This window comes from Schistocerca nitens, chromosome 1 (assembly GCF_023898315.1).
Source record: "Schistocerca nitens isolate TAMUIC-IGC-003100 chromosome 1, iqSchNite1.1, whole genome shotgun sequence".
NCBI lineage: Eukaryota > Metazoa > Arthropoda > Insecta > Orthoptera > Acrididae > Schistocerca > Schistocerca nitens.
This window is the reverse complement of record NC_064614.1, coordinates 641,537,649-641,826,006: the sequence shown is the minus strand read 5'-3', so window position 1 is coordinate 641,826,006 and position 288,358 is coordinate 641,537,649. Positions and strand designations below refer to the sequence as shown.

Genomic DNA, 288,358 nt, shown 5'->3' with positions numbered 1-288,358 from the left:
GCACTGCTTTGTGTTGTGCATCTTCTGCAGCCACTGTGATTAAACCCATTAAGAAAATAAAAACTTAATTTTTCCAAATTTGTTTTATACTCTAGCTGACTACTGTATGGATTAACATCACAGAGGTACTGATGTGAAATGACTGCTAGCCTATGAGATGTGATTATTGTAAATCTATTGGTCTGTGCTACTGCAAAGAATATTAAGTTTTCTCTGTTTTGATTGATCCAAGTGGGAACTCCGTGAGTCAAAGGTGTTATGTAAGCAATTAAACAATTGTACTAAAGAAAACTCAAATACCTAGACTCAAGTTTGACAGCATCACATAAAAGATAAAACTGAATCTCAAACTTTTAGAACTGGAGACAGATTACTTTTTAATTTAAACAACAGAAAGGAAAATACACAAACAATAGCATTCTTAATAAGGGGCGATAAGAGAAGATTACATTCTTAGTTTAATCTTTAATTCATGAGTAGAAATGCTCTACTTCTAGAAGTATAAGATTCAGACGTAAAAATGCAAACTGTATAAGTTTTGGGTGGGTACAGACATTTGATCTATATATTTATAGTAGTTGCCACTACAAACATGGAATTAATAACAACACATCTGTACCTTTGTGTTAGCAGTTTGTTTAATAACAATAGATTCTCTAAAGTCCTGCCATAAATAATATGAAATGTTATTTGTAGTTGATGGGCGGATGACTGTAAAGTGTTTGAAACCTTTTTTGCATCAATTGTTGAGTGTGACTGTGCTGTAAACTAATTGTAAGTATGTGGAGTGAAAATGAGTTGTCCAGTTTTATGCATCAGTATATTATGTAAAATCATTCCAGTGTAAAAGCTTTTGTTCATGTTGATTTGTGTGGTCCTCCTCCAGTTTTACTTCTCCTGACCCCATATACCTCCCTTTCCTCCTCTTCTGATTTTCTTTACAAGTGGTGTGAGATATTCTACTGTATGAATTGTTTCTGCGCTGTTAGTGGAGCTCATTCTGCAGATGCTCTGTAATGATTCTCAAAATTTTGATCTCTTGCTGTATGACAATCTCAAATGATAGACTAAATAGTTTAACTGAACTTTGTATAATAACAACACATTGGGTCAGCCTACAATACCTCATCCTCTCAGAGTACCTGAATGAATGTCAGTAACATAAGAGAGGCAATTCTAATACTCTCAATATGATGCAAGTTCCACCTCTAGCTGCCCTAAATTTAACACTTCCCTGAATGCTGATTCTAATGTAGCAATTTTGGTGCAAGTACAATTGGAAATAAAATACTGATTTTTGAAAGAATTAGAAGTAATTTAAGGTGAATATAATGCATCAGTTTTTACTTCTGATATTTCAAGGGTAATATATTGTGCTTATGCCTAACAGAACTACCCACAATGAGCACAGTGGTGGATAACATTTGTTTTGTATGGAAACAAAAGGACTGATGATATCTTGGACATGGACACAAATTAATTGTCTTACCTACAATGGAACACATTTTAATGGAGACAGAACTATACATTATTCTTCGGGTCTGTACATTGTTCCATTTCATCTCCACAGTAGTTCACAGACCAGAGCCAATGTGCAGGATGGCAGATATTATACTGTCTCAGTCAATATGTTAAATATTTTTAGGATTGTGACATACATACTGTACGGAGGGCTTTGACTGAAGATTTGACAAGACCTTATGGAATATTTCTGTTTTAACGGTGACACAATTTACATCAAACAAATGACTCATTACTGGGTTAGTTTTGTTGTATACATGGAGCATTTGATCAAAACTCAATACATCTTAGCAATTAAATAAAAAAATCTGGTACCTCTGCCCTGCTTTGGCCATGCATGCAATGTGGGAAATGAAGTAGCATTATAAATGAGACACCAGATTGTCCATGGGCCATGTCACGTTAAAAATCCTCTCTTTATTGGCAATGAATGACTGAAACCATTCACAGTATGCTACAGATTTTGCCACATCTTTTACATCTACATCTACATCTATACTCTGCGAGCCACCTTACGGTGTGTGGCGGAGGGTACTTATTGTACCACTATCTGATCCCCCCTTCCCTGTTCCATTCACGAATTGTGCGTGGGAAGAACGACTGCTTGTAAGTCTCCGTATTTGCTCTAATTTCTCGGATCTTTTCGTTGTGATCATTACGCGAGATATATGTGGGCGGTAGTAATATGTTGCCCATCTCTTCCCGGAATGTGCTCTCTCGTAATTTCGATAATAAACCTCTCCGTATTGCGTAACGCCTTTCTTGAAGTGTCCGCCACTGGAGCTTGTTCAGCATCTCCGTAACGCTCTCGCGCTGACTAAATGTCCCCATGACGAATCGCGCTGCTTTTCGCTGGATCATGTCTATCTCCTCTATTAATCCAACCTGGTAAGGGTCCCATACTGATGAGCAATACTCAAGAATCGGACGAACAAGCGTTTTGTAAGCTACTTCTTTCGTCAATGAGTCACATTTTCTTAGAATTCTTCCTATGAATCTCAACCTGGCGCCTGCTTTTCCCACTATTTGTTTTATGTGATCATTCCACTTCAGATCGCTCCGGATAGTAACTCCTAAGTATTTTACCTTCAATTATTTTACAGTGATGTGTCAAATTCACACTACTACTCTCTTTTCTTACCTCTAGTATGTGATGCATGATTTTCCTGTCTCCTGGTAAAGGCATTACTCTGTTGTTTGCTGGGTGGCAGTATCAGGTACCTGATGTGGTTACACACTTCAACAATTTCCACTGCTATGGAGGAATCTTTGCCATAATGACACGAGATCAGTATTTTCAGCACCATAATCTGACTGGCGTTTTTTGGAAGGGGACATCAAAAATGTCTTATTCCATCAAATCACACCCTGACATTGTTTTACTGAATGCATATGCCAATAGTTATGCATACTGAGTACAATCTCTAACAGTGTACAGTACTTTACCACTAATTTGCTGTCTTGTTCTTCACAAGTAGTTCAATTTTTGCATACATCATGACACAAAAATGATATAGCAGGACTGTAATTTGGTACAGTGTCACACAACTGGGTGCCACATTGTACCAAAAGTGTGGATGTAGTGGTATGACAGTTTTTGTACATGTTGATGTCCTCATTCCCAAGTGGTACATTCATGTCAGTTAATGGTGTATTCTGGAAGAATTTTATGTTTTCAAATTGTAGTAAGATTACTGAGTAAAATTCTAGAAATATGAAAATTGTTACTGAAATATGGTACATTCAGAAAGTTGGAAATAGTTATAACCCTCTCTTGATAAAAAGACTATTTTTATGCATTTTTGAACTTTAATTCGATTAGTACTGAACCTGGAACAGTGTTATTCATATAATTATGTAGCAATGGCGCAATAGATGTGGGACTTGTAAAAATGATTTTCACATTTTGAGGGATCACATTAGTCGGGCTGTGCATAAGGTACAATTGCAGAAACTTCCTTATTGTTTAATTGTAACATTTTCATTTGCAAATGCTTTAGTTTTATTGTTGAATTAAGTTTGAATAGCAGCAAGTCTATGATTCCGATGAAAATATCCTTCTGTGCTTTCACTTCTAATTGAAACTGAATCCTATGATCTTCACATATAAGAGCTACTGGGTTAACATTAAAATAGATGGCACTTTGTCAGGCTCAGAACAAATTAATGTATGAATTTTTTTAGAGAGTGACCATCAGCTGAACTATCACTAGGCTTGTGCTAGGAAACATAACATTGCCACTGAAAGTGTGAGAAGAAAGCTGTACTAGGTTATAGGATGCATGCATACAAAAAGATTGTAGTTCAGAAAAGAAATGCATGAAAAAAGAGGCTCACTGTATCTTTCTTCTGAAGCAGCAGTTGCAGTGGTCCTTGCATCTGACTAGTACACTGTAGCCAGATTTGTTTCAGTACATGTTGTTGAAGGGACATGGTGAAGAAATTTTTGCAGTCAGTGCCAGATGAAATTGAAAATGATTGGAGGCTTAGCAGAACAGGATGGCAACTACCTCTCATTATTGCTTACTCTTACTAGTGTCTGAAATGTTCCCGAATCACATGATGTGTCTGTGTGTTAACATCAGTTGAGCCCCAAGATTTAATATCATATGACTGTACTTGCTGTTGTTTTCAGAGGGCCACATTAAGAACTAAAATCTATGCACACTACCTTAAAATTTTCAAGGAATATAGAAAATCTGTCCAGAGGTTACTACTGATCCATCCCTATCGATCTACATGCTTTTAATAACTCTTGTGTGGCCTTGAAAAGTGTGTCAAGTCAGTAATGACTGTCATTTTAGAGATGTTATCTTTCAAATTGACTGAAAAATTTTGTTATTTATGTTTTTTTCTATAGGCAAAAGAAATTATTTGTGTTTATCTTGGTTTTGATTTCCCTTCAAAATAAGAGAGACTTATTTCCACCACATCTTATAAATTAATGCCAAACCCTGCACAAAAAGATAAATAACATAATTAAATTCACTGAAAAATAGATCACGAGACATCTGAAGGCTACATAAATGATTAATTGTGTAGTTTGAATTTTTAAGTTAAGAGATTTGTTCTTTTAGATACAGATGAAATTTGGGAGAAATGGAAATAATGCAGGTGGTGTATCTACAAACAAATTGCTGTTGAAAAACACCAGTGTCAATGAAATATTATTCCTCCAAGTTCAACTGAATAGGTTAAATAGCTGTGGTATATTTTATGGTTTTAATATTACAATTGAATTTTCATCTCTGTGTGAGAATACTTTCATTACTTCTGAGATATTGTTTCACAGTATTGTAGGCCTCTGATCAAAGATTTTTCCACAGCCACTTTGAACTCATGTAGTACATGACCAGTATTTTCTCTAAATAATTTTTGTTATCTTTCATAAAGAAATTTCAGTACTTGAAATTTGTAGATACAAAACTATTATTTAAAGTTACATAATGCTATTGTCACTGAATAGCTCTCATTTATGGATTATTTTGAGAAAATAATCATTGGAAAATCCTGTATTCATTACCTTTAATTGAGAATGAATTTTTGCTGAATAATGAACACTGTTTTCTACCACAGAATTGAACAAATATGGTAACTACAGCAGAATGAACAGAAACTGCAATAAAGATGAAGAATTTGTTTTTAATGCTGGAAGTAGAGCTACAACTTACTGTAAGTTAATGCTGGCCTTTTTCTGTGCAGTGATTATCACTACCACTACACAAGGCTTGAAAAAGAGTAGTTAATCTTGAAACTGGGGGCTGATTTGGCATTTTCATGGGAAGAGTTCACATATTTGTTAAGTGCCGTTTGCTGTTCACAGCACTAATACAGGGTTAGACTGGAAGACTTAACTGGAATCAAGTTCACTAAATCAGTGAAAACAACTATGTCTTGCAAGTATTGTAACTGGATTCAAGATGTTTCCAACAGCTTTAGTTCTTCCGAACTGGTACATAACGCTTTAGGTAATGACTGCAAACTAACCAGATCTTTAAAATGTTGTGCAGGTTCAGAAATGTCACCTGTGTTTTAGGCTCTTTGAGAAAAAGGGCTTAGTGAAGATGATATGTAATTATAGTTTGGAATGCAGACAAGAATTTGGACACAGTCTTAACCATTTGACTGCTGCAGACATGCTTGATACTGACGTTGTAGAATGCTGCTTCAACATCAGTTATCTGGCTACCAGGTCAGCCAAGTGCTTGTACTTTGGTTGCTGCCTTGGGCTAAGTTACGTTGTGGTGAGATGTTGAGTCACAGATGGCGCAACAGGCCTTCTTCAGAATTAGACTTACACACACACACACACACACACACACACACACACACACACACACACACACACGCGCGCGCACACACACAACAAAAGTCTCATGCAAATGCAACTTGGACACACATGACCACAGTTTCTGGCTGCCAAGGCCAGACAGCGAGTAGCAGTGCATGATGGGAGAAGGAAACTGGGTGGTTGGGGTAAGGAGGAGGATGGGGAGGGGAGGCATAGTAGGGTAGGTCTGGAGGAAGGTAAGTGCTGCTTGTGGGTGCATATAAGGATGAGTTGGGGAGAGGGTAGGACAGGTAGGCGCAGTCAGGAGATTAGAAGGAGAGGTGGGAGAGGCAGCAGATAAGGACAGAAGTAAAAAAGACTGTGGGTGGGGTGGGCAAATAGAGGGCTGTGTAGTGCTGGAATGGGAACAGGGAAGGGGATAGGTGGGTAAAGGACAATGACTAACAAAGATTAAGGCCAGGAGGGTTACAGGAATGTGGGGTATATCATAGAGAGTGTTACCACCTGTGTAATTCATAAAAGCCATTGTTGGTGGGAAGGATGCAGATGGCACAGGCTGTGAAGCAGTCATAAATGAAAAATGTTGTGTGTGTGTGTGTGTGTGTGTGTGTAGTATATTTCTGATGAAGACCTCTTTGGCTGAAAGCTTTGACAGTCTATTGGTTGTGCCTATCCGTGACTCAGCCTCTCCGCTATACAGTGAGTAACAACTATCCTTTTCTCAATGTTATCATTATTCTACCCTGAATTTTCCAATGTTCAGTAAGTGTGTGAGTTATCCAGACATCTAAAACATTTGTCTTTGAAGCTTTTTAGTGCATGAATTACTGCAGAAACTGACACAGTCATTAAAATTGTTTTGTTGTACAAGAATTACATCTTTGCTGAATGTCAGAGGTGTTGATTCATTGATAGGCACATGCAAAAGAAATACTGTGGGTGGTTGTTTTGGGTGGTTTGGTGGGTGGGTGAGACTGAAGGCAGGAAGAGGGATTAACAATGGGTAGCTGATGGCTTAGAGGGAGGCAGCAGATTTTATGTGTATGAATGTGGGTGAGAGGTAGGGGTGGCAGGCATATGATGTATGGGTACCAGAGCCATTGAGGTGCGGTATACGATGAAGATAATGGGGAAGGGGATGACAGGAGAAAGGGATATTGTTGGGTGAGATTGTGGGGACAGTGCATTAGTAGAGATTGAGGCCAGGAAGGTGGCAGGAGCGAAGGATGTGTTTAAAGAATAACTCCCATCTGCGTGGTTCAGAAAAGCTAGTATGTGAGGGGAGGATCCAGATAGCCCAGGTTGTGAAACAGCCATTGAACTTGAGGATGTTGGGATCGACTGCATGTTGTGCATTGGGTGGTCAACTTTGCTCTTGGCCATAGTTTGGTGGTGGCCATTTTTGTCATACCACGATAAAAAGCTGTGCAGTGATTGCAGCAGAGTTGGTATATGACATGGCTGCTTTCACATGGGACAGGCTAAGCCTGTGATGTGACTGGAATATGATGTAGTGCTTGATGGTTGGGTTGGGTAGATCTTGCACCTGGGGGAAATGAGGGACATCCTGTCCAAGATCCTTTCCTCCTAATGTGGTATTCCATCACCCACCTAACCCATGCAACATCCAGGTCCATCCTTATTTCACTCCCACTCCCAACACCTTGCCATAGGAGTGATATCACTGTGGAAGATCCAGCTGCATGACCTGCCGAATCCACCCACCCAGCATTTCATACTGCTGTCCTGTCATTAGCTTATCATATCCCATTGGAGGTAGGGCCTCTTGTGAAGGCAGCCATGTCATACATCAGCTCCGCTGCAATCCCTGCACAGCCAACCAGCAGTCTGCCAGAATGAATGGCCACCACCAAATGGTGGTCAAGAACAAAATTAACCAACCATTGACACAACATGCAAATAAGCACAAGGTGGTAGAGTTCAATGGCTGCTTCACAACCTGGGCCATCTGGATCCTGCCATCCAGCACCAGCTTTCCTGAGCTATGCAGATGGGTGTCACCTGTGCAACATATCCTTCACTTCCACAACCCTCCTGATATTAATCACAGTTAACCCACCAGTTTTCTGTCCCTCTGTCCTCTCACCCCCTATCAACCTAGACACCATGTCACCTTCATCGTTCACTGCACTTCACCGGCCCCCATGCAAGTGCCATTCTACGGACTGCATTCCTAGCCAGCAAACCTGCTATCTCTCTCTGAGCCATTAGCTAGCCATCCCAAGCTCCTTTTTCTGCTTCCTGCCTCTTTCTCCCTCTATCCACCCCATCAGACAGAAGAAACTCCACCCAGAATTCTGTATGTAGCTATCAAATATACAAATTTAGAGGCACAGGTGTGTGTGTGTGTGTGTGTGTGTGTGTGTGTGTGTGTGTGTGTGTGAAATAGAGAGAGAGAGAGAGAGAGAGAGAGAGAGAGAGAGAGAGAATACTCTGACTTGACAAGGGATTTATTCTGAAAACTACAAGTTACCATGTGATTCTTATAAATAGGCACGCGCAAACGCTATGAACTCAGTCTCCGACTCGCCTTGAAGATGGCTAGGAGGTTTCCAGCCGAAATATCGCAAGAAGAATTGTCGCTGTCCCGAGTGCATGCCCGAAAGATGATGGAATACAAGTTACCATGTTAACAGAACTGTAGAACAAAAGCAAGCTGGTGCCTTTCATTTATTACCAGCAGATTATCTTTCTCTTTTGTGTGACCTGTCAACAGTTTAATGTCTCTTCTATTTAGTCAGTGATCTCCTTTACTCCTAAATTATGTAAATTCTGCCAGAACTTTCTTTACTATAATTAAGTCTTTTCAGTATTTTTCAACATAATTTTATTAGCCTATGATGAAAGTGATGTGTATCTTTAGATTGTTCTGAGAAGTTCAATGTCCCTTCTCAGCTATTTGTCATTAATGCCTGCTCTTTTCCAGTGATTCCTTACTGTGCTGACTCAAGAAACAATGAAATAAGGCACACCTTACTTTAGAGTGTTTTTGTTGGTTAGAATGTTCTGTTAAACCATTCATATGTGAAAGGAATTTTATGCCCACCTGTCATATGACTCCAGTACATCATTTAGTGTAAACTACAGTGAAAACTGTTTGCTCCATATTGATGAATTTCATGATGGCAGTTTGGTAATTTCATATAAGATTTGTTCCTTAGACTATAATAAATGGAATGCTTAGTCACAAGTCTATAATGAGTTTACTGTGTGAGCAGTGTTAATTTCACATTAATTCATGTGAACTGTAAATAGTTGACTGCCTACACTGGAACTTTATTTGATACAAAAATGCTTAATTCTTAGTTATTTGCAAATAACTTACAAAATAAAGATTGTAGGAACTGAAATATCTGCTCATCCTGAAATGTTCCTGTTCATTTGTGCTAGTGTGATAGCTCTTCCACAAGTACTTTCGAGGAAATAAATCTGTGTAGGGAAAATTCTTTGAAAGTTTAACATTATATTTCAAGTCCATAAACTTAAAAAGATGTCCCTAGGCAGCCTTCAGAACAAAATAATCAAGATTTATTAATAGCTTTTGTTGGTGTCAAAATATTAGTTGTACATCGGAAATAGACTGTTGTGGTTTCTCAGTGTACTTTGCTTCACACAAACTGAGTCTCTTTGCATTGATGTGCAGTTCTTTCCATGTGGAAATTGTCTCCAAGTAAATTCTAAAGGAAGAACTAAAATAGCCTATATAACAGCAAATAATTTTTTTAATAAAAGCAAAACAACAAACTTGTTAGAGCAGAAGATAAAGAGGGGAAAATGATGTTTCTGCAGATGGGGTGAAGAGATGGAAAGAATACATTGAGGAATTGTATGACAGAACAGCTGTATTGGAGGATGTAATAGGAAAAGAACATGAAGCAGATGAAGATGACTAATAAGAAAACATTCTGCAAGAAGAATTAGAGAAAGTTCTTAAAGATCTATGAGGGAACAAAGCATCAGGTATCACTGACATTTTTGCAGAACCACTCAAGAATGTTGGTGACAACATGAAAATGATCCTGCTGAAACTGATGACGTTCATTTACTTCACAAGAGAGATACAAAAACTGATTTCCAGAAATGCACCATGTTTCCTATACAGAAGAAAATGGCAGCTACAGCATGAGTACTGAATCTTAAGCATAATATCGCATGCATCAAAAATTCTCACAGAGATAATCCTCAAGAGTATTGTAAAAGAAGGTGGAGGATATGCTGAGTGAGGCTCAATTTGGTTTCAAAAGAAGCAATTGTGGCTCTGAGGCTTCTTATTGAAAAACAAATAAAAAAACAACCTATACAGTCTTTGGAGACCTAGCAAAGGCATTTGAAAATGTTACCTGGCAAGAGATATTCAGATTGCTGAAGTAATCAGGTCTAAAATACAGAGCTACACAAGTGATACAAATTTTGTATAAGAATGAAGTGGCTATGGTTGGTAATTTTCATCAGGAACAAGAATCAATAATCAGTAAAGGTGTGAGACAAGGATGCACTACTGCTATTTCTTCTCTTCCATTCAATGCTTACATCAAGAAAACTATATACCAAGTTCATGAAACTACTGAGGTGGGGATTAAAATGAATGGGCAGAAGATAGACATTCTGTGTTACACAGATGATATTGCTGTTTTCATGGAGACAAAAGAACTAGAAAAGGTCCACAGCACAATGGAAAGGATTTTCTGCAATAAGTTTCGTATGAGAATAAACGAGAAAGACCAAAGTAATGGTATGCAATGCTAAAAGAGAATATTAACCTATCAGAACAAGAACTGGAAGAGAGGAACTAGAGATGATAGAGGAATTTAGCTGCTTAGGAAACAGGACTGCAAGGGATGGCAGAAACTTGAAAGAAATTGTGAGCAGAATACAACAGGCCAAAATTGCATTAAATTTAAGAGAGAACTTACCAGCAAGAAGATCACTCTGGAAATAAGGAAACAGACTGTGAAATAATTTGGAGTATGACCCAATATGGCTGTGAAACTTGGATACTAGGAAAACAAGAGAGGAGACGGCTGGAAGCCCTGGTGATTTGGTGCTACAGAAGGATGGCGATGATCATCTGAATAGACAAAGCTGCCAATGAAGAGGTTCTGAGAAGAGTACAAAAACTAAATCTCTGTGGAGGCACAGGCAAAGAAGAGACAAACTCCTACAGCATTTTTTAACACACAATAACATCATTTGAACAATAGCAGAAGGAGCTATTACCAGAAAGAATTGCCAGGGACAAACAGGGATGTCATATATACAGCAGATTGTGAATGATATCGGATGCACTCACTACATACACAGAAATGAACAAGGAGACAGACAGAAGAGGGAAATGGTGTACTGCTGCACACCAGTCTTCCAGTTGAACAAGAGAGAGAGAGAGAGAGAGAGAGAGAGAGAGAGAGAGAGAGAGAGAGACTTCTGCTGTTGATTTGCCTTCATTTTGGGGTGTAAGGTTTAACAATTTCTCTTACTAGATGCCAAAACTCTGCTGTTGGCATTTTTCACCCTTATCTACTCTGTATAGAACATGAACAGTTAAAACCATTTTAGTCTTCACCTTAATTTGGCCAACCTCTGTAGCATGCCAGTGTGGTCAGCTGCTCTGTACTCTAGTTGTAAACTGCAGCACATTGCAGTCTCTTGATCCTTTCACCAATTTTTCAGTCAGGTTTTCCATTTCAAACATTATAGTGTTTGTTGGCAACAGATCTGTTTTATCAGCCCAATCCATTGCATGCATCATGTCATGGAAACACAAGATGTGATAAAAAACGAATGGGAATTTTTTAACTTTCAATTTTAAAAAAAATCTTGTTAGTACATATGTTGCTGATGTGTATTTACATTTTCAGCTGTTTTGAATATTTAGTTTATTGTTGACAGTCAAAAAGTTTGTGTTTGTTTTCAAGTGATAATCAAATTTTTATTTTCATAAAAGATGGATCAAAGAATTATGATTAAATTTTGCTTTAAACATGGAATACTGCAATCGAAATGTTGACTGTGGCTTTTGGAGGTTCTACTATGAGTAAGACAAAAGTTTACAAGTGGTATAAATGTTTCAAAGAGGGTCAAGAAGATGTTGAAGAGAGCTTGCTGATGATATCAGCATATCCTTTGGCTCATGTCAAGCAATTTTTCAAATGTTTTGAGCATGAAATGTATAGCAGGAAAGCTTGTTCCAAAATTGTGGAATTTTGATCAAAAATGATGTCACATCGGTATCACTCAGGAATTGTTGAGTGAAGTTGACCAATCCAGAACTTCTAAACAGGATTATAACATATGTGAATGCAGGCTTTCCCAGCATATACTGCTGATGAAATCTTCTCGGCCTTCCATCCGGGTAGCTGCATCGATAATATGCGATGTTTCAATGAGTGTCATTCTCTACATTTTCTGGCGAAGATGATGAGAATGACACTCAGTGAAACATCGCGGATTATCGACGCAGATACCCAGATGGAAGCCAGGGAAGATTTCATCAGCAAGATTATAACAGACGACAAAACATGGGTATGCAGATATGATATCAAAACCAAGGCCCAATCGTCTCAATGGAAATTACATGAAGAGAGAGAGAGAGAGAGAGAGAGAGAGAGAGAGAGAGAAAAATCGAAAGTTTGGTTAGATGTGAAGGTTCTTCTCAGTGTTTTATTTGATTACAAGGAGATAGTGCATCATGAATTCCTGCCTTATGGTCAATAAAGAATGCTAGCTGGAAGTTGTGTGTTGTTTATGTGAAGCAATCTGAAGAAAACAATCAGAATTGTGGTAAAACCACTTGTTTAAATTGCATCACAAAAAAATGATGTTTTGGAAAAAAATGAAACAATTATGCTGTCTCAGCACCTGTATTTGCCAGACATGGCACTCTGCAACTCCTTTCTATTCCTGAGGCTGATGAGAACCATGAAATGACATTATTTTCCATCACTGACCAGATAAAAACAGAATCAGTGCAGGAGATGAACACCATAATGAAAAGTGAGTTCCAAAAGTGCTTCCAAGATTGGAAAAAGCACTGGCATGATTTTCTTATATCTCAGGGGGACTACTTTGAAGGAGACAAAGTTGACTTTGATGACCAAATAAAGATTCTTTAAGAAAAATTCCTGTTACTTTTTTGTCACACCTCATAAACTGAATGTTCTCATTTCAGTCTGTCCTGTAGATTTTGTATGTCGAGTATGTTCCTACAAACTATACCACATGTGGTTGTCTGATAGCTGTGAAGCCAGTGTGTGTCCCTGTTGCATATACGAGTTCATGAGTATTTCCAGTATCAGGCATCCAGCATTACACTTTGTGCAGCCTCAGTCCTGGAAAGGTCCTTGAGGGAACACGGTTTGGGAAGGCAATGCAGAACACAAAGTGGCACTCCTCCTGTTAACTGGACTGCGAGAAAACACGTAAACCAGATGCAAGTGTGAAATCCTGCTGTCAGTGCGAAGTCCCGCGAGTTGGAGCAGGAATATATTTGAGCTACATTGCGTTGCGAGACTAGCTGCTGAGACCACCACTTGGAGAAGTTGCCTTGGCAAAGCAGGAGCAGAGACTGGTTGAGTGATGGTTTGGTGTGCATGGTGCCTGTAAAGTATGACAGTCAGCATTCTACCTGTGGTGGAAATGACCAGCAGGGTGTTGGGGAGATGCAGGCCTGGCAGGAACTACACTGATCACTGAGTTTTGGTTATGACAGCATGTTGTTACTGCTACAAGTAGAGATGAACACAGAGTGTTGCCATACAGATCTCCCCTTCCGAGAGGAAACCACTGGTGCCAATCACACAGAGGTGTGTTTGGAGCTGACTGAGGATGCTCGGTGGAGGGCACGGACAGGTCGCAACTGTTGTCTCGTGTGAGTGCTGTAGTTCCTGGTGAGGGGAGCAGCACGGGCAACTCCTGTGTGTGGCATTGGGAGTGTGTGAAATAGCATTGCTGCACCATGGGTATGGGTATTAGTGGCAGTGGTGGCAGCATTGCATCAGGAGTGGTGGGCATCTGTGGAGTCAGGGTGGCGTCCATATCAGCCGGAGGCTGCAAAAAGGGAAGAATGGTGGTGACATCAGGGCTCCAGATACTGGGAGATGTGTCAGTCACATAGTTGGACAGGAGCAGGCTGTGGGCAGTGTCAGGGTGGCATCGGCTGTTAGTGTGTCAGACACCACATCAGGGGCAACATTGCCCGGTGGCATGTCAGTACAGATGTAGTGGCCAGTGATGGTGGTGCCAGTGGTATGTGGGGGCAACTTGTAATCTGCCCCCTCCTTCGTAATTCCAGCTATTTTCCACAATAAGCATAGTCTTTCCTGAACATTTGAGAGGAGTACGATTACAATAAACTTTTTAATTTACTTGGCTTTTCTTGTAGAGTTAGCTCCAGTTCTTCTTATCTAAGGGTCTGATTCTTGAGCTTTAGGTCCTCATGGTGGAACTGACTTAAGTAATTTTGAAGACTGTTGCTGCAGAGTTTTTGTTTCTACATTAGTGTACTTTGTCACATTTTAGTATATCATACAGTCTTTTGAATTTTCATATTAAAAATGCTGAAATTACATTGTTCTCCCAAAATACAACAATATGTCCGATCGCATCAGAAGCATGCCTACTACTCTTCATTCTGCGGTAACAACCATATTCCGAAGGATTTACAATTTTTCTTGACAAATGAATTTCTGTTAATTTCGATTATTATTTCATAAATTATTCCAGAAATAAACTAATAAACAGTGGTAGTGACATCAGGGCTCCAGGCATTGGGAGGTGTGTCAGTCTCATAGTTGGACAGGGGCAGGCTGTAGGTGGCGTCAGGGGTGGCATAGGCTGGTAGTGTGTTGGACACAGCATCAGGGGGGATGTCAACCACTGGCGTGTTGGCAACAGTGTAGTGACCAGTGATGGTGGTGCCAGCAGTAGGTGGTGGCAACTTGTAATCTGCCCCCTACTTCCATGTGTGATTAACAATAGAAATTTTAAGTGTGCCAAATAATTCATAATTTCAAATGTTTCTAAAAAAATAATTTTAACTGTACATTCAGAACTAATACTTATCGATTGTAACATTGAATATTAAGTAATTATTTTTCATAAATTTTAGCTTGAAATATAATGTATTGAGTATAAAATTACATGAAAGTTTTCAGAAAAGCAGCTGAGACAATATCGACCAGTCCAAAATTCTAAAAATAATACTGGTATTGACAACTACTGTTGAGGAAAAGTAATGGTAGAGGAGGATGTCCCATTGCAATATCCCCATCACTTAATATGGAAACAATGTGTTTAAAATATTTTGTGACCTACTATAAGGTTTGCCAAATGGTGTAGAAAATGATGCCGAAAGATAGAATACAGATGTATAGAAGTATATGATAAATAACATATTACAGAAAACGTAAGAAAAATTTCTACTATACAAGTCATAATCTATTCATGTAAGAGAACATGGCATTCAGAGTTTCAGATCTGTGGAACATTCTGTCTCAAGACAAATAATAGAAAGTCAAACAATATTACAACACTAAACTATAGAGATAAGTGCAGAGGCAATGTAAATTACTAAAGTTACAAATTGCAAGTTTACATCTATACAGTAACACCTTCAAAATCGTCAAAAGAGCAGAAAAAAATTAGAGCCCAAGTGTATGACGAGTGAACATTGCTCAAGTTAGAATGAGAGACAATAATGCAGTACTCAGTATAAATACCAGTATTCAGAGTCATAAATAGCTTTGAATGATTACATAATCGAGTAGCTTGAGGACCAGAATCAGTGTGTGAAATCAGAAATGTATACATCTTGTAATACAGTCTATACTCAATTTATGATCACAATTGTAAACGTCTTTCACACTATTTGCTAATTGTTCAGGAGGATGATGGTTCAATCCCACATTCTGCCATCCTGATTTAGGTTTTCTGTGATTTCCCTAAATCGCTCCAGGCAAATGCCAGGATGGTTCCTTTGAAAGGGCACAGCTGACTTACTTCCCCATCCTTCACAAATTTGATGAGACCGATGACCTCGCTGTTTGGTCTCTTCCCCCCAAACAACCCAACCTGCTAATTGTTCATACAAACTAACCTAAATACATAGAAGCCTGGAAGATTCATTTACTATTGATAAAAAAAATACATACTGAGTGTTGGGATAAGAAAGTGCACTGAAATGTATGACTACTAACCTAACAGTGCCTAATTTTACCAGATTCTGATAATTATTTACAATTTGTGTCATAGAGTGTACTCTTGAATTTTTAAGTTTTCACATTTCTGTGTTGAACATAACAAATCATCAGTCATAGAACATCAACCTTCCACATAATTATTTAAAGTTACATATGTATTGGGGAATTTATGCCCCCACTTGAAAAAACATACCTTTATGTGGAATAACACTGCTCATAGCAGTGACTACTTTTCTAAACAAACAGTTCGATGAATATTTCATATAGGATAACTTCTTGGCTAACAATTTACAAATTTCAATCACAAGATCGATGTAGTTGACAGATGCTTGAGCATGTTACCCAGCACCTATGATCTCTTGTAAGTCAACTGCACCAACAAGGGTGCAGCCATACAGAAGTGTGGGAGTGGATCCACCCACATCTTTCAGTTTCCTCCCTAGATTTCTCATCACACGCTCCAGTGGATAGGTAACTTCCTGCCTAGCATTCACATCAAATCCTGAAACATTGTTTTGTGTATTAAGTATTTTGTTCAATACCTCCCTCACATGACACGGCAAATGTTTTTGTCTGTCTATATTGAAAAAGGAAGTACACAGGGTTCACATATATGGTACATTAATAGAGCTAAATGCAATGAAAAAATGAATTAGTAAGGTAATATACACAGGTATGCTAAAGACATCTCAAAGTAACATTTATTTAGTGATTAGCAGATTAGAAGAGATTATGTACACAAGCAAGACAAATTGGACTGCACAGATGGAGCATCTGAAAAATGACTACAAAATGAGGTATGGACTATAATCCATGAAGTACTGATGTAAGAATTCTGTGTTTAACATATATAAACTTTAAGATACTATTCCTAATATTTACAGCACACATGAATAAAACAAATGTTCACCCAATTTATCACAACACCCATGACTTTACCCAAAAGAGTTCACAACAATTAATTTTTTTTTTTTTTTTTGCTGCAGTGTACACAGGAATAATAAGAACATTTAACACTAATAACCTTCTAAAATAAAAAATTTATCACTAGATATTTAATTGCATTGTCCCATTTCAAAATTGTAAAAGAATCTATCCATTTATCAAATTCTAAAGGACAAATCTATTACAAAACAATGATATAGTTGTATGAACCTGCAAATATAGTGTATATTTTCTTCCAGACTAGGGATCACTGAGCATCCATGTTCAAAGATCTTGTCTTCTATATTAAAAGTTAAAAGTACCTGAGACTTTGCCAGTTTGTTTGCTTACCTGTAGCTCCTTTTATCTTTACCTTACAATGGGCATTTCCACATAATTCTTACTACACTTGATCTTGTCCCTAAATTGTTCAGATATACCACAAATTGGGCTACCTTTATCAATCAAACAGTTACCTTTCCATTGATCAATATTACCTTTAATGTAAGAACACCCAAAATCTGAATCATCCTCTCTGTTGTCTGTCAGACATTTCATGCAAAAGATCACTTTCAATTTCATCAAATGCTACATCTACACTGTCTTCAAAAGGTTTTATCAACTTTGCTGGTATCATAACATTACTTTGATTACTCATGTTGTCATGTAAAGACAACACAATGAACACATTCCACGGCACAGCTAACATCACTTGTTACAGGAGGAACACAAAGCACATTGCTGTCAAAATTACGCTTCCTGTTTAGATCCTCTTTCACTTCATTCCACCAATTGGGATACAAATTCTGATGAACCTCAGATAACTTATTCCAGAATGTGCCTTTATCGATGTTATCATCAATCTTGTCCAAAACAAAATTCAACAACTTTTCACCTTTATTCCCCAGGCAGGGGTAAAATATAGGGAAGCAGTGGTTGGGAAGAGAGTGAGACAGGGTTGTAGCCTCTCCCCGATGTTATTCAGTCTGTATATTGACCAAGCAGTAAAGGAAACAAAAGAAAATTTCAGAGTAGGTATTAAAATCCATGGAGAAGAAATAAAAACTTTGAGGTTCGCCGATGGCATTGTAATTCTGTCAGAGACAGCTAAGGACCTGGAAGAGCAGTTGAACGGAATGGACAGTGTCTTGAAAGGAGGATATAAGATGAACATAAACAAAAGCAAAACGAAGATGATGGAATGTAGTCAAATTAAGTCGGGTGATGCTGAGGGAATTAGATTAGGAAATGAGACACTTAAAGTAGTAAAGGAGTTTTGCTATTTGGGGAGCAAAATAACTGACAATGGTCAAAGTAGAGAGGATATAAAATGTAGACTGGCAATGGCAAGAAAAGTGTTTCTGAAGAAGAGAAATTTGTTAACATCGAGTATAGTTTTAAGTGTCAGGAAGTTGTTTCTGAAACTATTCATATGGTATGTACCCATGTATGGAAGTGAAACATGGACGATAAATAGTATGGACAAGAAGAGAATAGAATCTTTGGAAATGTGGTGCTACAGAAGAATGCTGAAGATTAGATGGGTAGATCACATAACTAATGAGGAGGTATTGATGAATAGAATTGGAGAGAAGAGGAGTTTGTGGCACAACTTGACTAGAAGAACAGATCGGTTGGTAGGACATGTTCTGAGGCATCAAGGGATCACCAATTTAGTATTGGAGGGCAGCGTGGAGGGTAAAAACCGTAGAAGAAGACCAAGAGATAAATACACTAAGCAGATTCAGAAGGATGTATGTTGCAATAGGTAGTGGGAGATGAAGAACCTTGCACAGGATAGGGTAGCATGGAGAACTGCATCAAATCAGTCTCAGGACTGAAGCCAACAACAACAACAACTCCAGGCTCACAGATATCTCACCTTTCCTGTTTGGATCTTTACTCTGCATGTCATTAATGAAAAACTGTTTTGACTGGACTGGTATTCCGTGACCCTCACTTACATCATCATATACATCACTTACCTTACCTGTATTGTTGACATCATTTATAAATAACTCGAAACTTCATTATTCTTAAACTCCACAAATACTTGATACTCATCATCATCATATCCAAAATTACCTCATCAACAACATCACTGACAATACAAGTCTCATCTCCATCAAAGTCACTTACCCCACCTACAATCATTCGCAATAAGCCATCAGTCTCAGACTTACCAACCTCAGTTACTTCACAGCCCTCATTCACTTATACATAAAAAATATCACCTTGTTCAGATTCAATGCAGTCATCACCTGATTTACATATGTCAATAACACTATTTTCCACCCAAGAGAAGAAATCATTAGTACATACTTCATCAATATTCTCACTACTCTCATATTCTCATTTGTGGTTAGCCCTTACATCACCATAATTAAACATACACAATGTGATCAAAAGTATATGGACATCCCCGAAAACATACGTTTTTCATATTAGGTGCATTGTGCTGCCACCTACCATCAGGTACTCCATATCAGTGACCTCAGTAGTCATTAGACATCGTGAGAGAGAAGAATGGGATGCTTTGCAGAACTCACAGACTTTGAAAGTGGTCAGGTGATTGGGTTTCACTTGTGTTATATGTCTGTACACAAGATTTCCACACTCCTAAACACCGCAGGTCTGCTGTTTCTGATGTGATAGTGAAGTGGAAAATTTAAGGGACACATACTGCGCAAACGCGTACAGGCCAACCTTGTTTGTTGACTGACAGAGACCACTGACAGTTGAAGATGCTTATAAAGTGTAATAGGCAGACATCTGTCCAGACCACAATGCAGGAATTCCCAACTGCATCAGGATCCACTGGAAGTACTATGAAAGTGAGGCGGGAGGTAAGAAAACTTGAATTTCATGGTCGATAGGCTGCTCATAAGTCACACATCATGTTGTAAATGCCAAATGATGGCTCACTTGGTGTAAGGATCATAAACATTGGATGATTAAACAGTGGAAAAGCATTGTGTGGAGTGACGAATTACGGTACACGATGTGACGATCCCATGGCAGTGTGGGTATGGCGAATGCCCGGTGAACGTCATCTGCCAGGATGTGTAGTGCCAACAGTAAAACTCAGAGGCAGTGGTGTTATGGTGTGGTCATGTTTTCATGGATGGGACTTGCACCCCTTGTTCCTTTGCATGGCACTATAACAGCATAGGGCTACAATGATGTTTCAGCATCTCCTTGCTAGGGATGGTCTATGATCGCGCTCGAGAAATGCGCGACATGAAAGCAATTTCTCGATCATTTCTCGGGTATGCTCGAGAAGTTGACAGTGCTGCGCGCTCTGAGAAATTGCACAAACCTTCAGTACACGAAGCACTGAGCCGCAGCGGTCGTACTCGACGTACATACGTGCTCGGGAAACTTCGAAATTCTATGATTGATATCAACTGTACTACCATTATTAATGTGTACTGAAGTATTATTATATGTCTCATAAGACAAAAGTCATAGAATTGTTGTTTAAAACAAAGCACAGAATTCGCATAAAACAGAAGCTTTATTCTTACAAAATAAATTACCTTGTACATTCTGCATGTATGTATGCATGATTAAACGTAAAAGAGAAGTGCTATAGCCTTTTATATACAGAAGCTGCGTACATGCGTTTACTTACTGAAGAAAGAAAGGAAACAAAAGTTGTTCAGCAGAAGGCATTTTTACAAAAAATGGCTCTGAGCACTATGGGACTCAACTGCTGTGATCATCAGTCCCCTAGAACTTAGAACGACTTAAACCTAACTAACCTAAGGACATCACACACATCCATGCCCGAGGCAGGATTCGAACCTGCGACCGTAACAGTCGCACGGTTCTGGCTGCGCGCCTAGAACCGCGCGAGACCACCGCGGCCGGTGGCATTTTTACATCCCATTGCTATACTGCCGTCGATTCTTGTTTATATGATTCTATTAACCAATTGGCCTTTTAGTCTGCTTCTTTGTTTGTTTATAAGTAGTCCAGTTTGCGAAAATATTCTTTCACTGGGATTAGAAGTTGCAGGTATTGCAAGATATTTTTTGCCACGACAGCTAGACCTGGGTAACTGTTTTCATTTTTTTTTCCCAGTAGTGTAAAGGATTATCCGTGCGTTGTAGGTACGGTTCTTCCAAATATCATTGTACCTCCAGGTCTATGTATCACAACCGCTAGTAGATCGTATGGTCTCTACCACATTTGTGCACCCTTCAATTAGGCTTGAACGGCATGTTTTGAATGAATGGGATTCGCAAATGGCAACTCTTTGAATCTTGGGTCGAGAACTGTGGCAACGGCATGTACTTTGTTTGTTTCTATTAATCCTAGCTGGGCTATTAGTGAGTTGTGCAGATGTTGCTGTAGCTGTAGCCCTTGCGCTGTCATGGTAGCCCACTTCCCATTGCATACGATTTGGATTAGCTGTCTGATTATCGGAATAGCTTTCAAAAGAGAGGTATAGTTTTCAGCTGAGCTTTCACTTGTTACCACTTCAAATGGCTCTAGTACACATAAACATTCGCTCAAAATTCGCCACTCGACAGCTGTGAGGTTCTCTAGACCTGAATACAAAATTGATAAACAGGCTGCAATGCATTCCTTTTGCTCCACCAGACGTTGTAGCATATAAAACGTACTGTTCCATCGGGTTTCGGTTTCCTGAATCAATTTATGAACAGGTTTTTTCATTAGATCCTGGATCTCATGGAGTTTTTCATTAGCATTGCAACTTGTTTTGAAATAGCTAACAATTCTTCTGGCCTTTTCCCGCATTATGCAGAGCTCACTGTTGCTGTTCAAAGAACTTTTCACAACTAAATCGATGTTGTGTGCTAAAAAAGGCACATGTTGCATATCTATGTTGCTACTGTGAATAAGCTGTACGGCTGCCATCATGTTATTGGGGTTGCCAGTTCTGATGCTTACAACTTTGTTTTCAATGTTCCATTTTGAAATCACGTTATCTAACGCCCCACTAATATTTAGCGCTGTATGCTTTTCCGGGAAACGGAATGTCTCGAGAGCTAAAGCTTTCAGGCACCAATTAGAGCTAATGAAATGACCAGTTACAGCAATATATGCCTCATTATTGAGTGAGGTCCTATTGGTCATTAAAGAAACACAAGTAGAGCCTTCCACGGCCAAGTTTACAGCCTCTTTCTGTTTATAGTAATCGTCCTCAATCATGAGGCGCGACGTTTTTCGATTTGGTATGGAGTGTTGTGGGTCCAACAGTGAAACAAAACTTCGAAAACCAGCATCCTCGACGATTGAAAGTGGTTGAAAATCGTCTGTTATCATGGCCACTAGTAGTGCTTCATCTAGCTGTTGTTGCCGTTTACTTCCCTCTATGAGGAGAAACGTAAGATTTAGATCAGTGCTTCTGTGAGGGGATACGTTATGCTCGACAACTAGTCCAATAAAATTACATATCGTATCGTGCAAAAGCTAGGAAAGTATAGGTTCGATTTTGGGGTATGTTGTAGATTATCGGAGTACGATTAAAAAATCCATGTTTTTTAAGCATAGCGGACCGCTTCAGACACTATCCGAACTTTTGCAACGGAATTCACCTTTTGTACCATACGTATCTGGATATTTTGTCTGCCTCGCACTATTGGAAGAATGAGCCTCTGTATCCACGGACGTTGCTGCTTTATTGCTCGATAAATTGTGCAGTTTAAGATGTCTAATCATGCCAGTTGTATTTTTTGATACATTACGGAGATTTTTACGACAAATGTTGCAAGTAACGTTATCTCCATCCTCCGTAAAGTTTTCGAGTGTCCATATTGATTTGAACAACAACTTTACTCTAATGAAACCTGAGACATACTAGTTACGAGCACATCGAGCGTGTTTGTCTAGCGGCGGCATTCAATTCATAAAACAGCGACGCGGCGTGTGTTGTCGCAGCCAACTGGTGCGCAGCGGCACACGCCGCCGATCCGTTTCTCGTGAGCTTCTCGAGAATTGCTTGAGAACTAGAGGCTCGAGGAATTCTCGGTGTGCTCGAGTCGCCGCACCTCGCCATCCCATCACTGCTCCTTGCTTCCCACTGTTGAAGAGCAATTCGGGGATGGCAATAGCATTTTTCAACATGATCGAGCACCTATTCATAATGCATGGCCTGTGACAGAATGGTTACATGACAATAACATTCCTGTAATGGACTGGCCTGCACGGAGTCCTGAGCTGAAACCTATAGAACGCCGACTTCATGCCAGGCCTCACCAACTGACCGACTGACATTGATACCTCTCCTCAGTGCAGCACTCCATGAAGAACAGGCTGTCATTCCCTAAGAAACCTTCCAGCACCTGACTGAAAGTATGCCTGCGAGAGTGGAAGCTGTCATCGAGGGTAAGGGTGGGCCAACACTATACTGAATTCCAGCATTACTGATAGAGGGTGCCACAAACTTGTAAATCATTTAAGTCATTTTCAGTCAGGTGTCCAGATACTTTTGATCACATAGTGTAGTATCCCAAAACTTTTGATAAAAAATCTGATATTCCTTCTGTTCAATTTCAGATACATGTGCCATATCATTAACACTGTTATTATTACCTAATTGCAAGTGCAACTTGGGGGTCCTGTGCTTGTTATGTTTCCTCACCCGAAAACTGTGGACCTTCATTGACGTGAACTGCCATTTCCTGAGTAGTTGTTTCTATGATTGTTTCTTCTATTAAAATGCCCATGGTTTTCCCCATTATTCCTATCTCGGTGATGTTCAGAATATCTCTCTCTCTACTCTTTGAACTGATAGAAGTTACCATTATCTCTATTTCTGTGATTACCCTCATTGTGATTTCTATCATTTCGATTATTATGCTATATACTTCTTTCTACTGCCCTGTCCAACCTGTCAACATATTGAAAAAATAGTTCAAGACAATCATCAGGTCCATGTACTAAATCTGACTGCAATCTTTCTGTAATCTCCTTTTAAGTGCATCAATCAAGGTAATTTTGTCAAAAGATTTGTCAAGATGTGCTAATTTTTTAAGTTGTTTCTTACAAAACTCTTTCAAAGTGCTGTCCCTATTCCTATAATTAGGACCACTCAAAAATTTACTTTTGATTCTCCACGGTTCAGCTTCCGACCCAAATCTATTTGAAAAAGCTTTTCTCAAAAGTCTGTTATGTTTCCCACTGACTTAAATTTAAATTTACCCATGACAGAGCTTTGCCTTCAAGAAATCTTTTAACAAATTTTAATTTTTTTATTGTCATTCATGCCTGACACAAAACTATCTCTGCAATGGTGCAGAAAATCCGTTTGATAAAAATCATCTGATGAAAAACTTTCAATAGGAGTGTTGAACCATGCAATGTCAATGTTTGAACACAGATTTTTGTGAATACAAATTTCCAGAACTGTTGAAATTAGTTTGCATATAGTTTTCTACATTTAAAATTTTTTAGTTTGAACTGGTGATATTTTGTTGAGTTTTTTCCACTACAGCCTTCTAACTCTGATGCAGTCAACATTCTTTAACTCTTACGCTGACTCAACTACAAAGTCATTTTCCAAAACAACAAATTTATTTTCTAAGACATCAACTTTTTCATTCACACTTTTTAACTCCTCTGACAACCCATTTTTTAGCTCTGAAACTTGATTTCTAAGTTGATCTATCTGATCTTGTACTCTGTCAATTTTGCTGTTGTTTTCAGTTCTTATTTCAGTTAGCTGATCATTAACTGCCCTAAATTTGCTATTGTTATCTGTCTTCATTTCCTATAGTTTTGCCAAAATTAACTGCAAAATGTCAGTTTTTATTGTTTCTTTACTGACTATGATTTCACTCGGCTCAAGCATGTCCTCACTGAATCCTGCAGCTTACATCCGTGGATGGATATGTGTGTGTGTGCGAGTGTATACCTGTCCTTTTTTCCCCCTAAGGTAAGTCTTTCCGCTCCCGGGATTGGAATGACTCCTTAGCCTCTCCCTTAAAACCCACATCCTTTCGTCTTTCCCTCTCCTTCCCTCTTTCCTGATGAGGCAACAGTTTGTTGCGAAAGCTTGAATTTTGTGTGTATGTTTGTGTTCGTTTGTGTGTCTGTCGACCTGCCAGCACTTACATTTGGTAAGTCACATCATCTTTGTATATATATATATATATATATATATATATATATATATATATATATATATATATATATATATATATATATATATATATATATATATATATAGACACACACTCCTGGAAATTGAAATAAGAACACCGTGAATTCATTGTCCCAGGAAGGGGAAACTTTATTGACACATTCCTGGGGTCAGATACATCACATGATCACACTGACAGAACCACAGGCACATAGACACAGGCAACAGAGCATGCACAATGTCAGCACTAGTACAGTGTATATCCACCTTTCGCAGCAATGCAGGCTGCTATTCTCCCATGGAGACGATCGTAGAGATGCTGGATGTAGTCCTGTGGAACGGCTTGCCATGCCATTTCCACCTGGCGCCTCAGTTGGACCAGCGTTCGTGCTGGACGTGCAGACCGCGTGAGACAACGCTTCATCCAGTCCCAAACATGCTCAATGGGGGACAGATCCGGAGATCTTGCTGGCCAGGGTAGTTGACTTACACCTTCTAGAGCACGTTGGGTGGTACGGGATACATGCGGACGTGCATTGTCCTGTTGGAACAGCAAGTTCCCTTGCCGGTCTAGGAATGGTAGAACGATGGGTTCGATGATGGTTTGGATGTACCGTGCACTATTCAGTGTCCCCTCTACGATCACCAGTGGTGTACGGCCAGTGTAGGAGATCGTTCCCCACACCATGATGCCGGGTGTTGGCCCTGTGTGCCTCGGTCGTATGCAGTCCTGATTGTGGCGCTCACCTGCACGGCACCAAACACGCATACGACCATCATTGGCACCAAGGCAGAAGCGACTCTCATCACTGAAGACGACACGTCTCCATTCATCCCTCCATTCACGCCTGTCGCGACACCACTGGAGGCGGGCTGCACGATGTTGGGGCGTGAGCGGAAGATGGCCTAACGGTGTGCGGGACCGTAGCCCAGCTTCATGGAGACGGTTGCGAATGGTCCTCGCCGATACCCCAGGAGCAACAGTGTCCCTAATTTGCTGGGAAGTGGCGGTGCGGTCCCCTACGGCACTGCGTAGGATCCTACGGTCTTGGCGTGCATCCGTGCGTCGCTGCGGTCCGGTCCCAGGTCGACGGGCACGTGCACCTTCCACCGACCACTGGCGACAACATCGATGTACTGTGGAGACCTCACGCCCCATGTGTTGAGCAATTCGGCGGTACGTCCACCCGGCCTCCCGCATGCCCACTATACGCCCTCGCTCAAAGTCCGTCAACTGCACATACGATTCAAGTCCACGCTGTCGCGGCATGCTACCAGTGTTAAAGACTGCGATGGAGCTCCGTATGCCATGGCAAACTGGCTGACACTGACGGCGGCGGTGCACAAATGCTGCGCAGCTAGCGCCATTCGACGGCCAACACCGCGGTTCCTGGTGTGTCCGCTGTGCCGTGCGTGTGATCATTGCTTGTACAGCCCTCTCGCAGTGTCCGGAGCAAGTATGGTGGGTCTGACACACCGGTGTCAATGTGTTCTTTTTTCCATTTCCAGGAGTGTATATATATATATATATATAAAGGGAAACATTCCATGTGGGAAAAATATACCTAAAAACAAAGATTGTGTAATTTACCAAACGAAAGTGTTGGTACGTTGATAGAGACAATAACAAGCACAAACACACACACAAATTTCAAGTTTTTGCAACCCACAGTCGCTTCATCAGGAAAGAGGGAAGGAGAGGGAAAGATGAAAGGATGTGGGTTTTAAGGGAGAGGGTAAGGAGTCATTCCAATCCCGGGAGCAGAAAGACTTACCTTAGGGGGAAAAAGTAATCTAGCTATAGTGATGCACATTTGTGGGAAAGAAACAAATATTATATTTGTAGCAAAATCATAAACATCAATTCAGATTACTTCAGTGAAAGTCTTTAATTTTTTGTTGACTAACCAAATTATCCTGAAGAAATGCATTTTATTTGTAAGTTAAATAAATATTTTACTGAATAGTAAATCATTGACTTTTAGATGACTTATATTTGGTTACCTATTTTTTTTGTGTGTGTGTGTGTGTGTGTGTGTGTGTGTGTGTGTGTGTGTGTGAGAATATACAGACTCAAGGCCACTCTGCTTAATGTCATTAAACAGGGTACTAATGTCATATTTTTGTCACCTTAGCAACCTGTCAGTTGATGATGACATAAATTGAAAGATATGTAAATGCTAATACAACTGTTTTAAGTCTGTCAAAATTTTATATTTTTTTGTATGATAAAAGTATTGTAATAAATAACTGATAATTGGTGGGAAAAAAATTAACTGTACATTCAGAGCTAGTACTTATTGATTGTGACATCACAAATAAAGTAATTCCTTTTCATAAATTTTAGCTTGAAATATAACATATTCAGTATAAAATTATATAAAAGTTTTCAGAAAAGCAGCTGAGATAATATCGACCTGTACAAAATTCGAAAAATAATACTGGTATTGACCACTATTGTTAAAGAAAAGTAATGCTAGAGGAGGATGTCCCATTACAAACTCCACCTCAATGGTGCTGAGTTTGTTGACTGCAGGTGGTTCTCGGACATAGACTGATTGGAGTCTGTCTATCGAGATGGTTGTGGCCCTGTTCAGATGAATGGAGAATGTGATGTCCCTGGTTTGCAACACTAAATTTGGGCCTATGTACTGGGGGCAGAGTGGTGGCTGGTATGTGTCCAACTGGGGCATAACATGTGCAAGCTGTGAGGTCACAGTGATGACAGTATGGTGCTTGCCTTGACGTTATGGAGCTGTTGGTTGCAGCTGGACTATGAAGCCTTGGAACTGCTGCACAGAACATGAGGAGATGCTGTCAGGAGGAAGTGAGGTTGCTTCCAGAAAATCTCTGGGAATGGTGAATGGCTGTGCATATACCAGCTTGGTGTCATAAGTTCCCAGGTTGGTTTTGTGTGTGATCCATATGCATAGAAGTTCCAGGGTTAGGGCAGAAGATATTCAGAAGAATAATATGTAAGGATGGCTTTAAGAGTAGATGGAACCACTCCACCATGCCATTACCTGCAGGATGGTAGCTGGTGTTAGATGGAACTTGAGCCACAGGTGGCTGTCAGAGACAGATGTTAACTGGTGCCCATGATCTGTAGTGATGTCTTGGGGGCATCCAAAGTAGGACACCCAGGTCTGAACAAAGGGTGCAGCCACATATTCGACTGAATTTTCAGAAATGGGGTGGCCTCTGACCAGTGCAAAAATTTGTCAATAATTGTCAGCAGATATCGAGAACCATTTGAGTAGGGTAGCGAGCCAGCCATACTGTGGTGTAAGTGCATGAACCAATGTCGAGTGGGGGAAAAAGTGGCAGTGGTGGAGTGAAAATGCATTGGCACAGTATACGGAACTGGGCTTAGTTGCTGCAGTCATGTTGAATGCTCAGCCATACAAAACATTATTTCATAAGTGTGGTAGATGTGCAGATACCTGGGTGTGCAAGGCTGTGGATGCAGTCAAATGCCAGTTTTTTGAAGGTGGGAGGGAGAAAGGGGTCTGACCAATTGCTGCAACCTCCAGGTTGTGAAGGATCCATGAGAATGTCACACCAGATTTTATGATTGGAGCCAGGTATGGATCTTAACTGGAGGTTGAGGCCACAGTCATATGCACTCCAGCAGTGTTGTGCACCAAGAAACCTTGGATGAAAAGAAGGCAAGCAGTTGTCAGACACTGTCCACGCATTGCTGTAGGATAGCCTTTATAGCTGTCTGCCTTGTGTCTGCCACTATTGCAAGGAGCACACTAAGTGGGGGGATGGCCAAAAGGTCTAATTTTGATGAGGTCCCATTTTTTTTTTTTTAAAGCTCTTGATCATGGTCTGTGCCCAAGGGACTAATTTATTGCCTTTGGTTTTATTGCCACAGAGGGTGGCAGTGGCATCTTTAATATGTTGACAGAAAAAGTTGATCTGGCCAATTAAACACCAGAAGCCATTGAAGGTAGTAGAGTGTAGAAAATCTGCTACTGAAATTGTCAGTTGCTTCTCAGTGAAATGTGGCAGAATGGGAGTTGCAGCAGACAAACCTACTGGGGCACTGTTGACTAAACAACACTTCACTATGTTGGCCAGTAGACGGTAATGATCAAGGAAGTTGGTGACTAGAATGGGGTCAGTAACGCCCATGACTGTGAAGATCCACAAGAGTTCATGCTGAAGGCCTAAATCGAGCAAGCAGGTATGCACCCTGCAAGTAGGGATGGCTGAGTTGTCGTTTTTAGTGGTGGCGAGGAGAGGAGGTGAGGTACGGAATTTGGAGTACTTTGTGGGTATATGGTTAAATTGGACCGGGTGTTGATGAGTTAGTGGACAGGGGAACTAGTGTCATTCAAATCCTGTATGTACAGCGGTTGTGCTATGGTGTGGCAACCAGGGGACCAGGAACGTGAGGGTCTGCAGCTGAGCTGGTGGCATTCTTGCCGAACCTCCGGTGGTACCAAGAAGCTGCACATAGTCTGCAGTGGTCATCAGAATGGCAGTTAGAACTGCACTGGAAGGGATGCCTGCTTTTACTTAGGCTGGCATCATGCAGATGGGGGTGGTCAGTGCCTGGTGGCAGTTGCTTGAGGTGTAGACAGGCAATGATGGCAGTAAGTGCTGCAACCTCAGAGCACAGGTGCATCAAAATCTGATAGAGATTGGGTGCCTGTGTGCTGGACAATACGTCATTAGTAGTAGGTGGTGTGAATGATAGCACACACGCACTGGATTGGGGTGGGCCAGGAGGTATGGATGAAAAGCCATCATACTAGTGGCTGCCAGCTAGAGCCACAGGGTGATAGCCTTCATTCTGTGCTGCAGCTGTGACTGTGGAGTAGTTCAGGATTTTGAAATGTTAATTTGCGAAGACCGTTGAATTGCCTAATGATAAACAGATGTGAGAGGCCAGGGCAGCTTGTGTGACGGCAGGACAGGAAAGTGCATGAATGACCAATTTAGGAACAGGCCTTCAGACAGGATATGCAGCGTGGCAATTGCGCAGATGTGATGCAGAAACATGGACAGGTACATGTTGTTGCACTGCTCAGATGATAACAAATCACATGCCCATTGCAGCTCTGAAGGTGCAATCTGGATGTGATGTGCTCTTTTATTTTAATGTAGCGGTTGGACAGGGGGTGGATTTGGGCAGCAGGGGTTGGGATGAGGTGGCTGACAACTGTCCTGAATTTTGTAGCATTGCTTATGATAGAGCACCCTGTGAAAAGTGCCTTGATGGGAACAAATAACAGGTATGGCTCTTGCGGGTTGAAGGGGAGCTAGTGGGCAGACATACAACTGGGGTGATGGTGTGCAGTGCTGTTTTGTCCAGGGAACATTGCCCAGTTGGTCAGCCAAGTCAAGTTGTAGCTGACTGTTGTGTGCGAAGCCCTGAAACTTCTGAAGTGCTCATAGGTGCTGAGGTGGGAGGGGTAATGGGAGGCTGCTGGGGAACAACCTGACCGGTGTGACTGCCGCAGGAGTGGGAATATGTGGCAGCGACATTGTGACTTAACAATGCTAGCAGCATGTTGCTGTATGTGGGATGGTGCTGATAAATAATATTGCAGAGAAGAAGGTAAGCAGGAAAGGCATTGTGTGGGTGAAGCAATACATTTCTGCTGTGTGTTGCTGGAGAAAGGAGGGTTCAATATGCCACGTGGTAAAACTGTGACTTGTCCGAGCTTTTGGCACTGGAGTGTGCGATAGTGCACAGTGCCTACTTGGCAAGCAGTCACGAAAGGCGAAGTGTGGTGCTGTGAGCTGAAGGCAGGGTGTGGGAGGGACGGGGTAGTGTGTGTGTGGAGGGAGGGTATGTGTCAAGGGGTTCAGGAGGGAGTGTTTGTGAGCATGGAGGGTGGTGGGTGTGAGTGGAAAATGGTGTAGGGAAGGCAAGCAGTGAGTGGGGGTGTGAGAGGATGCATCCAGCCATCCTAATGGAAACTGACTTCACAACCAAGTGGGGTGTGCCAATCCGAATAATAAAAAAAAATCAATTTGTTCTGGTAATGAGACTCAGCACTCTGATATAGAGGGGGTCACCAATGAAGGAATGATTGGAAGATTGCTTTCTATGTCCCCAAGGGGAAATTTGTATATATAGGCAAGCAAATTAGTAAGGACAAACAATAAATAACAAGGCATACTGAAATAGACATGTGAGCTTATTTGCAAGATATTTCTTTCTAATTACTACAACAAAATTTAAAGTGTTACAACCTCTTAATTAAGAGGTGGTCCTTGGTTGTGGTGCACCCTTTGAACAGGGTAAACTGTTATGCTGTTTACAGTATTTTTGTCTGATGTCATCTGGTGGTGCAGGAAGATAAGTGCTGAGATTGGGATTTCACTGATACAATGCCCATACATAAGTGTTATGTATCTACGAGTAAAGAGTGGGGAAGTTTGAGATTGAGTTGGACTTGCCTGGTGGTCAAGGGAAGAAACTTGTTTCAGTAGTGCATGTGGTGGTGAAGGGGTGCTGAAACAGCCAAGGATGAATTGTTAATAATCCCACCTGGTACCTTTGGCACTCACTGAAATTCACTGCACTCAAGTAAACTACACCGCTCTCATTAATCCAGGTGCTGATACTAGGCAGATGAACAGGGTATTCTGGCATCAGACTTTGTATAGTCACCATCCAGGGAAGTCCCTCAAGGAAACGCAGCTTGAGAAGGCAATGCAGAAGACACAGTAACAGTCTCTCTTTAACCATACTGCGGGAAAATACGAAAACTGGACACAGATGCAAAATCATGCTGGCAGGTGATGATTGAAGTGATCACTGTGTCAGAAATCTATGGATATCAGTCACATAATGCTGGCCCTTATTTTGACTGGACCAGTGATGGGACTCTTCCTACACATTGGTCAGGGAGCCTGAAGATGGCATAATATATTGCCAAAACTGGTTGCTCAATAAATTAACAATTTGGACATTTAGATGGGTGAAAGGCATTTTGATCTGACACTTTGTACTGAACAGTTGAAGTCTCACAACCATCTGTATAAAGAAGGACTTCCAGACACCCTCATGACCACTGTTGTCCCTGGGTGCTAAGGCCCCTAGTGCCTGGAGATGACAGTGGCTCTGCATGACTGCCTCCTCAGTGGGAAGTTGCGATCAATCCTTTTCATATTGTTGTCATTCAATCCTGGATTTTCCACTGTTCAACTTACCATTGGTGGTGACTTCAAATTTAATTTTAGTAGTATATTCTGTGACTATGCCAAGGCCTTCAGCAGTGTGGACTATAAAATTCTGTTTGTGAAATGAAAATGTTATGGCAGTAATGTGACACCTATTGCATGGAGGGAGCCTTAAATTCATAATAGGAGGCGATCTCATTAATAAACTGCACCATTGGAATAAGTCTAAACTCAGGATGGAGTCCCAAAAGGATTGATACTGAGCTGCCTCCTTTTGCTAATCTACGTAAATAATGTTACAGTGTTTATGAGTGACACAATAATGGTAATAAAATGCCCAAGATCAGCCACACCCCAGGTTTTATCTGAACAGACCTACAACTGCTTCACATTACATAGTTAATTTTAATATTTTTGTGACAAGTTAGAATTATATGCCTGACGAAGACATTAGACCAGAACCCCTACCTTTCTTTGGTAATACACTTCTTATTACACTCTCCACGTACCCAGATCAGCTGCAAGTTTCAGTTTATCACTTATCGCTTGCAAACTGTACAGAACTTGAAAAGTAAGGAGGAAAGCAAACAACAGGCTTGACTTGGCTCCTGAGATTATGCATGGATTCTGTAAATGGACATGTACTACCAGTGCACACTCAAAAACACACAAAAATGTTAACCACACCATATACTTTGCCAAGAGTAAAAAATGATATTTCTATTGTTTTAATCTCACAAAGACTCATGGAACCCAATTTCAAACAAATGAAAATAGCATGCTCTTGTCAAAAGAGACAACTTGAGTTGCACACAATACTTTGAGTAGCACAGATCTATATCAATCAAAGCTCCCCTATTTGGCAGGTAGTGATCTATTCTCATATAAAATGAATCCCATTTTAAGTACATAAACACCCATTTTGCCCCTTTATTTGTTATGGAATGCTTCCATTCACCTCCATGCCTACTTAGTCCTTGATGGTATTGTTTGCTGACAATAAAAGTCAGTTTTCAGTTAAACTGTGATTTACTCAGCCACAATACAAGATGTAACTCCTTGTTCAGGGTTCAAAATTTGGTACTGTATGCTGAGGTGATGGCCTTCAATAGGGTGCTATAAACATAAAGCAACAAACTGAGAATACATATGTAGTAAAATTAAAAATGTAAAGTTTGCCATTCCTACATATTGTCTGTTATTTAATTTCAAGCATCAAAACATACTATTGAGCCTGCTACACAGGTACATAACACACCTGAAGAAAGCGTGCAGGCTGGACCTTAAGGATTTTGTCAGTCACACTGGTGCACCATGTGCCACTGGAAACCCTAAACATTTTCTTCAGTCTGTGAATTATTGTTGTGATAGCGATGACTTCTGAAGCAAATTTTATCATTGTTGGTGCATTATCCATGGTGTATGATAAAGTTTACATGAAAATGTGCAAAAGCAGATGCATGTATGAAGGGGTAAAAATTGTCTAGTATGTACCTACTTTCTGGATTCAAAATTTCTGCCAAAGATTTACAGAATTAATAGAAGATGAATGAAAAAAAAAATTTAATGTGCTATCACTGATCACTCCTATAATTATGGGAAAAAAATACCATTATGCGGGCAGTTATTTCTTTCTGTTAGCTAAGAGCAAAAAGAAAAAACTACAAAAAACAGTCTGATGTACTGAGGCATAAGAGAGGCAATAAAGAGGTTACCTTAATAACTTCAGGTATTACAACTTTGGCTGGTATGCTTTGAGAAACCTAACTTAATTAAGCTCTTGCATTTTTCCTTTGCTTGATAGGCAATTCTGATTTCATCAGTCTTCTTGATTACATTACCTTTTGTGGTACTCAACTCATTTACTCTCACTGTCATCAGAGCTGCACATCTCTCCATTTTTTTACCAGTATTAGCCACTTCTGTCCTATTTTGTATGTGTATAGAGAGAGGTGAAAATGCCTTTCTGTGTGTCTTGGGACTGTCTCAGTCTCTCCTTTACCTTATTATGATGTATGTGATGAATGAAAAGGAATTGTATCTCAGTTTTCCTTGAGTTATCAGCTTTCTGAATTTACTTAGTGGACCAGTGGGGGCTCAGGGGGCAAAGCGGGCAGGGGTTGAAACCTGAGGCCTGGCCACAATGTCCTCCTCACCACAACCACATAGCCACTGGGCATAGGGAAGTGGGAGACACAGGAATCAACAGAAGGGGAAACTGTTGTTGTTGTTTATTTATTTAAGTTTTGTTTTTGTAATATTCACTATTATTATGAAATTAGGTGGAACATACAACAGTGACAGAGGAAAAAAAAAATAAATGCTGGGTAAAGAAAAAGAAAAGAAAAAGGAAAAGGAAAAAGAAATAAAATCCACGCAATCTACGACATGTACTCCCATCCGTGGAGGTCAGAGGTAGAAACTCTGATACTGCCGGAGGGGGGGAGGGGGGGGGGAAGGCAGAGGGGTAGGTGCCCTCTGCTTCAGGCACCTCCAACTTAGTGGAGGTCTAGCAAATAATGTTCAGTAATGTGGTGTGTTTTCGAGAGCTGCATGGGCTGTTTGTATATAGGTCTAGAAGTCGAGGCAGGATTTAGGTCCCACATGAGATAAGCGACGTCCCACCCTTTGACCCACTTAATTGCATGACATTTGGTGGGTGAAAATGTTTGTCCTCTGGGTATAGAAACAGTCGACGTTCGATTGTGTCTGGTGGCACTTGGAGATAACAGGCAATGATTTGCTGCACGAAGCACCAGACATCATGCGAAGAGGCGCATGTCAGATGGTGATCATCAGTCTCCAGTTGCTGGCAAAGGAGACAAAGAGGGGAACCTGACAAGCCAATGTTGTGCAGTCCCTGTTTCATGGCAAATTTCCTGTTGATGATGTGATACCACAGTGCCCGGACGTCTGTAGGGAGGAAGGGCTGGTGGATGATAGTCCACACTATGGGCCACTGGATGGAGGAATGTTTGGTCTCCATTACATTCTGGGGAACATGGCACAATAATAAGCTGCAAAAATTCTTAGTCCTGGGTGGGCGCGTATCTGGGAGACTGGAATGTGTGAAACGGTAGTCAATGAAAAAGGTTGAAATGTGAGACATATGAGGCATGATGTGGCCATTAGACACCAGTGGTGAGGTAGAAGCAGGCAGGAGGACCTCAAGCAAGCTGCATGTTAGAGATGTGCCCCGTCCAGTCCACTGTCTTCTCAAGGTACTCATATACAAGGCCGTATCTTGCATACGGATATTGATGAGCCCGAGGCCACCATCCCATGGGGGCAGGGTAAGTGTCTCATAATGGACTTTGAACATGGAACCCGATGTGAGATAATAGCCAAAGGCCGCCTGAAGGCTGCACCCAATTGCGGTCAGCGGAGGGAAAACTTGCAAGATGTGGACCAATTTTGGTGCCACATAATGATTAAGAAACTCAACGTGTTGAAGTGTGTCCTGGTGGTGCAGGAGGTTCTGGCAGATGTCATTGTGGATGACATGTAACAGGTGGTGGAAATTTGTTGCAGTTGTGTGTGAGACCATGGGGGTAAAGGTAATGCCCAGGTACCGGAAAGTATGTGCAATTGTCAGGGGTGCCACTTCATCTTCCTGGAGGCCTCGTCCAAAGTGCAGTGTGAAAGATTTGGTGACATTCATGGCACTGCCAGTGGCAGCTCCATAATGTGTGATCAATTCAAGGACCACTCAAATCTCAGAGCTGGAGCGAATGAGGAGGATGAGGAGGAGGAGGTGGAGGTCATCATCAGCATATGCCCAACAGCAAAAAATGTGTTGGCTAAGGGTGAGGCCAGAGATCTTGGTTGTCAAGCCCCCAATGAGAGGCTCAAGGGCAATGGAATACAGGAGGGTAGAGATGGGGCACCCTTGCTGTATGGAATGGCAGATGGGTACCGGCCCTGCTAAACGTCTATTGACTTGGACACATAAACTGGAACTGTTGTAAAGACGCCAGAGGACATCAAGGAACAGAGGGGGGATGCCCATATGGGCCGCCACCAAAAGCAGGAAATGAGGGCGCACTTTATTGAAGGTGCTATCGAAGTCTATAGTGATGACGCTGCACAGAGTCTGCAGGCCGCTGTCATCACAATTAAGTCGGGGCATTCCCCTGTGGCAGTCTATATGTTAACCTGTCCCCTAGGTGTCCTTTGCTCTGGGGAGAGTACATGAGGGAGACGCATTGCCCGTAAGCGAGCGAAAATCTTGTAATTGGCACTGAGTAGGGTGACTGATCTGTAACTCATGACCGTCAAACCAGGGGCTGGTTTGTGGACTGGAATGATTATGCCCTCAACAAAGGCAGGTGGGATTGCTAGCTCAAATGTCGTCAGTTTTTGATACATAGTCATCCACCGCAGTGCCATGAGGTCCTTGAAGGCGTGGTAAAACTCAATCAGTAAGCCATCAATGCCGGGTAATCTGTTGACTGCACCCTTGTTGACTGCGATGTCGACTTCTTCTCGCGTGGCCATCACTGTCAAAGCATCCACCTCCATGTAGGGGAGGGTGCACATGATATAATGCAAAATGGAGTCATCTGCTTCAGTATCAACATCTTCTTCACTATAAGTATGACCGTAGTGTTGGACGAATACATGGATGATGCCATTCTGATTGGTCCCCTGCCTGCCATGAGATGTGGTCAGAGTGTTGACGATCTGCCGATGATGTCGTCATCTGTTGGACGCTATATGATGCATGGATGGACTTTTGAAACCCACGTGATCATGTCGCCATGTCCGTATCACCACCCCTTACAATTTCCAGCATGCCAGTGTAAGAATCCTTGCCTTAGTTCTTTGACATTCCAACTGGTTGTCTGGGGATGGCGAGAGTGTCCAGATCTTGGAGAATTGCATAATAGAAGTCAACAGTGTTGTTATGCCAGTCGGCCAAGTCCTTCACGTATCTCATCAGTGTCCCCCGGATCGCTGGTTTGGTACAGTCCATCCACCATGCCAAAGTCAAGCGGTAGTGGGGAAGGCGTCATTTGCAGGCTGTCCACATCTCAGTGACTTGTTGGTGACAAGTCAGGTCATACAGATGAGAAGTATTTACTTTCCATGGTGCACAGCTGCACCATACAGATTGCAGCAGGAGGAGAACCATACAGATGTAAGCGCAATGGTTGGAAAAGGCCGGTGGCCAGCATTCAGCATCCTGTATCACAGATCTAAGAGTTTGTGAGGCTTATATCCTGTCTAGTAGGCTTGTGGAATGACTGGCGAGAAAAGTATGGCCAAAAAGGTTGCCGTGTTGAACTTCCCAGGTATCATGAAGCAGGAGGTCCCACACCACTATATTTAGCTCCTGGCATGTAGTATAGTGTGGAATCTGATCTTTGGGGTGCAGAATGCAGTTAAAATCATCTCCTAGTAGGCAGTGGTCATATCGTCCTGAAAACAGGAGGGCAATTTCCTCTGAATAAAACTGGGCCCATTCATGTCACTGGTCAATGCCTGAAGGAGTGTAGACATTAATGATGCATGTCCCCATAGCAGTGAGTGCCATGCCCCGAGCTGATGGAAGGAAGGCAATGTCAATGACAGAAATCCCGTGGTGGACGTAGATGGCCACTCCATGGCCCCTAGGATCACCTGTGGAGGCGTGGGCTGAACAAATTCTCACAAGTGGTAACTGTCACTAAGATCAGTATCATTATCCATTCAAAGCGTGGGGTACCACACTTCACCCGAGAGTAGAAGCAGCAATGTGCTCCTTGGACGTCTCCGCTACGCGTCACTTCAGAACGCCACTCGTTGCTACCAACGGACATGATGCAGACGACGAAGGGTTGCGTCTCCGGCACGTCACCTCTGTGTGCGTTGTACTGTTTGTGAACCTGGTGGTGGCTCGAGACACTACCTCCACACCACGCCACCTGTTAAGTGTGCAGTGATCCATCACCCTACAGCCACTCATCTTAGGCACCTTCTCGTACACCACATCATCATCAGCAAACAACAGACCTGTGCCCACCGTGTCCGGATCATTTAGGTATACAGAATATAACAGCGGTCCTATTGCATTTCCCAGGGACACTCCGCTGATGAGCACTCGCCGTTGTAGACGACATAAAGGGTTGTATTACTTAAGGATGCATCATTGTTGAGGGACAGTGACAGCCCTCTGCAGTAGTGCTACTACCACCGCTTGATCCTTTTATGTTGCAAAACGTACTGATGCGTTTGGTTGTAGCCACTGAATCTGTTCATCCTCTACCTCAACTGACACATAGGAACTTTTATCAGCTTTTGATAGCATGAGAGCTATAGAGCAATTTGCGATACCAGCCATCGGTGTGTTGTCACTTTTTGCAGAACATTTTGAATTTAATTTTTCTGCAGCGTTGTCCGTTGTTACATTTTCGCTCGTACTATGTATCAAGGTCTCTGTAGAAGTTATTTTTAGGATATCCGGGAGACTGGCCACATGAACTTCCTGTAGAAGGGCGAAACTAATATCAGAAGCACAGAACATCTCCTGCATAAGGTGGATTTTCACCCCGGGACAGATGTTGTTGGTGTTGATGGTTGCTATCCTGTAGGCCTGGTGGCAGACTGCTGGAGAATGGACTACCCTGGCATCAGCACAAGGGTGTGGGCATCACCATGGAATGTTATCCCACTTGACTACTGGGGAGAGTATGATTAGTGGATCGGCTCCGAAGGCGCAGGGTCCTGTAACGGGTCCTGCTCCTCGAACTCCTTCTCATGCCACGCCATGGCGGCAGGCATCGGTGTATCATCCATTATGTCTCAGGAGATTGATTTAATGGTTTGTGGTGTAGTGTTGGCTGTGCTATGTCCATCAAGTATTTCAGAGTCTGCATGGGGTGTTGGGGAGATGGGCACAGGCATACCTGTGGATGTCTCCACGCTCATAATGTCTCTGTCAGCAGTAGCGGATTCAGAGGCATTGTGCTGGTTGATGGTTGCATCATTCTTAACATGCAATGTCTCCTCTTGGCCGGAAATTGTGTGACGCCTTCTCTTGTGACGTTACAGAGAAAGTTGTTCCTTATGTGACATTCCGTGTCCGACGACAGAAGGGAGTCACATCGCTCTGGCAGGAAGGCCGCTGTAGGGATGATGTGTGAGGCAATCTCCATCTTGTTGCCAAGGGAAGGGTCAGTGGTCGGTTGTGTCAGCATCATTGGAGTGGTGTCAATAGCCGGCAGAGACGAAGGGCCGTCCGAGGCACTCTCTGTCGGGGTCTGGTCAGGACCGTTTGTGACATCCGGGCAGCACTGCAAAGCAGTAGGAGAAGCTAGAGCAGCGGCATAGGACACTGGTTGTACTATAGGTTGTGACGTAGGTGGTCCTTTGGCAGCTGGAAGTTGTGTAATATGCCATTGCAGACATTCTGATCTCAGGTGCCCTTCTTTGCCGCACTCAGAAGAGGTCCGAGGCTGGTTGTTGTACATAATTATTGCACAGCATCCACCAGTCTGTAAGTAGGACAGGATGTGGCTTCAGAGATCAATGGTGACCTGTGTGATGCCATTTAAGATGGGATATGTCCGAAACTGTGTCCACTTCTCTGCAGTATGGCCGTGGACTGTGTCATATGGGCGGAGTGCCGCGACGATTTCCTCAGCGGGAAGTTCAAATGGCAATTTGAAAATGCATATCATACGCATACCTAAGCCCACATGGTCAATGGTTACCGCCTCCACATTGCCATCAGCATGACAGAAGCAGAGCCCCTGCTGATCTCACATAGGATGCATTCGCATGCCATGTCGTTATTGATTTTAACATAGACCGTGCTGCTCACGATCAACAAATGTATGCCGATAACATCGGTCATTGGGATCTTCACTTCCTTTTGCAGAAAATGCTCCACCTTGAGTGCTTTGAGTCAGACATAATCATTGCAGAAAGTAAATCGGAGTGTAGATTTACGGTAATGGTTCACCATGTATTGTACACAGTAAGCTGGCACTTAGGCAATGGCCGTCAGAATATAAACAAGGTGAGCTCAGGCTCCACACATGGTAAATATGGATGCGTCTGCTCTGTTGTCCTGCCAAAGGCAGAATGTGTCCTGGCTGTGGCACAAATTTTAATTCAGTTCTTCGGCTTCTATCATTTTTGTAGATCATGTCCATGAGATTAGCAAGGATACAACTGAGAGTTTTATGAGACCTTTAATACAGTAATAGTAATTTCATGGAGATGTGCAGTTCCTGCCTTGTACTATATATCCTCTCTCTCACAAGGCTGCACTTGCCCATCACTTAATACAAACAGTGGCCACAGGGACAATATGATGTTTAAATATACCAAATATAGGAGTAATTTGCTTGTCATGACATCTCTATAAAAAGACCATTGCACACATCAGTCTACATCTCTGATTACATAATTTGTCAAATTCGTGTATGTTGTGGGCCATCTATTTCCCATCAGGGTACCAGCTGTGGCTTTTAGGGTTTTCCTGGCAGATCAGTTGCAAACATACTTCTCAGGTTTGCTGCTGGATAACACTGTGCAAAGCCCACAATATTTCATCAAAACAGGTGTTCAGTGTCTTTAGGTGATGGCTGTTGCTGTGTTCACTTTTTGAAGAGTATGATCAGTAATGTCTTGCAGCAGTGAACATTGCAACAACTACCGCATGAAGATGTTGAACAGTTGTTTTGATTAAATGTTGTGGGCCTTACACAGTGTTATCTGGTAGCAAAACTGAAAAATATACTTGCAACAGATCTGTTGTGAAACTGTGTAAAGTTACCTCTACAAGGAAGAGATGACCATCAACATACATTTGTTTGACAAATTACATAATAATAAAGGTATAATGCTGTGTACAATAGCATTTTTACTGAGGTGCCATAACAAGCAAATACTCCTCTGTCTGCTAGATCTAAACATCATATCAACTCTATGACCTCTGTTAGAATTAAGTGATGGGCAAGTACAGCCCTTATCAGAGAGAATGTATGTTGTACATAGCTGTCCATGAAATTACTATCACTACATCTATATATTTCATTGAACCTCTCAGCTGTATCCTGGTACCAGGTAGACAGTGACATCTGAGCACTAGCTGATGGGACCAAACAAAGAAGAAAATCTTACTGCATCTGCAAAAAATATTACAAAAGGAGTGTCTGAGTGGTTTACTAGAAACAGACTAATAGTTGAAACTTCCTGGCAGATTAAAACTGTGTGCCCGACCGAGATTCGAACTCGGGACCTTTGCCTTTCGCGGGCAAGTGCTCTACCAACTGAGCTACCGAAGCACGACTCACGCCCGGTACTCACAGCTTTACTTCTGCCAGTACCTCGTCTCCTACCTTCCAAACTTTACAGAAGTTCTCCTGCGAACCTTGCAGAACTAGCACTCCTGAAAGAAAGGATATAGCGGAGACATGGCTTAGCCACAGCCTGGGGGATGTTTCCAGAATGAGATTTTCACTCTGCAGCGGAGTGTGCGCTGATATGAAACTTCCTGGCAGATTAAAACTGTGTGCCCGACCGAGATTCGAACTCGGGACCTTTGCCTTTCGCGGGCAAGTGCTCTACCAACTGAGCTACCGAAGCACGACTCACGCCCGGTACTCACAGCTTTACTTCTGCCAGTACCTCGTCTCCTACCTTCCAAACTTTTACAGAAGTTCTCCTGCGAACCTTGCAGAACTAGCACTCCTGAAAGAAAGGATATAGCGGAGACATGGCTTAGCCACAGCCTGGGGGATGTTTCCAGAATGAGATTTTCACTCTGCAGCGGAGTGTGCGCTGATATGAAACTTCCTGGCAGATTAAAACTGTGTGCCCGACCGAGATTCGAACTCGGGACCTTTGCCTTTGGTAGAGCACTTGCCCGCGAAAGGCAAAGGTCCCGAGTTCGAGTCTCGGTCGGGCACACAGTTTTAATCTGCCAGGAAGTTTCATATCAGCGCACACTCCGCTGCAGAGTGAAAATCTCATTCTGGAAACATCCCCCAGGCTGTGGCTAAGCCATGTCTCCGCTATATCCTTTCTTTCAGGAGTGCTAGTTCTGCAAGGTTCGCAGGAGAACTTCTGTAAAGTTTGGAAGGTAGGAGACGAGGTACTGGCAGAAGTAAAGCTGTGAGTACCGGGCGTGAGTCGTGCTTCGGTAGCTCAGTTGGTAGAGCACTTGCCCGCGAAAGGCAAAGGTCCCGAGTTCGAATCTCGGTCGGGCACACAGTTTTAATCTGCCAGGAAGTTTCATATCAGCGCACACTCCGCTGCAGAGTGAAAATCTCATTCTGGAGACTAATAGTTAATCCCCAAAAAAACAGTGCTCATGAATTTCCACACTGATCAAAATAAAATTGCGGCACAACCCCTAATATGTATAGATAACCAAAACATTAGTGCTGTCAATGAAACTAAATTTCTTGGGATTCATATTCAGGAAAATCTTAAATGGAGCACTCATATTACATCCCTGAAATCAAAACTAGCAAAATTGAGCTATGTAGTAAAAATTCTTTGCAATGATACTAGTGTGGAAACAGTTACGGCTGTATACATTGCTTGTGTACATTCAATACTGAAGTACGGTATCATTTTCTGAGCAAATGTACACCAGGCCATAACAGTTTTCAGGAAACAAAAGGCAATTACAAGAACAATGAAACTAGTGAGCAACAGAAAACCATGAAAACTTTTCTTTGCAGATCTAAATATCTTACCCCTTCACTGCATTTGTATACTGGAAGTAGTCACGCATGCCAAAAAAAGTATACTGTGAAAAGAAAATCTTTTTCCTCAAAACAAAAGTGTCCATCATTACAGTACCAGGTCAGACAGTGACATACATGTTAATCACTGTAACACCACATTATGCCAAAATGGTGTATATCATGCAGGAAAACTATACAACAGCCTACCAGACATATAAAATCTCTTCCTGAATTACAGAGCTTTAAAAAGTCTGTGACAGCCTACCTTCTGTAAAACTGCTACTATTCAATCTAAAAAAAAAAATGTAATTTGTCTCTTTGATTGTAAAATAGCTATAAATATACAGTATTTTAAAAAATTGTAATTATTAACTGTATAGATCCAATTTGTTATAAAAATTTAGATAATGCATGTTTGATGTTTGAAAAAATAGATAAAAAGGATTTCTGTCGAATATCCTGTGTACGATAATTGTACTGAAAAGAGATTTATATGGACAAATAATAAATAAATAAACAAACAAACAACAACAAACAAATGTCTATTGAACTATAAAGTGTGCTCAGCTCATAACTCAATTGCAAGAAAATTTACCACAGCACACTGTGTCTAACATTACAGACAAGATTTTAGATGAAACAGTGGGTTTTGGTGCTTGAGAGTGGCCTGAACTTTGTACTACTGCCTGTGGTAGGGGGCAGCTGGAATGGAACAGGCAATCTTGAAACTTCTCAGTGATGTAGCAGAAGAGATTAGGAGGGAAACCTGCCGAATTTTGATGCAAACTCCACCTAAAAAGATGATATTACTTCAGTCAAAAGGAAGGCTCTGCAAAATTTGAGAGCAGGCTTCATTATTTTATCTGCTGACAAGGGGAACACCACAATCCTTCTCTCACAAACTGAGTACAACAGCAAGATAGGTGCATTGCTCAATGACCCTGTCTGTTGAAAGCTAAGAGAGCATATGACTGGCAAGATTAGAGGAAAAATCTAGACCTTCAAGAAGATTTGTTCTGGCTAATAACATAAATGGCTTGTGTCAACAGGTTGTAGCTCCACCAAGACTTTATGGCCTGCCAAAGATTCACAATAATGGTTCCCCTCTTCACCCCATAGTAACCTTCAAGCAGCTGTCTATTTTTTGGCTAAACATGTTACAGTGACAAGATGCTCAAACTACAAACATCAGATCTTTTGATGAGCTTTAATGCTGTATCCTCATTTACAAATGTGCCTCTACAGGACTCATCAGAGCTCATTAGCAACAGATTCAGGAAAGACATTGTTTAAATATGTACTTACCTCAACCTATTTCTTATTTAATAACCAGTATTTTGAACAAATGGATGCTGCTGCTATGGAAGGCCCCTGTACCCATTGTGGTCAACTATTTTATGGATGACTTTGAGGTGAAAGCTCTCTGATTGGCAAGCCATCAGCCGCGCGGGATTAGCCAAGCGGTCTAAGGTGCTGCAGTCATGGACTGTGCAGCTCGTCCCAGTGGAGGTTCGAGTCCTCCCTTGGGCATGGGTGTGTGTGTTTGTCCTTAGGATAATTTAGGTTAAGTAGTATGTAAGTTTAGGGACTGATGACCTTAGCTGTTAAGTCCCATAAGATTTCACACACATTTGAACATTTGCATGTCATCAAACTTCCTGTTTGTGGTGGTAGGTTGACAACACATTTGTTGTCTGTCCTAATAGAATGGAGACACTACCTACATTTCTCCAGCATTTGAACTCCTCTGTTTGAATATTCAGTTCCCTATGGAAGTGGAAGATGGCAGCTTACCACTTCTGGATGTTATGCATAACAGGAAAGCCAACAGAACACTGGGACAAAGTGTCTGTCACAAACTGATCTGTAGGCCAAAAGTTGTCATCATCTTGCACATTGCAGTAGTGTGTTATGCAAACTGGCACATAGAGCACATGTGGTCTCAATTCTCAACAGACTGCCAGATGAGCAGCAGTACCCAAGAATAGTGTTCTAACAGAATGGTTATACTGATAAACAGATCTGTAATACATTCTGATCAATGTGAGCTCAATGTAGGTAAGTAAATGAAGCTATGGTGGCAATGAGTGCAATGACCTTCTTACCATATTTTGGTGGCATGTCTTCAAGAATCAAAAGGATCCTCAGGAAATACAACATTAAGGGTGTTTTTCATCCATTGGTAAAAATGAGGAACCTGTTATGTTCAGTCATTGATGATCTTCGCCTTATAACATGTGGCACATATATTAGGCAGACATGTCACATTGTGTGAGAACATTATGCGGAATACCATTGATTTACACAACTGGGCCAGCCTGCTGAATCAGCTGTTGTGGAGCACTGCCCAAATGTGCTGCTCGGCATCATCATTCTGGAATTGTGTTTTTAAGCTGTATCACTGTAAGGGGGATAGTATTATCAACAGGGCTATGGGATTTCAGCTAAGCATTGCCTGAAATCCAGTACTGGCTGCCATTAAATCGAACCAGGAGATACAAGAACGACCGGACACCGTGCATTGCAGTTAGTTTGCTCAAATCTTAACCATAGCACCATCTGGTAGCACAGTCATTGCCCTCTGTGCATGCATGAAAGGTCCACTTTGGCTCTCAGCAGGAGGTGCTTGAAGCATAGCTCTATTTACCTTTGCAAATTTGCCCTTGGTGGCAGCACCTCTGTTGAATCTGGTTGAAAAGTTGGTGATGGAGCAATATACTAGGAATAATGTGGTCAACACATAATATGGAGCTCAGACACTTTACTTTCAGTTTGATTGCTGAATGAACTACTGTTTATGGCCATGTAAAGTCACATCTATCATAATTCATGTGCATATAAGCAGCTGAAGACTCAGTTGATGTCCTGTAAGATGACTGAGTGCAGTAACATAACACTAAAGTTACATAAATTTATGTGTGCCAGACATTTAATTAACACAGTAATCTGACAATGAAACCAACCCAAAAATGTTGTGCACAGTGAGTATAATTTGGAGATAACACAGTTCAAAGTGCAATACTAATGTCACAGTTTTCAGAATACATGAGTGAACATTAATGTCACAGTTTGCAGAATGAATTATAGAAGATTAATTGCCAGTTCACAGTCAGTCATTGAAAAACAGACACTGTATAAACCCTAAAATATGGAATTTAGATAAAAGGTGTCACCTTTTACAATTTATGATAACTCACCTGCATACACTGTTCAGTAATTTTGGGCACAGATCTTGCTCATATCATAACTTTCTGCAGACTGACTAAAATGGCTTCCAGCAGCCTCTCTTTTATAAGATTACAATAATTAAAACTACATTAATCTATTGTTATTTCATGGAGTTTTACAAGTTACAATTAAAAGTTTACATTCTTGATTAACTGACTAGTGGAAAAAGATTATTCAGAATGTGAACTTTCAAATATAACAATAGTTGCTATTGAATTGTGCTGTCTAGTTTGCCAAAATATGGTGTTCTATCTCAGTAAAAATGTTTTAGTCAAGAATGCTAATTACACTGAAACTAAATGAGTGCAAAAGTTGCTACCATATTTCCAGGATTAACTGTATAGATATTTCACTTGTTGATTCACACTTTTGACATACTTTATCTGAAAGTTAGCAGTTGTGTAAAAGTTTGTATATGAAAAATGATTATGTAATCTACAATTACAGGTGACTATAATTAGCACAGTTTTTAGGTAAACTAATAACACTTATGAACATAGTGGATAGTAAAGTTAAGTTGGCTAAACCCTGAGCTAATATTCAAGATTCTGGGTACTGTCCCCATGTCATAAAGATAACACTATTGAAGATGGGGAAGGGGGGTTGGGAGGTGAACTTAACAGGATAATTGTCACTCGCTATGCATACACTTTCACCCAAATGTGAGTTCTTCTCCATACATCTGTAATTCCTGTTCCTGGCTCTTAAAAATTTCTGTGCTACTGTGCAAGTATCACCAATCTAATCTGGCAGCATTGAACAGAGCAACAAGTACCACCTGCAGATGTCAAACAGATGTTCTGAAGAAATATCATGGGACTTGTACAACATTATCTGTTAGTAAACCTGAGAAGTGTAAATGCAACTTATCCACCAGTAATGCATGAAAAGTCACATTAGATCATTATTGCTTGTTTGAAATTGCATAATATGATAACTTGTGAGACTGACACACTATTAGCTGTCAATCCCTTGCAGGCCTGTTGAGCTATCATCTGAACTGTGTATGACCCCTATGGGTTAGTCTGCACCATTGATCAGTATGCTTGTGCCATCAATAAATTTATTACAGTTTTTGGACTGCCCTTTAAAGTTGATCAGAAATCGGTAGCTAAGGTAGAATATTCAAAATTTCTAGGTGTATGCATTGATGAGGGGTTGAACTGGAAAAAACACACTGAGGATCTGCTGAAACATTTGAGTTCAGCTACTTATGCTATTAGGGTCATTGCAAATTTTGGTGATATGCATCTGAGTAAATTACATTACCATGCCTATTTCCATTCTCTGCTTCCATATGGCATCATATTCTGGGGTAACTCATAATTGAGTAAAAGAGTGTTCATTGCAAAGCATGTAATCAGAATAATTGCTGGAGCTCATCCAAGATCATCCTGCAGACACTTATTTAAAAAGAGCTAGAAATCTTCACTGTAGCCTCACAATATATATATTCACTTATGAAATTTGTTATTAACAATCCGAATGAATTCAAAAGTAATAGCAGGGTACATGGCTACAACACTAGGAGAAAGGATGATCTTCACTACTCGAGGTTAAATCTACCTTTGGCTCAGAAGGGGGTAAATTATGCTGCCACAAAAGTCTTTGGTCACTTACCTAATAGCATCAAAAGTCTGACAGATAGCCATATAGCATTTAAAAGGAAATTAAAAGAATTTCTTAATGGCAACTCCTTCTACTCATTAGATGAATTTTTGGATATAGTAAGACGGTAATTTCCCAACCCCCCCGCCCCACCCAAAAAAAAGATATTGAGTGTCATGTAATACACTCCTGGAAATTGAAATAAGAACACCGTGAATTCATTGTCCCAGGAAGGGGAAACTTTATTGACACATTCCTGGGGTCAGATACATCACATGATCACACTGACAGAACCACAGGCACATAGACACAGGCAACAGAGCATGCACAATGTCGGCACTAGTACAGTGTATATCCACCTTTTGCAGCAATGCAGGCTGCTATTCTCCCATGGATATGATCGTAGAGATGCTGGATGTAGTCCTGTGGAACGGCTTGCCATGCCATTTCCACCTGGCGCCTCAGTTGGACCAGCGTTCGTGCTGGACGTGCAGACCGCGTGAGACGACGCTTCATCCAGTCCCAAACATGCTCAATGGGGGACAGATCCGGAGATCTTGCTGGCCAGGGTAGTTGACTTACACCTTCTAGAGCATGTTGGGTGGCACGGGATGCATGCGGATGTGCATTGTCTTGTTGGAACAGCAAGTTCCCTTGCCGGTCTAGGAATGGTAGAACGATGGGTTCGATGACGGTTTGGATGTACCGTGCACTATTCAGTGTCCCCTCGACGATCACCAGTGGTGTACGGCCAGTGTAGGAGATTGCTCCCCACACCATGATGCCGGGTGTTGGGCCTGTGTGCCTCGTTTGTATGCAGTCCTGATTGTGGCGCTCACCTGCACGGCGCCAAACACGCATACGACCATCATTGGCACCAAGGCAGAAGCGACTCTCATCGCTGAAGACGACACATCTCCATTCATCCCTCCATTCACGCCTGTCGCGACACCACTGGAGGCGGGCTGCACGATGTTGGGGCGTGAGCGGAAGACGGCCTAACGGTGTGCGGGACCGTAGCCCAGCTTCATGGAGACGGTTGCGAATGGTCCTCGCCGATACCCCAGGAGCAACAGTGTCCCTAATTTGTTGGGAAGTGGCGGTGCGGTCCCCTACGGCACTGCGTAGGATCCTACGGTCTTGGCGTGCATCCGTGCGTCGCTGCGGTCCGGTCCCAGGTCGACGGGCATGTGCACCTTCCGCCGACCACTGGCGACAACATCGATGTACTGTGGAGACCTCACGCCCCACGTGTTGAGCAGTTCGGCGGTACGTCCACCCGGCCTCCCGCATGCCCACTATACGCCCTCGCTCAAAGTCCGTCAACTGCACATACGGTTCACGTCCACGCTGTCGCGGCATGCTACCAGTGTTAAAGACTGCGATGGAGCTCCGTATGCCACGGCAAACTGGCTGACACTGACGGCGGCGGTGCACAAATGCTGCGCAGCTAGTGCCATTCGACGGCCAACACCGCGGTTCCTGGTGTGTCCGCTGTGCCGTGCGTGTGATCATTGCTTGTACAGCCCTCTCGCAGTGTCCGGAGCAAGTATGGTGGGTCTGACACACCGGTGTCAATGTGTTCTTTTTTCCATTTCCAGGAGTGTATTTTGTCTAATGTAATATCTTGTATAGACACCTTTTATTAACCTGACATGTTCCACATCATTACAAAGTGTCGTCTTCATGATCTATTGAACAAGTACTAATCTAATCTAATCACTGGAAGATGAATTGTGGAGATAAGACTTCATATATGCAAGAGGAATTCCGTTAATCCCATAACACTTTAGCTAGGCAAGTACAGTTATGTGATCCACACAACCAAAAGCTTTGGCAAGGTCACAAAATAGACCCACAGGATTATTTTTCTTGTTTATCTCTGACAGCACTACATTTGTGAAGTACTATAGGGTCTTCTCAATTAGTCAATTTTTTTCAGAGTTTTAATGTTCAGAATCAACCTAACATTATGGGCATATCTTTTCTCCTTCTCCACTTCAAGGAGTGGGCTTATAGCTTGTTCCTTCTTTACAGAAGTCACTTTTTCTTGTTCTTGCTCTCTTCCCTTTAGGTCTATAGTCTGTTACATATCTGAGTTTTCTTTTTGCCACCATTCTTTCAATATGCTCCTTCTATTCTGTTACCCTGTATTCTAGTCTTTCCCTCATGCAAAATATACAGGGTGATTCTGTAATGGTGTTACAAACTTTCAGGGATGATGGAGAAGTGTAAGTGCATTAATAATAGGTAAGGGACCCTAGCCCAGGAATGACTAAGTCAAAATGTATAAGCAAAAATCAAACATGGAAAATCCAGGATGGAAAGTATTTTTTTTCTTAAAAAAAAAAAAAAAAAAGCTTTTGACCATTGAGGCCTTTGTCAACAACAGACATAGACTCTCTCTCCCTCTCTGCAGCGTGGTTTCAGTGTGAGTTGCATTTGCATGTGTGTGCGAGTGGGGGCGGGTGTGTGTGTGTGTGTGTGTACATATAATGTTGATGAAGGCCTTAATGGCCAAAAGCTTTATTTGTGACAGTCTTTTTGTTGTGCCTATCTGCGACTCAGCGTCTCCACTATATGGCGAGTAGCAATTTTCGTTTTCATAGTATTGTTGTATAAGCAAAAATCTACTCAAGTTTCCGCAGTAGCCTTGTGTGGTGCTCAAAGTCAGGGCCCAAATTTTTGAACTCTTATCATGAGATACATAATTCTCACTAAATACCCTTCAATACTGTCAGATAATTTCCCCTGTTGATGGACTAGTAACAACGCAGGTAAGTTGATGACAGAGAAACTGAAAGTTCTAAGTCTATGATATTCTACACCTACATCTACATCCATACTCCGTAAGCCACCTGACGGTGTGTGGCGGAGGGTACCCTGAGTACCTCTATCAGTTCTCCCTTCTATTCCAGTCTCGTATCGTTCGTGGAAAGAAGGATTGTCGGTATGCTTCTGTGTGGGCTCTAATCTCTCTGATTTTATCCTCATGGTCTCTTCGCGAGATATACGTAGGAGGGAGCAATATACTGCTTGACTCTTCAGTGAAGGTATGTTCTCAAAACTTTAACAAAAGCCTGTACCGAGCTACTGAGCGTCTCTCCCGCAGAGTCTTCCACTGGAGTTTTTCTATCATTTCCGTAACGCTTTCGCAATTACTAAATGATCCTGTAACGAAGCGCGCTGCTCTCCGTTGGATCTTCTCTATCTCTTCTATCAACCCTATCTGGTACGGATCCCACACTGCTGAGCAACATTCAAGCAGTGGGCGAACAAGCGTACTGTAACCTACTTCCTTTGTTTTAGGATTGCATTTCCTTAGGATTCTTCCAATGAATCTCAGTCTGGCATCTGCTTTACCGACGATCAACTTTATATGATCATTCCATTTTAAATCACTCCTAATACGTACTCCCAGATAATTTATGGAATTAACTGCTTCCAGTTGCTGACCTGCTATTTTGTAGCTAAATGATAAGGGATCTATCTTTCTATGTATTCGCAGCACATTACACTTGTCTACATTGAGATTCAATTGCCATTCCCTGCACCATGCGTCAATTCGCTGCAGATCCTCCTGCATTTCAGTACAATTTTCCATTGTTACAACCTCTCGATACACCACAGCATCATCTGCAAAAAGCCTCAGTGAACTTCCGATGTCATCCACAAGGTCATTTATGTATATTGTGAATAGCAATGGTCCTATGACACTACCCTGCAGCACACCTGAAATCACTCTTACTTCGGAAGACTTCTCTCCATTGAGAATGACATGCTGCATTCTGTTATCTAGGAACTCTTCAATCCAATCACACAATTGGTCTGATAGTCCATATGCTCTTACTTTGTTCATTAAACGACTGTGGGGAACTGTATCGAACGCCTTGCGGAAGTCAAGAAACACAGCATCTACCTGTGAACCCGTGTCAATGGCCCTCTGAGTCTCGTGGACGAATAGCGCAAGATGGGTTTTGCACGACTGTCTTTTTTGAAACCCATGCTGATTCCTACAGAGTAGATTTCTAGTCTCCAGAAAAGTCATACTCGAACATAATACGTGTTCCAAAATTCTACAACTGATCGACGTTAGAGATATAGGTCTTTAGTTCTGCACATCTGTTCGACGTCCCTTCTTGAAAACGGGGATGACCTGTGCCCTTTTCCAATCCTTTGGAACGCTACGCTCTTCTAGAGACCTACGGTACACTGCTGCAAGAAGGGGGGCAAGTTCCTTTACGTACTCTGTGTAAAATCGAACTGGTATCCCATCAGGTCCAGCGGCCTTTCCTCTTTTGAGCGATTTTAATTGTTTCTCTATCCCTCTGTTGTCTATTTCGATATCTACCATTTTGTCATCTGTGCGACAATCTAGAGAAGGAACAACAGTGCACTCTTCCTCTGTGAAACAGCTTTGGAAAAAGACATTTAGTATTTCGGCCTTTAGTCTGTCATCCTCTGTTTCAGTACCATTTTCGTCACAGAGTGTCTGGACATTTTGTTTTGATCCATATTGTAATAATGAACTCCATTTCCCTGCACAACTTTCACAAACTGCTACATTTACAACAGTTGTTCAAAATAGTATCACTCAGCATCAGTGCAGACATTTATTCACATAGAGTTCTGTCTTATCTGTTTTAATATTCCTGCTGTCATTTGAACCATGTGGTAGGCAGTGAGAATTCTTGCTAGAAGATACTCTTCAGTCTCAACAGCCATCTCATACAGAAGTCTTTCCACGTGGCCTGACAAGAAGGAATCATCTGGGGTGAGACCTTGTGAACGTGCTGATCATGAAACAGGACCTCCTGTGACTATCTACTTTTCGGGAAATGCCTGATCCAGGTGTTCACAAACCCTTAGCCCAAGTAAGGTGGGCCTTCATCATGTTGGAACACATCTGTTGATGAATAGGAAGTGGGATTTTTTCCAACAGTCTGAGTAGTATGTCTCTCATAAACACTGTGTGCACTATTGCATTTAAGTGAGGAGGAAGGAGAAATGGGCCTAGTACATAATCATTGACTATGCCTGCCCACATATTGACTGATAATCAGTGTTGATGGCTCTTCACAACTGTTGCATGGGGTTCTCATTGGCCCAAACATAACCATTACAACTATTTAGTATTCTGTATCTAGTGAAATACACTTCATCCATGAAAAGTGCATATGCAGAAAAGTGAGGATTGGCTGTAAGGCACTGCAGGAACCATTGGTTGAACATGACAGTTGGTTTGAAATCAGCATGAGTCAAAGCATACACTTTCTGTGGATGGTAGTGGTGTAGCTGTAGGTCCCGTAATACTCACCTCACAGTACTCCTTGAAACATTTATTTCATATGGAGTTGATTGAATGCTGATTGCAGGCACCTCATTCACTCAAGCAAGCCCTGCTTCTCCTATGTTGAGGGTTAATGTAAATTGTTGTCTTCCTCAGTTATTGTACTACGTTATTGCCCTGTTTCATATAAATGTTGGAACAGTCTTGGAAAAATGATGTGAGCCAGGATTCTTCCATGCAGATATTTTGTCCTGTGTAACCTTTCCAGTTCTCTGGTGCTTCCTTTTGCTTGCCCTTACATGAAAATCATGCCTGAATGTTCCGTTACCACGTACAGCTACATGGGGTTCGTACTTCAACTTGTAACCACAGACTGCAGTCTACTACAGTACAGTAATTATGTACTAGGCTTGCTCATATCACTACACAGTACATGTGCATTGGATTAGTTGAATTATCAGAGGGCAACCAGAAAGTAATGTCATTTCTGTGAATGTTGGTATTCATCTGTCATTAATCAGCTTGTTGTGTACTTCAAAGTCATGCCAAAGACATTTTACACTTAGAGTGTCTTGTTTACTTGTAAATAATTAAATATTCAATTCTTTTGCAATTTATGGTCAAATGGCCAGCCAAATACCAGAAGACAAAATCAAACAATGGAAAATCCAGGATGGAATGTAACAACAAAAATTGGCTCCACCTGCCGGAGACTGTGGTCACATGCATGTGAGTTACATTTTTGTGTGTGTGTATGTGCATGCATGTTGTCTATTTTTGACAAAGGCCTTGCTGTCCAAAATCTTTCTGATGGTATTTTTGTTGTGCCATTTTGTGACTCAACATCTCTGCTATGTGGTGAGTAGCAACTATCCTTTTCATTATACTATCAAATCACAGAAGAGGTACATCTCCTGTACTGAATGTCTTTTGAATTTCACAACAGCTACTGTCAGAAACATATGAAACATTTATCCAAGAGTATTAGCCATTAATATATGCCAAAACCATGAACCTTGATTTTTCTGACTCATATAGATCAGGAAGACCAGCAACTTTAGACAATGACATGTTAAGGGTGGAAGTGGAAGCAAATCCATGTCAGACAATTGAGGAAGTGTCAAATATTCTTAACCAAGCTTGGTCAACAATCCAAGAACATTTGCAGCGAATTGGTAAAGCAAGAAGAGCAAGTGTTTTGGTTCCACATAATCTGTCTGAAGAAAACTAAGCTAACCCATCTATCACATGCAACTTATTGCTTAAGAAACACAGTAAAGAAGCATTTTTTGATTGATTAATCTCTGGAAATGAACAATGGGCCATCTATGATAATGCAAAATGTAAAAGGCAGTGCTCTCTCTGGTGTACCCCAAAAAGGTGCTTTTGTGTGTTTGGTGGATTATTTACAGGGTCAGTCATTTTGAAGTGCTGAAACCTGAACAAAATGTGAATGTAGGACTTTAATGTGAACAATTAGATTGAGTAAATTAGTCTATAATTGAAAACTGCCCATTGATTGTCAACAGAAAAGGCATTATTCTGCAACACAATAAGGCAAGACCACACTGCCCAAGAGGAACCCATGGTAGATTTTTAACAGTAGATACTGACAGTTTGCTCCTTTCTGCAGACCAAATGTTCTGTATACTTGAAAAAACACTATTGACTGGAGCAGCTGTAATGGGCAAAGACGTTGCACACCCAACCATTTTAGAAATGTCGCAACATGATATATCATTCTTTTGAAACATCTTTAAAATTGCTTACCACTTCTCCTCAGCAGTATTTGGCACTATTTCAGAACTTGAACCACAACCTGTCCTTTTGTTTTCAATTACGTCATTCAATAATGTTCATGAAATTGGTCATCGGTATTATTTTATGGAATCTTTTATAATTTCATTTACAGCTTGTGCATTTTCTTCTAAATCAGACCAGGCAATTTCAATTTGTAAACTTATCCACTGAAACTTACTAACTTTATTAAAATTATTATTCTCATCTTTGGCTTAAAAAGAATCTCTTATATTTAGTGAAGCAATGGCATTAATAGCCCTCCTATATATAGCTGTTTTCATCTGGTATTTAATATCACCCTTTCCTTTATGTAAACAGAAAATTATCCAGTACACTGTGTGCAATAAACACATGCATTGTTACTGTCATTACAGAATTTTAAAAATTTATGCTTCTATTGAAGACGAATATTAGATATACACTTCTTTGCCCATTCCTAAAAGACAAGATAAAAAACCAAATAGATATAAAATCATCAAAAACATGTAGCTGACTTACTTCACACATAAAAACAACATAAACATATTCCCCCTGTTGTGCTGCAAAATGACTAAGTGAAAAGTTGGGCAAAACTGGTAGTCACACCTCCCAATCAATGTTAGTGCTTGCTCCAGATTTAGCTGAGAGAGGCTCTAGCATAAGAGAATGTTTTAAAACATGGTGTTGAAAATATGTCTAAAGTTAAAAAATCTTCAGGATGATAAAATTATCACACACCCTGGACATTTCTGCAACCCCAGGCACTATTCCCAACAGCACTAAAAAACCAGAACTGTCTGCACTGATCTTACATGTATGGTAAGCTTATGAATTTAATTTATAGCTCGTGTTTGACAGATGTATTTCTCTCTAATTTTCACCACAATTTTAGGTTCCTTTTTATAAAGTGACATTACTTCCACCACTCTCCAAGATCTGGGCATCGCCTTCCATTTCCTACATTCATTTAATAAATGCAGCAGCTTCAGTTCTGAAATTAACGTCTACACTGCATAAGTTGTGCATTAATATTAGTGGGTCCTGCTGCATTCTGTTCTTCATCTGCTTTGATGCTCCCTGTATCTCCTCCAATGTTAAATTGTCACCTTGGCATATTTCATCATCTTGTTGTTTGACCTAGTCTATTTTCATTAACTTGATTTTATCACTGTTTTATACCCATGGGCTTGATACTGTTTTACCAAATTTCTTTTTCTATTACATTAATAGTGCAGAATCTTTCTCCTGTTAGTCAAGTTATTTCAGGAGTTTATAAGCCATGTAGAAAATTTTCAGTGCTTCATGATGTTCTACCCCAGGCTTCTTGATGGGCTGCTCTCATTATTTTCTTAGCACAGATACAATTTTATTTATACTAAACTTTCATTTCTTCTGTATTGTGCTGTGGATTTGTAATGTAAACAATTTGTTTCTCTCTAATTGCATTTGCTAGATCTACATTCATATTATGACACCATTTCTACCCCTAAATTTCATTTTCTTCCTTACTATCTCCATCACCACTTAGATGAGAAATGCTGGATTTATATTATTTTCTGAAAATAACTTCATTATCAAGATTACTCTTCATAGTAGTTGTCTTCCATCTAATAATTAGGTTTACATTGGGAAGCACCAGTAGACTCTATGTCAGTACCTCTATGAACCATTACATCTTATACTGGTTATTAGAGTCAATAATCAGTCTATGGCCCCTTGCACTCCATGTGAATTTGTGAATTCCTTCTTTCTAAACAAATAGTTGGTAATTTTCGCGCTGCAGCAGAGAGTGCGCTGATATGAAACTTCCTGGCAGATTAAAACTGTGTGCCGGACCGAGACTCGAACTCGGGACCTTTGCCTTTCATAGGCAAGTGCTCTAGTTGGTAATTTTATTTCATCACATGTTACAAAGTAATGTAATTTATGTCTGTTGTTATTTATTATCTGTCCTCCAAATATTCCTCCTGTTCTAGATATTGGAAAGTCCCTACATATGCAGCAATGTCTATAGTTGTCAGATAATCTTTCTCATTTTGGTAAACTTGCTTTTGTAGGTCCTCTTAGAACACTTCAGTTTTTTTCTCTCCTTCTTCTTCCACAGCGTATACACCCATTACTGTGAGACAGTTTCTCTCTATTATACACCTATTACTGTGAGACAGCTTCTCTCTATTTGTAGCTTAGCTGATCCTATTTTTTTCATTTATGAAGATATAGTTGTGAATCTTGTTTTTCTTTTTGGATATATGAGTGAAAATGTCTTTAGTGAATACTAGCTGCATTTCCCTAGATACGCTGGATTCAATCATACAAAGACATCATTTTAGTCTGTTAAATTTTGAGTTACTGAACTAAAAAAATGGTTCAAATGGCTCTGAGCATTATGGAACTTAACTGCTGAGGTCATCAGTCCCCTAGAACTTAGATATACTTACACCTAACTAACCTAAGGACATCATACACATCCATGCCCAAGGCAGGATTCGAACCTGCGACTATAGCGGTCGCGCGGTTCCAGACTGTAGCGCCTAGAACCGCTCGGCCACTCCGGCTGGCTACTGAACTAAAGCTTCCATATTTATATTACTAGCATAAAAATATGAAATATACAAGTCTTTCAGCAATAATTTTTCAGAAAACACAGTGAACAGATAGCTATCAATCTTTTGAGATACCTGTGCAATAAAAATTATGTATATCCTGTCAAAATTTATTATTGGGCATTACACATTCTCAAACCCACAGAACGTGTTCTATAAAAAATGACAAATTTAGAATATTGCTCCTTTTCGATAAATTTTGCTTTATCCTTTATGGCAAGTCATGTTTTCAAAAGGGAAATAGTTACATATTAAGATATTAATAAATATTGCTAATACAAGGGCAAGGTGAAAATTTCCTAGCCTGGCACAGAGATGAAATTGATAACAATGGAATTTTGTTTAATGATGTGGTATATGACTCATAGGAACATAAATCAAGTGTCAACTTGGGCTATCCGATAACTTTTTTGTAAGACATTTTAAAGTGCTTTTGTGTGTTTCATTTAAATGTTAAAAGCTTTCTGTAAGCCAATATCACATAAAAATTTCTTTATTTACTAACAACCAAATTCAACAGACTTTGCTGCCATCTTCAGGTCTGTGACAGTGCATCCACACAGAATAAATGACATAATATTTGAGATAGGAGTTTTAAATTGGCATAACGAGAAATCGAAATAGAACAGTACATTTACATAAAAACTAAACTAAACACCACCTGAACAGGCCATGAAGGCTCAATGGTACCGACCAGCCGCTATGTTATCCTCAGCCCACAGGTGTCATTGGATGCGGATATGGAATGGCATGTGATCAGCACATTGCTGTCCTGGCTGTTTTGTCAGTTTACGAGATCAGAGCTGCTACTTCTCAGTCAAGTAGCTCTTCAGTTTGCCTCAAAGGGCTGAGTGCACCTTGTTTGCCAACAGTACTCGGCAGACCGGATGGTCACCCATCCAAGTGCTAGCCCAATCCAACAGTGCTTAAACTCTGAGATGTAATGGGAACTGGTGTTGCCACTGTGGCAAGGCCATTGACAGTACATTCACCTTCAAAAATTTTTGTTATAAAATGTATTCATATTGAGTTGGTCATAACTAAACCTTTTTAAATCAGAAAGCACTTTAATTTTAAATGTTTTATTTATGACAAACCTATATATAATGTACTATGTTTTATCTATTTGACAACTTGGCATGAGGTCCAACTCAAAATGAACACATTTCATAACAAAAATTTTTTGAATGTAAATGTACAGTTTCATTTCTGTTTCTTGTAAAGCCAAACTAAAACTTCTGTCACCAATAACTTATGATATATATTTCATGCACACTGATCAGCCAAAAGATTATGATCACCAACCTACGATATAAACACGTCCAGGCAATAGCAGCATTACCTGGCGAGCAATGACTGTTATTCAGGCACACGCATGGTGCATTTAGTATCGGTGAGAGTGCTGCCCGTGTGTAGAATGGGGGAATCATGCAGTCTGTCTGAGTTTGACCAAGGACAGATTGTGATGGCCTGGAGGCTTGGCAGAAGCATTTTGGAAACTGCATGACTTGTTTGGTGTTCGAGGAGTGCTGTGTGAGTGTCTTCAATCCATGGTGAAACCATGTTCTGATGACAGGGAGTTAGGCAGCCACCCCTCATTACAGATGTCAGATGTCATAGGCTGGGCAGACTGGTAAAAAAGGACAGGCAGCGAACTGTGGCAGAGCTAACATCAGACTATATCTGGTATATATCTCGTGTCATGGTTTAAGATGTAATATTTAAGACAGAAGTTTTATTTTGACATTATAAGAAACAGAAATGATACTGCCAATTTACATACCTTCAAAAAATAGTTGTTATAAAATGAGTGTCTTTGACCTCACGCCAGGTTGTCAAGTAGTTAAAATGCCGCACATTATACAAAGGTTTGTCATAAATAAAACATTTAAAATCAAAATGCTTTTTGATTTAAAAAGTTTTATTTATGACCAACCTTTATGCAATGTGCTACATTTTATCTACATGACAACTTGGTGTGAGGTCTAACTCAAAATGAACACATTTTATAAAACAAATTTTTTGAAGATATGTAAATGCACTGTTCCATTTCTGTTTCTTGTGATGCTATGTTAAAACTTGTCTGAACACACTGTGCACCGAACACTCCTGATTGCCTCTGCAGGCAATGACCCGTTCCTGTGCCAGTGTTAACACCACGATCTTGGCAAGTAGAATGGAAATAGGCAAGTGACCATCAGTACTGGACATTGGTGCAATGGCAGAGTGCTGCATGGTCTGATGAATCCTGATACCTTCTTCATCATGCTGATGGGAGGTCGCAAATCCATTGTCTTCCAGGGGAATAGCTCCTCAACACTTGCACTGCGGGATGGAAACAATGTGGCTGCAGTTCCATTATGCTCTGGGAAACATTCATGTGGGCATCCATGAGTCCAGTGGAGCTTGTGGAAGGCACCATGATAGCCAAGGAGTATAGTACACTGGTTACAGACCTAGTACACCCCTTCGTGATAATCATGTTTCCCAACGTAAGTGGCATTTTTCAACAAGATAATGTGCCGTGTCACAAGGCTATGAGAGTGGTGGAGTGGTTCAAGGAACACAGTGATGAGTTCCAAGTGATGTGCTGGCCCCTCAGCTCACCAGATCTGAACCTGATCAAACACATCTGGGATGTGATCGAACGTAGCATCAGCACTCATTGCCCCTCTCCCCAGAATTTATGGGAATTAGGTGACTTGTGTGTGCAGATGCAGTGCCAACTCTCTCCAGCAACCTACCAAGGCCTCATTGCTTTCATGTCATGATGCATCACCAATGTTATCCATGCCAAAGATGGACATACTGGCTATTAGGTAGGTGGTCACAACATTCTGACAGATATTGTATGTGTACTATGTTACAGACCAAAAGATGACAGCATAGTCTGTTGGAACCAGTTGCTTGTAAATAAAGAAATTTTTATGTGATTTTGCCTTTAGAAAGAGTTTACCAATTAAAACAGATCACTCCTTCTGATTTCTCAACACGAGGAAATTCAGTCGTTTAAATGGGTAAATTGATTCACAACAGGTGAAGGAGTATAAAGGATCTGCTCCTTAATTTTCAACACGTAAGAAATGGCATCTGAAGTCAAATATACTCATACTTCTCTTAAATGTTACCCTGCAAATAAATTTACAAAATCTGTAGCCTTGGGTACAAAACAGTGATAAAGTTTATAATGGACAATTGGTAATTAAATGTATATGAAATGGCTGATATTATAGGCACATCAGAAGAAAATGTATGGTCATTTTACATGAAGAATTAAGTATGATAAAGCTTTGTGAAGGATAGTTTACTAGTTATATATTGACCAGAAGGAAATGAATAACAAATTTCCGAGTGAAGTTTGGACTACTGAGGAGAAAAAAAACTGGTTTTATGCCCAGTTTGTTCTTGTGGAGGAGGCATGAGTCTGTCACTTCATGTCATAACACCACTGAAAGCAATGAGTGGAAACCTGTGGCATATGTTTTCTGGTATACAAAAGAAGCGTTGTTTTTATTGACAGCTTTTCTAAGGTTACAACGGTAGCTGGTAAACAACCATACAAGTTTTCTGAAGCAATTCGCTGGAGTAAATAAATGAGCAGAACCTTTCATTGAGACAATTTACTTATTCCTAAATTTGATTTGGCAGTGAAAAAATTGAGAAATTTGAAGTAGTGAGGATGAGAGTAGAGAAAAATGATGGGGGGCTTCATTTCTGTCCACCGTTGCCTCACTACAGGTGGGTCTCTCGTACTGGGTTCTGACTGATCTGACCTTCCCCAGCCTATCCCTCTCTCTCCTCTGATGAAGGAACTGTTCATTCTTTAAGTTAGGTAGTGTGTCCCTTTCACATTCATTTGTGTCTACTGACAGTACTATATATTTTGACTCCTGAAGGTAAGTACTGACCAATTACTCTGTCTCATTATTTATTAATTTTCTTGAGTGAATTTTTGATGGATATTTTGCATACCTCTCAATATATCACTCCATGACAGAAGAAAGGGAAATAAGTTTAGGATTTAATATTCTGTTAGTGATGAAGTCATTAAAGATCAAACACAGTCAAAGATATTCAAATCATAACAATAATGGGACTTTATGGTTGGAACAATACATAAATTAGTGCAAAGGCAACCTCTTACCTATAGTGCACTGATGTGTGGAGAACAGACACACACAACAGGAAACAGCATTCAGACTAGCTTCTGATCCCTTGCTCTTTTTTCTAGCAATGTGTTGTGGCTGTGGGAATGTGCATTTGAATGTGTGTGTTTGAATGTGTATACTTGTGCTAGAAAAAAGTTCAAGAGCTCAAAAGCTAGTGTAAATGCTGTTTCCTGTTAGGTGTCTCTGGGTTCCGTGCATTGGTCCACTACAGGTAAGTGCTTGCCTTTCTCTTATTTTGAATTAGATTGTCAAAGGATAGGGAAGGAACTCTGCTAAGCCCTTTGAAGGGAACCATCCCTGCAATTGCCTTAAGCAGTGGAAAACAAAGATTACAAGGATATTTTAAGTATTTGCTTTTCCAGTATCATTGAAGATCATCTTTAACACATTCACGATGGCATGTACCACTAGTGGCTCATGCTAGATCCTCCTGCTGGGTGGTGTGTAGCACTGGTGACTTACACTCTCTTTACCCATTTTGGTACCCACAATGAACTACATATAATGTAGTACCTTCCAGCCTGATGCAGCAAACAACTGTGAATACAATTTTGTGTGATCCTTCAATGAGAGAGCTTTCTGAACAAATGAGACATCACATATTTTATGATTAATTTAGTGAAAAATTATTTTGTGTGATATCTCTTTTTTCAAAAGAATGGACTTTTGAAATAAAAGGTCAGTATATTAAATTACAAAAGATCAGTATATAAAATTGGAATATGACAGCTGCTCCATGGTGAGAAATAGGAAAAGCAGCACCACAAGATGCAGGAAAACATGAATACACACATCACCCTACAGAGAGAAACAAAGTTATCAGTGCCAGCATGAACGTGTTAATGTTTCTATAGTATGTGATGTCACTGGTGGAAGGAAACATTATCGATTATGGGACAAGAAGCCAACAAATGGTGATTTAGAATGAATAAAACATATACTTTTTCCTTTTTCTTTTAAATTTTGATCTTGTGTCAATTCATGGCAGTGGCCTCTAGTCCCAGACAATACTTCATGTGTGCAGGATGCAGGAGATCGATTTTTATATTGCATAGTTCATACATGCTGCTAACACATTGTTAACCTTTTTTCTCACATCTCAGCTGAGCTTGAGTTTGTAACAGATCTCAAGAATACACCTTCACTACATTATAGCCAGGCAGACACATACATAACTTAAATATGTAGCAGAGTCTGTGAGTGCATATGTTTAAATCACAAATAATATACAGAAAACATCTTTTATTTAGGCATTACATACACTGTACAAAATCATACACACAAATACATAAAAAAGACGTTAACAAAATCCAGAGTATAAGCGTATTCAGATCACATTAAAGAAACAGTTTCATTCATGAAATTCAAAGCTTGTATCAGAAAACAGGACAATAAGTAAAGACAGTTATCATCATAACATAGTCCTACTGTTCCCTATCATACAAACTGATGTGACTCCATTATTATAGTGCTAAATAATTTCTCAGTCAGCAGAGGATCTAAATTGAGCTGCTTTTTCATGTTGGTAAAAGTATGTGATGTATTATAAAATTTTATTTTAGGAAAGAGGCATCATTACAGGCAGCTCCACAGGGTATACATAACATCAAACAAGGGGTCTGATGGAAAAGTAGCCAATATCACCCACAGATTTACTTTTTTTTATTGAATCCAGTGGCTGTTCCTACCTAAGCATTATTTATTTAACCTGACCAATTTTTTCCATTAACTTACAGCCTCATGAAATGCACCAAATTTTCCTTAGAGGAATGAGAGTAAAATGTAGCAGTAATCAGTCTGAAGGTTGGTTTGAATGACAAAGTTTTCTGTTAGACATGTTCGCATTGCTAACCATGATCGTTATAATACAGTATATAAAATACAGGGAAAGGGTAGCAGAAAAATGGGATAGGGTGAGATCAGAAATTGCTATGTGGACAATGTCTATGTTTTGTAGCCTTTGGTGTCTGTTGTTGTATAAAAAAAATCTTCAAAACTGTTAGACGGTGTCATTCCTCAAATGCCTTTTGCTCCTCATATTAGGATCAATTTTCAGTGAGCCCATCTTGTGTGAGTCAACAGTCTTCAGTTCTTAAGCTCCCGAAAGGGTTTCCAGTGATGAGATTAAACTGTTGACACAAAGAAAATTTGAAGAATGAAAAGGGCTAAGAGAGTAACAGACTGTAGACAATAAACTACATGTCCATTGATCCTAAGGATGCTATACAGTATGAAAATAAAATTAATGAAGAAATAAATTGAAAGAAAAAAAGAGATAGAAACATTTATGAAAGTATTTAAAAAGTCCTTGCAACATCATGATGATGTCTGCACAGAAATTTTGCATGAATACAGGACAATGGATTTCTTTTCCAATAATGAAAAATGGTATTTATAAACTAGGTACATATTACACTGTTAAGTAGAGTTGTTGTTGTCCATGATTTGGTCGATGCCATTATTTAAACAAATGTGTGACTATTGTCCATACAGAAGATTGCTGTGGACCATTCTTCACTTAGTTGAGGAATGAATGCTTGTAATGTGAACAGTACTTCACCACCATACAAATTAATAATTCAACTGAATTGTTAGCAGCGTATGAAAAACTAACTATTCAGTCAAAAAATGTGTTTCCAGTGTTAAAAATAACCTCTCACTTTTCTGTGCATTTATGGGAAAAATGCTTGTTGCATGTTACTTTTAAATTTTTTTTGTAGACATACTGGTACTATTAAATTTGTGTCACCAACATATGAATGTCCTATTTACATGGGTGCAATATAAAAATTATAGATTTCAACTGTATCTTATCGTTATTCTGTGGCATACTTGATTTTCTGATGACACGGGCCACTTTTCAGTGAACTGTCAAATTGTACAAAATCCTACTCTCTGGCCTCTTAATGATCAGTCCCAATGCTCTTGGAATCACAACTTCCAGGTGCAACATACACAACATTGTCTTGAAATAACAAAAGTCACCAGATCAATCATTCTGGAGCTGTAGACAACCAGCTATCCTCTAACTAGCACAGTTTATTACGTATAGAATCAATACTGTTGGTTCTAAGTTCCACACACTATGTTCTTCTGTCAGAATCTTTCAGCAGAATTAGTGTGACTGTAAATGGCCCTGCACAACCAATTCCTTCCTAAAATGTAATGTGTGCCAGAGGTTTGAAGTAAACTATAAATTCCACAGTAACTTAGGTCGTGGAAATGAAGTAAAGATTATATTTAAAATAGATAAAAACCAGGTCATAAAATGGATGAAATAATGTAAAAATAATTTTCTTGGAGTTTCCATGAAAATTACAGCAACAACGGACTTTCTCTTAAAGGTTTGGATAGATTTGCGGTGAAGGAGACTTGTTTGTGACAGGTTCCCTGAGCTGACAAGTGTGAGTATTAACTGAACCATCAGTCGATTAGGTAATGCATATTAAATGCTAACATGGGTTATCTACAGGAGTATGGAAAGATTGGTACAAGCTGACTTAGGGTAAGATCAATTTCAGCTATGGAGAAATGAAGGAACATGTGAGGCAACATTGACCCCATGTCTCATCTTAAAAGCTAATAGAAGACAAACCACCATTATAGCATTTGTAAGTTTAGAAAAAGTTTTTGACAATGCTGAGTAGAATACATTCTTTTTAAAAAAATGTTATCTATAACATATATAGAAATGAGATTGCAGTTATAAGAATCAAAGCACACAGAAAGGAGGCAGCATTTGAGGAGGGTGTCAGACAGGGTTCTATCCCGTCCCCAATGTTATTCAGACTGTACTTTGAGTAAAGGAAATTAAGAAGAATTTGGTCAAGGTATCAAATTTCAGGGAGAAGAAATAACAACTATGAGGTTTGTCTGTGACTTGGTATTTCCATGAAAGGCAGTAAAGAATTTGGAAGAGCATCTTGAAACAAGGTTGTAAGATGGATGTCACCAAAAGTAAGATAAGGATAAGAGAGTGTAGTTGAATCAATGCAGGTGAAGCTGAGCAAATTGAAAAGTGAGAGACTTAAAGTAGCAGATTAATTTTGCTACTTAGGGAAACAAATAACTAGTGATAGCAGAAGTAAAGACAATATCTGAAAAATAACTTAGTGACAAATACACACTGATTACAGAGTTTTATCCTGAAAATACTTATTGGATTGTAGACACAATTCAAGTGAAAAGTGGACAATAAACTGTGTAGACGGGAACAGAAGAGAAACTTGGGGAATGAGGTGATACAGAAGTACGCTAATGAACACATAGTGAATTGAACTGGAGAGCAAAGTACTTTGTGGCACAGATCGACTAATAGGAGGGGCCAATCAGTTCATAGGATGCATCCTGATAATTGGGTGGTGGTAGGGGGAAAAGGGGGAGGGGAGTACAAAAATTGTAGACAGAGAGCAAGGTTGCAATTCAGTAAACAGGTTCAGGTGGACATTGTTTGCAGTTGTTATATTTACACAGGACAGACTGGTAGAGAGAGAAGGAAAGAAGTTTGGGAACCAATGCCATAACCTTTTTTTTTTTTTTTATTTATTTAAATTCATGGTCTCTAGTGACATTGCTGAGTGCAGTATTGTATCATCAAAATTATTTGATTTTGTGCTGTCTACTAAAATGATGTGAATGTTTTGGCAAGTTAAAGTTATGTTCCAGATGTGGGTGAATGTGTACAATGATCTTTCATTTAAGTGATCCACATGCATCTTAAACAGATTGACTTTCCGCTGGTTTCTCTATATTGCAATCACAAGAGAAAATCAATTTCCACTTGCAACTTATCACTAGTAATGGCACACAAAAGAACACAGTCATTGAAAATTGCAAAATGGTTCAGAAATATGAAACACACAAATCACTCAATGGCTCACAATAAGCCTTGTACAACTATACAGAAAACTTATCCAGTTTTTTTTAGAAATGTTGGGAGGTGAGCTAAGCTGCCACACTTTGAACTAGGTACATCAATATCAAATGTGGTTTCAATAAGAATTAGACAGCATTTTTTGTTCTGGTATATGAGGGAACTTTATCTGTATTGACTGCACTGAGATGATTTGAACAGACTTCTGAAATGTAGCAACTGTATTCTCCAGTATAAAAAAGTGTTACATGATATTCTAAGGCGTGTGCAAGTTTTTGTGGTATGTACAGGATTAAGCAAGGAAGTGATATAGAGATATTTACCAGCCTACCCTCCACAGCTCCAGCTTTTGAGCTTGATGTGTGAGTAGAAAACTGGCAGATGTATGGTGCTGCAAAAAAGATGAAAATTGTGCATCTGAATTCCTGCAATTCAAATGTGTGGGTGGTTTGTAACTGAAAGTTTTGGGGATATAGTTGTATTTAAGAACAACCAACATGCTATCTGTCTGGGAAGGTAAATTGTCGGAATATGGGCATCTAAGAGACAAAAATTCTTATGGAACCACACAACATGTGGAAAAGTCACCCAGGATTTATATTTCATGTGTCATTCAAAAAAAGATCTACAGACCATTATTCATTCATATGCCTGTGAGTATATAGTGATTCATTTGGATAAGTTTGGGAACTGACTAATGCCATAGCTGAATGAAGATAGTAATGGCTATATCTTCTAATGTGACAGGTACTGGCTTACTGCAATAGAGGTAGATGGGCACAGTGGACAAACAGTAATGTAGTGGGGCTCCAGTACCATGGCTGAAACCCTTGTGACTTCTTCCTCAGTTGATTCCTGAAGGACACCATATTTCTACTGCCATAGCCCACAAATTTCCATGTTATTTGCAACCTTATCACCACAGCTGATTATCACACTGACATTGCTATAATAGGACATGACTGGAATGAAATAGATTTCCATGCAGATGTCTGCTGCACATTCAAGGATGGATGCACTGAACATGTATAATGTATATTATTTAAAACTTTATGACTTTTTCTGTATTTTGGCAATAGAACTAGGATACATTGTATACTTTCTTTCCTATTAATTGTCTTATGTTTCACAGATATACTAATAACTTCTGCTGACTGCTTCATAATGTCTAGAGTTGCTGTATGGTGTGGGTGTTCAGTGCCAAATTGTGACTAAGTATATGAAAGCTATCAGCCACATTTGTGTTTCTTGATATTTGGGCAATGGTTCTGCCATTAACATTTTGTAGGTGCACTGGAACAGGGTGAGCAGCTCACAGCTTATTGTGACAAGTCTCTGATAAGTTCCACTTGGAGCACCTCTTTAATGTTGCCTGTTGTAAAGAAGTCACTTGGTGTCAGATATCTGCCTAGATAACAACTCTCTGCTTGGGGTCATCATAATGATGATGAAAATTTATCCTCTAGAGAATGAAATTGGGGAGTAGAAACCATGGAGGTTGTGGTACATTCCTGAAAAGTGACTTGTCACCTCAGATTATCAGCAATGATGCTTTTGACCCCAACTTTACACAGAACTTCCCTGAAGGCTATATTGGATTCATAAGAATGGTTCTGTGGATGGCCTTCACTGGTGTCACATTGCACACTGTCATATTAGGGGACTCGGGTCATTTCAGCACCAATTACTGTGCAGTCTGCCAGAGCAGCTCCTGTGGTGTTCACAGTGTTGCACAGGATGTAAGTGCTGTTAGTAGACACTAGCAGCTGAGGTATCTCTCTCGTAGCCACCTCATTGTGGCGGCCTGAGGACAGCAGGAGTGCAGCACCTCGGTTGCGCTCGACGGTGGGTGGCGGACACTGGCCCGTGCAGGAGGCTGCTGAGCTAACACGCCTGCCTTCCACTGCGGCACAGCTCCTGCGGGCTGCCAGTGCAATGCTGCGAGTTGCGGCCATTTGGGGCGGCCACTGCAATCGCTAGGATTTCCCTGGAACGTAAACCACAAATGTGTCATTTTTGAATTGCATTTAGCTTTCGGTCGTGCATCCATTCAGTTAACTTATTAGCTCAATGCACTGTTTGAAGACATCTGTGGTGTGATTTAAAACACAGAAATCTCTCAATTCAAACACAAACTGAAAGCAATATCTGCTTGGCAGCTCCTCGAACTCCATAAAAGAATTTCTACAAACAAAAATGATTATATATAAATGATTATAGTTGCTTTTCTCTTTAAGAGATAGAATGATTGTCAGAGAACATTAGTGTTGTTCATATTTACTGTTGTTACCAGACCTGGTAAGATATATAAAGGGCACAAAGAGTATCAGACATTGAGTGATCACTGTCTAGGACATGGAGATGCTACGTCTGAGACTGTTATCTGCACCTGATGGGGCTTTAAAGGAGCCTCATTGTATTTCTCCATTTGGCCAGCTTACTCCAGAACAGCTACTTTTAAATGTACCGCTCCACAATTGTGCATGTACGCACACACATATCCTTTCACTACAACGAACACTGTTCAATTACTCAATTAGCTTGCTTTGCAGGAAATGAAGATACACATGACCAGTAAATTGACCAAGTATTTAATGCAATCCTATCAAATGAGTACAACACTTGCCCAAACATTAATGGAAAATCTCGGTTGATGTACCATCTCAATAGTGGCATGTAGGATTTAATAAGTCCAAGTTTTATGTGTTATGGATGTCACTAATACTATCTTGTGTGAGGCATGCTTCCTCTATAAATGACATGTACACAACAAGAAACTGTGGATCATTTCCACTCAGTGTAAGGATCAATTGGATGAAGGCAACCTGTGCTGGAAAGTCAAAAGTCAGGTGTGAACAGGCCTTGCACACTTTGTACATAAGGTGAATACAATTGTCTGTCATGTAAATATCAACCACGTGGTGGATGGCAAAATGTGTTCTGCTAAAGCAATACTTCTGGAGCTTGTGCTGGGCACTGTGTCTACGGTTCTTTATCTGCCTGCATGTTGCATGTTCAGTTTATCTGCTGTCTGGCTGTCTCCTCTGAGGATATGCTTCATGACACAATTGTGCTGCCTCCTGTACATTGCCATTAACATGCCCATACATGAAGTGGATGTCAGCCATATCTTCATTTGAAAAAGTGTGTAGAGCCATGGTAACCATTTCAAATGCTACATATGTGCACTGCATTTGTTATTCATTTTGGAAATTGGTCCTTGGTACATAAATATTGTAACAGTGGCACGACTGCACTTGTGCTTATGTCATATCATAAAATCATTGGTTTCTGGCACTATTCTTATTAGGATTATTTACTTGTTTTGTTGTCCTGTGCTCATACCAATTATTTGTACCTATAATAGTCAAGCACTTTATACATGAAAAGAATGATTGTATAGATAATAAATGTAAGAAATGTTACTCTTTCTATGAAGTTAAGAACATAGTTTGTTTAGTTATTTACCACAGAACTACAATGTTTAAAAAGAAAATTATTTTTTCTGCCATGCAGCTGATGCTACCACTTCCCCCAATGATTTTCGAAACTATAATGGAATGTTACCTATATCACGTGCCTTATTTGATTATAAGTCTTCCAAAACTCTTCTAAATTCTAATTCTAATATTGGATTCCCCGTCTCTTCCCTATTGACTCCGGATTCTTCTTCTATCACATCAGATAAGTCCTCATCCTCACAGAGGCCCTCAGTGTACTCTTCCTACTGTAATATCCACGACTATATTTTATTCAGAACAATATTCACGACAGCATTGTGTGTGGAATTTGAGCGAACGTGATATTAATAAAAAAGGACTTCATCGATACTAAAATAATAATAAATAAATATTGTCATTGACATAATTTAATTTTCTGTGAAAATCATATCTCAGACAATACTCATGGAAAAAGATAATGGAAATCTTCATCTTTTGTTATCTGTGATTCTACTAGAATAATCCTTCTTCTTGTTCGAACTGATGTAGTGATCGGACATGTTGATATCTTGTAGCACTGAGGTCTGTATAAAACTATATTATGTTGTCAATTAATATTTGAAAAATAGAGTTTCTGTGTCGTTGAAATGAATTTTCTTTGTTTAAAGTTTTATTTTATTGTAATTCTCGTCCTATATAAATGTTAAGTTTTCTGCTCAGCTACAAGGAAGGGCAGCCATTAGCGCTATTGATCTACAGCGCGGTTTATTGGTAAATGCTGAATAATTAGCGATTAACATTGAGAAATATTTTCAAACGTCAATGCATATAGTGAAGGGACAAAAATTTAATATATATTATTTGTTAGTAGTAAAAGAGGCCCTGAAGCAGCATCGATAAATGATTGTCTTATGTTAGCTGCCTTCTTGGTGAAATACTGCAGCGGCAGTTTTAAATTGATTATCTATACGAACATAAAAGTTGTTGGTCATAATGCGATAATAACTGTCTATTGGTGGCCCAGAACCCACTTTGACGAAGTAAATTCGACTTAGATTGTGAATAATCTTTAAATATAGTGCAAAATGCATCTTACGTGATATAAATTCTTATCTGCTGATGTATGAAGCTTAGTTATTTCGTAATAATTTTTATGAAATATTTTGACAGGAAAAATACATTAGTGTCGTGTGCGTGTAGTATTGCGTGATAAGATTGTTCATTTTGCTTAAAGAAAAGTGCTGCCACTTCGAATAACAGTTGCGTTAAATTCGATAAACGATCTGCAGCTTAGTGCCATTTACACTGCTTGACAGACAATATTGCTATACGTTCCCAATTGGAGATTTCTTTAACAAAATAACGACTATTAGTCGGGAAAAGCAGTGTTCCAATAAAACCTCTGTTACATTGATAATAAGTAACTACACTCCTGGAAATGGAAAAAAGAACACATTGACACCGGTGTGTCAGACCCACCATACTTGCTCCGGACACTGCGAGAGGGCTGTACAAGCAATGATCACACGCACGGCACAGCGGACACACCAGGAACCGCGGTGTTGGCCGTCGAATGGCGCTAGCTGCGCAGCATTTGTGCACCGCCGCCGTCAGTGTCAGCCAGTTTGCCGTGGCATACGGAGCTCCATCGCAGTCTTTAACACTGGTAGCATGCCGCGACAGCGTGGACGTGAACCGTATGTGCAGTTGACGGACTTTGAGCGAGGGCGTATAGTGGGCATGCGGGAGGCCGGGTGGACGTACCGCCGAATTGCTCAACACGTGGGGCGTGAGGTCTCCACAGTACATCGATGTTGTCGCCAGTGGTCGGCGGAAGGTGCACGTGCCCGTCGACCTGGGACCGGACCGCAGCGACGCACGGATGCACGCCAAGACCGTAGGATCCTACGCAGTGCCGTAGGGGACCGCACTGCCACTTCCCAGCAAATTAGGGACACTGTTGCTCCTGGGGTATCGGCGAGGACCATTCGCAACCGTCTCCATGAAGCTGGGCTACGGTCCCGCACACCGTTAGGCCGTCTTCCGCTCACGCCCCAACATCGTGCAGCCCGCCTCCAGTGGTGTCGCGACAGGCGTGAATGGAGGGACGAATGGAGACGTGTCGTCTTCAGCGATGAGAGTCGCTTCTGCCTTGGTGCCAATGATGGTCGTATGCGTGTTTGGCGCCGTGCAGGTGAGCGCCACAATCAGGACTGCATACGACCGAGGCACACAGGGCCAAAACCCGGCATCATGGTGTGGGGAGCGATCTCCTACACTGGCCGTACACCACTGGTGATCGTCGAGGGGACACTGAATAGTGCACGGTACATCCAAACCGTCAGGACAATGCACGTCCGCATGTATCCCGTGCCACCCAACGTGCTCTAGAAGGTGTAAGTCAACTACCCTGGCCAGCAAGATCTCCGGATCTGTCCCCCATTGAGCATGTTTGGGACTGGATGAAGCGTCGTCTCACGCGGTCTGCACGTCCAGCACGAACGCTGGTCCAACTAAGGCGCCAGGTGGAAATGGCATGGCAAGCCGTTCCACAGGACTACATCCAGCATCTCTACGATCATCTCCATGGGAGAATAGCAGCCTGCATTGCTGCGAAAGGTGGATATACACTGTACTTGTGCCGACATTGTGCATGCTCTGTTGCCTGTGTCTATGTGCCTGTGGTTCTGTCAGTGTGATCATGTGATGTATCTGACCCCAGGAATGTGTCAATAAAGTTTCCCCTTCCTGGGACAATGAATTCACGGTGTTCTTATTTCAATTTCCAGGAGTGTAGTTTTATGGTAATCTTGCTGAAATTGTACACAACATGCAATCAAACCACAATAATAGCACGCCACACTACCTATCCGTTTCCACATCTGCTTTTTTTTTTAACAGTGGAATTTCCGTTGCACTCTTGATGTTACGACCCTTGCTTTTAATTTCACCGAAACTTGATTTGAATTTTCTGTATGCTGCATTAGTCCTTCTGAGAATCATTTCTTTTTTGATTTCTTCAGGTTTTTCTTTGAGGTTTTTTTCAGGTTTTTTCTATTTAAGTTGTTCGTAATTTAATTCCTAGGTATTATTTGAAATTACGGCCTTTAGATTTGACTGATTTATGATGAAACCGAAGTTTAACGGACTCCTTTTGGCACTCATGTGGATGCCGCACACTTTTCATTATCTAGGTTCAATTGCCAATTTTGTCACCATACAGATACATTTTCTAAATCGTTTTGCAATTTGTTTGGCCTTCTGATGGCTTTACTAGGCAGTAAACGAGAGCATCATCTGCAAACAACCTAAGACTGCTGCTCAGATTATCTCCTAAATAGTTTATATGGGTAAGGAACAGCAGAGGCCTATAAACTACCTTGAGAAATGCCAGAAATCACTTCCGTTTTACTCGATGACTTTCCGTCAGTTATTACGAAATGTGATCTCCCTGACAGGAAATCACGAATCCAGCCACGCAACAGCGACGAAATTCCACAAGCATGCAATTTGACTATAATCCGCTTGTGAGGTACGGTGTCGATAGCCTTCTGGAAATCTAGAAATATGAAATCAACTTAAAATCCCTTGTCGATAGCATTCGACACTTCGTGTGGGTAAAGAGCATCAGAGACGCAGTTCTGCCGTTGCTGTTGATAATGAAACCAAGATTTAAGACGTTCATAGGACTTGTCAACCTGGAAAAAGCATTCAACAATGTCACATGTTGCAAGATGTTCGACGTTTTCAGAAAAATGGGGCTAAGCTGCGGGGAAAGACGGGTAAGATACAATACTTACAAGAACCAAGAGGGAAGAATACGAGTGAAAGATCAAGAACAAAGTGCAAGAATTAAACAGGGTGTAAGACAGGGATGCAGTCTTTCGCCCCTGCTGTTCAATCTGTACGTCAAAGAAGTAATGACGGAAAAAAAGGAAGATTCAAGAGTGAGATTAAAATTCCAGGTGAAAGGATATCAATATTAAGATTCGCTTTTGACATTGATATCCTCAGTAAAAGTGATGAAGAGTAACAGAATTTGTTGAATGTAATGAACAATCTAATGAGTACAGGATATGAAAAGAGAGTAAATCGACGAAAGACAAACTAATAATGAGTAGCAGAAGTAGATGAAGATACGGAATTTCGCTACCTAGGCAGAAAAATAACCTATGATGGATGGAGCAAGGACGACATAAAAAGCAGACAAGCAGTGGCGAAAAAGGAATTCCTGTTGAAGAGAAGCCCATTAGTTTTAAACATAGGTCTTAGTCTGAGGAAGAAATTTCTGAGAATGACCGTTTGAAACAGCATTGTATGGCAGTGAGAAGTGGACAATGGGAAAATCGGAACAGAAGAAAGTAGAAACATTTGAGATGTGGTGCTACAGAAGAATGTTGAAAATTATGTGGACCGACAAGGTAAGGAATGAAGAGTTTCTTCGCAGAATCGGCGACGGAAGGAATATGTGGAAAAGACTGGGAAGAGGGAAATGGCAGCATCACACCAGTCAGAAGAATGTTGACTCAAAAAAAGTGACAGTCCATCATGGAGATTAGACTACTCTCCTTATTTTCATTCACTGATGACATGAGGCATTAGGGTACAAAAGGGATAACTACCGTATTCCCAATTATGGAAGTTATTTTTGTATCAGAAACGGGCAGTTCAAGCAATTTGTGATGCAATATCGCAAACCTCTTATCGACCCCTATTCAGGTGTCTAGAATACTGACATTGGCCTCTCAATATTTATTTTCCTTTGTTGTTAACAATATGAGCTTATTCCCAAGAATTTGCAGTTTTCACTCAGTTGGTATTAGGGAGAAATCCGTCTGCAATTGGATCGTACCTCCTTGACTCTTGTGCTGTAGTCCGGAGCATCCATTTCCAGTAAGCTGTCACAAGAATTGAAAAATCTTAGCAGTAATCCTCGCACATTCAAGTCTAAACTGAAGAATTTGCTCATGGTCACTCCATCTGTTGTGTCGGATGGTCCTTGCAAATAATTAAGCTAGTTGCTGTGTTACTGTTGGTTATGCTAATATACAGGATGGTTATAATTAAACTTTCACTGTTTGAGAGAGCTCCCATGAATAACGAGTGAACGTAAGACAATTAAACTTTGCGGAAACATTTGTAAGGACATGCAATGGAGAAGTAACGAATAAACAGTTAAATGAAACACATTTTAATTTCCACATGAGAGAGTAACATCTGTTGATTGAGTACGATGTTCACGTTCCAGATTACAAACGTTGCTCAATGTGACGACGACCATAAGCATCCACGACAGCTTGGGACGGCTCTAGAGATTGCAGGACAACTGTTCGCAGCAATGGTGAACCATGGAATGTTCAGCTGTCGTGACACAGATCATGCACTGCTTGAAGATTACATATTGCGTATAGCGTTGTCACCAGTGGCGAAAGTAACTTCTTCAACAGTCTGTAGCGCAATTGGCCGTGGGCCTCTCCCAGGACCAATTCCCAAACCACCAGTTATTTCGAACTTCGGTGCGGAAAGAGTACCTCTCTGTATTCCTTCAATGCGTCGACGTGAAGAGCAGGAGCACTATTGCTGTTGTTTTGATAAAACAGCTTCGCGAGAAAAACTCTGCTCACCTTGTCAGGGACAATGTTGACTGCCTGTAGTTGTAATGGGGACTGATGATTTTTTTTTCAACCCGACGTCGCCGAACCACTGTCGGCGCCTCAGTCTTGTCACTGACACTACTAAGAAAGTAAATCTTGCAGAGCACACTATGAACGCTATTTCTATAAAGTTGGGTAACAATGGGGCAGATAATTTTGCGTCTACACTGGCTCCAATACTGAAAGTTTTATTGTAACCACCCTGTAAACTGGTAGCTTTTCGTGTGAATAGGATTCGTGTACATTTTATTTTATCTATTATTACTTTTCTGGTGTCAATTTCATGTGCTGCCTCGTTCCCTGAACATGAAAATTTGCTCCTCAATTTCATCCTACAGCACTACAAGTGAGAAATAAAAAAATTAAAATAAAAGACTGCTACGGATGCTGAGACATACTCCAAGCCAGCCGACGGTCCCATGTTAGCCAACCAGCTTCGTCTACATCTTGCCATTTCATCTTCTAACTACCGGTCTACGAGGTGCTCCTACACCTGATGATTCTGAGGTTCGGGCTGGAGTCACCGAGAGAAGACCACCTCCTGGGCGGTCTCAACCGGTGTCAGGACGTCTCCAAGGGGCCTGAGGTTAGGAGCCTGTGCGACAGCACGCTACGCACCCCGTCGAGTGGCGGGGCAGCAGGCTCTCTAGCACATACGCGCCTGCTGCCAGTAGAACGGGACCTGTGGCACGCGTCACAGCTTGTGGCACTATACGTCTTCCGAGTTGCAGCGACCGTCTCCGGCGCCGAGCGAGTGACTATTTTGAACCAATTTAATACTTACAAGGGAACCTCCCCATCGTACCCCCCTCAGATTTAGTTATAAGTTGGCACAGTGGATAGGCCTTGAAAAACTGAACACAGATCAATCGAGAAAACAGGAAGAATTTGTGTGGAACTATGAAAAAATAAGCAAAATACACAAACCGAGTAGTCCATGCGCAAGATAGGCAACATCAAGGACAGTGGAAGCTGAGGAGCGCCGTGGTCCCGTGGTTAGTGTGAGCAGCTGCGGAACGAGAGGTCCTTGGTTCAAGTCTTGCCTCGAGTGAAAACTTTACTTTCTTTATTTTTGCAAAGTTATGATGTGTCCGTTCGTTCACTGATGTTTCTGTTCACTGTAATAAGTTTAGTGTATGTGTTTAACAACCGTACAGCAAAACCGTGCGATTAGTAGACGAAAGGACGTGCCTCTCCAATGGGAACCGAAAACATTTGATCGCAAAGTCATAGGTCAACCGATTCCTCCACAGGAAAATATTCATTGACCTTGTTTTTGAAGTCGCGAGCTATATTTGCTGGATTCATATTGCCCACGGAATACATCTCACGTATTTAATGCACTCTCGTCCAAAGTAGCGAACACTCAACTGTCAGCCAGGGAGCCTCGTTAGCAGGAATACTCTCTCTTCCGTGCGCTGTAGTCGACTGACGTCGTGTGGTTCGATGTTTGTTTGGGTTTAGCGTCCCCATACTATGGCGCAGTTACCTCGCATCGGACGGACGGACAATAATTGTCTAAAAATAAAAAATTAAAATTTTCTCTCGAGGGAAGACTTGAACCAAGGACCTCTCGTTCCGCTTCTGCTCAAGCTAACCACGGGACCACGGTGCTCCTCAGCTCAAGCTGTCCTTGATGTTGCCTATCGTGCGCATGGACTAAATGGTTCAAATGGCTCTGAGCACTATGGGCCTCAACTTCTGCGGTCATTAGTCCCCTAGAACTTAGAACTAGTTACACCTAACTAACCTAAGGACATCACACACATCCATGCCCTAGGCAGGATTCGAACCTGCGACCGTAGCGGTCTCGCGGTTCCAGACTGCAGCGCCCAGAACCGCACGGCCACTTCGGCCGGCGCGCATGGATTACTGATTACTCAGTTTGTATATTTTGCTTATTTTTTCATAGTTACACACAACTTCTTCCTGTTTTCTCGATTGATCTGTTTTCAGTTTTTCAAGGCCCATCCACTGTGCCAACTTATAACTAAATCTGAGGGGGGGGGGTGCCATGGGGAGGTTCCCTTGTTAGTAGATGCGCCTTTACGTACTTGCAAGCCCTCGATAACATATGACAACGTTAAGGACTTTATTGGATACCTTTTCATTGACGTACTGCAAAAGAAAAATTTGGAGCAGGAATTAAAATCCGTGGAGAAGGAATAAAATCTTTGAGGTTTGCCGACGACTATGTAATTCTGTCAGAGACAGCAAAGGATCTGGAAGAGTAGTTGAACGGAATGGACAATGTCTTGAAAGGAGAATATAAGATGAACATCAACAAGAGCAAAACGAAATTAACGGAATGCAGTCGAATTAAATCATGTGATGCTGAGGGAATTAGATTAGGAAATGAGACACTTAAAGTAGTAGATGAGTTTTGTTATTTTGGAAGCAAAATAACTGATGATGGTCGAAGTAGAGAGGATATAAAATGTAGACTGGCTATGGCAAGGAAAGCGTTTCTGAAAGTATTTGTATGGAGTGTAGCCATGTGTGGCAGTGAATCATGGACGATAAATAGTTTAGATAAGAAGACAATAGAAGCTTTCGAAATGTGGTGCTGCAGAAGAATGCTGAAGATTAGATGGGTAGATCACGTAACTAATGAGGAAATACTGAACAGAATTGGGATGAACAGGAATTTGTGGCACAAATTGACTAGAAGAAGGGATCGGTTGGTAAGACACTTTCTGAGGCATCAAGGGATCACCAATTTAGTATTGGAGGGGAGCGTGCAGGGTAAAAATCGCAGCGGGAGACCGAGAGATGATTACACTAAGCAGATTAAGATGGATGTAGGTTGCAGTAGGTACTCGGAGATGAAGAGGCTCGCACAGAATAGAGCAGCATTGAGAGCAGCATCAAACCGGCCTCTGGACTGAAGACCACAACAATAACTGGTTTCCCGCCTGGCCCCAGACGTGGCAGAACGTTCGCGATGCCTGTCGGGCAAGGCAGTAAATGTGACGCCACAAGTTCGTAATGGGGGCCCATATTTCCCGTGGGTCCCACAGACGCGAGAGACGTCAGTCTTTCAACAAGCGGCGCCCATGAGAAACATGGGTCCGGAAATAAACGAGGCCCATGGAAAGTAGGGGTCCAGTAACGAACTTGTGACTCTAGTTGCCTTGCCCGACATAAATCACGAACGCTCGGCTACGTCCGGGGCCAGGCTGGAAATCAGTACGTCAGAGAGAATAAAGTCCTTAACGTTGTCAAATGTTATTGGGAGCTTGCATGATTTAAACGCGCTACTAAGAAATGTTAGACTGGTCTAAAATAGTAATTAACTCCGTGCTGTAGATGGTCACAGCAATCTGTAAGACCTGCAGTGTTCAGTAAGATCTGTAGTGAGTGTTACTGAATAAAGAACGTACTGTGATGCACGCCACAGGGCCTGTATAGCACGACGCTGCTACTTTGCTGAGTTGCTCTGTGATGTGTTGAGGTAGTCACCAACAGTTGTACGTGCGTCTTACTGAATAAAGAATGTACACTCTAAGACAAAGAGAAGAAAAAGGAAAAAGAGGCACCACGAAAGAATTATCCGAATGGGACAGAAATCGGTAGATGTGATTTACATGTATAGACAAACAGATAAGCACAGTGTCGTAAAAACTGGATGATTTATTCAAGAGAGTGAGATTCAAAAACTGAGTAAATCAAAGATGCATTGGTCCACCTTTGGCCCTTATAGAAGCAGTTATTCGGCTTTGCATAGATTGAAAGAGTTCTTAGATGTCCTTCGTAGGGATAGCGTGCGAAGTTCTGTCCAACTGGCGCATTAGATCGTCAAAATCCTGACCTGACTGGGGAGAGATCCGGGTACCTTGCTAGTCAAGGTAGGGTTTGGCAAGCACAAAGACAAGCAGTAGAAAATCTCTCCGTATGCTGATGGATTTTATCGTGCTGAAATGTAAACCAAAGATAGCTTGCCCTGAAGGACAACAAAACGGAGCTTAGAATATCGGTGACATACCATTGTGCGGATGACAACCAAAAGGGTGCTGCTATGAAATGAAATTTTACTCCACACCATTATTCGTGGTTGGTGGGTCGTGTGGCGGCAGGCAGTCAGGTTGGTATACCACATCTGTCGGGGGCGTCTGCAGATACGCCTTCACTGGTCATCGGGGCCCAACTAGAAGTGGGACTAATCTCTGAAAGCAGTTCTACTCCAGCCAGTGCTTGTTGGTGTACACAGGTTAATGGTACTCGGCGCAAGGGGCCCCATGAGCTCAGTCCACTTTCTGTTACCGGTTTGTTAATGGTCATTGTGGTCACTGAAGCACCACTTGCACGTCGAATAGTAATGAATCTTGAGCGCTGAGTGTCTCTCCGAAGGTCACTCGATCCTCTCGTACTGTCATTTCTCTAGATCGACCGCTTCCTTCCTGATGCTATGTTCGACTATGGTTCATCCATTCCTGCCATCGTTCCTATTCGAATATGAAACGATTTGCCGATTAATTCGACCAGCACGTCCTCTCTCAAATGCTGACATCTGCATATATTGTTCACGTGCCTGTCTGCGAGGCATAGTTACTGTTCAGCTGAGTACATGGAATGAAAGTCGCTAAGACTTTATGCCCTGACATCGACATGTCCCGTGTTTACTGCTCTTGCCAGCTGCACCGTCAGATTACGCTGCAGCATCACACATTCCTCCATCGGCCACCAAAGCTTACAAATTTGCATTTTCCGCCGAGACCTGTGTGAATGTCAATTCGTGACCAGTTTGCATAGCTCCTTGATGGTGCATTGTTTCTTTTTCTGTGTCCTGGAGTGTATTTTCCAATTGAGCTCTTATGATTCCACGTCTGCCGTGTTGCTGATGTCACGTAACGAATCGTCCTGCACACGTCATTCTGTCTATCCCGGGAATTAGTCGCTGTCCGCACCCCCCTGACAAATTTGCGTACTACAGCTGAGTCGGTGTAAGGCGATCCCTGACAGTTGCAGTGTGCTGGCAGCGGCAGTTCCGCAGGCCTGTGTCAACCAGTAACGTAAGGCGATTCTGTAAACGTCTCTAAGGCAACGCCTCAGTGTTGTCACAGAGCTGTAGACGGTTACTGTTTCGCATGGAGCTGTTAATGTTTCGCTGTTGAAAGCTAGCAACAGCGCTGGGAGCCGGCAGGGATCTTCTATACCATCTCGACTATAGTACTAGTACCAGTAGTACTATAAACAGCAGCAGCAGTAGTAGTATTATGCATCTGTGGATCACTTTTCTAGTATATTGGACATATCATAAAGACAAAAAAACATAGGTGGTATAAACAGTCGTTTACCGGGTACATACTGACAGGACTAGTTCGACGAAGGTGGGGCAGGTAGTTCCATCAGCAACAAACAAAAAGAGTTAGAGGGAGGTTTGAATAGCTGAGGGTTGGCGAGTCTTGTAGAGGCAGTGAGGTGTGCAACTCACGTAGGGCGCCGCGTGGGCTGCAGCTTCTGGGGACTGCAGCGGAGGTGTTGGAGCAGCAGGTGGCTGGCGGCGCCGGGTCCGGGGGCGGCGCAGGCGGTGAAGGCGGCGGAGGCGGCAGCGGCGGCGGTGGCCGCGTGGGGGGCGGCGGCGGCGGCAGAGGCCAGCGTGCGCGCGCGGCGGCACGCCGCCCCCAGGGGGGACAGCCGCGGCACCGCCTGCTGGCAAGCGCCTGCAACAGTTGAACGGAACCACTGCCTGCGGCAATCTGAAAACTGCTCCAAACACGTCCCAGCACTGTTCAGGTGAAACGTAATCTGCGAAAAAGGAGGCCGTTGGAAAAGACCTTTTCCCAGCCTATCGGGAGATAAGATAACATGCGTCTGGAACTTTCAGTTCCGACAGCGGAAAGCATCATGTTTGGAACTACTCGAAGGCAGTCCCTGATCATGTGAGACCTTAACTTTTCCCGGCGAATTGAATGTTCAAACAATTTACGGGTTTGCTGCCAGGTGACGTCGTCGACCATCGGTGATATTTCGGCAGGAGCACACGCTGCCATTCTCAAGGCATGCCTTTCACCCGGCATCAAACCCGTAAATTATTTGAACAAGTCCCTGATTAATTAGGAGACCGAGGAAAATGGATAGAGGGCATAGTTGGAATTAAAAAGAGCAGGTTAAACGTTAACAAAGAGATATCTGTACTATTTAACGGGTAAAACGATCATCCTGTTGCAGTTGCACGTTGCCCATCTAACGGCATCCAGTGGCAACAAATATTTAATTTCAGCATTTCATATAATTACTGACCGAATTTAAAAATTTAAAAAGTCATCATAATCTACTTCTTAAGATGTATACTCTTACGTTAAAGGTTTAATACAATAAGACAAGTAATAAAGCTAGAAATTGTGTATACCTCTTGAGGGAGAGTAACTCACGGTGCGCACGTTACCCAGAGTATATTCATCCAGCCTTTCAGAATGAGAGCACTTAGCGACTATTAACAAATCCATGACTGCCCTCACAACATTTTAAAAAGATAGAAGTGCATCGCTTACTACATTTCAGTGTTCACGCAGTAAAACTTTAGCATCAGGAATGACGTTTGAATTTATTATTTTCTTACTATTACCTTTGTTCACGACATAGTTTGCATACAGTATCCATATATACCACTGAATATACCTGCAAAATTACACCATTTTAGCTCAGTAGATATCACGCCAAAAACAATGAGATGCGTAAAAAACTAACTTTCCTTAAAACGGAGCGCAAATTATCCATGCGATACTAGTTTCCCTAAAAAAATCAAGGATACTGGAGTTACTGGCATTTTACTACTAGCAAGTCACAGAAAAGAGCCGAGACAGCTTTCAAAGCGTTTTAGGCTTACTAAGAGACAATGGGTATATTGATAGAGACGGCAGCCAAAGTTATGGTCTGGGGAATGTCTTCGTGACATACCCTCCTTGATTTCGCGAACAGTTTGCATAGAGCATCCAAATATACCACTGAATATACCTGCATAATCACGCCATTCTGGAAGGCACAACACATCAGCACATGTGTGCATCTATCCTTGGGGACAATGACCACTACTACATGCATTATGTTTCCCCTCACCAGGATGACATCTATGAGCAGGACAATGCACACAGCTCGCAGAGCACGAGCGTGTTTTGAAGAGCACCGGGATGAGTTTATCGTACTCCCCTGGCCATCAAACGACCCCGGATTAAAACCCATTCGAGAATCGCTGGGACCACCTCGATCGAGGTGTCCGCGCCTTGTATCCTCAACCGAGAAACCCAGTGCAGCGGGCCACAGGACTGGAGTCAGCATGGGTGCACATCCCTGTCGGTAACATCCAGAACCTCGCTGACTCTCTTCAAAATGGTTCAAATGGCTCTGAGCACTATGCGACTTAACTTCTGAGGTCATTAGTCGCCTAGAACTTAAACTAATTAAACCTAACTAACCTAAGGACATCACACACATCCATGCCCGAGGCAGGATTCGAACCTGCGACCGTAGCGGTCACGCGGTTCCAGACTGAAGCGCCTTTAACCGCACGGCCACACCGGCCGGCCTGACTCTCTTCCTGCACGATCCACAGCGATGCGGGCAACAAAAAGGTGGATATTCAGGCTTTTCACAGGTTGTTACATTAATGTGGCTGGACAGTGTAGTTATACTATTTTTGAAATTCGAAACGTTGTGAATTGGAATTTGCTACCACTTGTTAATAAAAGTTACAGCACTTATATTTGTTCAATTATAAACTTGCTAAAAGTGACACCAATGTTTAAATGAGCTAGGTAGTGAAAGGGAGCGCTTTCGGACTAGGCTAGCACTTGTAAGGGTGACCATCCGGTCTGCCGAGCGCTGTTGGCCAGCGGGGTGCACTCACCACTTGTGAGGCAAACTGAGGAGCTACTTGATTGAGAAGAAGCGGCTCCGGTCTCGGAAACTGACATACGGCCGGGAGAGCGGTGTGCTGACCACCATATCCGCATCCAGTAACGCCTGTGGGCTGAGGACGACACGCCGGCCAGTCGGTACCTTTGGGCCTTCATGGCCTATGCGGGAGGTGTTTAGTTTAGTTTTTGGGAAAGAGATATAAACGGATTGAGTGCCAAATAGGAGGAACAAAGTTAGAACAGGTGGACGGTTGCAAGTACTTAGGATGCATATTCTCACAGGATGGCAACATAGTGAAAGAACTGGAAGCGAGGTGTAGCACAGCTAATGCAGTGAGCGCTCAGCTACGATCTACTCTCTTCTGCAAGAAGGAAGTCAGTACCAAGACTACGTTACCTGTGCACCGTTCAATATTTCGACCAACTTTGTTGTATGGGAGCGAAAGCTGGGTGGATTCAGGTTACCTTATCAACAAGGTTGAGGTTACGGATATGAAAGTAGCTAGGATGATTGCAGGTACTAGTAGATGGGAACAATGGCAGGAGGGTGTCCACAATGAGGAAATCAAAGAAAAACTGGGAATGAACTCTATAGATCTAGCAGTCAGGGCGAACAGGCTTAGATGCTGGGGTCATGTTACACGCATGGAAGAAGCAAGGTTACCCAAGAGACTCATGGGTTCAGCAGTAGAGGGTAGGAGGAGTCAGGGCAGACCAAGGAGAAGGTACCTGGATTCGGTTAAGAATGATTTTGAAGTAATAGGTTTAACATCAGAAGAGGCACCAATGTTAGCACTGAATAAGGGATCGTGGAGGAATTTTATAAAGGGGCTATGCTCCAGACTGAACGCTGAAAGGCATAATCAGTCTTAAATGATGATGATGATTATGATGATGACATGAACTGGCACAACATATGTTTCAGGCATGGCGAGAACTTCCTCGAGAAAACATCAAAGTTTGGCAGATATCGGAGCGGTTCTTCCATGTCCGTCACAAATGTTTTTTCGTATTTTTTACAAAAACGGAGTCATTTATGGATTCTTCCAGCAGATAACAATTTTATTTCAAATTTGAAACGTATAATAGCTTTTCTTTAACTTAGCGAAATTTCAAAAAATGGCTGTGAGCACTATGAGACTTAACTTATGAGGTCATCAGTCCCTTAGAACTTAGAACTACTTAAACCTAACTAACCTAAGGACAACACACACATCCATGCCCGAGGCAGAATTCGAACCTGTGACCGTAGCGGTCGCGCAATTCCAGACTGTAGCGCCTAGAACCGCTCGTCCACCACGGCCGGCGCGAAATTTCAGTTCTCATGCTTTTAATTTATTATCTATGCCAGTCACAGTTTCAAGATAATGTTAAGGAAGATTACTGACTTCACCCTTTAAGGACCATCTTTACATCACTCTGGGTTGATCACAATATAGCAAGTGACGTAAGATTCTCTGCGGTCAACCATTACAGGTCTAAAAGCAGAAATAGGCAATATTCAACAGAATTATGGTGACACTAAGACCGGAAAAAATAGTAAATTTAAATCAAAATCAGTTTCTGCGTTAGTCTCAGTAACACAAAAATTGTCGCTTTAATTCTTGATACCTTTAATATTTCGAAAATCTATTTTCCCAAATAACTACACGATCGCTACAAAATGTTAGCGAGAAAAGCGATTGCTCTACACTCCATCGCCCTGATGGTTCTCCGACTCGAGGACAGGGAAATCTTAGCCGAGAAATCTGGAACCAAGATACTACCCTTTTTTTACTTCAACATAAATCAGAAATGCCATGTTCAGAGATAATTCGAAACCGACATAACTCTGAGTGTTTGACAGCCACATTCAACGGATGTTGTTTCCCTGTGGTGTGGGCTTGGGCAGGGTGGCCAAAGTCAAAGACCCGTTTCAGTCCCGACAGTGCCGAGAAATGAGCCTGGTTTACCGAGAAATGTGTCAGGTTTCTCTGGAAGAGAGATGCGCTGACCAATCGACTACGGAGACGGACAAACCAACAGAGGTAGGGAGAGAGAGAGAGAGAGAGAGAGAGACTTTATAATGCACAATCAGTATATCTAATTTAAGACTTTTGAAGTTTCCAAACGACCAATCCACAAGTGAATTCACTTTTGAGATTCCAATTTTATTTCGAGCTTAATTAAATTTCAATTTCAATCCAACACTCGGAAAGAATTCTGAGAGGTAGGAGACCATATTCCTCTACATGTACATCTACATTTAAATGGATACTCAGCAAATCACACGTAAGTGCTTGGCCGAAGGTTCATCGAACCACCTTCAGAATAGTTCTCTATTATTCCACTCTTGATCAGCGCGAGGAAAAAACGATCAGATTTATCTTTTCGTGCTAGCTCAGATTTCCCTTATTTTACAACGATGATCGTTTTTCCCTATATAGGTCGGGATCAACAAAATATTTTTGTGATTGGAGGAGAATGTAAGTGATTAAAATTTCATGAAAAGATCTCGCCTTAACGAGAAAGTTCTTTGTTTTAATTATATCCTCCCAAATCCTGTATCATGTCCGTGATACTGGCTCCCCTATAATACAAGACGTGCTGCCCTCCTTTGAACTTTCTCGATGTAGTCTCTTAACCCTGTCTGGTAAGGATATCACACCGCGCGGCAATGTTCCAAAAGAGGACGGACAAGCGTATCATAGGCAGTCTCTTTAAGGGGCTCCGGAAAGGCTCAAAATCACGAAAAGTTCAATTTTTACTTTTTTGCGTTTTCTGAATCTGCAGACTATTACCCTTTAATAGATATATAATTTATTCAATTCCGAAGACTACAACTATTTTTAAATTTTTTTTGAAATGTGTTCTACATGGGCGTGACCCACTGTGGCGCTGTTAAACTGCTGTCAAATGGTGTTATTATTAACGTCCGTGTTCATCAGGTACATTTTAGTGATGTGAGATAAAGTATGTGTTGTGGATAACCTGTGATGGTTCAATATATATCGCTGGTGTGATTGTCGATTGTTTCATGTTTATTTACTCTGTCGTTATCTCGAAAATATTCGTAATTAATTCTGTTTCTTAAGTCTCTGTTTTGTTGAAGTATAATAATGAGTAAAAGTAAAGTTATTAGAAATCCTCTGAAGGCTTTTAAGAAAAGGAGAAATGTTGGAAAGCCAAAGGTATGTGTTATTACTGTAAACAATAAAGACGATAACCAAGTGAGTGAACCTAACCTCTCAAGTACACCTGCCCATAGCAGTCAAAGTGGGAAAGAAAATACTTCACAGAAGAAGCTTGGTTCAATGAGTGAAAACTATGAATGTTTTATGGGCGAATCGGATGTGAATGAAATATTTGATATGTCGGTTCTCAAAGGAATTTTTTCAAACTGTGTAAGATGTATTCTTTGTAGTGAAGTTGGTCTGGAACTCTCCATAATAAAGCATGTAGGACTTGCTAGTGAAATACAACTGAAATGTGATAAGTGTTCATACATGACCACCTTTTGGAACAGTGTTGCAGTAACTGCAACTGAAGAAAATGGTAGCAAAATCTACGAACACAACATTAGATTTGTTTATTCCTTGCGTTCAGTTGGTAAGGGTGCTACTGCAGGTGCAATTTTCTGTGGCATCATGAATCTTCCAAATCCCCCAACCAAGTTTACGACCTATAATAAATTAATAGGGTCTAAAGTAGAAGATGTCTGTATAGAATCTATGAAGAACGCTGTGGAAGAGGCAGTAATGGAAAATAATGGTAACAGAGATTTGACTGCAGTGTTCGATGGTACCTGGCATAAACGGGGACACACATCTCTTCATGGTGTAGTATCTGCCACCAGTATGTATACAGGGAAAGTTTTAGATGTAGCAGTAATATCAAAGTATTGTAGATGTCCACAAAAATATAAAGGTACACATGAAAATAATTGCAAAGCTAACTATAGTGGCAGTAGTGGAGGAATGGAAGTGGCTGGTGTTGCCAGTATATTCCAGCGTTCTGAGGCGTGTGATAAAGTGCGATATGTTAATTACCTTGGTGACGGTGATTCTAAAAGTTTCAAACATGTTCAAGGACTGAAGCCCTATGGTGATGATGTCGTAGTGCAGAAATTTGAGTGTATTGGACACGTACAGAGGCGAATGGGAACAAGACTTCGGCGACTGAAAGCTTCGTACAAAAAACAAAAACTCAGTGATGGTAAAGGGTTGGATGGGAAGGTTAACTGACAGTGTAATTGACAAAATACAGAACTATTATGGAATGGCTATTAGGCAAAATACACAAAGTGTCGACGAAATGAAGAAGGCTGTTTGGGCTCTTTTTTTTCATACTTCTTCAACCGATGAAAATCCCCAACATAGCTTGTGTCCCAAAGAAGAAGACAGTTGGTGTAAATATAACAAAGGATTGCTAACTGGTGAAGTGTACACTCATAAGCATTGTCTGCCTCATGCAATAATGGAGGTGATAAAACCTATTTTTAGAAACTTAGCAGCACCTGAACTGTTGAAAACGTGTATTCACGGAAAAACTCAAAACGCCACTGAAAGTGTAAATAATGTTATATGGTCGAGAATCCCCAAGACTGTATTTGTTGGCATAGAAACACTTCACTTTGGTGTGTATGATGCTGTTGCGACTTTCACTGATGGCAACATTGTAAGGTGCAAGGTATTTAGAAATATGGGAATGAAGATAGGTTCTAACATGGTACGAGCGATGCTTGCTTTAGACAAGGAACGCCTTCGGGCTGCAGACAGGGCTGTAAAGAGTCTAGAAATACAAGCAAGAGTAAACAGGAGGAGGAACAAGAGGAAGCTGGAGGAGGAGTTTGCAGAGGATGAAGATAATCCATCCTATGGACCTGGAATGCACTAAAAAGTTAATCCAATCTTTGTCGCTCGATTCCCAAAACTTATTTTCGCATACTAATTACATGTTTTCTAAGGATCTTCCAAACATATTTGTTTCAAACTTTCAGTAAATGTTACACAGTACCTTCTGCATAATTTAACACAGCCTTTTTTCCAAAAAAACTGTATATTTTTGAATATATAAATAAAAAATTGCAAAAAAATGTTGTGAATTTTCATTACAATTGAAAAAAAATAATCTTTAATAACTGAACTAAAATTTTGTAAACTCCCTGTGTTAAGTTGTAGCCCATATTCCAATAAATAATCTGTAAAAAGTTCAACTTCCTACCTCAAATACTTTGTGAGGAAAGATTTAATTTATAAGCGTTATTTTAACATTGCAAGTATAGGGCGTTCCGGAGCCCCTTAAACGATCTGTTGCATCTTCTTTCTACCAGTAAAACGCAGTCTTTGGTTCGCCTTCCCCACAACGTTTTCTATGTGATCTGTTGCATCTTCTAAGTGTTCTACCAGTAAAACGCAGTCTTTGGTTCGCCTTCCCCACAACGTTTTCTATGTGTTTTTTCCAATTTAAGTTGTCTGTAATTGTAACAACTAGGAATTTAGTTGAATTTACGGCCTCTAGATTTGACTGATCTACCATGTAACCGAAACTTGAAGGATTTCTTTTAGCACTCATATGGATGACCTCACGCTATTCATTATTTAGGGTCAATTGCCAATTGTCGCATCATACAGAGATCTTTTCTAAATCATTTTGCAATTTGTTTCGATCTTCTGACGATTTTACTAAACGATAAACGACAACATCATTTGCAAACAATCTACGACGGCTGCTAAGATTGCCTCCTATACATATAAAAGGAACAGCAAAGGGCCTATAAGACGACCGCGGGGAGCGCCAGAAATCACTTCTGTTTTACTCGATGACTTTCTGTCAGTTACTACGAAATGTGGTCTCTCTGACAGGAAGTCACGAATCCAGTCACATAACTGAGGCTATTTTTCATAAGGACGCAATTTCACAACAAGCCGTTTGTGTGGTACATTGTAAAAGCCTTCTGGAAATCTAAAAATGCGGAATCCTGACGTACTGAGGAACAAATATACGAAATCAGATTGCTGCAGCTGTCATTTTTAAGAGAAGTTGAGAAAAATTGCTTAAAATGGGGGCAATCGTTAGAAATTCTTCAAGTTTCAAAAATGGTTCAAATGGCTCTGAGCACTATGGGACTTAACATCTTAGGTAATCAGTCCCCTAGAACTTAGAACTACTTAAACCTAACTAACCTAAGACCATCACACACATCCATGTCCGAGGCAGGATTCGAACCTGCGACCGTAGCGGTCGCGCGGTTCCAGACTGAAGCGCCTAGAAGCGCTCGGCCACGCCGGCCGGCTTCAAGTTTCAAAACGGACCGTTCTTCTTCCTCGTGGAGGTATACAGAGAAAGTGCGGACCGCTTTTCGACGGTTAGAGCTGAGGCTGAACGTGTTACCTCTGTCAGCAAAAGTCGCAGACCGTTCTCTACGTGCCAGCACTTAGACCTTGGCCTCTGCTTGTCCCCGCAGCTGAGAACGGGCGTACTTTAAGGGATGGGAAGCTCATTGAAGAGCAGTGACACAGGGGCCATGGAAACCCAGAGGAACGCCACTGCAGCTCAATCCTGTATAGCTAGTCACTGTTCGTCTGTTCATCACTTTGAGGAAAACGTCGTAATGTCGCTCGGGTGGAGACGTCATCTTTTTACTCGGCTCGTGCGGCTACGTCCTGCTTTGGCCAAAAACCAGCAACACTGAGCCACGTGGTACGAAATCACCGCATCCACTTGTTTTGCAACCTAGTCCAGTATCTCAGTGGGTTCAACAGTCTCTCTCTAGCATATCAGCATCCATTATTGCACCGTCTTCCTAACACAGCATCAGTGTTTGTTTTGATTAAGTAACTTTGCGTCTTGTTACCATTTCTGGTACATACTCCACATCACGTAGATTGCTAGTTGGAGAGACGTGTGAAAGTACGTCTTGGCATCGCATACCAGAGATGTTCTATGGGTGACAAAGCAGGCGCTCAAGCCGACCAGTCAGGGGTTCTTGTGTTTCTCGAGATGTATGTAGTGTAAACTGCAGTGCGAATTTTTACATTATCCCACTAGAAAATGCAATGAAAGGTAGGACAACAAAGTTTTTTCATTCTTGCTACATGTTGTTAAGATTTTAGCCGCCCTTCAATAATCACCAAATCAGTCCTTTGGTCACATCCACACTATGTCTGTCACTCATATCGGTGTCATAGTTAACTGCAACTTTACACCATGCAAATATCTGTTGTCTATGGTATGGTGTTAGTAGAAAACGACACACGGCAACTCGAGATCACGACCGCATTTCCAATACCCTGTTCTCGACAGTTTGCCATATCACTCGTCCTTAACCTCTGGCCGGAATCCGACTGTTGTCATCCTTCTATTAACCATAGCCAGTTGAACAATCCTCCGGGATTCTCGTTGCCTCGTCCTGTAATGACCGGTGTCTACGGTTGCCGCGACACTGTTATCCTGGGTCCATTTCGCCTCGGCGTCACTGCACTATAGCCGACTGTCTGTGTCATCTCTCGGCATGATGCTCCCACGTCCCTCATACCAATGATTCGACGTTTCTCAAACGCTGTAAGACTGCTATAGGCTGTACTTGCACATCGTCTTTGCATGCTGTGTTGCGATCTCCACGTGAAACGTTCCCTTTCACTACCTAGCTCATTTAAACATTGATGTCACTTTTAGCAAGTTTATAACTGAAGAAATATAAGTGCTGTAACTTTTAGGAACAAGTGGTAGCAAATTTCCGTTCACTACGTTTCTAATTCCAAAAGTAGTATAACTACACTGTCCGCTGATGGCAGGTCCTGCAGAAAATGTCATCACTTCTGTCTCTAAGCTGGTCTTAGGTTGTGTTCCAAAAATGAACAGCATAGGGACAGAAGTGATGACTCTTTCCGCAGGACCTGACCATCATCTTGCAGGGCAATGCTCAAGTACGTACAGTGCAAGCTGTTACTGATTTGTTTGACAGATGGAGCTGCCAAGTGCTGTACCACCCACTGCACTCCCCTGACTTAAGCCCACGTGAGTTCAACTCGATTTCTAAACTGAAGGAAACACTTCACGACATTCGCTTCAGAACTGCCACAAATTCATCGGGCAATAGACCGCGCCGCTCGAACTGTCGACACAACTGGCACTGCTAAGAAAATCCTACGACTTCCACATCGCTGACAACGGGTTACACAGAATGCTGGTGATTACTTTGGTGGTCAGTAAAACTTTGGAACACGTATCTATTTTGTACGAGCTGAAAATAAATAGTTGCCACTATTAAAGTTCCAGCTCTCGTAATTTATTAGAATGTTTAGTGTTTGTGAAGGTCCGATTACACCAGTTGAAAGAAAACACATGTAGTTCAACGGGTTACTTAGACTCTTTGCCGCTCTGAACTACGAGTCCGGAAGCAGTGTTCTTCAATTCACATGTAAAAGGGAGGCGCTGTCTGATTGCTTGGTGGATTGTGGAGATTTCAGATGCAGCCTCGGTGTCAGCAGATAGGCAAAGGATGCGATTTACTTCTGCGAGTTTCGTTGATCGTTCTTTGAGTTTTTAGTGCGTGTGACGTAGGAATTTCGTTTCATTTGCAAATTTTCACGAGGATGGACTTTGAGCTATTTCAGCTTTATCCCGTGCAGATGTGGAAAGTGTTTTTTTTAGACTGAATATGATGGACTTTTTATACCTTCTGAGCAAGGATTGTTAAATCTTTGAATGCTTTGGGCATTTGAATATCTGGAGGTTGTTCTTGCTGTATTAAAACAAAAAGGTCTTGCTCGTCGCGTTCTTCTTAGAACTCACTGCAGACTCATCTTTTACGGCGAACATCAGTTACTTTTAAACGAAACGTAAATAATTTTCACGTGTATCTTGGTTGTTTTGGCGACAGAGTATGCTAGTATGTGTTACTGTTTTATAATATTCAATGGACGATTTAGATCTGGATAGCTAAATCAAGATCTTTTATACAGAGCTTGAGATCTATAACGGTTATGTGAAAAATCAATAATAACTGACAAAATAAATGAAGTGTGCCTTTCAATTTCGTGGAAAGACTCCTAGAAATAAGACAATAAAATTTTAGGAGTGCAACAGGGGAGGTGGTAGGAATACGAATGAAGGGGGAATAGGAGAATATGGAACGCTGTGACTGTTTTTATTTTCTTCAGAGTTTAGCAATCCACTGTCTTTAATCTAGCTGCATAGAGATAAAAGTGTTTAACGGAGAGTCCTATGATGCTGTCGGCAGCTCGTAGTCCAACACTTAGCATTGCTGCCTCTGTATCCTAGGGTCCCAGTTCGATTCCCGGCTGAGAGTTTCTCCGTTCGGAGATTGGGTGTTTGTATTGTCATCATTCATCGATGTGCAGGTCGCCGAAGTGGCGTCAACTAGAAAAAACTTGCCTTAGGCAGCTGAACTATCCAGACTGGGTCTCCGCACATACACGAACACATTCACACTCACACACACGTTCCAATCCCTAAGTTCCTGTTAAGCTGTTCGGGACGTTATCCCTGGTTATGAGGCAAATGCTGAAACTGATATTTCCCTCTCATTCTCTTTTGGGAACCCCATTGTCAGATTGGTAATTGATTGTAAAGAATCCTGAAAAAAACGCGACTCTGTAATGGGCCAGACCTTAAAAAAGCCCGTTCTGCTCTTTGTTGTAGGAGAGAATAAATAGTTAAAAAATCGTATAACGTCCTGTCGATCGCGAGGTCATCATGGACGTATCTCAGTCTCGGACTGGAGAAAGAAATCAACTGTCCTTAAGATACAGTGGAGCCCTTCGTACATCAACGTGATACACAATACGGGCGACGAGCATACTGCAGGTCTAGCTTAAGAGAAAGTGAAGGTATGAATGATGATGTAATTAGTGAAGTGGTACTTGGAGCAACGCCGGAGGACGCCACCTTCGCCTACGTAAACCACGCCACGTCGGCCTTCTGCAGCCGCTGCGTCCTCCAGCTACAGCGAGAGCTACAGGTAGCGAGAGCATGCTCATAAGCAGAAGTAGCATTTCTAATGAATTTTTCGATTGTTTAGAAAATAGGACGGAGTGTTTGACAAGTGATCACGCAGGGCTATATGTCGAACTGCCAGGAAGTGTCGAAGGTAGTTATTCTTGTTACTACTAACAGTAGAAGTAGATGTAGCTGGTGCTAATAACAGAAGCAGCAGGCTACTGGTGGCATGTGGGCCAACCTGAAGCCTTCAGGAGGATTCTCACATAACAAGTAGGGTGGCATTTTGTAGGCTACGTTGTCTTTATTTTTTTGTCTTCCCACAGAATAGCAATTCATTTTCAGTTTATGTTTCTAAAGTACGATTAACTGTAGACTGTTTAAGACTACGAAAAACCGTTAATAAAACACAAACTCACTGAGTGAGTATTACAGCTACCGGACAGTCTCGTGTTGTCCAAACGGTAAAAAAGGGCTAACACTGATCCTGTTTAATAGTTCCACTGACATTTTGTTACTCTTCTGACGTTGATTGCTCCACATTACTGTCTCATTCTATTTTGTATTTATTTCATTGTCATTGTCATTGTAATGGTCGGCAGAGCGGCGTGCTGACCACATGGACCTCCGTATCAGCCTTCAGTGACGCTTCTGGGCTGAGGATGACACGGCGGCCGGTCGGTACCGTTGGCCTTTCAAAGCCTGTTCGGACGGAGTATTTTAGTTTCAATGTTTCTCACCAGATTACGATTTGAGCGTCAAAGACAGTATTTACTCTGCGAACTCATATTGCAAACGTTATCTTTCGCGATGTAGTTTTACAATTTCTGAATAAATTTGACATTACTAGTAATTCATTGTTTGATAATAATCTTGCAGGCACACAGTCGGTTTACAAAATAAATAAATATTGTAGGACAAAAAAATATATTTTTTTTCATTGTTAATCATGAAATTGTCCCCACAAGTACTGACCGAAGGATCCATCACCGTCATAAAATACTTCAATTTTACAATACAATCTGTTTTAGAGAGTGGGGCAACTGCTATAGTACAGACAATAATAATATAACAAAGGAAAACAACCAAAAAATTGTCACCATACTATACAACACAGATACGTAAATGTCTGTATGCAGGGCCGGCCGAAGTGGCCGTGCGGTTAAAGGCGCTGCAGTCTGGAACCGCAAGACCGCTACGGTCGCAGGTTCGAATCCTGCCTCGGGCATGGATGTTTGTGATGTCCTTAGGTTAGTTAGGTTTAACTAGTTCTAAGTTCTAGGGGACTAATGACCTCAGCAGTTGAGTCCCATAGTGCTCAGAGCCATTTTCTGTATGCAGGCTTCTTGCGACAAAGAGTGATGACGTCATTTTGAAAAATTGCAATGGATCGCCTGTAGAAAATGGGCTGGTCATCTTTACTCACCTGTATACGCCCTTTAATCAGCATACGGAACAGATTAATGGATTAGATACGAGACCGTTTATCAAGAGTGATCGCTTACTGCAATGTAACAGGCTGGATTTTGATGCATCGCCACATTCCGAGTACGAGGCGGATGAGACAGAGGTTTCCTACAAAAGAAGCGCAAGAGATTTATCTAGTGGCTCCAGTGGTTTTGCACCACACAGTAAGGAAAGAAGGACTGTTATGGTTAACGGCCCGTCAACGGTGATGTTACTAGAGACAGAGATCGTGTACGGATTACGGGTGGCTGGGGAAGGAAATCGACAGTGCCCTTTCAAAGGAACCATCCCAGCGCTTGCCTTAAGGCCACTTACTTGTGAATTCGCTTCAAAAGGTGACGTTTCGTTTTTCATCTTAAATCGAAGTTTAAAGTATTTTGAACAAACTGATAAATAAAAGAATTGAATGGGACGTTGTGAAGTTATTTAAAAATGAATTTTCGTAAGTTTCTTTGTATATTTTTGGTTTTCGATCGTTGCTTTGCTTATAAGTTTTTCCGCAGTTTGCTAAAAACCCTATTACGGTTTAGCCATAAGAAGGAACCAAGATGCACCAAGGTGATATAGAGACCATGAGGAGAACAATATGCGCAACCTTCTTCCATGAAGCTACTATAGATGACACTCCAAAGCACTGGTTTTGTGACAGTGGGATTATGTGGAAGCAGGAAAGCACTTGAAACTATTAAAATTTGCGTTTACCGCCACTCCCTGTCTTTTGCAGTGTTAGATACAGTTAAGCCCATATACTGTGACCTACCTAACAGTAAACTGTTGTCGTGGTGCTTACATGGGAAGTCGCAAAATGCGAACATACTGGGTGATCAAAAAGTCAGTACAAATTTGAAAACTTAATAAACCACGGAATAATATAGATAGAGAGGTAAAAATTGACACACATGCTTGGAATGACATGGGGTTTTATTAGAACAAAAAAAACACCCCATATTGCTAGACGCGTGAAAGATCTCTTGCGCGCGTCGTTGGCGATGATCGTGTGCTCAGCCGCCACTTTCATCATGCTTGGCCTCCCAGGTCCCCAGACCTCAGTCCGTGCGATTATTGGCTTTGGGATTACCCGAAGTCGCGAGTGTATCGTGATCGACCAACATCTCTAGGGATGCTGAAAGACATCCGACGCCAATGCCTCACCATCACTCCAGACATGCTTTACAGTGCTGTTCACAACATTGTTCCTCGATTACAGCTATTGTTGAGGAATTATGGTGGACATATTGAGCATTTCCTGTAAAGAACATTATCTTTGCATTGTCTTACTTTGTTATGCTAATTATTGCTATTCTGATCAGATGAAGCGCCATCTGTCGGACATTTTTTGAACTTTTGTCCTTTTTGGTTCTAATAAAACCCAATGTCATTCCAAGCATAAGTGTCAATTTGTAACTCTCTATCTACATTATTCCGTGATTTATTCAGTTTTCAAATTTATACTGACTTTTTGATCACCCGGTATGTTTCAACCATTTGATATGGAAAACCAGACAAAAGCAGTGTTTGTTGGACTCAGAACTACGAGTTTAGATGTGTTAGATGCTGCAGCTTGTTTTAATAATGGGACAGTTTGCAGGTATGTATTTCTATAGTTACTAGGAATGGTATATTCAGGGTTCAATATGAGACAGTCACTGGTGGCAATTGATTCCATGAGAGTGGGCGAGGTTGCAAAGTGGATCCCTGAGTAAAAAGTAAGAGAGAAGATTATGCAGTTGGAATGTATCAGGAACAACACAGGTGAGACATAAAAGAAGTAAAGCTGTGAGGACGGGGCGTGAGTCGTGCTTGGTAGCTCAATTGGATTAGCCGGCACGATAGCTCAGCGTGTTCGGTCAGAGAGCCGGTTGGCCTCTGCAATAAAAAACTGAGTGGAAGGATCAACCACCGAACTTGAACAGGATGGCTTGCGACGTCCGCAACGACCAAACACAACGATCAATAACGAAGAAAATGAAAAAAAAAGTTGATAGAGCACTTGCCCGCGAGAGGCAAAGGTCCCGAGTTCGAGTCTAGGTCCGGTACACAGTTTTAATCTGCCAGGAAGTTTCATATCAGCGCACACTCCGCTGCAGAGTGAAAATCTCATTCTGGCAGGTGAGACATAGATCATGTATAATTTTGATCTGGCTTTCCTGAGAATTAAATTTTCGGACACGTTTATTTTATGCACACAGGATCTATCTGAGCTAGAGTTCTGAAATTTTTTGAGATGTTTCAGGATACTATGTGGATGAAAGGAGACTACAGACAATGAAGTACTATTAACAGGAAGAAAAACACACACTGATTAATAATAAAAAGAGCAGCCAAAATTTTGATTATCATATGTAGATATTTCTACATATGATGTAGAAATGACATGACATGATTGTAGTTTACATTTTAAATAGACATGTTGTTAATGCGTATCTAGTTTGATTCCAAGCAAGGACCAATAAATAAAATAAAGCCAATATGAGAACTACTGTAATTGTATATCAAAATATTCAGCAAGAAACACTGCTATTGTCCTACAATTTTGATCCTGCTAAGAGGTCGCGTTTTTTAATTAGATCCGTGTAAACTTTATGAAAATTGTTAACAGTTTTCCAGGCTTTCACAGCCAAGTTACATTAAGTGATTTACGGAAATCTGTAAGGGGAGATGAGGATTTGAACAGATGTCCTCCTGAAACTGAATGTAGTGTGCTAACCATTGTGCCACCTTGTTCCTTATCACACAGTAGTTCTCTCATTTGCTGCTGTTGGGGGAGGGGGGGGGGAGGGGGGGGTTGCAGTCTTTGTCCAGTGAAAACTGTGAGAGTGAGTGACTGACAGAGCCGTAGAAAACTACATTGAAGGCCCTCCCACCCCCCCCCCCAAAAAAAAAGAAAAAAAAAATTAATACAGCTTACTGCGAGAGTGAATGTCACATGCGACATTGCGGGCGTGTGATGCGGTAAGGAGAGTTTATAAGCGGAGCAGAAGTGAATAGGAAACCATTCTAAGGACGATAAGGGCTGCAAATGGGAAAGTCCACTAACAAAACCTACTTTAACGAAAGGGTGGTTGTCACTGTTAAAGCAAGATAAGTAGCGACCAGTGGTAGATCTGACAACAGAGTGCAGTGCTGACCCACTACCTGATCCCATCGTTAGATGACACATGTTTTCTGTCACCTGTGGAGTGTGAAATGAGAGGTCAGGACGACAGTAGATTTGTTTAATTAACTTCTTTATTCCGGCCTTTGGCTATAGTACATCAGGAACAGCTTGGTGGAGGTGTCCAGTTGCCTCTCGTGCGAAACAATAGACGTCCAGCACTGCTGACAGCGCAAAGAGTGTGGCCGAGTGTGGCTGAGTGTGCCGCTGTCAGCGACGCCTCTGGCTGCGACCGTGATGACAGAACGGCAGAGCAGCTGACAATATGGCGGAGGCGGTCGTGACCTCCTTCCAGCGAGCAGGCGGCTCTCTGGTCTGGAAGTGGATCTATCGTGACTCAGGTCAGGCTGCCCTGTTCTGTGGTCGAAGAGAAGATCCCATACTGCATTCCAGGATATCGCTCCAAGCGTCACAGACTCGTGGTGCAGTCTGTGAGGCTGAGATGAGAATATTTCAGTAGACAAAGGGCTGAGCATTTATACACTCCATACTATGTTCGTTTAGGGCTTAAGGCACGTACTCTAAACACTTCCATGGTGGCAAGTGAGGAAAGGCTTCCGTCCTTCTGCTAGTGCATTGCAGCGTCGGCCGTTGATATGCTGTGTCCAGCTGGCTCTGCTTTGCAACACCTGTCGGCTGTGTTTTGCTTCGTAACGCATAACACACGTGTGTGCCTGTGGCTGGCTCTCTTGCAACTCTCTTCCACTTTGGTGTACTTTCTGATCAAATACGATCGATACACTACACCGTATTGACCCAATGACATGGTCGATTTCAACTGCAGTGGGCGCAGGACAGTCGAGACTGGACTGTGGACAAACTGAAAGCTGCTGCCTGGTCAGATGAAACACTTTACATCAGGAAGATGGTCGTACCCAGTTACGCCATCTCTCAGGCGAAAGACTTGACCAATCTGGGGTGCTCAATACATGCATGGCCTCAAGCACACGAGTATATGGCGGCAGTACTATTATATGAGGGGCATTCATCTGAATCTCCACGGGTCCCACGGCAGTAATCGAAGGCACTGTGACAACTGTGGACCACGTGAACATTATTGCAGACTCGCTGCATTACTTTAAGCTTGATGTCTTCCTGACGGCAGTGGCACATTCCAGTAGCATAACCGCTTATGGCACATGGCTAGAAACTGTCAAGTTCACACGATATATTTCTCCTTGTGTCAAACTTGGTGTGTGTCAGATGTCTGGTGCTTAATTACTCTGCCATTAATACGATTTGTAGCCAAAATGTACCTCAGACTGACTTCAGTCTGAGCAGAAAGTGAGTCTTCACTTGTAAAGCTAAAGCAAATACCTCATTCTGCGACGCCTCGTGTGACTAATTCCTCTCATAAGACTCCTTTCAGATGAAACTTTGTTAATTCTGTACTTTTGTAGAAAAGTTTCAATACTGTTGGTAATGAATGGATCTTCGCTTAAAAATCCAGCTGAAAACTAATACTGCTGAATTTGGTTCACTAACTAAGAAATTATTTGCATTCCTTTCATCAGTTTCAGATGCAATAAATTTAACTGTCTCCTTAATTGCAAATACTTGGAATAATTGTCCCTTGTAAAGTTTGAGCTTGTTTACTTTTCACCTATTTCACAACCATAGACGTTTCACGTTTCGATACCTCCTTCCGTGAATCTTATGTTCATCTATTCTGCTCCAATAATTTCCCGGAGTCATTACTAGTTAATAGCTCTCTATCATCCTTCCTCACACTTAGCACACAATAGACAAGGATCGAATGAAATAGCAGACACTAAACTGACTAGGGCTGCTGAAATACTACGATTCAGCTTTCGCTCTGAACGTACGCCACAAAGTACACAAGCAGGGGAGCCTCCGACAATTACAGCCGTAGACACAATGAAATGTAAGACATTCCAACTCTTTACTAAAATCACTAACTACGAACTCACATTGATGTACTGCTGATCCACGTAAAAGAACGGCGATTCGCTTCGAAAGGATCAGCCAGGTCACTTCCGAATTTCCAAACAGTTTTCACGACACTTGAATAATAGTACCTAGCAAGATGGCACAATGCGAAGACAATGGACGCATATTCGAAAGGATAGCGGTTCAGATCCCCGACGGGCCATCTACTTTCAGTTTTCCGTGATTTCCCTAAATCGCCTAAGGTGAAAATGACACATTTGATTTCCTTCAGCAGGGCAAAACTGATTCCCTTCCAAATTCTAACTTGTGCTCCCTCTCAAACGAACTCGTCGTCGACGAGCTCTCAATCCCAATCTTCCTCCCTTCCTTCCTTCCGACAATGCTGTAGAAGACGGGCGTCAAATTAGAGGCCCACGGGCCGCATCCGGCCCTTACAGGTTATTTCCGACCTCCGCCTCACTAGTTTGTGAATATCGTGTTACCTTACGTGCCGGGGTTTAAACCCGGTTAGCAGTGAATATTTTGATAGATGACTACCACAATACAGACCCAAAGCTTGTAAAAGGAGATTCCACTCAGGTGTTTAGCAGACTGCTTTCTCACTGCTGTGCGTCCAAACACAAACAACAGATTGATCTCGAATAAAGTCTTTGTCACTACAATGTGTCGCCGGCCGAAGTGGCCGTGCGGTTAAAGGCGCTGCAGTCTGGAACCGCAAGACCGCTACGGTCGCAGGTTCGAATCCTGCCTCGGGCATGGATGTTTGTGATGTCCTTAGGTTAGTTAGGTTTAACTAGTTCTAAGTTCTAGGGGACTAATGACCTCAGCAGTTGAGTCCCATAGTGCTCAGAGCCATTTGAACCATTTTTACAATGTGTCGTTCTAGGTGTGTCGCTTTTCTCGACACATATCGGTACAAACGGATAGTCTTCGCTGTCAAGATGTTTTCCACTGGTGACAACAGTAGCGTTAAAACTGTTGTGGTTTGTAGCTGCTCGCTGAACGGCTGTGCAGTATTAATTAATAAAGCAATTAGCAGTGAAGCAATTTCAGCTGTTTCTGGCCTATCGGGGTCATGTTCATTGCTACAGGAAAGTAATACGTTTGAACATGAACTCCCCACAGTATGCTATCACGAAACGTTGTTACTTCCGTGTGCCGTTTCCACCATAGCTGCTGACTGGCTTGGTGTTTGGGCTGATAGCAACGCAGGATACAGAGGAAAACATTGCCCCCACTCACTCTCGTACACCCTGCAGCAGCTCAGACTTACTTCCTGCTCGCCCGCCTGATGCAACACGGCTTATGAACACGAAATGATCTTTGGTGGGTGAAAAGAGGCTATTTCGCTTGCGGAAAACAGTTATCAAATTGCACCATTATTCACTAGTGTCTGGTAAGATTATGTTCAAGAAACATATTAAATTTTATCAAAAGTTCCATTATTTTAACAATATTAACGATTACTTATTTATTTTAGCACTTTGTATTCAGCATGTGTCTATCGAACCAAGTTGTAATAAATATAAACGAAGATTTGCAGACGATCATCGGAATTTCCAAGAACAGTGGAAATTGGAGTACTTTTCATGTGAAAGAAATAATAGGAGGACGAGGAGATTAGTATTTAACGTCCCGTCGACAACGAGGCCATTAAAAGCGGAGCACAAGCTCGGGTTAGGGAAGGATGGAAAAGGAAATCGGTCGTGCCCTGTCAAAGGAACCATACCCGCATTTGCCTTAAGTGACACGGAAAACGTAAATCAAGACGGCCGGACGCGGGTTTGAACCGCCGTTCTCCCGATTGCGATTCCACCGTGCTAATCAGTGCGCTACCTCGCCCTGTGAAAAAAATAATAACACGACCAGCTAGGTATGCATTCATGCTATTAGTGTGCCAAATTATACAATATTAGCCGTCAATGTGAACAATATGAGTCAATGTGTAATAATTACTAAGGACAAATTAAACAACAAAAGCTTAAACAACTCAAGTGGAGGTTGAAGAAACAACACTTAGTGTTTAAACCAACTATGTAAAAAAGTGAAGCGATGTGGACGCAAGTTACGGCTTGTCGGAGTTGATCGAAAATACTCGTAACCTTTTACTGGAGGTGAGTTCATAAAAGAATATTTAATAAAAATGGTAGAAATTGGTTATACTGGAAATGTGAATACTTTTCTAGCAATCTCTTTGTTTTTAAATATACGAGTGGTTGCCCAAGGAGTTACTGATTTAGCAGACCGCTGAAGTATAAAGATCAGAGCAAAAGTTTCATGGCATTTCCCATTGCCTGTCATTTTAATACGGCCATTAGTGGTGTAACTCGGATAGCTCTGCTTTTTCTTGCTTGTGAGTTGGATTTAAACATTTTTGGGGAGTTATTAGAACCAGTTCCGGTGCAAAACATTTGTAACGAAAAAAATATTTAAATGTGTTTTTGACCCCTGCAAAAGTACGGACTGCCCCTGTCAAAATTAACTTTTATAGCTACAGATGCTGCCACTTTTATAATTGCAAAGTTTCGTTGCATTACTGAAAAAAGGAAGTGGAATATGTGATGAATCCAAGATTCGTCATATGCATTGCCTTATATACTGGGTGTTACAAAAATGTACCGCCAAACTTTCAGGAAACATTCCTCACACACAAACAAAGAAAATATGTTATGTGGACATGTGTCCTGAAACGCTTAATTTCCATGTTAGAGCTCATTTTAGTTTCGTCAGTATTTACTGTACTTCCTCGATTCACCGCCAGTTGGCCCAATTGAAGGAAGGTAATGTTGACTTCGGTGCTTGTGTTGACTTGCGACTCATTGCTCTACAGTACTAGCATCAAGCACATCAGTACGTAGCATCAACAGGTTAGTGTTCATCACGAACGTGGTTTTGCAGTCAGTGCAATGTTTACAAATGCGGAGTTGGTAGATGCCCATTTGATGTATGGATTAGCACGGGGCAATAGCCGTGGCGCGGTACGTTTGTATCGAGACAGATTTCCAGAACGAAGGTGTCCCGACAGGAAGACGTTCGAAGCAATTGATCGGCGTCTTAGGGAGCACGGAACATTCCAGCCTATGACTCGCGACTGGGGAAGACCTAGAACGAGGAGGACACCTGCAATGGACGAGGCAATGCTTCGTGCAGTTGACGATAACCCTATTGTCAGCGTCAGAGAAGTTGCTGCTGTACAAGGTAGCGTTGACCACGTCACCGTATGGAGAGTGCTACGGGAGAACCAGTTGTTTCCGTACCATGTACAGCGTGTGCAGGCACTATCAGCAGCTGATTGGCCTCCACGGGTACACTTCTGCGAATGGTTCATCCAACAATGTGTCAATCCTCATTTCAGTGCAAATGTTCTCTTTACGGACGAGGCTTCATTCCAACGTGATCAAATTGTAAATTTTCACAATCAACATGTGTGGGCTGACGAGAATCCGCTCGCAATTGTGCAATCACGTCATCAACACAGATTTTCTGTGAACGTTTGGGCAGGCATTGTTGGTGATGTGTTGATTGGGGCCCATGTTCTTCCACCTACGCTCAATGGAGCACGTTATCATGATTTCATACGGGATACTCTACCTGTGCTGCTAGAGTATGTGCCTTTACAAGTAAGACACAACATGTGGTTAATGCACGATGGAGCTCCTGCACACTTTAGTCGAAGTGTTCGTACGCTTCTCAACAGCAGATTCGGTGACCGATGGATTGGTAGAGGCGGACCAATTCGATGGCCTCCACGCTCTCCTGACCTCAACCATCTTGACTTTCATTTATGGGGGCATTTGAAAGCTGTTGTCTACGCAACCCCGGTACGAAATGTAGTGACTCTTCGTGCTCGTATTGTGGACGACTGTGATACAATACGCCATTCTCCAGGGCTGCATCAGCGCATCAGGGATTCCATGCGACGGAGGGTGGATGCATGTATCCTCGCTAACGGAGGACATTTTGAACATTTCCTGTAACAAAGTGTTTGAAGTCACGCTGGTACGTTCTGTTGCTGTGTGTTTCCATTCCATGATTAATGTGATTTGAAGAGAAGTAATAAAATGAGCTCTAACATGGAAAGTAAGCGTCTCCGGACACACGTCCACATAACATATTTTCTTTCTTTGTGTGTGAGGAATGTTTCCTGAAAGTTTGGCCGTACCTTTTTGTAACACCCTGTATAGAGAAGTATTGTATGCAAAGTTAATGGATTTCGAATGTGTGGTAAAACCTATCAAAAAATCATCAATGTCATTAAATGCCGAGGTTCACCTCAGCGTCAGCTCTCTGCTCTCCTGCACAAAGTAAACACCGATCAATCTGGTATACCAACGTACAGTGGCTGCACTGCGCAATGGTTTTTAAACAATTCTGGGACTCGAAAGAGGAGACATGCCAGGCATCAAAAAGTAAAAATCATGGTACAAGACTACTTTTGGCAAAATATGGTTAGAAGACTTTTTTTTCATGACTGATATAACAAAACACTTATATGATTTGAATCTGAAACATCAAGGAAAAAATCCATTACGATTATGTGTGTCACGTTAAAGCATTCACACATAAGCTAGTTATATGGAAAAGCAGTAGAAAAATGAAGATTTAACTAACTTCTGTCATGCAAATTGTAAAAAATCTTGTTCAGCTCAAACAAGAGTACACAAAACACAAAGAAAAGCCTTGAACCTCTGAAATGAGTTTGAATCAAGATTTTACATTTCTGGAAAACGAAATTTCTTTGTTATCTTCGATGTATAAGCTAAATATAGAATCAGTATCTAATCAACTGCAAGTTGAAGTAGTTAAGATCCAGTGAAGTTCATATTTGAAGACAATATTTAATGAAAATGGCCTAACTGAACTTTACAAATGTTTGCCTCCAAGATTAAAAATACTTTAAAATTTGCGTATGAACTTATTTCCATGTTTGGAAGTACTTATCAATGTGAGTAGCTATTTTCAGTTATGAATGGAAGTAAATCTCCTGTCAGATCCAGAATTTCAGGCCGAGCGGTTCTAGGCGCTTCAGTCCGGAACCGTACTGCTGCTACAGTATCAGGTTCGATTCCTGCCTCGGGCATGGATGTGTGGGATGTCCTTAGGTTAGTTAGGTTTAAGTAGTTCTAAGTCTAGGAGACTGATGACCTCTGATGTTAAGTCCCATAGTGCTCAAAGCCATTTGAACCAGAATTTCAGACATTCACCTTGTGGCAGTTCTGAAGGAAATTACTGCGAATAAATTTTCTCGCGATATACAGAAGACAGTAGCAGAAAAGAAATGGCAAATGTCAGGAAGAAAACGTTAATATCTTTGTTGTTCTTGTGCTCTGTACTACATCCTATCTAAACAAATTTACCCTTTTATGAAAAGTGCATTTGAAGTGCCTTTCTTTCGCGGCTCGCCTAACTTGAACCTTGTTTATTTGGCCCTTGTCAGTTTTTTAGTTCGACAGTCTTACTATAGAGAGTCTTATCATTCCTTTACTTCTTTCCAGCACTTGTGCTATTTGGAACTCCTTTTGCTTTCTATACGTTTACTTCTCCATCTCTGAGACCCTGTATCTAAATCCATACCGCCCGCTTTTAAACGTGGAACTGGAAATGCAGAGAGAGAGAGAGAGAGAGAGAGAGAGAGAGAGAGTCCCGGCAGCGCTGACGTATGAGGGTTGTTTGGTTGATTTCTGGGAAAGGGGACGAAACAGCGAGGCCATCGGTCCTATCAGATTACAGAAGGTTGGGGAAGAAAGTCGGCCGCACCCTATCAAAGGAACCTTCTCGGCATTTGCCTGAAGTGATTTAGGAAAATCACGGAAACCTAGTCCGCAGCTTGTGGTCTAGTGGCTACCATTACTGTATCTGGATCACGGGGTCTCGGGTTCGATTTCCGGCCGGGTTGGGGATTTTCTCTGCCCTGGGACTTTGTGTTTGTGTTGTCCTCGTCATTGCATCATGAACATCATCATTCGTGACAATGGCTAAATTGGGCTGTGTAAAAAAACTGGACTGTTTAAAAATTGGGACTTTGGACTGCGCTGTTGAGCGCCCCACAAACCAAACTTTATAAAACTTTACAGAAAACCTAAATCAGGACGACACTGCGCCACCTCGCTCGGTTCGTTTGAGAGATTACTCATTTTACGTATCTGTATTTCGTAGAATATTTACAAAACTGCACCACTTTCAAATTGATGTCCATTACTACTTACACAGTTGGTCCGAAGTTTCAACCAATGATGGAACAATTTTTAAAATTGTTTGAAACTATACCACAAAATGGATCCAGCAGTTTTTGTCTCACCTCTTCTGTGTACTCAAAACGTCTCCATTATGGAGTACTGGAAGAAATCGAATGGGAGCCAAGGCAGGTGAGTAAGGTGTGTGTGAAACTGTTATTTGCTTTTGGTCAAAAGCTGCCTGATACTCAACGCCATGTGGTCGGCAGCGATGTTATGATGCGGGAGTAAAATCTTTCATTGGAACAACTCAGGCTACTTCTTCGGCAGTCCCTCAGGCAACCATTTTAACACTCGAAGGAAATGAAGCTGGTTTTTATGGTATTGTTCAAGGAATATCGTTTACATCCTGAAAAAAAACACGATTGTTTTCTTCCTAGTTCTCGCCCGTTTTCCTTGCTGCAGTCGTGATGATGTGGCAGGAGGCTCAACAAATTTTCCCGTGCGCCTGTCGAAGCGACTATTACATGGTTGATGTCCCTGACATGGAACAGAACAGAACTTGATGTTAGCACATTGTTGTGTCATACCAAGAGTGCTCCATCAGATACTATATATATATATATATATATATATATAATGGTATCTGTTTCTTGTGTGTCACTAGTCTCTCAGAAGGAAGAGTGTCGTTTACATGGGTATGTCTTTTCTTTATTATGTTACAAATAAGAGGGCCCTGAATCACCCTCACATCCCTGTTCCATCATTTAATCCTGATGTGCGTAACTGAAACGAGTGAATGTAAGTTTTCGTGAGAGTAGATAGTAGCTGTCTGCTAACGTAATTTCGTCTGCACCTCCAGTTTTGCCAATAGCTTTAGTGACGTAGAAAGCCAGAGAGGTCTAGCCTGGTCGACGGAGCAGATACAGTAGCGCACAGAATAGTTAGGTTGTACCACGTGCCATATGCTACCACGTGTTGATCAGCCTACGTTCTATCTCGCATCTCTAGCCAAGATACTCTCTGCTGAGTAGCCAATTTGTTTTGTTCTAGTTTTGTTACTAATAATGCAGTGTTTATTTCGGTGAGTTGTGGTATGAGCGAGTGTACGAATGCTAGATTCCTAATTCCTGTTCCCCTTGGTTTCCTAACCACCCCACATTATTGTTTCGCTTTGGTGCGCTGGTGTATTTCATTGAACATTCGTGTTATGTAGAGGACCACATCAATATATTTTGTTTCTTCTGTTGCATTTTGTGAATGCTGTTTTTTTCTCTGTACTTGATTCACGTTCAATAAAATTTTTAACAAATCATTCGGACCACGTGTTAAAAAGTAATTTACGATTTCCATTTTGCAATCGCATTCCTTTTTCCCTAGAGTATTTGTCGAACAATGAATTGAAAGCGTTATTAATAAAGTAGACGTCCTGTTCTGCCTGCCTGGTTAACAGTTAAATGTAAAATATAGTTATTCGTTGCGCTTTATTTTTAAATGATTATTAGATGCAAGCAGTGAGTGGGCCTACAGTTTAACATTAAAGGAAAGGAGCTCTCTCTAAACTGAAGTAACTATTTTCATTCATCTTCCACTTGCACATTTTTAATAGCAAGAGAGACATTTCAATGATCGCAATAGCGATCATATTAATCTTACAGTATTTGTAAAAACGAGACATTTGGCTTAAATGGAATTCCCCGATGCATGATAGTTGGTCATTTGATCCATAATAGCGGTAGCAGAGGCAGCTAATGCAACAGTCCGTCACTGACTCGTCCCTGGCCGCGGGAAAGTAACTTCATATTCGAAATGTTAGAAAACTAGGAAACATCTAGAGTTGTCGAATACCTCACTATCTTGCAGTCTCACATTCCGAAGTAATGGAGCACGTTAATATCGTAACCAACAAGTTCCTTATTACATAGACAAAATCTACGTATCGAATCCATTCTTCGAGAAACAAATTATTGTTGTTTGGCTCAGACCACAATTCGTTTCATAATCTCCTAATACTAACGTCAACACTTTTCCATACTCATTCCACGACCTTCCTTATCAATTCCTCTCCAGTTGCACCTGCAATTAAATACTCCACACACAAAATGTTACTTTCATGTTTACAGATTTTGAAGACCACACACGTCACCTCATGGAGCTCACAGATCGTCATTTTCAAAACAACTAACCCTGCAGAAATAGAACACTGAAGATAGAATGAAGAACAATCACAAATGCATACACAAAAACTGTCAAGAAAATGGGCACTGGAGACAAGCTTCTACTGGAAAGCTCTGCACGGAAATGAAGTCGATAATTATCACGACCAGGAAGTAATATATTTCGTTCTTCGAATTTCTCTTCAGGACACCAATAAACGTAATTATCAGAAGAATAATAAAGAAACTGTGGGACAGAACAACTACGTTAGATTGATTATGGAAGTCTAGGGAGATATGAGGGAACCACAAGCTACAATAGAAGATCTTAAAATAAGACGGAATCATGAAACTGAACAATAAAGCAGAATACAGACCAAGACCAACAAACAAACAGTGGGAAAATTGATTCATACGGAGAAATATAGCTGAGGTCCGAGAGAATGAAGAGGTAGTGAGCCAACAGGACACTGCAAGACCGTTTGTTTGGCTCAGACCATGATGTGTTTCCTACTGCATAAGCCTAACAGAAGTAGTCCAATGGAGGTCACAGTAAAAATGTAAAAGGGAATATAAGGCTGAACAACGTTGACACAACCACTGCCCGCCCATTCTAGTGAGGTATTGGATAAAGGATAAATTATTAAAAAAGAATCTGATGCAACTATCAGTATAGCATAAAAGAAGACACTTAAGAATCAGACTTAACGAAAATTAGCGTTCCGAGATGATATCTCTGGTTTTTACGGCTGGTCTCGCTTCATCTCCGTTTACGCTTCCCTTTTTGTCTTTCAAATGCTGAAACAACAAAATTATCTATTGTTATATTCGTATGACACTTGCCATCTAGGACTTGGACTCCTCGTGAAATACTAGTGTAATTCTCATATTCAGCATACTGAAGGCGCCTGCTTTCGCTTTTTAATGGTCTACAACTGACCAGCGGTCCATTGGTTTTCGTGGGGGCTTTATTTAGTCTTAGCTCGATTCGTTCGTGGTCGCAAATAATGAACACTTGGGATCTTTGGCTATGGTGCGTTTGCATTCGAGCTCACGCGCGACTTATCGACCGCTCGTAACCGAAGCGACGCGTTTGCACGCGTCTGTCGTTTTCCAGGGCGTGGCCATTTTAGTTAAACGACCTGCGACGGCGAAGCGTCGATGAACTGCCTTGCCTCTCGGAGAGGAAGCCTCTAGCGTTTGCACACCTTCCGCTGTCACTCTCATCTTCTCTGAGTCTTCGCGACACCAATCTAAGGCTGCCTCGCCACAACGATTTCTTTTTGGCACAGAATTATCCTTTTACTGTAGCATCGTCCTTTCCCACCGTCGAAGACTTCGTCTTACAATTTCTTTGTCAAATAAAAACACTAAGCCTGTTTACTTGAAGAGGGGTCATCACACCCAGCAAGACTACGACGAGAGGGTCTAAGAAGCAGAATACATACTGTTGTTCACCAGATTTTCCTGAAAGGGTCTTCAGAGCTCGCCTCCCAGAACAACTAAAATTATGACGTACACGGACTCGTGAAGGCACTGAAAATGTTGACGCCATTATAATTGAAGTGCAAAGATTAAGGACGAAAGCAGCTTTCGCATGATATGTCACTGCCAAGTAAAACAGCTCTACGAAACTTGAACTATACAATGAAAGGATTGCTACAGTACACTACAGAACGTAACTGAGAGAAATACACAATGAGACGGAAAGAAGTGGCACTTTTATTCGAAGTCAATAATTACATTCAAGTAACCGCAAGTTACAATGTTCCTCTGGACATTACAAACGGCGGAACGTGGTTCTCACAAGGGAACCTCCCCATCGCACCCCCCTCAGATTTAGTTATAAGTTGGCACAGTGGATAGGCCTTGAAAAACTGAACACAGATCAATCGAGAAAACAGGAAGAAGTTGTGTGGAACTCTGAAAAATTAAGCAAAATATACAAACTGAGTAATCCATGCGAATTATAGGCAACATCTGGGAGAGACTCCAGCCAGCAGCGCCGTGGTCCCGTGGTTAGCGTGAGCAGCGGCGAAGCGAGAGGTCCTTGGTTCAAATCTTCCTTTCAGCGAAAATTTTAATTTTTTATTTTCAGACAATTATCAAAGTTCAGGCACTCACACATAATCAACTTCGCTCTCCAAAATTCCAGGACATGTTCAGATTTGCTTGGACATATGCAGGATTTGACGGTCTACACACGGAAAAATTTGAAAACGTTAAAAACATTTGTTTTAACAGAGCACAAGGAAAAGTGAGCGACTGTGAAACTGTTGGATTCATTTTTTGCAGTTTATGTGACAAACTCTTATTTTTCATCACTTTTTTGGGAGTAATTATCACATCCACAAGAAAACCTAAATCGGGCAACGTAGAAGAATGTTTTTACCCATTCGCCAAGTGTACAAGTTATGTGGGTCGACAACATATTCCTGTCATGTGACGCACATGCCGTCACCAGTGTCGTATAGAATATATCAGACGTGTTTTCCTGTGGAGGAATCGGTTGACCTATGACCTTGCGATCAAATGTTTTCGGTTCTCATTGAAGAGTCACGTTCTTTCGTCTACTAATCGCACGGTTTTGCGGTGCGGTCGAAAAACACAGACACTAAACTTATTACAGTGAACAGAGACGTCAATGAACGAATGGACAGAACATAACTTTGCGAAAATAAAGAAAAATTTTTCGCTCGAGGGAGACTTGAACCAAGGACCTCTCGTTCCGCAGTTGCTCACGCTAACCACGGGACCACGGCGCCGCTGCGATCAGATCATGCTTGATGTTGGCTACCTTCGCATGGTCTACTCAGTTTGTATATGTTGCTTATTTTTTCATAGTTCCACACAACTTCTTCCTGTTTTCTCGATTGATCTGTGTTCAGTTTTTCAAGGCCTATCCACTGTGCCAACTTATAACGAAATCTGAGGGGGGTGCGATGGGGAGGTTCCCTTGTCAGTAGAGTGTGTGACCTTCACGGGCTGCAGTGCGTGCTTTGCAGCGTGCTTCCATTCTGGTCACGGGGTTGGTAAGAACTTCTTGAGGCAGGGCGTCCCATTTCTCCACCAGCTCGGTTGACAACTGCTGCACGGTCATTGGTGCATGGGGACGTGCCACAATACGTCTCCCGAACGCATCCCAGACATGTCTAATCCGAAAAAATGAAGTCAAGGCCCAATGCACTCCTTTAGGACTACACATGGGAAAGACGTACAGTGACGCAATAATGTTGATCTTTGCATCTTTACGCCTCCTCACACCATAACACCAAAACGGTCACGCTCGACAATGCTGGACGTACCCTCATATTGCGAGAGACGGAAACGCGTAATGCACTCAGGAAAATTGTTTCGTCGAGATATGTTTTTGCCAGTAAAACATCGCTTTCGTCCTAACGTTTTGCACACAAGTGTGGTAGAAAGTTTGCCATCTGCTCTGTCTCAGTGTCTTGCAATCTGTACTGCAAATACATCCAATAGAAAATATGGTTCAGACTACCCAAATATGGTCCAGGTCCAAAACCAAGGCAAAGAGTTGGTATACTGCTGAGTACCGGGACGCTTCAGGATATGGGAAAATTCTATAGCTGACAAAGCAGCCAGAGAAGCGTCTAGGGCACAAGAAGTGATTCGAAAAGCCGTCCGCCAGCACACTTTCATCTCATCGTCGGACAGGGGCGTGACACATCAGTGGGAAGGCGAGTGAGTGGAGGTGGTAAGCCACAAAACATTTATCAATCAAACTGACCACCCAGGCTTGGCGAAACTCATGCCAGTCCAGCGATGGAAGGGAGTTAAACTCACCATGTTAGGAGCAGGACGTTGTGCACTCATACACGGTTTCCTCCTGTTAGGAATGGTCCACTAATAGGTGAAGCTGGTGGAATGTCACACATATTTTAACTACATGTGTTTCATATGCTGACACAAGGGTAACGCTCACTTTGGCTGCAGATCTGTCCACCATACTACCTGCCGACAACGATGTAACGCGCATTTCAAAATTCTGTGTGGTGTGCTGACACCGACATACAATGTTTTTTGAGAGGAAGTCAATGGGTACTGAGTAGATGGCTTGTCCTCCTACTTTTACTGAAGTATTCAACCATCCCTATAATAGGCAGTGATGAAGATGTTTTTCCAAACGATTTCTGTTTTTCTTGATGCACACGAACCACATTTTTGTATCGCCATGGCCGGGTTTTCTGAAGAAATCTACTAATATATGTTCATGGGGAACGGTCGCAGCAATTCCGTTCGTAAGGGCAGACATAATTCAAAACACGAGACATGTATGTTCATATCCAACACCGCCGGCCGCGGTGGTCTAGCGGTTCTAGGCGCTCAGTCCGGTACAGCGCGACCGCTACGGCCGCAGATTCGAATCCTGCCTCGGGCATGGATGTGTGTGATGTCCTTAGGTTAGTTAGGTTTAAGTAGTTCTAAGTTCTAGGGGACTGATGACCACAGATGTTAAGTCCCATAGTGCGCAGAGCCATATCCAACAAGTGTGCCGATTAATACGCTGTTGAGCACCCTAAATCCAACATCATCATCCCCGTCCATCACTGCTGTCTGCAAAATACCCAACATCAGCTTAGGAAGCTTGATAATCTATGCTGTAAAAGGAAGAATCGCTAAGAAATCTGATGGGGAAGAGGAATGGAAGACGATCTGTAATAGCTATGACAACAATATTCTTGTCAGATCTGCGGCCGGCTAATACAATCATCTTGCTACAATTCAGGGTGCAAAGGGTGTAAGTGCAGACATTTTTATAGGTGGTACCTCAATATATACACACATCAGGGTGCTTGTTGTGTTTTCTCTGCGTTGATCAGTCTTCCCATAAGAAGTCACATAATTTACTATCTCATATTTCTCGTAATTTCTTCACGATCATTACTGAGTAACTATGTGGACTACGCCTGTCAGTAGTTATATATATATATATATATATATATATATATATATATATATATATGTGTGTGTGTGTGTGTGTGTGTGTGTGTGTGTGTGTGTGTGTGTGGTGTCTATTATTTCGGAGTTGGGGCGAGAGGGTCCCCTGAACCCTTCAGTGCAGATACGTAAAGACTCTCGAACCCTTACGGAAACAGCGAATCACGGTGAATAGTGAGATTAGTGGCCAGGGGCAATTCGTCAGTAGTGTATGGATAAGTTGGAAAGTTGAGTCGGTCAGGCACCGTGTCTGGAAGGCGGAGGCGATCGAGACGACATTTCGCGAGAAACGGAAAAATCTCGTTTCGAGTTCCGGTTTAGCGCAAATTTTCAGCTTTCTGCACTGATGTATTTCAGTGCCCAATACCAGCTAATGGGTTTATTTCCTTTGTATCATAATCATATATGGCTGCAGGATTAAAAGAAATGGTGTCTGTTCTCCCGGAGATGTTCGGAGGAACAGACAACGGATATAACGGGTGATCAAAAAGACATTATAAATTTGAAAACTGAATAAATCACTGAATAATGTAGATAGAGAGGTACAAATTGACACACATGCTTGGAATGACGTGGAGTTTTATTAGAACTACAAAAATAGAAAAGTTCAAAAAATGTCCGAGAGACGGTGCTTCAACTGATCAGAATAGCAATAATTAGTATAACAAAGTAAGACAAAGCAAAGATGATGTTCTTTACAGGAAATGCTCAATATGTCCACCATCATTCCTCAACCATAGCTGCAGTCGAGGAATAATGTTGTGAACAGCACTGTAAAGCATGTCCGGAGTTATGGTGAGGCATTGGCGTCGGATGTTGTCTTTCAGCATCCCTAGAGATGTCGGTCGATCACGATACACTTGCGACTTCAGGTAACCCCAAAGCCAATAATCGCACGGACTGATGTCTGGGGACCTGGGAGGCCAAGCATGACGAAAGTGGCGGCTGAGAACACCATCATCACCAAACGACGCGCACCAGAGATCTTTCACGCGTCTAGCAATATGGGGTGGAGCGCCACCCTGCATGAACATCGTACGTTCCAGCAGGTGTTTATCAGCTAGGCTGGGGATGATGCGATTCTGTAACATATTGGCGTACCTCTCACCCGTCACGGTAGCAGTTTTTCTGTCCAGCGCCATCTGTCGGACATTTTGTGAACTTTTTCTTTTTTTTGGTTCTAATAAAACCCCATGTCATTCCAAGCATGTGTATCAATTTTTACCTCTCTATCTACATTATTCCGTGGTTTATTAAGTTTTCAAATTTATACTGGCTTTTTGATCACCCGGTATGTGGTTCCATTCATTCGTTACTTGAGTTTCTCAGGTTACCATTCTTATACAAATAATCCGTTTGTACTCTGGCAGCGAGCTTGACCCTCGTTTGTTGAACACGCACATCTGCCAGCTCTGCCGAGTGACGGTGCAGGGCGACTTACCGGCGGGCAGCAGGAGGCTCCGGAAGGCGGCGCGGAAGTCGCGCAGGTGGTAGGCGTAGAGCAGCGGGTTGCCCGCCGAGTTGAGGTGCGACAGCACGATGCAGGCGTTGAGCGCGGCGCTGGGCGGCCGCCACGACGGCCGGAACGCCTGCACGCAGTTGAGCGTGTACAGCGGCAGCCAGCACAGCGCGAAGAACGCCACGATGACGGCCAGCTGCTGCGCCGTGCGCACGTCGCGCTGCTGCTGCCGCCGCTGCTGCTGCTGCGCCGCCGACAGCGCCGCCTGCCGCACCTGCTGCACGGCGCACACGGGCGTCACACGCGCGGCTCCTCTGCAGGCTGCACGCTATGCATAAATGGCTATAAAAAGCGAATCCAGTATGTTTTGAGCAGGTGGCGCACCAAAGATCGTAAAATGACCAATTCAAGAGAATGAGCTTCACAAACTGAGCAAGTTCATAACGCGTTGGTTGTGCTCTGGACCTTATGCAGCCAGTTATCCGGTTTGGCATTGATTGGCAGAGGTTTTGGATGTCCTTCTCAGGGATATCGTGCCAAATTCTGTCCAATTGCCATTTTTCGTCGTTAAAATCCCGAGATGGTTAAAGGTGCCTGCCCATAAAGCTCCAAAAGTATTCAGTTGGGGAGAGATCAGGCGACCTTGCTGGCCAAGGTAGGGTTTGGCAAGAACGAAGACAAGCAGTAGACCCTCTCGTCTTGTGTGGGCGGGCATTATCTTGCTAAAATACAACCCCAGAGTGGCTTGCCATGAGCGCAACAAAACGGGGCGTAGAATGTAGGCGTAAAATATAGTCGACATACCGCTGTGACGTAAGGTTGCCGCGCGTGACTACGAAAGTGGTCGTGCTATGAAAAGAAATGGTATCCGAGACCAGCATTCCTTGTATGGCAAGCAAAGTTCAAATGGTTCAATTGCTCGAAGCACTATGGGACTTAACATCTGAGGTCGTTAGCCCACTATACTTAGAACTACTTAAACCTGACTAACCTAAGGACATCACACACATCCTTGGCCGAGGCAGGATTCGAACCAGCGACCGCAGCAGCAGCGTCGTTCCGGACTGAAGTGCCTAGAACCGCTCGGACACCAGCGGCCGGCGCAGGCAACAGTCAGACACGTGCTATCCCACCGCGTCTCTAGATACGTCTTCGGCCGGACTCTCATTGGCTGGAATACAATTGTTTTCAGTGATGAGTCCCGCTTCGAAGTAAGCTCCGATGATCAGCGAACTACATAACGCCTGCCTGCATACGGCCAGAGTTTCTATTGCTTGTCTTCGTTCTTGCCAAACCGTACCTTGGTGAGCAAGGTCGCCGGATCTCTCTCTAATTGAGAACATTTGGAGCATTATGGTCAGAGCCCTCAAACCAGCTTGGAATTTTGACTATGTAACGCGCCAGTTGGCCAAAATTTGGCACAATATCCGTCAGGAGGATACACAACAACTCTGTCAATCAACTCCAAGCCGGATAACTGTTTGTGCAAGGGCCAGAGGGGACCGATGCTTTATTGACTTCCTCAATTTGTGAAGCTCTTTCTCTTGAGTAAATCATTCAGCTTTTCGGAAATTGTCATCATATTTTTGTCTGCACATGTCCATCACATCTCCCGATTTTCGTCCCATTCGGTTAATTTCTTCGTGGTGCGTCCTTTTGTTTTGTTTTGGAGTGTATTTGAAAAAATTAGTAGTTCAGTACAACCGAGAGCTACAGATGAAATAAAATTTAAATTTTGTTACAATAGTGTACGCGTAAGAAGGCGGGTAGTGGGGCGATGCACAGTAGCAATGGGATGTGTACCACGTGGCGCTCCATCCAATGGCGTCACTCTGCTGTGCCTGTCTGTGGCGTCAGATATGGATCCAGGGGAGAGAGACCTCATGGAGGTCGAGGCTGCTCCCCAAAGAAACCATACTGGTAAAATCGTTTATATTTTTAAACTTATAATTTTCCAGATTTCTCAAATAACGTACGAAAAATAAAGTGGCATAAAAACTAAAGACCCCATACACATGCTGACCGAACCGTAGAATCTCTTGCAAAATGGACCTGCCCCAAGCAGCATGCCTGTGTATTGAAAATGGACTCGCTGTCGGATCCGTGTTTAAACTGCATTTCATTTATCGGCGAGCAACTACTTGCCTACCCAGACCTGTACCTGCCAGCTCAGATGGCAGGTAGGATCCACCAAGCGGTCACCGGAGTCTACACCGTCTGACGGTTCGCTGCTACAGAGTAGGTGGCTCCTGCGAACGGTTTCCCCAACTGATCTGACTGTGAATGGGCGCTCTTATTAATTTCGAAAATTACAATAAATTCCAGAAAATTACGAGGTACGTTTTAGTTTGTTGCCCACGGGGATGGCCTTATGTTCTGACCGCCTGCTAAGAACATTAGAGCCAGTTAGAGGCAGCCATTCACAGGCTGACCGAACCACGTGCGAATAGGACTCGTGGACTAACGATTCCGTACAAACTTAATTATGAATATTGTAGCGTATATGCGACAAATATTGCCTATGATCGTCAGTGAAAATGGGCTCGATAAGCAACCCGAGCTGTCAGTAAACGGAATCTAACCTGCATAAGACTGTGTGCTTGTTGTATGAGTGTCAATTTCACTGTCATTCAAGCCCTCAACAGATCGTTATAAGAAAAACTTAAAACTACCGTTTCGATACGCTATCTCACTTCATATTTGATTATGAATTTACAAGTGATACAGAATCTGAGTTGTGCAACGGAATTTACTGGACTAGAGTGCGTGGCATGTTGTGGTGTGTCTGTATCTCTGTTTTGGCCCTAAGTTTTGTACTTACCTCTTTAGATAACTGCCTTTCTCCAAGATGGTTTACAGCAGTTCGCAGCAGCATGCAACAAAAGGGGCTAAAGCTTATTGTTCCTAACAATGAATTTAATAAAAAAAGATTTGCCTAGGTCCTGTTAACTACTAAATAACTTGTAAGAAGGGATTTCATAAATTAAGTCAATTTATAAACTTCAGAAATCATCATGACCAATAATAGTTTGAGAAGTATTAATAATGGCGAAATGCTAGACAATGACGAAAGTGTCAATAATGGCTGAGTACCAGATTAACAAATTATTTAAATTTCAAACTTACATTAACACTTAATAACGACAGTATTTTTGTGAATTAGATGTGATCAATAATTGTTATTAAATGCAGGATAAGGAGGATTCGTTAACTGACAAACAAAACATGGGATCATTGCAAACTCGGACTAACAATCACGAACCTAACCCTGCAATTGCTTTTGCGCTATGCTTGCGAATTTTACATTGAATTACATCTTCAAGCGTAGTTAAGCCATCTAAATCTCTCCTGACTATATAAATGAAATCAGACCTTGAGTGTGGTAAGATTTGCTATCACCGACGTGATTATGTAACATCTCATTTAAAAGAAAGCTCTTTGGTTGGAGGGTCACACAAAATTGTATTCACAGCTGTTCGTTGCGTCTGGCTGATAGGTTACACATCGTACGTTGGTGTGTTGCTGGTAGCATAATTGGTAGAGTCAAAGGTGAGACACTGGTGGAACATGCCGCCTGATCGCAGGATCTAGTGTGAGCGACCGGTGGCACACGCCGACGGGGATGTGTTAAGCACTGAATACTGCACAAATGTAACAGAATACGTTGGGATCGTTTACATACCACGTCAGTCCAAAAAAGTTTCGAGACTGGATTAATAAGATAATCTCCACCCATTCGAGTAAAACGCACAGTACGTTTATAAAACCACTTGAACCTTTTCTGCATTGGGATGTTGTTCAACACGAACATGGTTTGGTTTAATTGTCGGTTACGTAGTCAAGGCATTGGCCATTCATGTGAGTTTCTGGACCTAGTCGTTTCATTGTAGGCTCGTATTGATAATACCTAGTCTCGTCACCTGTGATGAGTTTTTCCACAAAAGAACCGTTCACGTTTAGTATTTCAGTCAAGTCGCGGCAGGTGGTGAGTGTACGCATCGTTGTTTTTTTTTTTCGGAAGTCAAGGTGTGCAGGACAGACTTTGCACACATTTTTCACTTCTTCAAAAAATTGTGGAGAATGTCTTGGACACTTGATTTAGAGGTCTTTTTCCACTGTGATTTGTGACACAAAAACGTTGACATTTTACGGCCGCACGTCCAATACTTAACACTGTGCTCACAAATGACTACTCGAATTCCCATATTTGTTTTCAGTGGTTGGTTCAAAGTGCCACCATTGTTACTGCGCTGAAGTCGCTTATACACCAGGAATAAAATCAGAGTCGGCACGTTTTTGGCGAATGGTATACTAGTGTGTGGACTTTGAATACTACAACTTGAGCCAGAATCACAATAGATATATAAATTGAGAACAGCACTAGCTCAGAACCAAGAAGCGTCAGCAGTTGCACCAAGCTAACGACAACAGGAAAAAAAATCTGTTAGTCCTCTTTTGCGAAATATCCTACAAACAATGCTCATAACATAATACCACATATAATGCTCTCAGATAATTTTTCTTAAAGTTATTAAAATGGTCTAAAATGAAAATAAAATAAAATAAACTTTATTCAGTTACGGAAGAAACTGTATGTGATAGAAGAAAACTGAGGACAGTTTTAAAATCAGTTTAAAAAAGTTAGTTAAGAATACATATTTGTTTCGAATCATCTCATACCATACAGACTGGTATTATCGGTGACATCAAATAATATGGGTGCTACATAAATTTTACTTATTTACATCTTCAGCGCAGTAATGTGATATGTTGGATGTTGTACCTCTTTTTTTCAGTTCTTGATAAGAAAAACTGGAGAGAAATTCTGCCTTATCGTAATACACCATTTTATAGTTTTGTTACTACCCGAACATATTTCAGCACTTAATATGCTCTCTTCAGTGGGATTTCTTGTTTATTATCTTCCCGCAAACTATTATTACTTGTTAATTCTTATGCACAGTGCATGAATTTCAGCCTCAAAGGTATTTACATGGACAAAGAAGAGATTATTAGGTGTCAAATATTTTACCTTGGTCTACATACGGTATATAGTTAAAGACACGTGCCACTGAGTTGAGGGGTTATAGCTACGTTGTTCACTTACGCTATGATTAAAGATACAGGTCTAGAATACTAAATCTGGAAATAATACGCTTATATATTTATTCATACACGTCGTATGACGCAGGTAGTTGTGCATGCTGGTAGTTTCATATGTACCAAACATTCTACAGCTTTTCATCTGAGAACAACGAAAAGTTTTCTATATTTCTGCTTTTCGTCCATTTCAGACTGAGAATCGCTATATATTGCGTTATTACGGTGTTTTGATGTTGTGGTCTTTCCTGCCTTTACGTATCACGCGATTTTTTAATGTCATGGCCTTGCTTGCTGTGGTTTTCTCATAGTGATAGAAAAAGAGCGATAAAATATTTGAGATCAATGTTATTTTGCCTACCTCGGGAAGAACAGGAAGAAGATAGAACGTAATTACAGAATTTCATGTAGATATTGTATTTACACTCCTGGAAATTGAAATAAGAACACCGTGAATTCATTGTCCCAGGAAGGGGAAACTTTATTGACACATTCCTGGGGTCAGATACATCACATGATCACACTGACAGAACCACAGGCACATAGACACAGGCAACAGAGCATGCACAATGTCGGCACTAGTACAGTGTATATCCACCTTTCGCAGCAATGCAGGCTGCTATTCTCCCATGGAGACGATCGTAGAGATGCTGGATGTAGTCCTGTGGAACGGCTTGCCATGCCATTTCCACCTGGCGCCTCAGTTGGACCAGCGTTCGTGCTGGACGTGCAGACCGCGTGAGACGACGCTTCATCCAGTCCCAAACATGCTCAATGGGGGACAGATCCGGAGATCTTGCTGGCCAGGGTAGTTGACTTACACCTTCTAGAGCACGTTGGGTGGCACGGGATACATGCGGACGTGCATTGTCCTGTTGGAACAGCAAGTTCCCTTGCCGGTCTAGGAATGGTAGAACGATGGGTTCGATGACGGTTTGGATGTACCGTGCACTATTCAGTGTCCCCTCGACGATCACCAGTGGTGTACGGCCAGTGTAGGAGATCGCTCCCCACACCATGATGCCGGGTGTTGGCCCTGTGTGCCTCGGTCGTATGCAGTCCTGATTGTGGCGCTCACCTGCACGGCGCCAAACACGCATACGACCATCATTGGCACCAAGGCAGAAGCGACTCTCATCGCTGAAGACGACACGTCTCCATTCGTCCCTCCATTCACGCCTGTCGCGACACCACTGGAGGCGGGCTGCACGATGTTGGGGCGTGAGCGGAAGACGGCCTAACGGTGTGCGGGACCGTAGCCCAGCTTCATGGAGACGGTTGCGAATGGTCCTCGCCGATACCCCAGGAGCAACAGTGTCCCTAATTTGCTGGGAAGTGGCGGTGCGGTCCCCTACGGCACTGCGTAGGATCCTACGGTCTTGGCGTGCATCCGTGCGTTGCTGCGGTCCGGTCCCAGGTCGACGGGCACGTGCACCTTCCGCCGACCACTGGCGACAACATCGATGTACTGTGGAGACCTCACGCCCCACGTGTTGAGCAATTCGGCGGTACGTCCACCCGGCCTCCCGCATGCCCACTATACGCCCTCGCTCAAAGTCCGTCAACTGCACATACGGTTCACGTCCACGCTGTCGCGGCATGCTACCAGTGTTAAAGACTGCGATGGAGCTCCGTATGCCACGGCAAACTGGCTGACACTGACGGCGGCGGTGCACAAATGCTGCGCAGCTAGCGCCATTCGACGGCCAACACCGCGGTTCCTGGTGTGTCCGCTGTGCCGTGCGTGTGATCATTGCTTGTACAGCCCTCTCGCAGTGTCCGGAGCAAGTATGGTGGGTCTGACACACCGGTGTCAATGTGTTCTTTTTTCCATTTCCAGGAGTGTACATGAAATTCTGTAATCACGTTCTATCTTCTTCCTGTGCCTTATGCATGAGTTAAACAGTTGTAGAGGAAGGTATCAGTGATCATTAGGCTATTATAGCATAGAGGTGTCACAAGGAAGTTTAGGAAGGTAGGAAAACATATTTGCTGAACAAGGAAACAACTTGCAGTATAGCATTGAGAATGAGGATGTGGAGCAAAGCTGGACGAAATTCAGAGTCATTGTAAATTACGCCCTAGACACGTAGGCGCCGAGCAAGATTGTGAGGTACGATTAAGACGATGCGCGTTAGCAATTTTCTATGAAAGCAAAGAAAGCTTCGTCACAGATTTGAGTGTAATCAAATTCTACTCCATAAACAGAAGTTAGCCGAAGCCAAATGGAGCCTAAGATGAGTGATGCGAGAAGCGTTCAATGAGTGCGAAAGTTTTTGGCAACTGGTGTTACTAAAAATTCTAAGAAGTTTTGATCTTACGTAAAGTCATTAAGTGTATTTAAATCATTTATTGAGATACTCAATGTCCGTAATGGTACGAAACGCTAGACGTCAGAAGAAGGACGAAATACTGAATTTAGCATTCCGAAGCTGTTCCTTCAAGGAAGACGTAATTCCGTTCCTCCTTTGAATTATCGAACTAACGACGAAATGGTGGATATTAACACAAGTCATCGCGGAATAGAATATCAGTTAAAATCGCTCAGTAGTGGAAAGGCAACTGAGAGGGATCACATGCCTGTGAGATTTCTAGAATCTGATCCCCTTCTAGCAGTGGTTTATCGTATCTCGCTAGAACAAAGAGGGGTAGCAAGCGACTGGGAAAAAAGCGCTGGTGATTACCATCATCCCTATTTCAAGAAGGGTCGTCGAACTGATATGCATGATGAGTGGCCTGCATCACTAACGTGAGTTGTAGATTTGTGGAACATGTCCTGCGATTATGCTCGCTCCGTTCGTCAATGAAATATGGAGCGTCGTAGACAAAGACGCCCTGATTGATGCTGAGTTCCTTGGCGTCCGAAAAGCATTCGATAGAATTCCGCACTGCCATTTAGGGAACAAAATATTGCTCTATGAGACCATATCTCGACGGGTGCCAGGACTTTCTAATAGAGAGGATCCAATAGGTTTCTTTCTTTTAACGGGACGAAATCGACAGCTGTAAAAGCATCTTCTGAGGTACGCCATGGAAACGTTATACGGTCATTACTGTTTAAAATACGAGGTGATTCTATGATGGTTACAAACTTTCTGGGTTGGTGGTGAAGGGTAAATATATCAATCTGAGGTAAGGAACCCTAGTTCGGAAAGGAGTAAGCGAAAATCTACTCAAGTTCCGCCTTACCCTAGAGCAGCACTTGGACTAAAGACCCTAACTTCCAAACCCTGACAATGACGTACAGAATTCTTGATGAATACTCTCCAATACCCTTAGATGATTTTCCCTGTTGGACTAGTATCGGCGCACGTAAAGTGATGTCAGGGAGACCCAAAATCCTAATTCTACAGTACAATAATAATGAATTCCATTTACTTGCACGAGTTTCAGAAGCTGCTACACTTACAACATTTGTTCAAAATGGCGTCCCTCAGCGTCAATGCAGGCGTGGCATCGTCGGACAAAGTTCTATCATACCCTTTCTAGTATCTCTAGTGTCATTTGAATAGCGTCGCAGGCAGCGAGAATTCTTGCTACAAATTCTTCAGTGTTGACAGGCGTTTCGACCACAAGACGTTTCACGTGGCCCCACGAGAGGAAGTCAGGTGGAGTGAAATCAAGTGGATGTGCTGGCCACAAAACAGGATATCCTTTGCCTATCCCATTTTCATGGAGTGTGTGATCCATGTGTTAATGAAACCTCAGTCGAAAGTGAGATGTGGCTCCATCGTGTTGTAATGACAGGTGTTGATGAATAACACGTGGGATATGTTCCAGGAACCTGGGCAGTATGTCCCAAACAGTGTGTGGACTGGTGCATTTAAGCGGGAAGGAAGAAGAAGTGCCCATAGTACGAAATCACTGACTATGCTTGCCCTGGTGTTGACTGATAATTAATCTGTGTTGAGGCTCTTCACAACTATAGCGTGGGGATTCTCATCGGCCCGAACATGACTATTGTGCCTGTTTAGCGTTCCGTCCCCGCTGAAACAGGCTTCATCCGTGAAAAGTACACTGTAAGGCGCCGCAAGATCCGTTGGCTTAACACTGCACGAGATCCGAAGTCACAAGAAGTAAAGGCATGCATTTTCTGTGGATGGTTGACGTATAGCTGCATGTCTTGCAATGCTCCCAACACAGCAGTGTGCGAAGCATTCATTTCACGTGCAACTGACGGAGTGCTGATTGCAGGGGTATCATCCACTCGAGCTAGTACTGCATCATCTAAGTCGGGAGTCTGTGAAGTTGGTCATCCTCTTCGGTCGTTGGACTGTGATACCGATTGCCCTATTTCATTTAACCGTTGCAGCTGTCTTGGAAATATGATGTGCGTGTCAGATGTCTTCTACGTGGGTATCTAGTCCTGTAAAAGCCTCTGCTGCCTCGATTGGATCGCCTACATGCGAAAATCATGTGTGTATGTTCGTCACCACGTACAACTTCATTTGGGTAGGGCTGATCGACTTGTGAATATAGACAGCAGTCTGCTGCAGCACAAAAATTGTACATCAGTATTTGAATTAGATTAGTTGAGTTATAATGCCAAACTCTACACCTAAGTTCTCGTCGGACTGCGTACAGTACCGTTAAATATATTCCACTATTACAAGTTCAAATGGTTCAAATGGCTCTAACCACTATGGGACTTGACATCTGAGGTCATCAGTCGCCTAGACTTAGAACTACTTAAACCTAACTAACCTAAGAACATCACACACATCCATGCCCGACGCAGGATTAGAACCTGCGACCGTAGCAGCAGCGCGGTTCAGGACTGAAGCGCCTATAACCACTCGGCCACAGCGGCCGTCTCCACTGTCATAAGTATCAGAACGATTTTCTTTTACGACTTGCGACTCGATCGTTGCTGGACCAGGGTCACTTACCTCAAATTGATACATTCGCCCTTCTTCACCATCCCTGAAAGTTGGAAACATCATGACGCAACCATGCTGTCTATGTAAATGATCTAGTGGATAACGCAGGAAGTTCTATGAGGCTCACTGCAGACGATTCAGTTAACTATAGGAACGCTGGAACGCCAGAATACTGTAGCGAAATGCAGGACAACCGACAGAGGATTGTTGGAAGTTTCTCGTGATGAGAAATGAGAAGGAGCCATCTGTATTTACTTCAAAGAAATCATTTCCAGCCAAGATCGCGTTCAAAACTGTTTTTTATTGTCTGGTTCGACAGGTAAAACTGACATCTTCAGATCTTTAAAAACTTCTTTGGTTGTTCGCCATGTTTCATTGTGCGCTCATTATGAAGATGACAGCCTTACCTGTAGGAACTGGTCAATAAAAAGCAGTTTTCAACGCGATATTAGCTATAAAAATTTTGTCTAAAGAGGATCTATGATTGATGCAGGGACTGGCAAATGTTAAGTACTACGCGTAAAAAGGTGAAGAGATGCATTTCGATTACGCTACTGGTGAAAAATCACTGGAACAGTAAAAACCGCAGAATACACAGGAGTAACAGCGACATAAAGTGGGACGACCGCATAAATCAAATGGATGGAAAGGAGATGCCGGGCTGAGAGTAATTGTAAGAATCTTAAAGGAAATGTAATTCACGCACGAAAGCAGTGGCTTACAAAACTCTTCTTCGATCGATTCTGTAGTTCATTATTCGGGGACCGTTACAAGGTTGTATTCAGAGACGAGACAGAGAAGATCCAACGAAAAGCAGCACATTTCGTCGCGTTGTATTCAGAGACGAGGCAGAGAAGATCCAACGAAAAGCGGCACATTTCGTCGCGGAATAGTTTACTCGGTGCGAGAGAGTTACGGAATGCCGAGTATACTTCAGAGGTAGTCGCTGTAAGAGAAGCGTTCTGTAACGCGGAGAAGGTTACTGTGGAAATTCCGAGAACATACATTCGAAGAAAAACTGGGCAACAAATTACTTCCTCCTCATATAAGTCTCGCGAAATGGTTACGACGAAAAAATTAGACAAATTACAGGTAGTATGGTAGTTTATTGACAGTCGTTTCTTTCCTACGTACCCTTCGCGAATGTAGCAGAGAAGGGGAAAATGTCAGTGACATCAGAAGTACCTTCCGCCATACACCGTAAGGTGGCTTTCGGTGGATAGATGTAGATTTAGAGCCAGATACACCATTGGTCGCACAGAAACTTTGTCTGGTACACACAGAGGGGAAGGACAGAAGAAGGCTGCATGACAGCACCAAACACGCATCATGCATGCGGCCTAAAGAGTCGGTGATTTGTGCAGTTTGCTTTTCGCTCGACACCCCAAAATCCTAGTAAAAGCAAATACTTCGAGCATGACCCTAGCCAACACCGATAGCCATTTTAAGCCAAACGACGTTTGCATCGTCCAGTCGCTTGCCCATTGTGTTGAACGGGTGCTCCTGCAAGCGCCCGATGCGGCATCCCAACAGACTGCGCTGTTTCGCGGCTGTGGCGCAGACTCCGTTAAGCTTGTTCTCCTCACTGTCAGTTTAATGTCATTGCTGGCCAAGTTCCTCAGTCTCGGACACGACTCTCGGTCCGGCACACAGTTTTAATCTATCAGGAAGTTTAGTGACCAATGTTGCTCGCATAACGGCAGTGTGCAAGAAGGCATCAGCATCTCTCCTTGCCTTGCGAAAATATGAAATGCTCTTCCCTCTTGACGTGAAAAAAAGTGTACAAACACTTAACGATTATTACAATTATTGGTTACAGCGATGTTATACTGCAAGGCTTTTCTCAGGAAAGCTGCAAATGGTTATGAATGCCTGTGTCCGTTATATCTGTGATGTTCGACTCTTTGACCTTTTCTCACCATCACTTGCACTGCTATCCTGGGTGCGTGCAGATAAGCGCAGACAGTTCCATACTCTCTGCCTCCTCTGCTGCCCTACCAACGTACACTGTCCCTCTTATCTCTCATTGACCTTAACGCTCTTGTCTGAACAACGTGGCAGAAACACCTGTTGCAATCAGAGCAAAATCTTTTCTATCCCACTCCATCGTTCAGCCACTTTCTCTGAGTTCTCAGTAGCAGCAACCCAACTCGGGAATAACCTCCCACATTATATTAGAGAACTGAATAACATCACTGGCTTGAGAAGACTGTTAATGACATGTTTATTGCTGCAACACTAATGATTACCATGGCCCCTGTACGCACTTGTTACCCTTGTATATCCTTCTTTGCAACCAGACCTTCCCCGTTTCCGACTATTCTTAGCAGGCGCAGTCTCCTTAATTTCCTTTCCCCAAACCTCGCTATATCAGGAAACATGTATTTTGTGCACTTGTAAATTCTTTTTATATCTGCTACTATCATTATTGTTATTATTGTCATTGTTATTATTATTTGCTATTATCACTTAGTGGCAGCAGCAGCAGTACAAGTAGAGCCAGCATTAACTTTATTCGTTGATAGTATCATTAACTCACTGTGTCACTATAGACACTCAAATCATTTTAATTCTATTTATCATATTAAAATTGTTCTATCGTAGATAACTATGACGTGAAAGAGGTAGTGTATACGTGAAACTCTGGGCCGATATAAGAGGGCACCTGATGGTCCTAATAAGATCAGATTAAATAAATAAAGTTATACTCAGAGAATTCGTGTTGGGACAGAGACTTTCTTTGCTCAACACTCGCATTGTCCATCGATGATCGTAAGTATAAATATCGATTTTTAATACAGTCATTATTACAAAAATTAAATGTATTCACATTGCAAAACTGGCATGTGCTATTTATAACGTCTATCAAATTAGGAGTTCGGGATGATATTTCATCCCAATTTTTAGTACCCAAATTAAATTAGGTTTGATATGTTAATTTTTTTAGTAAATATTGGTTACTGATTATGAATTAAACATTAGACGTTAGCATGTGGGTTCACGTAATGAAATTTTAAGTTATGTGGGCAGTTGGGAGGATGATGTAAAGGGGGACGTTCTTATGGGTGAAAATTCCTAATTGTTCAAGAAGGTGCATCTTTACTCTCTTGACGACAATGTGTAGAATTTGGAGGTTGCATTTGGCCGGAGTTGAATGACTATTTTATGCTAGGTGGGCGTCAGAGAGCTCATTGTATCGAATTTCTACCTGTTCGACCTAAGTAGTAGTATGAGCAGCTGTCACAAGTTAATTTATGAAGACCATTTTGAGGCTGTGGCTGCTAAAGCCATGCAGTTCTGTAGCCATATGTGCAACGTTTCAGACTGGCTACATAGTCGAATATGCCAGTTCATGCCGATTTGTTCAGGGAGATGAATTTTTTTGCAAGTGCAAATACCCGGCGCATATACGAGTCAGAGTGATCTACCAATCTGAAACCCAAAGAGCAAGACTGGTAGCAACGGAGAGGGTGGGAGGGGTGGGGGGGTGGGGAGTATTGAGACAAACTGTAGCTGTAGCCTGTCTGTCGCCATCGAGTCTTTTCCACACCAGCGCACATCTATGTCCAAGAAGTGGGACTGACTAACATTCGTATTCTTGAACCAACTTAATAGAGAGCATGAGACTTGGGGCCAAGAATGAATAGCGGAATGTGGTAAACATAACCTCTGTTAACTGCTTTGTTCTTTTGGAAGTATTTACATCTTTTGCTACTTTTTTAGGGTTTCGTATGTCAATCGGTATAAACGGAACCCCTACAGAAAAACTTTTTTGTCTTTCCTTCCGTTTGTTAATCTCAGGAAGGCGTAGGAGTATCAAGTTGAAATTTATGTGAAAGACCAAAGTCTACGGTCTCTTTTAAGTCATTGCAGTCTGAAGAGAGGGCCATTTATATCACATATTTTGATACAAACTCAAGCATCAAAAGCTTTAAGGTACTTCCCGTTGACGTAGAATCATGAAATATGACAAAAAGCAAGGCTTCACAGTGCAAGTAAACTAAAAAAATCCGAAAATTTTTAATTTGTAATTATATCATACATTTTTTTAACATTTGTTGCCGGTTTGTTTCTTATTCTGTTAAGACTACTTTTCTTCAAGAAAGTGTACAGGTATCAAGTTGAAATTTATGCCAATTACTAAGATCTACGGGTCCTCACCGGTGTAAAGTTTAAGCTTCTAAGTCAGTGTAGTCAAAAAGCGCGACCATTTATGTCACATATTTGATACTTGAAAACTCATTCATCAAAACCTATAGATGAACCACCAATACACATTACTAGCACGGAACCCTCAGAGTGTGAGTCCTCCAGCAGTTTGTTAAAAATGTAGGTCTTCGGTTTCAGCACCCTCTACTTGTATATTTTAGACAATTTTTGTGAGCAAGCTTTAACTTTTTGTGCAATACAATATCCCGCTCAGGACACGAACAACCCTTTCTTAACTGTGATTAGCTTTTGTGTGGCGGTGTGCTTTCCGGAGAAGCCCCACACCACACTAACGACTGCGGAATCCTATGGCACATACATAGGAACGATTCTTGCAGGTAACACGGGAACCAAGTGAAAATCTGAAAAATGAAATTTCTATGAGAGATTACTAGTGTAAATCCATTAATAAACAATGTTAGAGCCAAACTAGACCGATCGCAATAGAACACAAACGCATGCAAATCTGAGGACTCTGACTGTGGCGTAGCGTTATGCATTGGCAGTTAGGAAGCTGCACTCGTGGTCCTGTGCCCTAAAGAACGCATACCGATGCTGAAGAGGTACCATCTGCCGTTCTCTGTGCTCGTATGCACGCAGGCAACATTCATCCGCGTGAGCTTTCTGCAGATAGCAAAAGTCACATACAAACCCGTGAATTACTTACACCAAATGCCGTGAAATTTTATGTAATCTTTCAGAATAAAAATAGCTTACTGCTGTACGAATTTCTGTTCTATATCTGAAATAATTTCTGCGTTATTAAATATTGCGTGAAACCTAAATTTTATAAGTTCCTATCACAAGCAACGTTCTGACACGTTGATACGTTTTTGTGAGTACTAATCGCTTTGTTGCTATATAATTAATTTAAGAGTATTTTGATCATATAACTATATTTCACATCATGGTTTCCAGTTTCAAACAGTAATTATTATTTTCAGTTGTTTGGATCGATTATTTGCATTTGTTGTGAGAAGGTGAACGCAGCATTTATTTGACATATAAATCTCAAAATTTGTTAATAATTCATGATGAACGATAGTTTGAACGCTATTATCTAATCGTACAGTGCGTCAAATACTTCTAGTAAGACAGCCGGTTTAGATAATCTAGGAGGAAAATCTTAATTTCCGACCTTAAAACAAGTAAAGACGGGGCTGTTTCGAGTTTGTCTGAAATTTAGAAACTACAAATTTTGGAACATGACTAAAATTAATTCGGAGATGAATATTAATCATTGATGGAAATTATCATGTTATCTGAGAAAATCTAATTAAGCTGGTTGGCTATAATATGTGTCAGCCAATCAGAAAGGAAGAAGAGTGTGCGCTCTGGAAGGCGGAGAAATTTGCGCGTGTTCGTCGGTTGGTGTCAGGGTTTAGCTTTAGTGAAGTGAGGCCGTATTGCTTGCTGCAGTGAAAATGCTCTAATTTGCATTTTGATGAGGAGCTAAGTAGCTTGGAAACAAATGACATCTGTTGTAAATGACGTTTTCGGAATTTCGTGAGTTACAGTGAAAACTGATTTTCTTTCGGTAGGCTGAAATACAGCAGTAGTACTTCAGTAGATTCACATAAGTGAATAGTGGCGAGAGTACTAAGGTACTGAACATCATGTGGAATTACAAATGTTTGCTGACTGGTTGAAGTTGGGGTTCTTTGGAGAGCAGGTAGCGAGTTCAGTGTTCATGCTAGTTGCTTGTGGGAGAATGTGCTGCGCGAATGAGCAGAACAGACATAGATCAAGTACTTGCTTTTACATAAGATACTGCGGTTAGGTCGGACTCGGTAGCAACAGCCGGCCGGGGTGATCGAGCGGTTCTAAGCGCTACAGTCTGGAACCGAGCGACCGCTACGGTCGCAGGTTCGAATCCTGCCTCGGGCATGGATGTGTGTGATGTCCTTAGGTTAGTTAAGTTTAAGTAGTTCTAAGTTCTAGGGGACTGATGACCTCAGAAGTTGAGTCCCATAGTGCTCAGAGCCATTTGAACCATTCGGTAGCAAGAAGTGATAACACAGCACGGACATCTTAGCCCAGAAGTTGTTTTATTTAGTAGCTTCCGTCGATCCTGATAAAATAACTCTCATTTCATTTGTGGAACAGTAAATTTCATGCACCCTGCAGCCCGTCTCTTAAGCAGGTTTTACAGGTTGAGCTACAGTATGCATAGCTTCAGGCCACCCAGTGGTTCTGAAGAGCTCAGAGAACTAAGCGAGTAAGTTCAGGAAGGGAAGGAGACCATATCACTGCAAGTGGTACATTGTGTGCCGGGAAAAGAAGTTACTTCAAATTAGAATTGTGTAAAGTTCAGAACCGTAACAGGAATAAGTAACAATAATGAAGTAAGGTGACTCACACTGATAGGCTAAATCCGGAACTTTTGTATCTTTATGTTAATTTTTTGGGTTTCTCGCTCGTTGTTAGTTTATGTTCTGATTTCACTCAGAGAGGTGAGGCTCTTTTATATATCGGAATCTATTGTTTTTTATGTAGGGCCAGTTCTGCGAGTGGTTTTCTGCGCGGTCTTGGAATATAGGAGACGAATTTCTGGTTGCATGTCGTTTACCAGAGAATCACTACAGCTGACTGGTACGAATATTCTGTTTGTGTAGTGTTCAAAATGGCTCTGAGCACTATGGGACTCAACAGCTATGGTCATCAGTCCCCTAGAACTTAGAGCTACTTAAACCTAACTAACCTAAGGACATCACACAACACCCAGTCATCACGAGGCAGAGAAAATCCCTGACCCCGCCGGGAATCGAACCCGGGAACCCGGGCGCGGGAAGCGAGAACGCTACCGCACGACCACGGGCTGCGGACGTTTGTGTAGTGGTATTCCCTTTAGAATGTTACTACAAGTTTTACTGATTTTCTTAGAGTTTGCCAATATGCATAGTCGTGACATTTAGTCTAAATTTATCATACGCACTTGAAGATGGGACTTTTGCCTGAAACCTGGTTGTGCTCTCCTTTTATTGGAAAATAAAATGTAATACAACTGTATCTGGATGTTATCAATTATGTACAACAGCTGTGGATCTCCTGCCAAGAGAAACATGAATCAGAGTGAAGTAATAAGAGAAGAAGCTCTGTGTGGTGTAATATTGTCCGCTACCATCTTATGTTGATGGCAAGCGTCAGTCACACTAGGAAGAGGTAGTGCAGCACGAGATGGCCACAGTGGCAGATCATAGGGCATGTCTGACGAAGGCATCTAAAGGAAAGTTCAATTTATTTCGTTTGGTGCTCGCTGGCTGTACCGACACTAAAGTCGGTACAACGCATTTGAATTCCAGGGTGCGCCTCTGCCGCTAGCGCGGTTGGGCCGAGATGTGGGCAGCGCGACTGTGGCTCCTCCTGAGAACGAAGCTCCCTGCCGTCTGCCACGTAGTGATAACACGAGCTCTCTTCCGTCACCAGCTGGAAACTCGCCGCGACCATCGGCGAAGTCCTCACGGCTGGAGCCCTAGTTGGACGTGTTTGTTTTTGCGGGGTCAGTTTCGTCAATGGCGGCGCCTACCATCGAGTGATCCACTGTCCTAGTGATCCCCTGCTCGGGGCTGATACTTCGTTGCATCCGCAGAAGTGTTGGGTGGAATGTTTGTTATCCAGAAAGGTGCTGGTCGTGATTCACAAAACCGTTGGTGTGGTATGCTAAAGGCAAGTTTGTTGTGTTCGGACTATGATGGCTCTAGCCTTATCAATTGCTGTTTTTAATAAGAACTGTCTGAGGACAGGATATTACAAATTTTGCTAAATGTTTTCATAAAAGTCTGTGGTTGTTGACGTAAAGGCAAATATTTTTATTTTGTTTTATCTTATTGAAGCTTAATGTCATTCATGTCACAACTATGTTTTTCCATGCATGGATAATCGGGGATTTATAAATGTGTTTATTGGACTTGTTTTACTATCGTGCCTTTCAGAAATTATTATAGTCGCATTTTTTAATTTCTGAGGAAGTTAATGAAGTATCATATCGTTGTTTAAAATTATATTATTTTTAAACTAAATGACGGTTTAAGAATTATTTCCTTTTGATGGCAGCTTCTGAAATAAAATCGTAAAGTGTTTTGAAGAAAGGTATCGCACTCACCTCATCTTAGCCCTACCACTCACTTATTCCTACACACTGATGTTAAAGTAAAAAGTCAGTATGGAAGGGTGACGATTCATGGTAGCTGAAGGAACGTGATTTTCTACATATGAGTGTGAATGCAAATCAAACTTGGACTCCGCAACGAAAGCTGGGATGAGAAATAGAAGTGAATGATGCTACAGTTGGGAACGTACAGCAATTTTCTCCAGCTGATGCGCTCCAGCTGGAACAGAATTCGTCACTTGGTGGTACTACTGGGGACAGTTTTAATTTTGATGAGCGTAGGTCAAACAACTTCAGCCATTTTAATTCAGCATCCACCAGTCAGGATGAAGTAAACGAATGAAAAAGGAAAAAGAAACCATGGAGAGTAATGTTAAATTTGTTCTATCAACTGGAAAGAAAGAAAAATAAGAACCAGGAAGTGCGCAGAACTATCAGAAAAGCGATGAGGAATTGTTTTGCGAAATGACCAGTGACTCGCACACCGTCGTGATAGAACAGGAGCAGCTGCTGTGGTGCCGCTGTTGCGGTGTCTGGGTGGAGGGCGGCCATTAGCGACGCCATCCTGACACGGCACGTAATTTGTCGGCTGTGTTAAGTACCGCTGGCCCGGCCAGTGATGAATGAGTCCCTCCAAGTCACGTGGCGTTCTTTTTAGGTTACAGCGTAGCGCGCTCTTTGTCTTGTAATACGTGTATCCGAGAGAAGAAAGTCTGTTGTTAATTACAATCGTTAAATAAGCGCGCTTGTGAGCTGTATATGACCGGTCCCCTGTTATCAGTCTCGATAACCAAATGACGAAGGAAGGTTAGGTTTCATTCTCGTCAAAAAAGTAGGTCATTAGAGACGGAGTATTTCAGTTTCTTCTCTTTGCCCACACGATTGCAACCGTTTTTAATAGTCGAGTATTTTCTCGTTTTTGTCTCTTGAACGTTGAATTTACAGTTCTGGAAATATTTGCATTAAAATCGAGCCTCTAAACACTTCCTGTCGCCTTGTAATTTCAAGCCGTCAAATTCGCTCACGTGGAAGTTCTGAAAAACATTTTAAACATATTTTATAGCATAGTTGAACTCTCTGTGACACTCGTTCCGTCAGTTTCCGCCAAACTTTACACTTTCAGTAAATTCTTCTAATTGCCTCATAAGAGAAAAGAAATTACGTATTTTGGTTCAACTAATTAAAATCTCAAATAGTGGCACCAAAAACATAAAAGTTTGTAGAGCTCTCTTTTAAACTTTCCTGAGACATTTTTCTTAATTATTCGTTCAAATTAACTGTTTAAAAAAAGTCTGTATTCCAGACATTCGTTGAATATAACCCAACTTGGACAGAATTGTGCAGCTATTCTTTGAACCTTGTTCGTTTCTTTCGCTAATGCAATTTATTAAAGGTTACTGAGTAAATTCCTTCGTGCATGGGTTTCACTTCCTTCGAATTCTACTAATGTATTTTGGTTCGGTATCTTCCTTCCTCAAATTGAGGACATCATCGTGCTCTGCTGTCGGTCCCAATCAATAATACAGAAATGCAGAATGACGTGGCGGTCGATAACAGCGAAATTAACCGTACAGGAATCTCGGCATAAACATTTCGGCACTGTGACTGAGCAATTGTTGGAAACCACTGATCATCTCAGTGTTAAGTTTTAGCAGAGTGAGTTTTTACTTGTAAGGGAAAGAAAAAAGTCTCGTCGTGTGACTTTCTCCTCCAATTGATTCCTTTGAAAAGGCCAGTTGAAATTTATTTTATCTCCATTGCTGTAGAGATAATCAAAAGTTGTACTTTACTTCATATGACGGTAACTCGGTTTAACCACCAACAACTCTCCCTTTTAAAGTTCACCATGCGTGGTGCCGCAATGCACAGTGGACTTGCATTCAGAAGGAATGGGATTCAGATCTCTGTCTAAATATTTGGATTTACATTTCCCAGGGTTTCTCTAAATGAATTAAGGAAACTGCTGCATCGTCCCTTTGAGATAGTCATGACCGATTTTCTTCTTTATCCTTTTCTGTCCAAGCCAGTGCTCCACCCCCAATGACCTCGTCTTCAACGGAATGTTAAACTCTTACTTTCCCTTTTTCCTTATGACACTGTTAAGAGAAATTCCGAAAGGAGTCCTAAGGCGTTCAATTTTTGGTTTACTCCTAATTCTTGTATACAGTCGTGAGTCTCTGGTGTTTCAGCAGATATGTACAGTTTCATGTTTGCAATGTGCCAGCCCAAATAAAAACATCTCTCTTCACGTCTTTTATGCGACGTCCAGTGTCGACAGAAAGCGTCGATTTGTTTTGCGTTACAAACAAAATGTTTCTTAAGGCAGAATTTTACATGCTCTTTCGAAACAGCGGACCCTAATTAGTCTACTGCGATATTTGTATTGTACTAAAGGGACAGTAAGGCAGCATGAATAACCAGTATTCCACTTGCTTCTGAGCAGCGACTTCTGCGTGGCATTAGGGGTCAGCGGAGACTTGGAGCAGGCTGGAGCACTGGTTATTCATCATGTTTTACTGTCACTGTTAATACAATACAAATATCACACTAGACTTGGTTGGGACTGTTCTTTCGAATGGACCGAAAAAGTTTGCTTTAAAAGTCATTTTGTCTGTAACGGGCAACAAACCGACGCTTTGCGACAACACGCCGCATAAATGAAGCGATGAGCAATATTTTTTTGGGCTTAATCCAGCTACACATTGCAAAAGCGAAATTGCAGATATATCTCTAAACACCAGAGAAAAAGCGCCTGATGACTCTTAGTAATCACGCCCGGTGTATGTGATCTACTTAACATTCATCAGGCAGAAAAGGCTCTTCTTGCAGACTTTTTCTTCTTTTTTTTTGAGTTCCCATCCTTATCACTGGTATGATGCAGTCCACCACCAAGAAGGAAGAGACACCTCAGTACTGCAACTGTAGCGAGCCACGTGTGACGAGCTACAGTTCTGCAGGCGATGAAGAAGGGCAGTACCCAGTGAGGAAAGGCAGTACCAGCGACAGAAACACCCCCTCCCCCCTTTCCCCCTGCCCACACTTCCTGCCCGAGCACGACGGCAGCAGAATCCACCGAGAGCAGCAAAGCAGCCATCACGCATCGCACCAGCTCAGCCAGCCGCCCCCGCACCGAAGCACCGAAGGTCGCCCCACAGTCGCCACCGCTCCAAGAGAAGACGACATAGAATTCTGATCCCTTCTGTGATCACTGAACGAGCTTCTGCAGCAACTGCCAGTATTCATTACAGCAGTCACGGCGGCCCTCCAGGGCAGTACCGTGGCACCAGAGACCCACTTTGGGTAGTCGAAACATCCATTGCCCCCCGGTTTTCGCCTTCAACGCAGTCGTTGCCAGCATGGTCAGTTTTACCAATTCCTATCAGACGAGGCAGCTGACATTTACATAATTTGCGAACTCACCTAAAATCTGGCATCTACATATGAGCGACAAATTATAGTTGCTACTGCAACGACAAGCTGACGGAAGGCAGGGACAGCGCCATCTTCATTAAGAAGTCGCTGTGGCACCACCGGGTACAACTGCCTGAGGTAGCCACTCTGGAAGCAACAGTGTGGCTGTAAATACCGCAACACATTCGTCGTGGCCTACCGACGCCTTCAGGCAAGAAGCCGACTTCGACGCGCTGTTGGCAATGAGTGGGTGTGGGTTTTCACTGTGGGTAATTTTAACACGCAGTGGCATTCACGCCCCTTAAACACCAGAGGTCGTCACTTTCTGCCTGCTGCCGAGAGAAACGACTCAATCGTCCTGGGACCATACGAAAGTACCATTTACACCAGCAAAGGCCAGCCGGACGTGTTCGATGTCGCATTCCTCAAAAGCGTCGGCCGATTCATATCCGCCACAACGATCTGCGCCCTTATCTCCGATCACCTGCCGGTAACCTACGACATGGATGCCATCGGCGCAGCGCTGCCCGCCAGACGCAGAAACTAGCGAAGCGTGGACGGTGAGTCCTTTACGGACAGCAGGGGCTGATGTGGCGCAGGCATACTTCAACCGCCGGCTGCTGCGAGCATCCTACGCTTCCACCCCGAGGCACCAGGAGCAGCTACAAGACTTCTCCCGACAACTGCCGCCTCACATCGTGGAGATGATAAGAGGCTCAGGAGCGGCAGCTCACCCTCCCGAACGCCGCCTAAATCGCATGAGACGCGAATTAAGTCGGCGGTCGAAGATCACAGAAACAGGGACTGGGATGGCCTTGTGGCCACACTAAATATAGACGATGGCAGTACCTGGAAAGTAGTCAATTGTTTTCCTGAGACAACGTCAACGCATACCAACACTACAGACGAAAAAGCCAGCGCACTGGCAGACACACGTTTGCGGGTAACTCCAGCGGTAGAAGAGACACGACCGCCGTTTGGAAGACGAGCCGCTTAGGTTCCTGGCAGTCAGGGCAAAGGAAGACAACATCAGACCCATCCCTAAAGAGGTGGCTGAGCAACTGCAGTCACCGAAAACCAGGATGGCGGGAGACAGCGATGGTGTCATAAACCTTCTACTTCGGAATCTGCCACCTGTGGTCTACCAGCCCCTAACAGATGTGGAAAACCACGGAAGTGGTCGCAATACCAAAGACAGGCTATGACGCACGACTGACAGCGAACTACCAATCCATCATTCTTCTCTGGGCCCTCTCGGACGTGCGCCAGGAGGCTGCAGCAACATGTCAAGGAAGACTACGTCATCCCTAAGGGGCAGTTCGGGCTTAGAAGTGGACATTCCTCCACACGCTAGATGCTGCGACTGGTGGAAGAAGTGTGCAGACTCCGGAGAGCACAAGGAGCAGGTGCCAGTGGTCATCGACGAGTCCGGGGTCTTTGACTCAGTGCGAACGACGGCCTCATGTAAAGATTCTCTATGCATGTGCCACCGACGTCGCAAGGGGTCCTTCTCCGCTCTTACTTAGCCGGCAGGACCTTCCACGTCGACGCAGCGACAGATCCGTGCAGTGAAGCGCGTGCAGCTGGCACTTTGCGCCGATGATACGGCGTTATTGACGTGTAACGTGAGCGTTGACGTGACGTGCCGCCGTCTGCAATTCAGCTGTGACACACTAGGCGCGTGGTCAACCAAGTAGGGCTGAAGTTTAATGCTGTGAAGAGCAGGGCAAATAACATTCATATACGGGGTTCGCTGGCCCGAAAGGGAGGCTCGAAGTTTGGGGATTGGCGGTAGCGTCGCGACAAGAGGTGTTCACGGGGTCCGAGCGGCCGAAGCCACGAGCTACGCAGGGAGGGCCTGCGCAGAGCGAAGATACCGGAGTACTTCACCGGCGTCAGCGTCGACTACAAGCAGCAGGCCGACATCCCGTCGGTTGGTTTGCAACATTCGTGTCGGACGACCTCTCGTGGCCTGGCTGCCCTCTTCTACCTGGCTTTCATCGGCACCACTCAGTAACCGCTGCAACGCACCGTGGTTCCATGGGACTGCTTGCTGATAAAGGGGAGTAACATTCTGTAATCCTCGTGGTGATTTGTTTCATTGTCTACCTGCCCTCCTCATTATTTTCTGGTTTGTACCAGACACTCAGACTTTTACTCGGTCGGCTCTTCGGTTGTAAATATAGGCAGCAGTATTGTCCTAAGACGCTAGTTGTCGTTCGGAAATTTGTCCCGCTGTTATTTGCCTTTCCTTTCTGGTTTGTACCCGATCATTTATGTTCCAGTTAATCAGCTCTTCGTCGTAAATACAGCCGGAACAATTGTACTAAGGCACATGTTGCCGTTAAACAAAAGAGGGACGTTGTAGTTAGATTTAGCCGTTAACCGGTTCAATTCTTTGATTGTAATTGCATTTCTCAGTCATTAGTTATAATCTGAACAACCTGTTGTACTAAGCTGTTTGTTTCTGTGTTTGAAAGACCGGGTCATTATTGATGTATTTTCGCGGGATCTTGTGGTTCCGCCGAGTGAGTTCTCTTGTAATAAGCTTCCACAAGTAATGTTTTAGGACGTTCGTTCAGAGCAGTCTTAATAACTGACAATCGCTTTGAAAATATTAACCGCCAACTGTACTAGAGCTTTAGTCAAAACAAAATCGTCAGAAGGGAGGGTTGGGATCCAGTCGCATCTTGGTTGTCGATTGAAATCAAGAGGTTAGTTGCTTTGAAGTAAGCCTTAGCATTGTCATATTGTTTGCTAATCTGTTTAACCTTTACGCACAGGTGCGCATCTTAACCCCGAGCCTTTCGACATACAGCTTTCAAATTAAAAGTTAAGTCATCTTTTTTAAGTAACTGAAACACTCTTGTCATCAGTGGTGCTTATATAGTTTTCATGTCTTGCAGGAGGGCATTTAATAAGACAGACTGTGTCCAGCGCGGTAGTAAACACCGCTGTTTCACCCGATAACGGGCGGGCTGCAGGACCGGCCGTCTTGTAATCATTGCCATATTGTTTGCCGTTTTGCGATACAGCACTTCAAACTTCTTTGCAAAGATTAAAAGCTTATTCAACTTAAGGTTTAAGGTCAAAAGAATTTTTCAAATTTGTCCATTTTGATAAAGAAAATTTTATGGTTAAATGCTTCGATTGTCTGTAAAACACGGTTTATATATTGTTAAATAAACAGGTTGTGTCCATTAACCGTTTTTCTTAATTCCAGTAAGTACCACTTATCAGTATCTTCCTTAACGCACCCCGGGGTTGGAGTGTTCCCGTCATGAAGAACTGATCCCCGCCGCTTCCACACCTAGAACTGATGTATTCTCTGGTCATCGGAATGTCAGTTAGTCTGATGTCTTGCTGCACCCTCGTTCTCGCGACGCCGGGTTCCTACTATTCTCGATTTTATTAATGTTAAGGATAAATAAAAATGAAAGAAAGAAAGATAAGGGAAATAATTTTAAAAACGATGTTCATTGTGCCTCTACTCCACATCCCCTGGCTTTTCTTCGTTACTGAAGGATGGGACGGGGCATGGTGGCCAGGCCTCGGGTTGCAATCCCTGCCCTCTTTGCCCCCACTCTCCTTTTGGGCGCAGGGAAACAAGAAAAAAATGTGTAGCGTCTTTCATTAGTAATCTAAACGTCCTCAGTTCCGGGTTCGGCACCCAGCACTGCTTAAATTTTGATTAATAATCAGCAATGGTGGCCGAAGATTTCCGGCATAAGAAATCACCCTAATTCTGCCAAAGGTCTCGTCAAAGAGGGCTGAGAAGTGGGCAGAGGTTCAGTGCACTCTCTTGTCCTTGGTGTGGGAAACTGCCCTACAGCAGTGTTCAACGGCATGGGGATGCAGAAGGCGACGGAAACCACTGCATTAAAGACACATAACGTGTATCCAAAGGACATGTGGTCTGTAATTGAAAAAGTGTCGTGATGACCTCTCCACTGGCAAAAGATTGCGGAATAGTGCACCATTCGGATCCCTGCGAGGGGACTGCCAAGGGGGAGGTGATCATGAGACCTTGATGCGGCCCGCCACGAATTCCTCTTCTGTGCTAACCTTTTCATCTCAGAGCAGCACTTGCAACCTACGTCCTCAGTTATTTGCTGGATGTATTCCAATCTCTGTCTTACTCTATAGTTTTTGCCCTCTACAGTTCCCTTTAGTATCATGTAAGTCATTCCTTCATGTCTTAACGGGTGTCCTATCATCATGTCCCTTCTCCTTATCAATGTTTTCCACATATTCCTTTCTGCTCTGATTCTGCGCAGAACGTCATCATTCCTTACCTTATCAGTCCACCTAATTTTCAACATTCGTCTGTAGCACCACATCTCAAGTGCTTCGATTCTCTTCTGTTCCGGTTTTCCCACAGTCCATGTTTCACTACCATACAATGCTGTACTCCAGACGTAAATTTCACCCTCGGATTAAGGACTATGTTTGATACTAGTAGACTTCTCTTGAACAGGAATGCCCTTTTTGCCATTGCTAATCTGCTTTCGATGTTCTCCTTGCTCCGTCCATCATTGTTCATTTTACTACCTAGGTAGCTGAATACTTTAACTTCATCTACTTCGTGACCATCAATCCTGATGTTAAGTTTCTCGTTGCTCTCATTTCTCCTATTTCTCATTAGTTTCGTACTTCTTCGATTTACTCTCAATCCATATCCCGTACTCATTAGATTGTTCATTTCGTTCAGCAGATCATGTAATTCTTCTCCACTCTCACTCGGGATAGCAATGTCATCAGCGAATCGTATCATTGAAATCCTTTCACCTTGAATTTTAATTCCACTCCTTAACCTTTCTTTTATTTCCATCATTGCTACATCGATGTACAGATTGAACAGTAGGGGGAAAGACTACATTCCTGTCTTACACCCCTTTTAATCCGAGCACTTCGTTCTTTGTCATCCACTCTTATTATTCCATCTTGTCTCTTGTACATATTGTATATTACCCGTCGTTCCCTATAGCTTACCTCTATTTTTCTCAGAATTTCGAACATCTTGCATCATTTTACATTGTCGAAGGCTTTTTCCAGGTCGACAGATCCTAGAACGTGTCTTGATTTTTCTGTAGTCTTGCTTCCATTATCAACCGCAACGTCAGAATTGCCTCTCTGCTGTCTTTACCTTTTTTAAAGCCAAACTGATCGTCATCTAGCGCATCCTCAATTTCCTTTCCCATTCTTCTGTATATTATTCTTGTCAACAACTTTGATGCATGTGTTGTTAAGCTGATCGTGCGATAATTCCCGCACTTGTCACCCCTTGCAGTTTTCGGAATTGTGTGGATGATATTTTTCCGAAAATCGGATGGTATGTCGCCAGACTCATATATTCAGCACACCAACGTAAATAGTCGTTTTTTTGCCACTTCCCCCAATGATTTTGTAAATTCTGAGGGAATGTTATCTTTACCTTCTGCCTTATTGGATCTTAAGTCCTCCAAATCTTTTTTAATTTGTGATTCTAACTCTGGATCCTCTATCTGTTCTAAATCGAGTCCTGTTTCCTCTTCTACCACATTATACAAATTTTCCCCCCTCATATAGGCTTTCAATGTATTCCCTCCATCTATCCGCTCTCTCCTCTGCATTTATCAGTGGAATTCCCGTTGCACTCTTACTGTTGCCACCCCTGCTTTTAATATCACCGAAGTTTGTTTTGACTTTCCTGTCCTTCCGACAATCATTTCTTTTTCGATTGCTTCACATTTTTCATGCAGCCATTTCGTCTTAGCTTCACTTCAGTTCTTATGTATTGCATTCGTCAGCGACTTGTATTTCTGTATTCTTCAGTATCCCGGAACATTTTTGTACTTCCTCCTTTCATCGATCAAATGAATTTTTTCTTCTGTTACCCACGGTTTCTTCGCAGTTACATTCTTTGTACCTATGTTTTTCTTTCCGACTTCTGTGATGGCCCTTTTTAGAGATGTCCAATCATTTTGAACTGTACTGTCTACTGAGCTATTACTTATTGCTGTATCTATAATCTTAGAGAACTTTAAGCGTATCTCGTCATTCCTTTGTAATTTCTCATCCCACTTCTTTGCGTATTGATACTCCCTGAGTAATGTGTTACACTTCAGCCTACTCTTCATCACTACGCTATTGTGATCTGAGTCTATGTCTGCTCCTGGGTACGCCTTACAATCCAGTATCTGATTTCGGAATCTCTGTCTCACCACGATGTAATGTAAATGAAATCTTCAAGTACCACCCGGCCTTTTCCAAGTATACCTCCTCGTCATGTGATTCTTGAACAGAGTATTCGCTATTACTACCTGAAACAGAACTCAGTCTTTCTCCTTTCTCATTCCTTGTCCCAAGCCCATATCCTCCTGGAACCTTTCTTCTACTCCTTCCCCTACAACCGAATTCCCGTCTCCCATGACTACTGCATTTTCGTCTCACTTTACGTACTGTACTACCCTTTCAATATCGTCATATATTTTCTCTTTCTCTTCATCTTCAGCTTGCGACGTCGGGGCACATACACCTGAACTATCGTTGTCGGTATTGGTTTGCTGTCGATTCTGATAAGAACAACCCTATCACTGAACTGTTTAGAGTAACACACTCTCTGCCCAATCTTCCTATTCATAACGAATCCTACTCCCGTTATACTATTTTCTGCTGGTTTTGATATTACCCTATACTTGGTTCAAATGGCTCTGAGCACTATGGGACTTAACTTCTAAGGTCATCAGTCCCCTAGAACTTAGAACTACTTAAACCTAACTAACCTAAGGACATCACACACATCCATGCCCGAGGCAGGATTCGAACCTGCGAACGTAGCGGTCGCACGGTTCCGGACTGTAGCGCCTTTAACCGCTTGGCCACCACGGCCGGCTACCCTATACTCATCTGAGCTGAAATCCCTGTCTGCTTTCCATTTCACTTCACTAACCCCCACTATACCTAGATCGAGCCTGTGCATTTACATTTTCAGATTTTCTAGTTTCCCTACCACGTTCAAGCTTCCGACGTGGGCGTGGAATGTCAGAGATAGAGCTGTAGAGGGCAAAAACTGTAGAGGAAGAGAGAGATTGGAGTACATCCAGCAAATAATTGAGGACGCAGGTTGAAAGTGCTACTCTGAGATGAAGAGTTTCACACAGGAGAGGAATTCATGGCGGGCCGAATCAAACCAGCCAGAAGACCGAAGACACACAAAAAAAAAAAAAAAAAAAAAAAAAAAAAAAAGTGGCGACGAATGTGGTTCAGTTGTTTGCTTATTTCAACATTCTCAGTGACCGATGGTTGTCGTTCGTTCTGCTTCTTCTAGATGAGTATGTTGTGCTCACCCCTTTCTTCCAAGATGACAATAACCGTTTCCACAGGGCTGCAAACACACTTTGCTGGTATTGTGAACACTCAGGCACATCATTACAATTCAAGAGGCTCGTAGATCAACGATTATTAATCACACAGAAAACGTGTGGGACTGTCTGTGACAGTGGGTGAAATGTAGCAATCATCATTCCCACAATTTGGTAGCTCTGCAAGACATAATTATCGAAGAGAAGTTTTTGGTGGATGTGGCATACGCTGATGACAGCACTTATTGGCGTTAAGCACTGACCTGCAGTGTGGTCAATGAACAGGCTAACAGCTATAGCAGAAAGCTTAAAAACTGGCTCAGTAAATGGAGCATCCGACCTAACTCCCACAAAAGCCAACTTATCCTATTCAGACATAGAAACCTTACCAACCGCCGACTACAGGATCTTCACAAACTGAACATTCGACTTTGGGGACAAAAAATTGGTCCACAAATCAACGTAAAATATATTGGAATCTGTCTAGATGAACTCCTAAATCTGCAGCAAAACAAATTAATCAAGCTAAGAGCCGATTCAACTTAGTATGTCTCATGAGCAAGTGGAGTGGATCAACCTTTTGCTCTTCTGACATTCAAAATTTTCGTCCACTCCATTCTCGAATAAAGATCTCAAGAGTGGGCCATGTCACCTATCCAAATGAAAAGAATTCTACCTTCTGACTGGAGGATACTACGAATTTCTGGAGATCTAAGCTATGAATTCCGAACAAATTCCGTTTATGAAACAATACCAAAAACATGCTAGACCGAATAATTGAACAAATCACCAGATTCGCAGTCAACAGGCTACGTCACCGTGGACCTACAAAATCACTCCTGCAGCACGATACTACAACATTTAGCTTTCCAAAATTCAAAGATGCTTTCCTCCCTACATAATTCTCGAAGCAGTATCAGATTGACTCAACGTTAGTCCTCTGCACAACGAAGAAATAAACGAGATCGTCTATACGGCTACAAGGATTTGGGGTGATGTAAAAAAAAAAACGACTGAATGAGCAATAGTACTTGAGTCAGTTTTTACAGGAGACAAAAATTCTCTACAAAATTTTCAAGATTTCAACTTCTAAATAATAGCATTAAAATTCTCTACATAAACAAAATTTTTCAAGACCAAAGTATTAAAATATAAAGAACACAGAGATAATGAGAAGATGCCTAAGCCAGAACACCAGGCAACCGATTGCAGCTGAGCCGGCCGGAGTAGCCGTGCGGTTCTAGGCGCTACAGTCTGGAACCGCGTGACCGCTACGGTCGCAGGTTCGAATCCTGCCTCGGGCATGGGTGTGTGTGATGTCCTTAGGTTAGGTAGGTTTAAGTAGTTCTAAGTTCTAGGGCACTGATGACCACAGCAGTTAAGTCCCATAGTGCTCAGAGCCATTTGAACCATTTGATTGCAGCTGAGGTTTTCCGACCGGAGGTTTTTCTCTCACCCGTAAAGCGAATGCCAGGATTGAGATTTAGAAAAAAGAAAACATAAATAAGAACATCAACACCTTCCGCCCACCTATTCATTCATGTTCAATAAGAAATCTTACAAAATTAAGTAAGTGCGCACTTACCCTAAAGAAACTGTACCACAACAGAACAAATTACTACTGGCTCTAAAGGGCTATGTTCTCCTGTAGCCCACCATCTCCCTCAGAGATGGAAAGAAAGAGAATTTTTAAAAAAAATCTGTGACCTCTCTTTGTTCCCGAACTGGGGCAACTGTCGACGATACACAGTATTAGAGAGACGTCTCTTGGGGCTGTCGTTTTCGGTTAGCTTATCCAGGTATAACGATACTTTTTCGGTGTAGGGAAGACGGACCAGTGTAGTCTCCCTATATCAGTTAACTGATCCAGATTAGGTGTCCTTCGAACGATTAGGACAAGGCGCTCTCTGACCAATGACCATATTTCAGTTCCTTTTGCCCACAAAAATCGGCGTGTGAAGGAGACGTCGGCTACAAAAGGGGTTTCTTGTTAGCTTTTTACCGGACTATTTCTGCTGTTACGACTTTGACATTTATTACATCGCATCTCACTGATTTAGTATTGGATGACTGGAGAGGTGAAAGGAAAGTTCTTGATACTCGCGTCCGTTTGGAAGATGCGTTATCTGGTTTCATAGTTTAACTGTGGTTTTCTTTAAATTGTCAGCTACATTGTAACGTATGAGCTGCTGAGCCATACACTATTAAGAATAACAGGCAAAGTATGGAAATTATACAATGTTCGCAAGAATAACTTCTGTCTAAAATCAAACTTTAGTATAAAATCAGTATTTCTGCTAGTTAATGGGTTTATGCTTAATATGAAATCTACATCCTTACACTGCCAATCATAATGAAGTGCATGATAGAGGGTGCTCAATTAGGGAAACTACAATGTTAATTTCAGGAAATGTTTGTGACTACTTCAAAATAAACATGATAGTTTGGAAATCTGCATGAAGCGGAATAAATGAGCCCGACTGTACTATGAACGAAAACTGCAAAGTAATATACAACAATTTTACTATCAAAAAGTTTAATAGGAAACAAAAAAAATCACAAATGAACTTACATCATTCATCTGCTTCTCCGCAAAGTCACCAACGTCCGCAACACTTTTCTTCCACCTTAGTACGCTCATAAAGTCCACTTGGCCGTTTGATTGGAGTATAACCATCCGCGGAACGCAGATTTCACTTCCGCATCTGTCGCAAATCGTCGGCCGACCAGGGATTTCTTCTTCGGACCAAACAGATGCAAGTCCGACGGTGCAAGATCCGGACTGTATGGTGGATGCTGGAGCGCCTCCCAGTCAATTTTGACGATTTTATCGTGAACAGGAACACCAACGTGGGGGCAAGTATTATCTTGGATAAGTTTGATACCGTCTGCATTAATGTTGATGCATTGGTCACGAAAGGTGCTACGCATCTTAACAAAAGTTTTAATGTAGGCTGCAGCATTCATAGCAGACCCGTTTTCAGCAAAGTCCTGGCTTACGTGGTTCAGGGTTCGATGCCCGACCGGTTTGGATATTTTATCTGCCCGAGAACTGGGTGTTTGTGTTGACCTCATCATTTGTGAAAGTGGCTAAATTGTACTGTGTACAGACTGGGAATTTGTATGGGCGCTGATGACCGCCCCACAAACCAAAAATCATCATCATCATTCAGCAAAGTCCACCAATAACACACCATTCATATCTCAGGACACTGTCACAAGCACTTTCCTAGCAGACTGCTGCTTTGTTTCGGTACGCCTGTGACGATTACTTCCAGGTTATGAGGTACCCACAAGCAATAACTTTACAAAATTTCAACGAGTCATGAACAATATCGTAAACTGCACAATAGGAAACGTTGAATGGCTGCGATAAGGTTTGCAGCGGCATACACCGGTCGCTCAAAACTGTTGCCTCAAAGGCTCCGACATTCTGCGGGGTTGCAGCTTTTACCGACCGCTTGGAGCGTGTCGAATCACTAAGCTTCATACCGCCCTCTTGGAAGAATGCGCACCACCTGGAAGTATTGCTACGGTCCATACAGTCGTTCCCCATGCATCACTTATGTCCCTGTGAATTTTACTCGATTTATGCCCTTTGGCCCGCCAATATCGAACTACACTTCGTTGCTCTTCACAAAGTGAAGACAATAACATGCGTGCCATGTTTGTTTCGAAGTTCAAGCTTCCCTCGCTAGAGCTGCACATGTAAACAAAACTATCTTCTGTAGCACAAGTCTCAAACTACATAAACGAGAAATTTCAACGGTCCAGCTGCAATCCCACGAGAAACAAATCAGTGTTCGTTAATTTAGAATCCCGCCCTCTTATATCAGCCGTGAACATTGACATTCACTGGTCACTCGTTTTCTAGACAGAGAGTACACCGCCTAATACACCGGCTATGTTTGTAGGGCAATCACATTATAATGATAATATCCTAAAGTAGCCTATCGTATAATATTTGTTCCTTACCTTAGACAATTCAGCTGCGAGAAAATCATTTTGTATTATAGTTAACGGAAAAAAGTGCTATCTTAGGGAACTTCGATCTTCAGCCGTGCGTTTACAGGAACATCTACGCTTATCCAATGTCGAGATAGTCTATTGCGTAGAGAGAGAGAGAGAGAGAGAGAGAGAGAGAAGGGGGGGGGGTGAGATAGTCTATTGCGTAGAGAGAGAGGGGGGGGGGGGTACTTTTCACTGTACGGTGTATCAAGGTTCATCCATCTGTATGGAGAGAGTGCATAATGATGGCTTAGGCTCATAGGCGTCCGCAAAGGGGTAGGGGAACGAGGAGGGGACAGTAGCGAGAAGCGATGGGGCACTTGCACCCTTCAGGAATCTGGGTACACACCTTATAATTCATTAAAGACTTTTGGCAGATTTCTCTAAGCGACTCAACTGTGGGTTTAAACTGAGTTCGAAGGGAAATAGTGTGATTTTTGGCTTTAACTGTACATCTTTGATATTTGTGGCGTCAAGCTGTTCACGGAAGATTGCTGAAGTGGTGGCGATTTCCGCGCGATCCTGCAGCCAAGATGGGTGCGAAACTTTTCATAACCGTGTTGAAATTGTTCCTCAATCTGTCTGTCACTTCCTCATGTTTGAGGTGGCAAAAAATAACTTCACTGATAGAAATAACTGGTTACTGGGAAGTAGCAGTTATTGTAATTTTATTTTAATTACGGCCAATAGTTCTTAGGGCCATCCGTTTTCCGAAGTGCGTTCTATGCTTTCGCAGCATCTATTATCTGATCACACATATGCCAACAGAGCAGAGGGGCAGACCATCTGAGCTCATGGAAATAACTGTCAGATACTGCGTCACCTACGGAAATAAGCGTCAGTGATAGTAATTTTTCTGTGGCAGTTAGTGAGTTTTTTTCCGGGAGGTAAGGGCTACCACTACAGGTAACCTGGAAGCTGAGAACTATGAACCCGACACCATTAGGTCGTAGGAGACTGTTATTCCCAGAGTGGAGAGATATTGAACAAGTATCTTCGCACTTCCACGGAAATAACCAATGGCTGTCAGGAGCTTCTACAAAGTTGATTTTGTTGTGGATTGGCAGGAGAGCCAACCCAGGAATTCTAGAGGAAGACGAAAGGCACGCGTTTTAGCTCACGCAGGCTGGCGTGAGGTCTGGAACAGGACAAGGAATTTAGAAAAAAAGGATGTAGCTGGTGGAATACTTAACTGTTATCCATTATCTTGTCTGTACATTATTTACAATATCAATAGTAACTGAACATGGTGCCTTGCTAGGTCGTAGCAAATGACGTAGCTGAAGGCTATGCTAACTATCGTCTCGGCAAATGAGAGCGTATTTTGTCAGTGAACCATCGCTAGCAAAGTCGGCTGTACAACTGGGGCGAGTGCTAGGAAGTCTCTCTAGACCTGCCGTGTGGCGGCGCTCGGTCTGCAATCACTGATAGTGGCGACACGCGGGTCCGACGTATACTAACGGACCGCGGCCGATTTAAAGGCTACCACCTAGCAAGTGTGGTGTCTCGCGGTGACACCACATATTTCAAATTAACTTCCCGATGAACTAGAGACCTGAAGCTTTCAACATAGCTTAGAAGCGGATGACAATGTAATATTTACTCGCTTTCCAGTCTGGTGTGTGGTGAAGGATAATTTGTTTTTTGTCTGTCTGTGCACCTGTATGTGTATTTTAAGGTACATATTTTGCAATTGCTTTTAAATTAACTTCCCGATGCGCTAGAAACTTGACACTTTCAATAGCGTTCCGAACTGGAAGATACTGCAATATTAACTCACTTTCTTGTCTGGTGTGTGGCGGAGGGTAGTTCGTGTACCACTATTTCCCCCTATTCCTGTTCCAGCTGTCAGTCTTCCGCAGTAAGAACGATTGCTGCTTAGTCTTCGTGTTCACTCGAATCTCTCACACTTTTACCGTCGCTTTTCGCGAGATATACGTAGCAGGAAGCAAGATATTGGCTGACTCAAATGAAGATAAACTGAAATTAACCTGAAAGTCACCAAATCTCTCTGTTGTAATCTCATCAACATACTTGAAACCGGTTCAAAAATTACACACACACAGAAATAAAAAGCAAAAAAATATTATTTTTAAACAAAATGATTTTTAATTTAACAAGTTTTTAAACCGGACTAAAAAGTATAAAATAAGTTCTCCTAGCACGATACAGATTCCTAATGCCAAAGAGAAAGTCCTGAAAATTTTTGCTTGCGAATTTTAATGGTTATGACAATATTTGTAAAATTTAAAATAGTAAGGTGCGTAGAGAGAATTGCAGTGCAGTTGTTAGTGACTTAGGTGAACTATTCATGCATCATATATCTATTACATGCCCCCCCCCCTTCCCCCACGTTTTTAATTTTAATTTTGCAAGTATTGTCATCGCTACTAAAAATTCAAAGAAGAAGTTTTCAGGACAACCTGTATTAGACTGGGAGAAATTATTCTATATTTTTAGTCCGTTTTAAAAACTTCTCAGAAAAAATGCTAAACGTAAGAGATACGCAACATTCTGAAGGTTTGGAGAAATGTAATTAATCATTATCCACAAAAAAATTAAGACCATGACTGTGGCTGAAGAGAATTTTGCAGAAATCCAGCAGTTTTTCAAATTTTACATAAAAATTTATTACCATACTTCATTTTCTCAGATTTGTATCCTGTAATGGAGTAAACGAATGCGCTACAATCTATCACGTTACCTACTTTTTGTGTTGTATTTCATGGCTCTACGCTTACTGCAGTAAGTATATAGCACCAAAAATTAAGCTTCGAGTTTAGTCTACTGTGTGTAGTTTATATATTACTTCATACTTGCAAAAGCACGTCTTAAACATTCCACTTATAATAGTATTGCGGTAATATTTTGTGTAATTTCTGTAGCAGCTTTGGAAATTATATTTCTAATAGCGATCGATAACCTATATGCATATAATACTTAACACCGATAATTCTTCAAACATGAACTGATTTTTAATAGACAGTTAATTAGCTAAAATCGCATTCCTGCCAGTCCGGAATTAATTGAAGTGATAAACTAAACTGATGGACTCGACCTGTTTAGTTATTTAACTGTACCCCCGTCTGGCGACTTCCGTAGTAAAAATAACTGTTATAAATAAGTGTTAAAAGTAACTGGTATAAAAATAACTGATACTCCGAATTATCGTTGGCCCACCTCTACCTCATAGTATAGACTTTATCGAACTGCAGGTTCCGCAATGCAATCACAGCAGTAGTCTACTGTTTCCTGTGGGCGGAGAAGATCCCTGGTGACAAGTTGATTATACATGCAGTTTTACACAGCAGGGCTACTGCAGTGCTATCTGAAGAACACGGGCACGCTGTAATGTAGGTGACGACGTTTATACTCAATCTTGGGAGCTAAATACATCAGTGTAAAAAAAGATAATACCGTTTTCTGCGATGGAAGAGAGGACAAAAGTGCGAAATTTCAAGGTCCAAAAGACGTTCTCTCCAGCCATTGCGACCTTCTCAATCTCTGCGGGGTGTAGGGCAGTGCCAAATTTACTCACAGAGCTACGAATTCTACAGTCCAGTTGGCCTCACTGCACGATAGTAGGACACACTAAAGAGAGAACTGCCTTGGTTGAACCTTGGGCTGTTAAAACTCACTTCTACCGGTCAATCTGAGGATGGTACTAGGATTTTTCCCACGTCCTTTCATTCGAATGTGGGCCCCGAGAGACCCAAAAACTTAGCTTTCAAAAAACAGTTTGTTCAACTTAAGTTATGCCAGCCAACATTAAAAACAGAAAGCGTGGAAGTAATGCAGTAAATCCATTAAAGTGGCCAGATGCAAAGTTTCGTAAGTTAGCGAAGTGTCACAGAAGTAATCGAAGTTCAATAAATGTTTTTAAAAGTTTATTGCTTGTTTCTACTCTTCGTGTGACTTTAAAGTGACAATTTTTCGTGATTATTTTTGTTAAATCATGGTATATTTTCCGATTGTTGAGTAAAAACCGGACAAGTGCAAATAGGACACGGGCTTTGAGGGTTCCGTACAAACTTAACCACGTATGTTGTTGTGGTCTTCAAAAATGGTTCAAATGGCTCTGAGCACTATGGGACTTAACATCTGAGGTCATCAGTCCCCTAGAACTTAGAACTACTTAAACCTAACTAACCTAAGGACATCACACACATCCATGCCCGAGGCAGGATACGAACCTGCGACCGTAGCGGTCGCGCGGTTCCAGACTGAAACGCCTAGAACCGCTCGGCCACACCGGCCGGCTGTTGTGGTCTTCAGTCCAGAGACTGGTTTGATGCAGCTCTCCATGCTACTCTATCCTGTGCAAGCTTCTTCATCTCCCAGTACCTACTGCAACCTACATCCTACTGAATCTGCTTAGTGCATTCATCTCTTGGTCCCCTCTACGATTTTTACCCTCCACGCTACCCTCCAATACTAAATTGGTGATCCCTTGATGCCTCAGAACATGTCCAACCAACCGATCCCTTCTTCTAGTCAAGCTCTGCCACAAATTTCTCTTCTCCCCAATTCTAGTCAATACCTCTAGATAATAACAATAACAATAATAATAATAATTTTGTGCGACTCAGTGGCCTGGTGCAAGTCTTTCTTCTGGACACCATTTCGGCGACTTGCGTGTCTCTAACCTGCCTCAGTTATCCAACCAGGGAAAGGGGATCTACAATTTAACGTGCAATCTGAACCACTTGTTCTTTCTGACGGCTCCTCACATCGTTGAGACTGAAAAAAATCCGTGGTTCGACGAAGGCGGAATCCTGTGACCTTTCGGTTCCCATGATCGCGTTTTATAGCTTTTTTTAATTTCGTTTTGTTCGTTGCATTTATTCGGAGTGGAAGTCCCACGACACCCGTTCAAGTTCATCGTTGGTCGATTCACTTATCTTTTTTTGTTTTATTACGGCAGTTATTCCTCCGAGCTACCGTGTCGGCATCGCTAGACCACCACACTCGAAATGACTACGAATAGTTGAGCTATAGGTTTTGGTGAATGAGTTTGGGAATAGTAAAATATTTGACATACATGGCCGTATCTTTTGATTACATTCACTTAGAAGCTTAAATTACGTACACCGCCAAGGGGCTGTAGACATTAATATGTGTCATAAATTTTAACTTGATACGTCTACTCGTCCTTGAGAAAGACGCCTTAACAGACGTACAAACAGACGGACAACAAATGAAAAAAAATATTTTTTTATACGATGTAATTACAAATTAACAATGTTAAGGTTTTTTCCTCCATTGCTGCTTGTCAAATTTCGTTATTCTAGGTCAACTCTATACCTTTTTATGAGTGAGATTTCGCAGGTGATTGTCTACAGTTATTAAATAATTTGTAAAAAGCATATTTGCAAGTATCGAAGTATGTGACATAAATGGCTGTATCTTTCGACTGAACTGACTTAGAAGCACGGTAGACCTCAGTATGTGAAATAAATTTCAACATGATACCTCTACCCGTTCCTGAGAATAAGGGGTGTTACAGGCGGACAGACTGACAGATAACAGTGTGTCGGTATGCGGGTTCTACATCTACATCTACATGATTACTCTGCAATTCACATTTAAGTGCTTGGCAGAGGGTTCACAGAACCACAATCATACTATCTCTCCACCATTCCACTCCAGAACAGCGCGCGGGAAAAACGAACACCTAAACCTTTCTGTTCGAGCTCTGATTTCTCTTATTTTATTTTGATGATCATTCCTACCTATGCAACAAGTCCACAAAGTCAACAAAATATTTTCGCATTCGGAAGACAAAATTGGTGACTGAAATTTCGTAAATAGATCTCGCCGTGACGAAAAACGTCTTTGCTTTAATGACTTCCATCCCAACTCGCGTATCATATCTGCCACACTCTCTCCCCTGTTACGTGATAATACAAAACGAGCTGCCCTTTTTTGCACCCTTTCGATGTCCTTCGTTAATCCCACCGGGTAAGGATCCCACACCGCACAGCAATATTCTAACAGAGGACGAACGAGTGTAGTGTAAGATGTCTCTTCAGTGGACTTGTTGCATCTTCTAAGTGTCCTGCCAATGAAACGCAACCTTTGGCTCGCCTTCCCCACAATATTATCTATGTGGTCTTTCCAACTGAAGTTGTTCGTAATTTTAACACCCAGGTACTTAGTTGAATTGACAACCTTGAGAATTGTACTATTTATCGAGTAATCGAATTCCAACGGATTTCTTTTGGAACTCTTGTGGATCACCTCACACTTTTCGTTATTTAGCGTCAACTGCCACCGGCCACACCATACAGAAATCTTTTCTAAATCGCTTTGCAACTGATACTGGTCTTCGGATGACCTTACTAGACGGTAAATTACAGCATCATCTGCGAACAACCTAAGAGAACTGCTCATATTGTCACCCAGGTCATTAATATCGATCAGGAACAGCAGAGGTCCCAGGACGCTTCCCTGGGGAACACCTGATATCACTTCAGTTTTACTCGATGATTTGCCGTCTATTACTACGAACTGCGACCTTCCTGACAGGAAATCACGAATTCAGTCGCACAACTGAGACGATACCCCATAGGCCCGCAGCTTGATTAGAAGTCGCTTGTGAGGAACGGTGTCAAAGGCTTTCCGGAAATCTAGAAATACGGAATCAACTTGAGATCCCCTGTCGATAGCGGCCATTACTTCGTGCGAATAAAGAGCTAGCTGCGTTGCACAAGAACGATGTTTTCTGAAACCATGCTGATTACGTATCAATAGATCGTTCCCTTCGAGATGATTCATAATGTTTGAATACAGTATATGCTCCAAAACCCTACTGCGAACCGACGTCAATGATATAGGTCTGTAGTTCGATGGATTACTGCTACTACCCTTCCTAAACACTGGTGCGACCTGCGCAATTTTCCAATCTGTAGGTACAGATCTATCGGTGAGCGAGCGGTTGTATATGATTGCTAAGTAGGGAGCTATTGCATCAGCGTAATCTGAAAGGAACCTAATCGGTATACAATCTGGACCTGAAGACTTGCCCGTATCAAGCGATTTGAGTTGCTTCGCAACCGCTAAGGTATCTGCTTCTACCAATTGTAGTACGAAATCCCAAGACGGTAGGATCTGTATTCATGTTAATAATATCAAAAGACAGCAAACACTACTGAGATATGCATACCGTTTAAATATCAAAGTAATCTTCCTTGAAAGTACTAAGTGGATAATTATGCAACTAGCTTGTAGGTATTTCCTACTAAAATTTATGCTTGCGGCGCGACGTGTTCTGTAACTCAGTGAATGAGCTATGTCAATAATGTCAGTTTGAGAATTTTCCTGACTTTTGGATAAATTTCTGTAGGCAATTATGCTTATTCCACATTATTTCGATAAAAAAACCATTAAAATAATCTATGGAACACGTAACTTACTAACTGCGCAGTCGCGAAACGATATACATGAATTTCGGTGCTTTAACGTGTGGATTTCGCGGGGTATCATAATATGGCAGCTCAAATGCTTCAGAGCTGCCAGGAGATAATGGAGTTTCAAAGATTTTGTCGATGATGTATGGAAACTCAACCTTTATCGGAAATGGTATGTAGAGAGACTGTTCTTCACAGAGGACAATGTTCCATTCCCACATGACACGTTTGCACTTGAATTCAGCTGGCAGCATACAGCGGTTTGGGAGTTGTAACTCGCTAATAACTACTTCGCATGTTCAGTTTTCCTCTGACCCTTTGTTGCAGACACTTAAATTTGACTCGGGATAAACGTTTATAGCAAATGGTTCCTTAGTTTTATTTGAAATCTGGAAGTGATCTCAGAATTGGTCGGGGCGAAATTCGTGCTCGTTCTGCAGAAATCTCGACTGTTCAGATTCCTTGCAGCATAAAATGTCAATTTTGTCTGCCTTCACTTCTGAAGGAATTACAGTAGAACGTTTCATACTAATGCTCCACTATCCAGCTCCACGGCAGCTCGAAAACCTACCCATAAAATCAAATACCTACCTAACTGGGACATTTGATAGGATGGTATAGTTCTTTCTAGGCAAGTGACCTCCCACCAGTTAAGCAGGATGCACGTACCACATATCAGTTCGATAAACTGTAATCAAATAGTTTTCAGAATCGGTCACCTTTAGCTATAAGTAGTTACCGCGTATACACTAACGAGGGGAACACGGCAAGTGCCACAACCTGATTTCCCAGAAACTTTGCTCACTAATGAAGGGGTCGAAGTGTCTGGGCCTATCCGTAGGTATTCGACCGTCTCTGAGAAAAAGACGGAAGTTTTCGAAGTAGTACAGATGTTTCTCAGAGCCCGACAATCTCATCCGAAATGTTGGCACAGTCGCCAGCATCGTGGCCACTCGCGTTTGCGCCCAGTGTTCGAAACGCGATTGTTGTTTTATTTGTTCTGTTATTCTTCATTTATTTGCCCATATCCGTATAAGGTTACTACACGAATGGTTCTTACCAAGTTATGAGATACAAGGGAGTTTTATTAACTGTTAAATCACAACTGAGTTTCACAATGCCATACATTTAATTTACACACACACACACACACACACACACACATATATATATATATATATATATATATATATATATATACTGCTGGCCACCGTAAATGCAACATCAAGAAAGACAAGAGGTAGCACAACAAAATTTATTTTGTAGATAACATGTTGACCAAGTATCAAATGATTACGTTTACAGACGTCTGTGACATGTGGTTCCTGCCAGAATCAGTAGCCAGAGTAGCCGCCATTGTTGGAGATCACCGCTGCCACAAGTCTCGGCATTGAGTAAAAGAGACGTTGGATGTGTTCCTGGGGTACAGCAGCCCAAGCAGCTTCCACACGTTGCCAAAGATCATCTGGTGTGGCAGCTGGGGTGTAATCTGGGTCACTCGTTGAGCAACCATGGACCACATGTTTTCTATCGGCGAAAGATCCGGGAGCGAGCTGCCAGGGAAGCACTTCAATCTGGTTATTGACGAAGAACCTTTGGACAATGCGTGCCACGTGTGGTCGCGCATTATCCTGTTGAAATATGGCTGTGGCCGAGCCCTGAAGGTAAGGAAGGACAACTGGCTCCAGCACCTCGGATATGTAGCGCCGGCTATTTAAAGTACCGGCAATGCGTACTAGAGGCGTGCGAGAGTAATATCCAATACCGCCCCATACCATAATACCTGGTGCAAGACCAGTGTGGCGGTGCATAATGCAGCTGTCCAGCATCCTCTCTCCACGGTGTCTCCACACTCGAATCCGACCATCGTAGTGCTGCAGACAGAAGCGTTCCTCGTCAGTAAAGACAACGTCATTCCATTCTGCCGTCCACATCCGTCTGTCATCACACCATTGGCGACGGAGACGTCTGTGGTTCTGCGTCAATGGTAGACGAAGCAATGGACGTCTTGCGGCCAGACCACTCTGCTGTAAACGGCGTCGAATGGTAGGCGCAGACACTGGATGATGCGTTACAGACGCAATGTGCTGTGCTATGGTTCGGGATGTCATTGAGCGATCCGTCACTGCCATGCGCACAATTTGCCTATCAGCACGTGCAGTGGTGCACCGAGGTGAATGCGATCGACCACGTCGGTCCGTCGTACCCTCCTGCATCCAACGGTCACATATCCGCATTACAGTTGTTTGGTTTCGTCCAACACGACTAGCGATTTCTCTGTATGATAATCCACAGTCTCGGTAAGCCACTATCCTTCCTCTGTCGAACTCGGATACCTGATCAAACGATGTTCGCTGTTGTCTACGAGGCATAACTGATCGTCTTGTGAAACAACCGCAAGGTAAACACACGTGCCGAACGTACACTCGTCGAAATCGTCAAGATTTAAATGGCGCTATGAGGTGGCGCCACAGGCGCGCGTGATGTGCGTCTGCGCTGAAATTCTAATCAGTTGCATATCTCATCGCTGCAAACCCATGGTGTAAATTTCACTTGATTCGGATGCTTCCTTCAGGGTGTTGCATTTACGGTATATATATATATATATATATATATATATATATATATATATATATATATATATATATATATATATAATGTGTGTGTGTGATTTTCAGGGGTTACAGTTTTTGAATTCTCATATTCTTATAGCTGATTCTTGTATCAATTATTAAGTTAATTCTTATATTTTATTCTTATGTTTACTCTTCAGGAAGATTTGGAGCATTCCCTTGGATGTTACCGATCGTAGAAACATTCTAAACAAATTCCGAACGCCTCGAGCATCGCCCGAAGGCAGGTTTTCCACAGTGACATTCCTTCATATGAATCTCACCCGGGAAAGAAGCGTCGTAACCATCACTGAAGATTTTACGCGTTAGCAATAATTTCGCAGCAAACCAGCATAACGTATCAGTTTTCCGAGAACTGGAGCTTGCAGTTGATTATGAATTAACAAACACTACAGGAATTTCACCGAAAACAATTTCAAATAATTTTCTCATTAATTCTTACTTTTTTGAAATTTATTCACCAGACATACAGTTAGAAGACGAATAAGGACACCATTATTTCAGTACACATTGTAAAACATTCACACAATAATCTTCTAGGGATATGGGTTTGTAAATGAACAACATAAATAAAAATACTAATCTGTTTTCGAACACTTGGCGCAAAAGTGTGAAGTCATGCCGCTCCTACTGACCCACCGCTTCGGTTGCGCTACGTACTCGCTAAATGGCACGTGAAGTACCTCGAAGACTTTGACGGTCGTTTCCTCTGATACGGTCGAGGTTCTACGTATAAGCCGAGACACGTTTTCGCTTATTTTGGCTTCTGTTCCATTGAGCGAATTGTTTTTCTCGCAAGCCATGCATTCTTTCTGTTGAGACAATAGTGTTATTTAACAGTCTCTATCTATTGATGTTACGAGAATTGCCGTTACTTAATTATAAGCAGTAGTTAATCCGTAACGACTCTACACCATTTGCAAAGAAACATTAATAATTACTGTGAAACAGCTAGGCGAGCAACTTGTTTTCATGACGTTTAATTCCTCAGAAGCGGAAATGATACTAAATTTTAAAATATCTGCCTACAAAACCTATTCTCTTTACACATTGAAAACAAACCATAACTATTTAATATGTTGTACAGTTACCCTAAAAATTTACAAACCAGACGAAAGTACAGACCGTAATAGTGAGGTAATCCTGATTTGCTCCACCACAGTGTCACCTTAAGATTTGTAGCGCAGCTTGTGTGCGTCAAGTTTTTCCCACTCAGCCATTTTTGTATCTTTTCTTGTATTCATAGTACGTGAAAGACAAAAGTCAAATATCAATCACCTGCAGCAGTTCAATGAAATTTTCAAAAAAATCTCGAGGAAACCGACTTTGAAGATTTTAGAGCACGTTTATTCACTAAAATTAAGACACTATCTTTTCGAGGGGCTGTGTGCCTCAGTCGGCAGTGTCGGAGAATGCTGATTGAATAATGGATCGCGGGTTCGAATCTCCGTATGGTTTTCCTTTCGTTTTATTTTTTCCAATCAGTTCGAATACATACATCATTTAAATATAAAATTCATAAAATATGTGCTAATTAACCCATACCTGGTCATCATATTTTATGAAAAACGCACGTCTTCTTGTTTCTATCTCCATATCTCTTGCATTGCAAATGTAAACACTTAATTATCGATATTTTATAAAAGATTGTTATTAAAGAGTTTTTAGATTAAAAACACATCACAAATTAATTAACAATCTTTCATAAAATATCGATATTTTATATCAATAATGTTATTACAGATTGTTTAGATTAAAATAACATTACAAATTTATTAACAATCTTTTATAAGATATCGATGATTAAAAATTTACATTTGCGATTATCCAGGAATTTTGCATGCGATATGTAATTAGAAACAAGAAGTTCATTTTTCAGGAAAAAATGATAATATGCGTCTTAAGTAGCATACACTGATGAATTTTATATTGAAACGGCGTAGATCTAATTGAACGTAAAAAAGACCAGATTGAGATTCGAACAAGCGATCCATTGATCAACCGATCACTGTTCTCCGTCACTACCGACCTTTTCTTTTAATATATACAAATTTATTCATCAACAGGTATCACAAAACTTTTACCTTGACTTTACATACAACATTTAAAGTAGACGCATAAATGGTAAGAACTTTTCTCTTTTCCGTTTATTGCTTGTTTTTCTTTCTTCAAGTGTTGTTTCAGGTCTCCTTCTCCCTCGATGAAGATGTAGTTTATAAAACAATGTATGAGCAATGTGAGTGTTCTTGTCTTGGATGCTGGAAACGCTTTCGCGTCCATATACATTATTTTCTTGGTGTTTGTTTCGTTGACAGTATTTGACAGCAAACTTACTGATTTAAACTTTATCCATTTCCATAATTCTGGCACTCTGGAGCAACCTATTGTTCGGTGTATGGCAGTGCCAACCATTCCATGATTCTGGCAGTACGGATAACTAGCTGGTTTTATTCTGTGGCGTTGCGCAGCTGTCGGGATCAAATCATTTATAAACAAGTGAGCTGCTGAGGGCGACAGTGAACTTACGGATTGTCTGCAAAATTTGACCAGACCGTCTTCCAGTTTAAGTGTTTGTGTTTCATCTGGCTTCGTCGTATAGAATCTTAGATTTGGAGTCTTTTCTACAACATAAGTTGCAGTTTGCAAGGCAAGAATTATATCTGCTAGCATCTTTCTATCATCTCTGTTTCCTGTCACGATACCCCAGCTCACCTTTAGTAAGTCCAACTGACTAGCTGGTAATCTGTGACATTCTCCACTAAAAGGGATGAATACTTTGCCTCGCAGTCTGTTAAAGCCAGATCGCCTTCGTCAACTGATTTCGTCGGTTGAGCACTGGCTACCCGAAACAACATATCTTTCCAAATAAACTAACCAATGTACTTTTTAATTTGTTCGATACATTTCCTGTCGATGGGTATGATTTGTGCAATGTACCACATTTTGGTTAAGACTAGTATATTTACACACTCAGTCCTTTGCATGATGTTTAATATCCTTGTACTGTTCGCTATCAGGGCACCTCTTAGTTTTTCTACCACTCCTTTGGAATTGGTGTCAATTACTCCTTTGGAATTGGCGTCAATTAAGACGTGTAGATTTTTCCTTAATTTCAGTAGCAGCATTTCCATTGTAACATTCGGAGAAAGGGTGTGGCATGGGATGAGATCTTTCATTTAGTCACAGTAGCTGTGTTTTTACATTGTTTATCGTTACATCTGCTGCTTTTTCATAAACATTCATTCTTTCTTACACTCTTAAGGTGACTTGGGGTTGTGTAATTATAATGGTAATATCAGCAGTGTAGGCGTTTGCAGTGAGTCGTTGTGCACCAACATCTAATCCTTGTACTGAGGTGCTGACTGTATGGATTAAAGGTTCTAAAGAGATGACAACCAGTATCATCGATAAGGGACAACCCTGTCGGACAGAACGTTGGACTGGGAATTCCTCCGTGAAATATCCGTTGATTTGCATATTGAAAACATTTGGTACTGGTTTCGTAACAGTATATCTATTGTTGCTCATGAAAATTTGAAATACTGCAGCACATCTCTTAGGTATTGATGACTGACTTTATCGAAGGCTTTCTCTAAATCGATGTTCAATAGCCCTAGTGTTCGTTCCTAATGCATCCATGAGTAGAAGGTGGTATCTCTTAAGGAGCAGATTCCATCTATAATACTTTTATTTGGTAAGCATACCACCCGGAAAAGTCCAATGATGTCTGGAAGAGTTTGCTTTAATCTTGCCGCTATAGCACTAGAAATTATTTTCGAGTATGCGCCCAACAACGTTATCGGCCTAAAATCCACTATTATTCGAGGGGTCGATTTCTTAGAAACGGGTAAATTCCGGGTTCTTTTTCGGAGTATAGGTATGCATTCCTGTTTCTCTCACACTACTTCCATGAATTGTTTTTTAATAACTGACCAGAAGATTTTAGAAAACTCATAGGGAATACCGTCTCGCCGGCCGGAGTGGAGGAGCGGTTCTAGGCGCTAGTCTGGAACCGCGCGACCGCTACGGTCGCAGGTTCGAATCCTGCCTCGGCCATGGATGTGTGTGATGTCCTTAGATTAGTTAGGTTTAAGTAGTTCTAAGTTCTAGGGGACTGATGACCTCAGCAGTTAAGTCCCATAGTGCTCAGAGCCATTTGAGCCAATACAGTCTCCTCCTGGGCTCCTACGTTCTGGAAGTTTTTGACAACATCTTCAGTTTCTGCCTCAGATACTGATTCTGACAACACAGTGATATTTTTTTATAAATCACTCGATCGGTCCTCCCCATTGTCTACTTTTGCTTGCGGTTCACGATTGATAAGGTGGTAATATTCGATGCTATTTTTCCTGGTTTCATTAACCCTGTAAGCGAAAATTACAAATAATTTCTGAACATCGGGTGTTATAAGGTTCTCTCACAACCCAGTCGCGTTACGGAAGAAACGTTTCGGGTTAACCCGCGATTTGTAGCGAGCACGCCGGCCGGTGTGGCCAAGCGGTTAAAGGCGCTACAGTCTGGAACCGCGTGACCGCTACGGTCGCAGGTTCGAATCCTGCCTCGGGCATGGATGTGTGTGATGTCCTTAGGTTAGTTAGGTTTAAGTAGTTCTAAGTTCTAGGGGACTGATGACCTTAGAAGTTAAGTCCCATAGTGCTCAGAGCCATTTTTTTTGTAGCGAGCAGTGAACTCCATATTTATCCATATTATGTGGAGCAGGTTACAATTTAATTTCCAGTATCCTCTATCAATTATTGTGTGACGAGGTGGACCTTGTGCCTTAAAATATGATAGGGACTACGTCGTAATCTTACACAGTTACTCCCGTTGTGATGCAGGTTCTGTCAAGCCTTGATGCTGCTACTGCCAAGACATACGTGTAGGGAGTGCGTCTAGTAGCAAGCCGTACAACTACATCTTTCATGTTTAGACCTCCAATCATATTTTGGAGACTTCCACAGAAGGGTGTTGTGCATTTTGAATCTGTCGCCCTTAAAATGCAATTAAAATCTCCTGCAATGAGGATGTCGCCTTTTGCCTGTCTCAAAAATACGGAGCTTCATCGCAGGAAAACGTTTCCCTTGCAGCTCTGTTATTTGATCCGGAGGGGGCTTAGAAGTTTAAAAGGGTTACCCCGTTCAGAATACCTTTCACAATGCGTCCTTCCGGCTCTTTCTCTACATACTTTAAATGTAATCCGTTTCTGGTTAAAATACAGCAACCTCTCCCACCATAGCAAAGAACTCTTTCTCTTCGCAGACGACTTCTTGCAAGAAGGCAAATCAGTAACAACTGTTCTAAGAAATTTCCCCAAAGTGTTTATCTTTCTTTTTTGTAATACCACAAATATTTAATTTTAAAAACGTGAGCACTCTTCTACTTCCGATGCAACTAATAGTTAATATATTATGACTTCTTCATGTATTTTATTTTATTTTTTTGTTCAGATTCAGATTCTGTTTTTTTCACTTTCCATATAAATCTTTCCTGTGTTTTTGTGTTGTAACTTCTCCTCTTCATTCTTCATTTATGGCGTAGCACGGTTAATTTTGGTTTGACCTTCACATTTGACGATTTTGCTCCACTTTGGTGTTTGGGAGATGCCGGTAATTTTCTGTTTCCCTAGCTGTGTGCTCAGCTTATTCGTCAGTGACAGTATGAGTATTTTTCAGAGCATGTTTCGCTTTGCTTACTTGCTTCTTGCTTTCATTTTCATTTACAACTGTTGAAGTCCCGGTCAGTCGTATCAGCATTGTAACCTGTTGTGTTCTTTCGTCTAGCAATTGTTTATTTTTTTGTGGAGTCAGCCTCAGATGGTCTGTTATATCTAGTTGATATAGCTGACGTAACACAGCTTGCCTGCACTTCGTTTCCTGCTTCCCTTTCAAATTCGGTTAGTAAATTCATCGCTTTATCAGACTTTTCCTTTCTTGGCTTCCGTGATGGTTTCCCACCATCTTCTTCTTCTTCCTCTTCCTTTTCTTCTTCTGAGTTCAAAGTTTCCTTTTCCAGTAGCCGCTTTTCCCCCTTTGAGGCTCCTTTGGAGTTAAAATACCCTCCGCTCTCATTTCGGCGGCACTACCTTTTCGATAAATCTCCACGTCAACTGCTTTTATGCTGTTACCTTGCGTAGTAGTTGAGGATGGGTATGGGTACTTTTTGCGCTTACCTCGCTACCTGTCTGTTCATACAGTGATGCTTTTATCGTTTCATTAATTAAAGGAGGGTAGTCCTAAAATGAGATCAGCTGTTGTTCTGTACATACCATTGGGCTGGCTTTACTACTATCCTTTACGTTAATGGCAGGTGTCATATCTTGTACTTGTTGTATAGTACGCTGATGTAGATTATTCCTCAAAACAAACGCCGGCCGTGGTGGCCGACCGGTTCTAGGCGCTACAGTCTGGAACCGCGCGACCGCTACGGTCGCAGGCTCGAATCCTGCCTCGGGCATGGATGTGTGTGATGTCCTTAGGTTAGTTAGGTTTAAGTAGTTCTAAGTTCTAGGCGACTGATGACCTCAGAAGTTAAGTCCCATAGTGCTCAGAGCCATTTGAGCCATTTCCTCAAAACAAACACCCGCTGCGGACAATTTTCGCGAAGATGCTCTGGCTCGTTACACAAGTGACATGTGGATTGTGTCCTGATTAGATAACATGTGCCCCACATCCAGGTACAGGAAAATGGGAGGATATGTCAAGTTCTATGAACATCTGCACTGACCTCAGGCCATTACAACACTGAATCTTTCGAATTCAATGTTTTTAACCTGAGCGTATTTTGAAAGAACGCGTACTAAATTACTGTTTCCTAGTTCCAGGGGAAGATTCAAAATTCTAATAGTTTTGACTACACTGTTTGCATTACACATGTAAACCATGCTAACAGAATCATCAGGATGGCGAAATTCAAACCTGCCCTCAGTTTTCATTAAAATTCTGTACAGTGAAACAGCATTATACAACTTAACAAACACACAATACTTTTCACTATCAATCTGGGTGAATTCAGCATTCTCTCCTGAAAACCGTAGTTATCATATATCTAATCATGGATTTCCAAGTTAGTAGGCTAAACTTGACAAGTATTCCTGTGAAACGAGATACTTAATGTGTTGGAAACAGAAGCCTCAAGATGCTTGGAACAATCTATCCAATTTGCCATTGGGCTCCTTCATCATCGTTCGCATGCGGAGATACTTGTCTGTGGTGCCGCCAGAGGGCGAGGGGGTTGTGCAGTGTTGTAATGTTGTTGCATTAATTTGTTATGAAAGCGGTGCTGATAGACAATAAAAGCGGGTTAAAAGCTGTGAGCTGTCTGGGGAAGTTAACCTTGCATTACTGACAACTGTTTCACCAGTCTGTTTCCAGTCTAGCTTACCAAATCCCCAACCAGACTAACATTAATTATAATCTTTTAATAGTCATACGACAACCCGTGATATATATATATATATATATATATATATATATATATATATATATATATATATAAGAGAATTTAAATAAAAAGAAATAAATCAGTTTATATTTGGAAATTTATTTTAACATTGATCATTGAAATTTCAGCATATTAAACTTGATTCATAAGTAAACTGGTGCCTTATTTAGGATTGTTTGTAATCTTACGGAACACATCAAATATGGAACCGAGATTGGGATACTGCATACAACACTGCATTCATAAAATAACACACGAAGAACGTTGAAACATATGCAAGAGGAAATTAACCACAACCAACCGATTCAATTTTCACCCAAAGAAGTTACGTTCGTAGCGCAATCCTGTCCGTCATGAAATTACCACACACTGGTATACTAAATTCATACTAACTCTCTGTGAAATCTTCCCGAAAAGAATAGCTGAGGGCTACTTTGATGCTTACACCACATGCTTCACGTGGTCAACTTCGTTTACATAAAGAGTGTAACTCCACAATAATTTTGATAATTAAAATAAATTAGATCGAAAAGCAATTTACAAAAGAAAAACCTCGAACTGGTTACTATCGTCTTACTATTAACCTGATGGGTCAAACAATTGTATAAGCACGTGGTACTCGTCTCACAAAGTACACCCCACGTGGGTTGAACATAAAGAAAAGTTGCTATATTGAAAAATATTGTCAAGACGAGACGCTATAATCTCACGCACATTCGCATTTAAGATTCATGATCTTAGTTAGAGCTACTGATCAACACGTGGTTCCACTTTACTCACAAAGTAGTGACAAAGCAACTACCGGAAGATATTCTGAACTTCACACGCGAAATACACTGCGTTGCAATTTAAGATAACATTAGATATTTTAGAGCTAAACCTGAAATAAACGTGATTAAATTTTCAGTTAGGCTGACCTTAAGCAATCCATTGTCCTACGGACTTAGCAGACACGCCCTTAGCCGTAGATCTTACCACTTCAGACGCTCGCCGCGGACAGACTGACCTGGGCTCCTACCAAGGGTGCTTCCGTATACAAAACGGAAGTGACCAGAGAGGCAGCTTCCTATACCAACATGACAAGGGACGGACAGGACCATAATAAGGATAGAAACCTCTTTGCTTTTAGAAAGCGTAGCTACCTGTTCCGACGTTGGTCCTACTGTTCTCTAGCAGACAGGCTTGTCTGCTACCATCCAGCATGCAACTAGAAATACATTTGCTCATTCATTCTTTCACACAGAAGGGAAGGGGGATGACAGTATCTTATCATATACAGTATATAAAAGAAAGCGGATGTAGGTTCCGTATGAGACTGTGTGACATGAATTACATATAAACTGTGTTTTAAAGTGTAGTAGTGTGACAGATCGTTCTTGTTTATGTGTAAAAGTAACACGTTTCACTGCTCAGTCTCCTCCCAGATAGTCAGAAACACCACAGTAAATTTAGAAGAGGAATTTATGCCGTAAATGACAACAGATTTAAGAAATTAACATGAAAGGAATCCAACAGAGACCTTTCAGTGTGTATTGATGCGACTATTTGGGCATCCTTTATTGTGACAAGTGTGTTTCACTTGGTTTGAATTTGTTATCATATACTACTACAATGGTGAAATACTTATCACCTCACTTGACAATGACGCATTTTTTCCGGCAGTGGACTTTGTCTACTTCGTATCTGATTTTTAACTAAACATTTCGAAAAGGCCATCTGGACTTATTTATCACCGTGCAGGATAAAAAAGAAACATTAAGTAACTACATACACTGATGAGCGAGAACATTATGACCTCTGACAACCGCGAGAATGAATGCCGCCTGGTGGTGTTAGGGGCATGGGAGGCGGAAAGGAAAGTATACAAGCTGGGAAGCAGTCTAACTACGATACAGGCTGGGAATTGGGAAATCCACTTACTTAAGTGACATGACAAAGGGCAGTTTGTAATGGCCCGGTGACAGGAGGGATAATTTTGAAGGATCGCATCCTTTTGGCCATGTGGTGCTGGTGGCATCTCTGAAATAGCGAAGCTGTTTGGCTGTTCGCCTGTTTCTGTCGTGAGCATCTTTAGGAAGTGGTTGAAGGACAGTGAAACCACGAGAAGGCGTTGGACATCCACACCGCATCACACAAAGCGAATGTCGGAAACTCGCCTGCACTGTGAAGCAGGCTAGGCGGTGATCTGTGGCAGATCCAATGACATCGTCAATTACTATTGCCAGGGACACTGTATTATCGAGACTAGGCCATGGGTGAAATAAAACGCATTGCCTGGTCGGATGAAGCAGCTTTCTTGTCACATCAGATCGATGGTCGTGTCCACATACGTCGTCATCCAGGCGAACGGATGCTCGAAAAATGAATCGCGCCACGGACGTACACTGTGTGATCAAAAGTATCCGGACACCCCCAAATACATACATTTCTCACATTAGGTGCATTTTACTGCCTTCTACTGCTAGGTACTCTATATCAGCAACCACAGTAGTCATTAGATATCGTGAGAGAGCAGAATGGGGCGCTCCGTGGAACTCACCGACTTCGAACGTACTCAGGTGATTGGGTGTCACTTGTGTTATACGTCTGCACGCGAGATTTTCATACTCCTAAACATCCCTAGGTCCACTGTTCCCGATGTGATAATGAAATGGAAACGTGAAGGGACACGTACAACACACAAGCGTACAGGACGACATCGTCTATTGACTGATAGAGACCGCCGACAGTTGAAGAGGGTCGTAATGTGTAATATGCAGGCATCTATCCACATCATCAGACAGGAATTCCAAACTACATCAGGATTCACTGTAAGTACTATGACAGTCAGGCGGGAGGTGAAAAAACTTGGATTTCATGGTCGAGCGGCTGCCCATACGCCACACATCACGCCAGTAAATGCCAAACGACGCCTCGCTTGGCGTAAGGAGCGTAAACATTAGACGATTGAAAAGTGGAATAACGTTGTGTGGAGTGACGAATCACGGTACACAATGTGGCGATCCGATGGCAGGGTGTGGGTATGGCGAATGCCCAGTGAACGTCATCTGTCAGCGTGTGTAGTGCCAACAGTGAAATTCGAAGGCGGTGGTGTTACGGTGTGGTCGTGTTTTTTATGGAGGGGGCTTGCACCCATTATTTTGCGTGGCAATGTCACACCACAGGCCTTCATTGATATTTTAAGCACCTTCTTGCTTCCCACTGTTGAAGAGCAATTCGGGGATGGTGACTGCATCTTTCAACACGATAGAGTTCAAGGCAATCGTAAAATGCGTGTTAGACAGGTACGTGCCGAGTAAAACTGTGAGGGACGGGAAAAACCCACCGTGGTACAACAACAAAGTTAGGAAACTACTGCGAAAGCAAAGAGAGCTTCACTCCAAGTCTAAATGCAGCCAAAACCTCTCAGACAAACAGAAGCTAAGCGATGTCAAAGTTAGCGTAAGGAGGGCTATGCGAGAAGCGTTCAGTGAATTCGAAAGTAAAATTCTATGTACAGACTTGACAGAAAGTCCTAGGAAGTTCTGGTCTTACGTTAAATCAGTTAGTGGCTCGAAACAGCATATCCAGACACTCCGGGATGATGATGGCATTGAAACAGAGGATGACACGCGTAAAGCTGAAATACTAAACACCTTTTTCCAAAGCTGTTTCACAGAGGAAGACCGCACTGCAGTTCCTTCTCTAAATCCTCGCACAAACGAAAAAATGGCTGACATCGAAATAAGTGTCCAAGGAATAGAAAAGCAACTGGAATCACTCAACAGAGGAAAGTCCACTGGACCTGACGGAATACCAATTCGATTCTACACAGAGTACGCGAAAGAACTTGCCCCCCTTCTAACAGCCGTGTACCGCAAGTCTCTAGAGGAACAGAGGGTTCCAAATGATTGGAAAAGAGCACAGGTAGTCCCAGTCTTCAAGAAGGGTCGTCGAGCAGATGCGCAAACTATAGACCTATATCTCTGACGTCGATCTGTTGTAGAATTTTAGAACATGTTTTTTGCTCGAGTATCATGTCGTTTTTGGAAACCCAGAATCTACTATGTAGGAATCAACATGGATTCCGGAAACAGCGATCGTGTGAGACCCAACTCGCGTTATTTGTTCATGAGACCCAGAAAATATTAGATACAGGCTCCCAGGTAGATGCTATTTTTCTTGACTTCCGGAAGGCGTTCGATACAGTTCCGCACTGTCGCCTGATAAACAAAGTAAGAGCCTACGGAATATCAGACCAGCTGTGTGGCTGGATTGAAGATTTTTTAGCAAACAGAACACAGCATGTTGTTATCAATGGAGAGACGTCTACAGACGTTAAGGTAACCTCTGGCGTGCCACAGGGGAGTGTTATGGGACCATTGCTTTTCACAATATATATAAATGACCTAGTAGATAGTGTCGGAAGTTCCATGCGGCTTTTCGCGGATGATGGTGTAGTATACAGAGAAGTTGCAGCATTAGAAAATTGTAGCGAAATGCAGGAAGATCTGCAGCGGATAGGCACTTGGTGCAGGGAGTGGCAACTGTCCCTTAACATAGACAAATGTAATGTATTGCGAATACATAGAAAGAAGGATCCTTTATTGTATGATTATATGATAGCGGAACAAACACTGGTAGCAGTTACTTCTGTAAAATATCTGGGAGTATGCGTGCGGAACGATTTGAAGTGGAATGATCACATAAAATTAATTGTTGGTAAGACGGGTACCAGGTTGAGATTAATTGGGAGAGTGCTTAGAAAATGTGGTCCATCAACAAAGGAAGTGGCTTACAAAACACTCGTTCGACCTATACTTGAGTATTGCTCATCAGTGTGGGATCCGTACCAGATCGGGTTGACGGAGAAGATAGAGAAGATCCAAAGAAGAGCGGCGCGTTTCGTCACAGGGTTATTTGGTAACCGTGATACCGTTACGGAGATGTTTAATAAACTCAAGTGGCAGACTCTGCAAGAGAGGCGCTCTGCATCGCGGTGTAGCTTGCTCGCCAGGTTTCGAGAGGGTGCGTTTCTGGATGAGGTATCGAGTATATTGCTTCCCCCTACTTATACCTCCCGAGGAGATCACGAATGTAAAATTAGAGAGATTAGAGAGCGCACGGAGGCTTTCAGACAGTCGTTCTTCCCGCGAACCATACGCGACTGGAACAGGAAAGAGAGGTAATGACAGTGGCACGTAAAGTGCCCTCCGCCACACACCGTTGGGTGGCTTGCGGAGTATGAATGTAGATGTAGATGTAGATGTAGAGCATCTGTTCATAAAGCACGGCCTATGGCGGAGTGGTTATACGACAATAACATCTCTGTACTGAACTGGTCTGCATAGAGTCGTGGCCTGGATCCTGTAGGACACCTTTGGGATGTTTTGCAACGCCAGCTTCGTGCCAGGACTCACCGACTGACATCGATACCTCTCCTCAGTGCAGCACTCCGTGAACAATTCCCTAAAAAACCTTCCAGCACCTGACTGAACGTATGCCTGCGAGAGTGGAAGATGCCATTAAGGCTAAGGGCGCACTAACACCATATTCAATTCCAACATTACCGATGGAGGGCCCCACGAACTTTTAAGTCATTTTCAGCCATGTGTCCGAATACTCTTAATCACATAGTGCAGGCTGATGGGAGCAGTACTATGCTATGGCGGACGTTCACCTGGACTTCCATGGTATCTGTGGTAGTAATCGATGGCACCACGGCAACTGTGGCCTACGTAAACATTTCTGCTGATGCTTCATTTTTTCCCCGAGGCGATGAAGTTTTACAGCAGAATTATTGTTCGTTTCATAAGTGGTTTGAGGAGCGTGATGTGAAGTCACGCGGATGCCTTCGCCACCAAGTTCGCCTGATGTGGACCCGATGGAACCTATCTGGGACAATATCGGGTTCACCTTCTCCCCTGCAAACCACAGAACTGAAATGTATAGGAATTAGCTAGCTAGTGCGAAGGTGTCTGGTGCCACTTACTTCCTGAAACCTACTGAAGAGTTGTCGAATCCATGCCAGGCAGAATCGCAGCTGTATTGCGTCCTAAAGATGGATCAACTCGCTAATTAGCAGTGGTCAAAAAGTTTAGACTGAATAGTGTGTGTGTGAAAAGGTGGTGTCTGCTTTTTCGGGCATGTCCGAAAGGACAGACACCACACGCAATGCGCAACTGTTATATTATGTAATTTAAAGGTGGATGGGGGAGGGTGGGGGAGGGGAGAAAGGAGAGGGAAGGGAAGGAACTGTTGAAGTGAGCGGCATCGGGACTTGGACTTTATGTAGAATCAGCGGCGATGAGTGAAAATGTGTGCCGGACCGGAAGTCAGCCTGAGGGGATCTCAAAGTAGCGAGAATGGAGGAGATGGATGGGGACTGCGGTTAGGTGGCGGTAGGGGGGAGTGTGGGTCGGCCTGGAGGCGTGCCGAGGTAGTCTGCACAAAGGCGAGAAACACTGTGTCCGGATGGCGGTCGGGTTGCGCAGGATGACAGTCACTGGAAAACATTTGGCAACGTGCTGCGTATCATGACCAGAGAATCCCAGCAACTGCTCTCCGTTAGGCCAGTTAATAAATAATCGACGCACTGTGAAAGTAGAGAGTGTATACAGCGCTGTTACAGTGCTGTAACTGTTCCATGTAAGTGATACAGGTGTGAGACTAGTGGTAGAAGTCGGCAAGACAGGAGGAACAATAAATAAATAAACACGATTGACTTTCAGTCATTTGTAAGATGAACCTATAGCAACAAAACATTGCCTTTATTCAACAAGAAGAACAAAAAATTCTTTTCGCGCAGATAAGTTAATTTCCTCTATAATGTCTAGAAGAAACGACTTTTTTTGGCCTTATGAGAAGAATACATTTTGTTCAATTAAGAGTAATACGCGCTTACATTCAGTTCGCCATTTATCTTTTTTTTTAAAAAATTATTAAAATGGCTCTGAGCACTATGGGACTCAACTGCTGTGGTTATCAGTCCCCTAGAACTTAGAACTACTTAAACCTAACTAACCTAAGGACATCACACACATCCATGCCCGAGGCAGGATTCGAACCTGCGACCATAGCAGTCCCACGGTTCCTGACTGCGCGCCTAGAACCGCGGCCATTTATCTATACTAAAGGAATTTTGTTACTTTATGAAGTCGGAATAACGACGAAATACTATTTATTTCTTCATTTCCATATTATAATTTTATTATTAGCGTGTGCAAGTACACAACAAAGGCTCTGAAGCCTGTCCGATGGAGGCGCCTTTGGTGAGATAAGGAACGGGCTGTAAGGGGGGTTGGATGGCCCATTTACAAAAATATAAAAAAAGCAAAGAAAAGAAAACAAAAGAATAAAAACGTGTTGCAGTGGTTAACGTAACTACCTAGTAAGCAGGAGGTCCCGGGTTCAAATCCCGGCCCGGCACACATTTTCACTCGTCTCCGCTGATTCTGCATAAAGTCCCAATGTACCTGACAACAATAAATAGTTCCTTGCCTTTTCTTTCCTTTCTGCCCCCTCAACTTCCAATTTACATAATATGAATAGCAAACAAATTGCACAGGCTAAGCCGGTTGGTAAGAAACACCAAGACAGCCATTTTTCTATCGAGTGCTTATGCTCAACGACCCACAGAAATTTTTAAACACAAAGTTGGTACTGGACTCAAGCAATGTCTTCACGATTGGTCAGCGTTATCCGATGTACAAGCGGCGGTCAAAAAGTTTCCATTCGAATGCCACACTAATAAGATTTTTGTTATTTTGCTGTTATTATTGTTGATCTTCTCTTAAGTATGTGGAATACTTTTGTACATCAGCTGCACAACTGTTAATAATCGTTTCACGTATCACTCAGTACTGAGAATTCTTTGCTAGATGACTACTGCGTTTCTGTGTGAATTGTTTCGTTTATCTGTAAGATATTCATTAAAACTGAAAATACCAGCGGCTCCCTGTGCTGTTTTTTCCTCTGAACTTATTTACGAAATTCCCCCACTTTGAATAATTCGAAACACCACATTTTACATAATTTTTTAAAATTGTAACTGAGGATTCACAGATCAGCACCTCTGAAGATGTTAATACGTTAAAGGTAGCAGCTGATATTGTCGCACCGGACCATTGGCGACATCGCCCATCACGACTACTGGAATTCCCACAATATCAGCACAGCGTTTCTTTGTGCCCAAGGAAACATTCGCTTCTTTCAGAACTACTCTGGCGCTTGACCAAGAAATGAAGTGGACCATTGCGAGGTGTGGGTGGAGATTCCTGGCTCTGTGCACATCCTCATCTCATCACCTCACAGTTCAGTGACACAGTAAAACAATACACACTGGCTCCAAGTGTAGGAGCTGAGAATGAGTACTAGATGTAGAAACACTTACATACGTTTTCATACACCTGTCATGCGGGGCTGCTTTAATACAATAACAAAATGACTCTGAGTACTATGGGACTTAACATCTGAGGTCATCAGTCCCCTAGAACGTAGAACTACTTAAACCTAACTAACTTAAGGACATCACACACATCCATACCAGAGACAGGATTCGAACCTGCGACCGGAGCGGTCACGCGGTTACAGACTGTAGCGCCTAGAACCGCTCGGTCACACCAGCCGGCATATAATAATGCTGAAACTTCCTAGGTTAGGGGTTCAATAGTGAGTAACATCAAATCGTGGTAATTTAGTACGACTGCGTGCAACGTTCGTTGCTGTCATAGAATAACAAGTACAAATAAATCGTCCTGAAAACAGACGAGCGGGTGCAATTTTCATTGCTTGACAAAACAATAAGTAAATTTTCCTTGTACTTGGCCACTGTGAACAAGGACAACGCTGACACTGTGAAATTAACCAAAATGTGCATACAAAACGTTATATTTATTTTTAATGGGTCGTCCAACCAGGAAAAGTTGTAGGACAGGTTAAAGGACCTTGATATTTAAGTAAAGCCTGGCTATATGAGGAGTTCATTTTATTAGCATGTTTCATGAAGTTAACAAGAAACTGACAGAGAGCAGAGATATCTGAATATTCAGTTAAACTGTCTAAGAATGACGCTAAGACTGTGGTAGGTACCAAAATTTACTGGAAGATTGCGAGGAGAATAAAATACCAAGATCTGTGCAGCTCGCGAATCCAAAATTACAGTTTACAATAAATCAAATTGGTAGCACAGGTTGTGTACTAGAAACACACAAGTAAGTGAGCTGTTCATAATATGGATGACACTACCGCACATTGCGAATTTCCTCAAAACAGCAAAGTGCGCCGACCAGCACCCCATGGTCAAAAGGATGCGATCCTTCAGAATTATCCCTCCTGACTGTAGCCGGGCGCTGAATCCCCTAACTTATTTCATCCTTCCCAACTCCCCATATCCGAAAAGTTTACTGTAGGGGATGACTATATGCTGTTGCCATTGTGATGGGCGAGAATTATTGCTAAACTCATGAAAAAGCAGGGGATAGCACACGTAATTTGCTTACTTTTATGGGCATGATGCACATTTTTAAACACAAAGTTGGTACTGGACTCAAGCAATGTCTTCACGATTGGTCAGCTTTATCCACCAAGAGCACTGTCTACAGTGACACAATTATCTTGGCTGGACCCTGGTTTTGAAACGAATGCAAATGACTCTCTCACGCTGGGCAGATGGTGTCGTAATTTGTTGCTCTTTGATGTTCGTACAGAAAAGTCAAAAATGTCATGCTCAATTATCCTCTGAGCATCACAGGGTGGCCATGGCATTCACTAACCTCATGGACTGCAACCTTCAAAAGCCGCTGACTCCACAAAACTACCCGTATCGCCAATGAGGTGTTTTCACCTTGTGAGATTCTCAGACTGTCCTCTACCTACAAAAGAGACGACACTCTCGAGGATGGACGGTGCAAACCTTCCTTTCCAAGCAGTCAGCTCCCGTATTCTCAGTAAAATAACCACGAAATCGTGGCAGAAAGTGAATTAACATCACATATTGGGTGTGGCAGCACAGTCACAGTACTAGGTAGCAAATGTTACAGAATTATAGGACGAGGAATTCCGCCTTATGCAAGACACCTTTTCAGTTTAGTTTTACCCAGACATGTTTCAGCACTTTTTGCGCTATTTTCAGTGGGCTATTTTATTTTCTTACTTACGACAATATGTAATGGCGGCGAAATCTCTGCCCACGTTTGAAAATTCGTAGAAAGTGATTTCTCAAACGACCATAAGTCACAGAAATCAGCGTATTCACTTCGCCAAAACAAATGAGAAAACACTACAACATCAAAGCCATGAGAAGTTGTAGATTGTGTAGTAGACTAGCTTCATGTAAGTAAGAAAATAAAGTAACCCACTGAAGATAGCACAAAAAGTGCTGAAACATGTCTGGGTAAAACGAAACTGAAAAGGTGTTTTGCATAAGGCGGAATTCCTCGCCCTATTTTCATAGCAAGCACGGATATAAGAAGAACTGCAACATCACAAGATGACTGTTACAGAATTATTAGAATGTCATAAACATATATATCAGAATATAAACATTTAATTACTTTACATAGTTTTAGCTATTATCATAACTCTTAGTTATAGTATTCTAACATTCTGCCATAAGGCACATGACTGAAGTTCACTTACACATTAACATAACATAGATGGATAGTATCATCTTGTTGAGCTGAATGTATGTACTGCAAGGTAAAACTTGTAATAATATATGTAAGCAAGCAAATAAATAAATAATACCCTTGCATATATTCCCAAAGTTATTTTGTCTGTAGATGATTTCTAATTTTGCTGTGGTTGTAAGGTGAGGTAAGTTTTGAACAAACGTAAATTATGAAACTGATGATCTAATAAAGCAACAGGTTTCTTGGCATTACAGGTTAGTACATTTTTTTCATCATCAAGTGCATGCAATGTGCTTACTGGACAAACTATTAATCAGCTGTTGTATATATTGAGCGCCATAGTGTCTTACAGTACCTGATGATGAACAACATATTTCGTAAATGCCAAGAAACAATAAAATGTTTACTTGCCTCTTTTCAGAGGATCCAACGTTATCGTGTTAAAAGTCTGAGTGTACAATATGTCTACAAAAGCTATATGGTAAGGTATCCAACGCTTCAAAATTCATGAAATTCATCGTTTTGTAAGGGTAACGTGAATCGACTGGTATGATTCGCGTCCACTTTTTATTTTGTGAATCTCTGAACATCCATTACAACGTCATCCATACTAACTTTCAATTTATAATCTTTACCTGCTCTATGTTTGTCACAAGCACAGAAAAAATATGATATTAGTGGTAATTAGTTTTATAATTAATTAACTATATGGTACTAACATATATCAAGTTAATATAATGAGCTAGTGGCTAAGGATTGTCTTCAGTGTTTTGTATGAGTTGCTGTTTTTAAGTCAATGCCGTTTCCACCATCAGGCCGTTGCACATCTGCGGTCGGTATATGCGCTCTTAATACCTGCATGTTAGGACGATTAGTGAAGTTCATGTAAAAACGCCATGAGCAGTGGAATGAGAATAAAATGAGTTGTATCGTTTAAAGGTGACTATCGATGCTCATGATAAGTGCGAAATGGCCGGCCATTTGAGATCACTAAAGATTTGCTGCAAAAAGCTAATGAATATGTTCCAAAAACAGACGTTTTACGATTTAGTGCTTATCTAACGAGTTTCCTCGAGTGTGAAAAAGTGATCATCATAAAATTCTTACAGAACGTTTAAATAACAAAAAGTTGTGCTTACACTTCGTACCGAAAATGCTGACTGACGTGCACAAAATCTTTGAATTTTCTTGAGCTGTACAACAATGAAGCCGACGAATTTTTAAGCCGAATCGTCAATGGAAACGAAACACAAGTGGTCCATGATGCACCGGAATCTACACAACAGTCCATGGAAAAGAAGCATTCTTCATAAGCAAAGAAAATAAAGTTCAAGCAAATAATTGTTGTCGATTACCTGAACAGTGTTTTGATATATGGAGGAATCTTTTGCCTAAGAGTAACACTATTATTGTGACATCTTAAATAAATTGTGTCGGACAGTCTAAAGCGAAAGGCATAGCAAGATCAGTAAATGGGCTATAACAATGCCCGTTCACATTTCGCTCAACGAACACAAGATATCATCGCGTAATATAAGAATAACAATTTGATCATCGGCCGTATACTCATGGTATACTCTCCAGCCGACTAGGAAGTGCGTGGCAGAGGGTTCTTCTCATTACACCACTATTATGGTTTCTTCCTGCTCTATTGGCAAGAGTAGTGCTTAAATATCTCTATGCGCCTCGTAATTAGTCTAGTATTCACTTCACGGCCGCTACAGGATCGACACGTAGAGTCTCACTTAACACTGGGTCTTGGAGCTAAATACGCTGTCGTGGGATAGTTGAGATCTGCTTCAAGCGTCAGCCTGTTGAGTTATTTCAGCAGCTCCAGTGAGTCAAACAAACCCATGACGATTCAAGCTGCACCCATTTGTGTAGTTCAGTATCCTGTGTTAGTTGTTTTTGGTGTCGATACCACACGTTTCAACACCGTTTTATGCGGGTCGTGCAGGTGTAATTGTTATTTACTTAAGACACGACCACCTTTTTAGTTCTTGCTTTGGTCTCGTACTTTTCCAAACTGACATGTCACTATCGAGCTCAGCTGTTCAGCACGTAGTGGTTGCGGGTGTTGCTGCGCTAGCGAACATAAAAACAGCAGCGTTCGAAACGGCGCTACTGTAACCTTGTGTGTCAGCAGTGACGTCACGAGCTGGAGGGAATATTCTGCCGGCAGGCGGTATCTCAACATTCGGCGCATGGCGGGCCGACAGCCGGTGACGCGGCTGTAATGGCGACACTGACCTCGTCGCCGCCGGCAAAGGCGGAGGTTAGGGCCCTGAGGACTGCCGGGCAGACACCGGCCTAATCTGCCGCCAGCAGGTTAGCTCGCGCAAGACCACAGGACGCCGTGAAGGCTGCAGTACCCATCAGCACCGCCAACACAGGAACTTTCTTTCAACGTATACATTCTGCGCATCACAGTTAAGTGCGCGGCAGAGGGTAGGTATTGTACCGTAAGTTAAGTACTATTCCCGTTCTACAGGGTGTTACAAAAAGGTACGGCCAAACTTTCAGGAAACATTCCTCACACACAAAGAAAGAAAATATGTTATGTGGACACGTGTCCGGAAACGCTTACTTTCCATGTTAGAGCTCATTTTATTACTTCTCTTCAAATCACAATCATGGAATGGAAACACACAGCAACAGAACGTACCAGCGTGACTTCAGACACTTTGTTACAGGAAATGTTCAAAATGTCCTCCGTTAGCGAGGATACATGCATCCAACCTCCGTCGCATGGAATCCCTGATGCGCTGATGCAGCCCAGGAGAATGGTGTATTGTATCACAGCCGTCCACAATACGAGCACGAAGAGTCTCTACATTTGGTACCGGGGTTGCGTAGACAAGAGTTTTCAAATGCCCCCATAAATGAAAGTCAAGAGGGTTGAGGTCAGGAGAGCGTGGAGGCCATGGAATTTGTCCGCCTCTACCAATCCATTGGTCACCGAATCTGTTGTTGAGAAGCGTACGAACACTTCGACTGAAATGTGCAGGAGCTCCATCGTGCATGAACCACATGTTGTGTCGTACTTGTAAATGCACATGTTCTAGCAACACAGGTAGAGTATCCCGTATGAAATCATGATTACGTGCTGAGCGTGGGTGGAAGAAACTAAAATGAGCTCTAACATGGAAATTAAGCGTTTCCGGCCACATGTCCACATAACATCTTTTCTTTATTTGTGTGTGAGGAATGTTTCCTAAAAGTTTGGCCGTACCTTTTTGTAACACCCTGTATAAAAGTTCGGAGTGTCGGATGATGTGTGCACGTCCAAAGGTTAGTGTTATTTCCAAAGCAGATATCAAGTGTCTATCTATAGGGCTTTTTCGGCAATTGTGCTACACTTTTCAGCGGAACGGACAAGCCTACTGATTCACGTTGCTCCAGTATGCATATCGGTATCCCATGACTTACGCCATCTCGGTGTATTTTGGCAAGATCTAACTACTACAACTTTTATCGCACTTTTTATCTGCTATTTACAACCACCATAGGAGGCAGACTGGCAGTAACCATGCTGCCGCTCTTCGTCCTATTATTAAAACAATTACCAACGTAAAACATATTTTTAAGAATGAAGATTATCTAATCTTCATAAGGTGCTGATGTACGTAATCTTGAGATCTGCAAGGATGCAAGTCGTGCGGGCTGCTAGTAACTGTTCCTAGATGAGGGATTTGGATGCAGATGTATTTTGACAGGTAGTTATATGAGAGAGTATGTGTGATCAGTAATGGGAGCGTCAAGGGGCAGGACGTAGGGGGTACGATCATAGTTATGCAGGCTGAGTTGGAGCCTCTTTTTGGATATAACATAATTGATATGATGGATAGATACCAGGAATAACGTCATCACCTAGATGTCAATCGAACTTGGAGGCATGAAATGTTTCGAACTGTAACGAAGGTGGGACGTAAAGTCAAACCAGTACTATTGTTCAAAGTTTTTATGAGTAAGATTTTGCGGTAGACCTAGGACTGACGAAGATATTGGACGTGGCTGAGGAAGTGACTTCTACAGGGGACGGTTGTGTGAGGACGAATGGATGTGCAAAGCGAACAGGGTCAAGAATTTCGAGTGCTAAAACTTAGGAGGGGTGAAGATCCATGTAAAGTTTGCATAGGTAAGGATGGGACGGATGCGTGTCTTGAAGGTGTGTACACCATGTATTCTGCCAGCTACTATCAGGTAAAACTTTCTAGCGTATAATTATACCATCTGAAAAAAAGTTTTTGTCTGCAACTAATATTACGGTGTCGGTTAAATAATTAATGAATTAACATTTAAGTGATTAAGACAGCCGATAGTTTGAGTACATATAGACCCGGCAGAGCACTCTCTCGTGTGAGACCAGAGTTGTTATTCGTAAGTGAAGCTCAGCCAGTAAAGAGCCTGAAAACGAGCGGAAAGCATGAAAGCAAAGCCCAACTATGTGATTCTTTGACATCAGTAATCGACATATAAATCCGTAGCAAACAGAATACCAACACGCGAAACAAAAACACTATGAACTTATTCACGTGCCTATTATTTGCGAGTGAGAGAAGCTGATTTCAAATGATTTGAAGGTACAGATATGATGTTCAGATAGGATGTTAAATGTTCTGTCTTGATGTTTGAGCATTGCCATAATGGCTGACCTGTTTATCAGATATGTTCACGTATTTTGTATTGTGTTTTCCATACATATGCACCAGGTGAATTCATTATCTTACACTTTTTCTTTCTTCACAAATTCTACTATATATACGTTGCCTCCGAGCATTTAATCTTTGTTTCATGCAAAATGTGCTCCATTCACTTACACCGCAACTTCCTCAATGCTTGCTTGTAGTGCTTGAATTAGTTTTTCTTAAGAAATATTGGCAATGCAGCTGAGGTGATGCTGATGCAGTTCTTCACGTTATACGGTGGCGGAGAGGGGTCATCGTAAATTATTGCCCGTATCGCCAAAATCCTCCATTTTCAAGTTTTTTGTAGTAAAGGTGACAGATCACAAAAATATTTCTCCTACACATCAGGGCAGTATCGAACGAGGTTCACAGCTAATGTTCTGGTTCAATATTCAATCGTGTTACTTTCAAGTATGCTCCCCCACCCAACTCCCACTTTGTTGTGCTTTGTCTAAGCTTTGCCATCACCAAACTTAATCGTCATAGCCACATAGCGGTATGAATGGCTCATATTCTGTGTCTGGGGATCTAATTCAAGACAAAATCCGAGTTCATCATTTTATATGAATATTCAGGCATGGTTTCGAAAGGAGACGCAAGCTTCATCATTCCAGATCAGTGCAAAAATTTAAGGAAATTTAGAAATTACGAGATTCTGACTCTTTAGCATAGTCAAGGTCTCCCGGACTTCACAAACAATATGTTATACCTTTTTCATCGTACGTTCAGCACCAACGTAAATAAATGCCCGTACAGTACTATCAGAGATTAGTCGGCGGGCCCGCAGTGCACCTACGTCAGATGTTGCGACGCTCCTGGAAGTAGGTCCAACTTACGTATCAGTTATTTCGTTATTGTTCTATCATAAATGAGGCAGACCAAAGCACTCAAAGTACCCATTGATTTTGCTGATCACCTTGTTAAAAGCTTAACCTGTGTAGCTCACGATACAAATCTCACTGCACAGTCGCTTTCTCTGTGGTGCCAGTGATGCTCATGTGATCTTGTTGTTCCCGTACACTGTGAAAGTGTGTGGAATTTCTTCGTGTTCTGAAATAAAAACCTCGTGTGTTAGGAAAATACGACGATTTTGTTAAAAGCGCTGTGAGATCGATGGTGCCTGTGAGGGAATTGGATGGCTTATGGATGCTATTGTTGATCGGTCCCTCGTCAGGGTAGGAGCTGAAGGGATCGATGGAGGAAAGTGCTAACATACAATTTAGCAAGGATTTGTCTGATCACGGTGTTTGTTACATTTTCAAATACACCATATGCTGGCAACAAGTAGTTACTTTTTTATTTGTAGAAAGAGGCATTACTATATATATTGCTTTATCTTATTGCCTTTTATGTTATCGTCTTTGAACTTAGCCAACATACAATAAGCAGCAGTTATTCTGTTTAAGACTTTCCCGATGTTGTAACTTCTTCATTGGTTGATGGGCGTCGCGACAGATAATGTTGTGGAAGCTACACAATATTTCGACGAGACAGCTGCTCGTCATCCTCAGGTGCTTACTGACGTGTTCCTCTTCTTTTTTCTTTATTGTAATTTCATGCCCCTGCCCTACATGGGCAGGGGAGGACTGGCAGCGGTAGAGTCCACCGCTCTTCAGTCAAATGGCTTTACAAAAATACATGAAAGGGGATCTCTTACATAAAAAGGGGGATAAAAGTGGGACATAAAAAACACAGTAAATGGAGATGATGGGAGTTAAAATATACACTAATACGGGAACATGCACTGGGAGACAGTTAAAAAGTCGACATAAAGTTAAAAGAACACAACTGCCAATTCGTTGTGCACTTAAAATCAATGAAGTCAAACACAAGTTAAAAATCACACAGAGCGAGACACTTAAAGAGGAACCACTGGAAACGATGGAACACTCAAGAAGAATAAAAACCGCTAGTAGGGACCTGCCGAGGGTCTGGGGGCGGGAGAGGAGGGAAAAAAAGAACGTGTTCTGTGTTTTTTTTCCCTTTATTGAGTTTTGATTCCCTCCAAAGGGGGCTGGCTGGCAGCAGCTCAGTACGCCGCTCTTCAGCCTACAGAATTTTTTAACCAGAAGAAGAAGATAATAAACAATAAAAGCAGGCGATAAAAACGGTGACTTAAATTGTAAAATGGCGGAAAATTGTGGAAGGTAAAACATAAAACAAAGGGGCTATGCTAATAAAATACACAGGAAGTAGACAGGTAAAATAGTAGACAACCGATTAAAAAAACACAGCGACAGTCTGGTTCTGTTTGCAAGAGATATAAAAATCATACCCAGTGGCAGCATGATTTCTGTTCGCAACACTTCAGAAAGGACACATAACACTGAACACTCACTTGAAACACTGCACGAAAAAGTTGGCATGAAGATGTCACACCACAGCCAAGGGCAGATGGGGGGGACCCGGACAGATGAGGGGAAAAACAGGGGGAAGGAGAGGAAAAATGAAGTGGGAAGAGGGGGAGTAGCCGATGGAGGGAGTGGACTCATATGGGGGAGGGGGGCAGGGCAGACGCGAGAGGGAGTGGGGAAAGGCAGAGGAGGGGAATGCAAAAGGACTCGGGGGAGAGAAGAGGGACAGAGAGAGGGTAGGCAGCAAAAAACAGGATGGAAGGGGGGGAGACAGAGCCTGGGGAAAGGACAAAGGAAGGGAGGGGGAGTTGAGGATCAGAGTTGATAGGAGGGATAAATGGAGGGAGAGAGGACATCATCCAGGAGGGGGAGTTGACAGAAGCCACCTTTGGAAAGGAGATGATGGGTGTAGAGGTGGACGGTAGGGGGGACATAACAGTGAAGGTGCAGCAGAGGTTGGGGGTTGAAGAGGAGAGGAGCAACCAGGGGATGAGGGGGATCAAGGTGGTGGGAGGTGTAGAGGATGCGGATATGTTTGAGGAAAAGGAGTAGATGGGAGAAAGGAATCAGTTCATAGAGGATCCGCGTGGGGGATGGGAGGTGTATACAGAAGGCGAGGCAAAGTGCATGGCTTGAGGATCTGGAGGGACTGATAGAGTTGGGGAAGGGGCGGGGGTGGCGTTTTCCTCAATGGCGCCCCCATATATACGCTGCCTTGCAAGGAAAGCGCAGGCGCCAGGGGTTGAGGCTATAACGTCATTGTAGACGAATCATAGAGCACGGTGACGTCCAGTGCCACCTGCCATACAGATGGATCACGGGCTTCTCATTTGCGACGAAGGAAAAGCGCAGCCACAAATAGCGGCATAGCGCGCATGCGTGCGGAGTGTTGGCGCCCAGTTTAAGTGTGAGGACTTTGACTCTCCGTCCGTGTTGACTCGGATTCGTTCGTCTGCGGCCGACTATGCCTTAGTACCGCCAGTGTTAGTTCCCATGCCTTCCTGAGTTGAAATCCCGTGTCTCTATTGATCAGGTCATTACTTACACGATTTTCGACTGCTTCTATAATGATGGAGTCCCAGTACGTGGAAGCGGATGAAAGGATCTTTGTCTCTCCGTAGTTCGTGCTGTTTCCCGTGTCAAGACAGTGTTCAGCCACAGCAGACTTCTCTGGGTGACCCAGTCTGATGCGACGTCTGTGTTCTGCACATCTATCCTTAACAGTGCAACACGTTTGGCCAATGTATGATTTCCCACACTGGCACGGGATTTTATATATTCCTGGTCTCCTTAGAACTAGGTCGTCTTTAACAGGACTCAGAACACTTTGCACTCGCGTTGGAGGACAGAGGGCACACTTTATTTGATGTTTATTGAAGAGCTGCCAATCTTAAAGAACACGCCACCAACATACAGTAGAAAAATCATCCTCGTGGAGTTCTCTGTTTCTTCTGGCTGTTCTTGAGTTTTAGAGGACGCAGGTTTAAATTCATTACGATTCTGTTTATCAGAGAGCGAAGATGGCTAAGCTCTTCTGATAAGCTCCCTGCATCAGAGATAATTCTGGCTCTATGAACTAGAGTCCGCAACACGCCATTGCTTTGAGATGGCTGATGGCAGCTCGTAGCTCGAACAATATGTCAGTGTGAGTCAGTTTGCAAAACACACTGTGACCCAAGGAACCGTCTTCTTTTCTGTGGACCAAGACATCAAGAAACGTGATGTCACCATTTTTCTCCACATCCATGGTGAAGCAAACGCTGGGATGGAGGGAGTTAAGGTGTTCCAGAAATACGGGAAGCGTTGCTTCTCTGTGTGGCCAAACAACGAAAGTGTCGTCCACATATCTCCAGAACATTTAGGTTTCAACAGCACAGACTGAAGTGCTTTTTCCTCTAAGTCTTCCATGAAAAAATTAGTCACTGGGGGAGACAAGGCGGTACCCATAGCAATCGTCAGTCTGCTCATATATGAGCTGGCTTTATATGCTTTTCTTGCGAGTCGGCGTATATATTGGCGAGCCATTGCAGCAATACGTCAGTAAGCACCTGAGGATGAGGAGCAGCTGCCTCGTCGAAATATCGTGCAGCTTCCACAACATTATCCGATGCTACGCCCGTGGGTTAGCACGTTCTTCCGCCGATCCCTTCATTGATAGCTCCAGTTGTGATCTGGATTCCTCTGATGCTGCTATGGAAGGAGTTGAGAGATTACCAGACAACTGATCGTAATTACTACCCTGTGTGGCTTCAGTATTTTGCTATACAGTGAAACGTCGACAACACGCTGTTACACTACACATACATAACGTACATAAAATACCCTGTGTCTACGACAGGTTGTACTACTGATCGTATATCTCGTAACTTCGTTTTCTTATTGATCTGTTATTTAGAAAATGTACTGTATATTGTTTCATTATGTTTACCTACTATAATAAAAAGAATTTGTAGCGTTTGCCCACTGTTCATTGTTTCTACGAATCACTTATACGGGGAATTCGACGTTTAGCTGTTCGGCTGTTATGATACGCTACTGTTGAAGCTGTACTCTGATTCCCTCCAGACGAGGATCTAAGTGACGGAGAGGGCGGCTGTGGCCAGCTGCTGGTTAGTTAAACGCACAGCCGGTAAAGTGAAGTACAGGCTGCGAGCTGCAGCACAGACGCGTCGTTATGATACTACGCGCGCGACTCTTATAGTGGACAGGGCTTGATTTACGTTCCGTAGTAAGGAGGCTCCATCGAGGTAACAACAAACGCGGAGGTATCATAAAGCAACGGTTACTTCAGTGTTAAAATTGTGGTGAACAGCGTATAGTGCCAATATTTTGGTTGTTGTTGTGTTGTCTTCAGTCCTGTGACTGGTTTGATTCAGCTTTCCATGCTACTCTATCCTGTGCAAGATTCTTCATCTCCCAGTACTTACTGCAACCCACATCCTTCTGAATCTGCTTAGTGTATTCATCTCTTGGTCTCCCCCTACGATTTTTACCCTCCACGCTGCCCTCCAATGCTAAATTTGTGATCCCTTGATGCCTCAGAACATGTCCTACCAACCAGTCCCTTCTTCTTGTCAAGTTGTGCCGCAAACTCCTCTTCTCCCCAATTCTATTCAATACCTCCTCATTAGTTATGTGATCTACCCATCTAATCTTCAGCATTCTTCTGTAGCACCACATTTCGAAAGCTTCTATTCTCTTCTTGTCCAAACTATTTATCGTCCATGTTTCACTTCCATACATGGCTACACTTCATACAGATACTTTCAGAAACGACTTCCTGACACTTAAATCTATACTCGATGTTAACAAATTTCTCTTCTTCAGAAACGCTTTCCTTGCCATTGCCAGTCTACATTTTATATCCTCTCTACTTCGACCATCATCAGTTATTTTGCTCCCCAAATAGCAAAACACCTTTACTACTTTAAGTGTCTCATTTCCTAATCTAATTCCCTCAGCGTCACCCGACTTAATTCGACTACATTCCATTATACTCGTTTTGCTTTTGTTGATGTTCATCCTATATCCTCTTTTCAAGACACTGTCCATTCCGTTCAACTGCTCTTCCACGTCCTTTGCTGTCTCTGACAGAATTACAATGTGATCGGCGAACCTCAACGTTTTTATTTCTTCTCCATGGACTTTAATACCTACTCCGATTTTTTCTTTTGTTTCCTTTACTGCTTGCTCAATATACAGATTGAATAACAGCGGGGACAGGCTACAACCCTGTCTCACTCCCTTCCCAACCGCTGCTTCCCTTTCATGCCCCTCGACTCTTATAACTGCCATCTGGTTTCTGTACAAATTGTAAATAGCCTTTCGCTCCCTGTATTTTACCCGTGCCACCTTTAGAATTTGAAAGAGAGTATTCCAGTCAACATTTTCAAAAGCTTTCTCTAAGTCTACAAATGCTAGAAACGTAGGTTTGCCTTTCCTTAATCTTTCTCCTAAGATAATTCGTAGCGTCAGTATTGCCACACGTGTTCCAACATTTCTATGGAATCCGAACTGATCTTCCTCGAGGTCGGCTTCTGCCAGTTTTCCCATTCCTCTGTAAAGAATTCGCGTTAGTATTTTGCAGCTGTGACTTATTGAACTGATAGTTCGATAATTTTCACATCTGTCAACACCAGCTTTCTTTGGGGTTGGAATTATTATATTCTTCTTGAAGTCTGAGGGAATTTCGCCTGTCTCATACTTCTTGTTCACCAGATGGTAGAGTTTTGTCAGGACTGGCTCTCCCAAGGCCGTCAGTAGTTCTAATGGAATGTTGTCTACTCCCGGGGCCTTGTTTCGACTCAGGTCTTTCAGTGCTCTGTCAAACTCTTCACGCAGTATCGTATCTCCCATTTCATCTTCATCTACATCCTCTTCCATTTCCATAATATTGTCCTCAAGTACATCGCCCTTGCATAGACCGTCTATATACTCCTTCCACCTTTCTGCTTTCCCTTCTTTGCTTAGAACTGGGTTTCTATCTGAGCTCTTGATATTCAAACAAGTGGCTCTCTTTTCTCCAAATGTCTCTTTAATTTTCCTATAGGCAGTATCTATCTTACCCCTAGTGAGATAAGCCTCTACATCCTTAAATTTGTCCTCTAGCCATCCCTGCTAAGCCATTTTGCACTTCCTATCGATCTCATTTTTGAGACATTTGTATTCCCTTTTGCCTGCTTCATTTACTGCATTTTTATATTTTCTCCTTTCATCAATTAAATTCAATATTTCTTCTGTTACCCAAGGATTTCTACTAGCCCTCGTCTTTTTACCTACTTGATCCTCTGCTGCCTTCACTACTTCATTCCTCAGAGCTACCCACTCTTCTTCTATTGTATTTCTTTCCCCCATTCCTGTCAATTTTTCCCTTATGCTCTCCCTGAAACTCTGTACAACCTCTGGTTCTTTCAGTTTATCCAGGTCCCATCTCCTTAAATTCCCACCTTTTTGCAGTTTCTTCCGTTTTAATCTACAGTTCATAACCAATAGATTGTGGTCAGAGTCTACATCTGCCCCTGGAAATGTCTTACAATTTAAAATCTGGTTCCTAAATCTCTGTCTTAGCATTATATAATCCATCTGATACCTTCTAGTATCCCCAGGCTTCTTCCATGTATACAACCTTCTTTTATGATTCTTGAACCAAGTGTTAGCTATGATTAAGTTATGCTCTGTGCAAAATTCTACCAGACAGCTTCCTCTTTCATTTCTCTCCCCCAATCCATATTTTGGTACAGCATAGAAATAAACTTAATACACATGTAAGATATGCAGGTTAATTTCCTCAGCAGTTAGTGTAACGTGTTTGTCACACTTGTGAATTTAAAACACGATTGTCTCAAAAGCAGCTTCACGTCTTGTAGGTCTACAAAACAACAGAATGATATTGGGTATGTAATCACTTACGCTGCTCAGAGCAAATGCAGGCGAAGACTAAGTTGCAAAAAATAATTTAAATAGTTCATAAAAAAAGAAATGATCAATTAACTTTCTTGGTGAATCAAAAAGGTTCCAATTAATGGCGCCTGTTTTACACCGGAATGCTGACACACGGAGCCCATAATTGAGTCATATAGAACCGACTGATGATGTTTATTAAGATTAAAGGGTCGCCTCGCCAGATAGTTGCAGGGCAAAAATGATGATACTCAAGCCGTCAAAATTAAACATTAATTTATTTATCTTCAAAATCACTTCTCAGATCAAGGTAAACTACAGTTACAATTCTCTTTATCAAGTACAAAAATTAATTGTCGTGGAATAACACAAATCATTCGCGGTACAACATTCCAATGAATTCTGAAAACACCGTATAAATGCCGAAAGCAGCTGAAACCTACTGAAAATATGAATGACTTTTCAGACTCTGAGCAGCTCACAATTACAAGAATACTGGAGTAGATCCTAGAGGAAAATAAATCAATCAATAAATAAAATGCAATAAAAAAAGGAAAAAACGCGAACTCACGTTATGAAATAAAATCGCCAATTACGAACTGCGCAGAACAAAAGCAGTGAAAATGCTGAACGGAACCATTATACAAAAAAACAGTGAAAAAAGCGCCAGGTAGGAATGGTGGTTATCGCTGAAACAACCAGTTTTCGGTTATATCGTCTTTTTTCATAACCTATTTAACCCGAGTATTAAAACCGCTCACAATAAATGGTTTCTGAAATAATTGCTTTTCGTTGTTTTATTCCTGTTATTTCCTGTAATAAACGTAGAAATAATTCAAAGACTGAAAATTTTTTCGCCACCAGTTTCAAGATACATAGAAACAAAGTACTGCATGAAACAGGCGAATAAAAAGAAAACTTAGTCCGTCCACCGTCCGCTGTTTTCCTAGAAAAGTGATAAGTGTCTAAATACTACAAGAAATCACCAGCACTCTCGTATTGAATGTAATTTTTTGAAACACTGCTCAACAATTATATTGTAATTATACCATTATTTAAGAATAATCAATACTAAACGGGGAAACTCAGGCTGAAGAACTCTCTTTTTCGTCATAACGTGTAAGATTTCACGGCCGGCGTGTACATTAATTAAAACTTCCGGGCTGAATTGCCGTGGTCCATATATAAAACTACTTCCCCTTCCTGACGTTTCGTTGCCTACTGCGGGTAAATCTTCCGAGGTGAGTCGGCGACTGGCTGGTAGGCGCTGGAGGTCCCGCTTATATAGAGCGCTTACATGGCGCCATCACTCATCACGTGCTTTCGGCTTTAAAACTGTCTCTGGCTAGTGCCATCTCTCTCTATTATAGGTAATCGATTGTCACTTCGTCGACCGCCATACCTTGTCTAGTTTTAATCCTTCTTCTTTTTTATTAAAATTATTTTTGTGCTTGTAGATCTCTATAGCTTCTCTATCCCTTTCCACCCTGAACACCTTTTTTTTTTTTTTAAATGGTGAATAAAGTTGAATTCTCTGTATACTTGGGCATGGTAGAAACTGGGAAAAATAATAAAAAAACTTCCATAAAAAATGTAGCGGGAAAACAACTAACACAATCGTGAGGGTCAGGTTTTATTTCACCAAAATTATTCTCTGACTTCCTGCTATTTGTTTGATATTATAAGTTGCCTGAGGAACAGTTATGAATAAAAAATTAGTCTTTAATTACTTTTATTTATTAGTTATTATAAAAAATATTAAATAGATTGCAAATCATATTCTGTGGCAAAAAAATTAATAATAATTTTTATTTATTTATTTTGTAACACAAAGTCATCGTTCAGACTGCTTCACTTTTCGTGAAATAATTTGAAACAATCCTTTCCTTTTGCAAGACATAAGTACTGATTGCATTTTATGCACTTTGTCTTTGTTTTGGAACTGCAGCGCTCATACTGACATGTTCGTGGTGACAAAATATCATCCACTGTCGGCCAGTGATCATACCCATCATATCGCCTGTCCAAATCTGGTTTCGGATGGGGTTTGTAAACTTTTGCCTTTGTGGAGGTGCTTAACGTATCATCTAAGGGTGTTTCAAACTCTTCAGCTCTCAATACTGTAGTAGTTAAAGCTACGAGGCAAACTGTGACATCTTCTTCTTACTGTGTCGATCACTGGCTGAAATTTCAACAGTCTATTAGTTTTAGCCTCTTCAGGTGGTTTTATAGTATCAACAAAGTGCACATTATTCCTGAGCGCAAGGAACCGGTCTCTAGACATAGTGTCACTAATAGCTGATAAAGAAATAGATTTCTTCCAGTACATGGGTAGCCTAGGATACCTCATGCACCCCATCATTAAATTTATCCCAAAAAACACCTTCAGTTCATCAGCTGTAGGTCCCTAGGGATTTCCCTGTCTTTGCAATACTATACATATTTGTATATTTCACTGCCTCTTCAAAAAACGTTTCACTGAAATATTAACAGAAATATTCAGCAGGAGTTCCAATTGGTGAAGGACTCTAGAATTAAAAAGAAGATATTTTAGTAAGAAAATGGGAATGATACACGAAATAGGTAACTCTGATCGCGCCTCTTTGTCACTGGCCTCAACAGCACTAATTAATGTTTGGTGGATGAAACTTCTCAACAAAATTTGATCTCCGAAAAAGCAGTGGTCTGACACCTTCTGTGACACTGTGTGAGCTCCTGCGCTCTTCAGGAACTTCTTAGGCACTCAAATCATCATCAGACGAGTCATCTGCCTGCTGAATATTTGAAGGAAAAGGAACAAACTCGTCGTCTTCATCTGACGAAATGCCACTCAAACCCGAATCCTCTAATACAGAACGGATTTGACTGTCTGATAAACCTGCATACAATAACGGGAATTTGCATAAAAACTTTCCCATTCAAAACTGTATGAAAAGCAGTAATATAGGGAGGCCAATGACACAATCAACAACACCCACTCGAGGATGAAGTTACACAGTCAACACCTAACCCGCACAATCGTGCTAGTACAAATTTAACGCACAATTACTGTTCAAAGATATGAAGTTACTAATAATTATCAATATCACAACTTTGTGCACACTATTACAAATAACCAGATCCAGCAAATCGCTGAAACAATTCAATTTAACTTAATTATGAGCTACTAATCAGGCGCCGGCATAATGCTCACTTCTCGATCAACTTATACAACATGTGCTGCAATCTGTTGGCGCCCGGCATAATGCTCACTTCTCGATCAACTTATACAACATGTGCTGCAATCTGTTGGCGCCGAATGACAACATAAACATGAGAAACGCGTAGCGCACAACCTGCACGATCGTTGCAGGTCGGTTGGTAGCAAGGCAAGAGATTCAGTTTGTCGTAAAAAAATAAAAACCGCACCCGCACGATCGTGTGGGTTCGGGTGGAAAGGGCTATGCATGCGGGTATAATAATGTGAGGTCCTAGCTATCACGTTTGTCTCACTAAATTTAATTTCGTGATCACCGTCTTTGAAAACGTGTTCCGCTACAGCTGATTTGTCAATATGTCCCAACCTACAGTTCCTTTTGTGTTCCGTTAGGCGGGTATTAACACTCCTTTTCGTTTTTCCAATATAAACCATGCCACAGCTACACGGAATTTTATACACACCTGGGGTGGCTAAGGAGTGTCGTGCGTCTTTCGCCGATTTTTAAACTTTCACTGATTTTCTTGGTAGGTCGAAAGATTATCTCCACTTGAAACTTGGTCAAAACTTTCTCAATACCGTCCGTGACGTTATGAATAAATGGAAGAAAAACTTTTCCAGCCGACGGCTGTTGTTGTGTATTTTCGGACACTTTTCTTCTAGGGTGGCGTGCTCGATCTATCTCGTTGTCAGTGTACCCATTTCTCTTGAAAGCCGTTCGCAAATGGCTCAATTCACCTTGCAAATAAATTGGCTCACAGATGTTATTCGTCCTGTCGACTAAAGTTTTTATGACTCCTCTCTTCTGCCTAGGATGATGATTCGAATCTTTATGTTGGTAACGATCGGTGTGTGTGTCTTTCCTATATACCTTGTGCCCTAAAGTCCCATCTGCCCGTTTAATAACCAATACATCCAAAAAAATTTAGTTGTCCATTACTCTCTTTGTCCATGGTGAATTGTATCTTTGGACTGAAACTGTTTATGTGCACCAAAAAATCACTTACTTCATCCTCAGCATGATTCCAAATCACAAAGGTGTCATCCACGTATCGATACCATTTCAAAGGGTAGCACTTAACACTTTCGTTGTAGGGTCCTTTTTCAGTTTTTTATAGGTGGTACGACCCAAGAGGTCACTGATCTTCCTACGATTATCCTCACTCTTCAGCACGACAGTAGCATTACCCTTGTCAGCAGTAATTACAATAATATTCCTGTCCGCATTAATCTCCCGTAACGCCTTCCTTTCTGCTAGGGATAAATTACTGCTGTGTGACTTGGCTTTACGTAATATCCTGGCTGTTTCCATCCTGATTTCATCGGTAGAATGCGGTGATAACAGACGAATCCCTGCTTCTACTTTTATATTGGTAACAATATCTTCCGTGGGAATCTGTGATGGAGTGATAGCAAAATTTCCTCCTTTCGAGAGCACAGAGACTTCCTCCTTGGATAGTTCTTTCCCGCACAAATTAATAACTGTATTGGAATTGTCTGTAATAAATATTTCCTATTTTTTGTAAATGCTCAAACTTCTTCTTTTGCATATTAGAAGACACTTCTGCGCTACGTTCCATAGATCTGAATGTTAATCTATCCAGCTTATTCCAATCACCCAACCGCATAATATTGCTAATACGTAAATGAAGATTTAACAGTTGACTACTAGTTGGCCGGCCGAAGTGGCCGTGCGGTTAAAGGCGTTGCAGTCTGGAACCGCAAGACCGCTACGGTCGCAGGTTCGAATCCTGCCTCGGGCATGGATGTTTGTGGTGTCCTTAGGTTAGTTAGGTTTAACTAGTTCTAAGTTCTAGGGGATTAATGACCTCAGCAGTTGAATCCCATAGTGCTCAGAGCCATTTGAACCATTTGACTACTAGTTACCGCAAGTCCTCGACCTGTTTGATGGATCCGCTCCCGCAGCATCGCCAATTCCATGCGTAAATAAATACGGTTCGCTTGCGCTCAGTGGAACATTCTTCTCGCCTTTAAAAACTTCGGAACCGTCCCAGTGTCTCGACAACGTAACAAAAACGTGAGTGAACACAGTTGTTGAGTTTTTTTTTTCTTACGTAGGCTCTCAAGTCGTCGTACCATAATCGACAAATCCTCCCCGTAGAGGCGTCTAATCATAACATGTAAGCTTTCACGGCCGGCGTCTTCATTAATTAAAACTTCCGGGCTGAATTGCCGTGGTCCATAGATATAGAGAAGCTATAGAGATCTACAAGCACAAAAATAATTTTAATAAAAAAGAAGAAGGATTAAAAATAGGTAAGATATGGTGGTCGACTTTGCACCAACGAAGTGACAATCGATTACCTGTAATAGAGAGAGATGGCACTAGCCAGAGACAGTTTTAAAGCCGAAAGCACGTGATGAGTGGTGGCGCCATCTAAGCGCTCTATATAAGCGGGACCTCCAGCGCCTAGCAGCCAGTCGCCGACTCATCTCTTTTTCGTGTTAATTTGTCCGTTTTCAAGGGCTACAAGCAGATAAAGAAATATCACGTAGACACAAGCAACAGATTAGCTACTTCCAGTTTTTGTTGTAAACTATGAATGAATTGTGAAGTTACAAGTTTTCTTCTTATATGAAATCGCAAGTTCGTTGTGGTTCCTCCTTTTCTTAATCTTTTAAAGGAAATGGATCAGTGCACTTCACTGGTACCGCACTTCGTAAAATACTTCCAGACTAGGGGTGTTGCTATTCTGTAATACAGTTGATGTCCAAAGACGATAGCTTGAAACTATCGTATAGACCAGGGCCGGCCAGAAATTCTGCCGGCCGAAGTGGCCGTGCGGTTAAAGGCGCTGCAGTCTGGAACCGCGAGACCGCTACGGTCGCAGGTTCGAATCCTGCCTCGGGCATGGATGTTTGTGATGTCCTTAGGTTAGTTAGGTTTAACTAGTTCTAAGTTCTAGGGGACTAATGACCTCAGCAGTTGAGTCCCATAGTGCTCAGAGCCATTTGAACCATTTTGAACCAGAAATTCTGCACGCGTGCGGTGCTCCTGCACATGTGCAACTTCCGGGTCACAGCGTGCACGCCGCAGCCGTCAGCGTTCATGTAGTGCATGTTTCTACGCACAGATGTCGCTTTATCCACTTGCTGGGATACTCTGTACCGGCGCATTCTAGTGCTCTTTCCACAGCTTGCAAGCCAACCATGGGAAGGTATTTCGCGTATTAAACATTTAAAATACTGTCACAGTCTACTCATTGAGACGTCTACTTTTATGTTAACAGTATAACCCAGTAAGACAAGTAATACAGCTAACAACCGTGGGTTTTTATTAACGCAGCTTGACTGACGGCACGTAAATACGAGTAATTTTTTTGATCTATTTAAGAGAGAGAGCACTTAGCGACTTCCAACGAACCTTATTCATGATTTCAAATAACATTAAACTAATTCAAGGTTTCCTATAACTAATTCTCGGTGCCCTCAGTTACACCCACATAATTTCTGTCTCACTGACCTCTGAAAAGAATGATAACCGCAGACCTGTCGATGATCACCTGTTATTTCAATACCATTATTGCTACATCTTTCATCAAATCCGTCTGAAATCTGCATAATAACCGACAATTAGACGAATGTCACGTTTTATCTAGTTCAGCTGAGCGTAGCCCTTCACACATTAAAAAAACCTTAAATGGAAGTATAGGTTGGAACAATCGGTTTAATGACCAACTTTCCTGATAATAATGTAACATGCAGCAGAATGAGCCACTAATGCACAGTTAGTAAACAATAATTTTTAATTATGAAAGGAATAAATCCAAACACGTTTATCACTGGTCATGAGAAATGATAATCGAGTTGATGTGTCTCATCCATTTTCTTAAGGACATTTAATTTTGCTTGCCGTTCTTCACTCTTGAGTACACTACACTCGTCTTTGTGATATGTATTGTAGTGTCTTTCAAATGGCTCTGAGCACTATGGGACTCAACTGCTGTGGTTATCAGTCCCCTAGAACTTAGAACTACTTAAACCTAACTAACCTAAGGACATCACACACATCCATGCCCGAGGCAGGATTCGAACCTGCGACCGTAGCAATCCCACGGTTCCGGACTGCGCGCCTAGAACCGCGAGACCACCGCGGCCGGCGTAGTGTCTTTCAATTGAAAACTTACGCTGGCCGCCTATTATTCGGCGGCGTAGCAAACATTGTGTTTCCCAGTCATTTTCAAACGATTGAGAACATAGATCTCCTGTCCTTTGCTTTTTCACAGTACCTGCCATTTCTCAGTACATCTCTGTCAAGGTTACGGTTACCAGGGATAAACGAGTCTGGGTATGTTGCGCTCTTGCTTGTACCACATAAACAGGGAAGTGGAGCCGCCGCCGTTCATTTAGGACACATGTCTAATAACAGATGTCGCTGTCGCTCGCCGTCGCACACGTGCGCACATGTGCAGCACTTCCGCACGTCTGCACACTGTGCAGCATTTGGCCGGCCCTGGTATAGACCATATGGGGAATCTCTCGCACACTGCATGCACCCGCATACCATCCAACAGACCACGCCACATGAGAACAAGTACGTTAAACTGAGGTGAAAAACGTCATGAGTACCTCCTAATACCATGCCGGACCAACTTTTGCCCGGCGTAGTGCAGCAGATCGACGTGACAGGGACTCAACACGTCGTTAGAAGTCCCTGAGCCATGCTGTTTGAATAGCAGTCCATAATTGCGGAACTCTTGCAGTGGAGGATTTTGTGCACGAACTGACCTCTCGATTCTGTTCCGGAAGGGATTCGTGGCGGGGAATGTGGGTGGCCAAAGCATTCGCTCGAGTTGTCCTGAATGTTCTTCAACCCTTTCGCAAACAATCGTGGCCCGGTGACGTGGTGCATTGTCGTCCATAAATTCCATCGATGTTTGGAAAGATGGTGGCCAAGAATGGTTGCGTATAGTCTCCAAGTAGGCGAACGTAACTGTATCCAGTTGATGACTGGTTGAATTCGACGAGAGGACCTAGTCCAGTCCATGCAAACACAGCCTACACATTACAAAGCCAGCACCAGCTTATACAGTGCCTTGTTGAAAACTGGGTCCACGGCTTTGTGGGCTCTGCGCCACACTCGAATCCTACCACCAGCTCTTACCACCTGAAATTGGGGCTTATCTGACCAGATCACGATTTTCCAGTCGTCTAGGGTCCAACCGATATTATCATGAGCCCAGGTGAGGCGCTGCAGGCGATGTCCTTCTGTTAGCAAAGACACTCACGTCGATCGTCTGCTGCCACAATCTATTAACGCCAAATTTCGCCGCACTGTCGTGATGGGTACGTTCGTCGTACATCGAACATTGATTTCTGTGGTTATTTCACTCAGTGTTGCTAGTCTGTTAGCACTGAAAACTTTAAGGAAACGCCGCTGCTCTCGGTCGTTAAGTCAAGGCCGTTGGACACTGCGTTGTCTGTGGTGTGAGGTAAGGCCTGAAATTTGGTATTCTCTGCACACTCTGGATCTCTAAATATTGAATTCTCTAACGATTTCCGAAATGGAGTGTCCCCTGCATCTAGCTCTGTCTACCACTCCTCGTTCACAGCCTGTTAATTCCCGTCGTGCAGCCATAATAACGTCGGGAACCTTCTCACATGATTCACGTGAGTACGAATAACAGCTCCGCCAATACACTGCCCTTTTATACGTTGTGTACGCGAGACTACCGCCATCTGTATATGTGCTTATCGTTGTCTCACTACTTTTGTCATCTCAGTGTAATACACGGATGGGCCGAAAGAAATCTTCAGTCCGGAACCGCGTGACAGCTACGGTCGCAGGTTCGAATCCTGCCTCGGGCATGGATGTGTGTGATGTCCTTAGGTTAGTTAGGTTTAACTAGTTCTAAGTTCTAAGTTCTAGGGGACTGATGACCTCAGAAGTTAAGTCCCATAGTGCTCAGAGCCATTTGAACCATTTGAACCGAAACAAATTGACCACCTGTTTAATAGTGTGTTGCTCCATGTTTGGAACGCAGAGTAGCAGCGATTCAGTGTCGCGTGGATTCGACCAGTCCTTGGTAGATTTCCGAAGGCATGAGCCACCAGAAATTATTCATATATCACACAGTGCTCGTAAATTACTGGCAGGTGGTTTGTGGGCGCGGAGCTGGCAACAGCGCCCCAGATGTGTTCCACTGCATTCAGAACAGGCGATATCACCGTGAGTTCACTCCCATGCTGTTCAAACCACTGTGCCACGATTCGGACTATGCTAAGCGATAGTTGAGCAGCTGCAAGGCTGTCGCCATCGGGAAATACGCCAACCATAAAGCGGTGTAGGTGATCCGCAATGATGTTCATGTAGTTCGCAGCTGTCATGATACTCTGGATTACAACTGTAACACTGAAAATGCAGGATGCAAGGCACCTGCTCCCGATATATAACTTTTTTCTGAATTATATGTAAATATTTGTAATTTAAAATGGTTCAAATGGCTCTGAGCACTATGGGACTCAACTGCTTTGGTTATCAGTCCCCTAGAACTTAGAACTACTTAAACCTAACTAACCTAAGGACATCACACACATCCATGCCCGAGGCAGGATTCGAACCTGCGACCGTAGCAGTCCCACGGTTCCGGACTGCGCGCCTAGAACCGCGAGACCACCGCGGCCGGCATTTGTAATTTAAATGCTTTCTTGTAATAAGTATCGGCATTGCTTTACTGTATGTGTAAGTTTGGGTAGAAGTCTGTTGACATTCCATTGTATTTAGCCGTTTCTTACTGTGAAACTTATAAGCTCTGGGAAAAAGCCAAAGGAATTGTTATTTGCCTCGACTAGCAACGATAATAGCAGTGCTTGTGCGTTGTAAAATGTTTGGGCAGGGAGTTGTTGCGCATAGCGCGCGGAGAGAGAGGGAGACGGGTTCCAGTGCTTGTAGTGTGCTGAAGTGTGGTGTTAACGCTCTCGCAGTAGAGACTACCATTTTCGGCGGCAACATGTACGCTCGCCGGCCAGATGTCTAGTAGCAGGAGTACGGACACCGGACGGGCGGAAGAGGCTGTATTAATTACGATTGCCCGTTCCTGTAATTAACTGTGGCTCCACAAGATGCTACCGTCTTCAACAACAGCAGCATTTCCAGCAACACAGTTTCGTCGTCGGCTCCGAGTTTCGTCGTATGCACAGCACTGAAGTAAGACTGTTCATTGGTAGAAAGTATTAACGGCTAACCCAGCACCACAACTGAATGTGATTTGACTGATAAAATTTATTTAAATAATATTCATGATAATAATAATGTGTCCTCATTGCCCCCAGACATTGTTACCAAGCTGGATGCTTGTTCCTTTTGTTCCTTACATGCTGAGTGTCATAAGAAACAAATTGAGTAGTTACAGCCAGTTTATTAATGAATAATTTCACTTTTAAGAATTTCAGCCTCAGCCTACTTTCAATTAACTGTTGTACAACAGAGGTTTTAGTATATGACTAAAGTAAAGCAATTTCATTTTTCAAGTTTCAGAATAAATCGCTGCAAAAATCCAAATCTAAAGAAATGCACAAATTAAGAGTGCACAAGTTTTATTTATTTTACATATAGCGTGGAGCACATGGCTGTTTGGTTTGGTATGTATTCTAGTATTTAATTCTGTTCAAGTTAGTAAAAAGGCTCAGTTGTTCAGACAGTAATATGAAATCCAATTTGCAAAATAAGTAATAGCAAAGTAAAAAGTGCTTGCTTTTTTTCTAAATTTCATTGATGACGTTATGTTGAAGTCACTGAAAGTCATTGTTCAAAAACGTTCAAATGTGTGTGAAATCTTATGCGACTTAACTGCTAAGGTCATCAGTCCCTAAGCTTACACACTACTTAACCTAAATTATCCTAAGGACGAACACACACACCCATTCCCGAGGGAGGACTCGAACCTCCGCCGGGACCAGCCGCACAGTCCACGACTGTAGCGCCTGAGACGGCTCGGCTAATCCCGCGCGGCAAAGTCATTGTTCACATAACGAAGATCAGTACTAACATACAGTTTAATTGCATATTTTCAAATCATTACTCGATTGCCTTTTTCAAAATTTAATGCCAAACATAACGTAAGAGTGACTTCTCAGTTTTCTTTATCATTGCATACTCACTTAAAATTAGTGTCAAAAAACGTGGCAGCTTTCAGTTGCTACGTCGTGTTTAGGAATACATGTTTTTCTTTCCCATCATCTTGTACAGGATTTTGTATGTAAATTGCCCCAGTGGGCTGGCGACCGTTAATTATTTCCTTTTCGTTCATTAGTGTAACTTCTGGATTCATAATCAGCGGTACCCATTTTCTGTCCAATGTTGTTCGTGAGTGAATGCACAGAATAACTTTCATTTTCCAAATTATAGCCCTGTTCGGTTTAATTATTTTTTATTTTTAGTAGACTTTCTATCAGAAGGGTCGGTTGTACACTTTCCTCCTATTTATCGGTGTCACTTCTTCGGGAAAGCTAGCCTTATCCAATTAGAAAAAATCCATTAGGCATACACGCGATCCACGGTCATATTTTATATCGCAAGCAGGATAGGCCGATTAGTAAGAGGGAGGTTACATTACCACACGTCCCATGGAAGACTAGATGAGGTTTTTCCACAGTATAATTCTGCCCCCCCCCCCTCCCTCCCCAACATAATACTGCCTCCACCGGACTGCGTCCATAACGCGCTGTATGTTTCCAGCAGGCGTTAGCCTAGATGACGGTGTATCTGGACACGACCCAGCCAGTACGTTTACATTGATCCAGATTCAATCTTGATGATACCCGTGCATATTGAAAACGGAATTTACGATGTCGTTGGGTCAACACGGAAAGACGTAGGGTTCAAATGGTTCTGAGCACTATGGGACTTAACATCTGTGGTCATCAGTCCCCTAGAACTTAGAACTACTTAAACCTAACTAACCTAAGGACATCACACACATCCATGCCCGAGGCAGGATTCGAACCTGCGACCGTAGCAGTCGCGCGGTTCCGGACTGCGCGCCTAGATCCGCTAGACCACCGCGGCCGGCAAAGACGTAGGGGTCGTCGGCTACAGAGCCCCATATTCAACATCGTGCGCTGAGCGGCGCTTTTCGAAATACTTGTTAAAAGTCTGCACCACCATTGCACTCTGTTGTCAGATCCAGCCATCCTGCTTTATAAGCGGGCAAGCCTCCAACGTCTAAGTTCCGTCATGAGGAGATGAAGTCCGACAGCTTTTAGTTTCAGCTTACTTCAAGTTTCCACAGGTTTTCTCGACAGCAGCACACGAGCAGCCGACAAGCGTCGCCGTTTCCGAGATGCTCGTTTCCGGCTCCGGGACGCAACACTCTGTTTTTTATTAAAGTCCCTTACGTCAGTGGTTTTTCCCAAGTGTGGATCGTATCGTCGCTAATAGGATAGCGCATTCGTCTCTGCTCCAGGTACATAATTTCCTTACCGCATAACCCGCATTTTGCTCTTCTAATGCAGAGAACTTTTGTACATGTCGTGGACCGATCAAAACTCTCAAACTCCAAAGAAGCTCTGTCATTATACAGAATGTAACGAGTGCAAGGGAAGCTATTTTTATTTGTGATTACAACAGTATTTACTTTATTTGCAGGCTAATAATTATTGCTATTAAGAATAGTATGTTTTTGGTTGGTTAGTACCTCCCAGTACATCTGACAAGAGCAAGCTACGAGGGTTGTCCGGAAAGTAAGTTACGATCGGTCACGAAATGGAAACGACTATGAAAATCCGATAAAGCTTTGTAAAGATGTGTTGGGCAGTGTCTCTAGTACGACTCTAGGTAGAATTATGTCGCTCTTTTCATTCCTGAGCTCTTAGTGAGCGCGTAAAGATGTTATAGAAAATAGTGTCTCCCGCCAAGTACGAGGGCCTGGTGAGAATTTTCCCCTGAAGCTATGCAACCAACATTACATAACTGTCGTGCGGTTTCTTCTTCAAGACAATTCTCAGCCTCATTCTGCAGGGGCAATGAAGATGTTCCTGCATCGTTTCAATTGGGAATGTTTGGTTGCCCACAATACAACCCGTAATTGTCTCCCACTGAGTTTCATCTCTGCTCAAACGAACCGCTGGCTATGAAGACAACATTTTGGCACAGACAACGAGCTTTAGGCCAGCGTAGAGAACTGGCGGAAAGCACTGGCGGCTGCCTTCTATGATGAGGGTATTGGAAAGTTGGTACAACGCTACGACGAATGTCAGTCAGAACGGCGACTACGTAGAGAAGTAGCTGAAAGGTGTAGCTAACTGTTACAAATGAAACATTTCTGATTTCCACTGTGATTTTCATTTCGCGATCAATCGTAACTTACTTTCTGGACAGCCCTCGTATTAACACTGGACGCGTGGACATAAAATGGTTATTCTGCACTGACAAGCGTAGTACACTTAGTGGTGTAGTTACGGCCGTCCGTGAAACATCAGGTCGCATAGTTGGTGTCGTGTTTGTGGGAGGACTATTAGAAGCAGAGAAAAAACAACAAACACGCTGATTTGTGTACATATTAAGGTAGCACATGTAAGGATATCTGCACTTATGCTCGTTACACACTGTATTGTGCTTCCTCGCGCTTTCGGGTGCTGGATTCAGCTGAGCATGTAACTTACCACTGCGTCTGCATTTTTACGAGTATGAACTTTTTGACATCGATTGATGGAAGGTTGAGTTCTAAAAGAAGGGATAGGAGCTGCATTGCTGCATGGCGTGGGCTAGGGCGTTGCTGCCGCTGCTGGAGTTCTGGTTATTGTTCGTATTTTAATCTCCCTGTTAACACATACGAATAAAACGAACGTCGTGCTGGACTAATTTGAGACCGGTCTATCGAGTGGACACGTAAATCTCAGCTTCAAAAAGCAGTTTTTTTTGTAACGGGGAAGCAACAGACGCTTTCCGTCGAAAGAGGACGTCGCATGAAGGATGTGAAGCAAAATTTGTTTTGGGTTTCAGCTACACATTGCGAGAATGAAATTGCAAATACACTGACGGAAAAAAATCGCAACACCAAGGAGGATTTGCGTGACATAAAGGAAAGTTGGTAGCCGTATTTCTGCATCTGAAAGATGATGTCTGTTAAAATTTTGCGCGAACGCATAGAAGTTTTTGCTGTAAATATGTGCAGCAACGGTCGTGAGCGTCAGTTACCTTTGAAACTGTACGTGGTGAGTTGACGCTGACCTGGCAGGAATGTGGCCACCGTACATGATTGCTGGCAGCGGCGGTCATTGAAATGTACGGTCGTAAGGAGTCCGGGCTCCGGAGGGCCACGTAGCGCTATCGAGCGGGAAGACCGTCGTGTTCGGCGTATGGCTCTGGCTGGTCGTAGTGAATCTGCAGCAGTAATCTGAGCAGCAGTTGGCACTACAGTGACACAACGAACTGTGAAGGAGAGCTCCGAGCCAGAAGCCCTGTAGCGCACATTCCACTGACCGCAAACCACCGCCATTTGAGACTTCAGCGGCGTCAAACGAGAACTCGTTGGACGGCAGGGTGGAGGTCTGTTGTGTTTTACAATGAAAGCTGGTTTTACCTCGGTGCTAGTGATCATGTGTTGGTTAGGAGGATGCCAGTTGAGGTCTTACACCCAACCTGTCTGCGTGCTAGACACAATCCACCCACGCCTGTAGTCATGGTCTGGGGTGCAATTTTATATGGCAGAGGGAGCACTCTCCTGAATATCTCACTCAACCTGACCCTGACCTCACATCTGATGATTTGACCTGTTTGACCTGTTGAGATGCCGTTCATGAACAGGTTAACGCTCGGCCACTTACCGCTGTGGTAACCTAACTCGCTCTACAAAGCGTCGACTTGTTGCCTTGTCTTGCTCTACCACCAGATCTGTTTCCAAATGTGGGGCATCATCGGACGACAAGTCGAGCGTCGTCCACAAGCAGCATTAACCGTCCCTCCATTTATCGACCGAGTGCAACAGGCACGGAACTCCTTCCCAAAAACTGACGTTCGGCATCTGTACAACACAATGTATGCACGTTTGCATGCTTGTATTCAACATTCTAGCAATTACACCGGTTATCGATGTACCAGCATTTCACATTAGCAATGGCTTACATTAAACTGTGATTTTACAATGTTTATCGCTTAAATAAGTTACCTAGAAAAATGTATTCCCGAAATTCACTACTCTACATTAACTGTTTTTTTGATGTTGCGGTTTTCTCCGTCAGTGTATCTCCTAGGACAGACACTCTCTATACCGTATGTCAGATCATGTACATGACAATCCACAAGGGATTAGGGTTATGCAACACTCAGAATTCGGAGTGGTGTGGGGGCCCTGCGTGATGCAATCAGTGCTTCTAAACGAGGCGACAGGAAATCAGCGCGGAGTTGGATATACTCCGCAAGCATCTCACTCCACATGGGTTCACGATACATCAACAATGTTCACTGGAGACTGGTGAACAAGCGGCCGAGGAGCCACTCCCAAGCTGCACATAAGCTGTACCTCTTGGTACTGCACACACCATGTCATATACAGGTCAATATATTATATACTATTAGTATATATATACGAGGGCTATCCACAAAGTACATTACATTTTGGAATTAAAAATAAATAAAGTATTGGAAATTTTTTTTATTATATACAGATGAAAGCCCCACTTAAATACTACTTTTCTACATAGTTGCCATTTAAATTAAGGCACTTATTGTAGCGATGGACGACCTCTTCTTGAAGCTGTGCGTCGTCATCAAAACGCTGCATAGCCAACCACTTCTTCATTGCTGGGAATAAGTGGAAGTCGCTCGGTGCCAGGTCGGGACTGTACGGCGGATGAGGAAACAACTCCCACTTAAAAAGATCAGAGAACTACACGAGTGGCATTTGCCGTGTGGGCCCGGGCGTTGCCGTGAATCAGCAAGATCTTGGAGCCCAACTTTCCCCTCCGCTTGTTTTGTATTGCTCTTCTGAGGTTGTGCAGAGTTTGGCAATACCTTTGAGAGTTTATTGTAGTGCCTCTTTCCAGGAAATCCACAAAAATCACACCTTTTCTGTTCCAAAAGAAGAGGTAACCACGTGGTTGAAGGCGCAGGCGGCCGAATTTTACGACGAAGGAATTTCCAAGCTCGTCCATCGCTACGATAAGTGCCTTAATTTAAATGGCAACTATGTAGAAAAGTAGTATTTAAGTGTGGCTTTCATCTGTATATAATAAAAAAATTTTCCAATACTTTATTTATTTTCAATTCCAAAACGTAATGCCCTTTGTGGATAACCCTCGTATATATACTATTATATACTGAAAGGTTTCAGATAGATTATATAATGGTATGACAGAGATTTAGGAACCAGGTTTTAAATTGTAAGACATTTCCAGGGGCAGATGTGGACTCTGACCACAATCTATTGGTTATGAACTGTAGATTAAAACTGAAGAAACTGCAAGAAGGTGAGAATTTAAGGAGATGGGACCTGGATAAACTGAAAGAACCAGAGGTTGTACAGAGTTTCAGGGAGAGCATAAGGGAACAAGTGACAGGAATGGGGGAAAGAAATACAGTAGAAGAAGAATGGGTAGCTTTGAGGAATGGAATAGTGAAGGCAGCAGAGGATCAATCAGGTAAAAATACAAGGGCTAGTAGAAATCCTTGGGTAACAGAAGACATACTGAATTTAATGGATGAAAGGAGAAAATACAAAAATGCATTAAGTGAAGCAGGCAAAAAGGAATACAAACGTCTCAAAAATGAGATCGACAGGAAATGCAAAATGGCTAAGCAGGGATGGCTAGAGAACAAATTTAAGGATGTAGAGGCTTATCTCACTAGGGATAAGATAGATACTGCCTACAGGAAAAGTAAAGAGACCTTTGGAGAAAAGAGAACCACTTGCATGAATATCAAGAGCTCAAATGGAAACCCAGTTCTAAGCAAAGAAGGGAAAGCAGAAATGTGGAAGGAGTCTACACAGGGGCGATGTCCTTGAGGACAATATTATGGAAATGGAAGAGGAGGTAGATGAAGATGAAATGGGAGATATGATACCGCGTGAAGAGTTTGACAGAGCACTGAAAGACCTGAGTCGAAACAAGGCCCCGGGAGTAGACAATATTCCATTAGAACTACTGACAGCCTTGGGAGAGCCAGTCCTGACAAAACTCTACCATCTGGTGAGCAAGATGTATGAGACAGGCGAAATTCCCTCAGCCTTCAAGAAGAATATAATAATTCCAATCCCAAAGAAAGCAGGTGTTGACAGATGCGAAAATTACCAAACTATCAGTTTAATAAGTCACAGCTGCAAAATACTAACGCGAATTCTTTACAGACGAATGGAAAAACTGGTAGAAGCCGACCTCGGGTAAGATCAGTTTGGATTCCGTAGAAATCTTGGAACACGTGAGGCAATACTGACCCTACGACTTATCTGAGAAGAAAGATTAAGGAAAGGCAAACCCACGTTTCTAGCATTTGTAGACTTAGAGAAAGCTTTTGACAATGTTGACTGGAATACTCTCTTTCAAATTCTGAAGGTGTCAGGGGTAAAATACAGGGAGCGAAAGGCTATTTAGCCGGCCGGAGTGGCCGTGCGGTTCTAGGCGCTACAGTCTGGAACCAAGCGACCGCTACGATCGCAGGTTCGAATCCTGTCTCGGGCATGGATGTGTGTGATGTCCTTAGGTTAGTTAGGTTTAATGGTTCTAAGTTCTAGGCGACTGATGACCTCGAAGTTAAGTCGCATAGTGCTCAGAGCCATTTGAACCATTTTTGAAAGGCTATTTACAATTTGTACAGAAATCAGATGCCAGTTATAAGACTCGAGGGACATGAAAGGGAAGCAGCGGTTGGGATGGGAGTGAGACAGGGTTGTAGCCTCTCCCCGATGCTATTCAATCTGTATACTGAGCAAGCAGTAAGGGAAACAAAAGAAAAATTCGGAGTAGGTATTAAAATCCATGGAGAAGAAATAAAAACTTTGAGGTTCGCCGATGACATTGTAATTCTGTCAGAGACAGCAAAAGACTTGGAAGAGCAGTTGAACGGAATGGACAGTGTCTTGAAAGGAGGGTATAATATGAACATCAACAAAAGCAAAACGAAGATAATGGAATGTAGTCGAATGAATTCGGGGAATGCTGAGGGAATTAGGTTAGGAAATGAGACACTTAAAGTAGTAAAGGAGTTTTGCTATTTGGGGAGCAAAATAACTCATGATGATCGAAGTAGAGAGGATACAAAATGTAGACTGGCAATGGCAAGGAAAGCGTTTCAGAAGAAGAGAAATTTGTTAACATCGAATATAGATTTAAGCACCAGGAAGTCGTTTCTGAAAGTATTTGTATGGAGTGTAGCCATGTATGGAAGTGAAACATGGACGATAAATAGTTTGGACAAGAAGAGAATAGAAGCTTACGAAATGTGGTGCTACAGAAGAATGCTGAAGATTAGATGGGTAGATCACATAACTAATGATGACGTATTGAATAGAATTGGGGAGGAGTTTGTAGCACAACTTGACTAGAAGAAGGGATCGGTTGGTAGGACATGTTCTGAGGCATCAAGGGATCACCAATTTAGTACTGGAGGGCAGCGTGGAGGGTAAAAATCGTAGAGGGAGACCAAGAAATGGATACACTAAGCAAATTCAGAAGGATGTAGGCTGCAGTAGGTACTGGCAGATGAAGAAGCTTGCACAGGATAGAGTAGCATGGAGAGCCGCATCAAACCAGTCTCAGGACTGAAGACCACAACACCAATACATATTACATCGACATCGTCATCTTTATTTGGAATAGGAACTAAAATAGTCTTTGTCGCAAATTTCTTTAATTCAACTTCTGATTTCGATCATTATGATGATCGTCATTCTGATCTGTCTCCTTCAAGTTAGTAAATGAAGGAAAAATTAATTTTGAAAACATGATTTAGTCGCATTCTTTAGTAGCTTCTTTTACTACAAGATCAGTCTGATGATTACCACAATGATCGAGATTGGAAATTGAATTAAATAAAGAAATTGACGATCGAAGACTGTTTAGCTCCTTCGAATTCTTTAATTGCTGTAACCTTCACCGTGGTCATGTTACCCTCATTTACTTGTAGTAATCCATCACCAGTGGTGAGTCCTTGACGCCTCAAAATGTGTCATATTGACTGTACCCTTCTTTTAATTAAATTGTGCCAAAATCTCTGTTTTCCTCAATTCGATTGAACAGGTCTTCGTTACTTATTCGATCTTTATATCTATTGTTCAGCACTGTTCCGTAGCACCACACATCAAAAGCTTCTGTTCTTTTCTTTCCTGTGCTGCTTATCGTCCAAAAAAATGGTTCAAATGGCTCTGAGCACTATGGGACTTAACATCTGAGTTCATCAGTCCCCTAGAACTTAGAACTATTTAAACCTAACTAACCTAAGGACATCACACACATCCATGCCCGAGGCAGGATTCGAACCTGCGACCGTAGCGGTCGCGCTGTTCCAGACTGAAGCGCCTAGAGCCGCTCGGCCACAACAGCCGGCGCTTATCGTCCACGCTTCACTTCCATACACGGCCTGTCTAGACAAATACCTTCAGAAAAGACTTCGTAACACTTTGTATTAAATGTTAAAAAATCCACCTTTTTAAGAAATGTTTTTCTTGCTATTGCCACTCTTTATTTTCTATCGCCTGTACTTCACCCATCGTCAGTTTCCCAAATAAGAAAACTCATCTACTACTTACAGTGTCCCAGTTCCTAATCCAATTCCCCCAGCTTCGCCTGATTTAATTCGGCTACATTGCATTAGTCATGGCTTTTATTGGTGTTCATCTTATAATACTTTTTTCAAGCATATCTATTGCTTTCAACCACTCTTCCAATCCTTTGTCTTTTCTGACAAACTTACAACGTTATCTGAAAACGCCAAAGCTTTGATTTTTTTCCCCTTGAACTTTAATTCCCTTTCCAAATATCTCCTTGGTTTCCTTTATGGTTTGCTTGTTGTATGAGTGGAATAAGAGACTGCCTCACTCCCGTCCCAACTACTGATTCCCTTCGATGTCCGACTCATACGATTGGAGAGTGGTTTCCGTACAAGTTGCAGATATTCTATCACTCCCGGTAATCCACTCATACTACCTTCAGATTTGGCAGAGTTTTGCCCAGTCAACAGTCTCAAAAGCTTTCTCTAAAATTTTAAATATTATAACCACATGTCTGCCTTTCTTTAACATATGTTCTAAGATAATCCATAGGATTAGTATTGCTCCCTGTGTTCCTACATTTCTACGGAACCCATACTGAACTTCTCCGAGGTCGGCATCTCTCAGTTTTTCCATTTGGTTTTTAATTGTATAACTATAGTCCCACCCCGTCTTCGCAGGTGTAGTACTGTCTACGCCGCACGTCTTGCATGGCGTAGCAGTGATAAATTATATGCACCTATTCTTCTTGTGAATGTCTATTATGAAAACTGTAACAAAATCCTACAGTAGCTCCTGACCTTAGACTTCACATAATACAGAAAAATGTGTTGGGGGACATACAATACAGTTTAAGAAAAAAAGGAAAGAGACGCACGCGCGCACCATGAAGTGGGATAGAAATTGATAGATGCGATCCACATGTACAGACAAACAAATGATAACGTCTCAAGAAAAATTGAATAATTCTTTCAAGTCACTTAGACGTTGGCCCAAATGCAAGCTGTTATTTGGGTTGGTATTGATTGATGAAATTGTTGGGTGTCTTGCTGGGGGATATCATGTCAAATGCTGACCAATTGCGGCGCGGTATTAGCCGAGCGGTCTGGGCGCTGCAGTCATAGATTGTGCGGCTGGTCCCGGCGGAGGTTCCAGTCCTCCATCGGGCACGGGTGTGTGTGTTTGTCCTTCGGATAATTTAGGTTAAGTAGTGTGTAAGCTTAGGGACTGATGACCTTCGCAGTTAAGTCTCATAAGATTTCACACACTTTTTTTTTTTTTTTTTTTCTGTCCAATTGGCATGTTAGATCGTCAACATCCCGAGCTGGTTGGAGGATCCTGCCCATAATGATATAAACTTTCTCAATTGGGAAGAGATCCAGCGATCTTGCTGGCAAGGGACGGTATGACAAGCACGAAGACAAACAGTAGGAACTCTCGCTGCTTGCGGGTGGGCATTATCTTGTTGAAATGTAAGCCCCGCATGGGTTGCCGTGAAGAGCAACAAAACGGGGAGTGGAATATTGTCGACGTACCGCTACGCAGGAAGGGTGCTGTGGATAACAACCAAATACGTCATTCTACGAAAAGAAGTGGTACTCTTAAACATCACTCTTCGCCGTCGGGCTATATGACAGGCGACAGTCAGGTTGGTGTCCGACCGATGTCCGGGGCATCTGCACAAACGCCTTCGGTCTGGAATCCCATTGACTGCAGTACAGTTGTCTTCAGTGATGAGTCCCGCTTAGATTTGGGCCCCGATGGCCAGAGAAGACATGTCTGGAGATACTACCGAGACACCCTTACGACGCAGCGATACGTCGACGATATCCTACGCCACGTTTTGTTTCCCTTCGTGGCAAGTAATCCTAAGCTTTACTTTTCAGCAAAATAATGCCCACCAACATACGGTGAGAGTTTCTACTGCTTGTCGTTGTACTTGCCAAACCTTGCGTTGGTCATTAAGTTCTCTGGACCTCTCACAGTTGAGAACGTTTGGAGCTTTATGGGTACTGCCCTCCAATCATCTCGGGATTATGACGATCTAATGCGCTAATTGGACAGAATTAGACACGCTATCCCTCAGGAGGAATCCAAGAATTCTATAGATCAACGCCAAGTCAAATAACGATTTGCATAAGGACCAGAGGCGGACCAATACGTTGTTGACTTGCCTAATTTGTAAAGCTCTTTCTCTTGAATAAATGATCGAGTTTTTATGAAACTGTAATCGCTTGTTTGCCCGTTCACGTACATCATATATACCGATTTCCGTCCACTCGGATAATTCCTTCGCTGGAGATTGATCCCAAGCACATCAAAAACTGAAGCCTCTTGTTTCCATCTAGCGAATAGTGCTGCGAACTACAAACCAAGAGTTCTGCTCAATGGACAAACGTTTAGGTACAATCCTTTCCCAACGTATCTCGGAATCACTCTAGATAGAACTCTGTACTACAAAGAGCACATCACCAAGCCTTCTCATAAAATTGCTGCAAGGAACAACATACTACATAAGCTCAGTGGTACCACCAGGGGACCTCTGCTGAATGCGTTTAACTGGCGTCAGTATTGTGTACTTTGCTGCCGAGTACTGTGCACCTGTCTGGCTGGAAAGTGTACATGTGAAGAAGGTAGACACAAAACTGAACGACGCAATGCGCTGAATTACTGGTTCCATCAAATCAACCCCATGCCACTGGTTACCTGTATTGAGTCACACCCCTCCACCTCACTTAAGTCTGAAACAAGCTCTACTCTCTACCACTGTACCAGGAATTCTGTCATCCGCCACAGTAACAAATGGTTCAAATGGCTCTGAGCACTATGGGACTCAACATCTTAGGTCGTAAGTCCCCTAGAACTTAGAACTACTTAAACCTAACTAACCTAAGGACATCACACACACCCATGCCCGAGGCAGGATTCGAACCTGCGACCGTAGCGGTCCCGCGGTTCCGGACTGCAGCGCCAGAACCGCACGGCCACCGCGGCCGGCGCCACAGTAACGATTGCTATCAAGAAGACCAGCAAGTGTTACTGCAGGACAACTCATCGCAAATGGTTTTGATCTAAATGAAAGCTGGAAGCATGATTGGTCAACAAAAACAATGGTAACAAGAGCCTATCACCTTGATCCCACAAAGAAGGCAAAAGGTTTTGACCTACCGAGGAACCTCTGGTGCCGCCTCAACAGGTTAAGGACTGGACATGGTTGTTGTAGCTACTTCAGGTACAAATGAGGCTGGATCAGTTCACCAATGTGTGAATGTAATAAAGAAGAGCAGACTATTGAACATCTAGTCCAACGCTGTCCACTTCATTCATACGCTGGAATTCCCGACGACTTGTTCACTAGCACACTCAGCTTAATTAATTGGTTGAAGAACACGGACTTTAAGGTTTAATATTGTCTTATATGTATATTGTATAAAATCACTTGTCTTATATCAACTGTATATTGTATAGAATCACCATACGATTAAATAAAATTCCTTCGCGCCGCCTCGTGTTTTCTACTTCGAGTGTATGTACAGAGCAGTGCTACTGCATCCATCTGTTGAGCAACTGACCGCCCAAATGAAACAAAGGGCCACCAACAGTGTCTCCTCAACGTCCACTCAGCGAACGGTGCTGAGTATGGACCTCCGTAGCAAGCGCCTGGTTCTTGCAGGCATTTTGACTGCTGTTCTTCTATGAATTTGCAAGTTACCATCTCTGTTTATCATATACTGGGCTGCAAAAGGTGGCCTTTTTAATGAATCACGTTACATGCTCCATTAGAAAAATGTCCATTGGCGTGTGCGGAGTGAAATGTCTGAACGCAAACGCATTGCATCAATCGTCGGAAGAGTCGAGACCGGAGGAGGGAGCATAGTGGTCTGAGAAACGCTTTCGTGGCTTCGGTTCCGGTCATTCAGGAAGGCACGATGGATCAACACAAGTGTGCATCTATTCTTGGGGAAGATGTGCACCCCTACATGCAGTTTGTTTTTCCTCTGCACGACGGTGTCCACCTGCAGGACAAGGCACAGCGTCGCGCAGCTTGTAGCGCACGTGCGTGGTTCGAAGGGCACAAGGGTCAGTTTACCGGACTCCCCTGGCTGCCAGACTGCATGGATTTACGGTAAAGCCGAGCGAGAATCTGTAGGACCACCTCGATCGGGCTGCTCGCGCAGTGGATCGTCAGCCGACAAACGCAGCGCAGTTGGCCACGGTATTGGAGTCGACATGGCTCTACAATCCTGCCGGCACCTTCGGAAACGTCACTGTCTTCCTACACATCTCTTAGCGGCCGCGCTGCAGAAGGTGGTTATTCAGGCTTTTGGCAGATTGTCATATTTATGTGACTGGACAATATATAATAATGAATTATATAAACAAATCCGCCTCGTGAATCAGATTCTCTATTAGTGAAAATTGTATAAAAATTCTTTTAGTAGTTCCTGAGATTCGCTTCATGTAGAGACAGAAAAGCATGGCGGGGACTTTAATTTATAATATTTTAGCTTAATTCTTCGGATTCTCCTCTACTTTTTTTCAAGATAAATCTCCAGTTCTCTACTATACATACTCGGGTATTTAGTCTAACTTGTGCCACAGTGATTCGTTCCGTAGGATACTGTATCAATCCCCATTTCAACTCTTTCGCATTCTGCCATGTTTCGTCGATGGCACTGGATGGAACGAAATACAGTTATCTATCGAACCAAAGTGACACATGTAAGCAACAGGAGGAAGAATAATTGAGGCGAGGATCACTCGAAATACAAAGGCGGAGAGGCGGAAAAAGCAGGACAGAGACGATGTTGACGGCGTGTCGTCACGGTGTGTTTGTTCATTAGTCAGGTGGCGGCGGGCTGGGAATCGAAGAGTTGGTTTGGCGCGGCTTGGCGGAGTGATTTAGTAATGCCCGGCTAAATGTGAGTGAGGCTGGCCAGGTAGGAGGTGGGTGGGTGGTGGTGGGGGGGGGGGGGGAGGGGGAGCCATCGAACGGACGCCAACGGGCCGTCTCCGGCCCCGCCCAGCACACACTGCACAGCGGCCGCCGTCACCCGCGGTAACACAGCACTTCTCCCCGAACAGCTCCTTTCATTACCACAGGCCTGTCCAACTCGCCACCTACAGGATGTGAGCTAAAACTGACACCTCATTCACGGGGGGCTAGTCAGAAATTTTTAACTGTCAACTCGAAAAAATTAATATGTGGCCGTGAAACAGTGATGGTATCTGCCCTTCTTCGGTAGTATGCGGCTGAGATGGGCATAATCTGTTAGCACCAGATCATGTCAGATCCAACAGACACTCCCAATTATGTGCACAGAAACAAATGATTACAACTTCAGAAAAAAATTGGATAAGTTATTCAGGAGAAAGTGCTTCAGAAATTGAGCAAGTCAGTAATGCATTGGTCCACCTGCAGCCCTTACGCAAGGAGTTATTCGGCTTGGCACTGGCTGATAGAATTGTTGGATATCCTCCGAACGAATATCTACATCTACAGCTACATCTACATTTATACTTCGCAAGCCACCCAACGGTGTGTGGCGGACGGCACTTTACGTGCCACTGTCATTACCTCCCTTTCCTGTTCCAGTCGCGTATGGTTCGCGGGGAGAACGACTGCCGGAAAGCCTCCGTGCGCGCTCGAATCTCTCTAATTTTACATTCGTGATCTCCTTGGGAGGTATAAGTAGGGGGAAGCAATATATTCGATACCTCATCCAGAAACGCACCCTCTTGAAACCTGGAAAGCAAGATACACCGCGATGCAGAGCGCCTCTCTTGCAGAATCTGCCACTTGAGTTTGCTAAACACCTCCGTAACGCTATCACGCTTACCAAATAACCCTGTGACGAAACGCGCCGCTCTTCTTTGGATCTTCTCTATCTCCTCTGTCAACCCGATCTGGTACGGATCCCACACTGATGAGCAATACTCAAGTATAGGTCGAACGAGTGTTTTGTAAGCCACCTCCTTTGTTGATGGACTACATTTTCTAAGGACTCTCCCAATGAATCTCAACCTGGTACCCGCCGTACCAACAATTAATTTTATACCATCATTCCACTTCAAATCGTTCCGTACGCATACTCCTAGACATTTTACAGAAGTAACTGCTACCAGTCTTTGTTCCGCTATCATATAATCATACAATAAAGGATCCTTCTTTCTATGTATTCGCAATACATTACATTTGTCTATGTTAAGGGTCAGTTGCCACTCCCTGCACCAAGTGCCTATCCGCTGCAGATCTTCCTGCATTTCGCTACAATTTTCTAATGCTGCAACTTCTCTGTATACTACAGCATCATCCGCGAAAAGCCGCATGGAACTTCCGACACTATCTACTAGGTCATTTATATATATTGTGAAAAGCAATGGTCCCATAACACTCCCCTGTGGCACGCCAGAGGTTACTTTAACGTCTGTAGACGTCTCTCCATTGATAACAACATGCTGTGTTCTGTTTGCTAAAAACTCTTCAATCCAGCCACACAGCTGGTCTGGGTCTATCGTTTTGCGCATCTGCTCGACGACCCTTCTTGAAAACTGGAACTACCTGTGCTCTTTTCCAATCATTTGGAACCTTCCGTTCCTCTAGAGACTTGCGGTACACGGCTGTTAGAAGAGGGGCAAGTTCTTTCGCGTACTCTGTGTAGAATCGAATTGGTATCCCGTCAGGTCCAGTGGACTTTCCTCTGTTGAGTGATTTCAGTTGCTTTTCTATTCCTTGGACACTTATTTCGATGTCAGCCATTTTTTCGTTTGTGCGAGGATTTAGAGGAACTGCTGTGCGGTCTTCCTCTGTGAAACAGCTTTGGAAAAAGGTGTTTAGTTTTTCAGCTACACGCGCGTCATCCTCTGTTTCAATGCCATCATCATCCCGGAGTGTCTGGATATGCTGTTTCGAGCCACTTACTGATTTAACGTAAGACCAGAACTTCCTAGGATTTTCTGTCAAGTCGGTACATAGAATTTTACTTTCGAATTCACTGAATGCTTCACGCATAGCCCTCCTTACGCTAACTTTGACATCGTTTAGCTTCTGTTTGAGTGGTTTTGGCTGCGTTTAAACTTGGAGTGAAGCTCTCTTTGCTTTCGCAGTAGTTCCCTCACTGTTTTACTCGGCACGTACCTGTCTAAAACGCATTTTACGATTGCCTTGAACTTTTTCCATAAACTCTCAACATTGTCAGTGTCGGAACAGAAATTTTCGTTTTGATCTGTTAGGTAGTCTGAAATCTGCCTTCTATTACTCTTGCTGAACAGATAAGCCTTCCTCCCTTTTTTATATTCCTATTTACTTCCATATTCAGGGATGCTGCAACGGCCTTATGATCACTGATTCCCTGTTCTGCGCTTACAGAGTCGAAAAGTTCGGGTCTGTTTGTTATCAGTAGGTCCAAGATGTTATCTCCACGAGTCGGTTCTCTGTTTAATTGCTCGAGGTAATTTTCGGATAGTGCACTCAATATAATGTCACTAAATGCTCTGTCCCTACCACCCGTCTTAAACATCTGAGTATCCGTCTATAACTGGTAAATTGAAATCTCCATCTAAGACTATAACATGCTGAGAAAATTTATGTGAAATGTATTCCAGATTTTCTCTCAGTCGTTCTGCCACTAATACTGCTGAGTGGGTAGGTCGGTAAAAAGAGCCAATTATTAACCTAGCTCGGTTGTTGAGTGTAACCTCCACCCATAATAATTCACAGGAACTATCCACTTCTACTTCACCACAGGATAAATTACTACTAACAGCGACAAACACGCCACCACCGGTTGCATGCAATCTATCCTTTCTAAACACCGTCTGTGCCTTTGTAAAAATTTCGGCAGGATTTATCTCTGGCTTCAGCCAGCTTTCCGTACCTATAACGATTTCAGCTTCGGTGCTTTCTATCAGCGCTTGTAGTTCCGGTACTTTACCAATGCAGCTTCGACAGTTTACAATTACAATACCGATTGCTGCTTGGTTCCCGCATGTCCTGACTTTGCCCCGCACCCTCTGAGGCTGTTGCCCTTTCTGTACTTGCCCGAGGCCATCTAACCAAAAAAACCGCCCAGTCCACGCCACACAACCCCTGCCACCCGTGTAGCCGCCTGCTGCGTGTATCGTGCCACATGCTGTCCAATTGGCGCGTCAGAACGTCGAATGCCTAAGCTTGTTGGAGGGTTCTGCCCAACGTGCTCCAAACATTGTCGCTTGGGGAGAGATCCGGCGATCTCGGTAAATTCAAAGACAGCCAGCAGAAATTCTCGCAATGTGCAGGCGGGCATTGTCTTACTGAATTGTAAGTCGAGGATGGCTTGCCATGAAGGGCAACACAACTGGGCCTAGAATTTCGTCGACGTACCATTGCACTGCAAGGGTGCCACAGATGACAAGGAAATGGGTACTGCTATGAAATGAAATGGCACTCCTGGTTGCCAGGCCTTATGACGGGAAACAGTCAAGTGGGTATCCCCAACACTGTTCGTTGTGTCTCCAGACACGTCTTTGCTGGTGGTCTGGGTTCAGATTGAAGTGGGACTCATCAATGAAGACATTTCTACTCCAGTCAATGAGATTCCAGCCCGAATATGCCCCACACCGCTGCAGACGGTGTTGTTGTTTACAGAGGTCAACGGTAGTCAGCGCCATCAGCTCAATTCCCTTTCTGTTAATGGTCCTTGCGGTCACAAATGCACCAGTTGCCCATCGGATTGGTGATAAAGATGAATCTGGGGCTTTGAGTGCCTGTCTGGTGATTCATCGGTCCTCACGTTCTATGATCTCTGTAGGTCGACTGCTTCCTTCCTGACGCTGTGTTCGGCCACGGTTCACCCATTCCTGCCAACATCGTCGGATAGTGGCATCGCTGCTATTCAAATGTTGAGCGATTCGCCGAATACTCCAATCGACATCTTTGACCCCAACTACATGTCCTCTCTCAAATGCCAACATCTGCGTGCATTGTTCATACCCCTGCCTGCGAGGGATAGTTGCTGTCCACCTGAGTACATGGAACGAAATTCGCAAACCTTTTATGCCCTGGTACCTACACGTTTCCTGTTTAATATCCTTGACAGCTGCACGGTGAAACTGCACTGCAGCGTCACAAATTTATCCGTAAGCCACCAAAGTTTACAGTTTCGCATTACCAGTCGATACCTGTACGAATATCAATTTATTACCAATTTGCATAACTCCTTTTGGAGCGTCTTTTTTTGTCTTAGACTCTATATACAGTGATTGCCTTGCTTCTTTGTCTTGCGGTCTTACTGACAGATCCATCGCTCGTCCATTCGCGATTAGGCGGCTATCATCAGGGTTGGCATGATACAGCTGGAACATTTCCGCTGCTGCTCCTGTTTGGCGGATGTTTTCATTGGATGTGAGCAGCAGTGGAACCCAGCAGCGACGACCTTTATCATATTCAAAGTGTCATGAAAGACTGAAAATTGGTCCATGGGTGGTTTGCACTTTCTACATTGTTGCCTCGGCTGTGATACGCTGGTATTCTAGCAATGGGGGCTCCACTTTACTTGCATTTGCCGACTCTTCACCAAGAGATGGTCTGCTACTCGGTTCTTCGTCATTCAGACTCTTCTGACCACAGTGGCAGCATTATGCCACATAAGCAGCCGCGTCGTATTCCGGTAGTACCCCTCTGTCGATCTGTGCCTGAGGTTAATCAGTTGGACAAGGCTCTCTGGTTTCATGACCGACTGTGCCTACGGATAGCTGAAGTGACAGAGTGAAATACGGTCGCCATATTAATGTTATGCAACGATATCTGTGAAAGAGTAAGTGCCTACATTAAATGAATTAGAAATGTTCTGGATCAAAGGGCGTTAACTGACCCTACATGCAGATTTTAACGGCACCTAATGATGGTGGATAGATTCTTTAGCTACATCTCTGATGGTGGTGGCAATAAACTATTATTTGGACTGGCCACACAAAGACTTTATGAATACAGGAATCCTAATAAGAACTGTACTCATTGATGAGCCAAAACTTTATGACCACCTGCTTAAAAGCTTGTTTTCGCGTCTTTGGAACGAAATAAATCACTGATTCTGTGTATCAGGCTGGTTCAAATGGCTATGAGCACTATGGGACGTAACATCTGAGGTCATCAGTCCCCTAGAGCTTAGAACTACTTCAACCTAACTAACCTAAGGACATCACACACATCCATGCCCGAGGCAGGATTCGAGCCCGCGACCGTAGCGATCGCGCCGTTCCAGACTGAAGCGCCTAGAACCACTCGGCCACACCGGCCGGCTGTGTATCAGGAATCCAACAGTGTGTTAGTAGTTTTGTGGAGATATGTGGCATTAGATGCCTACGCACATGTCATGTAATTCGCGCAAATAGCGGACAGCTGAATTGCGTACGCGCTGATGGCGCCTGATAGCGTCCCAGGTGGGTTTCTTAGGATTCACATCAGGCGAGTTTGGTCGCCGAGACACCAACGTCAGTTAGCTATAACGCTCCTCATACCACGTAGCACGGTTCTCGCTCCGAGACACGGACAGTTATACTGCCGAAAGATGGCATCGCCGTCGGGGAAGAGATCAAGCGTGAAGGGATGCAGATGGTTCACAGTGCGTCTTCGATTACTATATCAGGTCCCATGCAAGCGCAGAAGAAGATCTCCCATAGCATAATACCGATCTCGACAGCCTGCGCTCGTGGCATGCTTCACGTTTCGAGCCACTGTTCACCTCAATGACGGCGTTTGTGGAGATGGTCATCGACCAAGTTTAGCAAAAATATGATTCACCCGAAGAGCCGACACTTTGCCCTTGATTGACGGTCGAATCCCGATGGTCCTGTGCCCACTGCAATCGTAATTGATGATGTCGTTGGGTCAACATGTGAACAGCTAGGGATGGTTCAACAATGTACGTTGAACGGTCTGCTCCGAAACACTTGTGCATGTACCAGCATAGTGCTCTTTCGGAACTGATGCCGCCGATTACCATCTATCCTACTTTACAGAACAGAGAAACCTCCGAACCCCACGTTCTGTGAAGAATCGTCGACGTCCAACCATTTAGTGCCTAGTGGTAGTTTCACTGTCCTTCTATCTCACGACAGTAGCACGTGATCATTAGACCAGCTTCGCCGTTTTCGAGATACTCGTTCACAGGCTCTGCGTAATAGTAATCTGCTCTTTGTCAAAATTACTTATCTCAATGGATTTCCCCATTTTCAGCTTATATCTTTGCCAGGGTCATCCTGCCTCCGTGTGTGCTCCGTGTACACGAGCCCGCAACAGACCAGGTGACATCCAGCGTCCCAGTGGGTAGTGGTCAGAGAGTTTCGGCTGTTCATTGTATGTTCTTAATGCATTTCAATGCACAAGTTGTAATGATAAAAACGACAGAAATCCAAAGGAGGTCGGACAAATGAAAGGAACAGTAACTACAGTGTCTTTTTACGTACCGAGTGTTTACCTTAGTACTGCAACGTTAGTTGGTGTGGCGGCAATCTCAGTCGCGCAAAGATACGGCGACGGGAATAAGTGCTGATCGTTAATGGAACTGCCGCATGATACCTCTCCTCTAACACTGTCTACGTCTACACATTTGTTGTTGTTGTGGCCTCAGTCCTGAGACTGGCTTGATGCAGCTCTTCATGCTACTCTATCCTGTGCAAGCTTCTTCATCTCCCAGTACCTACTGCAACCTACATCCTTCTAAATCTGCTTAGTGTATTCATGTTTTGGTCGCCCTCTACGATTTTTACCCTCCACGCTGCCCTCCAATACTAAATTGGTGATCCCTTGATGCCTCAGAACATGTCCTACCAACCGATCCCTCCTTCTAGTCAAGTTGTGCCACAAACTCCTCTTCTCCCCAATTCTATTCAATACCTCATCATTAGTTACGTGATCTACCCATCTAATCTTCAGCATTCTTCTGTAGCACATTTCGAAAGCTTCTATTCTCTTCTTGTCCGAACTATTTATCGTCCATGTTTCACTTCCATACATGGCTACACTCCATACAAATACTCTCAGAAACGACTTCCTGACACTTAAATCTATACTCGATGTTAACAAATTTCTCTTATTCAGAAACGCTTTCAAAAAAAAAAAAATCGGTCAAATGGCTCTGCGCGCTATGAGACTTAACATCTGAGGTCATCAGTCCCCTAGAACTTAGAACTACTTAAACGTAACTAATCTAAGGACATCACACACATCCATGCCCGAGGCAGGATTTTAACCTGCGACCGGCCGGCAGAAACGCTTTCCTTGCCATTGCCAGTCTACATTTTATATCCTCTCTACTTCGACCATCATCAGTTATTTTGCTCCCCTAATAGCAAAACTCCTTTACTACTTTAAGTGTCTTATTTCCTAATCTAATTCCCCCAGCATCACCCGACTTAGACTACATTCCATTATCCTCTTTTTGCTTTTGTTGATGTTCATCTTATATCCTCCTTTCAAGACACTGTCCATTTCATTCAACTGCTCTTCCAAGTCCTTTGCTGTCTCTGACAGAATTACAATGTCTTCGGCGAACCTCAAAGTTTTTATTTCTTCTTCGTGGATTTTAATACCTACTCCGAATTTTTCTTTTGTTTCCTTTACTGCTTGCTCAATATACAGATTGAATAACATCGGGGAGAGGCTAACACCCTGTCTCACTCCCTTCCCGACCACTGCTTCCCTTTCATGCCCCTCGACTCTTATAATTGTCATCTGGTTTCTGTATGAATTGTAAATAGCCTTTCGCTCCCTTTATTTTACCACTGTCACCTTCAGAATTTGAAAGAGAGTATTTCAGTCAAAATTGTCAAAAGTCTACAAATGCTAGAAACGTAGGTTTGCCTTTCCTTAATCTATCTTCTAAAATAAGTCGTAGGGTCAGTATTGCCTCACGTGTTCCAATATTTCTACGGAATCGAAACTGATCTTCTCCGAATTCGGCTTCTACCAGTTCTTCCATTCGTCTGTAAAGAATTCGCGTGAGTATTTTGCAGCTGTGACTTATTAAACTGATAAGTCGGTAATTTTCACATACGCCTACATAAATACTCTACAAACAACTGCGAGGTGCATGTCAGGGGATATTTCCCATCGTAACAGATGTTAGCGATTTTGCCCGTTCCATTCACGCATGGAACAGTGGAAGAATGATTGCTTAAACACCTCTGAGCGCCCTGTAATTACGCTAATCTCGCCTTCGTGATCCCATAGCAGCGATATGTATGATGTTACAATGTATTCCTAGACTCATCTCTTCAAATTGACTCTAGAAACTTGCTAAGGATATTTTCACGGGATACTTGGCGTTTATCTTCAAGCGCCTGCCAATTCAGTTCCTTCAGCCCGTTCATGACACTCTCCCATGCGCCAAACAAACCTGTAACCGGTCGGGCTGCTCTTCGTGGCATCTATTCAGTACCTTCTGTTAGTTGTATTTGGTTCTGGTCCCACACACTTGGACAATATTCCAGCTATGACTCACTGATATTATAGTCATGGGATACTACGTTTTGTCGTTAGTTGAAGTCCAGAATTTTACATTTATGTATCTATAAAGTGTTTTGCCAGTCTTTGCACCACTTTCAAAACTTATCAAGTGACTGAATATTTGTGCCGCTTCGTTCAGCACTTCATTACAGATAACTAAATCGTGTGCAAAAGTTCTGAGGTTATTATTAAACTGTCTGTTAGCTTATCAGTATACAATATAAAGAGTTAAAATTCACACACAGTTCCATGGGATACAGCCGAAGATACTTCTACATTTGACAATAGCTCTGGGTTCAAGATAACTTACTGTGTCCTCCCAACCATAAAATTCTCAATCCACTCAGAAATTTTGCCTGATACCCACATTATCGGACTTTTGATAATGAAGGTGAGCTGTTGTTCCATCCAGAAAAGCGTTGGTCTTTCTTCAGCCGTTGGCTTCAGAGTTGTGCTCCAGTGACCCTTTCCAGGTCGCCAACGAAACTGGTGTCGTTGGTACACTTCCCCCACAATAACGACAGAAATAACAGTCTCTCTTAAATTTCCTGGTGAGGTAGATATTTCACGAAACTTGAGAACGATATCTTTGTCTTCTCTCCGAGTTTGAACTTAGTGGGTTCACTTGCTGTCCTAAGAAAGCGTCACTGTATGAAATTACACTAACACGCAGCCAGAGGCCACGTTCATCATTGTGTTCGTCTGTTGTCACCCTTGCTTACGTCATTGACTGGTTTAAAACATATCTATGAACACCTAACATTGTATCACAAATTTAGCTTCGTAGTTGTAACAATTATATCAATAAGTGGTTGCTACTGTTTCATAATGTTGCGCAAGATATCAGATCATTGTGAGTGAGGGAGTGTAGACGGCGCAGGATGGCACAGAACTCCCAGCGTGGTACCTTAGCGAGATGGCCTTGCGTCAACCACGCAAAAGAACGCTTCTGAGAGAGCTTGGCTGCAATATACAGGGTGAGTCACTAACTATTGCCACCAGGAATAAATCCGAAACTATGTTAGTAGCTGAAAAGTTCGTGGAACAAATGGTTCAAATGGCTCTGAGCACTATGCGACTTAACTTCTGAGGTCATCAGTCGCCTAGAACTTAGAACTAATTAAACCTAACTAACCTAAGGACATCACACACAGCCATGCCCGAGACAGGATTCGAACCTGCGACCGTAGCGGTGGCTCGGCTCCAGACTGTAGCGCCTAGAACCGCACGGCAGTGGAACAAAAGTTGCATGGGACAACGGTGGCCATAATATGACGTTGGTTTTTCGTTGCTAAGTGGGGTCGCTTCAGAGATATGAAGGACAACTTTTTTTAGTGGAATGCTGTAGTTTGGTACTTATTTTCTGATAGCGGCTATCGAGACGAATCCAATGATGTGTAACAGTAAGATCATTGAAGTTCAACGAAGGTCACAAAGGTAGTGTTGACCATTGGTATCAATGCAGTGCTCCAATGTTCTTATCATGGATTAAGTGGTATTTCTTATCACTTCGGCACTTATCGAAGCACATGCTCTAACAATTTTCTCTCGTATATATTCATGTATAGTTAGAATGTCTTTATAAACAATGTCTTTTACAAATTCCCGCAAGAAAAAAATCCAGAGGCGTCAAGTCGGGCGAACGAGCCGGTCACGACACATCTCCTCCTCGTCCAATCCAACGATTTGGCAATTGTCTCTCCAACTCATTTCTAGTCATTAGCGGACACCTACCATGTTGATACCACAATCTGTTCCTTGTTCCTAAAGCTATTTCTTTCGATAACAGACTAATGTGTCTTGCAGGAATGTGGTGTACTTCCTACCATTAAGATTTCCTTCGATGAAATAGGGGCCTATAATTCTGGCCTCCAGAAGCGCACACCATACATTCACCTACCACGGATTTTGGTGCGCAACTTGCCGCAGCCAACATGGATTTTCAGTTGCCCAATAATGCATGTTATGCAAATTAACATTTCCATGGTTCGTGAATGTAGCCTCGTCAGTAAATAAAATAATACACTCCTGGAAATGGAAAAAAGAACACATTGACACCGGTGTGTCAGACCCACCATACTTGCTCCGGACACTGCGAGAGGGCTGTACAAGCAATGATCACATGCATGGCACAGCGGACACACCAGGAACCGCGGTGTTGGCCGTCGAATGGCGCTAGCTGCGCAGCATTTGTGCACCGCCGCCGTCAGTGTCAGCCAGTTTGCCGTGGCATACGGAGCTCCATCGCAGTCTTTAACACTGGTAGCATGCCGCGACAGCGTGGACGTGAACCGTATGTGCAGTTGACGGACTTTGAGCGAGGGCGTATAGTGGGCATGCGGGAGGCCGGGTGGACGTACCGCCGAATTGCTCAACACGTGGGGCGTGAGGTCTCCACAGTACATCGATGTTGTCGCCAGTGGTCGGCGGAAGGTGCACGTGCCCGTCGACCTGGGACCGGACCGCAGCGACGCACGGATGCACGCCAAGACCGTAGGATCCTACGCAGTGCCGTAGGGGACCGCACCGCCACTTCCCAGCAAATTAGGGACACTGTTGCTCCTGGGGTATCGGCGAGGACCATTCTCAACCGTCTCCATGAAGCTGGGCTACGGTCCCGCACACCGTTAGGCCGTCTTCCGCTCACGCCCCAACATCGTGCAGCCCGCCTCCAGTGGTGTCGCGACAGGCGTGAATGGAGGGACGAATGGAGACGTGTCGTCTTCAGCGATGAGAGTCGCTTCTGCCTTGGTGCCAATGATGGTCGTATGCGTGTTTGGCGCCGTGCAGGTGAGCGCCACAATCAGGACTGCATACGACCGAGGCACACAGGGCCAACACCCGGCATCATGGTGTGGGGAGCGATCTCCTACACTGGCCGTACACCACTGGTGATCGTCGAGGGGACACTGAATAGTGCACGGTACATCCAAACCGTCATCGAACCCATCGTTCTACCATTCCTAGACCGGCAAGGGAACTTGCTGTTCCAACAGGACAATGCACGTCCGCATGTATCCCGTGCCACCCAACGTGCTCTAGAAGGTGTACGTCAACTACCCTGGCCAGCAAGATCTCCGGATCTGTCCCCCATTGAGCATGTTTGGGACTGGATGAAGCGTCGTCTCACGCGGTCTGCACGTCCAGCACGAACGCTGGTCCAACTGAGGCGCCAGGTGGAAATGGCATGGCAAGCCGTTCCACAGGACTACATCCAGCATCTCTACGATCGTCTCCATGGGAGAATAGCAGCCTGCATTGCTGCGAAAGGTGGATATACACTGTACTAGTGCCGACATTGTGCATGCTCTGTTGCCTGTGTCTATGTGCCTGTGGTTCTGTCAGTGTGATCATGTGATGTATCTGACCCCAGGAATGTGTCAATAAAGTTTCCCCTTCCTGGGACAATGAATTCACGGTGTTCTTATTTCAATTTCCAGGAGTGTATTAATAAGTATGTCATCCCTCTGAATCTGAAGTTGAGCCCATCGGCAGAATTCAATGTGACGCATACAATCCGTACCAGTTAATTCTTAGTGAAGACTGATATGGTAAGGATAATATTTATGGCAGTCCACAACACGAACAACACTACTCTGGCTCATGCCAGCGAACTAAAACAAGGATCTCGAACCACAGTCGCAAGAGTACCAATTTCCGTTTCCTCGTTAGTAACGTTCCTTTGCCAGATATGTTTCCGATGCATTAAAAATGCAGCTGTTCTCAATTTATCATACACATATTTAAATGTACGACGTGTGGGGTGAGTACGTTGAGGATATCTTTCAGCGTATAAGTCTCTAGCTCTCACTGAATTTCGTTGGCATTCTCCGTAAATGAGAAACATATCGACTTGTTCTTCAAAGGAATAGATCATTCACATTCGCATGATTCGACGATACTAGTCTCACCGTTCCTATTAGTGGTGTATTGCGAAACCGTCGAATGGTGTTTTCATGTCAATGGCAGGGTAAATGGATACGCCGTATTCGACGAATATGTACTATTTGCAAGATATACGAGAGAGAATTGTCAGAGTATGGCTTCGACAAGTGCCGAAGTGGTCAGGAATACCACTCAATCTATGATGGAAATGGAAATGAGCGTTTGGCGTCATTGGCCGGAAGGCCCCTTGTGGGGCAAGTCCAGCCGCCTTGGTGCAGGTATTATTACGCCACACTGGGCGACCTGTGCGCCGGATGGGGATGAAATGATGAAGAAGACAGCACAACACGCAGTCTCTGAGCGGAGAAAATCCCTGATACAGTAGAGAATCGAACCCGGGACCGTAGGACGGCAATCCGTCACGCTGACCACTCAGCTATTGGGGCGGACAATCTATGATAAGAAGATTGCAGTGCTGCATTGATACCAATGGTCATCACTTCGAACACCTTCTGGAAATGGATTTTTATGCCGCCTTTTTGACCTTCGTTGACCTTCAAAGACCTATTACTCATGATGGGATTCATCTCGATAGCTGCATCAGAAAATAAGTACCAAACTATAGCATCCCATTTAAAAAAACAAATTTGGCCATATCTCTGAAGCGGCCCCACCTAGCAACAAAAAACCAACGTCATGCTATGTCCCCGATTGTCCGATGCACCATTTGTCCCACAAACTTTTCAGCTACTGTCATACTTTCGGATTTATTCTTGGTGGAAATAGTTCGTGACTCACCCTGTGTATAGTAAAAGAAAATTCCCGCTGCGCTGAGTGACTGCAGAACAAGAAAGCAGTTCAAATGGCTCTGAGCACTATGGGACTTAACATCTGAGGTCATCAGTCCCCTAGAACTCAGAACTACTTAAACCTAACTAACCTAAGGACATCACACACATCCATGCCCGAGGCAGGATTCGAGCCTCCGACCGTAGCAGTCGCGCGATTCCGGACTGAAGCGCCTAGAACCGCTCGGCCACCGCGGCCGGCCTTGGAGTAATATACTGAGCTGGAAAGAGTCATGGGATACCTGCTAATATCGCTTTTTATCAGCGTAATGCGAATCTCGACGTGGCATGGAAGCAACAAGTCGCTGGGAGTCCACTGTAGAAATATTAAGCCATGCTCCGGTACAGGATTTTCTACACGAACTCACTTCTCGATTATGTTCCATAAATGTTCAATTGGATTCATGTTAAGCGATCTGGGTGGCCAAACCATTCGCTCAATTTGTCCAGATTGTTCTTCAAACCAGTTGCGAACAATTGTCATCCGGTGACATGGTATATTGTCATCCACAAAAATTCCAACATTGTTTGGGAACATGACATCCGTGAATGGCTGCAAATGGTCTCCAAGTACCCGAACATAGAATTTCCAGCCAATGATCGTTTCAGTAAACGCAGCCCATGACATTATGGAACCACCACCAGCTTGCACAGTGCCTTGTTAACAACTTACGTCCACGGCTTTGTGGGGTCTGCGCCACACTCGAACCCTACCATCAGCTGTTCCCAACTGAAATCGGGACTCTTCTGACCATACCACGGTTTTCCAGTCGCCAAGGGTTCAAGCGATATTGTCACGAGGAGAGGCCTTACAAGCGATGCCGTACAGTACGGTTCACAAAGGCACTCGTGTCGGTCGCCTGCTGCCGTAGCCCATTAACGTCAAATTTCACCGCACTGTTCTAACGGATACGTTTGTTATACGTCTTACATTAATTCCTGCGATTATTTCAGGCTCTGTTGCTTGCTCGTTAGCACTGACAATTCTAAACAAACTTCGCTGCTCTCACAAGGGAACCTCCCCATCGCACCCCCCTCAGATTTAGTTATAAGTTGGCACAGTGGATAGGCCTTGAAAAACTGAACACAGATCAATCGAGAAAACAGGAAGAAGTTGTGTGGAACTATAAAAAAATAAGCAAAATATACAAACTGAGTAGTCCACGCGAAGATAGGGAACATCTTTTTTGTTTTCGCAAAGTTATGATCTGTCCATTCGTTCATTGACGTCTCTGTTCACTGTAATAAGTTTAGTGTCTGTGTTTTGCGACCGAACCGCAAAACCGTGCGATTAGTAGACGAAAGGACGTGCCTCTCCAATGGGAACCGAAAACATTTGATCGCAAGGTCATAGGTCAACCGATTCCTCCACAGGAAAACACGTCTGATGTATTCTATACGACACTGGTGACGGCATGTGCGTCACATGACAGGAAATTGTTGTCGACCCACCTAACTTGTACACTTGGCGAATGGGTAAAAAGATTCTTCTACGTTGCCCGATTTAGGTTTTCTTGTGGATGTGACAATTACTCAAAAAAAGTGATGAAAACATAAGAGTTTGTCGCATAAACTGCAACTAATGAATCCAAAAGTCTCACAGTCGCACACTTTTCCCTGTGCTCTGTCAAAACATATGTTTTTAACATTTTCAAATTTTTCCGTGTGTAGACCGTCAAATCCTGCATATGTCCAAGCAAATCTGAACATGTCCTGGAATTTTGGAGAGCGAAGTTGATTATGTGTGAGTGCCTGAACTTTGATAATTGTCTGAAAATAAAAAATTAAACTTTTCTTGCGAAGGAAGACTTGAACCGAGGACCTCTTGTTCCGCAGCTGCTCACGCTAACCACGGGACCACGGCGGTCCTGGGTTCTGTCTATCCTTGATGTTGCCTATCTTACGCATGGACTAATCAGTTTGTATATTTTGCTTATTTTTTCATAGTTCCACACAACTTCTTCCTGTTTTCTCGATTGATCTGTGTTCAGTTTTTCAAGGTCTGTCCACTGTGCCAACCTATAACTAAATCTGAGGGAGATGCGATGGGGAGGTTCCCTTGTCAGTATTTAAGGCGTTGGCCACTGCATTGACCGTGGTGAGAGGTAAGGCCTGAAAATTTGTATTCTCGGGACACTCTTGTCAGTGTGGGTTTCGGAATATTGATTTCCCTAACTATTTCCGAAATGGACTGTAACATACTTCTAGCTCCAACAACCATTCCGCGTTCAAAGTCTGTTAGTTCCCGTCTTGCGGCCATAAGCACGTCGGTAAGTTTTTCATATGAATCAAATGTGTACAAATGATAGCTCCACCAATAATGTACTGCCCTTTTACACCTTGTGAGGCAATACTATCGCCGCCTGCATATGCGCATATCGCTATCCCAAGACTTTTGTCTCCTTGGTGTATAGCGAAGAAATAATTAAAGATAAAATTACAAATACTTGTATGATAGATAACACGGATAACAATTATGATCCGGACCCACAGTAGTTTCAAGTAAAGTTTACATTAGAACTTTCATGCGCAGTAACAACAAAAAGTTATATAAGGTGGTTATGGAATTGTTAGATAAATTAATTTTATTTACCACTCTTGCGGATACACCAGATTATGGGGACATATACGTGAATGTTACGGTGAAAAGAGTGTGTGAGCTTCATTCTTTTCTCCGGAGAAAATAAATAAATGAGAAACAGAAAATGACTTCCATTTCGTTAGTGTTGGTCGATGGAGGTGAAAGAGAAGTACAGTTTCGACCAGAACGAGCCGACACACTCCTGTTGGGCGGAGAAGCTGCGTTATTTTACGATTTCCGCCACTGTGTACAGTTTTGTGGAAAGGGTGCAATCAAACAATATATCCATCGGGCAGTATCACAGCGAGAGAAATGCGACACATTTTCTTGCTGTTGTCCGATAGAACAGGATTACTGCCCAACGGCCCACAGCTGTATTGTCAGCAGAACTGAGATAGTGGGAACGCTGCGATATATCTCTGCCTAAGAGATGGCACAACGCTTGTGGACCTCCTGCGGCTAGAACTGCAGGACGGGCATACGGGAGGATATCTGGCTTGCACAACACGTTGATGAACCAATCATAAATGCAAAACCTGCTCCTAAATAAATAAATTATGAACAATGACGATACATATTTTATCAATTTCAAACACGTAAGCCAAATCACATTGTACGTTTCGTCCTCCACAACACTAATTTCAGTCCATCCTGCTCATTGCAAATTTATCCTATTTATTCATAGTACAAGGTGGTTGTAATTAAAGTTTCACTACTTGAGAGCGGTCCTTGAAAGCTGAATGAAGTGACAATTAAATTTTGTGGAAACATTTGTAAGGACATGCGGAAGAGAAATAACGAATAAACCATTAAAAGCTACACGTTTTAATTTCCACGTCAAAGGGTAACATTTGTTAAAGTTTATAAACGTATCTCGAAGTGATGACCATCTGCATCCACGACAGACTGTAACCGCACTAGCAAAATTGTTCACAGCGCTTTTCGAACGACCGGCCAAAGAATGTTCAGCTGACGTAACACAGCTCGGCCACTGCATGAAAAAAAAAAAAAAAAAAAGGTTCAAATGGCTCTGAGCACTATGGGACTTAACATCTTAGATCATCAGTCCCCTGGAACTTAGAACTACTTAAACCTAACTAACCTAAGGACATCACACACATCCATGCCCGAGGCAGGATTCGAACCTGCGACCGTAGCGGTCGCGCGGTTCCAGACTGAAGCACCTAGAACCGCTCGGCCACACCGGCCGGCAGCGAACTGTTGCGAACCAGTTATTGGCAGTGGGACTATGGGCACGTGCGCTTCTATCCACTCTTTCACTCACGCCACAGCATCGACGTGCACCGCTTGAATGGTACTGTCAGAGGATCACTTGGAAGATGAAATGGCGCACCGTGGTCTTAGCAAGCGAGGAAAGCAGATTTTGTCTACAGGAAAGGATGGTCCTTTGCGCGTACGATGCAGACCTGGTGAGAGTTGTCTTGTAGAGTGCCTTCGTCCAAAGCTCACCGACTCCACCCCAGGCCTTATGGTCTTGAGTGCGATAAGTAACACCTTTGTCATTTCTGGAGGGGACGCTAATCAGCGCTTGGTACGTGGAGAACGTCGTTAGAACCGACCAGTTACCATTCTTGCAACAGTGCTTTACTCGTGAAGTTGTTTTATCAAAACAACACCATGCTTCTGTTTGCGAGTACGCTAATTTTCAATGTACGGATTATAAGTGGACAGGGCCTCAAGCAAGCTTTGGTCATAAATTTGGAAGTTTTTTTTTTTCATTTAAAAGTTATACGAAAGTAGTCACAAACGTGTATATAAGATAATTTCACAATACTTTCTTACACATACCGCATTACTGCAGCGAATATTTGATATCGTTAACAGCACTGGTATTAATAGCATATGCATCAAGCGGTTCTGCAAAAACATTCGTCAATAGAGTAAATGAAGTTGGTCACCAAAAATAGTATAGGCTTCTTTTAAACTGCAGTTTATTAGTAGCTAACTTTAAAGTGGCTTCTGGAACATTATTGAAAATGCTTGTTCGTCTACAAAGGACTTCTTTCTGGACCAAAGAAAGTGTCTTTGAGTATTTTGCAGATAGTCCTATTTCTAATAATGGCTCCATGAAAAATGAAAATTTATGAGAAATTTCATCAAGGAATAAATATTGAGTTGGTCCATAGCTCCATAGTGTTTCCCCACACGTTTAATAAAGACAATAGATACACATAATAGATACTTTGGTCATCAATAATATATTCTCCTTCACTATTTACAACAGTCTGACAACGTTGGGGTAAAGTGATTCCGTCACTGTAGAAACCACGTGGTTTTGAGGCGAACTCGTCTAGCCGTGTTCGGAGCGGATTTTCACCTGTAAAGGAAGTTACTTGAAGGTTGTTCAATAGAGAGCGGAAGAAGAGAAAATATGAGAATGCAAGAACAGGCGAATAAGTTGATTGCGGAATGACTTCTCAATCTAGCTCATATATAGTGTTCTTTGTCACTCTAGCAAAATGTGAACGGAAGTAGCATCGCTTGAAGCAGTCTTTCTGGTCGTTGTTATTGGATTGCATCTGCACGACGTTACAGTTGTTGACAATAAATGTCAGCAACGATGGTCACGCCACACCGTCGCTGTTCCACATTAATGTGAACAATTAGTGAGTCACAGTGTCCTCAGATTTGAATTATTCCCTGCAGAATATTTCCACTCACTGCACGCCTCTCTTTCAACGAAAACTCAAGAATCAGTTGACATCAGATGGCAGACACCACAGAGCTCCGAAGCCACCCTGTGCAGTTATATATTACCAACAGAGGTACGCAGTACATCCGCATTCTTCCGTAATTTTCATCGCAACAGCTGAGAGATATATTGTAATTCTCTCACAAACAGAGTGTAAGGAGGTAAATAGTGGGGCACGCCTATTTGTCAAAATAAGATCAAGTTTATACATTTGGGGAAGGGGTGGTGGTAGAGGGGCGGGATTTAAAATTGCAACCCCAGAAAGGCTAGCAACTAAAGAAGTTTTACTTATTGTCCGTATAAAGAATTTTTAGGTGATATGAGGATATACAAAATTTGATAAACAGAGTCTGTTCAGTGTCAATCACTTGGAAATCCACGCCAATTCGGGGGGGGGGGGGGGGGGGGGCTGGAAAATGTAGTTCCAATACTCAAAAACTTTTATCAGATGCTGGATGAATCAATCGGACCCTCATGTGCCCACAGGAGGCAAGAAAAGCTAATAGATTATATACTACATCGAATCTAAAACACACATAATCCTTCAGTTTCTTAAAGGCTTTTTCCCTCTTGATATTTTAGATACAATTTCGAGTCATATCTCCTGACGATCATAAGAATTTTTTAATAACGTTCGTATTTTATTGATTGTGACTGGAGTTTGTAATTAAAATTTTATGGCCAAATAAAGCGGCAGACAGAAAGTGTTTACCGTCTCATCGAGATTGAATTAATTAAAGACGAAGTACCAGCACTACTGTGAGACAGTGGCAGGAAAATCCGTGCACGATATTTGTCTGAAGAGATTAACGAAACGAACGAAAAACTCAAATCAAGACAAGCAGCTACTCCTGAATACGCAATTCATTAAGAGATATAGTCGTAAACTAAGATTAGAAGTGCTAAAGGTATAAAAATATTAAAGAGGAAAATGAAGGAACTAAATCTTTACAGACTCAAAATCAGTTACGTAAAGTATTTGCAAGTGCAAATGAATGTAAATACAAAACTCATTCTGAACGCTGCAGTGTAACTATGGTTTTCGTCAGAATAAAATAACAATAAATCAAAATTGCATTGAGCTTGCAGGCTTAACCATTACTACAGATGCAAAGTATACCAAAAAGAAGAAATTTATGTGATAGGCGATGTGGACTTAGTAATCTGATGTTGCTGTAGACGTGGAAAACTAGGATCCTCGATGGTGTTGGCCTACTAGGAGTAAGTAGAAAATGAAAAAGATCGCCGGCCGGAGTGGCCGAGCGGTTCTAGGCGCTACAGTCTGGAACCGCGCGACCGCTACGGTCGCAGGTTCGAATCGTGCCTCGGGCATGGATGTGTGTGATGTCCTTAGGTTAGTTAGGTTTAAGTAGTTCTAAGTTCTAGGGGACTGATGACATCAGAAGTTAAGTCCCATAGTGCTTAGAGCCATTTTAACCATTTTTGAAAAAGATCTGAGCTTTCCAGTAGGTAAATGCAACAACATTTTTAAGTAAATATGCTGCTTGAGAGATACCTAATAAGCGTAAGAAGTTTTCTAAGAGCAACAATGTACCTTGAGTTGCAATTCAAAATACAATGAATGTGTACTGGTTCTATTGTCTTGGAGCTGTTATCTATGCTCACATGAAGCTGACATACGTCTGTTCCTTATCTGCTGCTCAGTTTCCTTATACCACAAATGGCAACGTGACTATCATACAGTTGTGAAAGTAGTACCTGAATGCTATGCTTAATTCAACCGAAACATCCACGGTGGCAGAAAAGTGTGCCCGGCTATGGCTCCTGAGTGGTAGGTGTTGCACACTGACATTATGAAATAAACACCTGCTGAAACAGGGTGCACTATAACAGAAATTTGGCGATGCAGTAGGAAATAACAAGTAACATTAATTAACAGTGTTTTACAAATGGTACTTCCCACTGGTACAGTTTAACGCATGATACTTGATGTCCTAAGCCTAGTACTATGACACCTAGATAACTTCGCTGTCTTTTGGCGTTTTACAATTTTGTCAGTATAATCAATAGTGACTGCTAAGGTGGAAGGTAGCCTTCAGGGTACTGTACTGGGCAGACTTCAGACACTGAACTGAACCGTCCAATTGTTGTTTCGTGTTGTTGAGTGTCCGCAGTGCCTGTGAGCGGAAGCATTCCCATGTCCGCCTGTACAAATCCGAAAGAATGTAGTCTGCGGCTTAGAGAGTTTCCTATTGGTGGATGTTCACTCTATTTGGCGGACATATAAAACATGCTGAGGGAAGGTGCGCATAAGCAAGAAAAGGCCTGTGTTCGTGAGCACCATCTGGAGGCTGCTGCATGAAACGGACAGGCACCAAATGATTTGTTAAGCGTGTGTGGCGGCGGCTTCTCACGGTATTTGTTGTATACCTGTTACTTGGTGTACAACATGGACTAAACATGTAGAGGTCCATAGTAGTTAACATTGTATTAACCACGGAGAACAGTGTCGTATCGGTGAAGAAATTAAGGTTGCACCTTATTTCAGTTTTCTCTTTAAACTAGGTTCCCCAATATGTGATATACATCTACATGCATACTCTGCAAGCTTCCGTACACTTCGTCTCGGAAGGTACCCTGTGCTGCTACCAGACATATCCTTTCCTTCGATTCACAAACAGAGCTACAGAAAAACGAGTAATTGTATGCCTGTGTACGAGCCCTAATCTCTCTGATTTTACCTTCGTGGGTCTTACGCGAAACGTACGGTGGCGGCATACACTCCTGGAAATGGAAAAAAGAACACATTGACACCGGTGTGTCAGACCCACCATACTTGCTCCGGACACTGCGAGAGGGCTGTACAAGCAATGATCACACGCACGGCACAGCGGACACACCAGGAACCGCGGTGTTGGCCGTCGAATGGCGCTAGCTGCGCAGCATTTGTGCACCGCCGCCGTCAGTGTCAGCCAGTTTGCCGTGGCATACGGAGCTCCATCGCAGTCTTTAACACTGGTAGCATGCCGCGACAGCGTGGACGTGAACCGTATGTGCAGTTGACGGACTTTGAGCGAGGGCGTATAGTGGGCATGCGGGAGGCCGGGTGGACGTACCGCCGAATTGCTCAACACGTGGGGCGTGAGGTCTCCACAGTACATCGATGTTGTCGCCAGTGGTCGGCGGAAGGTGCACGTGCCCGTCGACCTGGGACCGGACCGCAGCGACGCACGGATGCACGCCAAGACCGTAGGATCCTACGCAGTGCCGTAGGGGACCGCACCGCCACTTCCCAGCAAATTAGGGACACTGTTGCTCCTGGGGTATCGGCGAGGACCATTCGCAACCGTCTCCATGAAGCTGGGCTACGGTCCCGCACACCGTTAGGCCGTCTTCCGCTCACGCCCCAACATCGTGCAGCCCGCCTCCAGTGGTGTCGCGACAGGCGTGAATGGAGGGACGAATGGAGACGTGTCGTCTTCAGCGATGAGAGTCGCTTCTGCCTTGGTGCCAATGATGGTCGTATGCGTGTTTGGCGCCGTGCAGGTGAGCGCCACAATCAGGACTGCATACGACCGAGGCACACAGGGCCAACACCCGGCATCATGGTGTGGGGAGCGATCTCCTACACTGGCCGTACACCACTGGTGATCGTCGGGGGGACACTGAATAGTGCACGGTACATCCAAACCGTCATCGAACCCATCGTTCTACCATTCCTAGACCGGCAAGGGAACTTGCTGTTCCAACAGGACAATGCACGTCCGCATGTATCCCGTGCCACCCAACGTGCTCTAGAAGGTGTACGTCAACTACCCTGGCCAGCAAGATCTCCGGATCTGTCCCCCATTGAGCATGTTTGGGACTGGATGAAGCGTCGTCTCACGCGGTCTGCACGTCCAGCACGAACGCTGGTCCAACTGAGGCGCCAGGTGGAAATGGCATGGCAAGCCGTTCCACAGGACTACATCCAGCATCTCTACGATCGTCTCCATGGGAGAATAGCAGCTTGCATTGCTGCGAAAGGTGGATATACACTGTACTAGTGCCGACATTGTGCATGCTCTGTTGCCTGTGTCTATGTGCCTGTGGTTCTGTCAGTGTGATGATGTGATGTATCTGACCCCAGGAATGTGTCAATAAAGTTTCCCCTTCCTGGGACAATGAATTCACGGTGTTCTTATTTCAATTTCCAGGAGTGTACAACCATTTCGCAGTCAGCCTCCAACGCTGTTTTTCTACATCAGTGGTCCCCAACCTTTCTTATACCACTACCCCTGAATGTAATCCGACACTACCTAGTACTCCCGCTCTATCTCTCTCTCTCGCCCCCCCCCCCCTCCCTTTTCCCACATTGTGACATTTAGCATCTAACTAAATAGACTTTTTTTTGGAACACTTTCATTTTTAAAATTATAAAACATGAATGATATTTAGTTTGTGTGTGTGTGTGTGTGTGTGTGTGTATTTGTGTTCAAAAATGGCTCTGAGCACTATGGGACTTAGCTTCTGAGGTCATCAGTCCCCTAGAACTTAGAACTACTTAAACCTAACTAACCTAAGAACATCACACACATCCATGCCCGAGGCAGGATTCGAACCTGCGACCGCAGCGGTCTCGCGGGTCCAGACTGTAGCGCTTAGAATCACTCGGCCACCCCGGCCGGCCTAGTGTGTGTGTGTGTGTGTGTGTGTGTGTGTGTGTTTAGAATGAATGATGAAGCAATCTGCGGTGCATCACAAGTGCTACCCACAACTCCTTCTCAGATAAGAAAACTAACTGTCCACATTGAGGCTGGACACACACTTCAAAACATTCTTCCCCTGCATTACTCCACCCCATTGCGGCATTTGCTTGACCTGCGCACTGCAACCCCATTTAAATTCAGACAAGTTCAGATGTGTGCACTATTTGCTGTTTCGCACAAGTTGGACGACGTAAGGCTGTTAATGCCTCGTGTCTAACCAGCATAATAATAATAATAATAATAATACTGCGTACACCCTTATGTAGTTACTGCTGTATCGTGCTGTCAATTAATTCATTTATGTGTTTTGAAGCGAGCAATGAAGCAATTTCTGGACTGCTGCAGCTACTATCTACAACTTGGATAAGACATTTTCTTGAGATATTTAGCATTTGTTACGTATATGTCTCACTTTTATCAGCAGCGATGTACGGGACAAAACACAACATGTAAGCGCAGTGGGTGGACTATGTGGGTAACCTGTAGCCTCCATCGCATTAATGCTACTACTGTAACTGAGAAAAGTAATCATCGATAAGTTACATTATCAATATTAGAGTCTTACAAAATTGTAATAACAGTAATGGCCTTTTGAAAATAATTTAGTTTTTACTCCTCAGGAGGTAATTACACCCAGATTACCACTGCAGTGCTCCACGAAATGATCGTCGTCTTCCCTCCAGCGATGCTCATTTGAGGTTCCGAAGCATCTCCATAATGCTTGCGTGTTGTTTGAACCTGCCGGTAACAAATCTAACAGCCCACCTCTGAAATGCTTCGATGTCTTGTTTTAATCCGACGTGCTGCGGGTCCAAAACATTCGAGCAGCACTCAGTGTGTCGCGCTAGCGTCCTATACCCAGCCTCCTTTACAGATCAACCACAATTTTCTAATACTGTCCCAATAAATCGAAGTCGACAATTCGCCCTCTTTACTACAATCCTATATGCTCATTCCATTTCATAGGATGCATTGCATCATTACGCCTAGATATTTAATAGAAATGACTGTGTCAAGTCGCACACTACTAATGCTGTAATAGAACATTATGGGCTTGTTTTTCCTACTCATATGCATTAATTGACATTTTTCTACGTTTAGAGCAAGCCGATATTTATCACTCCGCCTAAAAATTTAGTGTAAATTATTTTGTATCCTCCTACAGTCACTCAACGGCGATACTTTCCCGTACACCACAGGATCGTCAGCAAACAGCCGCAGAATGCTGCTTCCCCTATCCGCCGGATCATTTATGTATATGGAAAACAGCAGAGGTTGTATCACACTTCCCTGAGGTACTCTAGACGATAGCCTTGTCTCTGATGAAAACTCGCCGTCCAAGACAACACACTGGTCCAGAACCGCGCTGCTGCTACGGTCGCAGGTTCGAATCCTGCTTCTGGCAAGGATGTGTGTGATGTCCTTAGGTTAGGTACGTTTAAGTAGTTCTAAGTCTAGGGGACTAATGACCTCACATGTTAAGTCCCATAGTGCTTAGAGCCATTTTGACAACATACTGGATTGTGTTACTTAAGTCTTCGAGCCACTCATATACGCGGGAACCTATTCCGTATGCTGGTACCTTCGTTAACAGCTGGCAGTGTGGTACTGTATCAAATGCTTTTCGGAAATCTAGGAATATGGAATCCGTCTGTTGCCTTCATCCGTAGTTTACGGGATACCATGTGAGAAAAGGGCAAGCTGAGTTTCGCACGAGCGACGCATTCTAAAACCTTGCCATTTTGTGGACAAAAGCCTTTGCCTCTCAAGAAAATTTATTTTATTCGAACTGAGACTATCTTCAAGGATTCTCCACCAAGCCGAATTTCTATTAGCATCTCACTTACGCAGTGAATTAACGTCGCTTAGTTCCAGTAAGACTGATGTAGAGGAATTATGGGTAAACTTTAAGCATATTGTAAATCGTAGTCTGAAGAGTTATGTGCCTAGTAAGTCGATAAAATATGGAAAATACCCATGATGATTTAACAACGAAATTCGGGGGATGCTGAGGATGCAGAGGGTGTTACACTCTCGGTTCAAAAGAGAGAACGCACGAATTACGAGAAGCGAAGGTTAGCAGCGATTCGTGCATTTGCCAAAAGATCTATGCGCGAAGCACACATCTACCACCGTCACACCTTAGCAAAAGATCTGGCAGAGAACTCGAGTAAATTGGGCCTATGTAAATTCGCTATGCAGCTCTAAGGCTTCCATTCAGTCCCTTGTCTTATGGCAGTTGGAGATGGCAAAACGAAAGCCGAAGTTTGTAAATTCACGTTCAATAAATCATTGATACAGGAGAATCGTACAAACATACCATCATATGACCATCAGACAGACTCCCCTATGGAAAACATAATAATGAGTATGTCTGGGGTAGAGAAACAATTGAAAAATTTGAAAATAAATAATTGACCAGGTTCTGACGGAACCCAATTCGGTTTTACAAAGAGTACTTTACGACATTGGCCCCTTACCTAGACTGCCTTTATCGTGAATCTCTCACCCAGCACAAATTGCCTAGTGACTGAAAAAAGGCGCAGGTGACTCCAGTATAAAAGAAGGGTGAAAAAACGGACTCGCAAAATTACAGAGAATGTCCCTAACTTCGGTCTGCTGCAGAATCCTTGAATATCTTCTCACTTCGAATCTATTAAATTTTCTTGAGACTGAGAAGCTGATGTCCACGAATCAGCATGGTTTTAGAAAGAATCGCTCGTGTGAAACACAGCTTGCTCTTTTCTCACATGATGTACTGAGAACTATGGATGAAGGGCAACAGGCAGATTCGATATTTGTAGGTTTCCGGAAAGCATTTAACACGGTGCCCCCGTGCAGGCTGTTAACGAAGGTACAACCACGGAATAAGTTCACAGATATCTGAATGGGTCTAAGATTTCTTAAACAATAGAGCCCAGTGTATTGTCCTCGACGGTGAGTGTTCGTCAGAAAGGAGTCCCCAGTGTAGCGTAATAGGACCGCTCTATGTACGTAAATGATTTGGCGGACAGGATGGGTAGCAGTCTGCGGTTGTTTGCTGATGATGCTGTGATGTACGGTACGGTGTCGAAGTTGAGTAACTGTAGGAAGATACAAGAAGACTTAGACAATATTTTCAGTTGATGGGATGAATGGCAGCAAGTTCCTATGTGGAAAAATGTTAAGTTCAAATGGCTCTGAGCACTATGGGACTTGACATCTGAGGTCATCAGTCCCCTAGAACTTAGTACTACGTAAACCTAACTAACCCAAGGACATCACACACATCCATGCCCGAGGCAGGATTCGAGCCTGCGACCGTAATGGTCGCGCGGTTCCAGACTGAAGCGCCTAGAACCGCTCGGCCACACCAGCCGGCCAAAAATGTAAGTTAATCGGATGAGTAGGAAGAACAAACCTGTAACATTTGGGTACAGTGTTATTAGTGTCCTGCTTGACACAGTCAAGTCATTTAATTATCTGAGTGTAGCGTTGCAAAGCGATATGAAATGGAACGAACATGCAAGAACTGTCGTAGGGAAGACAATGGTCGACCTCGGTTTATTGGGAGAATTTTAGGGAAGAGTGATTCACCTGCAAAGGAGACGCTGGTCCCACTTATTGTTGAGTACCGTTAGAGTGTTTGGGATTCGTACCAGGTCGGATTGATGGAAGACATCGAAGAAATGTCAAGGTGGGCTGCTAGATTTGTTACCGGGAGGTTGGAACAACATGTAAGTGTTACGGAGATGCTTCGGGAACTCAAATGGAAACCCTTGGAGGGAAGGCGACGTTCTTTTCGAGAAACACTACTGTTAAAATTTAGAGAACCAGCATTTGAAGCTGAATGCCAAACGATTCTACTACCGCGAACGAACATTATGCGTAAGGACCACGAAGATATGAGAAATTAGGGCTTGTTTGGAGGCAGATAGGCAGTTGTTTTTCCCTCGCTCTTTTTGCGAGTGGAGCAGAAAAGGAAATGACTAGTTCTACAGGGCACCCTCCACCGCGCATCATACGGTGGCTTGCGGAGTATCTGTGTTGATGTAGAACTTCTGCCGTCGTCATTTGCGTGTCCTGCTTTGAACCGAGAGTGCAGCAGCCTTTCCTTCCACAGCTTTTTTCAGAGTTCGTTCTTAAGCTACGGTGAGTCTTTTCCGTGCTTAATCCACTTACTTGGCACATTCTTCTACAGAGTACGATTTAAAATCCGTTTAAACTTTACCCATAATTCTTCTGCATCCATCGTACTGGAAGTAAAAGACGTCAATTCATTCTCTAAGTGGGATACTAAAAACTGTCAATCTGCTCTTTCTGGCAGTAAAACTCTCCTAGCCTTCTTTCTTGATTTGTTAACTTCAGTAACCAAAGTAGCTATGATTCAACAAGTTAGTTCAGAGATTCGGGGCAAGAATATACCAACTTGAATATGGCCACCTTCAGTAGTGCATTGTGAAGTTCGAAAGAACTTTCAGGCTGGTAAGCGCCTTACTCGCTCTTATTACCAAAATCCGTGTCTTTCCTAGCTTTTACACAGAAGTACGGGATCTGCTGCTTTCTTTATTTGGCAAATTTATTTTGTTTAACTTAGTAGGCTAATGCCTACTTGTCGCCACAGTTGTCAATTGATCTAAGGGAGGGAAATCGTGACTTCATTCGTCTGTGAACCGCGTAAACTTTGCTCCCTGTACTATCTTGTTTTATCTGTTTTGTATTCTCTGAGGCGGAGTTTGGGGACCAGCCCAGCTTAAAAGAGTGTGGGAAACCGCCTAAGAATAACACTCTGGGTCGCTGCTGCACCAAACTTACGATTAACCAGCCGCGCGGTTTCATCTAGGTCTGGACGACCTCACCGTCTCGCCAGCTACCGCGCAGAATGTTAAACTGTTCAGGCAGATCTCTTATTGTCAACATTTTCTGGTGTTATTTATTTATAGTACCCATTTGTATATTTGAAATGATTTGTTTCTAGGTACGAAGTCAATCAGTTAGGGAAAGGGTGCACCAAACATGCAACGACGCCTAGCGGTCAGCGGTAGTAGGCTAGCTAGTTTGACGAGCGGATCACTAGCATCACGATGTCTACTACTGGAAGAAAAAGGCGAGATTTTTTCCAAATTCGAACTGGAGTCAGTTCTTCTCACAAATTTGAACTTGCTGATGCGACGTACGGGTACGCTACAAAGCGAATTATCACAAATAGTCCGCAAATCACGGAGATACGCGTAGCAGCGCTAGCTTCAGCTAAATTCACCAGTAAGTAGAAGAAACAGCAAGAGTAAACTGTAACAGATTTTTTGCGTAGAAGCAAGGAGAAACATTATTTCAAGTCTGCTCGCCAACGAGACTGTTAGACACAAAGTATTGCTTCAGCTTCAGGAGGGTGAGAAAAGGCTTTGTCTGCTTAAGGAAACATCCCAGCGTTCTTCTTAAATAATTTAGAGAGACTTTCATTCAAGGTAGCTGGATTGGAAGTGAACACGAATTCTTCCGAATGTGAGTCTAGCGTTTTAACCGCTTCATCCCCATATTCCATCAATAAGATGCACTGATGAGCCAAAAGATTATTACAAAACGCCAACGCGAGGCTGAATGCCTCATGGTGGCGTTGCGGGTACCCTGACGCAGTAAGGAAAGTATGTAAGCGCAAAAGAGACAAGTGTGGAATCATTCTAGTTAAGATATAGACCACAAATGGGGAAATTCACTAACAACCGGTTTTGACAAAGGGTTAATTGTTATGTTATGGCGCCTGGGAACGAGCATCTCGAAAACGCCAAAGCTGGTCGGCTGTTCACGTGCTGCTGAAGTGAGCGTGGTTGAAGGACAATGAAACCATGAGTAGGGACTAAGTGTTGGACGTCGGAGTTTTGCCCGCTTCGTTAAGCGGGATAGGCGGAGATGTGTGGCAGCTCTGACGACAGATTACAGTGCTGCTGCACGCTCAATTGTTTCGATGGACACCTTTCTGCGTGCGTTGTTGAACGTGAACCTCCGCTTCTATGTGTTTCCATGTTGACCCAATTATATCTTCAGTTGCGGTTGCAATGGTTCGGGTTCATAGAGATAGGACCGTGGATCAATGGAAACGTTTCGGCTTGTCAGATGACTCAAGATTCTTGTTACGCCATTTAGATGACTTATAAAAAATTCTAGTTGGTATGGTGAACGACAGCTTGCTGTATGCCTAGAAAAATGTAAGTTAATGCGGATGAGTAGGAAATACAGTCCTGTAACATTCGAATATAACATTAACAGCTTGGCACAGTCACTTCGTTTGAATATCTAGGAGTAAAGTTACAAAGCGATATGAAATAGAATGAGCGCATCATTTTGGTAGTACGGAAAGCAACTGTTCGACTTCGCTTTATTGGGAGAATTTTGGGAACGTGTAGTTCATGCATAAAGGAGTCTGCGTATAAAATGCTTGTGCGACGCATTCTTGAGTACTGTTAAAGTATTTTAGATGTCCACCAGGTCGGATTAAAGGAAAATATCAAAGCAATTTAGAGGTAGGCTGCTAGATTTGTTACCGGTAGGTTCGATCGGCACGCCACTATAACGGAGATGCTTTGTTAACTCAAATGGGAATACCTAGAGGGAAGACGCTATTCTATCTGCAAATTTAGAGAACCGGCATTTGAGGCCGACTGCAGAACGATTCTACTGCCGTGAACATACATTTCGCGTAAGGACCACAAAGATACAAGAAATTACGGCTTATGCGGAAGCTTTTAGGTAGTCGTTTTTCCCTCGCTCTGTTTGCGAGTGGAACAGGAGAAGAAATGACGTAGATATAGATTACTGTGTCCGAATAAACCGCCATCCAGACGACGTCATCTCAAAATTTGCACCACACTACGGAAGTAGTATTATGCATTGGGGGGCGGGGGGGGGGGGGGGCACTCACGTGGGCTACCACGGAACCTGTGGTTGTGACTGAAGGCGCCATGACCGCTGTGGCCTAAGCGGATATTATTGTGGACCACTCAAGTTTACCCATGTTTGTTCTGCGAGGTGTTTGTTGGATGAGTAATACGATTCATTACACACAAACACAAAATTCTTCATGGTGCTTAACGTCTTTTCATACCGCCTCCTACGTGACTTTGTTGCACATTTATGAGTGACACAAACCCCTAACGAATCGTGATGTAAAGAAGAGCATCTTCTCTACCTCTTCAGTTAACCCAATTAGGTAAAGTTCTCAGATCAACAAACAGTACTCAAGAACTGGACGCACGAATACTCGGTAAGCGACGTTCTTCGTGGGTATATTACAGTTTCTTAGAATTCCTCCGCGTGATTTCTGTCTGGTAGCTGCTTTCGCCATGGTTAGATTCATGTGGTTGATACTCATGAAGACTCTCTGAACTGGTATATATGACCCATTACGGTAACTGACCACTGAATATATATTTAATCGATTTCAGTCTGCCGAGCGGTTCTAGGCGCTACAGTCTGGAACCACGCGACCGCTGCGGTCGCAGGTTCGAATCCTGCCTTGGGCATGGATGTGTGTGATGTCCTTAGGTTAGTTAGGTTTAAGTAGTTCTAAGTTCTAGGGCACTGATGACCTCAGAAGTTAAGTCCCATAGTGCTCAGAGCCATTTGATTTCAGTCTTCTTGTCTTTTTAGTTACAGTTCATTATGTAAATCAAGCCTTTGTATTCTAAAAATGAAAAAAAACAACAGTTTGGCTTCACGAGTAATTACGCCAAGAAAAATGGGTTGCACTGCGACCTGAATCTCATTTATGGTGCAGAACCAGTGACTTTCAGTTGGAGATTATAGCCCACTGACTTCCTCGTTCCTGTCCGACGTAATTAGTCTAATTAATAAAACACATAGGAGAATACAGGAGTACACAGAGCATCTCTCGAAGTTCTTAACTCAGGTTTGAGGCACTCGATATCGCTACCGTTTGTGACAGGACAAACGACAATTAGTGCGAGCAGTTCACAGAAGTCGCTACCGCTGTGCCATGGAAGCCGCGACAACAGGCCGCTTTACAGATCTTTTCCTTTGGTTGCCTATCTGCAGGAGCGAACTACCGGGTGATCAAAAAGTCAGTATAAATTTGAAAACTGAATAAATCACGGAATAATGTAGATAGAGAGGTACAAATTGACACAAATTGACATGGAGTTTTATTAGAACCAAAAAAATAGAAAAGTTCAAAAAATGTCCGACAGATGGCGCTTCATCTGATCAGAACAGCAATAATTAGCATTACAAAGTAAGACAAAGCAAAGATGATGTTCTTTACAGAAAATGCTCAATATGTCCACCATCATTCCTCAATAATATCTGTAGTCGAGGAATAATGTTGTGAACAGCACTGTAAAGCATGTCCGGAGTTATGGTGAGGCATTGGCGTCGGATGTTGTCCTTCAGCATCCCTAGAGATGCCGGTCGATCGCGATACACTTGCGACTTCAGGTAACCCCAAAGCCAATAATCGCACGGACTGAGGTCTGGGGACCTGGGAGGCCAAGCATGACGAAAGTGGCGGCTGAGCACACGATCATCACCAAACGACGCACGCAAGAGATCTTTCACGCGTCTAGCAATATGGAATGAAGCGCCATCCTGCATAAACATCGTACGTCCCAGTAGGTGTTTATCAGTCAGGCTGGGGATGATCCGATTCTGTAACATATCGGAGTACCTCTCACCCGTCACGGTAGCAGTTACAAAACCGGAATCACGCATTTCCTCGAAGAAAAAAGGCCCGGTAACGGTAGATGTTGAAAATCCAACCCATACCGTGACTTTCTCGTCGTGCAATGGACTTTCCACGACTGTTCTAGGATTTTCAGTAGCCCAAATTCTGCAGTTGTGGGCGTTGACAGACCCTCGGAGCGTGAAATGACCTTCATCGGTCCACAACACGTTACTCAACCAATCGTCATCTTCCACCATCTTTTGAAACGCCCACACCGCAATAGCCCTCGCTTCACTAAATCGCCAGGTAACAGTTGATGCCGATGGACTTTGTACGTATAGCATCGGAGGGGACACCTAAGTGCCAACCAAACAGTAGTGTATGGAATGCCGGTGCGACGTGCGACTGCACGAGCGCTGACTTCCCTGTGCATAGACGAACCCGCTACAGTCTCCATTTCTACGCCTTGTGCTCCGTCGGCCACTACGGGGTCCATCGTCTAAACAATCCGTGGCTTGGACCTTCGAAATCATTCCCGCCACAGCTGCATTTGTCCACGGACCTTTACCCGTTCGAATCCTCTTCCTATGGCGATGGCATCGTAACGCTAAACTAGCACATTCCCAATTCTGATAATACAGCTTCACTAAAAGCGCCTTTTCAGGTAACGTCAACATGCTGCGACTGCTGGCGCATCTGATTCTCTCTCTCATTACAGCTTCTTTTATACACGATTGTCACGCGCAGTCACTGACGTTTTGCTGTCCAGCGCCATCTGTCGGACATTTGGTGAACTTTTTTTTTTTTTTGGTTCTAATAAAACCCCATGTCATTCCAAGCACGTGTGTCAATTTTTACCTCTCTATCTACATTATTCCGTGGTTTATTAAGTTTTCAAATTTATACTGACGTTTTGATCACCCGGTATTTCTATGCGACAATAAGAAGCGGGTGATTTGCCTATATATTGTGAAACGCCGTCCCCTGTTGGTAGGCTTTGAAACTCCGCTAGGACGCGTGCTACGATTCGAAACTTGGGGAGACGCTGTGTCGACAGATACGTGTCACTCCTCTGTACGTCTTGTAGTTTCCACAGAGTCGTCTTTAAGAACTTGGAGGTACTTATGAGCAAATTTGTGTATTGTCAGACCTGAGTTTCTCTCGACATATACTACAACGTTCAAATACTCGTAACTTACGGGAGTGTAGCGAGGTGAGGTCGTTGACAACCGCCGATATTTGGACAGGTGGACACCCGTTATTTTCAAGGCAAAACTGCATCGGCGGTTGTTGACGACCTCACCACGCTGCATTGCTGTAAGTTATTCGAGAAACTTGTAAATTCAATAAAATTACTGTAAAGATGTGGCAGATGGCCGTATGACGATGATAAAGTGCCAATAATTTGAAACTCATTAAAAAGAAAGACGTCATGTGAGGACACAATGAGACACTAGGGTCAACTTTCATTCATTCTGTAAGGAGCAGTGGAGGGCGAGTGCGGGACAGACAGTCTTTGTGTAGAAAATATCTTTCATTTGAGTAATGACACGTCTTATACAGCATTTTAAAAAACTACAAACGCTACCTGAGGGCTATAGTCCGTGGAGTGATGCTAAGGTGTCGTAGGAGTCTGAACAACACGAAGAAGACATCTTTTAAAAGCTTTGGGATTATTTTCGTAATCTTAATGTTGTGCGAGATATATTGAGAGAATCACTCATTTATCAGAGGCGATCAAAAGCTGCCGTTTGAGGGAGTTGCTACACCGTATATGCAACATAGCGCAACTTTGATGCGGGTATATAAGCACCGACGTATAGGCAAAGGATTACGGTGGCATTCGTGTCTTTCTGAAGTGCGTGCGGTAAATGCGGAAAACGTGAACTATGGCGACGTTATTACCAAATGCGTCCAAACAGAACGAACGTGCAGTTATTCTTTTTTTGGCTGCCGAAAGATAAACACTGGTAGACATCCTTCGGAGAATGACGAATATGCATGGAATAGCATGCCTGCCGAAAACCAATGTTGTGGAATGGTGCGAGAAGAGTTGCTGCTGCTTCTTGATAACGCACGTCCCCCTATCGCAAATTTCGTAACGTAGAATTTACACCTATCAAAGTAGGAGATGCTCGAGCACCTGCCCTGTAGTCCTGAACTCTCCCCGTGTGATTATCACGCCTTCGTGTCCTTAAAAAGGCCTTGAAGGGTCGACGATTCCTGAAGGCGATGATGTGCAGCAGGCAGTTATGGGCTTCTCCAAGCAGCGGGGTACGGTGTTTTACCAAACGAGTATCTTCAGCTTAGTGTGTCAATGGGGTGATTGCCTCAATGGTCACGGTGATTTAGCCTGAACGACATACCGATCTTGGACGGTACGGCCTTCGAATAGAAACTATTTGGTCACCCATTATAACAAGGAGAACAAGCTGTTTACGTTAAGGAGCCATCTGTATTACCATGTCTCTGCGTTCTGCAAAGTCCTGTCTTCGAGCGGCATCAGTTATTCGAGTTGGCTTGGGCACTTGTGACGTTCGAGAGATAATGACCATCGAGACAGCATGAATTGTGACGGCTAAGCTGCGTGCCACTGCTTAATGCTGCCTGCTTACTTTGTGACACCTCGATGAGAAGCTGCGCTAATAATAGTAGGGACAGGGCGGGTGCGTGACTCCACAGCTGTTAGCGGCACCCCACGATTCCGAGAAGGTTGCGTGCGCGGGGCGTAACTGATGCCGTTGCCACTGGCGGAGTTTACTCTCGGTGAATGTGGACAGTTCATATGTCGTTTTTATGTCCTCGTGCCTTTCTTTTTGTGAGTGACATAAGTGTGCGTACGAGACTAGACTACGCCGATCCAAAACGTCAACAATAAACACAGTACTTCGCGTAAACTCATTTATGCCCTCAGATGCCAAACACAGTATATGCCAATATGCTCCGGTTGATGTAGTATGGTAAATATACCAATTATAAGCGGCAGAGAACTTCTTTATCGTTTGCAATAGACAGATTCCTTAAACGTCGCAACTAGCCGCGAAGGTAAACTGAGAGAAGTTTATTTTAAGCTCCATTCAATGTCGAGAAAACACCGTTATCAGACAGATGAGGTCAACCACTGACGTAGTTACTATTTATTTTCGTATCCCATAGAAAATTTCCTACAAGTTATTTTTAATAACTAAATAAAGTAGTTAATGAGTTTATCTCCCTTGGTTATACTAGTTCACCCTTTGAGAATGCGATAAAAATAAACTTGAGATCTTTTTCATATTTAATTCTGTAAGCGACGCTGGTCCCTGCATGATATACACCGGAATACTGTGTTCTGATGTAGAACTCTTGCATAGGCACGACGGGTTGCTTACGCAACTAAATAGATGTGATGAGATCGAGTGTGATCGGATCTACTCTCGACTTAGAAAATGTGCAACTCAGATGGAAAAATAAACAGTATAATAAATTTGTAAGTATGAACACATTTGCTGAAACCCCTTCCGACGAATACGTCGGCGATAGTCTTACATTACCTTCCAAATTGGCCGGCCGGAGTGGCCGAGCGGTTCTAGGCGCTTCAGTCTGGAACCGCGTGACCGCTACGGTCGCAGGTTCGAATCCTGCCTCGGGCATGGATGTGTGTGATGTCCTTAGGTTAGTTAGGTTTAAGTAGTTCTAAGTTCTAGGGGACTGATGACCTCAGATGTTAAGTCCCATAGTGCTCAGAGCCATTTTTGAACCTTCCAAATTGCCTCTCCTACTAATGGACACGTCTTGCAACGTTTTTGAATAGCTTTCTTTTAATTTGTTAATTTCAGTTACAAATGTTCTTTCGTGGTATTGTTTCAGCTTGCGCTGCGGCATCGACGATATTGTTGCTCTGTGCAAGCGTGAGGAGCTATTGGCCACTCTATCGTAAGCCGCCTAGAAGGAGATGGAACGCTATAGTGCATGCGAGCGTTTCCTGTAGTGTTTGTCGTCTAAGGTCAAAGGTGCGTCACCGCAGGTGTAAAACCGACGGCGGAAACGTTCCCTACAGAGAGTTCTCTGAAGAACCGTAATAAAATTCCTGACAAAATGACGTGATGGAAGTTATCAAAAAGTTGTTACTGATAACTCAGGTGTGTAATTAAGAGCCCCGCGATTGTGATCGAAATTACGCAATTTATTAGGTAGGCTGCAACGTGAACCAGGGGACGTCTACAAGAATGGTTACCATAGATTCAGTTAATTTAGGAATAGTACATTCTGTGTCAAATTCTGTGTACGTGAACCAAGTGACTTCTACACGATTGGTTACCATAGCTTCAATTAGTTTAGGAATATTACATTCTGTGTCAATTTCTTTGTTCATTGTTAAGCTTAACGGCTATTATTTGGTAAATGACGGAGAGATCGGTGGAATTTGGTACGTGAATGTTAGTGGCAAAACTCTTCAATTTGTTATTGTATTAGACTCGCTTGCAACAGAACCCGACGGAACAGCAGATGGTGTTAAGATACAAGCAACATTTATGAGCATATACCAGGTGGTTATAATTAAGCTTCCTCATTTGACACGTTATAACACGGAAACTATTTTCCGCACGAGGACCAAACTTGGTAACACTAATGTCAAGGACATAGGGAAAAGAAGTAATGCAGAATCACTTCAACTGAAACATTTTTACTGTGCTGCTACGGTACATCATACCATTAAATACCGGTACCATTACTGCCATTAATATGGCGCCCATCAGTATCCAGAAGAGTCTGAAAGCGCAGGATTGCATTCTGCACAGCAGAACGAAGCATATCCGTGATAGGCTGGCCACCTCTCTTGATATGCTGCGCTTCAGATCAGAGCATTTGTCCTTCAGGTAGTCCCACAACGTGAATCGGCAGGGAGTGAGATCAGGTGATCGTGCCGGCCGAGCATTTGGTAACGATCGGCTGATAGTTCGACTGTTTCCAAATGTGTTACGGAGAAACAGATGAACTTCACGAGCCCCATCTTGCATGAAAACTGTTTAGTTCAATGTGTCTCTCTCCTGAAGGACGGGTCTGATGTGCTGGCGAAGCATATCACAGTAACGCTGGCCGGTCACTCTGCGCGTCTTTGGTCCTTGAGTGCCAACCTGTTCAAAAACGAATGGGCCAATGATGAATGTAGCCGTGTAGCCACGCCATACGGTGACACGTTCGCCATACAGAGGAACTTCATGCACAGTGACTGGAGGTGAAGATCCCCACATTCGGCAATTCTGTGTGTTCATCTCACTAGTCAGAGAAAATGAATGGTTCATATGGCTCTGAGCACTATGGGACTTGACATCTATGGTCATCAGTCCCCTAGAACTTAGAACTACTTAAACCTAACTAACCTAAGGACATCACACAACACCCAGTCATCACGAGGCAGAGAAAATCCCTGACCCCGGCGGGAATCGAACCCGGGAACCCGTGCTTGGGAAGCGAGAACGCTACCGCACGACTACGAGCTGCGGACAGAGAAAATGAGCTTCTTCTGTCCATAGGATGGTCCAGGGCCAGCCTTCGTCAACTTCAATCCTCGCGAGAAAGTGGAAAGCGAAGTCACTACGTCGCTGTGCGTCCTGTCGGGCAAGCTGCTGTACGATATGGATCTTGTACGGATACCATTTGAGAATGGCTCGAAGCACCTTCCGTACTGTGGACCACGGGATGTTCAACTGTCGTGACACAGCACGCGCGCTTCATGACTATCGGGAATTGCGCGCTGCGTTGTCTGCCATAGCAACAGCGATTTCATCAACCACCTGTGGTGCAACTGGTCGTCGGCCTCTTGCCGGAGCGACGCCCAGTTCTCCAGTTGTTTCGAACTACTATATCATGCTCCGCGCAGCAGGTGGAGAAAGAGGACCCTTCTGTAATCGTTTCAGCCGGCGATATTCTCGAAGTGGAGCTGCAGCATTACTGTTGTTTTAATAACAGAGCTTCGCCTGTAATGTCTTACTCCTTTTGTCCAAGCTCATGTTGACACGTCACCAAGTACACTGCGACTGGCTAGGCGTGTGAGATTATGAATCACATTGACTGATCACGGCGGCTGATGGCCGTAGTTGGAACTGGACGGTGGTGCTGTGACGCATGGAATTCATGCACCCCGTACCCTGGACATTAATGCTACCAAGTTTGGTACTCGCACGGTAGTTAGGTTCCGTGTTATAACGTGTCAAATAGGGAAAGTTTAATTATAACTAGCCGGTATTCACAGTAAAGGAGTCGTCACAGGATGATAAACAGCCACAGTAAATATTAAAAAAAAAGGTTCAAATGGCTCTAAGCACTATGGGACTTAACATCTGAGGTCATCAGTCCCCTAGACTTAGAACTACTTAAACCTAACTAACCTAAGGACATAACACACATCCATACCCGACGCAGGATTCGAACCTGCGACCGTAGCAGCAGCGCGGTTCCCGACTGAAGCGCCTAGAACCGCTTGGCCACAGCGGCTGGCAGTAAATATTAAAACCAAATTACTGTTTATTTCGTTTATGATTTTCTAAGTGGTGCCTCCAACTTACTGACGATCTTCACTTGGTTACAAAAAATTCATGTTCATTCTATAATAGTTGCCGTACCATGGTATCCACTCTCAAAAAGAAAGAATTTAGTATCCATCTCTTCATCTTCATCTCGTGACAGCACCATTTATACCTGAACTATTATTGTTGGCTTTAGTTTGCTGTTGATTTCGGTTAGAATAATCCGAATGACTGAACCGTTCACAGCAACCTACTCTTTGCTTTACGTTTCTATTCGAGATGATTCTAACTTCCGTTATATAATTTTCTGCTGCTATGGTCATTATCCTATATTCGTTTTCTTTCCATTATATCTAGACTGAAACGCCCCGACTCGCAGAACGTTATCCTTTCGTTGATTATTCAATCTTTTTGGCAGTTCCTCTAGGAGTTCCAAATGAGGGAAGAATTCGGAATATTTTCCCGTTCCCAGACAGCCGGTGTATAAGTAATTCTGAGAAGCAAAGGGTTTCGAGAAATGCTATTATATCACGTTATTAATGCCTTCCTTTTTCTCATTTTGTTCACGTACATATGAATACTGGATACAAGTTTCCATTCTCATTTTGTTCACGTACATATGAATACTGGATACAAGTTTCCAAGGAAGCGAATGCTTACGTTGTCTGATAATACTTCTTACGATACTATGAAATTATCGAATACTTTTAACATATGTACCACACATACCGAAACAAAATATCGATACTTAGCTATAACATCCCTACCTGAGAGAGCCGTAGGCCTGCTCTTCCAGGCAATTGATATATAAACCGAATGCCCTTCCTAAGAATCGCAAGAGGCATTTTCTCTTGCGTTTCGTCACATATCTGCAATTTCGTTTCCATAGTGTGTACATGGAGTCGGCCGAAAAAAGTAATACTCATCATGTCTTTCATGCGGCACCTACTGTCAATAGAAAACGTTTGTTTGTTTCCCGTTACAAACAAAATTATTTTTAAAGCGAATATACATGCGCCCATTTGATATAGCGGTCCCAGATTAGTCTAGTGCGATGCTATATTAAACGACATGTGTTAACAGGGGCAGCAAAACACGAAGAATAACCAGTACTCTATCAGCGAGTGAATAGTATTGCTGCACGGGGGTAGCACACAGCACATGAGTAGGGGGGGGGGGGGAGTTCTTCTGTGTTACTGCCGCAAAAACGAATATCACAGTAAACTAATTTGGGACCGCTTTATCGAACGGGTACGCAGAATTCCTCTTTCAAAAAAAAATTATTTGTAGCGGGAAATAAGCCGTTGTTTATCGCTGAGAGAGGGCATCCTATAAGTATCTTGATGAGCAGTATTTTTATGGTCCGATTCAAGCTACACATTGCAAAAACGAAATCGCAAATATGTACCGAAAGTCCTGAGAAAACGCCTCTGATGACTCGGAGAGACACTCGGTATATGACGAGCATCAGACAAAACAGTGGGCGCCTGACGTTGCTTTCATGTCTCCCCGAAAACGACATCCTGTCTTGTGATATTCCGTAACATTGTTCATTATTTACCGGGCGAACAGTATTATTGTTCTCAGGTTCTCACTGAGTAGTGTGGACGTGAAGACATTCCATAGTCTGCGACGTGTGCTAGTGAGAAGAGGCAACAGCAACAATTTCTAGAGAGTCACAGTACTGCTGAGTTCGTCGGTGCTATGTTCGGCATCGTGCTAATGGCTGAGTACCGATTTCCTGGTTTGAGTTAACTTCGCCGCAGCGGCTGCTCCCGCTGTCCTTGTAGTGTCTCAGCCTCGTGACCACACCATGTTGTGAGTTCCTGCAGACACCGTGTGGCGTATAAACGTGAAAATCACGTGTATGGCGGTTCTCAGACAACTTGCCAACGGATTCGGTCGCAACAGTGAAGACAATTTAAGATGAGATTTATTGGAGAAACCTTAAGGAAATGCAGTTTATCCATGAGGAAGCCGCATATAAAACCCTAGTTGGGCCAATCCACGAGCATCGTTCGACAGTCTAAAAATCTTACGCAGTTCGATTAACTGAGGAGACGGAGAAAATTTGAAAAAGAACTGAGCGATTCTTAATCTGAATCTGTATCCCTAAAGTTGCTGCACTGCGTACGGCAGAAGATGAGAGGGTTAATTAATCAGTTTTAACTATCTCGAAATGAAAATGTTATATAAATACCGGTAGTCCTGGTACACAATGAAATCTCCGCACCAAAGAAACATTGCACACCGCTTGAGGAGCCAAAACAAAATGGCGGAGCCCGTTGGTAATGTAGAGTATTTTGAAGCAATTCTTTTTCTGCTTGTGAAGGGGAACAACGAATCATCAATCCCTGCTGAGTTGGTGGAAATGTACAAATCGTGCTGAGTTGATGGAAAAGTACAACGAATGCAAGGTGTATCACTACGACCACGAGACAAAGCAGGAAAGCAACCGGAGTCAACGCCGTCGACTATCGTCGGCAGAGGTCACGCCGCGTGAATTTCGCGGCGCTAATAGATTGTGCTGGTAGGTGGCAGATCGACACACGAGCATACTACCGAAATCTCCTGACCAGTTTGCGGCAGGCTGACGAGACAAAGCGTCGCCGGAAGCTGTCCGAGGTGGTGTTTGTGCTCCACAATAACAGCCCGGATTATTCTGTACAGTAAACCGCCCCACCTGCTTCTCCTTAAGGGCATTATTCGCCTGACTTTCCAATGTTCTGTACTCCCAGTGACGTGTTCTTTCCTCGGATGAAGAAACCGTTGCGTGCCAGGCATTACAACGAGGTGATTTTCGATGTGGAAAGTTTTTTAAACAGACAAAATGCATTCTACGACCAATGTCTCCGCCTAGCCATCCGTAGCTGGGAAACAACTGCAGGCCATTTTCTCAAAACTCGCTCTCCGGAAAATTGTAATTTTTCAGGAAACGCGAAGGGCTGTTAGGGATTTTGATATGGATGAAAATTTTCCAAACTCCGAAGTGATGTTTCAATATCGACACTGTAATTGACGCATCCGTAAATCAAAAGAACAATCTGCATACATGTATGTAAAAAAGGTCATGGAAATATCAAACAATTTCAAAACTTGCTTTCTGCATAACATATTGATGTAAAACTTGCTTTCTCATCATTCATTTACCAAGGAAACACAATAAAAAAGTGTATTAGATACCTAAGTTTTTTAAAGTATTACTGATGTAGAATGCAGTAATCACATTAACACATACATCTGAATATTTTAAGTCAATCCAACGAAAATTTTTGTACCCCTGTGTCTCATTCTGTTTTCTCAACATCTACGTTTTCCGTCACATCACTTATATTTACACTATCCACAGTACTGTTCCCCTTCAATATACACTCATGTTCAGGAAAAAACAGAACACCTTGAACAACTAGAGATACGACGTTCATGTTCAAAGGACAAGTACGTTAGTATGTTCTACAGAAATGATTAGCATTTGAACCACGTCAGATTGTGGGTTTATGGTGAACATCAATATCGCGACGCAACACCAACTGCCGGTAAAATGTGCCTGCGGCTCTCGTCGTCGCTATAAATCGAATGTAATGGATCAGTGTGACTTGAGCAGACGTACAGGATGCCTCGCAGATGTATGAGCGAGCTGTACTGCCAAATCAGTGAGTTTGAAAAGGGTGCATTAATAGCAAGAAAGAACGTGAGGTATCCATCCGGAAAATTGCTGCTCGTGTGGGACGAAGTGTTTAGGCAGTGCAATAGCTGTGTGCAGAATGGTTCACGGGAGGATACGACGAGACTGATCAGGTCGCACCACACAAACCACTCCTGAGAAGATCGACGCCCCATCCGAATGGTATTGCAGGACAGATCTGCGTCCTCCTCGGCTGTGGCGCAACAGTGGAACAGTGTAACGCATCGTACACTATCAGGAGTGACTGTCCGTTGCCGTTTATTACGGTATGGGTAACGTGCGCGTCGTCCGCCGCCAACCTTTTGTGAATGTGCAGAAACATGCTAGACGGCAATGGTGTATGGAACGACGTTACTGGGGACAGGAATGGCATCATGTTCTGTTTGTTTGAAAATGACTGAATGTGCACAAGACATACAGCGCCAGCTCGAGGCCTTGTGGTGTGCGGTGCTATTGGGTACAATTAACAACGAAAGGTGGTGCATGTCCAGGGCTCTGTGACCACAGTGACCAAAGTGAATGACCTCCTGCGACCCGTAGCCATACCGTTTCTACGCAGTTTTTCAGCAAGACAATGCACTGCCACATTTTGTTCGAAATTACTAAAAGCGTGATTATTAATAATTGTGAACTGCTGAAAGTGGACGGTAATTGGTAAGTCTTTAGGATTACTGCTGACAGTATTTTGGTTTGGGCAACTTCTGAATTTATAAACCAAATGTTTTGATTGCTGATGTGTAATGGTTGCCGTCTCTGTTTAAGGTTGGACGTTATGTTCGCTCCCCAGAGCCTTTGAATTTATTTGGTTACTATTCTTTGATGGGACTGGGAAAGGGATGTGCGCCCTGTTCCACGCTCCGAGATACGAAAGATTGGGTTCGTGGCTATCCATGGGACGACGTAATTGTGTAAATCACATACTGTGAAATTCTGGTATTCATTCGTTGTCTTACGTAGACCTTAGGTAGTCGTTAGGATAAATATAGTATGTTAAAACTGTTTGCTCAACCTACCTTGCATTCGCGAAATTACTTTCAGTGTATACCTGTTGAAGTTTTCTGTTTTCTTACGAATTTTCTAAAGCCAAAGAGATACATACATTTGTTTCTGTGGAGTGTCTGAATATTGACTTTGCCTTTGCTTACGCGTGTTTAAATTAAGCTTTTATTGCTTCTATGTGGATGTAAGGAATGGAAGCCAGATAATTCCTGTATATGAATACTTGATGTTTTGTGATGAGATTGGTCTGTTAATTTATGAAGTTTCATTAATTGTGCATAGTGGATTGTTTGGAGACAGTACGTTGTTTTGATGTTGTTGATACAAAATGAGAAATAAAAATTTTTGTATGTCCATCCTTGTGATTTGTTGTCTGGGAGGTTTAGGCAGTTCACTTACGTAAGAACATGAAACACCTACAGCCGTCGTATCAACCTGACAGCTGATGTTTGGAGAGACAACATTGCCGTTATAGGTAGTCTTCGAAAACTAGTTTAGGTGTTGGCCACTGATGTATTATGTATATGGGTGGTGATAACACCCTCAGCATCTGGTAAGGCTTCAAGATGGTGCACTGAAACGCTGAAACTGGTAGACATACAATGAATAACATCATAAGGACGGCTGTAGGTGTTCCATTTTCTTGCAGAAATAAAAACTGGCACGTGTTAAAATTAAATAAAATGTTATTTAACGTGTACCAGTAGCTTACCGCTCCCAACCCAACCGCTGCCCTACTGCCTCAGAGATAAATGCAGACGCCGGCCAAGAAGGCAGGTTGCGCTGTTGTATTTGAGTAGGAAGGAATGCAGTGCCGGTCGTGGTCAGAACATTGTTCTGCGTCACTGTGAGTGCATTATTCGGAGCTAATGAAGTCGAATGTGGGCAGATTGTTGGTGCTCATATGGTCGATGCTTCCGTAACCAAGACAGCCGAATTGTTAGGTGTTCTAAGAGGCACCGTACCGGAGATTTATACGGCATTGTGGGAAAGCGGGAAAACATCATGCATCAAGTCACAACGCGGACGGAAATGTATGTTGAGTGATGGAGACAGACGGTCACTGAAGACAACTGTGATGAAAAGTAAGAGGGCGACAACACCAAACGTCACTGCAGGACAGAATGTCGCAATATCAAACTCTGTCAGCACCAAAACAACAAGAAGAGAGCTCCATAAGCTGGGAAGGGCAGGACGAGCTGGAATTCCAAAACAACTCCTCATCAGCGATGCAAATGCTCGTAACAGGAAAACATGGCACCGAAGTCATAAAACCGGAGCTATGGAGGAATGAATGAACGTCATTTGTTCGGATGAGTGTTATTTCACACTGTTTTCAACTTGTTAACAAGTTTATCTTCCAAAAGTGAAACATGATGGCGTTTCGGTGATGATTTGGGCAGTCATAACGTGGTAGTCCATGGGCCCCATGGGTGGTCTGCAAGGTCTCATTACTGTCAATGATTGCGTTACCGTGCTGGCTGATCAGGTCCAATCCGAGGTACAGTGTTTGTTCCACAGTGGTGATGCTGTGTTCCTAAAGGACAGGCCCCGTGTTTACACGGATCGCATCGTCCAGGACTGGTTTTGTGAGCACAAGGATGAATCGTGGCACCGTGGCCACCACAGTCCCCAGATGTCAGTGTCACTGAGCCTTTGTGGTCCACTATTGAGGGAGAATAATGCAGGACCTGCTTTTATCCATTCCGAAACGACTGGAAGCTGTTATGAGTGCCGACGGTTTTCCTACAACGTATTAGGTATGGTAATGGGTTGTGTTTTTGGTTCTCAGGTATTTTTGTCCACACCCTGCACCAAGGGATAGTATTTCACATTTGTAAAACCTTAAGTTCTCCGAGAAATGTTTGTAATTTCAGAAATAGACTGTAGCACATATAACGTAAAAGCCATTACTAAAAAATGGAAAAAGAAAATGTAATAAACTTCTGGTGGTTTGCTACATTCGGAAATCCAAAAAGTGTTCCATAGTACAATATCCAAACGTATATCAGAAGATACGTTTGCCACTGTACACTTGCAATATCGAAAACCACAATCAGAGCATGAATATTGCTGTTGACTTGCCAGCACTGGAGTCAGCTTGACAGTGATCCCTTGCTGGTGCCGTGAGGCGTAAACTTTCTTGCAGAATACGACCGCAGGATTACGCGAGCGACCTGGAAGGAGTGCATGCTGGAGAAGACGAGCGGCACCGAGCCAGCTGTCGGGGACAGTACCTGTTTACGGACGACCTGGTAGATGTGCGCGTAGAAGAAGGCGAGCAGCAATACGGGCGCCACGATGGTGGCGAAGTAGACGAAGACGAGGTAGCCGTGGTCCATGATCTCGTCGAAGACGCAGCGCGCGTCCTGCCCGGCGCCCTGGTGCCACCCCAGCACCGGAAGCAGACCCACCACCAGACCAGCGGCCCAGCACGCGCAGATTATACCTGCCGGAAGAAGCCGCCGTAAACACACTTCAAATCCAAGCAGTCCGTATTTGTTTTGTGCCATATTTTGCAAGGTAGAGTAAATGCACAGCAAGGAAAAAAGAAAAAAAAACGACATACCACGAAGCAATGGGACGGCAATCGGTAGATGTACATGTACAGACAAACAAATGATTATAATCTGAGAAAACTTCGTTGATTTATTCGAGAGAAATAGCTAACACAAACTGAGCAAGTCACTAATGCGCTGTTCCACTTCTAGCCCTTATGCGAGCTGCTCTTAGCCAAGTAGCTCATCCAATGGCCTCACAAGGACTGAGTACACACCGGCTTGCCAGAAGCACTCGGCTGACCTGGACGGTGGCCCATCACAGTGCTAGCAAGGATTCTACTAAAAGACAAAAAAGGCACTCTACGAAGGAATTACCCAAATGGAACGGAAATCGGTAGATGTGATGTACATGTACAGTCAAACAAATTATTACAATTTCAGAAAAATTGTATGATTTATTCAAGAGAACGAACTTCGCGAACTGAGCAAGTCAACAACGTTTTGGTTCATCTCTGACCCTTATAGAGGCAGTTACTCGGCTTGACATTGATTAAAACAGTTATTCGATGTCCTCTTGAGGAATATCGTGCAAAGTTCTTCCAACTGGAGTGTCAGATCGTCAAAATTCCGAACTGGCTGGAGGGTCCTGCCCATAACGATCCTAACGTTATCAATTGGGGAGAGACCCGACGACATTGAGGCCAAGGTAACGTTTGTCAAGCACGAAGACAAGCAGCAGAAGCTCTCGCCGTCTGCAGGTGGGCATTATCGTGCTGAAATGTATGCCGAGGATGGATTGTCAAGAAAGGCCACAAAACGAAACCTAGAATATCGTCGACGTACCGCTGTTCTGTAAGGGAGCCTCGGATGACAACCAAAGGGTCCCGCTATGAAAAGAAATGGCACCCCAGACCACCGCTACTGGTTTTCGGACAATATGATGGGCATAGGCGCATTGCTATTCCACCGCTATCTGGGAAGTTTCCAGACAATTCTTCTCTGGTCTTCAAGGCTCAGTTTGAAACGGAACGCATCACTGAAGACAATTCTACTCCAGTCAATGAGAATCTACGACGAAGACGTGTCTGCAGACGCCGCTGACAGATGTGGGGTTCCAACCTGGCTGGCACCCTCCATATGGCCCGATAACCAGGGCTGATTGTCTGCGGAGCCATTTCATTTCATAGCAGTATTCTTTGGTTGTCACCGTGGCACTCTTGGGCACAGCAGTACGTCGACAATATTGTACGTTCCATTTTTTCTCCTTCATGGAAAGTCATCTTGGGCTTACATTTCATCAAGCTACTGCTTGTCTTCGTTCTTATCAAACCTTACCTTGTCCAGCAAGATCGCCGGAACTCTCCCAGATTGAGAACTTTTGTAGCATTTTGGATAGGGCCTCCCAACTAGCTTGGGATTTTGACGATCCAACGCGCCAATCGGACAGAATGTGGCATGATATCCCTCAGGAGGGCACCCAACAGCTCCATCAGCCAATGGCATGTCGAATAACTCCTTGCACAAAGGCCAGTGGTGGACCAATGCGGTATTCACTTGTTCAATTTATGAACAATTTATTATCCCATTTTTCTGAAACTGTAATCATGTTTTAAATGTTTTAAAACGACCTGTTGGTATTTATTTCATTATTTAGGTGATTTGGAATGCTTTCAAAGTATGAAGCGCAATCAGTCTCTTATTTGTGTTGTTTATTTAGTGGGATAAGAAAAATTAAACTATTTGTGCTATTTTACACGTAAAAAGTTGAAACACTGCCCACGACGTATGGCTGACTTCTTACCGAGGCAGAATTACAAGTTTACTCAGGATTTAAATGAACTGCATGGGGAAATTCGCTACAGAGACAGATGATGTAAGTGTGCAAATATGCGTGAAACATCTAACATCTATTACATATATCTGAAACATTTATATTTGTGAAATATATTTGGAATATGCGTCTGCTGGCGAAACTGCGACAAAATAATTGTCCAGCTCCAGTAGCAACAGTGACCTTATCCAGGATTTTGACAAACAGTTCATTTCTTTCATTTTTTGGCTCTGTAACGAGATCTTTTTACAATAGTTGATATTGACTTGCAGAATGTGTTACAACTAACAGCAGACAAGAATTTAGTCTACTAGCAAAAACAATCTCCTCTCTATCCGAGCAGAGATACAAAGAGGTCAGGGGAAAAAACCGGGTACGGTAGTGTTCCACGCAATTATTTCCTGGAGTTTAGCACGGTCGATGGAGAGGAGCTGTTGATTACATTAAGCTATACAGTTAGTCAGCTAGTTATGAAGCCAACACTGGGAGGGTTGCAAGGTTGGATTTATTGCGATAAAGGTGGTGTCGTTAGTATAGTGGATTACGTACTTTGAAGGGGTGGTTTTGGGGCTTCAGCTTTATGTAAAAGATAAGAGTGCTGAAAGAAGGACCCTTGGAGGAGACCAGTGGTTGTGTGGAAAATACTGGACGTAATCGGCACGTGCCGTCCTCGTCCAATGTATAGGAACCTATCCCCATTCCACCTCCAGCTCTTAAAATGTTCGGAGAAATCCAAATGCTCTAGCATTCATTGCTTCACAACTATGACTGCGACTCATTCACATTCCACTGGCAGTACAAGACACACATATCCAACTTCCTATTCGTAAAACGTTTAGGGACTGGTGTTAACCTCAGAACAACACTGCCCACTAACCTCAGAACGCTAAATGGGGGAAAATGTTACATGGTAAATCTTACTACGCCATATTTTATTAAAAGGAAGTCATAGTTTATAGTTTAAGCACTAGTTCAGCGGTTCCCAACCTTTTTAGCTGTGCTGGCCATCTATTTTGAGAAAAAATTTAGTTGCACAGTAACTAAAAAATACAAATAAAAAAATTTAAAGTCGCACAAATAGGCCACTATATTATTATTATTATTATTATTATTATTATTATTATCATCTGCGTCGAAACCATGGAGGATCACGCAAAGCATTCTGTCTCATTTGAGCATTCTTTCTGATCTTCACGCTTCTCTCATTTTTTTTCTCCATGGAGTTTCTTTTTATCGTCAGTCCACTTTGTCCCTGGTTTCTTTGGGACTTCATTCTTTAACTTAACATTCCTCTTGCATGTATTGTTTCTGTATACGTTTCCGTCTTGAACTTCTGTTGAATCGATTTGTGCTTTTTCCAGGTCAGGTTTAACTTGTGTGATCCATGGTATTCTTGACTTGACCGCTTGTCGGTATGTCAGAATTCTGAATAAAACGTTCTCGGTTTTCAAGCCGCGTCAATTCGAATAAAATCTTCCAGCTTTCGATAGCCGGGACTGGTACGGTTTCTCGCTTATATAGGCATGATGACATCAACAGCAGCCAATCAGATAGACCCAATTTGGGCTGATAATTTTTCTTTCGATTTTGCGTTCTTTCTTCATTATGCTTTCCACATCGCTTTTCGTATGAAGGTTTAGCGTCTCACTTGCATAGAGGATTTCAGGCTTGATTACGGTGTTGCAGCGTCTGATCTTAGTTTGAATGGGTGAGCATTTCTTATTATATACGTCTTGTGTTCTGCCGTAAACTCTCTTCATTTTTTGTAGTCAAGTCTTCTGTGAAATCTTTTCTGCTCTTATACATTCGAAAATTTTACTTAGATATCTGAACAGTTTTGGAAAGAGATCTGATGGCCAACTTTTTCTGCACATTGTTTTAGTATTTATATTTATTTGGCTGCTGTTGCTTCGTTGTCCGAGAGTATGGCCAGGTCGTCTTTGAAAGCTAGTTTTGAGATTCCTATCTTGTCCCGGGATAGCCCTAGATGGTTCGCAGTGTCCTTGGATTTTCAATTATTTTTCCCGTCCCCTCATTATCTGACCAGGTTAAACAATACTGGGGATATTAAGTCGCCCTGACGTACTCCTGTTTTCATCATGAAAGAGAAGGGATTTCACTCATGAATATCGCTTTCGATGTTGAGCCAGGCAATATCTGCTTGATTGGTCGTAGTGTTTTTGGATTGATTCTCTATTCTTCTGAGATGTTGAAGAAGGGTTGTCGGTCAACAGAATCGTATACCTCCTTGAAATTTATGAAACTGCAAATGATTGGAGTATTCATGATATTCATGATAGCCTGGTATTTTAGAATTGTTTTCAGGTTGAAGATTTTTTCTGTGCAATAACGATTGGGGTGGAAACCTGCCTGGAATCCACCAATTTTGTCTTCTAACAGTTCTTGTGTTCTCTGGAGTAAGCACGCTGAGAAAACTTTGCAAGTGACTTGCAGCAAGGAGATTTCTCAGTACCTGTTCACATACGCCCTATCTCCTTTCTTGTGCAGGTGGTGGATAGGTGCACATTTCTACTCTGACACTGAGAGCAATAGACATTGATTTGAGTGGACAGTTTAATAAGCAGCAGCTTATGGGTGGCCCTAATGTTTTCCGTGGAGTACGAATGGAGTTCACGTGTGATATACAAGCTGTTTTTGGAGGCAGTACATGGCTGAACTTGGCTGTTGTTTGGGGCAATCATGCTGATTATGATGGCCTTGAAGCTTTTCCTGGTGTTAACATCCTGGCTTGGAATATTTGGAGTATATCAGAGAGTACAGGATTACTTGCTTAAGTTCTGTATGGGACCACTGTTCCAGATAAGCTATTTGCTTTGTCTACGAGAAGAAACGAGAAGCTCAATGCAGACGAATATCTTTTTATTTGGGCCAAAGTGGCAATGGTAATTGTAAAATAAAGATTAATTGTGACTGTATGTTCTATAACAGACATTTATCATGCCGCGTTACTACATGAGGAGAAGACGTCCTCGTCTAAAAGTTTATAAAGCTGTAGATGATATCGAATTAAATGCTCAATCTGTAAGCGGTCATTTTTTTTTTTACACGGCCCTTGAGTGTTTTGTGGAGCTGTATTCAATTTTACTCTGGATAATATTGCTGAGAATGATCATGGAAATGGTTGGGTGACAGAAATTTTTCTGTTTTTCTGATGGTTGTAATTATTTACGTAAGTTCCTGTAAAGACTTTGGTCCGAGGTTCTTTAGTAGTTCTGCAATGATGCTATCTTCGCCGTATATCTTGTTGTTTTTTGATTTAAATGTATGTTTGTGGATCTCTTCACATCTTCACATCTTGATTCTGGGTGAATGGAGCTGGAGTCCTGTGTTGGGAATCTTCTTTCAGGTTCGGGCAACTAAGAAGAACAGAGAAATAACGTTATAATTCTTTACTGTTCTCTTGATTAGTTAATGCGAGTTTATCACACCGTTTTCTGAACTATTAGTTTTGATGTACGTACCTCCCTTACGAAATTCCCGTAGAATTCCCTTGTGTTATGGTTGCGGACATTTTGCTCTATAGCGTGCAGTTACTTGCACCCGTGGTCCAGGGGTAGCCGGCACGGTAGCTCAGCGTGTTCGGCCAGAGGGCTGCTTGCCCTTTGTAATAAAAAAAAAACTGAATAAAGGAATCAACGATCAACTTGAACGGATATCTTGTGACGTCCGCCCAGACCAAACGCAACGGAAAAAAGGGTAACGTCTTTGATTCATAATCAAAATGTCTTCGGTCCTGGGTTCGAATCCCGCCGCTGTTTAAATTTTGATTAATGATTAGCATTGGCGACCGAAGACTTCCGGCATAAGACGTCACCGTCATTCTGCCAACAGCCGTGTCAAAGAGGGCGGAGGAGCGGACAGAGGTTCAGAGCACTCTCTTGTCCTGGGGGAGGGAAACTGCCCCTAAAGGTGGAAGAATCAGCAATGATCAACGGCATGAGGATGCAGAAGGCAATGGAAACCACTGTATTAAAGACACGTGGGTGTATACACAGGACATGTGGACTGTAACTGAAGAAGTGTCATGATGATCTATCTATTGGCAAAAGATTCGGGAATAGTCCTCCCATTCGGATCTCCGGGAGGGGACTGCCGAGGAAGAGGTTACCATGAGAAAAACATTGAATAAGCAACGGAAAGATAACGTTCTACGAGAAGGGGCGTGGAATGTCAGAAGCTTGAACGTGTTAGGGAAACTAGAAAATCTGAAAAGGAAAGTGCAAAGGCTCAATTTAGATATAGTAGGGGTCAGAGAAGTGAAGTGGAAAGAAGACAAGGATTTACGGTCAGATGAGTATAGTGTAATATCAACAGCAGCAGAATTTGGTATAACGGGAGTAGGATTCATGAATAGGAAGATAGGGCACAGAGTGTGCTACTGTGAACAGTTCAGTGACAGGTTTCTTCTTATCAAAAACGACAGAAAACCAACACCGAAAACGATAGTTCAGGTATACATGCCGACGTCACAAGCTGAAGATAAAGAGAAAGTGTGTGAGGATATTGAAAGGGTAATACGGTGTGTAAAGGGGGGTGAAAATCTAATAGTCCTGAGTGACTGGAATGCAGTTGTAGGGCAAAGATTAGAAGAAAACGTTACAGGAGAATATGGGCTTGGCACAATGAATGAGAGAGGGGAAAGACTAATTGAGTTCTGTAACAAGTTTCAGCTAGTATTAGCGAATACCTTGTTCAAGAATCACAAGAGGAGGAGGTATACTTGGAAAAGGCCGGGAGATACGGGAAGATTTCAGTTCGATTACATCATCGTCAGACAGAGATTCCGAAATCAGATACTGGATTGTAAGGCGTACCCAGGAGCAGATATAGACTCAGATCACAATATAGTAGTGATGAAGTTTAAGAGACAATCAATACGCAACGAAGTGTGATACAAAAGTACTAAGGAATGACGAGATACGATTGAAGTTCTCTAAGGCTTAGATACAGTAATAAGGAATAGCTCAGTACGCTGTACATTTGAAGATGAATAGACATCTCTAAAAGGGGCCATCACAGAAGTTGGGAAGGAAAACATAAGTTCAAAGAAGGTAACTGCGTAGAAACCATGGGTAACAGAAGAAACACTTCTTCAGTTGATTGATGAAAGGAGAAAGTACAAAAATGTTCCGGGAAACTTAGAAGTAGAGGAATACTAGTCGCTGAGGAATGAAATAAATAGGAAGTGCAGGGAAGCTACGACGAAACGGCTGCAGGAAAAATGTGAAAACATCGAAGAAGAAATGATTGTTGGAAGGACACACTCAGCTTACAGTAAAGTAAAAACAACCTTCGGCGACATGAAAAGGAAGGGTGATAACATTAATAGTGCAACGGGAATTCCACTGTTAAATGCAGAGGAGAGAGCAGATAGGTGAAAAGAATACTTTGAAAGCCTCTATGAGGGTGAAGATTTTTCAGATGCAATAGAAGAAGAAACAGGAGTCGATTTAGAACAGATAGGGGATACAGTATTAGAATCAGAATTTAAGAGAGCTTTGGAGGACTTAAGATCAAATAATGCAGAAGGCATCGATAACATTCTATCAGAATTTCTAAAATCATTGGGGGAAGTGGCATCAATACGACTATTCACGTTGGTATGTAGAATGTATGAGTCTGGCAATACACCGTCTGACTTTCAGAAAAATATCATCCACACAATTCCGAAGACGGCAAGAGCTGACAAGTGCGAGAATTATCGCACAATCAGCTTAACAGCTCATGCATTCAAGTTGCTTACGAGTATAATATACAGAAGAATGGAAAACAAAATTGAGGATGCGGTAGGTGACGATCAGTTTGGCTTTAGGAAAGGTAAAGGGACGAGAGGGGCGATTCTGACGTTGCGGTTAATAATGGAAGAAACACTAAAGAAAAATCAAGACCCGTTCATAGGATTTGTCGGCCTGGAAGAAGCGTTCGACAATGTAAAATGGAACAAGATGTTCGAAATTCTGAAAAAAGTAGGGGTAAGCTATAGGGAGAGACTGGTCATATAATATACACTCCTGGAAATGGAAAAAAGAACACATTGACACCGGTGTGTCAGACCCACCAACTTGCTCCGGACACTGCGAGAGGGCTGTACAAGCAATGATCACACGCACGGCACAGCGGACACACCAGGAACCGCGGTGTTGGCCGTCGAATAGCGCTAGCTGCGCAGCATTTGTGCACCGCCGCCGTCAGTGTCAGCCAGTTTGCCGTGGCATACGGAGCTCCATCGCAGTCTTTAACACTGGTAGCATGCCGCGACAGCGTGGACGTGAACCGTATGTGCAGTTGACGGACTTTGAGCGAGGGCGTATAGTGGGCATGCGGGAGGCCGGGTGGACGTACCGCCGAATTGCTCAACACGTGGGGCGTGAGGTCTCCACAGTACATCGATGTTGTCGCCAGTGGTCGGCGGAAGGTGCACGTGCCCGTCGACCTGGGACCGGACCGCAGCGACGCACGGATGCACGCCAAGACCGTAGGATCCTACGCAGTGCCGTAGGGGACCGCACCGCCACTTCCCAGCAAATTAGGGACACTGTTGCTCCTGGGGTATCGGCGAGGACCATTCGCAACCGTCTCCATGAAGCTGGGCTACGGTCCCGCACACCGTTAGGCCGTCTTCCGCTCACGCCCCAACATCGTGCAGCCCGCCTCCAGTGGTGTCGCGACAGGCGTGAATGGAGGGACGAATGGAGACGTGTCGTCTTCAGCGATGAGAGTCGCTTCTGCCTTGGTGCCAATGATGGTCGTATGCGTGTTTGGCGCCGTGCAGGTGAGCGCCACAATCAGGACTGCATACGACCGAGGCACACAGGGCCAACACCCGGCATCATGGTGTGGGGAGCGATCTCCTACACTGGCCGTACACCACTGGTGATCGTCGAGGGGACACTGAATAGTGCACGGTACATCCAAACCGTCATCGAACCCATCGTTCTACCATTCCTAGACCGGCAAGGGAACTTGCTGTTCCAACAGGACAATGCACGTCCGCATGTATCCCGTGCCACCCAACGTGCTCTAGAAGGTGTAAGTCAACTACCCTGGCCAGCAAGATCTCCGGATCTGTCCCCCATTGAGCATGTTTGGGACTGGATGAAGCGTCGTCTCACGCGGTCTGCACGTCCAGCACGAACGCTGGTCCAACTGAGGCGCCAGGTGGAAATGGCATGGCAAGCCGTTCCACAGGACTACATCCAGCATCTCTACGATCGTCTCCATGGGAGAATAGCAGCCTGCATTGCTGCGAAAGGTGGATATACACTGTACTAGTGCCGACATTGTGCATGCTCTGTTGCCTGTGTCTATGTGCCTGTGGTTCTGTCAGTGCGATCATGTGATGTATCTGACCCCAGGAATGTGTCAATAAAGTTTCCCCTTCCTGGGACAATGAATTCACGGTGTTCTTATTTCAATTTCCAGGAGTGTATGTACAACAGCCAAGAGGGAATAATAAGAGTGAACGACCAAGAACGAAGTGCTCGTATTAAAAATGGGTGTAAGACAAGGATGTAGCCTTTCGCCCCTACTGTCCAATCTGTAGATCGAGTAAGCAATGATGGAAATAAAAGAAAGGGTCAGGAGTGTGATTAAAATTCAAGGTGAAAGGATATCAATGTTACCATTCGCTGATGACATCGCTATCTTGAGTGAAAGTGAAGAAGAATTACATGATCTGCTGAACGGAATGAACAGTCTAATGAGTACAGAGTATGGGTTGATAGTAAATCGAAGAAAGACGAAGGTAATGAGAAGTAGTAAAATGAGAACAGCGAGAAAGTTAACATCAGAATGGATGGTCACGAAGTAGATTAGGTAAGGAATTCTGCTACTTAGGCGTAAAATAACCAATGATGGACGGAGGAAGGAGGTCATCAAAGCCAGACTAGCAATGACAAAAATGGCGTTCCTGACCAAGAGAAGCCTACTAATATCAAATATCGGCCTTAATTTGAGGAAGAAATTTCTGATAGTGTACGTCTGGAGTACAGCATTGTATGGTAGTGAAACATGGACTGTGGGAAAACCGGAACAGAAGAGAATCGAAGCATTTGATATGTGGTGCTACAGACGAATGTTGAAATTTAGGGTGACTGATAAGGTAAGGAATGAGGAGGTTCTGTGCAGAATCTGAGAGGAAAGGAACATGTGGAAAACACTGATAATGAGAAGGGGTAGGATGACAGGACATCTGTTAAGACATGAGAAAAGAAAAAACAATAAATAAAAAAAGCGTCCAGTTGCTCCTTCATGTACTCTCTCTTGGTCTGTCTAATTAATTTTGTTGCCTGTTTCCTGCACTTGTTAAGACGATATAGGTTTTCCGGAGATTTCTTACTGTTGTATTTTTGGAACTCTTGTATGAGTCTTTCTGTGCATTTTCACACTCTGAGTGCCACCGTGGGTGTTTAGTGTTCTTTTCCGTGGTACCAGTTCTTTGGCGTTTTTGTGATCTTTCTATGGAATTCTTCCCAACTGTTTGCTTGTTGTCTTTATCATTCCTGCTTTATGTTGGATTCTATGATATTTTCATGTATGTTCTTCTCTAATGGATTTACTTCGGTGTAAATTTGATTTTGATTCCAATTAGGTAGTGGTCTGAATCAACATTCACACATCTGCGAACTTGAGACTCATAGATCTGTTTCTGGACTGGGGAGGATGTCGCTACGTGGTCTATTTTGAATTCACCCTTCTGTTGCATATGTGACCTCCGTGTTTTCTGTTTCCGCGGGGATTTCCTGAGGAATGTTGACACAACCTTCAGGCTGTTCTGAGCATAGTTTGAGGAGTGTCATGTCATTTTCATTTCTATAACCGTGTGCGGGAACCTTTCCAACTGCTTTCTGGTGATTTTTTTCTCTGCCGATTTGTTCATTGGAATCACATAGCAAACTTTTTATGACATCTGTGCGTATCTTGGCCGTCAGTGTCTCTAATGTTGCCCAGAATTTCTCTGTTGACTTGGTTTTTATTTTTGTTATTCCCATTCGTGGGCTATGTACGCTGACCATAGTAAATTTCTTGTTTGCGCACTGTAGTCGCATTGCTATTAGTCTGCTGCTTTATGGGGGTGAGTTCTCTGATTGAATTGCTTATCTTTTTGTATATCACAAAGGCCATGCCCGGAAATGGGGTACCCCTGGAGGCTTGTTTTTCTGTCTTTCTGTTGAAAATACGGTAGTTTCCATAATACATTGTGTCCTCGTATGTTATGTGTGTTTCCCGCTGGGCAAGTATCATTATCTTTTGTTTATGGGCCGGCCGCGGTGGTCTAGCGGTTCTAGGCGCTGCAGTCCGGAACCGCGCGACTGCTACGGTCGCAGGTTCGAATCCTGCCTCGGGCGTGGATGTGTGTGATGTCCTTAGGTTAGTTAGATTTAAGTAGTTCTAAGTTCTAGGGGACTGATGACCACAGATGTTAAGTCCCATAGTGCTCAGAGCCATTTTTTTTGTTTATGGAGATGTAGTGATAGGTTATGCAGTTTCCCTGGTAGGATCAGTGTGTTTATGTTGAAGGTTCCAAGAAACGTAGAAGTTTTTTTGTGGAAGTTTCCCGGAGAACTCCGATTTTCTCTGTGATTGCACGAGTCCAAGTTCCCCTGAAACCGAGTTCTTGGCTCGACGGTGGTCACACGGGGTAGTGCAGAGACATGATTCGCCGCCGAACAGATGGCGACGCTGTTCATCACAATCCATGCTTCCCGGTCACGGCACGAATGTAAAAACAACTGTCCGTGTTTTGGTATTAAAGGCAGCCTTCGCACGAGACGGTAATTCCTCTGTCCGGCTGTTGCTAGTCTCCATGCAATGCTGTGGGTGAATTGGTTACCACCAGCGGGATTGTTGTTATTCCTCGCACTAGTCATGGATGCTTGTAGTTCTGTTGGTCCAGTGTTTTCACTGCGAAATTAGAACCAGGGACTGTTAGTTCCTGGAGCAATCATTTGCAGCTGCACCCTGTGGGTGGACAGACGCTGACTAGGAAGCCGCCCACTTTGGATTAGGGGTGGAATAAACCGATAAACTGACCGGTTAAAACTGATACCCGTATTTTAGTTCTGAATAACCGGTATTTTTCGGTATTTGTCTGGTCTCAGTTATAAAACTTTTTTAAAATTTTCTACTAATAACTGAGTAAAAAACGAAATATCAACTAGCTATAGCAGCAGCGTTGAATTTTTTAGAAAGAAACCTTTCTTTAAAAAGGACTAGTTTTAATTCGTAAAATTTTCATTGGCTTGAATATTGCATTATTATAGAAAACCGGAAAAATTATCTGTGCTGTTTTAACAACAACGCCGACAGAAATGAGCATTAGAACTGAGAATTTTGCTGAGACAATAATATTCCTGTCACCATGAGTCGTAGCTTAAGCTATGCCTGTACGTGCAGTGTGCAAGACTTGCCCCCAAGCTGATCTATACTGTCGTCGTCTGACAACAGCTACACTCCTGGAAATGGAAAAAAGAACACGTTGACACCGGTGTGTCAGACCCACCATACTTGCTCCGGACACTGCGAGAGGGCTGTACAAGCAATGATCACACGCACGGCACAGCGGACACACCAGGAACCGCGGTGTTGGCCGTCGAATGGCGCTAGCTGCGCAGCATTTGTGCACCGCCGCCGTCAGTGTCAGCCAGTTTGCCGTGGCATACGGAGCTCCATCGCAGTCTTTAACACTGGTAGCATGCCGCGACAGCGTGGACGTGAACCGTATGTGCAGTTGACGGACTTTGAGCGAGGGCGTATAGTGGGCATGCGGGAGGCCGGGTGGACGTACCGCCGAATTGCTCAACACGTGGGGCGTGAGGTCTCCACAGTACATCGATGTTGTCGCCAGTGGTCGGCGGAAGGTGCACGTGCCCGTCGACCTGGGACCGGACCGCAGCGACGCACGGATGCACGCCAAGACCGTAGGATCCTACGCAGTGCCGTAGGGGACCGCACCGCCATTTCCCAGCAAATTAGGGACACTGTTGCTCCTGGGGTATCGGCGAGGACCATTCGCAACCGTCTGCATGAAGCTGGGCTACGGTCCCGCACACCGTTAGGCCGTCTTCCGCTCACGCCCCAACATCGTGCAGCCCGCCTCCAGTGGTGTCGCGACAGGCGTGAATGGAGGGACGAATGGAGACGTGTCGTCTTCAGCGATGAGAGTCGCTTCTGCCTTGGTGCCAATGATGGTCGTATGCGTGTTTGGCGCCGTGCAGGTGAGCGCCACAATCAGGACTGCATACGACCGAGGCACACAGGGCCAACACCCGGCATCATGGTGTGAGGAGCGATCTCCTACACTGGCCGTACACCACTGGTGATCGTCGAGGGGACACTGAATAGTGCACGGTACATCTAAACCGTCATCGAACCCATCGTTCTACCATTCCTAGACCGGCAAGGGAACTTGCTGTTCCAACAGGACAATGCACGTCCGCATGTATCCCGTGCCACCCAACGTGCTCTAGAAGGTGTAAGTCAACTACCCTGGCCAGCAAGATCTCCGGATCCGTCCCCCATTGAGCATGTTTGGGACTGGATGAAGCGTCGTCTCACGCGGTCTGCACGTCCAGCACGAACGCTGGTCCAACTGAGGCGCCAGGTGGAAATGGCATGGCAAGCCGTTCCACAGGACTACATCCAGCATCTCTACGATCGTCTCCATGGGAGAATAGCAGCCTGCATTGCTGCGAAAGGTGGATATACACTGTACTAGTGCCGACATTGTGCATGCTCTGTTGCCTGTGTCTATGTGCCTGTGGTTCTGTCAGTGTGATCATGTGATGTATCTGACCCCAGGAATGTGTCAATAAAGTTTCCCCTTCCTGGGACAATGAATTCACGGTGTTCTTATTTCAATTTCCAGGAGTGTATATTACGGAATGGCACCATTCCTAGTCCGTAAGTGTTTTACGAAGTGCGCTGTCAATGAAATGTCAGTCTCCATTTGCTTTAAAAGATTAGATACGTGAGGAGCCACGACAAACTTACAACATAATGTAACCAGAAACCTAAAAACTTAACAGTTCATTCACAGTTTACAATAAAAATAGAAAATAGCTGATATCCAGCCTGTGTCTACACAATACACTTTTGTCTGCTTTTAGCTCTTGAAAACGCACAAATTAACACGAAAAATAGTTATTCTGCTTCAGTTTTCATCCTTCGTAATGTCCAAATAGTAGTAGTCAACCACTTTTCGCTTTTTTAGAAAAGCAGCCAAAGGTGGGCCGACTAAGTTTTCTTTTATTTGCCTATGTAACAAAATATTTTGATTCTGTATATCTTGAAACTGAGGGGGGTCAAATATTTCAATTTTGCTCGATTTCTGCGTTACCACAGGAAATAATACGGATAAAAAACCTAAAATCGGTTATTTTAGAAACAGGTTATTTTGAACGGTTTTACCAATATGGTTAAACTGGCGTTGAAAACAACCGATATAACCGAAAACCCGTGATCTCAGCGATAGCACTGTCTCTACTCCGAATAGCGCCGCGCCTGGTTTTGGTGTGCTACTTCTTGGTTCATCCAAATTATTTTACTTTCTCGGTAGATATCATATCTGATGAGCGTTCCCATGTCAGCTAAACATGTGATAACCTGTACTGAAACATTTGGGCACATCGTTTTTAATATCATTGTACGCACACATCTTATTAAGGGTAAATAGTAAACCGTGCTATACAAGAAGGATAAAAAATATTTATTTTTTTATAAAGAAAAGATTGTTATTGTATTCACTATCTCAACTATAAGAAAATTCAAAATAGAGTGGCCAATGTCGAAAACAACTCAATGGCAATCTTGACATTGTTTGTCCCTCACGTGAGAATCAGTATCTGGATTAAAACTACTTAATTTCAACCCGGAATTACTATCTACGTTCAGTCCATTCCAGTATTTATTTTTCAAAAAAGTAATCTTGAAAAGGCTCGTTCATATTGATAGGTTGTCGAAAAGCCGATCAAGTCTATCAGTGCAAATACAAATTGTTGAATACTCTTGCAAAACAATTATCCAGAACGGAATCAACGATGGTCTTTTCAGAAACGATTTTAGCGTCTCATCACATGATATCTCAATTAGTCTTCTTCATGTGATGACATTTTCAATTTTTTAAAGTAATCTTCTACAGAGGGGTTTCTGATCCATTGGATTAGGCCCTACGTATTAGGGACGTAGTTCCTAAACATGAAAAGGCTTAGATGCTGCTCTGAGTCTAGTTAATAATAAATACACAATCACAGTATAAGACAAGTAACTAAAATAAATTACTATTAGTTTTAAAAATGGTAGCGTTTGAAAAATTAAGTGTTTTAGATAAAGTTACTGTGCAAACAAAATTTGTGTTTACAATTAGACTTATTAAAAATATTGGCATAATTTTTAGGACAATATATAATTGCAAATTAATTGTGGCTGGAGACCAAAGATTTGGATGATATTTTATGGCTGCAGCTGTTGTTTTATCAACTTAGACTTCGTTGATTACCATAAAACCATTTAAAATTGGGAATACGTTGAAGGAATCTTGTTACACTTTTTGAGCCCATCGTTGGAATTTCATTGTCATTGGTTCTACTTTGTCTTGCACAAAAAGCTTTTGAACGTGCTTGTCCTACAAAGTTAAGAACGTTGAAAGCTCAGAAATATCCGCCAAATTGCCAACCATATCTACCAGTTTTCCTCAGTCACACAGTGTAAGTAGCAACTTGCAAGTTTTCCATCACAATCTCCATCCATAAGAAAATCCTGAGTTTGTCGCGGAGTTCGAAAAATTTGGATAATACTTCACATCTCAGCAGCTACCGAACTTCGCAGTGAAGTAGGAACTGATTGTGTTCACTGCCCATTTCATCACAAAACGGCGAACAATCCTGAGTTTTCAGGCCTTGCTTTAATAACGTAATCAAATGCAGCACCTACAGTCGTCCTGACGACGTTATTTGTTATATGGCTACCAGTTTCGGTGCTTCGGCACACTATCGTCAGGCCCTAACTGATGCTGAGGGGGTTAGCGCCAATCGTGTATAGGATTACATTAGTGGTCAACTTTTAGAAACTGGTTCTCGCAGACTACCTGTAACAACGATATTGAGTCTCCTACCAACTGCTAACCGACTGAAGAAACGTTCAAAATAGCTGTTTTGAATGTTTCTCGAGTCAGTCAGTAGTTGATGATTGGAGACACAACATCGTTGTTACACGTAGTCTGCAAAAACCAGTTCATAAATGTTGGCCACTGATGGAATAGTGTATACGATTGGCTTTACGCCCCTCAGCGTCAGTTAAGGCCTGGAGATGGTATACTAAAGCACCGAAACTGGTTGCCATATAATAAATAACATCGAAGGACGGCTGTAGGTGTTCCATTCAATTACGTAAGTGAATGGCCGAAGACCCTTATACCTCCAGTCAGAAGAAAGGACATACAAAAATTTGCTGTAGTAAAATTGACGATTTTTGCTGCACCGTCAAGGATTTTGTTGGGTCTAAGACAGTATGAATACCAGACATAGCACATGCCCCATCCACTGTTAAACCCACCTACTTTTCCAATATACTTCATTTTCTTTCATAAATTTGTCAATTTCAAAATCTCTTCGCCAGTTGTTTCCGTCTGTAAAGAGTGGCTAAACAACAGTTCTTCGTGAACATTGTCATTCAACTCTAAATGGGGTAAAACTAATAAATTAGCCTGGCCAGCAACGTGTGTACTCTCATGAAGCTACAGCAAAAAATATTCGCTTCTTTGAAAATAGCAACGACAGCTTCTTTCCCATTTTCTGACTTTTTCATCAATTCTTCTGTTCACAGCGGTATTTGATAATGGAATTTTATTTATCTTTTCCGTACATTTTTCATCAAACAAATCATTACTTATTACTTTTGGTACAGTTATAATATGTTCTTCTCCCATGGGGTAATCTAACCTTTTCTTTACAATTAACAAAGATAGGTCGTAAGAAACTCCAGTGCTTAGTATGTTCTGTTTTGAAGCCTTTTACATAGTGGATTTAGTCAAAGAAAAATTTATTTTCTCGATATGAAACAAAGTGAGAGACTTTCACACAGATTCAGAATGTTTAGTTGATAGATGCCTTTCAGTTTTTAAGAGGTTAATACATTCGCTGGAAATGGTTTCGAAACAAATCACAGACTGAGGCATAGGCTCTTCATTGACACCAAAAAACCCGAGATTTAAAAAATAGAGGTTATATTTACGAAAATTAGTTTTAGCCTTCTTTGCAATTTTGCTATTAATTAGGCTCTACATTGACTTACTAAATATCTCACTACTTAAAAAATGTAAAGCTGAAGTTCGTTCTTCACTGGACTGCTTCGTTTTATGACCACACAGCCACTAACTACAGGTGGATTTACACACATAAGGGACACAACAGTGCGGTGACTGGTCCGTGATTCCACCGACGTGGATGGAAGTATTGTTGTAGGAATTTAAATGGCAGGATTCGCACTCGTTCACGGCGTGACCACAACAGTGCAAACCGTGCTCTCGCCATCGTCCTACTTATGTGCCACTCACTCTCCTCGGTTCCATGTTGATATATCCCTTCTTTAACGAGTTTCCTTATGAAACTTCCTGGCAGATTAAAACTGTGTGCCCGACCGAGATTCGAACTCGGGACCTTTGCCTTTCGCGGGCAAGCCATGTCTCCGCTATATCCTTTCTTTCAGGAGTGCTAGTTCTGCATGGTTCGCAGAAGAGCTTCTGTAAAGTTTGGAAGGTAGGAGACGAGATACTGGCAGAAGTAAAGCTGTGAGTACCGGGCGTGAGTCGTGCTTCGGTAGCTCAGATGGTAGAGCACTTGCCCACGAAAGGCAAAGGTCCCGAGTTCGAATCTCGGTCGGGCACACAGTTTTAATCTGCCAGGAAGTTTCATATCAGCGCACACTCCGCTGCAGAGTGAAAATCTCATTCTGAGTTTCCTTATGTTGCCACGAAAACTCGCTTCTCATTGTGAGATTCATTATGACACACTGGGAAATTATAACGTTAAATTCTAATTGTACGACGAGTGTGCCTTAGCTGCTAGATTGTTTTTTCTTCCTCTGTTGTCAGTGATTTATCCATCGGAGGTAGGCATTTTTAAAGGAATTAACAGACAACATAGTATTTACAAATCAAAACAATCTTAATCATTGAAGTCATTCACAGTTTCAATTATGTCTCTGCAGTTTCCAAATATGATCAAAACCGCGTCTGCACACAGAATATGCCAGCGATAGTGCTTCCTCAGCTGTAGTTTTGCATAAAACTGTCGAAGATACAGAGCGATACACAGCCGTGGCGGGTGCCAGTATTAACAGTGCATATGTAATAAATATACTGATTGACTTTTCAGTGCAATTTCACTTGTTGAAATTACAGAAAAGATTTAGTAACAATTTTCTCTTTTCTATGTCTCTGTTTTCATTTCGCAACGACTTATTATTTTTCATGCCGAAATGCCACTTCCTCAGTATTAACTCCAGAATCCTGCACAAATACAAATTCTATTAGCAGCGATTACGGGACTGAGGGAGGTTGTGTAGTGGCTAACCCCCTCAGCTCGCAACCGAGGGTCCTGGGCTCATTTCTCTGGTCGGCTATCCAGATATTGGTTTTCTCCGGTCACACAGCTCACTCAAAGCAAAGGTCGGGATCGATCCCCAAAAGGGTCATGGTCACTTCCTTATTCTACAGTAGAAAGGAAACTTTGCTCGAAGCTCCGTATTTAATAACCTCAGCTGTGGATGGGTCGTGAAACACGAATATTCCTTCACTCTTTCTTCTTGTGTCCGGATTTGAAATTAGCAAATTCATGCGAGTCGCTCTTGTGAAAAATTATGTCAGAGAAACTACGAACACGACAAACTGCGATCTGTTTATGAAATGTTGTGTGTTTGTGCCATGAGCCGCCAGTGAAGACCGCGAGCCAGTTCTTTAGCACAGTCTGCAGGAGTGTAGGCCCTGCACTTCCAGACGCCTGGTGACACACGAAGTTAGTAATTTTCAACATTTAAAAATAAATAAATAAAAATCAGTGGCATTTCATATTAGCAGACTGATTTGTATTCTTTCTGTGTGTAAGGAACACGGCAGGTTTCGACATGACATGATTCACCATTCCCTTCTGAGCGGTATATGATAGCGGCAAGGCATTTCATTTCTCATTCCATTCCGTACTAGGTGACCTTGACGACTGACGAGTGAAATCCTAGCGGTCTCCATAAATTTTATCTTGGTGTCGATTCTCAACCAGCGCTCACGACCCTGTGCCACATTGCTTAGACCCACAACTGGTCCACGGCCTATGGGGTGTGACCGCTGCGCTGGTTAATTTCAGTTATAAGGCCTCCATTGGTATGTTGCATACAAAATAAGTACAAAATGTCGTGTAAAACTGGTTCCACCCTAACATTATAGATTATCTGTATCAACAAAAAACCAATCCCGATGAATGTAAACTTCTATTATATTTGTTACCCAAGAATACTATAGCAGATCGCTTTATAGACTTGCAAATCTATTTAGAAAATACAGTGTGGACGTCGGCTTGTCGTCGACAAATTAAGTCCAGCATCGGTACCTCCATAATGGAATAGCTACTAAAGACAAATACGCCGAATCCGGGTTCCAGAAAAGAGTGCGTCGACTGTGAAGATTCATATGTGTGCCAGACTGATAGGAAGTTTCGAACCAGATTCAGTGAACATTTGCTTAACAAGCATGAACAATTTAAACAGAATTCGGTCTTTACAGAGACCCTAAAAGCTAGTGGACAGCGCTCTCCCACGATTTACATGTACTCCATACCGCCAGCAAAGGGAAAAGACTAAATTTTTTATAGGAAATTGAAATTATGGAACACTCCGTTACAGGGAAATGTATTTTACTGAATGATCAATTAGTTAGCAGAAACCAGTCTTATTATGATATTACAGTACCCACTATTCCAACCCACTAGCAGCGTTTATTGTGAATGTGACACTACCTTTTTTATTCCTGATCTCCTAACTGGTTTTATCGCTCTGACTAATATTTTAGCGTCATTTTACCGCTTGACAAGTTTTTAAAAAATTTCACTTTATACGTTTCTTTTTAGCGGTACTAATTTTATGTTTTTGGACCTTTTCTTTAATATTCTTGCAGTAAATTCAATTTCAGTAATTTGTCTTCTGCATATGCAATTTAGTTATGCAATCGTTTTTTGTAAGCACCTTGATTAGCCACGCCATATACCATTAATGTCTGGTACTACGGTCGTATAATCTTGCCTCTACGGCTCTGTGTGTGGTCGGATTGGAGGCGTGACGTATCCTGTTCTCGAACACGTTATCCGCTATTTGTCAGCTGTACGCAACGCTCCGTGCTGTGCACGCCGGAACTCGGTTGGCTCCGTGTCACGTAAGATATCTGAATTTTTCTTGGTTTGTCTTGGTTTTCCTGTCCAGCAGACACTGTAGTTATACGTGACATTGTATTTCCGGTTTTACAATCCGTAGTGCTTTTATTCATCCCACGACGGTAGAACGATGGTTCCTTGCAAAATTTTATCTTAATGCCATGTGTGGGCATTAATGGACGGATGTTGGTCTTCCACATTAACGTATACTTCGCCTCTTTTGTGTTTTTTACTAACTATTTCCCCATTTAATGTGCATATGCCTCACTATTGCCATTTTTCACCCCTAGGTCAATCTCATGATGCCCCAAAAGAGCGAAACGCGTCGCGTCCTGTAAATAAAAAGATTTTGCTGTCTTATTTCAACAAAATGTCCCTTTTTACACCCTATACTGACAATACCAGATTGATAGGAACAGCGAATTTGTACCAATTAAAATATTAAATGTTACGATGGTTTAGTAATCTAGGTTTAACACAGGTAAGTACTGCAAGTCTTTTCACAACCTCACAGGTCATACGGTCCTTTACTTCACAACAGTTAATTCCTCTGCTGGCAACTGAAGCCAGTCTTTTTGCCTCGTTCCTCGAAGACACATTCACTATCACTGATAATACCAAGCCATACATCAAAATCGAATAAACATGCACTTAGCTCTACCTGCTCGTCACCTAACAGTACTTAAAGTTCAAACCACGAACAGACACTGTATGATACAGAAGACATAATTACAAAAAACGATAAGAAATTCGCTAGCATGAGTCCATCACCTGCAGGAGTTGTGACCAAAGGGTCTGTGCATCACTTTTAGGCGTTGCAAGTGGTAAAGACCTATCTGATCCAACAGTGAAAGTCGAGCTGACACTGGGTTCTTTTTAGGGACACCTGTACTGGACTTGGATAACTAAGAAAGTTTCGCAAAGGGCATACTAAGAAACAAGCACTGAAGTCAAATAATTACCAACTTACTATCAATGTTTGCGAGCAGCTGTACAAAAAGTGAGTTTGCGCTGTAGAGGGTCTGTACGCTTCTCAAGTGCTACAGAGGGATAGTGATAGGAGACTGGCTGAGGAGATTCGGCACAACGATTCTGACGCCGAACAGAACCTTCTATATAAAATAAAGTGTTTTTATGGGTGACAAACTCCGTTCTCCACCTTCCACCGAGGTAAACACTGGCGACCAGTCCTGCTTGACGCATTTTGGGTGCACCACTCAACTGCTTGAAGTATGCTTGTCTTCTTCAGGTGTCTGTGTTCAGTGCTTTGTACGGGGCGGAGCTGACTGTCGACATAGTGGGTACCTCTTGCTTGTATGCCTTTGATCAGAGCTTTCAAGCTTAAAACACTGCGTAGCCATGAAGTGACACAAGTGGAAACTGGCATCTATGCGCTCGCTGCAGGCCTGGCACTACTGGATCACCAGACTCCTTGTTCAAGGTTCAAAATGGTTCAAATGGCTCTGAGCACTATGGGACTTAACTTCTGAGGTCATCAGTCCCCTTGAACTTAGAACTACTTAAACCTAACTAACCTAAGGACATCACACACATCGATGCCCGAGGCAGGATTCGAACCTGCGACCGTAGCGATCGCGCGGTTCCAGACTGTAGCGCCTAGAAGCGCTCGGCCACCCCGGCCGGCCTTGTTCAAGGTAGCAATTGTCTCCAGTGGCGCCAGTCCAACGACCAGAGGGAACAGCTCCAGAGACGCTAATGTACTGTGTGAGACGGGCAGCTAGAGCGTCTGTACTTACACTGACATAAAGGTTTTCTGGTTATGGTACCGCGTCAAACTATAAAAACCTATTACTGATGAACGGACGTTTCGACGACCGTTACAGTGGACGAAACGCTGGTTCATCAATAATAGTTTTTTGTACATGCTGCGGAACTACGATTGTACCCAGGCGTGCATCTCTTCGTCTGAAGCAAATCAAGAGTCATGAATGTCTTTCTTCAGAGATCCAAAAATACTGAAATCGCGCGGGGAGAGATCAGGAGGGTGTGGGGGATGTATAATGGATTCCCAGCGAACCTTCTGCAGCGTAGTCGAAACAATCTTGGCAACATATGAGCCCGCAATCTTCTCTTCTACTCCCTGAATGGCAATAAATCGGTTCGCGCGTCTTTTTAAGACGACGCACACCGAGCTTCGCCCCATATTTCGGAAGACACGCACGACGCTATTGATATTCAGTGATTGAAACCGTTAGCTAATGATAGACATTTTTATACAGACAGTTCAGTGATTCATATATGATAACCAGTGTGGAACAGACAACCACGAAACCTAAGTTGGGTTGGGTTGTTTGGGGGAAGAGGCCAAACAGCGAGGTCATCGGTCTCATCGGAGTAGGGAAGGACGGGGAAGGAAGTCGGCCGTGCCCTTTCAAAGGAACCATCCCGGCGTTTGCCTGGAGCGATTTAGGGAAATAGGGAAATCACGGAAAACCTAAACCAGTATGGCCGGACGCGAATGAAACCTAAGTAATGTGCAACGTACTTTGCTTTATGATTACCTGACATGATCATTCAGTGCAGGGCGCAGTCTGTAATTTCGTACTGTACACTTTTTTTTTAAAAAAAACAAATTATTTGACAAGATCGGTATGTTAGCTCAATTATTGGATGACTATTTTCTGCTATACGCATTGCCATCCGCAGGTTCATAAAAACGGGCAGTGGTAGTTATGCTTGCACCACTTTGTCACATGAGGATCTATGCACAAGAAAGTCGAGGCATTACAATGACAAGCAAGGTGTGCTATCATAAGGTACTCGTGCTCCGAATTGTACATACTTTATAACAGCACACCTCGTATGACGTTGTAGTGCCTCGACTTTTTTAAGCATATTGTATAGTTCTCATGCAACAGAGTGGCGTAGGCATTATAAGACGTAACTGCCACTGGCCGGTTTTATAGATCTGAGGATGGCAATAGGTAGTGCCGAAACTAGTAGTCCACTTATTGTGTTAATATAGCGATCTTGGCAAATAAAGTGGTCTTCAAGAGAAAACTATAGTACTTACTTTACTTTGTATGTACTATATGGTTCACTCATTTATTAAATGACTGTACTGCTCTACGCCACCTCGCATCAACTGCTGACACAACACTAACTGCTTCGTAAACTGTAAACATTCTTAGGCCGACGTTTGCAAGTAATTCTGGACGATGTTTCGAGATAACCCATTTGGCTTCAAGTAGGACGTTCGTAACAGTTAACGGTTTTAAAATTGTTTGTGACCGCTCACCAATAAAGTCGCTGCCTTCCGTCGAGCTGAATTTTCAGAACAGGACGTAACTCATTTCAAGTAATGTCGCAGTGAATCAGAAGCGAGGTTCCATTGCTGAGTCGAAGCAACAGCTTTGCTTCTCCTTTTGTGCCAGATTTGCCTTCTGAAAAGTTAAATCTACTGGCGGAAAGGTACTTTTGCTCCAGAGAACAGATAAATAAAATAAAAGTCTTCAAAATTCAGTTTTGGAATCATGCTGTAACTTACGAACACGTTCTTATAAGCGTAAACATCACGGAATGTTAATGGTTCAAATGGCTCTGAGCACTATGGGACTTAAGTTGTGAGTTCATCAGGCCCCTAGAACTTAGAACTACTTAAAACTAACTAACCTAACGACATCACACACATCCATGCCCGAGGCAGGATTCGAACCTGCGACCGTAGCGGTCGCGCGGTTCCAGACTGAAGCGCTTAGAACCGCTCTTTTTTTTTTTTTTTTGTTCATTGTTGATCGTTGTGTTTGTTCGTTGCGGATGTAGCATGACATCCGTTAAAGTTCGTTTGTTGATCTTTCGACTCAGTTTTTTATTACAGAGGCCAACCAGCTCTCTGACCGAACACGCTGAGCTACCGTGCCGATTTTTTTTTGTTCACTTTTGTTCGTTGCATCTGCTCGGGGTGGACATCGTAAGACATCCGTTTAAGTTCGTTGTTGATCGATTAGCTCAGTTTTTTTTTATTACAGAGGGCTGCTAACCCTCTGACCGAACACGCTGAGCTACCGTGCCGGCTTAAAAACTTAGAACTACTTAAACCTAACTAAATCACACAACACCCAGTCATCACGAGGCAGAGAAAATCCCTGACCCCGGCGGGAATCGAACCCGGGAACCCGGGCGGGGGAAGCGAGAACGCTACCGCACGACCATGAGCTGCGGACATATATCCGTTCAAGTTCGTTGTTGATCGATTAACTCAGTTTTTTTTATGACAGAGGGTAGCTAACCCTCTGACCGAACACGCTGAGCTACCGTGCCGGCTGTTAATGTGAAGTTTCAAAGAACTAGGTATACCTAGGTTACCTCAGTAGTTTTGTCAACGGCCTGAACGTAAAAAAGTGGGTACTGTACTTGGAAAATAATACTCAACTTATATGGAGACGAATTGTCACTCGCTGTACAATTCTTTTATTTACGACATGATTATCCATGATTATGCATACGGTCCTTCCCTCTTCTCACGCCTGTCGCTCAAACCATCTTCCCAATGTATGTAAACAATAGTCTGAAGGATGGATGCTATATTTTTAGTTCCATTACATACGTTAAAAACAACCCTGTTTGACCGTCAGCGAGAGCGCATCGCTAGCTCCTGCTACTACTAAGGCGAGTACACCGTTTGCTTCTTACATATTTTACAAACAGCAGCGACTTATTTTCAGTTATCTGTGTAATTACTAGTTTATTTTTGTAATTTCTTGCGTGTTCGAGTGCTTACTAGGTAGAACCTTTTATTTCAATAACAGTGTTTTTGTACTTATTTGCTGCGCTTAGCTTTTAAATAGTTTTTCTGGGAAAACCTAGCGTAGTTTTCGCGTCTCGTATTTCAGTGAGTGTTTCTTGATTATCAGAGTAGCTCATCAGAAGATTATCTTGGGAATTTGTCACCGTATAGAGTAGGGTAAACATAGTCATGTGTAGGGACTGTGGTTGTTGTGAGCGGACGCAAGGAGAATTGGCCACTCTTCGGGGACAGGTGGAGGCTTTGTCTGTTAGGCTCATCGAGCTCGAGGCGCAGGCGTCGGCTCGTAGTGGCGTTGGGGCAACTGTGGTGAGACCTATGCCTACTTCGGTGGCCTTGGAATCACATGGAACCCCTGATGTCGCTGCGTCTTCCGGCAGTGAGCATCTTACCGGTCAGCCATCACTCCAGGGTGAATGGCGGACAGTGGTGGGCTCGCGCGTGCCTGGCCGAAAGGCGAAGGTGGGATCTGGCCGCGTGGCGGCTGCCTTACCCCTTTCCAACAGGTACGGGGTGCTTCCTAGTGGTGATGACATCGTTTCCGAGCCACCACAGGATGCCTCGCCTGTTGGGCCAGTGGCCGATTCTCCGGCAAGGTCCCGACAGTCACAGAGGGCGGGCCTATTAGTTATAGGGAGCTCCAACGTTAGGCGGGTTATGGAGCCCCTCAGGAAAATAGCGGGTAGGTCGGGGAAGAATGCCAGTGTGCACTCGGTGTGCTTGCCGGGGGGTCTCGTCCGTAATGTGGAGGAGGCCCTTCCGGCAGCTATTGAACGCACTGGGTGTGACCGGCTGCAGATAGTAGCACATGTCGGAACGAATGACGCCTGCCGCTTGGGTTCTGAGGCCATCCTTGGTTCCTTCCGGCGGCTGGCTGATTTGGTGAAGACAACCAGCATCGCACGCGGAGTGCAAGCTGAGCTTAATATCTGCAGCATAGTGCCCAGAGTCGATCGCGGTCCTCTGGTTTGGAGCCGTGTGGAGGGTCTAAACCAGAGGCTCAGACGACTCTGCGACTATAATGGTTGCAAATTCATCGACCTCCGTTATTGGGTGGAGAACTGTAGGGCCCCCCTAGACAGGTCAGGCGTGCACTACACACCGGAAGCAGCTACTAGGGTAGCAGAGTACGTGTGGCGTGCACACGGGGGTTTTTTAGGTTAGAGGGACCCCCCCTTGGGCGAAACGATAAAATACCTGACGGCTTACCAGAGAGAACATTATCATCGTTGATAAAGAACGTCCGTCCTCAGAGACCAAAAACAGGAAAAGTTAACGTAATATTGGTAAACTGCAGGAGTATCCAGGGCAAGGTTCCTGAATTAGTATCTCTTATTGAAGGAAATAGTGCGCATATAGTATTAGGAACGGAAAGTTGGTTAAAACCGGAAGTGAACAGTAACGAAATCCTAGACACAGAATGGAATATATACCGCAAGGATAGGATAAACGCCAATGGTGGAGGAGTATTTATAGCAGTAAAGAATTCAATAATATCCAGTGAAGTTATTAGCGAATGCGAATGTGAAATAATCTGGGTTAAGTTAAGTATCAAAGGTGGGTCAGATATGATAGTCGGATGCTTCTATAGGCCACCTGCATCAGCAACCGTAGTAGTTGAGCGCCTCAGAGAGAACCTGCAGAACGTCGTGAAGAAGTTTCGTGATCATACTATTGTAATAGGGGGAGACTTCAATCTACCAGGTATAGAATGGGATAGTCACACAATCAGAACTGGAGCCAGGGACAGAGACTCTTGTGACATTATCCTGACTGCCTTGTCCGAGAATTACTTCGAGCAGATAGTTAGAGAACCAACTCGTGAAGCTAACGTTTTAGACCTCATAGCAACAAATAGACCGGAACTTTTCGACTCCGTGAATGTAGAAGAGGGTATCAGTGATCATAAGTCAGTGGTTGCATCAATGACTACAAGTGTAATAAGAAATGCCAAGAAAGGAAGGAAAATCTATTTGCTTAACAAGAGTGATAGGGCACAAATCGCAGAATATCTGAGTGACCACCATCAAACGTTCATTTCTGAGGAAGAGGATGTGGAACAAAAATGGAAAAAATTCAGAAACATCGTCCAGTACGCCTTAGATAAGTTCGTACCGACTAAGGTCCAAAGCGAGGGGAAAGATCCACCGTGGTATAACAATCATGTACGAAAGGTACTACGGAAACAAAGAAAGCTTCACCATAGGTTTAAGAGTAGTCGAATCATAGCTGATAAGGAAAAGCTGAACGAAGCGAAAGAGAGCGTAAAGAGAGCAATGAGAGAAGCATTCAACGAATTCGAACATAAAACATTGGCAAACAATCTAAACAAGAACCCTAAAAAGTTTTGGTCATATGTAAAATCGGTAAGCGGATCTAAATCCCCTATTCAGTCACTCGTTGACCACGATGGCACCGAAACAGAGGACGACCGAAGAAAGGCAGAAATACTGAATTCAGTGTTCCGAAACTGTTTCACTGCGGAAAATCGTAACACGGTCCCTGACTTCAGCCGTCGCACGGACGCCAAAATGGAAAATATTGAAATAAACGATATCGGAATTGAAAAACAACTGCTATCACTTAGTAGCGGAAAAGCATCCGGACCAGACGAGATACCCTTAAGATTCTACAGTGATTATGCTAAAGAACTTGCCCCCTTTCTATCAGCAATTTATCGTAGATCTCTGGAAGAACGTAAAGTACCTAGCGACTGGAAGAAAGCACAGGTCGTTCCCATTTTCAAGAAGGGTCATAAATCAGATGCGAATAATTATAGGCCTATTTCACTTACGTCAATCTGTTGTAGAATAATGGAACATGTTTTGTGTTCTCGTATTATGACGTTCTTAGATAATACAAATCTCCTTCATCATAACCAACATGGATTCCGCAAACAGAGATCATGTGAAACCCAGCTCGCCCTATTTGCCCAAGAAATTCACAGTGCCGTAGACACTGGCGAGCAGATTGATGCCGTATTCCTGGACTTCAGGAAGGCATTTGATACGGTTCCGCACTTACGTTTAGTGAAAAAAATACGTGCTTACGGAATATCGGACCAGGTTTGTGATTGGATTCAGGATTTCCTAGAAGAAAGAACACAACATGTCATTCTTAACGGTTCAAAATCTGCAGATGTAGAGGTAATTTCGGGAGTACCGCAAGGAAGCGTGATAGGACCTTTATTGTTTACAATATACATAAATGACTTAGTTGACAACATCGGTAGCTCCGTGAGGCTATTTGCAGATGACACGGTTGTCTACAAGAAAGTAGCAACATCAGAAGACTCGTACGTACTCCAGGAAGACCTGCAGAGGATTAATGAATGGTGCGACAGCTGGCAGCTTTCCCTAAACGTAGATAAATGTAATATAATGCGCATACATAGGGGCAGAAATCCATTCCAGTACGATTATGCCATAGGTGGTAAATCATTGGAAGCGGTAACGACCGTAAAATACTTAGGAGTTACTATCCGGAGCGATCTGAAGTGGAATGATCACATAAAACAAATAGTGGGAAAAGCAGGCGCCAGGTTGAGATTCATAGGAAGAATTCTAAGAAAATGTGACTCATCGACGAAAGAAGTAGCTTACAAAACGCTTGTTCGTCCGATTCTTGAGTATTGCTCATCAGTATGGGACCCTTACCAGGTTGGATTAATAGAAGAGATAGACATGATCCAGCGAAAAGCAGCGCGATTCGTCATGGGGACATTTAGTCAGCGCGAGAGCGTTACGGAGATGCTGAACAAGCTCCAGTGGCGGACACTTCAAGAAAGGCGTTACGCAATACGGAGAGGTTTATTATCGAAATTACGAGAGAGCACATTCCGGGAAGAGATGGGCAACATATTACTACCGCCCACATATATCTCGCGTAATGATCACAACGAAAAGATCCGAGAAATTAGAGCAAATACGGAGACTTACAAGCAGTCGTTCTTCCCACGCACAATTCGTGAATGGAACAGGGAAGGGGGGATCAGATAGTGGTACAATAAGTACCCTCCGCCACACACCGTAAGGTGGCTCGCGGAGTATAGATGTAGATGTAGATGTAGAATACGCACCTCTTTGGCTGACAGAAGTCACATAAGTGCTCATTGTGTACAAGTGACGCTTTTAGGATCAGAAAAGTACCCACTGAACAAATCCTGTGGCTCAATGTAAGCTCAACACTATTAATACAGCGACACTGTGCTGCTAGAAGTAGATACTTAAGACACACTGCGCGTACGAGTAACGCGTGGTAAATAAGGAAGCGGCCTTGAAACTCCGAGCTACGCTATGCTGCGCAGACAAAAGCAAACAATGATGATTCTACATTAATGTTATCCGCTTAACAGTAGACCCTGTAGATATTATACAGTTATATCTGCGCTTTTCGCGATCCCCTAAATGCTTCTGGGTCTCGATCTTTAGAATACCTTTGGCCCTCACAACGATGCGTTTGCAGTCCCTCCTGTGCTTGTAAAACAAAGGTCCTTTAAGATCTTATTTTTGTAAACACGGAAAAGAACATGGGGCGATTTGACAAGTATGGAGGCTGTATTGTTTTTGGCCAAAAATTCTTGAACAAGCAACGAAGTACGAGCGGATGCATTACAATCGAGCAAAAGAAGTGGTGTGTTTCGCTATAAATTCGGCCGGTTTTTTTCACCTTGATTCACGCAAACGACT

General features: G+C 42.7%; 1 protein-coding gene across 1 annotated transcript; it reads right to left on the bottom strand.

Moving 5' to 3' along the window:
• Positions 1 to 108,957: 108,957 nt before the first annotated feature.
• On the bottom strand, positions 108,958 to 273,074 carry LOC126192539 (adenosine receptor A2a). Its single transcript, XM_049932615.1, has 4 exons — positions 273,038 to 273,074; positions 258,317 to 258,588; positions 114,601 to 114,844; positions 108,958 to 108,995 (listed from the first exon to the last, which is right to left on the bottom strand). The coding sequence occupies exons 1-4, from the start codon at positions 273,072 to 273,074 to the stop codon at positions 108,958 to 108,960; spliced, it is 591 nt and encodes a 196-aa protein (XP_049788572.1).
• Positions 273,075 to 288,358: the final 15,284 nt, after the last annotated feature.

Coding starts and splice junctions, on each gene's coding strand:
- LOC126192539 (XM_049932615.1), bottom strand. CDS start 273,074: ATGGGAACGCTCATCAGATATGATATCTACCGAGAAA. Junction 258,589..273,037: donor ATATGATATCTACCGAGAAA/GTAAAATAATTT, acceptor TTCTTCCGGCAG/GTATAATCTGCGCGTGCTGG. Junction 108,996..114,600: donor GAGCCTCCTGCTGCCCGCCG/GTAAGTCGCCCT, acceptor TTGTTGTTTCAG/CATTTGAAAGACAAAAAGGG.